Source organism: Amphiura filiformis, chromosome 8 (assembly GCF_039555335.1).
Source record: "Amphiura filiformis chromosome 8, Afil_fr2py, whole genome shotgun sequence".
Lineage (NCBI taxonomy): Eukaryota > Metazoa > Echinodermata > Ophiuroidea > Amphilepidida > Amphiuridae > Amphiura > Amphiura filiformis.
The window spans coordinates 67,306,058-67,586,442 of NC_092635.1; the positions used below are offsets into that span (position 1 = coordinate 67,306,058).

The window sequence follows — 280,385 nt, forward strand, 5'->3', positions numbered from 1 at the left end:
GTTACCTCTCAAGGCGGGAAATTAATTTTGAATGAATATAAAATACGTACTATCAATCAATGTGAAAGCAAACTCACGCGTAAGAGAGAATTTTCCCTTCCGCCCAACGATATTAACGCGTTTATGTCAAGTTGTCCAAATGCGTGTATTTATCGAGGTTACAACTGATAATGTGATTCATGTTAAGACTTAGATCTCTAAGAGAGTGGATTGTGGGAATATATACATCGTGGTGTCACTTCCTCCACACACCAAGCGATAACATTAACTGCAAGTACCCCGAGGTATTATCTGCCAATACCTTTCTTTTGTGATATTAAAGAGGTATTTAGAGAGTATGATTGATGACTGCCTTCCTTTGCTGCTAAGATTGTGATAATCTTGATAACAAAATTGTCTTCGAGGTTGCGAGATATCAACAAAGGTAGCTTGATTGATGTTGAGATGTCGTCTGCCAAACTATGAATATACAAGGTTACAAGCGGTAACCCATTCAGTATTGCCGTATCATCATTATACATCAGTACTTTGAGGGCTTTCAGTGATGATGACCACTATTGATCATATGTCTCAATGTAAATACATTGTCCAATAAAAAGTAATCGAAGAAGAAAGCTACAAAGCACTTGAATGCACTTGAATGAATCTGGTAAGACACTGGTCAACAAGTATTTCATCAAATCATAATGGTATGTAATATCTCATGTTGTCTCTAGTGATTAAATGGATACGAATAACGTTACTATGTTCCATGTAATGGAAGCGAGGGCACACAAGGTCTCGGCTATCTGGTAATACTATATTTCTGAACAGTACGTGACTTCCATTAACAATAATAATGAGTGATTTCAAATTGGTACAACCAAACCTTTATAGTTGGTATTTATACAATCGCAGGTCAATGTTATGCTTGTTCATATTACTATTGGACATTGGCTGCAGGAACTCTGAAGAGGTACACTGATAGCCAGAATGGAGTCAAGTGACTCTCAAAGTGTAGTAAAAGGAGTCGCCTGACTATCACAAGAGAGGCAGTTGACTCACTCGTGCGTGGAGTCAATTGACTCTATCGCGGAGTCGTGCACGACATAGTATTTACACTGACTCTCATAGTATTTACACCGGTTGCCGGCCGGGAGATACGATCGGCGAGGGTTCGAGCCTTGGGCTTGAAGCCACCCTCTTCCCAGTTAGTCGTCATCTTTTTGTCAAACTTTTGACATCATCTTCTCGCATCATTGTATCCAAACTGGGTTGTGAGGCAATAGATTACTTAAATAACGCGTTATTCCTTTGTGCCGAATTGATTTGTCGACTTTTCATAAAAGTGGTATTATTGTTTCGAACATTAAATTGGAAATTGGCCCGACAGCATATTAAATAAAGCTTTACCTGGTATGTGAATGTCAATAAGTGATGAATAGCGAGTCACTTGCAAGTGTTCATTTAAGAAAGTTGTTCATTTGTCCTAACATATCCGAAAGGTGTGTTGTTTGTGCGGATCTCAAGCCTATAAAGCAGGTTTTAGCTGTCGTTGTACACATCTTTATCATACACCGTTTAAAAAAATTTGAATGCCCTTGTTGACCGATTACACATCAGACTGTATTAATGCTGACAGTTCCATATGTCTATAGTACTGTATATTAATAATAATGTTGTTATACAAGTATACGTTAATGTTTTGTGATTGGTTTTTGTTTTGTTTTCCTGATTGTTTTTAAGTTAGGCGTCCGGCCTTTTTTTTTTTTTTTTTTGTTAGATTTCCTTGGAATCGCTTATCTATACTATCAAGGCTTGAAATATGGGATTACTCACATTTGCCGTAGGCCTATGCAAAGAAGGGGAAAAGAGTATTTTGTATTGTGAAGGGGTAGTATTTCGTTACGCGTGATATATTCGGAGTGATTTGTTAAATGCGCGGACAAAAATGCAGGTTATTTATTGAAAAGGCATATTGACTACGCCCTGTGACGTAGAACATAAGTATAATTTACATAACTGCGCTATGTAACATTTCGCGCGTTTGAACAAGTCACACGGGTGGCCTGGCCGCCGCATTTGGACATCGCGTGATTACGGGCTAGTTTGATTGGTCGATAGCAGTATTCCCTTAGTCGGCTATTCTATTTTACATGCTTTTTCCAAAGCAAATGTTAAGATTATTATTATGTTAAGGGATCCAAAATGAGCGTTTATTGAGTTTCGACAGTATTTTTTGTGGGACATGAGAGCACCTCAGACCTATCGAATTGCATTCTGAATACGAAGCATGTCTTTCTGATATCAAATAATTTTCTTCTTTTTTTAAATCACAATACAATAGAAATTTTATGACAAATTATAAAATTTGATATTTTTCAAATTTTTGATATATAACAGTCCTCGAAGTAAATTATATAAATCTAATGATATATTCTTAAAGTGTATGTAGCAGGGAGGAAAAGCCGACGGTCAATTGAAAATTTTGACCTTTCATATTGAAGATATGGATTTTTTCCCAAAAAGACCTAATTTGTTTTGGTGTTTTGGGGGAAAAAAATCCATATCTTCAATACGAAAGGTCAAAAATTTCAATTGATCGTCGGCTTTTCATCCCACCTACATACACTTTAAGTATAAATCATCAGATTTATAAAGTTTACTTCAAGTACTGTTAAATATCAAAATATCAATTTTAATGATTTGCCATAAAATGTGTATCAAATTGCGAATTAAAAAAATTCTTCGTATTCAGAATGCAATTCGATATGCCTGATGTGCTCTAATGTCCCAAAATAAATACTGTCCAAATGTTCATACCCCAGCCCTTAAGACAATCCTATAAATATTTTTTTTAATTAAGAGTGCTTGTATATATGAGCAAAAAATTGTATTCAAGGCCGTGTCTACTTTTTTAAGAACCGTAGCTATGAAAAGTATTATGACAGGTAAGTTTAGAAATACTAGATCCCAGCAAACACGCTGGAAAAAGAAAAGGCTAACATGTCGGGTTATAGTATAAAGGGTATAAAACCTTTTAATAAATTTCATAGCAAAAACATGATGTTAAGCATTCTAACATAATATTATTTAACTATTAACAACATATTTTGAAAACAAGTTTACCCAAAGTATTTTACGTTTTAAAAGCGTATTCATGCTCTTGATATATATATATATATAACCAGACATTTAAATGATATTAAAACGTTTTCAATAAATGTTTTAAGACTTTGTGTTTGCTGGGATACTCATTAGCTTTGAAACAAACATTTTCTTTAAAAAGTGTTGCTCTATGCTGGTTTTAAACGTTTTACTCCATACATCTATGGTCAATGATAACTTTTTATTTGTTAGGGTTAATATGGATTTATAATTTCATGGCTAGAGACTATTAATTCATATAATTCATTGAACATCTAAAGTACGCATCAACAAAATAAATAAGCAGTATAAAATCTTGTGGCTACGTATTCTCAAATGTAACAATGTATTTATATCAAAAGTTTTACACTAAACAAACCTGTCCCGAAAGCTTGTCTACAATGTCACTACACATAACGCGAAGAGGTGTTGTAAAACATATATCTTCTTCCGCACCCAACGGGCTACTACAGTATCTGATATAAATGTCGAGAAACCTCGCTTCGCTTTAGGGTAAGAAATGTAAGAGTTGCTTACTTTACAAAAAGAGCATAAAGAGGTTTATACTCTTTCTTGAATTATAGACACGTAGGAAATTTGAAAATTACTTTTATTTGCATAATTGTTCATGTCAGAAACTGGCTATACGTATGTCATTGTATAGTATGTTTAAAATCTATTTTATATATGTGTATCTTTTGTATAACTTGACTGTACCTATTTGTTTGGTGATGTCAATAAAATAACTTGAACTTGAACAATGTCCCAGTAGATTCAACTTAGCGTAAGTATTGTTAATACCTTTACTGAACAAGGTCGACAATGCCTTTCTCTGTATTCATTGGCTCGATCAAAGATGCGTCTGAAAGCTTAAATTGTCCCTTTAAACTGTCCTTCGCTTCAATATCCAAAACATCCATTGTAAACGTTCATGGAAATGTGCAATTCTAACTTATTCTTCATCATGTTCATGCTGTAAAAAGACACATTTTCAAGGTTATTGTAAGCTATTGTATAATACAAACGGTAAGAGTTGGCTTTTACGTCATTCAGTCTTATGTCATGTTACTCTCACTCATTTACCTGTAACACGGTATGAAGATGGCCGGATTGATAACTTTAGTGCTAGTAAAGCTGATTCTATACACAGTCGCTTAGTGACAAGCGATTGAGTTTTAACATTGTGAAGTAATGTGTAAAAACCAAGCATTCATGAATGAATGAATGGAAATTCATAGTAACTTTACAACATTTGTGGAACCAAAGTATTTTGGCATCCTTTTTAGGCATCACAATTTTAGTGCTATTTTTGTATTGTAGTCAGAGTAATTCTAAAAGCAGAGTCCAGCCACTCATATCGGGAGCTATCTGACTCCATATTGTGAGTCATCTGACTCCTCTGAAGAGTCATAATTTGTTGACTCCGCTGAAGAGTCACTGTTGATGACTCTACATAGGAGTCATTTGACTCCCAATATGGAGTCATTTAGACATAGAGTCGCGCCGTGGCTGGACTCTGCTTCTAGAGTAACCCAGACTCCTTTTAAAAAGTCACCCCTGCTCTATTACAGGGTCACTTCGACAGTCTGACTCCAGGTAGAAAACCTTACTATTATAAGCTTTACCGCACCGTCCGAGGTTAAATGTCTCCTGTGTATTCCAGCTCAAGACCAAGTTAGCCTACAACATGAAAATACCACATCATACTGTTCAAACAACAATACATGATACGTGCGAATGACCAGCATGCTGAACAGCAGCAAACATAAGCAGAATAATGCAAAATGGCCACTAACTCAGCAGTACACGTGTACCGCGTCAATGACTCTGAATGTAGAGTCAATTGTCTTTGTAGTGAAGTCAGGGTCGACTCCTTTTGAGAGTCAGTGTCAAATAAATACTATGTCGCGCACGACTCCACAAGCAGAGTCAATTGACTCCACGGGTGAGTCATCTGACTCCCTTGTGACAGTCAGGCGACTCCTTTGAGAGTCAGTGCTAGTTTACTACACTTTGAGAGTCACTTGACTCCATTCTGGCTATCAGTGTACCCCTTCAGAGTTCCTGCAGCCAATGTCCAATAATAATATGAACAAGCATAACATTGACCTGCGATTGTATAAATACCAAATAAAGGTTTGGTTGTACCAATTTGAAATCACTCATTATTATTGTTAATGGAAGTCACGTACTGCTCAGAAGTATAGTATTACCAGATAACCGAGACCTTATGTGCCCTCGCTTCCATTACATGGAACATAATAACGTTATTCGTATCCGTTTAATCAAAAGAGACGACATGAGATATTATATACCATTATGATTTGATGAAATACTTGTTGACCATTGCCTTACCAGATTCATTCAAGTACATTCAAGTGCTTTGTAGCTTTCTTCTTCGATTACTTCTTATTGGACAATGTATTTACATTGAGACATATGATCAATAGTGGTCATCATCACTGAAAGCCCTTAAAGTACCGATGTATAATGATGATACGGCAATACTGAATGGGTTACCTCTTGTAACCTTGTACATTCATAGTTTGGTGGTCGACATCTCAACATCAATCAAGCTACCCTTGTTGATATCTCGCAGCCTCGGAGACAATTTTGTTATCAAGATTATCACAATCTTAGCAGCAAAGGAAGGTAGTCATCAATCATACTCTCTAAGTACCTCTTTAATATCACAAAAGAAAGGTATTAGCAGGTAAATACCTCGGGGTACTTGCAGTTTATGTTATCGTTTGTTGTGTGGAGCAAGTGACACCACGGTGTGTATATTCCCACAATCGAATCCCCTAGAGATCTAAGTCTTAACCTGGATCGTGTTTCAATCGTAACCCCGATAAATACACGCTTTTGAACAACTTGACATAAACGCGTTAATATCGTAGGGCGGAAGGGGAAATTCTCTCTTACGCGTGAGTTTGCTTTAACATTGATTGATAGTTATATTCATTCAAAATTAATTTCCCGCATTGAGAGGTAACTTCGCGCTGCGTATGGTTGGCCATTGCAACGGAAGGTAATAGCTTGAAAAGAACTAACCTTTCTGTATCAAACTAGAATGTATTATAACGATAGCGCCAACTTTATTTCCATTTCCATGTTAAACTTATTCCATTTAAATGTGACAACAAGTACGGTAAGGTATTTGAACATTTTAGAAAAGATTTTTTCACACAAAAACAACTGGTTTCTTTGTGGAAAAACCATGCCTTTTAAATCTAAAAAAGCTTTGAAAATTGATTAAAAAACCTTTGTTTCTCTTTTGCACTTATCCTACTATTGATAAGAGTTTGTGATGGTTAATGCTTTAACCAGGGCATCCAGGGAATAGTTTGTCTTAACATAAGTTCCCATCAGTACCGCTTTATATCTTTGACTCCATCGTTTATAGACTGTTTAGCTTGAGAACATTATCGTAATTTGACTATAAGGAGTCTACGAAATAAATGATCGAAGAGTCAGTGACCACTTATTGAATAGGGTGGTTATCAGGCCCTTGGATGTCTTAAATAATAAATAAAAAATAATAATTAAAAACCAATAAGTATAATAGCTAATTCATCCTTTTAGTCGCTTTAACAGCAAACGATGTACCGCTCTCTTTACGTGTTTCTCTCCGTCTGTCTCCCTATGTCTGTTATCTCTTTCTCTTTGTCTTTCTCTTACTATAGAATATTTCAGATTTAAAGGGGTCATATTTTGCTAATCTCTCGGTGAGTCGGATTTTTTTTTATATAATTTTGAATTTGTATGGTCCTCAAAGAAACTCATATGACCTGAAATACTGTTCCAATAATTGGTGTTCGTGTTTTCCACGTTTCTCAGTATATTGCTGTTCTATTTCGTTCAAGGTGGTAAAGCTTGGTGAAGAAAACCAAATGTTGCTCACATCCAATCGACTTACAAAAGTGTACCCTTGTGTCTTTGAATTAACTGTTTAAAAATAGAACATTACAAATTGAAAACAATTATTGAAACAAACTCCGATCTCAATAATAAAATAAAATGGGTCCCTTTTTCTTTTCGTTTTTCTCATGAAACTTTAATGAGACGATACACAAAAGAGTACATCTACCCTCTGGGATGCAAACCTCCTACTCCTTGCACCTAAGGAAATTGAACAATTCAATGACAAAAATGAAGAAAAAGTAAACCTCGCAACTGACCTATATTTCTTAGTTTGAGAGCAAGTGTTTTAACCTGACATTGCAATGAGAAGTCGGATCTTGACGCAGTATTAGGAATCAAATTCGATTGTCAATCACTGGTGTGATATTCCCACATCATTAGTGATTTTATGTGACAAGATTTGCGTTCAAATTGTTCAATTGAAATCGGTCACTATTGCCTACAACCAAGCACGTGGATTGAAAAGGAGCCAGGGTGAAATAAATAGCTCGCAGTGAAACATTTTGAAAAGAGGATAGCGTGTTCTTTATTATTGCGTCTTTTGTGTGAAATCTCTGCATACCCATCATAGCTTTTAACCAACGTTGTTGCAAAGTTCCCGTAATATTTGAATATATTTGAGCTGTTTGAACAATTTAACTGAACAAAACATAATTTCATATAAATAAACTATCATTAGCCCATTGCGTTGCGGGAATCGCTTATCTATACCATTTAAAGTTTAAAATATGGGAGTACTCACATTTGCAATGTAGGGGCAAAGAGTTTTTGGTATTGTGAAGGTACCCTTCACGAAGTTCACCATTCCCCTGAACAATCCTATGAATATTTCAAAAAGTTAGAGCTGCTATATAATGTGTATCCCGGCATTGAGATAACATTAATTATAATCAAGATGATATGTTGATCTTGATGAAGAACCATAGTAGTAATATTATGATAGCATATTGTTTTTATTGAAAAATAGAAAATTGGAGATATTCATTGGCTTTTAAACCAAAACTTTCTTCATGAAGTATTGCTCTATTTAAATGTTACACGTATTCCTATCTATGGTTAATAATAACTTATTGAGCTGTGCAGGTAAATTACATTAAGGAATAAGGAAAATCAGGGATTAACCCACCACTAATTGTAACAGAAACCATTTAATCACCATTCAATTCAGAAAAGTATATCATAGAAAATATCAAAGTATATTAAAGAAAATATCAAAAGTCACAAAAAGTGCCTAATGACCGTTTATGCAGGGGTGAAATTTCAACGTTGGTCAAATCTTGTTTAAAACCATATCAATGTCTTGCTCTCATCATACGGATTCAGAAAAAATATAGTTCGACCAGTTTCCGTTAAACAGTTCTTGAGTTATAAACAAAAAGGTCGAATGTCAAATTTTAGGGTTCACAGTCGTTTACAATGGAAATATGCACCAATTTTAATCCAACTGGTCTCAAATTGTTCCTTTGGCAAAAATAAATCAAAATGAGAAAAGTTGCATTGTTTTGGATGGTTTGTTACATAGGTTAACATCACAAAATAGGTCAAGGTCAAGGGCTTAATGGCATTCTATCTTCTTTGCCATGTTACCAAGGTAACAAACCACCTGAGATATGGCAAAGTATTCTTTTTTTAATGTTTCTGCAAGCGGAGCAGTATGAAACAATTTTTTTATCAAAATCAGATCATTTTTCAATTGTTGTCCCCTGTGGAATCCAAATTTTGACATTTATATCGGATATAGGACAAACTATACTTTTTCTGAATCCTTATGACAGAAGGAATACATTGGTATGGTTTTTAATTTGAAATTTCTCCCCTGTATAAGCGGCCATTTTGGATTTATGCAAATTAGGCACTGTTCCACTACTTGGACTTTTTGGGACTTTTGTTATGTTCTTTAATATACTTTTCTGACATGAATGGTGATTAAATGGTTTCTGTTACAATTAGTTTTTTTTTAATTTGATTGGCATATGTGTGAGTCGGTGTGTACAAAACTATTCATGTAATTCCTCAAACACATGTAATTTAAAGAGTTATAAACGCAAATGTGTACGCATAACGGAAAAATAAAAAGCATGAAAAGATTTTGCGGCTAAATATTCTCAAATGTAAAACTGTATTATCTTTTCAGAAGTTTAACAGCCAACAACCATGTCCCCTAAGCTTGTCTACAATGTCACTACACATAACTCGTAAAGGGGTGTTGTAAAACACAGATCATTTTCGCGCCAAGCAGGCTACTTTAGTAGTCTGATATAGATGTCGATAAACTTCGCTTTAGGGTGAGAAAGATAATAGTTGCTCACCTTACCTAAAGAGCACATGCATTATCCAGTGTCTGAATTTATGAATACGTACATAATTTGAAAATGTCCTTACATTTCTGCAACTTTTGTATAATATAATTATTCGTATTGGAAACTGGCTATTAGAATAGAATGTCCCAATGGATTCACCTTAGCGTAAGTGTTGTCAACCTTTATTGAACAAGGTTAACAATATTTTGTGAAAAAAGATGCCTAAAAGTTTAAATTATACCCTAAGATTGTCCTTCACTTCAATATCCAAAGCGCCAACGGTCGTAGTACAGCTGCTAAGCTGAATCATTGTGCACATTGTGATAAAAGCATGAGAATGTCAACACATGAAGTACATGGTCCAAAGTTTATTTCAAAATGTGGAGCCATTTCAGATTTGACCCTTAGCGACCTCTAGAGGTCACGAAAGGTCACACAGGGGTAAAAATGTGAAAATGCTCCAATCTTGTCGACAGATGCACCAAAATATTTGTCTGATCACACGGATTTCAAAAATGTATAAATTGTATAGTTTGTGCTATCTATGACCTATAGTTACAGAGTTATTCTACAAAAACCTAATTTTTGGATAAAAACCCTCATTTTTGGATAAAAATGAAACATGTTGGTTAAAAATGGGGTAAATATTTCAACTTGCTCGGATGTTGACAAAAATGGTGGCAAATTGTCCGTTTAACTGACACAAATCATAAAAAGAATAGTTTTGCATATCTACTGTGTTAACCTACTGAGATAAAGGTTAAAAATGTAAAATGCCATTGGCTGGCCATAAGACCCTGTTGACTGCTGACTTCCACTGCAAATAACATTTTAGATGGTAAGCACTGTACTGTTTCTTGGTTCTTATCTCAAGACAAACAATTTGCCACCAATTTGGGCAAAATCGGAGCAAGTTTTCACCCCTGTACAACCAAAAATGTGCTATTTTTACCCAAAAAGGAGGTTTTTGTAGAATAACTCTGTAACGATAGGTCGTAAGGAGCACAAAGTACACATTTTTGTGATCAGACGAATACTTTGGTGTATCTATCGACAAATGTTTACCCCTGTTTGACCTTTCATGACCTCTGGATAATCAATAGGGGTCAAATCTGAAATGGCTCCACATATGAATACAGATTGAACCACGCAAAATGAAAGGTGACGGCTATTAATGAGGTTACTGATTTTGCATCAGCTATTTTTGGATATTTTGACAATTTTGAAAAAATCTAAACAAGTTGTTTGGATCTCGGAATATCTTTCGGGCAGCAAAAAACACCAACAATGATTTTATATGCGATAGAAACAAGTATTTATTTTAATATTCATAGTTACAGAAGACACAATTCTATATCTTACCAGTAGCAGAAGATCCATCAGCGTCCTATATTTTCATATTTATATGATACATTTCTGAATAAAAGTTATTTAAAAAGCAAAAACAAGTCAGCATTACAAACAAAATCAATGTATTTCGCTGTAAGCTGGCTTTCACCGACAAAAGGCTAGTAAAATCAGGTGGTGTATGACGTGCAGTCCCTAAATTCAGTAAATGTTCAGTAATTTCAGTAATTGAATGGGATTATTTTGAAATTTTAAAACGCTTGAAATATCACAAACAAATAGGCCTATGTTGATAAATAATATAAATACAAGCTAAAACCGTTGGGGTTCGATAATGAACCCCACAAAACTAACCGAGTATATGTGACCGTACAGCACGAATGAGCCGTAAATGTCCTCAATTGTATTCTGAGTTACAGTGTAAAATGGGCATGAAGGTCATATCCATAGGTATTTCAATTTGGTGCTACGTGTATCTCATTAAATGAGGTACACGTAGCACCCAATTGAGGTACCTATGAATACGACCTTCATGCCCATTTTACACTGTAACTCAGAATACAATTGAGGACATTTACGGCTCATTCGTGCTGTACGGTCACATATGGAAAATGCCATACGGCCGGGCGGTTTCACGGGTTGCCGGCGCGATTATGTCATCCGCCGCCTGAGTAAAATCACAGTTCAGTCATGTCTGTAGTTGATGTCAGATAAGTTTCATTGACCCATTTCAAAATGTCGGGATGTCACGTGTCACGTCACCTGTTGCTGGTCAAAAAAGTGACTGAGGTGTGATATCAAATTATACGTCAAATATTCAGAAGTATGATGGCACGACAGGCAAGATAATAAAGGTTAAATGTTACACAAATGTCTCTGGAGCTAGCTGTCAATCAATATTGGTTAGTGAATGGATTATGCAATGAGCTAAGATAATTTGAAAATATTTGATATTTAAAAACAGGGAAAATATGACACAACATCCAATGGGGGAATAACACAATACATAAACAAAGTTAAAACCCGACGTTTCGAAAAAAAATCTTTTCTTTCTCAGGGGATAAAATAAGAGACATGCTCTCAATATAGTGGAGACCAGCTGGAGAGAGCTGTTTTTATCAATATTTAATAGAAACACTTCCGTTTCGGTAGCCATCTTCTCGCCAATTCACTATTAATTATCATTTGTTGATTTCATTGTTTGTACAATGAATATTTAAAGCTTTTAACCTTGCATTTTACTATAGATGAATACGTGTGATAGAATTTAATGTGATTACAATTTGGTAAATGGTCGAGGTATATCAAAGGCTTCAATTTCAAACTCTCAGTATGGAATAAATCTCTAGTGTATATAGGGTTGGACAGACGATATTTTGTTTTCAGCAAAAGTAATCAGTTGATGGGAAAAGACGGTCTTTCCTAAATGCATCGTTTCTTTTCATCCCACTGTTTATTGACATGATTCAGCTTCTTTTGTTATTTAGTCGAAAACAAACATGAGCGTGGAATTATACAGGGCTAAAAAGATTATAAAAAGCAAGTCTTGATATCGTCCTTTCAAATTTTAGATTACAACTATTTGTTATCACGTTTTGTTCTTCACACATTATATTTCATGAAGGTGGATTTTACAAAAACTAGAAACAATTTTCTCACATTTTTGAATTGTGATCTTTTTGTACCTTAAAATATCCAAGAGTTTGGTCGAAGGTCAAAATTGTTTTAAAAAAATCAAATTGTGATCATTTTTTTACCCATGTTTTTAAAAATGAAGATACTAATTCTCAAATTTAAAAAAACGCTTCTAGCTAACAACAGCTCATAACATTTAACGCGGTTAACACAGTGAAGCTGATCCCGGTGGTTAATCATGTATTCCTAAGACTGTCAAGCAATAGTCTATGCTTCACACATTTGAATGTGTGAATTTACCTATATTTCGTCAAACCAAAAACTTCTGGTACAACTTTATTTACATTGAATAATTGACCGAAGAGTTGTCCAGCGCTATAGTTGAAATAAAATAATTTAACTTTTACATCAGAAATCAATCAACATACATACTGGTTTCCAAGGAACCTTTCGTCTAAATTGAAACAAATACTGCTGTTGATTACAACATGAATACCTCAGAGATTTCTCCGTGTTGAAACCTGTTTTAAGTAAACCTCATAAAGTTTAACAAATCAGTGCCAGAAGTAGGTAAGTGCAATAGCTGCCCGGTGAACATTTGGCAATTTACACACATTATATTGAACTCATCTACACATTGCAGCTATTGCATTTATCCACTTCTGGTACTGAGTAGTCGAAATTAGAATCGAGTTAAACATTGATAAGAAAATGAGCTTCTTATGGGGGAAAGTGCATAAAGATGTGTGTAGTGCGAGTAGGAGAGTGCAGTGTTTCTTACCTTAAATAAGTTTGTTAATCTATGATGAGCTCAAGGTGTACGCGAAAATCATTTAACATCAATGTATGTCAATTCATTTTTATGATATTTTATTGTGTACGTTCAAATATGACCAGGAAATGTTCCAGAATATGGCATTCGAAGTGAAGTAAAGTGATAAGCAGGCACATAATTATTCCGTGGAAATGACGTCTCTCCAGAGACATATGTCGATACCTGGGACTAGATGAATGATATAAAGTACAAGTACCTTAATCTTTGCCAAATACTGGTATGATGAAGTGATTCAAAGAGCGAGGGTATCCTGGATATTGAATACATACTTCGCTATAGATTTTACATTTATATTAAAACTTTCTCAGCATATATTGTATTGTGTTGATAAAGTACAATACTAAGGTTTTAATATGGCTGCTGAGAGGAGATATCGTAATAAATCTTATACTAGAGCATACTACAGCGAATGTTCGTTAACATGTAGGCCTATCTGTTAATAACTCAGTCAGCAGAAACAGTTAGAACCTGAATCAATACATTACCTGAATACACTAATGTGATATTTAGTCCGCACCAAATAGTAGTGCGATAGACGATCATTCACCAGAGTAGAAATAGTCTTGAGCACGCTAAGATTTTAGCATAACAAAGAGCAAGCCCCATAATCTCAAGCGCCCTTTATAGAAAAATCCAACGACCCAAGTGATGGTCCGAATTTAGTCGGCCATGACTGGGTCCTCGGCGCACCAAACTGGTGTTGTGACTGCCCAATTGGGTGGATTAAAGCCGCTTAAAAATCGATGTTATGTTGTATTGTGTTGTAAACTTTCATCATTCTATTGTCTACGTGTAACACGGGTGATGAAATGTAGTTTAAAATTTCATAATTTAGGTGGGATATACCCGACGGGGACCCAGCTATGGCTGCCATTGAGGTGTAGGAATGCGTGAAATTGGATTCGTCTTTATCAATTTATTTGATACCTGGTTTTTCATGGATCCCTACTATATATGCTTTCTTTCAATGTATGTTCACCAGTCCATACAATTATCATGTTCAATCAATAGCACTGCCATTTTCATGACAGAAAAAAAAGTTTGATACGAGATATACGTTTGTGCCGTCTGCAAAGTATTTCATTGAAGTAACAACACCATTTTAGCTTACATGCATCAAAGATAAACATGTAATTGACAAACATAAACTAGTTAACGTTCATATAATCGAAAAGCATCTTATAAATAACTGTAACCAGTAACTGGGCTACTGATGCAAATTAATAAAATGTATTTTATACGTTTCGTCTTCCATGGAATAATTGTTAATAGACTAGAAAGATAATTACGATGTATTTTCTTCAATATTGTCAATCAAAATGTGGCGTCTTTAGACCTACATTATTCAAACTTGCAATATTTATGAGTTGTTTTAGTCTGCGAAAGCAAGCGTTACGAAATCTTACGTGCAATGAATTTGAAAAAACAAAACAATATAGCTATTTGTGAGTTTAGTTAATAATAAGGCTATACTAAAGATAAACATCCGTTTAAAGTAAACCAACTTAAATAAAATACAATGGTGTTACACGCAGACAATACAGTTCTTGCGCATGCCCATGGGTGGTTAAAGAAGCACACTATTTGACACCAAGGATGGTTGATGTTACCTAAAGCGTGTCAGAATTCCAATGGGATAGTCGATTATTATGTGATGCGATCCAGCAAAATCAGTCGGAACTTGGAAATATTGATTTTGAGATAGATAGCCACACAAAGGAAATATTTCCTTTTGTTTCCTTTTGTTTTGGAAATTTTTTAGTTGCTCATATCTTTGGAACTGGTTGTTGAATTTCAGTGGATTTTTCTGCAAAATCCAGATTTATAAAATGCTTTTTAATATCCTATAAGAAACTGAAAATTTAATATTTCCGAGTTCCGACTGATTTTGCTTGATCGCATCACATATAGGTTTGCCTTTTGTGACGGAATGGAAGACGTATATATTCTCTAGAGCAGGATAATCTCCTTCAAATACCTTCGCTATACGTACGATAATACGAAATACAGAAGGTACGATTTGTTAATTTTTTTCTCCCTTTCTGGGTTGTAAACATAAAGCTTTCTTTAATCTAATCTACCACAATTTAAGACTTATATAAATCGCAATCACTTACCGGTAAAATATTTTGAATACTTAAATAAACTGCTGAGAGGAGAGATTGTAATAAATCTTATACTAAAAAGCATACAACAGGGAATGTTCGTTAACATGATGGCCTATCTGTTAATAATTCCATCATAATGAGAAATATAAAAAAGTATACATTTTCAGAAAGGAAATAATGCAAGAAATCTAACATAACAGATTTCTGAAAAATTAATGATTTTTGAGAAAATCTCAAAATTTGATTCGACTTTACTGACTCGAGGAACCTACACGGGCTATATATTTTTTCTTTCAATGTATGTATACCAGTCCATACGCTTCCATACAGTCATCACGTTCTATCATTATCACTGTCACTTTGATGACAGAAAAAACGTTTTGCAAGTTTGATACGTTTGTGTCGTCTGCAACTTTTAAGTATTTTATTGAAGCAACAATTATATAGGTCGTACGCATCAAAGATAAACATGTAATTGACAAACATAAACTAGTTAACGTTCATATCATCGAAAAGCATCTTATAAATACGAAAACTTTTATCTTGAATTTATAAATGCACCCTTCTCGTTTAGTTGCAATAAAGAGTTTTGCTATGTTCCAGTAACTGGGTTACTGATAATAAATGTATTTTGTACGTTTCGTCTTCCATGAAATTTTTAACAGACTAGAAAGATAATTTTCTTTAATATTGTCAATGAAAATGTGCCGTCTTTTGACCATAGACCTCCAAACTTGCAATATTTATGAGTTGTTTTACTCTGCTAAACCAAGCGTTACCAAATCTTACATGCATCGAATTTGAAAAAAAAACCAATATAGCTATTTGTGAGTTAAGTTAATAATAAGACTATACTAAACATCCGTTTTTTCGAGTGGTTTCAAAGTAAACCAACGTAAGTAAAATAAAATGGTGTTACAAGCAGACAATGCAGTCATTGCGCATGCCAACATGCCAATGGGTGGTTAAACAAGTACACTTTTTGACACCAAGGATGGGTGACGTTACCAAAAGCGTGTCAGAATTTCAATGGGATAATAGATTAGTTTGCCTTTAGTTACGGAATGGAAGACGTATAATTCTCTAGAGCAGGATAAACTAGTCTTTTTATCTTTTTCTTTCATTATACTATATGCTTTCTTTCAATGTATATTTACCCTTGGACAGATAACCTAAAAAGCACAAGGACGCAACTTTTTGCCTGCATGTTGTTAATCAAACACGACAACCATTTATTTCACTTTGATCAGACCCTCACCCGTACCTATGAACTCAGCCGTGTTATAAAAGATATTCTCAAAATTGAGTGACTGACCCAACCCAAAACTCTAGCGGCACAATGGCCAGAGTTGCAAAGAGATTTTAAATTAGATCGGAAAAATTGAGATGCCAGTGGGCACCGACTACCACTTTATCGCAGCGCCATGCCGCAATAAATTGTGACCCAAAACCCCTTGATCATTAACACACAAAACCATGGCTGGAACATCACAATAAATTAAGGTACTATACGGGTGAATACAGGTCAACTGCTCCCAGGTAACGTAGCCCAAGACTCAACAGGCGTGTGACCTGAAGTTACAATGGATAAATTGTTAATTATTAATGTTACATTCTATAATATGTGCATATATATCATTATCAATAAATCAGAGATAAATCAAAACCCATCTTTTGTCGCTTGTACGAAGCATGCTGATGTTTATACATGAAGACATGCTCTATATCCTGTATGCTCTATATGCTGTATTTTCGCGGAAGGTGTAAAACGGGTGATGGAATGCAGTTTAATATTTCCGCCAAGGCCGAATCATTTCACATTTTGAGTGCATTGTAGCCGACGGCTACCCAACTAAAGACTGCTAGTCAGGTGTAGGAATGCGTGAATTTGGATTCCTCTATACCGGGGACACAGCCCATTTAGTTGTTGTCATGTCCGATTTCCAATCAACAGTGAAAAATACCAACGAAACACACCCCAAGCCCGCGAAAGGCGACGATACCCATTGGTCCGGGTCAAGTAAACAAACACGCTGCCATAACAATTGACCTCTGACCCAGAGAACAAAACATGGGATCGGTCATTTCTCAGCCAGGGCAAATTGAGTTTAACTTGTTGCACATCGTTAAACTTTATTACCACCTTTAGTCCATAAGCTTCCATACAGTCATCACGTTCTATCATTAGCACTGTCAGTTTGATGACAGAAAAAACGTTTTGCAAGTTTGATACGTTTGTGTCGTCTGCAACTTTAAAGTATTTTATTGAAGCAACAACATATAGGTCGTACGCATCAAAGATAAACATGTAATTGACAAACATCAACTAGTTAACGTTCATATCATCGAAAGGCGAGGACTTCTATCTTGAATTTATAAATGTACCCTTCTCGTTTAGTTTTGCTATGTTCTAGTAACTGGGTTACTGATGCAAATCAATAAATGTGTTTTGTATGTTTCGTCTTCCATGGAATAATTTTTAATAGACTAGAAAGATAATTTTCTTCAATATTGTCAATCAAAATGTGCCATCTTTGGACCATAGACCTCCAAACTTACAATATGTATGAGTTGTTTTACTCTGCTAAACCAAGCCTTACCAAAACGTACGTGCATCGAATTTGGAAAAAAAACAGCAAAATATGAACTGACTTAATTGTCGTGTAATATAGCTATTTGTGAGTTCAGTTAATAACAATACCATTTATTATATACTAAAGATAAAAAAAATCGTTGTTTTCGAGTGGTTTAAAAGCAAACCACCGGTCATATAAAAAAAGTAAGACGGTGGTTTCATACAAACAAGGAGACAATACAGTCCATGCACAATGTGCATTTTACATTCCAATGTATGGTTGAACAAGCACACTATTTGACACCAATGATGGTTGACGTTACCTCAAGCGTGTCAGAATTCCAATGGGATAGTCGATTAGTTTGCCTTTAGTGACGGAATGGAAGGCGTATAATATTCTCTAGAGCAGGATAATCTCCTTCAAATACCTTCACCCCCCGAGGGGCACTCCAACTTTGGAGGTGACGCGTATGTAGGGCTGTTAAAAAACCCCTTTTCAGCATCGCTGTCACCCAAAGACCCCATATTTTTTACGAACAGATGCTCTGTCACCCGAAGACCCCTTATTTTTCCATTTGATCTGTCACCCAAAGACCCTTACATGTTCAATTTGAACAGCAATTTTCATTTAGCACTGATTTTCTTACTTATTTTGAAGAAAAAAACAAAGAAATTTTAGCAAAATAAGCATTAAATTTTCGATTTTCGAGGTTTCTGTGGCGCTGTTTCGGCTCTCACCCAAAGATTCCATTTAAAAAAAAGGTCATGTTCTCACCCAATGACCCCATAGTTTTTACATTTTACTCTCACCGAATGGCAAAAATCATGCTCTCACCCAATGACCCCATATTTTTTACATTTTGCTCTCACCGAATGCCTCTTAGTGCGGAAGTGACAGCCCTATACCTATATCCATTTCATATTTAAATGCCCCCCCCCCGGACCTTCACATACGTACGACAACACGAAATACTGAAGGTACAATTGATATTTTTGACATTTCACAGTCCTCGAATTGCATATATCTAATGATATGTACTTATATTGTATAGCGAGTAAAAAGCCGCCCATCAATTGAAAATTTTATTGAAGATATACATTTTTTTTCCTAAAACACCAAAAAATGTCTAGGTTTTTTGAGAAATAAATGTATATCTTCAATACGAAAGGTCAAAATTTTCAATATATGGTTGGCTTTTCATCCCAGGTACATACACTTTTAAGTACATAAAATTAGATTTATAAAGTTTACTAAATATTTAAAAAAAATAGTTTTAATAATTTGCCATATAATTTGTATTATATTGCGAATTTCAAAAAAATCATAATTATTTGATATCAGAAGGACATTCCTCGTATTCAGAATGCAATTCGACATGTCTGATTGCTCCCACAAAATACTATGCAAACATTACTATCCGATTCCTTAATGTTTAATGCTCATAATAAGAATGTGTAATGCTTCATTGTCCTTAAAAAGATCAATCACAGATATCTTATAGTACATCGGTCTTTTACAGAAATCCATGAATTATTGAGTAATTTGATGTTACATACCTCAATGACAGTTTCGTGCTAAATATTGAAAAGTGCTAATCTTATCAAAATATCTTTGTAGTGCTGTATGGGATTATTTTGTTTTACTTTATTTCAAGTAAAACATATTGTACGAGGATGTGTGCACCAATAATGTAGTTGATCCAAAGACGGCCTTCGTATTTTTTACAGGTATTATGGCATATCCATGATTTCGTCACTACGAGCCACAACATGCTCATCTATCAGGGCGCAGTACTTAAACCCCAATACATTTGTACATTCATTGTATGACCTTTGAAAATTTGAGTACAAAAACTCATACTCTGCAACATGAGGTCAAATTTTGCACTATGATTGTTTAATTGAGGTTATTGAACTATGTCATTGGGATGAGGCTATTGTGGTCCATAGTGCGTGGCGCCATTTTATTGAAATGAATGTATAAATTGAAGATGACTTTTTTAAAGGAGCAACTCCGACCTCAATAAAAAATATTTCCCAAGAGCAGTTTGGCTTTCATTCAGAAGTAGGAATCAAATAGGTTTGTCAATCACTTCTGTGAAATTATTATAGTAGTAGTGATTTTAAGTGACAAGCGTATGACCCTTGTTTTCAAATTGTTCGATTGAAATCGGTAACTATAACCTACAACTAAGAGCAGGAGCCAGAGTACAATAAATCTGGCTCGTATTAAAATGCTTTGAAAAGGACAGCATGCTTTTTATTGTTATCTTATTCATAATACAAAACCTTAGCTTGGCTGAATGATTTACAGACCCTAGCATTAACTAAGGTTGTCGTAAACAGGTTTTTATTCAAATTATTGAGCAACATTACTATAAACAAGGACAAATTCTATGAAATATGTCTTCACCAAGTGCCAGGACTAATCTGAAAGGGGTCTGTATAAACCCCATGGGTTGAATATTTATTGGGGTAGACTCATGGAAAGCACATTTTCTATCAAAAATTATTTGACACCATCTCCCGACACACCCCAATCAATATTTAACCTGTGCGGTTTATGCAGCCCCCTTTCAGATTAGTCCTGGCACTTCGTGAAGAAATATTCCATACTAAATGTCAAGTCTGTAAACGTGGGCGGTCAAATTTTATTCATGGAAGTCCCACTCGACAATTGTTTACTCGAACAAGTTTGAAGTGGAATCATTCCAGCGGTTTGCATATTAGATGCAAAAAAAATGTAAAAAACAGAACAATAAATAAAAGTGCTATCCTTCCAATTTTTGTTTACTGTCTAGATGGAACAGTTTTTATGCATTTACTGGGGTAGTGAGCAAATAAGCTTCTTTTGATGCCAAAATCTCTCTTTTGATGATGTGAAGTGGAGGATGAGGCTACCGTTTATTTACTATCATTACCATATGAGATATTTGCTGCTAGGCTGATAATGATCTATCTCCGGTGTTTCGGATGATTCCAATTGTATAACATAAAAGGGGAGTTAAAAATATAATAACTATATCCCGTTATCAATGAACATGATCAAAACTTTTACGCTGATCATCTAGTATCAATGGAGCAGTATTGGATGTATGTCTTGCGCTAAAAAATCAGATGCTTTATTTCTATCTGAGATATCAGACATGCTTGAGATGTAACAGCCTATATTCGATTGTAATTTACGTATTTTGCTACATTCAAGCTCCATTTAATATGATGGTATATGTCCTTCATATTTGTGTCTTCAACAATCATGTTTTTAATCTCTCATACCGCCGCTCACATCAAGTAAACTCACATCATGTACGCCTTCCTCTCAAGGGTACCAGTGGCCAAGGCGAATGAAAGCAAAAGAGCTATAGTATACTCTCTCAAATAATACTGTCTTATCTGTAGCCGCTAATAAACATCTCAAAAAAAGTAACTAACCCCCTTAAATAATGACCATTATGCAAAAACGGGTGATTGTATTACAAATCTGTCAAATGCATTGAAAGCAGAATTTATTCCTGCACATTTTGACACCTCATTTGCAGCAATTGACTAAATATTGACGTCACAGTATACATTTAAATCAATGTAACCCAAGATTTGAAAGTTGCAGTAAATTGTATTGATTTTGCATTCAGTATAATGGAAGGAAATCTGTGTAATGATATCTGAGTGTTTTTGTATTGTAAAAATTTTGCACGTAAGTGCAACTTTCAAATCTGGACCTCACTACATTAAATTGACCGGTGTTTTATTGTTTTCTGGGCTATCGTATCAAATGAGGTGTCAAAATGCGCAGAAATAAATTCTACTTCCAACACATTTTACAGATATGTAATACAATAGCCCCTTTTGAATAATGGCCATTATTTAAGGGGGGTTAGTTACTTTTTTTTATATGTTTATATGAATATACGTTATCAGATGTTTGCAAGAAGACTGGAATTTTATAAATGATTTATTTTGTATTGCATACGGGGTCAAAGGTCAAGAATGGTCAAGCTGTGAACACCCTGAATACCTGTGCCAGTACTGACTAACATTCATTAATAAGAGCTTCAGCGCGTTTAGTTTGTAGAAGAAGTGGCTGGTTGCCAGAGGAAAAAAGAAAGAAAGAATTGGCGAAAGACAGAACAAGCCAACTTTGTCGTCGGCTTTTAAAAACGTCCATACTATGCAACATTACTCAAACCATTTGGATTTTGATCATCCAGATTTTTCAATAATGTGCAAAGTATGCAATGAGATTTTGGATCGCTGACTGGAATGGAGTCAGTGGTTTTTGAAGTACTATTCGGAATTTGTTTCCTTCAGTATAAAATCATTACCCTAAATTACTACAAAAGTCATTATAGTTGTATAACGTACTACCCATATTAACCCTCGTCTATCATTGTTGTAACTCCCCCATCGGACTTTTCCTGGCACGCCGAAACTCCCCTCTTCGGTAGACGTCTTACAAAATATGCACCCATTAGACGAGAATTTTAAAGATAGCATCTTGTCTTTTAAATGCTATTTCTAGTGGTATTCTATGTAAGAGCTTACTAGTGCCTCAACGAAATAGAAAATAATAAAAATTGACTTTGAAACTAAAAGTTAAGCAAATAGGTGTTTCGTGAGTTTTTTGCGTCAGCGCTCGTTTAGACCATACTCCTTTATTTGGTGAGTGGGTATATCTACGGGGGTTGATCGGTTATAACTTTCTATTTGTGTGGGTAGGCGCGTATAACTATAGGTGACGGTGCGAGTGGTATTAAAGGTTTGGTGGGAATATATGACCGTACACCACGAATGAGTCGTAAATTATATTCTGAGTTACAGTGTAAAATGTGCATGAAGGTCGTATTCGTAGGTACCTCAAGTTGGTGCGACATGTATCTCATTTTGATAGCTCTAGTCAAACACCTTTTAAATCCATCAATAATCCTATTGTTGAAGAGGATAATAAGCTTCTACCTACATGACCTATGTCTGTAGAATTCTTAAATAGCTCTGGTCTTTGTTTGCTTTGGCTAAATCTTGTTCAAGCGGTGGGTTACAAAGCAATGAATTTTGTCTAGGTATGTATAACCAACAATTAACAATGAGAGGACATTCCTGAACCTCGTTAACTTGAGACGATTTGAAATGACCGCCAATTATGACTGTTTGATATTTATTACCAGCAATGTGGAAAAAGAGACACATGTAGAACCGAAAAAAGTACCATTTTGTTGAAGGAGCAAAGTTCAACAAACCATAACCCCGCTTCTGGATATTGTTTGAAGTCAAATGATATACCATTTTAAAGCTTATGATATATGTTTTCTTAACATGAAATAAAATAAAATTGACCGGGCCCGAATTTGCGGCTCATTCGTGGTGTACAGTCACATATGTTATTGGTGTGAAAGTGGGTTTGGCATAGTAGTTATCCTCGTATAGATATCATTTAAAGAGATTTTTTCAAAGAAAGTTAGCAATCGTCATTTCTAGTAGACATAAACGTAAACATTAACGGTGTTAAGTTCTTGTTGCTAAATGTTCTGAAATATAACACCGTATTATGTTCTCAAAAATTGTACACGTAACCAAAATGTTCCCTAGGCTGGTATACAATGTCACTGCACATGAAGCTGAAAGGTGTTGTTAAACACGAACTAGCCCAGCGGATTAACGCTGCTCATCGTGGCGGAAAAGGCCAAGTGTATTATGTAAGTTCTGAAATGACGAAACTTGTAGGTAATTTGAAAATACTCCGATTACTTTTTTTCTATAATTACTCGTATCGAAAACGGATTGTTACGTATGTCATTGTATAGTGTAAAATGTATCAATATTGAATGTCCCAGTAGATTCGTCCCGGCGTAAGTCAACCATTATTGAACAAGGTTAACACTACTAATGTCTTCGCCAGTATTCAATGGCGAATCACCATACGATATCTTTTGTATGTTGTTAAAAAGATTTCTAAAAAGTTTGAATTATACCTGAAAATTGTCCTTCATGCTCATAGTCAGGCTTTGTAGACATCGATTTACGTGAAAACGCCAACGGCCATGGTAATATGCTAGCCAAATGTCTTTCTTCGTACAAACAAAAGGAAATAACATTTCCCAATGTTACCTTAGAATACAAACGGAATAAGTTGTCTCAAACGTTTTTGTTCTGCCTTATTTTATACGGATAACGCAATTTAAATATTGCCAGGTGTAACATAGAGTGATTGACTTTCGACAAATGAAACATGGCGCTTTTCTCATTGCTCATCACTCGCGTATTAACGTATTTTCTCTAGATACAATGGACCATTCCTTGTTTAGAATAATATCTTCATTTGGCTTCTCTTTCTTGCAGTAACTTACAAATTAGTAGAATAATTAAACAAATTCAGAAAATGAATTTTACTAACTCATTTTCATGTATAAATATGGCCACTGATAGGCCATGGCGTCGCTCTTGCTCCTCAGAGGGTGTCTAAGTTTGAAAAAGTTGGCAAATTTATGAAAACGAACATCCAATCAAAGCTATTTTGGTGCATCACTATTATACATGTAGCTTTAAGAAAAGTGTACAGGTATCTAAGTGTGTGAGAATATAACAAGACTTTCCGACGGAGGATTTTTATTTCCGTCGGTAAATATATTTGTAAGAAATTAAGTTTTTCATAACATATTAAAAAGGCAGAGACCCTTGCTGTATAATAAATTAGCTAGGTAAGTTTTGAGTAACCTTGATGAAAATTATCAAAAGAGTTCCTATTCTTTTGTGTGTGTCACTTGATAGTTTTGCAACATGTCTAATGGCGCTGACCATGGCCACTCGATGAATTGTTTAATTCGAATCAATAAATTCGATATTATAAACTGGTAATGAGATTAGGTAACAAACCAAAAGATCGATGACGTCCTATAAACGAAACTAGTTTCGTTTACGGGGGAGGGGGTAAAAATACTCGATTACGTTTGTACAAAAACATCGGTCTGAAGAATGTGTCATTATTATTGTTAATGTTAATATTTTCAACATTTCATTAATACGTTTCTGGCAGGGAGGGAGGGGGTTGGCTGAGAAACGAAACTAGTTACGTTTATAGGACGTCATCGATCTTTTGGTTTGTTCCCTTAGTACCTGAGAACAATGTCAATGTGAATTTGCAAAAGAGCAACTTCATCATTGATTTTTATTATTAATTGGAAAAACCTTGAGTAACCTCAAAATATTTGGTGATTTGAGAATCCTTGAGAGAGCTACTTTTCTTTATCATAAATCCCTGCTATCTTTCCTCCTCAGTTTAAGATCAAAAAGCATCACACGTACATTGTGATTTTACTCTTTAGTGTGAAACAGAAACCACGTCCGGTCGGCTATCCGTGGATTCCACACATAAGTGCCGTGGGAAAACGAATAGTTAATATTTGATTCCAGAGTTGAAGTTCCAAGAAATTAAGACGACACATCCTGAGTTTTGATGCTATTTTGCCAAAGATATTCATACATTATTCAGTATTTATTTATTTATTTATTAATATAGCTATGAATATTTTCTTGTTCAATATATAGTGTTAGAATTCGGGATGTTATTTGGTGGATATATTCGTTTATTCATATGAAAATTATTATTTATCAATTTGTTTATTTATATTAAAAAGGGGAATTTAATCATATTTTATTGACCATTATGAGTCGTTGACCGTTAAACTGACGTATAAACGATCAGTAAAATTAAATTTTTGATGCATGTAGATATTTTATTACCATTTCAATAAATATAATTGTGATCTATCATACAAAGTACATATCGTTTTATAAAAACCAATAATGTGATGCGATTAAGCAAAATCAGTCGAAAGTCAGAAATATTTATTTTGAAATATGGCCAAACAAAGGAAGTATTTCATTTTGTTTCCTATTGCTTTGGAAACTCTTTAACTGCGCATATCTTTGGAATTAGTTGCCCCACTTCAATGGGATTTTCTGCAAAATGTAGCTTTGCAAATGCTGTTTACAATCCTATAAGAAACTGATAAATGAATATGACCGAATTCAGACTGAATTTTGCTTGAGATGGAACATTAACTTCATAAATTACCGAGTTTGTCGAATTGGTAAGGCTAAAAACCTTTACAATTTACATTATTTACAACGGGTTTTTTTTTGCGATGCGAAGAATAAGATTGTCACCCCAATAAGAAACATCAAATTTTGTTTTTGTTTACTTCAAGGGTGTCAAATTAAGTTAATTAGTTTCAAATCCAAAGTTTCAAAGTTCCCTGCGAGCAAAATATTTCCACACCAACACAATACACTAATGTTGACATAAGAATTTTGTCCTATCATCTCTATGAAGATCACATGCCTGTAGTCTTGAATCTGGGGAGAATTAGCTATTATACCTCAAGCTATCAAACAGTATTATGAACATCTCAAATAGCCACACATCTGTGGCCAGGATCTAATTTACATAATATGATGACACGGGACATTGACCTCTCTATTGGGTGCTAATATGTGTTATCTTTTTACTGCATTGTGTTTGTTGTTGTTTTCACGGCAGTGAAATAATGCCACTTTCCCCCACATCTCATATGCACAGTTTATCCCTTACATATCCTGTGTCTTGAATAGCTATTGTAACCCACCAACCCTGTGGTTAAGAGGCTAGGAAATATTTCCTAATATCTCATACTGCAAAATGAGATCCTGTAGGTGGCTTAAAAACCTAAATGCAAAATGAGGTTTTTAAAAAAATTGTTTTCCAGAATCAAGAAGCAGGTATCATTATTAAGCCTCATATCACTTAGTTATTGTCGAATAAGTGCAGAGTAGGTAGATATGAATATTAAATGTTAGACCAAAGTAGCTCAAAGTCCTATACACCTGATCCGTGAACTTGTCTTTTTTAAAGACAAATTCTTGTTGTTATTAAATGTACTCCTACTGGGAGATGGTCATATGCGGTGGGAAGTAGTTTTATTTGTTTTTTCACTGTGTAGTCCTGTAAGGGGGTAGTCCTACCAGGCAAATTTGTTTTACTGTGTAGACTACGGTGAAGAAATTAGTCATTTTTGTCAGTATTTCTTTTACTGTCATAGTAGTCCTACATTGGAATGTTGTTACTGTGGGGGGAGATTCAACAGTAGCCCTATTTTTAGTGACTGTGTCACAGGTGTTGGCCCTGATCATTTGTTCGTATATCCGCCATTTTGGATTTTTGCCATTTTGTGCATTTTGAAACCAAAGACCAATTTTTTCTTCATTTTTTAAAGTCCCCAATTAATCTGTATGCAATTACCTATCATGTGAGACATGTTAATGCCTTGGCTTCGATTTAGTTTTCTACTTCTGACAATTTTCACTTTACGGCCGCCATCTTGGATTTTGAGCTGAATTTTCATAAATTTTCAAGTTTTACCGGATTTTTAAGCCGAAGGCGATTTTTTTCTTCAAATTTTGAAGTCGCTAAGTAATCCTTGTACAATTATCGTTCATATAGTACATGCAAATTGGTTGGCTTCGACTTAGTTTTTTTTTTGAACAAGTGATCGAGCGGTCTATGTACAAGGGACTTTTATTCTTTAAGGGGGGACTTAATCCCCTGACACCTTCAACAAATTGATCCTGCAATTGTCACAACATGCAAATATTTCATGTAACACTTGCGAGCAATCAAATCCAAACTCTATGATTCACGAACCGCGAAAGACGGGTGATCTCCTAGTATTCTATATTTCCAAAATGATAGCAACAAAATACCAACAAAACAAAAGATACCAACAAAAATGCAAACCCTTTAAATAATATCCAGTTTATTTGTACTACCTGTAATTAAAAATAAAATTAAAATGGATATGCGTTTTAGGTAATTATGTTTGAGGTCTGAGAGTAATAGTATTTTAGTATGATGCTTAAAGTACATTCAAGCTTCATTTATTATGATGGTATAGGTCTCACATATTTGTGTCTTCAACAATCATGTTTTCAATATCTCAGACTGCCTATCACATCATGTAAGCTGACACGGTTATAAAACCTTCTTCTCAAGGGTACCAGTGGCCACAGAGAATGAATATGCATAAGACTATACTCGCGCTGCCTTAACTGTTTCCAGATTTACGCTATCGGATGTTGGCAAGACTGGAATTTTATAAATGGCGTAACGAAATACATAGACTTATGCTCTCGTTCCGAATTCATGTACCATGCAACATTTTGTGTTAGTGTTTCATATTTTGTGTCTACATTGTTTGTTGCATTCTCCTCCCCTCACTTGTTTAAGGACCCCAATGGAAATAAGCTTTTCTTTTGGGCTATCCTTGGTGCTCTGCTGTTTTATGATGTCTTTATAATGTTTTGTCATCTTTTAAGATAAAAATGTGTTGTTTTTAAAATGTGTTTTGTTGTTGTTAATTCTCTATTTATATGTAAACATTGTAATTTTTGAGTACCGAATAAAATCAAGCCAAATCAAATCAAATACAAAAAATGGCATAAAAGTTTTACAAAAACGTAAATCGTATAATCTACTTAAACCTTCTGGATTTTGATAATTCGAATTTGCCATTAATGTGTAAGGAGTAATTAGTGTAGGAGCAATTAGTTTTGGCAAGCTGGAAGGGAGTCAGTGATTTTAAGTGTCATTCGTAAATTGTATCCTTCCTTGTGGAGATTATTATCCTAAACTACTTGAAAAGTTATTGTAGTTAAAATGTACGAATATTCAAGAAATCATTAAGGTTACACCAAGAGACGTATAAAAAACGTATAAAAGACGTATAAAGTTGTACAGAGTTTTCTCAGTAATTAAATATCGCAGTAAGTGAAATGTTGGTGCATTGGATGTAGCTTAACATTTTTCTTGTGTGTTTATACAAAATTTTAGAATAAATTTGAAAATCCTTCGTTTAAAGCCGTTTTACGCACCATGTTCACAAGATCAAAAACACGTTCCATGACGGTTTTTTTTTCAAATATGCGCCCCGTATAAAACCACGCCGAGTGATTGTTTTCTTCTTTTTTGTATTGTACTACAAATCGATTAAAGAAATAATGTTGCCATGGGGACGAACCAAATACAGTACCTATTAAATTTTAAAAGCCCGTTTTTGGGGAACATTTTCGAGAATCTTGCCTGAGAAAAAACTGTTTTGTGAAATCATCGATATCTTGATTACGGGACGTTAATTTAGACATCTGAATACCTACATTATTTCTCAACATTCTGCCAATTGATATCCCATTTGACTTTCACTCCAAATTGAAGCTAGTATTGCAAAAACGAGGTTTTTCCTCCATAAGTTCGTTCAAAATTTCAGCTCCGACATGCGTGTTTATTCTAAGAGCCATTGTGCGGACGCGATTGTAATCACGTAATTGCATCCAATTATAGTTATATATCCGCTTCGAGAACTCCGAGTGGATAGAGCGTTGGACTGGGAATCTGTTATGAACCATTTTTGTGGGTTCGAGTCCCCGTGTGGCTGAATTTTCTTTCTTTTTTCTCTCTTTTCTCATTTTTACTTTCTTTCTTTCCTCTTTTTTCTCCTTTTCTTTTAAATTTCTTTTTTTTTTTCATTTCTTTCTTTCTTTTCGTTCTTTTTCTTTCTCGCTCTTTCTTTCTCTTTTTCACTACCATATTTCTCTATTCTTTCTTGCCCCTTTCATTTTAGTTTTATTTGATTGATTCGCTGACTGCAGTGATTGATTGTTTTTCACTTTATATAATTCAGAAATTTGTAGGCCTGTTAAGTCTGTCTTGTTGAATATTCTTCCCAAATTTGATTTGCAAATAATTGCTTTTTGATATTGTTGTTGGTGTTATTGTTGATCATTCAAGGCTATAAATTCAAAATCAACACATTTTCCAGGTCGTAGCTTGACGAAGTGCCCCCAACTTCAATTTTAAAATGTATAAAATCCTTATGAAAATTGCCGAAAACGGCTTGTGCCCCCCCGGCATCCGACCCGGCATGCCGCCCCTCATGACACACCCCCCCACACCCACCACCACCACCACCACCCACACACGAGCTCCGGGCACGAGCTAAGCCAAGTTTCATAGCCTTTTCATGTCTTGACCGTGGATCGCTATTCTATTGTAACATACTGCAGTTACTGTCCGTTTTCCTATACACAATACACAGTGCTATTTCCCATTGACGCGTGACCTCTACAAATAGCCCTACGTTAAAGGTATGGGGATATGACTAGTTAACGTCGCTGTGTGAAAAATAACCGGCCAATATTAAAAGTACTCTTCTAAAGTTCTAGAAAATATAGTTTTTTAAAATGTCCTAAATTTTTAGCTAATTTAGATGTTTGGAAATATTCGTACTTTGGTGTTTTAGTTAATGTTATAGGTTAACATTGCCTAGTTAACGTCGCTGTGTGAAAAATAACCGGCCAATATTAAAAGTACTCTTCTAAAATTCTAGACAATATAGTTTTGTAACATGTCCTAAATTTTTAGCTAATTTAGGTGTTTGGAGAGGGTCGTACTTATGTGTTTTAGGAAGGATATGTAAACGACAGATAACACCAAAAATATGAAGAAATTATTTCCAAACCGTGTTAAGTCAACAATCATTATGTTGCTCATTTTCAAGAATGCTGGTTTACAAAAAGCACGCCATTGTCTCATTTCGTGAACAAAAGTACACATACCATTGTTTCCTTTCGTTTCCTTTATAATCGGTTACCCAACTGAAGCTATAGTACAAACTTTATTGCGATATCGCACATGAAAACAGTCACATGTGCACAGCCAGAGAAGATCCGATTTAATCAGTTGAGCTGTTTCAATGAGTGTTATCTTGGTTTAATAGCTTTTGATGGGGTTAAGTCCTGCAAAGGTCGAGATGAATTCTACTGTAGACATGACTGCATCATGAGTAGGCCTATGTCCCGGTACGCTTTCATTTTCTGCATGGCTGTTTCTGTTATGAACTTACGCCCTCTCTGAAATCAAGCGCATGAAAAACTCTCGGCTAACCTTAAGTATTACGACACCGGTTGTAGTGTTTTTAACAACAATTACAGCGTATCAAAGAATGCTATGTACAAATGACTTTGAAACCAACCGTTTCTAAAAAAAATGTTTCTCGATCCATTTATTGCGCGAGTGTTCGTTTAGAACATACTCCTATATAATTTTATATTGTGAGTGGGTTTGTGTATAGGGTTGATCGATTAGAACTTTTCAGTTGCGTGGATGGGTGCTAAAAGCTGGGGGTGTAAGGGTGTAAGGGTTATGCTGCTTTAACGTTTTTTATTGGAAATGTGTTTTTGGTGTGAGAGTGGGTTTATTTTGGGTTGGATAGAAGCTGCCGTGTATTATAGTAGTCATCCTTGTACAGATATCATTCAAAGGAACTTTTTCAAGTTTAAAAGCTAAATTAGAAATCGTGATTTCAAATATAAGAAACCACAAAATAGTGTAAGTTCTTGCAGCTAAATGTTCTGAAATGTAACACAGTATCATGTTCTCAGAAATTGTGCACGCAGCAACAATGTTCCCCAGGCTAGTCTACAATGTCACTGCACATAAAGCTAAGAGGTGTTGTTAAACACGGATTTGTTTTCGCGCCCAATGAGTAACTTCACTGGAATGACATCTGTGTTGATCAAGTTCTCTTTTGGTGTGAGAAATATTAGAGCTGTTCACCTTGCAGAAAATGACACATGTATTATGCAATATCTGAAATGACGAAACTCGTAGGAAATTTGAAAATATCTCGATTATGTTTGCAACATTATAAAGTCTGCATAAAATATTAACAATACAGCAGTGTTTTGGAAGCAAAATAGCTGAATTTAAAAGTTGCAGCTATTTGTATTGATTTTGAAGTAAGCGTGAAGATAATGGCGGGCTTTACGTGCTACCGTGCTGGCATAATAACCATTGATCGCTGTAAACTGCCACTTTTAAATTCGGGTATTTTTCTTTAAAAACACTACTGTGTTGTTAATATTGAACAACATTTGACAAATGTGGTATCAAAATGCGTGTAAATAATTCATCCTTCCCTCTATGTTGAAATATTGTGAAAACAATTATTACTTCTGGAGCTATAGTCGTGTTTATAACAGCTGAGTTTCTTTTGGTGCAGACTTTAGTTGCTTTTATCGGAAACTATCTACTACGTTATTGTATAGTGTGTTAAGCTATCAATATAAAATGTCCCAGTAGATTAGATTTGGAAAGTGTTTCAACATTTATTGACCAGGTTAACGTTACTAATGTATTTCCCTGTGTTCAATGGTTCGTTTAACGATCTATTCTTGTATAATATGTATAAAACGTTTGCAAAATTGTCCTTCGCTTCAATATCCAGTTTTTGTAACCATGGTATTGCTTTACATAAAATGTTTTGCCACCACCCCCTGACCAGGAAAGTTGGCTACTCGCCTGCGAAACTGACACGGTGTCGACAAATGGGGTGACTTTTAAGACTTTGGGTGTTGTTGCTAATTTGCTGATCTTTGTTGCAAATACTATGTGGAAATTGACAAAAATTAATCAATAAAACCAAAAGAACCCAATTCCGCATCCGGGAGCGTCAGGGGCTCTATCCCCTAAACCTATATATAGCTATCCCCTACACCTATATATAGTCCAATACGCTCTTAAAGATATTGGCCTATAAGAAGCATAATTTGCTCAAGCACCTCTTGCGTTAAACAGAAAAGGTTAAATTTAAGCTTAATTGCGAGTTATTGAGCAGGAGTGTTCATATAAAACTGAACTTCGTAGTTTAGTTGGAAATCTGTTAACAATAGTTTCTTTTGGTGCAGACTTTAGTTGCTTTTATCGGAAACTATCTACTACGTTATTGTATAGTGTGTTAAGCTATCAATATAAAATGTCCCAGTAGATTAGATTTGGAAAGTGTTTCAACATTTATTGACCAGGTTAACGTTACTAATGTATTTCCCTGTGTTCAATGGTTCGTTTAACGATCTATTCTTGTATAATATGTATAAAACGTTTGCAAAATTGTCCTTCGCTTCAATATCCAGTTTTTGTAACCATGGTATTGCTTTACATAAAATGTTTTGCCACCACCCCCTGACCAGGAAAGTTGGCTACTCGCCTGCGAAACTGACACGGTGTCGACAAATGGGGTGACTTTTAAGACTTTGGGTGTTGTTGCTAATTTGCTGATCTTTGTTGCAAATACTATGTGGAAATTGACAAAATTAATCAATAAAACCAAAAGAACCCAATTCCGCATCCGGGAGCGTCAGGGCTCTATCCCCTAAACCTATATATAGCTATCCCCTACACCTATATATAGTCCAATACGCTCTTAAAGATATTGGCCTATAAGAAGCATAATTTGCTCAAGCACCTCTTGCGTTAAACAGAAAAGGTTAAATTTAAGCTTAATTGCGAGTTATTGAGCAGGAGTGTTCATATAAAACTGAACTTCGTAGTTTAGTTGGAAATCTGTTAACAATATAATGCTCCAAAATTAACAATAAAAGTGTAAAAATGTGGCACCAAATGGCTCCGTTGGGGCTTTTACTTTCAATTTTATTTCTAATTCTCAAGGGGCACATCCCTTCAGACACCCCCTGTGGCGCAAGCACGACTGCGGCACTGCCGCGCCGAGGTTCAACCCTTAGAAATTCTTTTTATATACTTCATGATTCTAGACACATCCTCTGATTAAGATTACCCGCGTTTAGGCCATAGAATGTTAATTTACAGATACCATTCAGAATGAATAGGCCTACATCATTATGACCTTTGAAATATACAAACTGACAGTCGTTCATTATCATCTTACGAAAACGGTACAATCTATAAGTCCATTGTCATAGCCTCAAAATATCATACAGTTTAACAAATAACATTTCATTTGGCGTCAAACATAAAAAGGTGAAACAATAAAATACAGTCCTTATTTCTATGAATTGATGAATAATTAAAAAAACAATACAAATCTTATACGCAATAGAAAGTGTCTGTTTTAAAATATTTATTTATAAGCCACAGCTCAATATCTTTCCAGTAACAACAGGTCAATCATGTAATACAGTTCTGAATAAATATAATTCAAAAAGCACAAACAAGTCAGCATTACGAACAAAGCAATGTATTTCGCTGATAAGCTGGTCTACACCGACAAAAGGCTCGTCATATCACAGTTCTGTCAAGTTTATTGTTAAAGTCACAGATACGTTCCAATAACCTATTTTAAACTTGTTAGCAGTCATATTGAATTAGGTGTGATCATCTCTGGTGTGATTTCCGACTAAACGTCAAATGGTCAGAAGTTGACACGGCGGGCAAAATATAAAGGTAAAATGTTACACACATGTTTTCTGAAGCTAATCTTTTTTTTACAAATAGTATATCATATAAAATGGATCTTTACATTTACTGCAGTGCAACACATGGTACATTGTTTAAAGTGATGCTGTTTATAGCGATTGATCATTTATCTTTACAGACTTGAGTGCAAGCCAAACTTGGTCAACATTATTTTTTCCGGCCGAATCAGGCGTCTGCAGCTAAAGAGATCGAACATTAACTTAAGGTTATACGAGGTATTGTTGGTCGTTCTGCAAAAGTTCATTCTACAAATCATATACTTTGAAAACCTGCTTAATTTCCGCCCTCTTTACAACATAACTCAAGAACCACAGGACCTACAAAAGTATATCTGTGATATTTGAATTCTTCTACACGCTCGCTATGAATTGAGCAATGCAATTTTTGCTAAAGCTCACTACCATTCGCAAGATGCTGTGAACTACAATTTTTGTTGCTGCTTCGACCAACAATACATCGTATACCCTTAAGCTCAAATATTAGATATCATTTTCCCAATTCAACCTACCTCCCGGTCTACATCGGTCCACATCAATCGCAGTAGTAGAATTGAATTCTCGTGACCATCAAGATTGACATAAAATATTAAGCTCACAGTGATTTTAATATTTTCATTATGATATCAAAATTAAATGATAAAACGCTTATTACCCAGGTGACTGCCACGGTACAATAACGATTATAGCATCTCATAACTTCATTTTGATATATGACTTAATGCTCTGCATGCTAGTCATAGGCTTCAACATAAGAAGTCGCAAGTTTTGAGATATTTTCTCAAAATATCAAGAGCTATCTCAAGAACCACTGAACCAATACTAGGCTTGTTTGTACTCATTTTAATGCATTTTTTATGCTGAGTCCAAATATGGTCATGAAAATTTATATTTCTGAATTTTTTTTAATTTTTAAAAATGTTTTGAAACATGTCGTCTGCAGTCGACACCCGCGTGAAGAGTGTTAAATGACAGTCATGAACTTCACGTTTCGTAATATACATTTACTAAGATACTTGAGATGGTACTGTGGTATAAAATGAGCAGTTCTTTGTTGAGTGGTAATCAATGAATGATTGAAAAAGTGCTGATTAAATCCAAATACAGTATTTTTGGTAAGGAAAAATACTGAATAAAGCATAAAGCAATGAATTGTGATTCTACACCCCTTTACTGACTAAACAACGTCAGGTACACCTTACTGACCCAACAACTGAAGCGTTGTCCTATGAAGACGATATAAAGCAACTTGACTTTTACGTCCATCCGAAATCCATCAACAAACATATTTGTTTCCAAGGATACTTTTCAGTTTAATTGGAAACAAATACTGCTGTTATTACAATACAGATTTTCGTACTGAATCTTTTTTTAAGTACTCATCAAGGTTAAACAAATTAAAATCGATGAACAAACATCATATTACAAAATATAGCTACTTGCTGGTAAAGGTGCGCCAAATATCGAAGAAGTCTGTAGTGCGAGGTACAAAGTGGTGTATTGTACCTTAAATAATTCTTAATCTATAATGAACTCAAGGCGTACGCGAAAATCAATTAACATCAATTCATTTTAGCAGTCAAACTAGCTCAATCGTTAAGACGCTCGACTATGGTGCGAGAGGTTGCGTGTTCGAACCCTGGTGGTGCCTAATATGCTCTCGTGGAAAAATTGAGTTAGCTTGAAATTCCCCTGGACAAGGAACTTACTGCTAATTGTCTCGTTGTAACCCGTACGAAACTCGGGGAGCTGATCCTGGTTGCGATGGTTATTTGTGGAATGTCTAGGGTGTGCGCTCTTGTAGCAGCAAAAATCCCTGATTTGTTGTTTAATGGTTTATGGAATGATGTGGGGCCGTAGTGGTCAGCGACAACCTGTAAAGTGTGCTGAGGCTTATGGATCAACGTCTAGGCCAGGCCTTCTCAACTGGCGGCGCGCGCGCCACTTGTGGCGCTTGGAGTTAGTCGAAGTGGCGCATGAAGTGACGCACGGTAAATTTACTAGTTTTTCCTCATCAATTGTTTACAAAAAAGGGGTGAAAATACCATATCGGAGCCTTAAAATCTCAGAGCTTCCGGGGGCGCTGCCCCCTGGACCCCCGCAGCTGGAGCTTTCACATTGGAATCCTACAGTGGCCATAAGGCGCGGGCCTCCTGGATTCATGGACCCCATCCGCTATATGCGTTCGATCGCGCACACGCTCCCTCACAAAATGCTCCCTAAACATGTTGGCTCTTCATTATCACTCAAATTTCCCAGTTGGCACTTCAAATAAACTAGTTGAGAAGGCCTGGGCGTTGTGCCTGTGCGTAGCGCACTATACGAGCACTGCAACTAACTAATTTTGACAGTATTGTTATGTGTACGTTTAAACAAGTCTTTAAAATAAATATGCCGCGAATGGCACAAACAAATATTCTTAGCATTTACGTATCCAGAGACACATGAAGATTCCTGGAACTAAATGAATGATATAGCACTTTATCCCGGCTGTGTACTGTTAATAAGTTGTTTTTGAGCTTTTTTTAATATGTATGTACTTTGTAATGGTTTTTTTACAAATACAAGGAAAGAAAATCCAGATTTGTTAACCCACGTCACTATTTTATAGATTTTATTTCAGTATTTCAATAGTTTGCAATTTAAAAGGAAAGATAATCTTTGTTTTACCAGCCGGGTACACGCGCGCAACAACGCATCACGTTGCGCAATTTGTTAACGCACAGATACGCTACGCTCATTTGCATGCGCGGCGCAATCTATGGAAGAACTGATTGCACAAACACCTGGTGGTCAAATGGCTCCGCTTTAGCTGATAAAATGTGTGGATTTTCAAGATCTTTCGTCCGATTTAAATATTAAGTTATGAATGGATTTTGCTCAAACTTCTCAAGGGGCTGTGGATTTATCCGATGTTTACGTAATGTGAGGTAGAAAAATCAAAGTGCAAAATGTGACCATTGTAATACTTTAACGGTATTATTTCATTGCTCATTATTTTCTCGGTGAAATGACGATTTAGGTGCATAACTCAATAAAAGAGACCAATACCAATAAAATAAAAAAAGCCTTTTTTATGTTACAAACCTCAATAACAGTTTCGTGCTGAATATTGAGAAAGTGCTCATCTTTACCAAAATATCTTTGCAGTGTTGCATAGGATTAGTATACTTTATCATAAGACATACCGTGTTGTATAAGCATGCCTGAACCACTAATGTCGTAGATCCCAAAGCCGCCTTCATCATTTTTACAGGTATTATGGCTTATCCAAGGTGAAGGAGTAAAGAGTGGCGCCAGTTTATTAAAATGACTCTTCAAATTGAAGATGACTTTTAAAGTGATCAACAATAAAAACAAAGAAATCCCTTTCTAGTTGTAAAACTTTCCAGAAATCCAAAATGTGTACATTTGGATCTAAGCATCCTTGCACTTCAAACAGCAGAACAACTGTACATGCTCCTGTAATTAGTGAGTGGGTTTTTCTAAAAGGGTTGATCGATTATAACTTATTATTTGTATGGATGTGTACGTATTACCATAGTTGATGGTGCCAGAGGTATGTTGATTGAAGGTTTAGTGGGAATGTTATTAGGGTAAAAGTGCGTTTATTTTTGACTGTGTAGAAGTTAATAGGGTATAGTAGGTATCCTCGTACAGAGATATCATTTAAAGAGAAATTCAAATTCGTCCTTTCTAGTAGACATGAACATATAAGTTCTTGCCGTTTGGTTTTCTGAAATCTAACACTTATGTTCTCAGAATTGTCCGCGCAACAAACATGTTCACCACGCTGATCTACAATATCACTGCACATAACCTAAGCGGTGTTGTTAAACACAGATTTGTTTTCGCGCCAAATGAGTTACCTCAATAGACTGACATACATGTTGATAAACTTCACTTTAAAGTGTGGTTAATATTATAGCTGCTCACATTGGGGGAAAAAGGCCACGTGTATCATGCAACATCTGAAATGTCGAGACTTGTAGCTACCTTGGAAATGTTGCATAATTGCTCGTACTGGGAAGTGGCTATTACGTATGTCATTGTATACAATGTTAAGCTATCAATATAGAATGTCCCAGTAGATTCGCCTTGGCGTGAGTAATGTCAACTTTTATGCAATAAGGTGGTTAACATTACTAATGTCTTTCCCTGTATACAATGGCGATTCACCATACGATCCCTTTTGTATGTTGTTATAAAAAGATTTCTAGAAAGTTTGAATTATATCTGAAAATTGTCCTTCATTTCAATATCTAGTCTTTGCAGACATCGATTTGCATGAAAACGCCAACGGTCATGGTAATGTGCTAACCAAACGTCTTTTTTCATACAAAAAATTGAAAACATTTTCAAATGTTACCTTGGAATACAAACGGAATAAGTAGTCTCATACGTCCTTTTCTGCCTTCTGTATTTTCGCATTTTGTCTCTAGAAACAGGGATAAATTAAGACCCAGTGGATTGCTTTTGTCATAGAATAATATCTACATTTGACTTCTCTTACTTGGTAGACTAATTGAACAAATTCAGATAACAATTTCCCCAAATTTATGGGATACACATATTTAAAAGGGTTAAATCATGGTTAAATGGAATATACGTCTGACGATGACTTTGCTGGTGATGACTTTGATGAATTATTCCAAATATTTAAATTTTACTATTCCCAATACTGTTTCCCAATATCTTCAATATCTTGTCTTTGTAGACATCGAAGTGCGTTTTCCATCCCCATGATGAACACGGTGCGTTAGCCTGTCGATAGTATATAGTGCATTTTCCATCCAAAAACGTATGCACCCAATCTTCCTAATCGCATAAAACATGTCGTAAATCTAAATATGCATGTACTTTAAAAAGCCACATGATGTATAATTTGCTCCACAGTACAAATTCAATGAATTTCGACTTTTAACATGAATGTGTTACTCAGTGGTTTACTGAAATACCATGAGAATAGCTAAAGTGCTTTAATTACATTACATTTACATTTTATAATAAACCAACAGATCTCCAGTTTTATTCTGAGTTCAACGATCGAATGATAGCTGACCAGTTCGTACATGTGTATTATTGAATCAGTTACTTACAAACAGTGCATAACACCATTCGTCCTCTCTTATTTATAATTTATGTCTCAGCTGAACGAGGATCTGCAAAACAAGCTAACGCATTGATAATAATTATAATGAAATACCATTTATTTTTTCGTTTGAACTCAATTGTTTGGCTCGAAATTTAAAAATATTACAACTTGAACAGCCAAAACTAACATATTTTGGAAAACGTTAAGAATATGTTCGTTATAAAACCCCATATTATTGCTTCAATATAAATTATTTACCCAGATAACCACACAAATGTAGTAGTAGTGTATACAGCTTAATCCAAAACTGGAACTTATACAGGGTGTCCTATAAAAAACACTTAACAATCAGCGCGTAGCTAATTTTATTGTGCATCATATACACAAATGCTATTTGATTCGGTTGACTGGTTGCGAAGAAATGTGCAATTACATAATGCACGCACCAGTGCAATTCATTCCAAGTTTGATCAAAAAGCGCTTTTTCACAATCGCTCACTCTTTCTTAAAGTTTGTATCTCATTAAATTTTGTCCTGTTATCTATTTTATACTCTGACGGTTATATGTTATTCATGATTTCACTGAAGATACAACTTCACACAACACAGTGGTTGAATTATAAAAATACTTAACATGGGTTCCTGAAATTGGATAGCAATAATAATAACAGCTTTAATTCTGAGTGATGGGCTTGCAGTTTCTAATTTTTTTTTCTGTGCAATAAGTATTTTGTTAATGTTTTTAAGTGTTTGTCATGACAATATTTAAAGCAACATTTTGTCCATGAAAACATGATCAAAGTGTTTCTAATATGTTCTAATGTATTATATTATCTACCCGCCCTCTAATTTGCATATTTGCGCAATTTATTAGCTCATTCGCCAGTATTATCGGTGGGATATATACATATACCCTTTTTTTTTAAAGAAACTGTACTTGTAAGACAAAAATTAGGCAGTAGTCATGCTCTATACTAACCGAGAGATCATTTGGTTTTATTTATAAAGAATATCCTCTGTGGAATTCTTCTCTTATGTGTTATTTTTATATAATTATTAACTCATAACATCTATTTATAAACCAATGTTATTTGAATGCAAAAACAATCTAACATTAAAAAGAAGAAATGTATTCCGCTTTTCTTTTAAGCTAGCCTTCAGTGACAAAAGGCTAGTCAGACCACGTTTCAAACACATTTCAAAATAAAGCAATGTCACGTCACTTGTTTCATGTCAAAGTGACTTTGTTTAGAGTGATCTCCGATTTAACGTCAATTGTTAAAGGGGGGTAACCCTATTGGTTTTGGATATGGATTGTCTTTAAAATTACATAATAATATCAAATATCGCCTCCTTTATGCTGCTTTGTGAAAAAACGAGAGCATTTTCAGCGTAAATGTGAATAAATAGCCAAATTTGCAATCCAATACCTTGGTATACGTGAATTGCATTCTGGGCAGGCAATGACGAATGCTGACATGCTGTACAATGCCCGGCCCGTATTGAACGGAAAATGTTTTTTTTTTCGTACCGTTTCAGAAAAAAAGGAAACAAAATATACTTCCCCTTTCAATATGTACATTTCAAATGACTTTAAAAAACGTTTGGGTAAAATGGAGAGGAAAAAAACCCTTCCGAGACCGGGTTTTGAACCGGGTACCTCTCGGGTAAAAAACAAACGCGCTAGTCAATTGAGCTATTTAGCACACCACGCTTACCGTTGCCGTTTTCATAATTATATACGGCGCACCGTCTTGCGGTGACTGATATTTCGTTCATAATTCCCTCCCAGAATTCCAAAGTATTTACCATTGTTTACAAACTGGTATACCTGTAAAAACCGCTGTGATTCATGATTTCTCCGGAAATACATCGACTTGGAGCGTCAAATTTCAGGATAGTAATGAGAAAAATAGTATCTATTATGTGATACCAAAACCTCATCAACAATGAAAAAATCGGGGGATGATGCTGTCGATCGGGTTACGGACCTTTAAGAATCACGATTTAAGGCACGGTTAAATGTTATTCTACACAAATATCTCTGAAGCTAGCTTTCAGTCCATTTAGCTTAATAAATGGACATTGTGCAATGAAGCTAAGATAATTTGCAAATTTTATATAGAAACACTTCCGTTTGCATTGCCATCTCCCCGCCAATTCACCATTAAATTCCTTTGATTCCATTGTTTGTGCAATGAATTTTGGAAGCTTTTAACCTTGAATTTTGCTATAGATGAATACGTGTGATAGGATTTAATGTGATTAAAATGTGCATAATGCGGGGCTAAATGTTCTATCGGGTAAATCTCACGTGAATAGAGTTGGACAGGCTAGTACGTTTTCAGCAAAAGTAATCACTTGATGGTTTTAAACATATCGTTTATGTCCTTCGTGTGTATTGTTCCCGGCTAATGTCATCATCATGATTCGGCTTCTTTGCATTCGACCTTATAGGCTACATGATAAAAGACATTACAGTTATAATATCATTCTTCGATCGTTTTTCTGAATTTTATGACATCCATTTGTATAGCAATTTTGTCACATATAGTACTCAATATATTTATTCTCAAAATGCGTTCATCATACTGCAGTTACTGTCCGTTTTCCTATACACAATACACAGTGCTCTTTCCCATTCACGCGTGACCTCTACAAATAGCCCTACGTTAACAGTATGGGGATATGACTAGTTAACGTCGCTGTGTGAAAAATAACCGGCCAATATAAAAAGTACTCTTCTAAAGTTCTAGAAAATATAGTTTTGTAACATGTCCTAAATTTTTAGCTAATTTAGGTGTTTGGAAATATTCGTACTTTGGTGTTTTAGTTAATGTTATAGGTAATAGTACATTGCCTAGTTAACGTCGCTGTGTGAAAAATAACCGGCCAATATTAAAAGTACTCTTCTAAAATTCTAGACAATATAGTTTTGTAACATGTCCTAAATTTTTAGCTAATTTAGGTGTTTGGAGAGGGTCGTACTTTTGTGTTTTAGGAAGGACATGTAAACGACAGATAACACCAAAAATATGAAGAAATTATTTCCAAACCGTGTTAAGTCAAAAATCATTATGTTGCTCATTTTCAAGAATGCTGGTTTACAAAAAAGCACGCCATTGTCTGATTTCGTGAACAAAGACACACATAACATTGTTTCCTTTCGTTTCCTTTATAATCGGTTACCCAACTGAAGCTATGAATACCAGCTTTATTGCGATATCGCACATGAAAACAGTCACTTGTGCACAACCAGAGAAGATCCGATTTAATCAGTTGAGCTGTTTCAATGAGTGTTATCTTGGTTTAATAGCTTTTAATGGGGTTAAGTCCTGCAAAGGTCGAGATGAATTCTACTGTAGACATGACTGCATCATGTACAAGTCATCACTTATCATGAATATGAAAAATACCGTAACATTGATATGAAACGCCATTGAATGCGTGTTTGTCTGAACATGGTCCAAATTAAGTATGGATTATGAACATAAGTTCAAAATTGTGATCATATTTTTATTTCGCTTGCGATTGGTGATTTATCATTCTGCGTGCAAAACTTCACCAACGTCATTGATCAACCGCTCAAACCTAAATCGACGGAACATTAAATTCAGCTTAAATAATTAATATAATTTTCTCCCAATCCAATCTACGTCCATCATGACATCATCAGCTGTAGCAAAATTGAATTCCCGTGACCTTCGGAGTTTACATAAAATATCAAGTTTACAGTCAATTATATTTTCCCATTATGATATCAAAATGGAAAACACTTGTTGCCCTGGTGACGGTCACGGCACAGTAACGATATATTACATCTGATAAGTTAATTTTGATTTATGACTCTAAAAATGACAGTCATGAACTTGGCGTGCGGTGATACATTGAGATGCTGCTTGGTACTGCGGTATGATAGCAGCAGTTCTTTTTTAGTATTAATCAATCAGTGATTCCAATACTACTGATTAAAGTCGAATTTACGATCTTTTAATCAGTCAATTTTGTTCAAACCTAATGTTTTGGCATATTTGTAATGCTTGTCTCAACTTGGAATAATTATTGGAATCAGCCAAATTCATTGTGATTTTAGGGCAACAGAGCAAGTTTGAATTAAAGTGATAATTATGATTTTCAAATATATGGACCCAAGAGGCACAAATTTTAAAACAAATAGCCAGCTAATTCTCAAAATAAAGCAGTTACTGTACTCTGAGTTGGTACACTGATAGTACTTGAGCATTATACCTTACGGACGGCTTCAAAACTCAACCGCTGGTTCCCGCCGGTCCCGTCCTGTTGGAGCCGGTTTCTTTAAACAAAGCTGGAGTGGTCGTAGTTAGTTCATGTGGGGAGGGATGGAGTGTGGGTGTGTAGGGGAAATAGGTATAAAACATTTGTTAAAAAATGTACCCTTACTGTACAATTGTACCAAAACTGAGTAGCAAAAACTTACCAACATCTTCACTAGAGTCAACAAGAAAGCATGCGACAATGTCATTAATTGGGAGAAGATAAAGATTGTCGGTAAAGAGGGTGATAAGTACAAAACGAAATTGGTATCAAATCTTAATATGGGAAATCTCAAACATACACTTTTGAAAATATACATTTTGATAATTTGGCCTCTGTGCATGACATATTTGACATTTGACCTAGTGACCTAATGACAGTTGTCTTTTTATTCCTATAAATGAGAGAAACAATTTGGGGTTTATTACAACATGATAGAACAAATTTTATTTTGGACACATTATGACCTTTGACCCCTCGTGGGAAGCATAGGGGGCATAGAAAAAATGGAACCAATTTTAGTTTTATCATTTGAGATGTAGGGATGCTTAAAAACATTGGTTCCACTAATGTAGCAAAACTAGATGCCAACTCAAAAATCACCCGATAGCGCCATGTACTAAAATAATGTTATATTCCTTGCGCAAATGTCTCTGAAGCCAGCTTTCTGTAAATTTATCTTAATAAAATGGACATATGCAATGAAGCTAATATAATTTGCCTATATTGACTAGAGCCATTTCCGTTTGTGCAGCCATCTTCCCGCCAAATCACCATTAAATACCGTTGATTCCATTGTTTGGACAATGAATAATTATGGAAAGCTTTTAACCTTGAATTTTACTATGGATGAATACGTATGATAGGATTTAATGTGATTAAAATGTGCCTCATGCGGGACTAAATGTTCAATGGAGTAAATCTCACATGAATAGGGTTGGATAGGCTAGTAGGTTTTCAGCAAACATGATTAGTTGATGGAAAATAAAGATCTGTTTTAAATGTGTTATTTCATTTCATTCCTTCATGTTTATTGTCCCGGTTGTTGTCATGATTCGGTTTCTTCTGTTAAGTCATGGAAAAAACATTTGAATCATACATGATTAAAGACGGTATAAATGAAAGCCAATGTAGCATGGCATCATTCTTCTATCCTTTTTCTGAATTTCATATGACATCATTGAACATTCATATTCACGTCACTGGGTGCATTAGCTTGTATGTTTGTTTGCACAAGGCACAAATCATGTATGGATTTCTTGTCTATAACATAAACATAAGTTAAAAGTTATGTTCATACTTTTGCTTCGTTTGTGATTGGTGATTTATCATTGTTCATGTGAAACATCATCAACGTCATTTATCAACCGCTGAAAGCTAAAGCGACGGAAAATTAAATTCAGCTCAAATAAACGATATGATTTCTCCTAATAAAATATACATCCATCGTGACATCATCAGCTGTAACAGAATTGAATTTCCGTGACCTTTGTATTTCAAAATATCAAGCTTACAGTCAATTACATTTTTCCATTATGATATCAAAATGGGAAACACTTGTTGCCCCGGTGACAGTCACGCCACAATAACGATATATTGCATCTCAAAAGTTAATTTTGATATATGACTTCAAAAATGACAGTTATAAACTTGACGTGTAGTGATACGTTGATATGCTACCTGGTACTGTAGTATAACATGAGTAGTTCTTTGTGTGTGGGGTGTGTTAATCAATCAATGAATCCAATATTGCTGATTAAATCCAAACATTGTATTTTGTCAAAAAACAGATACTGGGCAAAACGTGGAACGTTGCGGTTGCTTTCGTTTCTTGTCCAGATTAACAACACTTGTTGTGTTGTTATTTTTTGTTGATTATTAAATATAATTGCGTAGCGCAAATATATATTTTAAGTTTAATATTGCTTTATTCTTACTAATTTCGTATGGTTACTATGTATTTCATTTGATTATCATGTTTGCAACTGATCACGGGGGTGGATCAAATTTTAGGTCGAATACGTTGAAATTTTTATGTGCCCACTGAGAGAAAGCATTGTACTACAGAATACCACAAACTATTACAGCAGAGGTTTGTGGTTATGCATCTGTGAATACTTCAGCCAGAAATAGTGAGTATGGGCTCCTACATACGTTTCCAATGTTACGCTTACTGCATTTCAGACCATCGAATCATATCTCATCACCAGTATTGTATATTTTAACGAAGAATGAAAGTAAGATACAAATGTATTTACATATTTTGTACTGACAGTATAATGGAGAATGAAGACAGTTTTGCAAGTTTGATACCTAAAAAATTGGTACCGTCAGTGAAAGTACTTAAAAAACAACAGCTATATTTTTATGCATAGATGATATCAAGTACCTGACTACGATGTAAGGTTTTTAATAAAGCAACTGTTTGATACCTTTTAAAATTGGTACCGTCCGTCACACAGTGTCATCGCCCCGATATCTTCATGGCAGAAATCGCCATGGTAGGTTGAATCCACAGCCACGCATGGCCATTTTGTTCCGACCTGTTTAATAGTTAAGACGCATAATGGGCCGAGGAACATCCGACTAAGGCTATTGGAAATAACCTGGTCACTGAACTCTGCTTTTAGAATGTCTCCACGTGTGGCCTACGCTGCGCTATAGTTCGGCGCATATAAAATCAGTGTACAGCAGAGACAGTGTACAGCAGAGACACTAAAATCAACACCCGGGATCGATACACGTGAATGTGCTATGCACGATTTGATATTCAGACGATAAATCTTTGGATACCGAAGTAGAAAATGATGAATATCTCGTGTGGCCTACGCTGCGCTATAGTTCGGCGCATATAAAATCAGAATTTTTGTCAGTTTTTGAGCTCAATACGCACGGTTCTTTCTCAAGAACTATCTCACGACTATCATATCCTTTCAACACATATATTCAAGTGCAAGCATCAAAATATGGCTTCTTTAGAATAAAATAATTACGGGAGATATTCACCATTTTCTACTTCGGTATCCAAAGATTTATCGTCTGAATATCAAATCGTGCATAGCACATTCACGTGTATCGATCCCGGATGTTGATTTTAGTGTCTCTGCTGTACACTGTAATTATTAACCGGGCGATGTCGATGTGCGTCAGTGAAGCCCTGTCTGTGAAGTACATAAAAACACCGTATATGCATCCATGATACTAAGTATCTGACTACGATGCAATGTTTTTTCTTGAAAATCATATGAAGACGGAAAGTTATCTGCTAATGGATTTAATCATTTCGTAAGATTAAAATGACCATTGGGTCGATTCAAATATTCCCCATCAGTTGGTTTTATCTGAAAATCTTACTCTCAACAATCTCAAAATTCGCGATTCTATTATTGTGATGCTGATCATGCTGATATTATATGAATGTGTGTTGATAGAGATGAGTAGGGTTAGCCTTTATAAACTATTTGTAGTATTTGAAGTATGTTCAGGTTTTAATGCGGCCGCTGATAGGAAACTTGTAACTAATACCACAGAAAGTCACATCAGACTAATGCCACAGTATCATGTTACGATTCGGAACTACTCAAGGTCAAATACACCTTTTCCTACGCTGTTCTCACACGAACACTAAGCAACCAAACACTGTTACTGTTCAACAAAAATTAGATTATATTTATTGCACACTATTCTTGCATATAAACATAAATATACAATCAATTACAATCAATAAAATACAATGATTTATGAATGTTACTTATCCAGTAATATACTTCTAGTGCCAATTTCTATTCACTGTTATATATTCTTCTCCCGTGCATCTTCGCTGCATATTCACCGTCGTAGCGTGACGTCAAAATCGATCGTTGTCAGGTCAACTGGTTCACACTCTCTGTGTTCGGAACCACGATCAAAATGATCACAAGGTAAAGTCAATTTCTTGCTGACAATTTTTGCCAAACCAAACGTGAACCATGACCTATGACGTACAGCGGCGATGAAAATTGTAATCGATATCATTGATAATATACAGTAAGCCAAATACTTAAGGTACCAGTTGTGTTCATCCCTGTATATCCTCAATAAAGACAAATATGTCAAAATTAAAATAAGCAGCCAATACCTGTACTCTTTAGCTCTGATTTAAGACCTTATTTGCTGAAATTAGTTGAGAATTAAAGAAACGGTGATGTAAAACCTAATGAAGAAACGAAATGAAAAGTTGCACTTTTGTGTTCTAATCAATGAAAGCACGACGCTAGTTTGAACGTGCTAATCAATGGAAGCACGGCACTACAGTTCATGAGTTAGTTCTCTTTCGCGAACGCTCTGTGTACAAATCAATGGGGCATGCAATGCAGCAAACTGCAACTTTTAAATTGGCATCTTCCTTGGGTTTTTGGATCGTCGTGTTTTTATTCTTGAACAATTTCAAAGAATGATGTCTGAAATTCGAGCTAAACGATGCAGCTATAATGGCTGTTGGTTCCAATTATGACATATCTGTCTTTGTTTAGGATATACAGGGGGTGAACATAACTGGTACCTTAATTCTTTAGCTTACTGAAGTTAACTTTGGCAGTGTTTGATTTTCCTGATAAGTTACAGTCTTGCCTTCAAACCAGGTCAGTGGCCTGATAGTGTTTTAATTTAAGATTCCTAAATGTCAAACTAAAATAATCAATACAGTAATCAATACTACCTATTGTTTAATTATAACTGATGTACTCGAAGATATTTATAGCTGATTTTTTTATTAACAGGGGTTTTCCCCTAAAATGTCATTACATACCAACTCTTGCATGATAACTTGAAAGGGAGTTCCCATCTCATGAAATATGATAAAATTAAATTACTCCTTGCACATCACAACAGAGGTTCGTAGTTATTCATCTGTGAATACATCAGCCAGAAATAATGAATGACTCCGACTACATGTTTTCAATGTTAAAATCATATTTTATCATGAGTACTGTCGTTTTTGAAGCACGAATGAATGCAAGATTTTAAAGTACTGTTTGATGGAGAAAGTTTGATACCTTTTAAACTTGGTACCGTCGGTGAAGTACTTGACAACAACAGCGTATATTTTTGTATGCATCCATGATATCACGTGTTTTTCTATTCAATTTAACTTTTTGTCCCCCTTTACGATAAACTCTCCGGTTTAGTTGAATTGTAGTAATTTCGTTTTTGATGTAAACCAATATAACGTATATTTATATCTTAGCTCGTCTATGCAATTAGTTTGTATCACGATGTATTCTCTTCGCTTATGTCAATCAAGATTTGGCATCTTTGACCCACTAACGTTATACCGACTTGCAACCTGTACCATCATTTATGGGTTCTTTTCTTCCTTGAAATTAAGCTTTAGCTTTGCAGAAACATACGTGTGTCGAATTTGAAATTACCACTTTAACTTACTTCAAGATAAATACAATCATGACTTTATTAACATTACTAACCTGCTCACTATTGTTTTCACGTGGTTTAAACATGTTATATCCTAAAACTAAACCCCGGGAACTAAACATGACGTTTCCATAAAGTCATGACACAATATAGTGCGTGCGAATGCCAATGGGTGGTGAAACAAGCACACTATTTGACACCAACGAGTGTATTCAGAGTGCATTTACGTTACCTAGAGCGTGTCAAAATTCCAATGGGATAGTCAGTCGTTCATAGAGGATTGTTGCTACTGTAGTGACGTAATCATGTCTCCTCTTACGCAGCTTAATCACTCTAACCTTTCCTTAGTGGCAGTTCAGTGAGATTTGGATTAAGAAGTTTCCTTTCTCTTGGCCCAGAACATGACAGTAAAATTCTTCGCTCTGAAGATGGCACTCGCTAGAGTTCCGAAAGCTCAGCCCTCTCAAAAGGACTTCTCTAGGGATCAAATCTTACTCATGACAGTAAAATTGTTCACTTGATTGTTGGGAGTGGCCTTCTTTTCATTGATCTTTATTTTCAAATCTGTTTTTCTCTTTTCTTTCCACATAGGACAACATACTTATTTTGGTTTTTTAGCCTGATTTGAGCATTTTGTTTAAGCTTTTGTTGTCGTCTACAGATCTCCATCAACCAGCTCTCTAGACTACCCCGTAGTCCACTTGCCCATTGTGCATACTCTGGATATTGTATTTAAGCTTAAAACTCTGATTTAATTAATGTGTGGACAATTGATAGATTTTCACATCTGATCTTTTCAGTCACCCTACTCCCTCTCTTTGTTAGCTTCCCAAGTAGACTACTGACTTTGCCTTGCGGTTAAGATTTTTAACACGGGACTCTATGGAGAGTTAGGCCAATTTCTGAAATTGGCCATGATGTAATGCATCTTTAAATGGATCTGCCTTGTGATTGGTCGCCTATATCTCGCTATGGTTTAAATCTTCTGGGCCCGCGCCATTACCATTAACTACACCGTACACAACTGTCTGTGGTATTTGCGGCGCTTTTGTGTTGACGCGAAAGTTAATCTCTCATCAAACATTTAGCGCGTACTTGTGGTTAATGAACTGATAAACAAGTATGCTTGACAGTGTGTTTTTAGAGGGGGTAAAGTTCTGCTTACAATTCAAAGTCCATAGTCGAATTTTCGGGGTTCGCTATCAATAAACTGGTAGATTCCAAAATCAGAATTGTTCCGTATTAAAGTGAGCCATTATAATTATGCAAGATAATGTTGCATTCAATTACTTTTATTGTCACTAATCATCTGATATTTTTAACTCTTTATGACCATTTTACTATTGAATACTTTAATTTTAATAAACATCAGTATAATTTTGAGTTCAACGAAATGGGTTCATCATGACTAATAATAACATATTTTTAATAAAATTCGACTATGGCATAGTCTACCAGCTCTCCGGCCGGTGTTTGGAGATCTGTAAATGTTTTTAATATTTTGTTGTTTTGTAAAGCGCTTTGAGGTATTCGGACTAAAAGCGCAATATAAGCGGGTTTTTATTATTATCATTATTATTATTATTATTATTATTATTATTATTATTATTATTATTATTATTATTATTATTATTATTATTATTATTATTTGCTTAAAAAGTTACCTTTTTCAGAGCCTTGGTTAGCAGCGACGTAGCTTGCGACACCATCACGGCAATATAAGCGGGTTTTTATTATTATCATTATTATTATTAGCATGAAAGTTCATCTGTATTGGTAATCCATATATAGAAAGATTTTAAACTCTTGATCACAATACAAAATATTTACCTCCGAAATTTTCAGCTGTTGATACTACAGCTTTCTTCAGCGGACTGACCCGATCGAGCACACTTGAAGTGTGACGTAATGATCGGGTCATAGACCTTGGCAGCTTGTAGCGCCCTCCGTCCTTGTTCAGAGATGGTTGGTTGGCCCTGATGTGTATGGCTTCCTTAACTCCCTCTCGAACCAGCGGGGCTCCCTATCCAAAATTTGGACTTTGTCCAAGTCAACGTGGTGGCCCGGTGACTCAATATGGATGTGGTTGGAAACCTCGGACGAAGTGGTGCTTGGACGTCTGTGTTCTAAAAATCTGGTTTTTAGAGAACGTTCCGTCTCTCCGATGTATGATTCTTGGCAGGTTCCTCTTGTGGTCTGCCCCTGGCATGGAATCATATACACCGGACCAGTGACGTCCTTTTTCTCGGTTTTGTCCTTTGGCGCCACTAAAAATTGGCGCAATGTTCTTGTAGGTTTAAATGTCACTCTTATACCAACTTTCTGGAAGTTTCTGCGAAGTGCTTCCGAAATTCCTTTGATGTAAGGTAACACCACCTGTCCTTTAGATGTAACCGTACTGTCCCTGTTATGGTTGGATTTCGCGCTCTTGGGTTTGTTGATTTTATTGAACGCCCATTCGGGGTAGCCGCACTTAGTGAGAGCTTGCGTTATGTGCTGTTTTTCTTCTACCACAACTTGGGGTTTGGTAATCACAGACTCCGCACGGTGAAACAAGGTCTGGATTACCCCAAACTTATGTTCTAAAGGGTGGTTAGAGGAGAAATGCAGATATTGATCTGTGTGGGTTGGCTTGCGATAGATTTTTATTTCTAAGCTATAATTATTATTATTATTATTATTATTATTATTATTATTATTATTATTATTATTTATTATTATTAACATCATTATTATTATTATTATTATTATTATTATTATTATTATTATTATTATTATTATTATTATTATTATTATTATTAGTGTTATTATTATTATTATTATTATTACTATTATTATAATTATTATTATTATTATTATTACTCCATTTTTTAATTACGATTTAAAAACAAACGGTAATTGAATTAGATTTTCTGTGCCTTTTGTGTTATTCAATAGTCTACTTGTTCTTAATTTTTGTTCCACTAAAACTGATTTTATTTCAGTTTGATTTGCCACGTACAGAAATAACGAATAAATAGCTTATGAGATAAATTTCTCTTGTAGTAATACACAAAAATCTGTCAAAAATATGCATAAATCAAACACTCGTCATTTCCCAATCAATTTCCCTGCGTATTTAGATCATGGAATAAAAATACGAAAGTTACGGTAAATATGTCAATTGAGAATTTGAATTTCCTAGACAGACACAATATTAATGTACTTATACCAACATTTCACAACGCATAATCAATATCTAATTTTGACTGTATGCGTGAATCTGCAAGTCAATAGTAGTTATTTTTACATGAGATGTGTATTTCCGACAGACACTCCAACATCAAAGTTTATGCCAATTGATCTCTTGCAATAGTAACAATATTGTATAACCGTCTCAAGGTCACTACCAGAGGAGGCTTAAAGGCATTCCTACAATGCACTATGATTGGGAAATTTGATCAATATAACCTAATTTTAAAGGCAAAGTCCCCATTGCCACACACACAAAATGGTAATTTTAAAACTGCAGCCAACGAGCTAATAGTTGAGACTTAGGACTGATATTTGATTTTCTTACAGGAAACATTCATATTGTCGCACTGCATTAATTTTATTCCTAAGTCTCGATGTTTCGAATGTTAAATAATAGGATGAAAACACCAGATATTTGCACACAATCCAATGCAAGGTATGATCAACTGTACCACATGTGTACAAAAGCCAGACATACAAGGTCAGAAACCCCATTGGGTTGTGGGAATGTCTTTAAACATCCTCTGGGTCATTACCAAGAACCTTACGCTTACCAATATAGTAAGGTACGGTATAAAATGAACGTATTGTTACAATGACCACTTTTTCTTCTGTCTTTTATACATTTAACCGATAATATAATCTCATTTTAATATAAAGGCCACATAACGTTCGTATCATGACTCTGGGTGACGTTTCATCAATACCATGTCATCTTGTAGACTGTTAAAAGCCACAGCAGGTTTCGTTTAATGAGTTACTTTTTCATTATTCTTACACCTGGAAGCTCTTGAAATTCATCATCCTTTGAGTATCGATGCGCAAGGTGATTGATAGCGTTTATTACTTTAACATTTTGTGACATTTCAAGTCACAAATATTACTGATTTGTCAAATTTGAATTTTTTCTATATTTTTCGATTTGGACATAATCGCATTGTCACATATATACAAAAACAGTCATCAAAAGTACTTTCGAGCAAGTTTGCATTCCGTTATTATAACATAAAGTAACTAAAGACTAAATTTAAAATTGAAGTATCTACACATAAATATTCTGTTCCTGTACACTTTCAATAACAAAGAAAAGACTATTTCTGCCTTTGTTATGATGTTATTTACATATCTGTTATTAGTTCTTCAAGTAGTGTTTTCGTTAATCCGAGCGTTAATACGAATTTATATTTATACCACCAATAACATCGTTGGATATCGCAGGCTATAATGACGGGTTAAGTGATATATCATAAGAGTAACGTGTTGTCCCATATCAATTTAAATTTCTTTCCAGTCTTCGTATCAAACCACTTTAGACAATTAACTAGGCTATGTGGATGATGTATGCTTTTTGCTGATTATGGGGGCAGACTTTAAAGGTATAGCAGATGCGCTAGAAAATCATTCCGTAAAGATTCGATTAATATTTTGCAAGCTTTTCAAAATAATACATTAGAAATGTATTTCCCTCACTTGATTTTAGAGAATCCTTTCTATAACAATCTACTGACTAGAAAATATCTCCTTCAATTCATTTCGGGGATCTTTGTTCCAATTAATTTTGCCATTTACATCAATTTAGCTAAAAGTACATAGATTACGGGTGCTTATAAATAGACTAGTGTTGCACTTTTGCGTTAATTACAAAGAAAAGAGGCTTATTCCGGTTTGATAGCAGCCCTGATTTATTGTAAGGTGTAAACACTTTTTTAGTACTTTTGTATCTTAAAAGACTCATTTTTCGCAAAAAGTGGGCGTGTTATTTTTAAAGAGTGACAGCTGTAAAGAAATGCGAAATTAAGAACAATTATGGCAGAATAGTAAAGATATAACATTCCAGTGAGCTTTATACCCATTAAATCTCAAAGTACATTCTAACGGGTCACAACACTTAAGCATAATGATTCATTCGTTAAATGGCAATTCATTGTATAAGGTTGGGTTTCGTGAAATAAAAGCCATAACAATTGTGAAATTTCTACCTTCATTAGTATGAAAACAGGCTGATGTATAAATTGGTTTTTCGTTGATTCCCTTCTTTATCGCACTTCGCCTCGTTTCTCTACATTTCGGTATTCCTTCTTCGACCAAAGCTTTTTTATATTGCTGCTCGTTATCTCATATTAACATTATTTCGAAAAACAATTTCGGAACATTCCAAAATCATCTGCTGCTTAACGCATCATCTGTTACGCCGATGCGCTTATCATTACTGCGCAATTAACCGTCAGAGTGACGTATGTATAGTTATTGGGGCAAATATTATTGGCGATTATCAGCTTCCTTGACTCATTTTCATATTCGCCGTAGAAGAAGTGATATAACAGGATTAATTACCATAGCATTAGGAGAAACAATACGCTGTAACTCTGCATCCAGTCAGTGATTATCAAAGAATAGGCATAAAGTTCATGGATCGTAATTCTATGGAAATTTCACATTATGCAGAGTTCATGTACGTTTCACTCGCACCTGTACGATTAGTGTCTTTGAAAAGAGCGGCATTGTATTCAATCTATGATTACACACATGCACATATATGACATGTGATTAATGCAGCCTACTTATAGTGTAGGACAAACATTAGATATTGTTTCCATATATTATTATCATATTATTATTATATTAAGAAATACACTGCATTGTTTTAGTTAAATGCTAAACTGATATAACTTCTGCCAGTACACTCACCTAATATAGACAAAGTAAAGGTAAATATTGCTTCCCAATTGATTAATTGATTAATTGATTAATTGATTGCTTGATTGATTGATTGATTGATTGATTGATTGATTGATGTAATCATTTCGTCAAATTAAAAACACTATTGTTTCGATTTCATACGTTTCGATTTCATACGTTTCCATTCACTTGGTTTTATCCGGAAATCTTACTCTCAACAATCTCAATATATGTAGTTAGCATGAATAGCAATGGATGTTATTTCTTGTTGGTATTCACGTACCGTCGATATTTTAGTCTAGTCTAAGTGCTTTCAACTGTTATAAGATTACCGTGAGACTCGGCATCAGTTGCACAATACCGTGTTTCAATGCGCCTTAGAAGAGCTTAGTGGGTGGGCACGCTTCACAACGTAACATACACTAAGGGCAAGTGTTAATGTGTCTTCACAGAAAGTACTATTAACACATTACGATACAGTTACAGTGTATGTTACACATCATGCTTGAATCTAGGTTTGTGATATGGTCTCTATCGTAAGGATGACCTCCGAAAGCACCGGTTACCTTTTACGAGTACAGGTGAAATTATCAGACAATATTTTGAACATTATTAACATCACAAATTTGCAACAAACTCAAATTGTGAAAAAAAAATCACCCCAGGCAGGCTTTTATTATCATTAATATTATTGTTATTAATATTATTATTATTATTATTATATATTTTATTATTATATTTTTTGTTAATATTAGTATACTTATTTTTATTATTTTTATTTTTTATAATTATTATTATTATTATTATTATTATTATTATTATTATTATTATTATTATTATTATTATTATTATTATTATTATTATTATTATTATTAATTTATTATAATAATCATCATCATCATAATCATCATCATCACAATCATCATCATATTTTTATTATCTTCAATAACATCGTTTACTACCGGTATAAATTCTGTGAACTAAACCAATATTCCAATTCTGTTTTGAATCATAATTAGCGACTGGTACAACAAATTCATCAATACCCAGCAGGCATCCAAGCTAACCTTTCAGTATACCCATTACCTCAATACCAGCGGCCCATTGTTTTTAATTGATCGAAATTAGTAACGCTACTCTTACCCAAATTGATTCGATATTATGTACAACTTTTTAGCCTAATGGTTTCTAATAAATAATTAAGAGTATATTGACCCGTGTCTACGTACGGAGGTAATTATGACACACAACTGTTTTGTTGAAACAATTTCATCATATTCAACCGACCGTAATTTTCAATGTAAGAAATAAATGATTTATTTCAAGATCAAAGTAACACGCACGTGAGAATTCGCGCGTAATGCACATTCAGCATAATCGATCAAAGTGCATTTTACACACGTTTAAAACTCATAAGTAAATTAACTACACATAATTGACTTTGCTTGTACAGTCACAACTTATATCATACCTCATCAAAAAGTTTTACCGAAACTTTATATCCCGTAATGATGTGAATCGACATGACAGTGTTTTTCTTCCAGGAAGACGTAGGCATCGCTCTATCACCTTCTGGCATATCTTAACATAGGTGCTATTTGTCTAGAGGTGCATATATTATAATCTATGGAATCCCAAGACAATTGGTTCCCTGAACAGCATTTCCGTCCTTGTACATCAACCTGATAAACTGTTGTAACCACGAACACGAAATCTCATGACATGCTCTCTTCAACAACAACATGGCAGCGAATTTCGATTTATATGCTACCAACAAAAACGTTCAAACTGTATTATTATATAATATAAAGTTTGTAGAAAACAATGCTTCGGTATTGCCTTGATGAGATTTAACGTTAATGTTTAAGAGTTTTGCGCGTTTTTACTCCGAACAAAAAGTTCTCTTTAAATACCATAATACAAACTTGTGTTACATAAAGACAATCTCTCCGTCAAGTCATATGAAATAGACAATTATTAAAATATTCTTAAGGTTAGTAGCTATTTTCAAATGTTGCGATTTGCTCGTTCACAGTATCCTGCGATCGGCCCTCCTTAAGGTTAGTAACTATTTTCAACTGTTGCGATTTGGTCGTTCACAGCATCCTGCGAATGGTAGTGAGCTTTGGCAAAAATTGCATTGATCATTTCATAGTGAGCGTGTAGAAGGATTCAAATATTACAGATATAATTTTGTAGGTCCTGTGGTTCTTGAGTTATGTTGTAAAGAGAGCTGAAACCACATCACCTTCGTAAAACTTACATAACCCATTAACAACAATAATTTAAGAAAGTTTTCAAACTATGTGATTTGTAAACTGAACTTTTGTAAAACATCTGGGTGTTATTTTTCAATAATATATTTATTTAGATAATGACATTCGATCTTTTTTATCATCATCATCATTTGCATTATTTTGTCACCTTTGTTATTTTCAATAACAATGTTGGCTGTCGGTATAAATTATGTGAAATTACCCAACATTTCCAAATGCGTAAAGTTTGAAGAAACAATGCTTCGGTATCGCCTTCAAATTGGTGAGATTTAACGTTAATGTTCAAAATAAAATACTAGGAGGAGACAATAAAAGGACTGATGAATGAAGCAAATATTCCACATCGCATCGGTTTACCTTGGCCTATTGTCAGAGCTTTAGATCTGGGATATTATTAGTGACTCTAGCATATTTTAATTAAACGATGCTCAAACTGTGGCTATAATATTTGTCAACGATTACTTCTTTGTAAATACTGTACATACTGTACACATGATGTAAAGCCTCTAATAGTATTGATATTAAGTAGACATTAATGGATTTCATCATATAATACTTAACTAAACTGAGCTCAAAAAGAAACTTATAATTTTTCACAAGGTCATATCTTGAAATCCTGTCCATCAAATTGAACCAAAATTACACATAGGTTTACTTCAATACTCTGCTCTTAACACATGTCAGTAACAAAGCAGTTATCCAACTGACACAACAGCAAAATGCACTGACACGGAACAGTTTCCTGGACCACGTTCACAGCCCAGCCCTGTTTCATGAAAAAAGTGTATGAAAAGCAGAAAGCAGCACCGTTTTATCATCTGTGCAAGGATCTTGTGTGCATTCTCACAGATTTTTGTGCTGGGTGCCAAATGTGGGCTGTGAAGGTGGAGGAAGTCCAGGAAGCTGTCCCATGACAGTGCATTTTGCTGTTGTGTCAGTTGGATAACTGTTTGGTTACTGACATGTGTTTTGAGTAGAGTATTAAGGTAATCCTGTGTGTAATTTTGGTTCATTTTGATTGAGAGTATTTTAAGATATGACCTTGTGATTCACAAGTTGTAAAAAATTATAAGTTTCTTTTTGAGCTCAGTGTATTTATAGCAAATATTCAATGTACCACTTGTGTATTAAACATGCTCTAATGTCTTGTACTCTTGAAAACTACATTAGGCGACATATTTTACCAAACGTCTTTTTGTACTTGATTGGCGCAGTTTATAATGGCGTCGATGTTGGTGTGCATAATGCGGGCAATGCTAAGAATATGTTATGGTTATTCGTGATTACAGTTTATTCGCACTATCAAAAGGAACAATAGTCTTTTGTCTATCTGGTTCACAAGCCCTTAACTCTAAGAAGAGGTTGGGTTGGTATACGCCGTAGAAGTGACGTCATAATCGGATTAACTACCATAGCAATGGATGAATACAATTTTCGAATGTACCGCGCTGCACTACAGACAGGTTGCACTCATCACCTGTGTATGTCTCCAATCTTAGATTGAATACAATACCGCTCTTTTCAATGATACTAATCTGACAGGTGTGAGTGATTAGCCACGTGCGCGCCACATAAGAAAATTAGTTTTTCCCCACCAAACAACCATCGCGTGCAAGTTTATCCTGATCATTCGAAGCTTCAAGATCAAACCAATATTGTCATTACTGATACATTGTCTCAATAATTTACTTACATCTTGTGTCTATATTGATTTTTAAAACGATTATGTGTCATTTTTGACACACTGACACACTGATTAATTAAACAAAGTTAATAACGTTTTAAATTCGCATGAGTCTATGTGCGTAAATTCTAAACATCACTTTATAGCGATTGTTATTAAATGAACAACTCACACGTGTGCAGTATGTTGTTTTAAATAACTAGACACATAATAGTGTGTTTACGTCTCTGTGGAAGAGTATTATAATTGCTGGAAACGTTGGTTGTTTACCTGTCTTTTTGGTTGAAAATATCGTTTGGTTTAGTCTGTTGTCCCATGGTACACAGTGATTTTAACAACTCCTCCTATACCTTTGTACAGGAGCCAACCGTTGTTAATCCGTGATGAATCCACACTTTTACTGTAGCGTATACGCGAACGCGAGCGAGACTACGCGTTACGCGAGAGCGCGTAAAATTCGTCATGCGTGGAACCTTTGTGCGTATGCAAGCTTACAAGTTGAATTCAGTATTTTCAGATAGCGGCTAAATTTTGCCGTTTTATTCTGTAGTTTTATTGATGATATGAACAGAGAAATCATCGAAGTTTTTGTAAGGCTTTGTGACAATGATTAACTGACATTTCCTCGTGAAATAATCGTGAATTTATATACGATCTTTAGCTTCTTTTCGTTGTTGAGAGGGATTCCATCGTGTTTCGCCGTTGTTCAGCACCGTTGAACACCTCGCGTCCGGCGCGTCTGCGTGGAAGTTTACTTCGCTCGGGCAGCTAAAGCTGCCCTCGCGAAGTAAACCACGCAGACGACGCGGCCGCATCGTTGTTAAACGGTGATGAACAACGGTGAAACATGATTGAATCTAATTTAATCATTTGTTCCAGTGCACTTTTTGTATAGTTTACTTGCTTTTGTTGACCCCGTAGTTCATTGTATAATGTTGTATACTTGTTATTTATATTACATGTTAAGCTCCTGGCAATATTGTTTCTATTAAACTATGTCTGTCTATTGATATGTTGGGAAGTTATATTGTTCATCTACAACTCATCTCTATCTTCTTCGTCTTTGAAATTAAAAAATGATTTTTTTTTTAATTTCCAATACTGTGAAGCAACTTCTAAAATGAAAATTGGTCGATAGAGTTCTAAAATTAAACACCTACAAATAACACAGTGCTTGTTAAATATAATAACATTATAGAGCCTTTTCCGCCTCCTGGAATACTTTAAAGGATACTTTAAAGTTCTAAAATTAAACACCTAAAAATAACAAAGTGCTTTTTAAATGCAATAACATTATAGACATTTTCCGCCTCCTGGAATACTTTAAAGGATAAGCTTTTAAAAATGCTCATTTTCTGTAAGTGTAGTGTTCACCAATCTCTCTTAAGAACGGTTTTATGTTTATTAATTCCTATTTATTAATTATTTATTTGAACTCATTAAGTGGCTCCGACCAGGTTAACAACTTAAAAGCATTTTAATCACACAGTGTGCAAAGTTCTTTAAAGAAACAATTTATTGCAAATCTGATTGTGGAAAGGTGATAATCGACATGATTAAATTCGATACATGCCGTTGTCGTCTTGTTTTATTGCTATCAATATTGTTGTTAAAAGTGATATTTTACTTTTTATTAGTTTAGTGTGCATATTTCTATGTGTTGATGGTTATTCGTAGTTGAACATTATGTGTGTTGAACTAGAAGTAGTGATGTAATAGGATTAATTACTATAGCGATGGGTCAAAACTATTTATGAATGTATTGCACTGCACTAGACGTACGATGTACCTCTGAATAGCACCATTTGATTATCAAACAATAGGAATAAAGTCCTGGGTCGTAGTTCTATAGAAATATCATTGTACGTTTTACTCGCACCTGGACGATCAGTGTGTTTGAAAATATGGTATTGTATTCAATCTATGATTGCGCACGTACACGGGTATGGCAGGTGATGAGTGCAGCCTGCTTATAGTACGGGGCAATACATTCGAAAATTACTTTGACCGATCACATGGTATTTAATCCTGTTACATCACTACTTCTACCGCAAATACCATATTCATCCTATTAGTGCCTCTCCTTAAAGCCATAATGTACGATCTTTTCAAATGAGTTTGGCCCTTTTTTTTCAAGCCCGATTTTTTGACTTATTTGTAATGTGTACACATGTCGAAACATACACCTAATTCGATTCAGCCAAATTCATTGTATTTTTAGGACAACAAGGCAAGTTTTAATTAACATATTCTAACAATACACAAAGTTTATGTAAAATCAATATTTTGACCAATCACGCCAAGGGTAGCCAGTTAAGTAAACCATTAGCAATTAAATTATGTTGTTGATGTTAACATACCTTCCTTCTGAAGCTAAAATTAAATTTTAAGTATCATAACTCATGCATAAGACCTTTGTGAATCTATGTGGGACATTTTCATTCCACTTAGTAAAAAACAACAAAATTCCGAAAATTCTGAATTTGCTAATTCCAAGGATATATCACATTACATACATGTGGGGGATTTAAAGTCATATTATGACTTTAATGCCATAGAACATTGTACAGTTATGCGGTTAAGATAGTAAGTGAGTATTCTTTCTTACTTTCTTTCCTTTTTTCTTTCTTTCTTCTTTCTTTCTTTCTTTCTTTCTTTCTTTCCATTTTTCTTTCTTTCTTTCTTTCTTTCCTTCTTTCTTTCTTTCTTTCTTTCTTTCTTTCTTTCATATTACTTCGTTAGTTTGGCTTAATATGATCAGTAAACTTTAATGGCAGTTGTTACTAATAATAATTTATATTGTTTGCAAAGCATAACCAAATCAAAATTTGACCGAAATCGTATGTTAAGGCTCTAAGTGATTCCAAGAGTATATCAATTACTTTATTGGATAAAAACTACATGACACAAGGCAGCCTTTTGATAAATCGCTTTTTGCATCCAATCTCAACTCTCGATATGTATCATGGCTTCGACGTACTTCATTTTCAAAAGCAACAAGTTCACGTCCCAACTGTCACGTCCATAAAATTCCATGTTTCCATCTTGAAATCAGGGGATTGTAGACTTACTGTACTTTTGATCCGATTAGTAAGATATTTACAAGATTTAAAAAACGCGACCGATAGCCCTAGTATTTGCACTTGAATGTACTACCGTCTATTGATAAACAACGTTCACTCAACTAGCGTATCTTCCCACAAGAAGCTACTCAAATGTTTTAATCATGATTTCCGATGAAGTAATGTCCTTGGACTTGGTAAATTCCGAATGTTTAGATTTTTACTCCTTAGCAGGGGGGGTGGGACGTTGAGGTTTCGATACTAGATTTGGGGTTTTGAGGTTGCAAATGGCGCGAAACTTTGTGTTAAAACCAATGGTGGCATATCCGCTAAGATCGATTACGTTGCCCAATTTCCGTCATCAATATCATTTAAACTACCGAACGCACCTCCGCAAGTTTTGGAATGTAGCAAGAAAACGTTATTTTGAGCAACTTTTTTCTAGCCCACCTCAGAGGTGGGATGGAGAAATTTTGAGAAAAAAGCATTTGAAATTTGAGTTTTCGCGGGGTTTTGGGGATTTTAGTTTAAAATTTGCCGTTGCATTAATCTCTTCAACAGACTCAAAGCAGTCGGTCGTGTGGGAAGAGGTTATAGTAGCGTACTGGATGTACTGTTTCATAGTTGGACAAGTACATTGTAGCTCGTCGCCGATTATTTCCTGGATTGATTTGATACCGTACGAAGCAATCGGAAGCGTCTGCATGGTATGGAGAAGTCAGCTCTTCTGTTTACAACAAGCTAATAGCTCTGTTTACAAACGTGATGACAACCTGAGCATATTATACTTGATGGTGAGTGTGCGGAGTATTAAAATTTAAATTGGTATAGTAATTTCACTGAGTCGCTTTCTCGAGCTCACTGTTTTCGTACGGTAGGGTCACGGACACTGCCACTATGCAGAAAGCTTATCATTTATATTGCGAGCGAGCACACTGATCAGTGCATGATGTGTCTCTAGTCCACAATAATTATCCATCTCATGATCTATTTAATAATTATAAACTGTCACTGTAAACTGTGTAACCCTGACCATGCTGACCCTGGCCATGGTAATTGCCGTATTAATTGTAATTTCACTAAACTTTTAACCCTTGGCCTTGACGTAACTCATTTACCGTTCGACGCGTTCACGTTCGTAAAGTTACGAATACCCAAAACTAGATGTAACTTAAGGTAGGTATGCTCATAAAATTTTGAAGTTCAATATTTTTAGCTGAAAGTTCTTTCATTTGAAAGAGAATCAAATTACCTAAACAATAAGGGGTCAATCATGTTTCTAGTGCATATACTTTTGAAGTTACAGACAAAAATAGTGTCGCCAAATTGCCCAAAATTTTGTGTGTGAGATTGTGACAGCAGGCACATGTACAATGTACACTACTGTATGTGACCCCAGATGACCTCCTATTCTTTACTGTAAGAAAGCTGTTTTGGATGGACTTGATTTACACAAAAATTGCTTTTGCGCTTTAACGAGTGTCCACTTGGTGGAACATAGATTACACTATGTGATAGCTTATGAATCCATTATTATGCTAGTACCAACATACATTGTAAGTCAACATCACTTAGGTTTTGGTTGTCAAAATTAATTTTTAGTAATTTTTTCCATTGAGCCCCACAGTAAAGCCATTTTTGGACAGTACAGGCACATTCCACTTCCCTATGGACGAACAGCGCCACCTACAGTGTGTGATGTGAGCCTGGCTACTTAAGGGTACTGTTCGTAAGTAAGTTTAGTGAAATGCAACTTAGGCCTACGACTCGTCACAAGTTACGATTAATTTTGAGACTTACGAAGCTTCGTAAACTAAAGCTTAGTGAAATGGACACCTTGATCAAACTGTAACCCTGGGGCTGGGTGCTGGGGGGGGGGGGGCACTTAACACAAACGACCATACAAGTATGTTCCCCCGGAAAGACCCCCCCCCCCATTTTGGATTTTGCAGCTCTGAAAGACCCCCTATAAGTGACCAAACTAGAGCTCCGAAAGACCCATGATTTTGATAATTTCAGCTCTAGAAGGTTTTGTCAGGCAATTTTCAGCCAGAAAGCAAAGCAAGACCCTTGATTGTGACTGTTCGCAGCTCCGAAAGTCCCCATTTTGCTTGTTTGCAGCTCCAAAAGACCCCCTTTTAACGGGGCAGCTCCCAAAGACCCACCACCTCAAAATTCCGGGGGAACATTCAACATACCCACCAAATTTTGTTGATGTGCCGCCCACCCCCCCCCCCCACCCGGCCAGTATACCCTGCCTATCCCCTGCTAACTAGTGATCTGGACATATGCTGGACAGGGACTCAAATTCTCCCACTATAGGAAGAGGAACGTCAGTACTTGACGCTTTAATGTCTTTTGTAGTTGTAGTAAGCCTACATACCTTCGGGGGGGGGGGGCATTTTTGAATGCCGAGCCCTGACCATGTCTTGGCCCCATACAACATGGAATTTCTCCAATCGCTGTCCATCGACTTCCAACATGTGATTGTCTTGGTGCCTAGCAGGAAGTTGCAGAATTGCCTGGCTGTCCTGCCTACTGCCAATATGAACTTTTTATTTATCTCAAGATAATTGTCTCAGGATGATGGATTATCTCAGAATAATTGATTATCTCAGGATAATTGATTATCTCAATTTATATTGCAAACAGGGACATTGACAGGACAGGACTTGAGATAATTGTTGAGATAATTTGAGAAAATACATTGTCTCAAGATGTTTTATCTGGAGATGATAAATTATCTTGATAGTAAATAATAAATTATCTGGAGATCATTATCTTGAGATAATCAATTATCTTCAGATGATCAATTACCCTGAGATAATAAATTACCTTGAGACAATTATCTCAAGATAAATATATGGAAATAATAAATTATCTCAAGATAAATATCTCCATAATCTTTTTGTCCAGAGATAAATCCTGTGAAGATAAATATCTTGAGATAATAAATTATCTCGAAAAAAGACATTATCTCAAGATATTATTTATCTGGAGATCATAAATTATCTTGATAGTAAATTATCTTGATAATCTCTAGATGATTAATTTACCCTGAGATAATCAATTATCCAGAGATAATCAATTATCCTGAGATAATTAATCATTCTGAGATAATCCATTAACCTGAGACAATTATCTTTAGATAAATGGAAATAATGAATTACCGTATCTCAAGATAAATATCTCCATAAAAAACTTCTCTCTATATATCTTTTTGTCCAGAGATAAATATCTCATGATGATAAATTATCTTGAGATAATTGATAAGTCACTCGAAAAAATACATTATCTCTAAATCTTTTTTATCTGGAGATCAATATGTTGAGATAATCTTGAGATAAATTATCTTGAAATAATAAGTTATAATAAGATGACTTATCTCAAAATAATTTATTATTTCAAGACTCTAATTTGTTATCTTTTATCTGGAAATAAGTGTCTCAAGAAATTATCTCGAGATAAGTTTTATTAATAAATCTCAAGATAATAAATTATCTCAAGAGAATACATCATCTCAAAACCTTTTTTCTGGAACTAATAAATTCTATAAAATAATCTCAAGATAAATATGTGGTGATGATAAATAGCTCTTATGATAAATTATCTCAATTTATATTTTTGAAGTTAAATATATGGAGATAATAGTAATAATGTCAAGATGATAATGTATTAACTCAACTTAATTGATCATCCAGAGGCTATTTAAAGCAAGTACCGGGGTACATGTAAAAAGCTTTTCTTTTTAATTTTTTATGTCATGTAGAATTATTGTTATTATTGTCTTCTGTTTTTTACAGGAAGCATGCATGATGGTTTGGAAAATGGACCTTGTGATGGCTATACCATGGACATAGGAAACCATTGATTTTTGAATCAACAGCGGGAACTATTCTTGGTGGTTATTCAATGGAGCTCAATGGATTTTTCAACCTACGGATTTGTCGCAAACTTCTCACATAGCACTATAACATGATTAGTCGTTTGGATTTAAGTACCAGCATTCAGCAGTTGGGGAAAAAAATCAGCATAGTTGAATGAAATACTTAATTGTTAGTAGTTAATGGCATTATGTCAAAGTCTGGCTAACTTTGCAACTAATTTATGAGACATTGCACTGTTTCACTGTTTGATGAACTCCAATAATAAACTAAAGGTTAGATCTGCACAATAATTATTTGTGAACAAAAATATTTACGGAAATGATTGTGCTCCTGGAGAACAAAACTATGGTAAAGAGCTCCAGAATTACTCCAATAATTACATAAACAACTGAATAATGCACCAACTGCCTGCCAAGATTATAATACAGGACATTGATATGATACAGGGTCTTTGAAAGAGCTGTGCAGTCAGAAAATTTAATATATAATGGCACAACAAAAATGATCAGAATAGAGTATGATGTTGCGTGGTATTAAGGGGGTACTACACCCCTCGATAAATTTGTGTCTATTTTTGCATTTTTCTCACAAACTAATAACACAGTGATAACAAAAGTAATTATGTATATTATAGGGCAAGGAATCAAATTACTACACTGGAATTTCAGTGACCCAAGACAAGCAATTTATGATAAGAAATAAGGTACCACTAGGATGTACCTCGTTTCCTATCATATACTAAACCGCTTGTCTTGAGTCACTGAAATTTCAGTGTAGTAATTGGATTCCTTGCCCCAATAATATACATAACTTTTGTTACCAGTGTGTTATTATTTTTGAGAAAAATGCAAAAAATAGTCACAAATTTATCACATGGGTGTAGTACCCCTTAAAGCATCTGCCAATTTTTTTTTTTTAATGTTGAAAATTGACCCATATGGTCTGGATAACAATTTGAAAATTGCACCTCAATAGGTGTATAGTGTATAATTTCTTGCATTCACAGTTCCGATTATTACAACATATGGGTCAAAAATATTTTTGCAAGCTATAAAATTTACCATTCTGAAGTTAAAGAGGAAACCCAGCCAGAGCAGTTCTTCTGGGATAAACCAAACCTGCCTGGTTATCAAATTAGTTAGTGACAATTTACAAGTGACTAAAACTAATGCATATTTATACTATGCCAGGGTCATTTGTTTGGCAATATTTTCTTAACATGATCAAAGACATTTCACTCCCTGGAGGTTTGATTCACCCCAGAAGAACTACTCTGGCGGGGCTTCCTCTTTTAAGGAGACAGTACTACACCCCTGATCAATTTTGTGACTAATTTTGCATTTTTCTCAAAAAATAACTACACACTGGTAATAAAAGTTATGTATATTATAGAGGCAAGGAATCCAATTACTTCACTGCAATTTCAGTGATTCAAGACAGGTGGTTCATTATATAAATGGGGTATACATTCTAGCGGTACCTCTTTTCTTATCATAAATAACGTATCACTTGTCTTGAGTCACTGAAATTCCAGTATAATATCTGGATTCCTTGCCCCTATAATATACATAACTTTTGTTACCAGTGTATTATTATTTATAGTCACAAATTTATCAAGGGGTGTAGTACCACCTGCAAAAATAAAAACCTAGTAAAAATTTCCAGCTATGTAGTAATTGTGATGGTGCTCTTGGAGCATATGATCACAGTGAATCCATGTTGCAACCATGTAGCATCATAGGGACGCCGGGGCACATGCCCCCCAATCGATTGCAAAGTTTAGAAAATCCAATTGGAAAATTGCCGGAAAATGGATTGTGCCCCCTCAATCAGCAGCCCTCGAGTTAACCCACGGCACCCACAGCATTTTGCCGTGGGTGCCCATCCCTACTGCCATAATGCCCTCAAAATATGTCCCTTACCCAAGGCAGTCACTTGCCGTGCCCTCTAATGAAGTTGCGTCGGTGCCCGGCCCAGCCCTGCCCCTTCATAATAAAATCATCTATCTATGTTTGTGTGTGTTTTCTTCACTTTTGAGAAATTGCCTTGGCACCCTTCTCAAATTTTCAACAGTTGCCATGATGCCCTCTTGAAATATTACAAACTGCCGTGCTGCCTTGCCTTTTGAGTGAAAATCCAAGGCAATTAACAACTTGCCCTAAAAAGTTGCTGTGCCCTTCAGATCCTTAATTCGAGGCCTGTCAATCAGACACAGATGCTTTAATTACCCCCCAATATGATGACCTATGCTATGCCACTGATTACTTCTATTTGATCATTGATGGTGCGTAACATTTAACCTTGGTCCTTTTGGCTCAAACACATAAAACTGGAATGAAAGCCCCAAGTAGGTCAAATTATGCATCTCTTGACTGGAATTTTCAAATTTCGCAAGGTTGTCAACCAACCATACTTCCATACAGCAATAATCAGCAAAGAAAAAAATGGCAAACCATCTTCTCTGCCACTGAACTATGCGGAGTCTGATACCATTGTTTATATGATATTTACCCATCTTGCATGTATTTCTATTCCTACTCAAATGCAACACTGAAATAAATTCAAGCAAAGCAAATGATTATGCTTTTAATTTATTATTCTTTTCATTTTACACATACAAAGTCATGATTGTTAACATCATCTGCCAGTGATTGTGTTAAAAGTTACCAAATTTGCCTTCAATAATGTAAAGTAATTCTTCAGATACCATGTAAAGAGGTTTAATAAAATGTTATTTTTATATAGCATGGTTCTACTAAGTCTTGAGATTGTAGTCATTCTTCTCTCATCTTTAATGTCCATTTGCATTTTTTCCCCATTTTTTGGCAATAGCTTGTGTTCATGGTGATCATAATTCAAAATCTTCATTTCATGAAGAACTAGCTCAGTTTGCTGATCGCAAGGCCATATATTGCCACATGACTGAGTTAGCTGGGAGTGTTTCAAAATACTTGCATTTCCCTGACAATAATGATATAGAATTGATGGTTTGAACCCAATACATAAATTTATTGGTCGAGCTATGAGTTTTAAAATATTGGACGAGACGAAGTCAAGTCCAATATTTTTAACTCATAGCGAGACCAATAAATTTTGTATTGGGCTTTAAAAACATCCAATTTTATCATTATGTTTTCAGAATCTTTTTGGTCAAAAACATGACTTTTAGTAAAAATGTGATTTTTGTTAAAAATTTGGTTTTTGGTCAAAATGTGATTTTTGGTCAAAAATGAGTTTTGGTCAAAAATTGTGGAAAACAATTTTTTGGGGAAAGTGAGCCTATCCAACAAAGTCCAAGTTTTGAGTCCAAGTGTTGATTATATTGGACTCTTTAACTCTGTACAAAGTATAGGAAGGAAGATTCTGAGAACATAATAGAAATAAATTGAGTGTATGGGCGAATGGGGTTAGTTGCACCTTTGAGTCAAAAGAGTTCAGTGTGGGGCACTAATTGGGGGATGGAGGACTACTTAGGTTAAATCATGATATGACTGCTCTTGTGTTTTTTTAACCAAGAACAAATTTGTTTATTTCCCAGGGGGTCACTCCCATTGTGGCATGTACACCATCCGCGATAATAAAAATGCGTAAAAAGGGTAGTTTTTCGTGGGTAGACACGATCCCGGGCACGATACGTGTGTATCGTGTTTAAGGTGTTAAAACATGAAAAATTGGAAAAAGGGTAGCAAAATTGCAATTGCTAATACGTGGAAATGAAATTTAGGGTATGAAATTTGATGCAAGGAATAAAATATGTTTAGGGTGTGAAAACAGGCGTGTGATATCTGTTTAGGGTATCGTTTTAGCCAAGGGTTAAATCCTTGTTTAAGGTGCATTTTAAAAGTTGATTATCGCGGGAGGTGTACAGGCCACAATGGGAGTGACCCCTGCAGGTTTATTTAACCAGTCGGTCCGGGCAGACGAAGCTCGGGCCCTGATAGGGCCAGGCTCAAACAAAAGGCTCAACCGAAAGCTTACAAGCATGATGTTCTCAGCTGTCTATCCAATCTATCACTACAAGATTCCTATTTTGGCCATCTGCAGACTGGTACACACAAAGTACCTACACAGTACCAATTATGCCACTGCACAGGATCCACCAGCAGTGGTACTGCACTGGTTCTAAACTGGTACTCACCTGGTACTGCACAGTACCAGCCAAGTACATGTACCTCCAACTACCTCAGCGATGGTGTACCTGTGCAGGCAGCCCAATATGAATCAGGTAGTGTAACTGAGCTTCATAATATTAATCCTAAAACACTTGTTGCCACAGTCCACTGCTTAGATTTAATTTCTAAATTGGAATGTAAAATCTAAAAGTTACTTGTCGATTGCTTGTTGCCACAAATGTCACAGTAGTACACAGTACACAGACTCGCAGAGGAATGTTTATTGCAACTTTTCGATCTCAAATATGGTTCCTGACTACCAGTTGCCTGAGTTATCAGTTTCCAGGGCTTGGTCAATATTTTGCCTTACCACACACACCAACCTATAAATTAAAAAAGAAATAGAATAAAATATTATTTCACATCGAACAAGTTTTTACTGCAAATTGAAAATGATACGTGGGATACAATGATATTCTGGGAGACAAATTACTGCTGGTGGCAAACATTGGCAAAATGGTGCAAGTGATTATGAAAATGCCACTGTTAGCGACAACATTTCAAATTCATTTCAAAGCAGTTTGAGGTACCGGTACTCACGCTTTCTTACATGTAGCTCCAACTTCCACTGACATTCTCCGCACAAAGGTGTGAGGTGTACACCACAGCCACAAGAGGGCACACAGAAAAAATAAATTATCAACAAATTCACAACTACTTTCCTCATATGAAGTTAAATTAAAGAAATCTTTTTTTTTTACATCAGTGTAAATTTTGAGCACATTTGAAGGTGTAAGGTGACCAAAACTGTGACTGAAACTATAGTCTCTTCCCGGAGACTGGCTTAATCACAAATGAATGAGCAAGGGTTTGCCGTAATAAATACAATGTACATTTGCCTACCAAATCACAGTTACTTGGCATGGGACAATTACATATTTAGCATTTTAAATCAAAAAAGGATGATTTAAAATTGTATTTAAATATAATGCAGGTTTTTCACAACATCCTTAACCCTGCAGTCACATGGCTGCTCACTACAAAAGGGTTGTAATGTTAGCAATACAGCAGGTTTTTTGGGTTGGATTATTTAATGAGTTTGTGTCCCTAAGTATGTGTAGTAAACTAAAAATCAGTGGCTAAAATACAATGTACATGGCAAATTCCTTTCTATTCAAAAACTAACTTTGCTGAAACTGCAGCCCATTCATGGTGGATGATCATGGAATTGTCTACATTAGGGACTGTTCACAAACACTTGTTGGGGGGGGCTGATGCAAAAGGGGGCTCTTAAAAGTTTTGACCCTTCTAGGGGAGAGGGGCTCTGAAAAATTGACCACAAATTTTCCGGGAAAATTGAGTATATGGGGTTGACCCATAATTTTCATGTCAAAAGGGGCCCTGAAATTTTGAGATCTGAAAAGGGGGCCGAAAAATTTTCACGATGAAATTTTTTTTGCATCTGTGCCCCCCAACAAGTGTTTGTGAACGGTTGCTTAATCGATTTTACTGTATGATACATGTGTATATACGAGGGGGTATCCAAAAGTTTTTGACATCACCCAGAAGTGAAAGAGCTATATTGATGAAATTTTGTCAGTGTAATCACTGGTCCTTATGTACATGGTTCAAAAATGGTCTCATAAGTATGTTTACTTTCTTTCCAGGTGGCGCTAGATGGGCAGTAGGCGCATTACCTTTTCATGATAAGATCCTCCACTTCCTTGAGTTTCTTCACTGTGGCGCGCCATCCATAAGTGATGGACGCCCACTTCTTGGCTAACCTGTGAGGGACATGTGGCCAGTTTGGAAATTCCTTTTTCAAAAAGCAACAGTGCAATATGATGGGCAATCATCACCGTGAGATAGCTTTCATTTCATCATAGATTTTATGAGCATTGTAGGCCTAACCCTTCAAATGCAGGAACCTTAATCACGCTTACGTTCCTCAATTTTCACCATCTTGCAGGTTATGCGCCTATAGCTACTGCCCACCTAGTGCCATCTGGATAGAAAGTAAACTTATACTTATGAGACCATTTCTGAACCATAATGTACATAAGGACCAGTGATTACACTGACATAATTTCATCAAAATAGCTCTTTCACTTCTGGGTGATGTCAACAACTTTTGGATACCCCCTCGTACAATGTACATGTCATACATCATAGACTTACTTGCAAACTCATTTTGTGTGGCATGGTGGTGCAGGGCTCTAGCCTTCTCCTGTCTTTTTCTCCTGATGACATGAAGAAAGAAATGCAAATTTAGATATCAAAATTTGAGGAAAATTGAGGTACATTAGATGCATGCATAAACACAAAAGTGAGGTTGAGCTTTACCCAAGGAAAATCTAGTACTTGGGTGTAAAAAAACAAGCAAACACAAACAGAGAAATATTGAAATTCCCAATGATTACACAGACAGTACAAGTACCCACACAGATTTGGTGCCCTAATTTGTATTTCTTAACTACACTGTATTGGTAAGCACCGGAAAAATGTATGATTTTTAGAGCAAATTTTATGCATCAATTTCACAAAATTCCTGATTTGTGTGATTTATCATGTTTATCCATAATATTACCAAAATGTGTGCATTTTCGCAAAAAGTTCAAATTTGCATTTTTTAAAATTAAATTACGTGGCGCAGAGTTGAATTCGTTAAAATTAAGTCCTATGAGCAGTGGCGCATCGTGGTCGCCCTACCCCGGGGCTGAAGAAAATTCAATTTTGCCGCCTTCCTCAGCAGCCCGAAAAGGTTGCCCCAATTTTTTACGGTCGCTTGAAAAAGTGAAGAACAAAAAAAAGGATTTCTTGGCGCTAGCGCCCCAAAAGCAACACATTTTGATATATAGTACAATTTTTTCAAAATTTCCGCCCCTTTTTCTTTACTAATTCTTTTTGCCGCCCCTTCTTCTTCCGCTGCCCCTTCGATTTGGCCACCCCCTGCTTTGACTCCGGGGGGCTGGCGCCCCCAAAGCCCCCCCAAAATATGCGCATGATGAGGGCGGTCGACTGCATATCCGTCAGTACACGCTTTTCAATACGGAATAAATGCTAACCTCATCGTGACATCATCCAAGCAGCAAAGTTCATTTCCCATGGAAAAAGCATGTATTGACGGATATGCAGTTTACCATTCTGCTATGGTCTATTTTCTATACCGGTACTTTTTTCTGCATGGATTGTATTACAGATCACCGTGGGTTCTTTCAATTTTGTGAAAACTTATGGGTTTTTTTGGAAAATGAATACTTTAAAAATGGGTATCTTGGAAAAATCTTAAAATTTGTGGCCAAACCTAAAATTCGCGATTATACCCAAAATATGTCAATGTTAGCGTTTCACATACATTGTACATATCTTTTCAGATTGATTTTTTTTTACTTCAATTACCAAGAATGAAGATGTAAATACATGAATTAATACATACCCTTTTCTTTCTTCCTTTGTGTGCTGCTTTGCTTGTAGCTCGACCTTCCCCGTCAAAAGCAACTATGGGCGTAACATTTTGCCCAACCAACACATCTACTGCTTAGCAGAAATCATTGACATACCGGGGTACCTGTAAGAACCATAATTGCATAAAAGTGACATAAAAATTGGTTGATATACAACTTGTCCCTATCCCAACCCACCCCTTGACCAGTAGCGTATCTGTGGCAGGGGTCACCTGCACCCCCCATGGCTTTGACCATGAAGGAAAACCTGAAAAATTATGCTAAATCAGCCTATTTTACACCTCTGCCTGAGAAAATCTACCATGTGACCGGGTAAATCTACCGCACACCAGGATTTTGCCCGCTCTGACAAGTGACCCATACACAGAACACCACTGCCCTTGACAATATAGTCTACCCGTCCCTTGACAATATATATAGTCAACTACCTTAGCTTTATTCCCTCCAGCAAGCAAGGGACAGGTTGGTCACTGGTCAGTGACGAGTTGTCTTCAAAAAATGTGGTGCAGGTTGACGCAAAGACAGGTTGGCATAGGAACGGCTTGTCATGTATTCTTAAAAATTTACTTCATTAGGAATGTGACCAGGTAACATTAAAACCAATCAACGGTACAGGATGCTCTTTTGGTCACGCAGCTATAAAAAGACAATTTTCATGGTTTAGAATAGGAGATTAATGAAAAATAAGCCCTTAATCCTTTCCTTCATCACCGAATACAAGTCACACACTTAAAAATAATTTCTTAATATATGAATAGTATTGTAAATAATTGTGGTTCTTGAGAATATGTCAATTAGGAAGATGTTGCGTTTCAACTCTTTTCACATCATAATTTATACAGAACCACAAGATCCACAAAATTGTAACTGGATTCAGCACCACACCCGATTTAAAATGATCATAACAAATTTCACTACATGTAGATGGTATACCATTACCATCTACATTACATAGTATTTAATAAGCTTAAGCTTAACTTACTTTCGTGGATCAATTCCAGGTTGTGCAGTGTACTTCGTTAATATTTCATGTGTAGATCCATAAATTGATGGCGTCAATACCTGCACTTCAACGCCCAAATCCGCGGCAGAAACCCTGGCAGAAACTTTATTTTCTATATTCTTGAATTTAGGGAGTAAAGATTGAATTCCCATTGTCACGATTCGATTGTAACCGTGTGTTGAAGCTGGTCAACTCCGGGATTGTTATTTACGATCAGCTGATTGAAGATCACAGGCTGTTTTTAACGGCTGATATCGCTAATTGTTCAAAATGCGCATGCGCTAGACATGCGCATAAAACAAATCGTGTTCCCGTGGTGTTGCCGTCGGGATTGCCCTGGAATTGCCAGAGAAGTATGTCCCACCCCCCCTGCTCCTTAGCTGGATGTTTGGTTTTTGTTTGTTTAGTTGTTTTTATGGGGGTTTCCAAGTGTAATGAAAATAAAATATGTATCCCACATAGATCCCCCCGTCCCAAAAAAAAAAGCATGGGTTAGGATACTTTATTTTCATTCTAACTCCAGAAAGAGTATGTTAAGGGTAGACGAGGTATTGTTGGTCGAAGCAGTCAAAATATCGATTTTCATTATCTAAATCGATATATTATTGGCAAATAACACTTTGATGTTTTGCAAAAGTTCATTCTACAAAACAAACACTTTGAACATTTGCTTGATTTGTTGTTGTTAAGGAGATATGTACGTTTTACAAAAGTGTTGTTGTTCCAGCCCTCTTTACAACAAAACTCAAGAAGCCTAAGCTCACTACCATTCGCAAGATGATGTGAACTAACAAATGGCAACAGTATAAAATAGTTGCTGACCTTAACACCAACAACACAATTTTTAAATTGTGTTGTTGCTAATTAAAATTGCTAGTAGTTCACCTAACCTATTTAGTTATCCTCGGCTTAAGGTTAGTAACTATTTTCAACTGTTGCGATTTGGTCGTTCACAGCATCCTGCGAATGGTAGTGAGCTTTGGCAAAAATTGTATTGATCATTTCATAGTGAGCGTGTAGAAGGATTCAAATATTACAGATATAATTTTGTAGGTCCTGTGGTTCTTGAGTTATGTTGTAAAGAGAGTCCAGGAAGCTGTCCCATGACAGTGCATTTTGCTGTTGTGTCAGTTGGATAACTGTTTGGTTACTGACATGTGTTTTGAGTAGAGTATTAAGGTAATCCTGTGTGTAATTTTGGTTCATTTTGATTGACAGTATTTTAAGATATGACCTTGTGATTCACAAGTTGTAAAAAATTATAAGTTTCTTTTTGAGCTCAGTGTATTTATAGTAAATATTCAATGTACCACTTGTGTATTAAACATGCTCTAATGTCTTGTACTCTTGAAAACTACATTAGGCGACATATTTTACCAAACGCCTTTTTGTACTTGATTGGCGCAGTTTATAATGGCGTCGATGTTGGTGTGCATAATGCGGGCAATGCTAAGAATATGTTATGGTTATTCGTGATTACAGTTTATTCGCACTATCAAAAGGAACAATAGTCTTTTGTCTATCTGGTTCACAAGCCCTTAACTCTAAGAAGAGGTTGGGTTGGTATACGTCGTAGAAGTGACGTCATAATCGGATTAACTACCATAGCAATGGATGGATACAATTTTTGAATGTACCGCGCTGCACTACAGGCAGGTTGCACTCATCACCTGTGTATGACTGCAATCATAGATTGACTACAATATCGCTCTTTTCAATGATACTAATCTGACAGGTGTGAGTGATTAACATTTCTTTGACATCTATGGTTCAATGCATCGGTACCGCGGTAGTGCAGGGCGATATAGTCAAAATTGTATTCATTCATTGCTATGGTAGTTAACCCGAATAACTATGTCACGGCGTGTGATGATTGTGCCCAAACAGTAAACATAAACAATGTGAATCAAATCTAGATTCAATGGTACATATTTGTATCGTCACGTGCGAGCCACATAAGAAAATTAGTTTTTCCCCACCAAACAACCATCGCGTGCAAGTTTATCCTGATCATTCGAAGCTTTAAGATCAAACCAATATTGTCATTACTGATACATTGTCTCAATAATTTACTTACATCTTGTGTCTATATTGATTTTCAAAACGATTATGTGTCATTTTTGACACACTGACACACTGATTAATTAAACAAAGTTAATAACGTTTTAAATTCGCATGAGTCTATGTGCGTAAATTCTAAACATCATATAGCGATTGTTATTAAATGAACTACTCACACGTGTGCAATATGTTGTTTTAAATAACTAGACACATAATAGTGTGTTTACGTCTCTGTGGAAGAGTATTATAATTGCTGGAAACGTTGGTTGTTTACCTGTCTTTTTGGTTTCAAATATCGTTTGGTTTAGTCTGGTGTCCCATGGTACACAGTGATTTTAATCACTTGTTCCAGTGCACTTTTTGTATAGTTTACTTGCTTTTGTTGACCCCGTAGTTCATTGTATAATGTTATATACTTGTTATTTATTGTAATGATAATTACATGTTAAGCTCCTGGCAATAGTGTTTCTATTAAACTCCTCCTCTGGCTGTAAGACAAATTATTATTTTTATTTACTTTGCCTGTTGATATGTCGGGAAATAATATTGTTCACCTACAACTCATCTCTATCTGCTTCGTCTTTCTTCTTCTTCTTCTTCCTTATAAGTGCCTCCCTCATATGTATGAGTATTGTCGCACTGCGTACAGACAAGCTGTACTTATTTTTTACTCTGGAACCTAGAGTAGATGAGTGTATTTTGAAGTACAGTCAACATGACCGGGATGATCCCCTGCTCTTTTCGAATAGCCTGTGACGTTCTTTAACGTGCACACTACATTAATGTGAGAAAATATGCATGTACACGGGACCGACAGCTTAAAGTGCCCTCCGAAGCACTAAGCAAGTAGAGTGAAGTGTCTTGCTCAAGGACACAAAGAGCCGGACCTGGGATTCGAACCCTTGACCCTTGGGTTTACAGTCCTATGCCTTAACCGCTAGGCCACGCTCTCCTCGAAATTTGAAATTGAAAAATGATTTTTTTTTAATTTCCAATACTGTGAAAATGGTATGTTTAAAATTGGTCGATAGAGTTCTAAAATTAAACACCTAGAAATAACACAGTGCTTGTTAAATGTAATTTCATTATATAGCCTTTCCCGCCCCCTGGAATACTTTAAAGGATACTTTAAAGTTCTAAAATTAAACATCTAAAAATAACACAGTGCTTTTTAAATGCAATAACTTTATAGAGCATTTTTCGCCTCCTGGAATACTTTAAAGGAATGCTCATTTTCTGTAAGTGTAGTGTTCACCAATCTCTCTTAAGAACGGTTTTATGTTTATTAATTCCTATTTATTAATTATTTATTTGAACTCAGTAAGTGTCTCCGACCAGGTTAACAACTTAAAAGCATTTTAATCACACCGTGTGTAAACAAAAGTTCTTTAAAGAAACAATTTATTTCAAATCTGATTGTCAAGAAAATGAGACGTCCCCTCCTATGGAGAAAATAATAATAATACAATACAACCACATCATTTGGTAACCTTTCTAGTTTACCTCTTATGTGTAAAAATACTCGAGAATTCTAGCTTTGAATTTGCTCACCAATAGCTTCATATTCAGGGCTAGAGACTTTTCCTGTCAGAATCTAGTAGAAATCAATGATACATGACACCGTGTAAAGCGATGGAAGTTCGGAAGTAAACACAACCGATCACAACGGATAATCGCATCAAAAATGTTGTTACAATTGCACTTCAACGCAACTTTAGACTGTTCAAAATAGGCAACCTTTGCTTTAAACTAAAATGTATATCTTGTGCAAATTCGAACTTAATTCGAGTAAATGTATAATTATGTTATTATAATACCTATTCTAAGGTACATAATTAACTTGTTTAAAATCGCATGTTTTCATACTTTTAAAAATGCACACTTTATACTATAAAACAAATGTCAAAAAGGCAAATTGCCTGGAGTATTTACAGACATGTATCAATATAAACGTGCAGGTTTGATCTTCGCCTTTCCAACTAATTTGCCAAAAGTTTGTACAAATGTGTATTTTTATGATCCGCTTTGTATATTTTTATGATTCGCTTTTTGCATCCGATCTGAACTCTCGCTATTTATCATGACTTCGACGTACTTCATTTTCAAAAGCAACAAGTTCACGTCCCAACTGTCTATATAATTCCATGTTTACATCTTGAAATGACACTTATCAGGGGATTGTAGACTTACTGTACTTTTGATCCGATTAGTAAGATATTTACAAGATTTAAAAAACGCGACCGATAGCCCTAGTATTTGCATTTGAATGTACTTTCGTCTATTAATAAACAACGTTCACTCAACTAGTGTATCTTCCCACAAGAAGCTACTCAAATGTTTTAATCATGATTTCCGATGAAGTAATGTCCTTGGACTTGGTAAATTCCGAATGTTCAGATTTTTACTCCTTAGCTGGATGTTTGGTTTTTGTTTGTTTAGTTGTTTTTATGGGGGTTTCCAAGTGTAATAAAAATGAAATATGTATCCCACATAGATCCCCCCGTCCCAAAAAAAGCATGGGTTAGGATACTTATATTTTCATTTTAACTCCAGAAAGACAGTATGTTAAGGGTAGATGAGGTATTGTTGGTCGAAGCAGTCACAATATCGATTTTCATTATCTAAATTGATATATTATTGGCAAATAACACTTTGATGTTTTGCAAAAGTTCATTCTACAAAACAAACACTTTGAACACTTGCTTGATTTATTGTTGTTAAGGAGATATGTACGTTTTACAAAAGTGTTGTTGTTCCAGCCCTCTTTACAACAAAACTCAAGAACTACAAGACCTACAAAAGTTTATCTGTGATATTCGAATTCTTCTACACTCTCGTTATGAAACGATCAATGCAATTTTTGCCAAAGCTCACTACCATACGCAAGATGATGTGAACTACCAAATGGCAACAGTATAAAATAGTTGCTGACCTTAACACCAACAACACAATTTTTAAATTGTGTTGTTGCTAATTAAAATTGCTAGTAGTTCACCTAACCTATTTAGTTATCCTCGGCGTGATCGGTCAATAAATTGATTTTGCTTAAAATGTTTGTATTGTTAGAACCAATAGCATGAACAATTGAATGTACATTTAAAAAAATCTAAATCTTTCCTGTTGCCATAGAAACGGTCAAAATGAAATAAAATGTCATTTACCTCTACAATTTCATACCGACGTTATTGAAAAATGTCAATTTCTACTGAGACGTCCCCTCCTATGGAGAAAATAATAATAATACAATACAACCACATCATTTGATAACCTTTCTAGTTTACCTCTTATGTGTACAAATACTCGAGAATTCTAGCTTTGAATTTGCTCACCAATAGCTTCATATTCAAGGCTAGAGTCTTTTCCTGTCAGAATCTAGTAGAAATCGATGATACATGACACCGTGTAAAGCGATGGAAGTTCGGAAGTAAACACAGCCGATCACGACGGATAATCGCATCAAAAATGTTGTTACAATTGCACTTCAACGCAACTTTAGACTGTTCAAAATAGGCAACTTGCTTTAAACTATGCAGTTTACTCATCAGAATAAATATTGTCCACATTTAAATATCAACAGCTTATTTAACATGTGTTGCAAAACATGACAACATTGATCTATCAAACACGATAGCGAAATGACTCTCGAATGCATAACCAATAACCATAACTTTACACCAAAAAAACAAGAGTCAAAAAGGCAAATTGCCTGAAGCATTTTACAGTTATGTGCAGTTTTGACCTTCTCCTTTCCAACTAATTTGCCCAAAGTTTGTATTTATTATGACAGTGTTGCAAATAAAATCGGTTTTATGCATAATATGATTTCCTCGCTCTGTTGTGAAAATACCCGTTTTTAATGTTCAAAAAAGCCTTTAAGATAAATGAACTTCAGCCTTGAATAAGCGTTGCAAGATTTTTGCAAAATTCTACAAATCTACTGATCGCTACAAATCAACTGATTTAGCTAATACATTGCAATAAGTAATAATTTTATTTCTAATTGTACATTATAGTGGTAGCTATTATGTTTTGAATTAAGTAATGGCAAGAATGATAAAAAGTGGTCTTTGTTTGTTTTTTCAACATCAATCTTATTGACACGCATTAGGTCCCATTATAACAGCCAAGGTAGGTTTTTTTTCTCTTGTTATGTGTTTATCTAGAGGCCCATTCAGCGATAACAACATCCAAATTGTTTATATATTGCCTAAACGTGAAGAATAAGTAATTCAAATTAGGTCTTTTTGAAATGAAAACTTTGGCAAAAACAAAAATTGAAGCACCGTTCAAATATATTTAGATCATTTCTCTACTTTAAAGTAGAAAATTTTCAGATTCGTGAAAATGTCTTCTATTGTCTTTTAATACGCGGGTTTTAGCTTAACCACTAGCAGACCATGTTATCACATCTATGACATTAACAATAAATAACAATTGATAAAGCTTTCTAAACAAGACCAAAACCACTTTTGTTGTCGTATACCTTTTCTACCACTATTTTTACGATCATCCAGATGAGCAAATCACTGAACAGGCCTTTAATATGATTTAAAACAGAAATAACAATTGATAAAGCTTTCTAAACAAGACCAAGCCACTTGTGCTGTCGTATACTTTTCTCCAACAGAATCAAATAACATTCCTTTCAAACCAGTCTATATCCGTTATTATAGAAGCGTTAAAATACGTCCTCTATCATCCGACTAAGCATTTTAAGTGCGTACCATTACGAGTCCAGTTTTTTATGCTTCCATAACCACGATAACGCCGTGTGCATTAAGAAAATTTCTCGGTGTCGTCACAACAGGCACCCAATTGAATTCTCCGAATAGAAGCAAGCGTGGGCAGTCAAATGTATCATAACGCTGTACCAATTTTATTACGAACGAAAATGTTCTTCAGTCAGTCAGATGGGTTCTAGTGACATGAATAATTCATGAGCACCAGCCACGCCTGTCCAATGGGCATCGACCTACTGAGACTCCTGCTTTAGATTGGCAAGCTGGGAGTAAACCGATCCCTTCTTACAGTGCATGGACTGGCTAACGGCGATACTTCTCCGTGGTAATTGTTCAGCAAATGCGTTCTTGATTACTACCAGTTGTGTGATAAATAGACTATAATATTTGGTAGATTCAAATGTGGATTGATATGTGGTTTTATTGTGAATAAAACACGGAATAACTGGATTATTGTGTAGTGTTGTCAAAGTAACTGACTTTGTTGATGCTGGTGTGAACGATTATACCTATAGGTAAGGACTTTACACTGTTTTCTTTAAACCATAATTCCACTATTTTTAGTTACATTTTCTGCAAATTATGGTTATTATCAACGTGCCCTACGAAATGTTGTTAGTAGGATGCCATTCAGAATCGTTTTTTAATTCAACTCAAAACAGGGAAAAAAGACTTTGTTAATGAGGCAAAAGTGATTTTTTTCAATCCCTCGATAACAGCGCATCTTTAGTTCCTGTTTTACTGTCTTAAGTTTTTCAACAAAATACAGATTACAGTGTACTCAAAGAAATACCTACCCTAACTTAAAATAACAAGAAACAAGCTCTATTTTGTTAACCTATAAATTAAAGATTCTTTGCTTAAAGATAATATCGAAGCATTCCTATGTAAGCAAGAAGCATATGAAACTCAACAAACGCTACACACCTGTATCACACTTAACTTTAACTTGGTTATGTGATCGTAAAGATGTATAATTTTGGAAAATAACCTTCTTACATCTTCCGATACTTAGCAAATATGAACTGTATCATATCTCTTAAGGAAGTGATTGCTTGAAGAAGGTTTTAAGTCGTTGAAATGTTATAACGTAGGAGATAAAGAGATATCATTGTTGAATTGAATTGAATTTAGTTTCTTCAAATTGGCGTAAACAATACGTCTAATATGGCGTACGAAACTTAATTACCTGTTCACGGATTGCTTGATGAATTCGTCAAAGATGTGATACATAACGTATACAGAAAATAGGTCACGGTTTCATTTTGTAACAAAAACTATGCTCAGTTTACCTGACACATATTGGGGTTTGCATAGGAGGCAGAAGTGGGGGGACAGAGGGACACGTCCCCCTCAATATATCAATGGGAGACAATCCTACACAAAAAAGACAAATTAAAGCAACAATTGCCCTGTGCATAAGTTACTTTTTAACCTAAAAACACTGTGTTTTAGGCCAAAATAGAGGAAAATTGTAGACTTATAACAGGTAACAAAATTCTCCTCCTTCTGGGCTACATGTAGGGGGCCCACCAGTAAAACCAACACAATACATGCTCTTTCTCCGTAACTTGGCCCCTACATTTAGCCCAGAAGGAGGAGAATTTTGTTACTTGTTACAAGTCTACAATTTTACCCTATTTTTGGTTCAAAACACAGTGTTTTGCTTCAGTTGTAGCTTGAATTGATACAATAACATTTGTAAGTTTTAGAAAAAAGTTAAACGTTCAGTGATCACAGTAAACTGGAAAGCGCAATTAATTCATTGAGTAACAAATAGTTTTGTTAAAGTTTTGTTTCGTTTTTTCTCATTTTTTTTAAACAAATACATTTATTTTAGATTCACTGGGAAAGTTGTAACACCGCCATTACTTGCCCGATGTACAGTTGTAAACATGTGTTTAGTCAAATTTTCTTTAAAATATCTTATAACATTTTCGGCAGAAATATTGTTGTGAATATAAAACACCAAAGATATCAAAAAAATACATCCTTGCTATTTGAGAGCTACGCGAGAAAGTTTTTTTAGCAGGGCAACAAATTAAATCAGTATTTTAAGGTTTTAGGTACGATTGATACATCCCAATCAAAAATAATGTCAAAATGTGTCCTGCTTTTTATTCATGATGAACACAGACAGTAGAAGTGATTCGACGTAATTTGCGGAATGTAGGTTTTGAAGTATTCACGTACATCCAGGTAATGGATTTAAGTGATTAGTACATCGTCTCTTGGAATTTCATCTGTTTCTGCTTCAATGGGACTTGCATCCGCATTATATTTTTTTGCATCCAGAACATAATATTCAAATTTTCCATGCGATATATCATATCTTGTGATTTGGTTTTGCTTAAAAAATAAATATTACTTTGGGTTTGGTATGTAAAAAGGTCATTATGGGCTATTACAGAAAGGTACATAAGGTAAAAATATTAAGTTTAAGCGTTTCTACTGCGTTTACATAACACATTTTGGAACAACATGAGATAAGTGGTACCATCAACCATAACCCTAATCCTCACTCTAAAACCAAATCCCAATCCTAAACATAAACAATAATCTCTATCCTAATAGAGCCAAACACGTTTAACATCAATCAGTCCAATAAAAGGCCATGTTTTGTTGTTTAAACTACCTTTAAGTATTTCAATGTTTTATTTCAAATTTTTAAGGCAATTCAAGATGGTGACGTGATCATTATTGAGTAAACAAAGTAATATATTTTGAATCTCGAGTAACTATTGATGTTACTCAATATATCGCCACATTTTGCGGGACACCCAATACCTATTTGTATTGGCAGAAAAGGCTACCCACAACATTTTAAAGAAAATGCCATTAATAGGAATTTTATTATAGTAATGGAACATATGCCTGTAAAAGATACTGTATTTTGCGCTTATTACCGTCGACAAAATCTCAATAGCAATTGTATCTCACAAGGGACTATCCGTAGAAAGGAACTACTCATTTTTATATCGGGAAGAAGGCTTAATAATTTTATTAAAAACGTTTTAAAACAGGTACCGTTTTTAACATGTTGAGAGCCATCAAACGTCTCGTTTACATGTCATTATCGCAGTCAATCATGTTAGAGTTTGATAGTTACCTGAAGGCGCGAAAGAACCAATAATAAATCCGAGTTTATCCGTCAAATCTGAAGGATATATTTTGTAGCTAGCAACAAGATACCTCAGGCAAGACCTTAGACTTTTCAAGCAGGTCCCATAAGATGTTAAATCTCACGTGTTATCCGTTATAAGCCATCATATCAAATACCCATGCGAATTATCGCTCCGGAGGAATTGAAACTGTTCGATCTGATCATAGTCTACATCATGTATATAGCTTTACCTTATAGAGTGCAAATCACAAACTAGCTTAGTTACTATTATCTGTAAAATATATAAAATAAAGAAATCTTTTACTTTTAGAGAGTTAAATACAAAGTTAAGCCATTTAAATCATAATATCGCTATAAATGAGTGTACCGATTAACTTCCTTTACACATAGTTATGACAAATTAAAATTGATGACATATTTATATCAAAATCAAATTATCGTCTGCTTGTATTCAATACCAAAATGCACAATTTTACGCGTCAATTTGGCGGGAAAAGAGCCGAATGTTTTCCGCTGTATAAAGATCTCCAGCCATGAGTGCAATCAGATTACAATAAAATACATCATTAAGTCCTACGTCATTGTAATAATACATTAAACTTGTTTAGACTGCATGTATGTCATTTAATTGATTTAGCGGTGCCATAAAGTCAAATGTCCGGTCTTTTGGATATTAATTATTAATATGTTTGTTACCGACATACAATTTGAATTCTTGCATTGGTGTCCTTTTAAAAATGATATGGTTGTTCGCATGAGTTGAGAAACCATAGAATAAGTGCTTGGTAAATCAAACTTACAGTCCAATGAACCAAGTAACATTTTTATTTATCGTTAAAGCTGCGAAGTCAACCTTCGAATGGGCTATTCCATTTAAAATCCACACTACTCCTGTGGAAGAATTTAGAAATATCTGCCACATGGGGAGTACGAATTACAAATGGAATGAGCACATTAGGCAGCGCCGTTTGAATTTCATACAACCTCGGAGAAAGATTCAACCTGAATCTTCCCCTGAGGGAGAGTGGGTTTCAGATGGAGCTGTTAATGTATTAATTCCATTTGAAATTCATACTCCCTCTGTGGAAGATATTTCCAAAATCTTCCACAGGGGTAGTGTGGATTTTAAATGGAATAATAATATATGATTTGTCTAGTACCAGTCAAAGATGATAAAACTTTTATTCAGCGCAGTGACATCAGATACTTTCCCGGATTTATTGTTTCCTGGCCATCACCCCAAACCATGCAATCTCATAGCATACACTTTTTAGTCCGTGGGATGGTGATCCATAGTCTAGTTTTCCTACTTCTGGTCTCATGTTTACATAATAATTTAAAGAGATGTCACGTATAAGGTGATCTTTACAGACATTTGTATAGCTATATATTGCTGTAAATGGTGTTAATCACACGACTATTTCCAATACTTCATACCTGAATTGTAAAAGTCTGTCATCTTTTGGCGTGAAGATTGGTGGCGCGAAAAGGAGTCATGCAGCCTAATCAGTCCTGGTCTAGATAACCTTGCAGTGTCATCGTTTTAATTAAAGACATTACTGCTCGTCTGTATGGATCCTTATTGATCTGGATTAAAAGTATCGTATTGACTGTCCGTGATGAGATTGAAGTGAGTAATATGAGCGACGGTAGTGTCAAGTCGACAAACTTTTAATTGTACTTCGGCAAACTTTTGGTGAAATAACCATACGTGGATCTTGGTTTTCTATACCGGAAGTCAGTTTGACCGACATTCCTTCCCACAATACAATTATACGAATTACATAACAAAGGGGATGGATTAACCTCCGAGTTGTATCTATTGTTATGCAATATCCCTATTGTTTTGAGAGAAGGAATTTCAGTCAAACTGACTTCCGGTAGTGATACCCAGGATCTCGGCACATATTACATATCTATAGGTGGACCTTAGTATATTTTTCACATATCCCATTATGCTCTTTCAATCGATCAACAACAAAGACCGGACTTTCAATAGAGTTGTAGTAGGGTTATGACAGTAGGGTTAGGATTAGGGTTAGGATAAGGATTAGGATTAGGATCATCCTACGATTTGACTGAAATAAGATAACAAAGAAATAAGATCTTAAAGAATAAAGTTTACATGATTCTGTACATGGTTTTTAGTCAGGCTTGACTCGGAAATTCTTGTTAGGTCTTATTTCACAAGAAATCTAGTCAAATTGACAAGATCGATTTAACAGTGTATGTTATCTACGAAAATGCCGGAAAGTACTCCAAGGTGTATTCGACCAACATTTATGACGTAACAAAAAGTTCTAAACCCACCGTAATTTTAGAGTTACTCAGTAAGAGGATTTTGTATATAGTCTATATGTCCATTATGATTTAGATAACTCGGTTTGATGAAACCAAAGAAGTAAGAAAATTATGCAGTAATTTAAAAAATCAATCGGTATTTTTTTAGCTTATAGGTAATCAACTGTTTGTAATTATTATCAATGACAGTATTATATATGTATGAATATTCTACGACGGCCCGGGTTTTTTTTCCAAGCTATTAAACTTATTACAATTCGCCCGTACTTGTCAATATAAATCGATGTTCTTTTCAATTTACAGAACTAACATTAATTAAGAATATTCGTAACTTAAGTTGCTTTTACAGTGATTTTTGAACCAATCGGTCGTGGCTAATGGTCAGCTAATAATCAATGGCATATTGCACTAAACAAACTGAGCTGGCTACAAAAAACACTCAACTCTCATTTTTACCACCGTTATGCATTCACCTTGAATAACTTAGATTTTCAGCCTTATAACAGTCCACTAAATTGGTATCGTGTACCTAATTTATTAATACAATTTACCAACAACGTCACTCTTTGTACACACCAAGGAAGTGCGATTTCAACGGAGGATTTGAATTGCATGTGATCTAATCAAACACAATGAGTCATTAGATCATGAAGTTAATCGTGAAATGTTGCAAAACTAGGTGTCAAGTTATTTTCTATTCAAAAAATTTCAGGCAAAAATACTTAATCATATCACAACAACTATACATCAAAATTTAATTGTTTCATAAGTAAAATTTTGCTTGTATAAACAAGTGAATAATTTAAAATCAAATATTCTCAATTAAAATAGCGAATTTTTCTCTTTAATGCTGATACATTATAAAGAGCTTTCACATGACTTTCACATGGAGCTCCAAAAATGGAATAATGAAAATGAGTAGAGAAGTAATAAACCAGCGAAGAAGGGCTTTCAAAAGCTAACTTACAGTCCATTGAACCTAGTAACCTTCGAATACACTACATGTATTCTAATTTGTGTAATCAGTCAAAGATGTTAAAACTTTTATTCAGCGCAGCGACTTCAGATACCTTACCGGATTGACTGTTTCCCGGCCATCACCACAACCCATGTTAACATCTACGACTTATTACAATTCGCCCGTCCCGTCAATATAAATCAATGTCCTTTTCAATTTATAGAACACTCATTAAGGATACTTGGAACAAAGGTTAATTTTGTAAATATTTCGCAACCAATTGCCTGTGGTTAATGGTCAGCAAATTTATAAAAGTATGATGCACTAAACAAACTGAGCTGGCTACAAAAAACACTCAACTCTCATTTTTACCACCGTTATGCATTTACCTTGAATAACTTGGATTTTCTGCCTTTATAACAGTCAACTAAATTGGTATCGTGTACCTAATTTATTAATGCAATTTACCAACAACGTCACTCTTTGTACACAGCAAGGAAGTGCGATTATAACGGAGGATTTGAATTGCATGTGATCTAATCAACCACAATGAGTCATTAGATCATGAAGTTAATCGTGAAATGTTGCAAAACTAGGTGTCAAGTTATTTTCCATTCAAAATTTTTCATGCAAGAATACTTAATCATATCACAACAACTACAGTATATATCCCATTTTAGTTGTATCATTATGCAATATTTTGCTGGTATGAACAAGTGAATAATTGAAAGTCAGATATTTTCAATTATATTACCGACTTCTCTCTTATAGAGTATTAAAGTATTATAGAGAGACTTCACAGGTGGCATACACAAAATGGAATATGAAATATGAGTGAAGAAGTAAGAAACCAGGAGGAGGTCTTTGCAAAGGAAACTTACAGTCCAAAGAACCAAGTAACATTTTTTTTTTTTTTAAAGCGCAGTGATTTATAGTGCGCTACGCACAGGCACAACGCCTAGACGTTGAAAAACAAGCCTCAGCACATTTTACATTTATTCTTGTTAGTGCTACAAAGTCGACCTTGGAATAGATAGTTCTGATACTCAGTCAAAGATGTTGAAACATTGACCAAGCGCAGATACTTTCCCGTTGCTTTCCTTTCCAAGCTATTAAATTTTTTACATCTTGCCTGTACCTGTCAACATAAATCGATGTACTTTTCAATTTATAGAACTGACCCGAATTAATAATTACGTGGAACTAAAGTTGATTTTGCAAATATTTTGCAACCAATTGGTCGTTGTTAATGGTCATCTAGTTTATGAAAGTATAAAAGGTATAATGCACGCTGAGCTGGCTTTTATCACCACCATTATGCATTCACCTTGAATAACAATTATTTTTTGCCTTTATAACAGTCCACTAAATTGGTATCGTGTACGTAATTAATTAATGCAATTTAGCATCAACATCACTCTTTGTACACACCAAGGAAGTAAGATTTCAAAGGAGGATTTATTTGTATTCGATGTGATCTAATCAACCACATTGAGTCATTACTTAATTTCGCAATAATTTTTTATTCAAATTTATTCCTTTTTTTTAAATTTTATTACATTTTTTCATCAATTTTATTACACAATTGCTTCCACATGGAGCTCCACAGTCCGTTGGACAAAGAAGGGAGTTTTTTTAAATCATAAGAGATTAAAACCCCTTCACGAAACATGTCACAATATTATCATCTTAACATTATGAATAATGGTATCTGCCGAAAGTTCTCTCCCCTTTATTTTTATCTTTTTCATTAACATACTTATCTTATATCTTTTCTGTCAAAACATGGTCGCAATGGAGTATTCAAAATTTCAACTGCTTCTATCCCAAGAAGTGTGTGTATAAGCTTATCAGTCCAAACAGTAGCGTACTTCAATGTACTTCTAGTTGTTACCTGAGGCGATCCAATAGTGTCATATCACCGTGAGAGAAAACCGGAAATCAAAAAAAGAACAACAAACACGCCAAGAAAACAAACAAAAAGCAATATACCTGTCCAGATTTGTCAGATTATCCGAGAAATGATGAGCAAATTCGGTGTCTAGCAAATACTGGACAAGAAGCAACATTATGCAATTGACCTACGTACAACTAATATGAAAAACGCTCTACTAATAAGCTCAAAAAATTTCCATTCTAGAGTTCACATTAACTCTTTGTATATAAGTATTGATTAGAGTCCATTAAGTATGAAATTCATTATTTATTTCTTATTTTTGTTAATCGATACACATATTAAGGTAACTCTTTAGACATTTTTAATTGTAATATAATGAATAAAATGTGGCTAAAATTGGAACGGCTTTATTCCAGGATAAATTTTGTATTCAAGAATAGACATTGATTATTATGAGTAGATACCGCAGCAGCGAGGAAAGCACTAAACTCCCGTCTCATTTGATCGAAGGATGGAAGAGGTTACACGCGTGGCTGGTATACAAGCTTCACAGTGGTTTAGTAACAAATAATGAGTAGATCGACACAAGGTGGGCGTTACTACTCTTTAAAGTGAATGTGACGATACTTTGATGCAAAATACGAAGAAGAACCAATTGTATTGTCTCTAGAAATTCATTCTGGATTTACCTGTTGGTTTGTGCAATATAAAGCCTGAACTCCAGTGATTTAAACGTCGTTAATTTGATTCAGCGAAAATAAAACCACTGAAATGCGTTACTCATCATGAATTCAAGATGAGCTCTTTAGTGAGGACGCGTGTCTTGGTTGCAGATCATTTTATATCAGACACAAATGTAACACTTGTCACGCTTAATGGTTTTACGTAACTACCTGCGCTGTTGCTGATCTAAGGTAAGATATATATCTATGCAGCCTGTTGTATATCGCTTTTCTTAAGAGCTTATTACCATGCTTACACTGGAAATCTGATTTCAGTGTCACCTCTTTCGGATCACTAGGACGGGGTAGTGTTTTCCCCACTACGAAGGACGTATCACTACCTTGGTTTGGGTAGAAGGGATTATTGTTTTACTCGATTTATGTTGACAGGTACAGGCGAATTGTAAAAAGGTTTAATAGCTTGGGAATGAAAGCAACGGGAAAGTATCTGCGCTGGGTAAATGTTTCAACATCTTTGACTAATTATCAGAATCATCTATTCCAAGGTCGACCTTGTAGCACTAACAAGTAAAACTTGGTTCATTGTACTGTAAGTTTCCTTTGTATAGACCTTTTCCCTGGTTTCTTAATTCTTCACTACAATTGAGAATATCTGACTTTCATTTATTCAACTGTTTATACTGGCAAAATATTGCATGTTGTGATATGTATTTTTGTCTGACAATTGTTGAATAGAAAATAACTTGACAGTGACACGCTAGTTTTACTCGAAATTGAACTATACACAAGATGCAAAAACTCGCGTTCTTCCTTAAATACAATTCGTGATTTGTTTGAGCTTTGAAATGGTCGCTTGCTCCAGCTTTGATGGTATATAGAAAAGCTGTCAGGATACCCGAAAGTATGACAGTTTAACTGAATTATTCCTTTATATTTAAATAATTAGCATGTGGCATTGGAGATTTACCTCACAGAACTATTTCCCGTGAGACTATTTTCGTCGTTATATAGTACGACATAAACATCTCAAAAAGAGTAACTAACCCCCCTTAAATAATGGTCATTATTCAAAAACGGGCGATTGTATTACAAATCTGTAATGCGTTAGAAGCAGAATTTATTTCTGCAAATTTTGACACCTCATTTGACACGTCATTTGTAGCAATTGACTAAATATTGACATCACAGCATACATTTAAATCAATGTAACCCAAGATTTGACAGTTGCAGTACATTCTATTGCTTTGTATTCAGTATAATGGAAGGAAATCTGTGAAATGATATCTGAGTGTTTTTGAATTGTTGTAAATGCAACTTTCAAACTGGACCTCACTACATTATTTTCTGGGCAAATCAAATCGTATCTAATGAGGTGTCAAAATACGCAAAAAGAAATTCTGCTTCCAACGCATTTTACAGATTTGTAATACAATGGCCCGTTTTTTAATAATGTCCATTATTTAAAGGGCGTTAGTTCCTTTATTTGAGATGTTTAGTACGATAGTATCAATAATGGGTATAAATTATAAGTGACAGTACATCTTTTTTGCTTACAAATTACATAATGAAAATTGAAATGTAAACAGTACTGAAGCGCAAGATTTTCAAGTGTCCAGTTTGCAGACTCCTAATTGTACGTTTATAAAAGGCCAAGTTTCAAAGTTCAAAAGCACTCATATTTTCATGGTTTTTTTTTAACGATTATCGTTTTATTTCTTCAGTTGTATTTCCTTACATGCCCTACAATCGAGAAAATTATAAAAGTTCTTGATTGGGCTGGCTCTCAAGTTATTTGTATAAAGGATAGAGCAACAGATATTTAAGCTATAACAGATATTAAGGTGCCTGAGTTAGCGTTGTATGTGCTCAAATATTGAGAACAATAAAGCCCACACAGCACAGGGAAAGGTATTTTATATGGGTTTCAATACGTGAGATCCCAAGGCTAATTGTAATGGGTTTTATATTTACTCCATGTGCATGACCTTTCCTGGGAGGGGGAAATAGCGAAAACTTTCGTTTAAGTTTATTATACGTCATAACTCAATAATTGCAATGCATATGGAAATATACATGTATTCATTGGCTTCCTTAACTAATTTCCTATAAGATCAACTTGCAGAAATAAACTGTATTTTTAAAGCAAAATTACCAAAACTTGAAAAATAAATATGGGTTGAAGGCTCAAACACGCCTGTAGTGTTTTGCACATGTTGCTTCTTCTCAGCCTTCGTCTTTCAACCAAATTGTACATTCTCCATAATCCATTTAAAGAACACCCTTAGAGCGCACAATATTCCCATCATTCTTAGAGTGTCACTCCTGACAACGAACACTTGGTTACAAATCAACTGTTTCATGACACAAAGATGTCTCCCAGTAGTTCCCCTTGATGTTAAAAAAAAGGAGGAAGGTTTAAAATGATACCTTAAGGATGTTACCACTAACACATTAGAGAATGAATTTGGAGAAAACCTTCTGATAATTACAAACACTCGCTGAGCAGCAAGACCTTCCCTCTAAGCTTTTAATCCGATTATCTATTTGTTTTCATGAATTGGAAGACATTCTTTGATGTATTACTGAGCTCAATCATCTGAAATTACTGGAGTGTGGAGCGTGAGCCACCCAGGCTGGTGGCTCAGCAGAGTATTTTATTAACAGAAGATTTTCTCCAAATTCGTTTCCTAATGAACTATTTATACTTGAAATGCATATCTATTTAAAGCTATATTGCAGGTATTTCGATATTTGATGTAATTTTATTCTTTGAATTTCAAAAATAATATTTAATCTCTGTAGATATTTTCAGCCAATTGAATATTATTAACGTAACCGCATTATGCCTAATTTTACGTTATGCGTAACACCAATAGGCGAATATTACGTGAATAACCATGATAGTCCTTACCATTTTTTCATTTAATCCTTATTCTTGATGCATTGTGTACAGTTTCACGTGACCTTGATCATAACTTTTTAAACTACATACACAAATGTATGTATTGAAATAGAAAAATAATAATAGTAATAATGTCATAATAACCTAATTATACTACAAGAAATGAAATTTGTGTAACTGTGCCTCAGAATCGATTCGAATCAGGATAACTACATCTGCTCTATCCGCAATAGTCAAGGTCAATTTCATCCCAGACTGCGAAAATAATAAGTAAATTACCCTCTGGCTCCGTGCAAATCTAAATAGATATGATTCACTTTAATGCTCTGGTGCTAGCCATGCGCTTCAACGAAAAAAGTTGAAGTTTTGAAATATTTTCTCAAAATATCAAGGGCTATCTTAAGAACTACTGGACAAAAACTAGATTTGTTGGTACTCATTTTAATGCATTTTTCATTCTTATTCCAAATATGGTCATGAGAAATTACATTACTGAAATTTTTGAATTTTTAAAATTTTTTGAAACTTGTCGTCTGCAGTCGACACCCGCGTGAAGAGAGTTAACTTACCGTCAGCGATGGTCTAAAACGCAGAAAAGATATATTAGACAATGCATATTCGATGCATTACCATGATTAGTTTTAGTATAGAAATAAGTGTCTACAGATTTTATTAGCTGTTTACACGGAATGGGGGTTTCATATAAAATATCTTTTACGTGTACTATATTATGTAGTGAAGTTGGAATCGCAAACTGTCATTGAATATAAAGTTAATCATTTTCACGTTTGTTAACATCAACGGCTTTAATGTGTTGTTGTTCGGTATTTTCAAGGCAGGTCAAATAGTTAAAAATCGGGAAGAAAATAAAATAATTTGCCTATTAATCAATGTTTAATTTATCGAGAATGTCCTTTTTTCACGAATGTGTCTATGCAATTCGCAACCCCACCCAATTCCTGAATTTCCATCGACATCTTTGTTATAAACGTATACATCAATTGTTATCCAATCAAATCCAAGCATTGATACGCACTCATTACCCCGGGCTCGTCACGTCACGTTTTAAATCGGTGATACCACTGTTTAAACTAACAATTATTGGTCTTATATTCCAATGGCAACAATATATACAAGCATATTGGGGTCAAGGCAAAGGTCATGCTATGAATGTACAAGCATATTGGGGCTAAGGCATGGGTCATGCTATGAATGTAAAGCATATTGGGGTTCAGGAACTGCGTCCTGATACATTAGGCATGTTTAAAATGCTGATGATGACTTGGCATTAAAGGGGCATATCGTGATCCACAGCCTCATCTCCCAACTTCATCAAAAATTTTATACCAGCAGATTGCTAGGACTACATAATGTTTGCGTACATGACATTCCCTGTAGATTCTGTTGTGTGACAAGACATCGTCCAATTTGTATTTTATTTCTCGCAATCCAATGGCTTAATCAACTAAAATTTTGGTTAATATTTGTTTTTGTTTAAATAATATATTGAACCATGCCATGAAAAACGGATGCTAATATCACTAAATGCCCCTTTAAGTGCAATACGTGATAAATATACATATGCTGCGTCTAACGCGCCTATTATTCTTCGTCGCAAAATATTAAAAACAGCTCAAAGAATATTGTGTTGTCATATGGATGTGAGTGCACGTAGAGTATGCTTAGAGGTGTTTCCAAAAACACACCAACCCATCAGAATTGACAGCGATCATATATCACATAAATATTACAAGCGACACATCACGCACACCACAAATCCCATATCAAAATATGCGTGTTATGGTGTTCAATCAAGCCTTTCATAAAAAGCCATTTGGCGGGAAACAAGAAGTGCTGTGTATAACGATTGGAATCATTCTTCCCAAAGGCATCTGTTAACTCTTTGACCTTCTTCTAATCGTTTTCATCGTTTCATATGGTTTCTTTGAGTTGCCTTATCTTATACAGTAATACGTTACATAGATATTGTCTGTTGATTTCAATGTATAATGATACAGATAGTGGGTGGCCAACTGTAACCAAACCGATTCATTTTCTTTTTGCAAAATTAAAAACAACCACGTGAAATCAAGATTATCAGTTTAATCGAGACGTCTATTGTCATTGTTAAACTGTTTTGATTAAATTTGACACATCCATTTTATGACAATTTCCTAATAATATATATTTCTGACATTTGAACAATTTGATCAATTTGTTACATTTCAGAATTTATTATGTTTCGGATACAATTGATGAGATATCAAATAGATATGTTGCGTAATCATGATGTAATGATTGCAGAGCGGAGTGAATTTTACACATCCAAGAGTTAGTTTTAAGTGAAACCATCCTTATCTGGTATGCGAACAATGCTGTGCTACAAGCGTACCACATTCAGTGTCAATGTGTCATAAAGCCATAGTGATTGAAACATATTTAAGTGTAATAGCTTTGGAATATCTTTGATTGAAAGAACTTTGCATAAATTGGTTAATGAAAAAAGTAGCTCGCGTGAATAATATTTAAATGTACTTGATCTTCGCTGAACGTTATAGTAATGACTGTCAAGTGTCGTGGGGAGACCTAACTTCCTTTGAACGACTAGGTGGAGGCCAAGCCTTAGACAATACTACATGTTAATTTCATCCATTTTGACTGGAAGTACAAGTAGGGTGAACTTTCGTTCCACATTGGAACGGTATACATTCTTTTAAAGCAGTGGTCCTCGGATTACTCCATAAAGAGATAATCAAGGGGGCATAAGTGGAGAAAGACAGGAACTAAACCATACCCTAAAACGGTTTTTGTCACATTATATAAACTTTTCTCAAAACATTTCTCAAAAATCCATTATCTCCTAATAATCTTAACTGCAGGGAGACTGGTTTGGTTTTTTGCAATTAAACAAACACATTTAACATTTTGCCTTAAAAACTTGGGTCAAAAGTTCAGATAGTCGATACATTAAAGATAAATTATTCATTAATAACCTTACTTCGTCTATTCCAATCCATTTTCGACCAAATGCACAGTAATGGCACTTAGCTATTCAGGGACAATAATTAGGACACATAAACCTTTACAAATATCAGGTATAATCATCTACCCTTTTGTTAATGACAAAATTTAGTGATAAAGTTAAGTGGTAGAGTATAATGATATCCATAATACTTTTCAATAGCATCGTATACAGTGCGCAAAAGAATTAAGGTACCAGTTATGTTCAGCCCTAAATATACTAAACAAAGACAAATATGTGGTGCGATCAAGCAAAATCAGTCGGAACTCGGAAATATAGATTTTGAGATATAGCCAAATAAAGGAAATATTTCCTTTTGTTTCTTTTTTGTTTTGGAAACTCTCTAATTGCTCATATCTTTGGAACTGGTTGTTCAATTTCAATGGGGTTTTCTGCAAAATCCAGCTTTGTAAATGTTTTTTACTATCCTGTAAGAAACTGAAAATTTATTATTGCCGAGTTCCGACTGATTTTGCTTGATCGTATCACATATGTTCAAATTTTTTGAAAAAAAAAGGTAGGCAGCCATTATCTGTACTCTTTGTTGAAATTGGTTGAGAATTAAGGAAACGGCAGAATTAATCGTCCATTTGTTGCCAAAATAAATAATATTTAAATTTGGACACCGATGGTTCTGGCTTTAAGCCCTCGAAACAATTCTGTCTTCAAATAGCTGCATATCCATAAATCCTTTCGAATGAACTAGCCGTTGTAATCAAACGATTATGTCGCTGGACTCTAATAAGTTGCCAATTAATTTACCAAATGTTACAATGAAATGTGACACCCATAATTGTGTCGAATGCTAAACCCAGATACCGTTATTATCTACTTATTCTATTAATGGCAAGGCATCAATAAAGTATAGTAGAGTGCAAATAAAGTGAGCCATGCATTTTTCAATAGCAACATATCTAGACAGTACGTGCATGGCTAATTCGGAGAAATTACTTTTGTAATCGAACGAGCTTGTCGCTGAACTGATTGCAACAGGTTAGGCAGGGGATTTGGCGAATGTTACAATGAACGACAATCATTATGTCGAATGCCAAAACCAGACAAGATTTTTATCTACTCATCTTATTATTGGAAAAAAAGAGTGAACAATAAATTAAAGGTCAATGATAGACCACATGTGAGCTCTTGTTCGCCTAGCAATAAGTATTTTTTTAATATATCGCCCTGCACTACAAGCAGGTTGCCCATATCACCTGTATATGTCTGCAATCATAGATTGAATACAATACCTCTCTTTTCAATCTTACAGTTGCGAGTAATCAGCATGATATAAATATTCTATAGAATTACGATCCAGGTCTTTATCCCTGTTCTTTGACATCTATGGTTCAATACAGAGGTGAACGTACTAGTGCAGTGCGATATATTGTTTTAACCTATTGCTGTGGTAGTTATAATCCTGTTACATCATGACTTCTACGGCGAGTAGCTGCATATCTGTAATTCGAAGACGGTATATAACACTATACGCATTGCAATGAAACGAGTTAGTTACTGACTGTTGCAAGTACCAAGTAATGGTAAATCCAGATACGATTTATCATTTTCTCATCTTATCAATGGAAAAAACTTCAGTGATAAAGTAAAATTTATGAGCTCTATATGTATATCTAATTGGAAGTATAGTGGCCATTGCAATCAAACCGGTTTATCGCTGAACTGACTGCAACTAGCACTAGGATCCACAACATGCTCATCTATCAGGACACAGTTCTTTAACCCCTATACATTTGTACATTCATTGAATGACCTTTGAAAATTTGGGTTCAAAAACTCATACTCTGCAACTTGAGGTCAAATTTTGCACTACAGGTGTTTAATTGAGGTTATTGAACTATGCCATTGGGATGAGGCCATTGTGGTTCATAGTGTAGTGAGCCAGTCTCAGTGACAATGTGACAATGAACTGTGACAATCATATATCAAATGCTAAATCAAAGGCATTGTATTCTTTAGTGATGGTCGGTCATACTAATTTAACTTATAAATGTCTATAATGAAATGTGATGCCTGGTATTTAAGGTGTGATATGGCACGTCCATGCAAAGTCACGTTCGTGAAACACATAATCATTGACGGTAGGTAAATGAAACCCTGACTTCTGTTGTCCCTTTGATTGCGTGAGTTTTGTTCCACATGTCTCGTCAAAGTTTGATTTCAACAAATCATTTCATTTCATTTTTACCAACGGGCAATGTAATGGTTTGTTCGTGTGTTTTTGTATTGGCATATTACATCCCGAGGGATATATAGAGTTGAATCAATTTGCAAAGTTAAATCGTGGAGGAAACTCTAATCTTTGTTGGTCGAAAACAGTACTTGGAAAAAATCAGGCGTGCCCGGGGCTGGAGTATTACCAATCATAGAATTTCCCGCGCATTTTATGTCCAAGATGTTCAATACGACTTAAAGGTATGGAAGACATAACGAGGTAAAAAGGTAATGCAATTCATACTGGATGCATGCATCTTGACCACATTCCATGATATTTGATATTTGTGACTGAGTGACTGAAAGCCAAATGACGTCTCATCATTATAAACCTTATCGGTAAATCCCGGGAGCCTTTGCAAATTCAACCCTACTCCCGATTTCAGAAAATTACAGCACTATTTATTTTGGGGGGGTAAAAATATTATCTTGTTTTGACAAATGAAACATAGTTAAATCCTAATCAGGTCATTCTAACTGGCAATGAAAGTGCAATTTTCACATTGGTCAATTTTTGGAAATAAGGGCCAGAAAGATGCATTTTTAGGTTTTTTTCTTATGCTTTGAAAATCAAGCCCGCACTCAAAGACTGATTTACAGATATGCATTTTAATTTTTGGAAAACACATTTTCTAATCTTTTTCATAACCAATTATCAAAAATAACATAAATTGTTACAATTTTGAGCTGATTCTTATCTTGTACACAAGATTTTAATGCTTAGACTTGTGCCAAGTCTTAGAATTTTGTGACTGTGATATTTTCACGGCTAGAATTAGTGCAAAGGATGTTCCCGCAATTTAGCCTAAGTCGCTTGGCGGTAAATGTTTAGGGGAAAACCCAACCCCACCTTACCCGGAGTAAAAGCAACCTTCGTCCCGAGAGTGTAGATGGGATAGGTGCAACCTCAACACAATATCTGTTGTTCTTATGAAAATATTAGGCGATTGACTTCAAACTTGCGTATGACGTTCTGTCACCGGACCAAAAATGGTGTACTGCGCAGGTCAACGACCAATCACGCCGCGCATTTGCTTTGACGTCAGACACAAACTAGTCTTTTTAATTCGGTCTTCAATTATAGAATAGTGATTTCCTTTCATATTTAGCCAAAAATGTGTTTAAAGTGCATGTTTATAAGATTTTGAGCCACAAATTCATTTTGGCCCGTATTTTGTGTACAAAAGTGATTTTCCATATTTTACTTGAGGGCGTAGTCCCAGTATGACGTCATAATGACGTAACATGGACACCGTTGGTTCTCTCAGGGTAGCAAGGGATAGAGAAGTCCCATAGCTATGCTTTGATATCAAAACAACGATATAATATGTTTACTATAGAAAATTCAGGGAGAGGGTTGCAACAACAACCTTTTTGATAGACGTGTTACAAAGAGTGCCTCCTGTAGGCGAGAGTTTTGCCATTCAATTCGAACAAAATTCGGTAAACCACTACATAGTACGAATGATGCAATGTTGTTTTATCCGCCATAGATTTTGAATCTAACCAATTGACCTTTTCGGTAAATACCATAAACCTTTGCGAAAACACCTGAGAACTCGTCATTTGACGTCACTCTGATCTGCGCCGATGCGCTCATCGTTTATCGAACATCGTTCCTGCGCATTAAAGACGATGTGACGTCAAATGACGAGTTCTCAGGTGTACTCGCAAAGGCTTATGGGATTTACCGAAAAGGTCAATTGGATATTTCAATCAGAAGTTATGGTAATTATTTTCATGGCAACACAATATGTCATTATTGTGCAATTTTTATGAATTTTTTTTACTTAAGTAGATGTACCAAGGTCATTTGAAAAGAGAGTGTGCTTTTTTAAAAGATCTTGTAATGTAAACTGAAAAAGGTACATTCACACAACATAATAATGCACGACACAATAGTCTTATCATCTGCAGTTGATTCCTTCTAAATATATTCAGACATTTATAAAGTTGATTCACCCTGTATTCCATAAGATCTAATGTTTTGTACGTAATTGTGATTGAACAATGTTGCAGCCTCCGATAGCATACTGAATAAGCTATCTCCCTGCGGACAAAATATTTACTGATTGTAAAAGAAAGCGTACGATATATACAATATATGTACATAATAATCATAAACATGCCATATGCTTTACACTTTACATTTTTGCCAGACACTTCCCATTTTCTTTTTCATTTCCCTATTCCTTCTTCTTTTCAAAATATTATACTGCTTTAAATCTCCTCATATTCCAGGATTACATGACATTTCATTTCAACGTACTCAATAATTCTTAAGGACAACATTGCAAGAGTATCTACAACCATACATTATTGAGTTTTCAATCACATGCAACATTTTAAACATATTGGTTTTTATTTGTAAAACAAACCATTCATCAAAGTTCAGTAGCGTTACAATTTAAAAAAATACATAAGCAGACAGTAACATGGAGCTTGTAACGTGTGATCAATTTTCATAAGGGCTTACATAATAACGTTCAGTGTAATATACAAACAACTACACATACGTAAATGTTGGGATTACTTTGGGATATATACAAACTGAATGGAAACTAGACGAAGTAGGTAGGACCTAGTGGTGTTGGTGGATTTGGTAGTGTTGGCGGAAGCAACGTACATGTGGGTGGGTGGTTTAGAATATACTATTATTAACAAAATATTGTTACAAAAGTAATAATGTTTTGGGTTTTTTTTCAAAAGTTTCGTCTAACTTTTAGTATATGAAGAGCTTGGTTCCAAACCATGTTGAGTCCATAAACACATGTTTCTAAGTTGTGATGCTACAGGTAGAGTAATTTCAGTTGGATGCACCATTACAAAGCAAACAGTGGATGGATGCACAGTAACAATACTGTGTGAGGCCTTTGTTTCCCAAATGAGAACAATAGTCTGCATATTGTTACGCAGCATTGTTGTGGTAAATAATGGCTTGTTGATGGCACAACTCATTGTTGCTAATGTCAAACTTGTCAAAGTAATTGTTATTGTATCACACAAGTAAATGAGAAACATGTGGTTGTGGACTTAACATGGTTTGGAAACAAGTTTTTCATATATAAAAACTTTTTACAACTATGTTAAACTATGTTCTTCGACATAAACATAAAACCACTTTGATTTCTTCTTTTTTCATTCTCTTCTTTCCGTGGTTCTCTGTAGTACCTCAAAGGAGTATATCCACACGTCTTCAATGATATATTACCAAGTAAGATATGCCGGTTTGATTGAATCGTTATACCAAAATAGCTCCACTTATAGCATTTCGTGTGTTAAAAAAGACAAAACCAATGGAGCTGGTATTGATCAGTAAGCAGAATTCAAATCCATAGATGAACCCTAATATGAATAGAAAGAACGAGGTACCTGGTAATTGGTATTAATGATAAGAAGCTGCCTATAACGCTTCATTTAATCACTTTTATTTATCTATCTATTTGAATATATTTCCCTTTCGTTTTTTAATCGGATTTTTGTCTCATCCCAAATACTAGGATTGACTGACAAGCGTTTAAAAGCTACCTATGTTCTTCTAAGAGTAGTTTCTTCCTTACAAGAGTTCTCATGCAGATCTAATCTTATTTATTGAGAGTATGGTATATAAAAATATATTCTTATATACAATGAAGCAATGGCTGCCATTTCTTCTATAACGGGAAAGGTTTTAAATGTGTCCTTTTTCACTGTTAAGTTTAGAGCCCCAAAACCAAGTCTTTAAAGCCGGGAATAAAACAAAATTCACAATTGAAAAATTAACACAGCTTAATTATCCCGACACATTTAAAAACAATTTATCATAATAGACATTGTTGAAGTTAAGCAATTTATGTAGGTTATTGTCATTATGGACTTCTTTTAGGTTTATATAGCCCACCAATAATATTTTGTAAGAAATAAGAATGACGTATTATTTCTTCAAAGTGCACTTTAATTGTGAGCGGGGTAGTGGTTTCGTAATTAAACCACATAGCCGTCATTTGTCATTAAAGAACATGCGTGTTAAATGATCCAAGAAAAGAGTAAAACATGCAATAAAGCAGCTATTTGTTTCATGATGTAAACATTTCTTGCATACACCAGACATGTGTGGGGTAGTTCTTTGCTTTTAACGTTAAGAAATTTGATTTAACTAAGTAATTGATTGATGATGTCTACTGCAATGCGATCTTAAGTACGTCTTAGTCGCTTCACTTATGTCGATCAACCAAATTATGCATTTTTTGAGCAGAATACACTTTATTATCCTTACCATTATCCTTGCTCATTAAGGGTAAAATATACTGAATTTTTCAGTTTTTAGGTTCCGAGGGCTCTTCCTATTGTACCCTGCGAATTTGCAAAGTGCTTTCATTTTTTATTTCAATTAAAAACACTAACACTCTGAAAGTGCTTTAAAATTATTATACTTGATACAATTTATTACATAATCTTAGGAATGGGAGCTTGCGGGGGCTCAGCCCCTCAACAATTTTGTTCGGTGAGCACTACCCCTGTGGAAGATTTTGGAAATATCTTCCACATGGGGAGTATGTTTTTCAAATGTAATTTGTCAGGGTACACCATTTTGAAACCCAAACTCCCCCTGTATTATGGCTTTACCTATATCTTCCACAACGGGAGTGAGTATTTCGAATGGAAGTTACCCAACGGTCTGTTTTATTTGAAACTTACACTCCCTATGTGGAAGACTTTAGATCAATCTTCCACAGGGGTAGTGTGGATTTTAAATGGAATAGACCAATGTATGTCACGCCATAGCTTTCAGTTGTGTACCAGCAAGAAAATTTGTTGATTTTTTAAAGTTTTTAAATTGCGCGCGAAAATGTGTGGACCATGATGACAGGTTCCCCAAAAACAACATCAATCATATTTAGGATATAAACGATTAAATATGTATTAAGAATGAACCTATGTGGCCTCTAAGATGCAAAACCATCAATTTATTCAACTTTCAACAAGGTGTTATCAAGGTTATTGGAAGTATTTAAATGTTCACCTGATGCGAAATTGTACGTATTTGTAATACAAAACTGAAATAATACTTGAGTCGATAAGCGATTTGCAATACAACCAATAGGTTTGGTTGTTATTTGTTTCTTTTGGAGCAACGATCTAGTTAGTAAGTCAAAAATAGCTTGCTCGCAGCTATCGTCAGGATTACATACAAGGCATATCATACAGACTACTTGAATATTGATGCCAAATTTGAAATCATTTAACCTATTTACAACAAAAGCTGTCGCATAAATGATACAGATTTATGATGTAAGGAAAACAAGACATTTCATACAGATCTAATCTTAATTTGACAACTTAAGTAATATTGTCACTTCCTACTGATATTCATGATCTGATTGATGACGTCACCAAAATCAATGATTGAACGTCATTTTGTTATTAATGCTCTGCATGCTAGCCATGCACTTCAACGGAAAAAGGTCAAGTTTTGAAATTTTAAAACCTCAAAATATCAAGAGCTATCTTAAGAACTACTGAAACAATACTAGGCTTGTTGGTACTCATTTTAATGCATTTTTCATGTTGATTCCAAATATGGTCGTGAAAATTGACATTTCTGAAATTTTTGAATTTTTGATTTTTTTTTTAAAACATGTCGTCTGCAGTCGACACCCGCGTGAAGAGAGTTAACTGATGAATTACTGTAATAAATGTGACACAGGGTGTAAAATTGGTGCAAGGACAATAACAGCGGCAGAAAAAGTCCTTGATTGTGTTTCATTATGCCAGATCAATCCATCATCAAACTACCAGAAGAATCAGTACGTGGAAACAATCTACCAGCTATAATTCTTTACTTTTTGTAGGCTAACAGTAATGGATCACCATTAAGCGTGAAGTTTTGTCTTTCTTCCTTTAAATCCAATATTTCCCATCTATTTCCACTTGAATTGAGTCTATGTATGCCATTTGCCTGGTACCACTATGCCCAGGGTATTGTCAGGTATGAAGTATCTGCTTTTCGCTGTCTATGCATTGACAATGTACTGACATTGGATTGATTTAAGACTGTGTTTAATAGATGGATTTGTTTAAAGGCACCATGAAGTATTGAATAAATAAACAAAGAACAAGTACCAGTAATAACCAAGAACAATAACTGCATCATTGTGAAGAACAATAAACAATCCATATATCGTAACCAAAGAGTTTCATTAATTTATCTCAGTTTTCAGTTTTTGCTTTTTGCTTTTGCTTACCCCAATACTAAACTTCACAAATTTACTTGATCTATAAAAAAAAAGCGCAGTGATTTATAGTGCGCTACGCACAGGCACAACGCCTAGACGTTGATCCACAGGCCTCAGCACACTTTACAGGTTGTCGCTGACCACTACGGCCCCACATCATTCCATAAACCATTTAACAACAAATACGAGTATATGGACTCTTACAAGTCTACCGCCGGTTCACATACCGGAGATAAGTTTCTACGAGATTCGTGTGAATACTAAAACTCAAAATCCCGAACTTGACCCTTTGACGTTCAATGTCCAATGTTCAAAAAAGTTTATACAGTTGGAATTCAGTGGAGCGTTGGGGTTACAATATGCCATTGAAAATAGATGATCTTGTGCTCTTTTACGAAATCCTGACATTTGGAGCTGTCTTTATATCACAGAAAAGCAGATGAACTAGAGATAAAATGGCCGCGAAAAAAATGAAGCAAAGTTACATTTCGCCGTTGGAAGTAAAAACTTGGTGGACGAAAGATGGGTATGAGATTAAGAATGATACTAAAATTGCTAAAATATTTTGAAGCAAGACCAATGAGAACTTAATTTGTTTGAATTCAGTAAATTATGTGTCTGGTAACAAAATAATGGAAGAAGCATTTATCTGTTAGTGTTATGCTGCGTAAATGGTATGTCAGCCTGGCAGACTTGGATCATTTAAACTTAAAATAAATTGTATCGGCGCGATAAACCAAAATGGGTTATTTGTCTAAATACAAATTAACACGTATAATTGCTGTTGGATTAACATTCTACAATATTATGCTGAAAACGATTATTATCTTGAGTGATTTGCTCATTCAGAAAATCAGCAAAATCAGCAAAATTGATTTATCCTTCACTTTTAAGTAATTTATACACATTTTTAATTTTCATATTCTTTCACTGTGCTCACTGAATTGGCCTTTAATCAAAGTATAAACATGATAAATCCATTACGACAAATATGTTTGAATGTAAATTTATTACATTATACAGAAAAAAAGTAAAATGTTCATCGAAGTACCTATTAATCATGTATATAATTGTGATATTAAATAATATAAATTGAGGCACAGTATGGGAATTACAAGGTTACGTTTGGCCATTCTTGGGTCATGTTTGCATAAGAGCATCCCCAGTGACAAAATCTTACCCGCATGATAAACAACAATAGGCTCCGAAGGTTACATAATACTAAACAAATATTTGTCTAATATTTTCCTTGGCATCATTAAGATGTCAATTTATGCTATTAATTGGTATAGAAAAGAAAGAAAAGAGTCCTGCATATTTATATCCGCCGTTTCATTATTAATAAGCAATTTTATTCCACCTGAGACTCTTATGCTGACGATACAATATTATCACGATACCGTAAGGACATTACTGATATTAATTTGACAATCAAGTCACATAGTCATTGGAATACAAATCTTGAATCAAGTTACCATGCCATTGAGTTGACTTGTTACGTCATTGCCTGGCAGTATGCGCACACACCATCACAATTTGCATTGTTTTTTGTCTGGCTGTATGCGTACGCATCCTATGTTGTTCAGGGCCCGTGCTTTTAAAAATCCCGCCACATCACAGGCTATTGAACAGTAACGAAGTTGTATGCAGTTCGCTCAAGCATATCGATATACCAGTCCCTTGCCTTTGTTGATAAACATTGAGGTCAACTCATCTATAGGGGTGGGTTTGTTAATGGATGATAGACATGATAGAGAGGTTGCGATGTTCCATACGTCCTGCGTGGGCCGTTCCATACGTCCTGTGGACCGTGCGTTTTTACGGTGTTCACAACGTACGTACATATTGCTAGTCTTCCAAGGACTTTATTCAGTATTACTATCTTACAGGGAAAAAACACTCACCCCACCTTCACACCACTCGCAGACACTCCACACTCGTAATACGCAAGTATTATATAATTTGCCAATGACATGAAAAAGATGAATATTTCACTATTGTGTGTGGGTTGAAATATATTGTCTGGGTGCCATTAAATAGTGTATAAGATGTGTCTCCATATTCCTTATTATTTTCTGTTGTTATAAATTCAATTAGTCATTATCATTAATATCTTTCTTCTCTTTCTTTGCAGATTTTTTTCCTCGAATTGTGTGCCCTACTCAACTGCCACCATTGAGTTAACAGAAATGGCTGAGACGGTTGACCGGGACCGTCTTCTCAATAGATATACCGAGACAATCCAAGACCTGGAAAAGAATCTGGTCCAAGATAAACACGCCCATCCGCAACCAAACGGTAAACCATTTGAGAACTCTACCCATCCGCGGCAGTATGGAGCCACTCATATTGATGATGACCTACAGTCGTTACCCGAGAAGCAACAATGCAGCTGCTGTATGGAAAAGACCACCTTGAAGTTTAAAGCATTCTTCTTTCTGTTCAAAGGAAGCAAGTCTTGTTTGGTGCCTTTTCTGCCCGTATTTTATCAGCAATGCGGAATCGTTGCCAGTCGTATAGGTATATTACAAAGCTGCTCTCCGTTTACTCAGATGCCGCTAATGATCTTAATCACTAGTTTAGCGGACCGTATGAATCTTCGCAAGTCTTTTATAGTTATGTGTTTGATGTGCTGGGTAGCAGGTACATGGAGCTTAAGCATGGTTCCACTTCCAGTAAGCGTGTCTTGTTCAAAAGCATTAGGACAATTACAACGTGAATATGATCCAGAGGTTGATCCTCGATCATGTCTTGATAATATAACTAATATTAACTCCAATATATCGCTTGCGTCTGCGGAGTCACCACGCACAGCATTTGTAATCACAGAAGCATTCATTCCAAATGAACGTAAAGTTAGAGAAGAAAGTTCCAGTGTTCCAACAAGAACCAAATTTGCACACTTGCTAGAAGTCTTCAGTAATGGTCCTCAGACACAAGATACTACCACTAATTCCGAATCGTTAGCAGGGTATGCGTACCCTGAGGATGAAGACTACAATACCGCATCGTCAGAGGTCACAGGCGTAGCTCATTTCACCTTCCCATTTCCTACACGTTCACTGGAGAACTTTAACTGGCTGTATGATACCAAAGATTTAGATAGAGTCTTCTTAATATTTTTGCTGCTGAATATTTTTGGTTCTGTCTTTCAAGGACCAGTTCACGCTCTGTCTAATGCAGCTGTGTTGGACACTCTTCATAGTGCTGGGAAGATGTATGAGTATGGCTACCAGAAAGCTTTTGGACCGGCTGGTGCAGCCATTGGGTAGGTAGTTATAATATATATTTGGTACAATTCTAGTTTACCCTGCGCACCCTGTGTTTTCAATACAATTCTGGTTTACCCTGCTTACCCTATTTTTAGGGTTAGGGTTAGGGTTGAGGTTAGGGTTATACTTGTGCGCAGGGTACCAGAATTATTCCTGATATCAAGGGTTCAGAACCAGAAAGCCGTAACTCACTACGACCAGCTCTCACAAAATGAGCACTAGGTGAACGCGTAATGTAACATTTCGTCCGGTTTCTATTGTTATACCGGGCGGAACTGGCGGACAACCGCCGGTCGAGTTTTGATTTCATCCCTAATCGTTTTTATCAATTACTTTACCCTGAGAAGATTCAAATTAACTCTTTCACTCCATTGGATGGGTCACTGTAAGAATACAAAACCTTTAAGGGATGATATCGAAACTCGACCAGCGGTTGACCGCCGGTTCCGTCCGGTTGTAAGAATTCAAATCTGTAAGAATTCAAATCTTTAGATGTTCGGCTTGTTTACCAGCCACTTTGACATGGGTCATACCCAGCGTGCTGGATAATCCGGGTAAAAGGTAATGGTAACTAATAGTAATTTTGTGCCCGTGGGAAGCTGTACTACGAAATGCAGAATAGCCATTTTTTAATTGTTCTTACCATTTACCAAGTAACTTGAAATATCACTCACTGTCTGTAACAGTATATTGCGAAACTTTATTCGTGTAATAAACATCTCAAAAAAAGTAACTCACCCCCCTTAAATAATTACCATAATTCAATAACGGGTGATTGTATTACAAATCTGTAAAATGCGTTGGAATCAGAATTTATTTCGGCACATTTTGACACCTCATTTGTAGCAATTGATTAAATATTGACGTCACAGCATACATTTAAATCAATGTAGCCCAAGATTTGAAAGTTGCAGTAAATTCCATTGATTTTGCATTCAGTGTACATGTAATGGAAGGAAATCTGTGTAATGATATCTGAGAGTTTTTGTATTGTAAAAATTTGTATGTAAGTGCAACTTTCAAATCTGGACCTCACCTCACTCAAAATGTGTCAAAATGCGCAGAAATAAATTCTGCTTGCAACGCATTTTACAGATTTGCAATACAATAGCTCCTTTTTGAATAATGGTCATTATTTAAGGGGGGTTTGTTACTTTTTTTGAGATGTTTATTTCAATTTATAACAAAGTTACTTAGTTTACCCTCTAAATAAGACTCAAGTATACTGTCAACTAAATTGATATGTACAAGGTGTATCAAAATGATTGGTACCGACGACTTCTCCTTTTTGCAGAATTTTTTAAAACTTTTTTGTACCAGTTTAAGGTTAATTGTTTAAATATTTGAAATTATAGTAGTTTTATTTTCTCTAAGAATCTTTGATCATTAAAATAGCTCATTCCGTTCAGAAGTTACACGATTCTAAAGGCTATAACTTACATGTATGCAATGAATAGTTAGAGTAGTGAACCTATTCATCTTGTGTTGTGTAAGTAAAACTATGATTACGATGATCTTCGTTTAAATGACAATAGCTTCCAGATGCATCAACCTATTGTCTTCAGATTATTAGATCAATAAGTTAACATATGCCCTTTTAATTTATAGTGCAAAAACTATATTAATTAGCAATTTTATATTTTTGATATATTTTTGAAAATCTCACATATCCCGGTACCAATCATTTTGATACACCTTGTATAACACGTCTGAGTGACAAAAGATCGTCCAAAGTCCGTCATGAGTCAACTTTCGATACCTCGCCTCTATTTGGAATCGTGTTGGTAGCACTTGACAATACTTGATGAGTTGTGACAACGCGTGTAGCTAATCAATTAAAACACTGATGTTTAATGACGTCATCATCAAATCGATAGCATCGATATTCTGAAACAAGAGTCGGATTTTACCTCGGGGAAATAGCAACCTAACCTTGTATGTTGATTTTGTTAAACATGGAACGAATGAACGTTTTGACCCGTTTATTTATAACTTCGTTTCAAGTTTCAGAATTTCCATATGATGAGGAAATCATATCTCGTTTTGTAAATGGGAAATGTAATACGAGAAATCCACGTGTTCGTGTTTATATACTATTACGTGTTGAAATGTAGAGCGAACATTATATAACTGTCCGTATAATGTATAACTATAAAGTATATTCACACATCCACACATAAAAACAAAACAATTCGCCGTAGAAGTGATGATGTAACAGGATTAACTACCATAGCAATAGGTGAATACAATTTTTGAATATATCGCCCTTCACTACAAGCAAGTTGTACTCATCACCTGTGTAAGTCTGCAATCATAGGCAGGATATAAATATCGGCAGAAGATGAATATTCTATAACATTACGATCCACGTCTTTAGTTATGTTCTTTGACATTAATTGTTCAATGCAGAGGTACCGCGTGAACGTACTAGTGAAGTGCGATATATTCTAAATTTGTATTCACCTTATTGCTATGGTAGTTAATTAATCATGTAACATCATCGAATACATGCACAGTTTTGCTTTGTGTTTTTAAAATAAGTATAATCAAGCATTACCAAATTTTATGTCATTTCGTAAATATTTCATTTACATAAATGCACTTTGCCTAAAATAATATAATCTAGTGTATTACAGTGCATAATTATAATTTGTATTCAAAATTTCTTTACTAAATGTATCGTTAGCATAATTAGTATTGGGATATATTTTAATGTATCCCTAGAGAAGTCCTTTATCAGAAGATTGAGCTTTGAAAACTGTATACGCTGGCGAAATTACGTAATAATCGGATTAACTACCATATCAATAGGTGAAAACAATATACCGCGCTGCACTGATACGTTCACGAGGTACCTCTGCATTGAACCATATCACTTGCACCTGTAAGATAAGTATCTTTGAAAAGACCAGTATTGTATTCAATCTATGATTGCAGACATACATATGTGATGAGTGTAACCTGCTTGTAGAGCAGCGCGATATATTCAAAATTGTTTTCACCTATTGATATGGTAATTAATCCGTTTAATTACGTAACTTTGCCAGCGTATAGAGAGTGTCATCTTCAGACGAATCGTTACTACGTTATCGTATTCGCCAGCAAACTGTTATGTTTAATCCGATTATCACCATGTTAACTGGGTCACGCTTTTGAGTTCTACACCCCGATCGAAATGATCGCAACACAAAGTCTATGGCATGTACATCAATACCAAGGTGCGTGATCCAGTTACCAGGGAGTTAAGTTACGTAACCATTTCGCTGGCGAATTAAGCTTGGTCTTAACCCTGAAATTATGGAATTATGGTCTAAAGTATATGAATATAGCCTATACACATTTTTGACCATGCAACTTCGAGACATTTTCACCAAAATGGTTCAAAAATACTAAAATTTGCTTAAAAATCATTAAAAACAGCCTGATTTTCGCCCAAATGTCAAATATTCTTGGTGAATTTGATCAATATTAAAAGAAAAGGACACTAACTGCACGAAATAGATTGATAATATTTTGGAAATGTAAGCTTTCCTCCATTCTAATGTCTTTTGTCTGCCGAAGTTTGAGACTTGTTAGTTTTGTTAGCGATATAGTGCCTTAAAGAGTGCCTTGTGAAACACAGGTAACTTTATCATTGCCCTCGGCCGTTTGCTTTGGAAACTAAATTCAATAATGGGGAATTTTATCGCTGAAAATTATATCATGTTGAAGGGTGTATTTTATAGAAAAAGAAACACTATTGGCGGGAAGTACCTGTACGTGAGAGGCATTCTAGTTTGTGAATATCACATGTTGTAGCTTGCTCAAGGACATACCTCAACAGCTTGGGAAGTCGATTATGTTTTTTACAAAAAATTTACAAAATGTTATTACGACGCTAACATCATTTGTCTATTTCAAAATGTCCTTCCTCAAAGAGACAACATGAACTTCACAATAATAAGTCAAAATATAAACGGTTGTTAAGCTGGCCATATATGTCTCAAAGAATTTTTGATTTGATAAGTTGGTAACAATAAAAGGGTGTGATTTGAGCTTAGTTGAGCAGTCAAGTTAGCACAATCAATAAGGCGTTCGACTATGGTGCGTGAGAATTGCGTGATCGAACCCTGGTGGTGGTTTAGTACGCTCTCGCGGAAAATTTGAGTTACCTTGAAATTCCCCTGGACAAGGAACTTACTGCTAATCGTCTTGTTGTGACCCTTACACAACTCGGGGGCTGATCCTGGCTGCAAAGGTCAATTGTGGAATGTCTAGGGTGTGTGCTTCTAAGCAGCAAAGTCTCTGAGTTGTTGTTAATTGGAATGATGGGGCCGTAGTGGTCAGCGATAACCTGTAAAGTGAGCTAAAGTGTGCTGTGGCATTTGGATCAACGTCTAGGCGGTGTGTCTGTGCGTTGCGCACAATCACTGCGGATTCTTTTTACCAGTCACGTAACTGAGGTCATTACTACTACAGGGTGTATCAAAATGATTGGTACCCATCAATTTTAATGTGTATCGAAAAGCCTGCCTCTTCCAAATACAACAGTGGATACTCTTGAAATGTCCAGAATGTATAGTTTATGAGTTGTTTTACAATATATCAACAAATTAGTTGGATCTAATGTTAAATTTTGATGCCTCATGCTCATCCATTATCAGTGAAAACTGATGGGTACCAATCATTTTGATACAGCTTGTATATGCACACACAGATGTGATATTTCAGAATAATGAACCAAGTGCGTATTTTCGGAATTATGAACCTGCGTTCCGCCCTTCTGATTGATGTTCTATCAGATATTACGAAGTGGCGCTAGCTATTTCATTTGTTGCTGGTACGGTGCAAACAGAATGTTTATAAAAACATTTACCATGTTCATGAAGACATTGACATTTAATGGGTCGGTTTCCAATCATGAAGAGCAATTAATAAAACCACAAAACAAGTCCGTTACTGATGTTCAGTACATCAATCACTATACACCTACAAAGGAAGTCCATTCTCTAGTATTGTCGTCTATATAGGGAATCTGCCAACAGGCATGTATTCCGTATTAAAGTTGTCACTTGGTCTTTACATATAAAGTGAGTAGAATCAATGGTTACCATACCAGTTAAACCTGATACATTACACATGGCAAGCTGATGATAGCATGGCTGGGCCTAGATTCCTGGAAATTGTTTCAAGGTTTCATCTTGTATTTGAACATAATAATATCTCTATGATTATTACCAGGAATGACCCAGTTTTGTCTACATTTAAACGGGAACATTCGTCTAAAGGCTATAAGATTACTCAAGTAAATATCATGAAAGTGAGCGACAGAATAGTGAAATTTCGTAGGGAAATGACAAACAATAAAGTTACTATACCATTTATTTTAAAAATCTGGATTTATTCATAAAGTGTTACACAAGCTCAGCATTTTATGGCATAACATAATCCTTTTTCGCCTTGGCAAGGTAGTAACGTCAGTGTGTATGTAATTGGGTGCCGCTTCAAATTGCGAGCGTTCGTTAAAATCGCATGCGTACACACGCACGCGTTTAAAGACGAAACAGCTGACTCATTTCATTCTAACGCACAGTCGGTGTCAAATAGATGAGGTAACAGAAAATAAACCCGGATATGATTCCAGTTTCTCATAATTCATTTAACTTCCCGGAAAATGATATGATAAGGATAATGAACTGAGTGCAATGCATTCGTCAAGATAATCGCACGCGCCGTGGAGTTATTGCATTTAGCTCGAGAGCCGATAGGCTCAAGAGCTAAATGCAATAACTCCACGGCAAGTGCAATTATCTTGACGAATGCATTTGCACGATACATTATCCGTCATACACTGAGTGTAGGCCTATTAAAACAATAGGCAATATTAATTGCTGCATTCATTATATTAGTTTTAATATTAGGAAAATATCTTACATTTTAAAAACACCGTCAGGAGATTGACCAGCTACGTAGCATTTAACTGGTAAAGAAAATCAATTCCTGTATAAGTTAGCTATCAATGGTATCGATTGCGCCATACGTCATACTTTAGTAACTTATTCACGCATGGTTTGTAACCAATTGACTTTATGTTGTGATCATTTAGAGCACTGAACCAGTTCATCTGGAAACGATCGATTTAGATGTCCGACCAGTACTACGGTGAATATCAACTGGACTTTATAGCTCTATAATTTGAACTTTAAAATCTACTTATATTAAAACACACGACATTGGGATTTAACAATTTGTTCAGTATTATCATAGGCCTTCAAACACATGTGTTTGAAGGCCTATGGTATTATAAAGCATGATCATGATATTATGCGCTAGTGTGTGTTTCCAGGCCCGGCTATGTTATTTTAGATATAGGCCTACATGTATTTCATTTGTAAAATGCTGAATATTTTGCAATGGTGTCATCTTGTATAATTATGATCCACCTGTTTTTGGCCCTTTTTAATTAATAGAAGCTCGATTATTCTCATTTGATGTTTGATTTATTTGAGGTCATTAATCATAATGTATGACAACGTTATTTGCATAATAGGGTGCAACTCTACTAGTCTTATTACAAGACTGCCCTACCCCAACCCTAACCCTAAACTCCGTAAACGAGGACTGGACTCAAGTCTAGCGAGTTGCACCCTATTCGGTAATTGTACCCTATTATAGAACACCGTTTGTAACTATACCATTTTAACACCACAGAATGTATATTCGTACTTTTTTGTTGGTATATATATCGAACAGACAATTATATAGTTATGTGACCTCTGTGTCGAAAGCGTCACCTAACTCTACTATATGGTTATGTGAAAGTAGTATTTCTAGTATTTGAGCGTGCACGAATTATCTAGAATCTATTGTTTAGCGTGCAGGTTTTAGATAATGCATTGTTTAGCGTGCAGGTTTATATAATTTGGGCTGTGAAGGGTAGTTCGCGAAAATAATGCACGGGAGAAGAATACATAACGATGAATAGAAACGGGCACTAGAAGTGTATAGCCGAATACGTGTTTTACGAGATATCTGTGGTTCATAACTGCCAATGGATACGGCCCCCTATCCCTTTGAAGTAATGAACCACGGGTATACGGGTTAACAAAAGCTAGACATAATTATGCTAGACAGGATGCACTAGGTATTAACGCGTGATGTCACGTGATGCCGCTAATCAATCGGAACGCTTGAAAATGTTAAATGACACCACTTTTACATAACGCGTTCACCTAGTGCTGTCTATTAATTATAATCGAAGACAGAATCAAAAAAGACTAGTCTGCGTCTGACGTCACCTATCTATCAAACTCTCCAAGACCCTTGATTGGTTAGTAGCGCGTAAAAGGAAGACTGATTCATCTGGTGCCAATCGGAGAAATGGAATCACAGAAAATGGTGACAAATTACAATACATTTACAAGGCAAAAAGCAACTTTTCTAGACATTGTTGACATGGTACCTTCACGACGAAGTTTCCTATTATTAAGACATAACTTTTGAGACAGTTTGTATATTTGAAGGTGCAAAGTTAGCCATAAGGCACGCTGTTTCACCGCCGCGTTCAGAAACTCAATCATCACAACAATCGTAAACAAACCGTGCTTGAGTTTGATTGACAGATGACTTCAGACGCAAACTAGTTTTTAAAATTTTTTATTCTATCTTTGATTATAAACATTGTACATGTATTTTGAGTAAATTTCACTACTGTTAAAGTTCCTCTTATTGGTGTGTAACACTCGTAAATTCGGGTTGGTAAATATCTCCTTTGCTGTGAATTAAAACTTGGTATTAATAAACTTTACCATGCTTGACTCACTTGATACCCACGCAATTACTTGTCAATCATATTACCATCGTTATGTTTTACATTGCATTTTAATTTACTTTTTATGTATTTTCCAGAACATTGGCAATGGGTACCTACTTATCCACAACAGAGATCACGATCGAGCGTCATGGGATCGAGATTCAACATACTGACTACACGGCAGCTTTCGCTGTTTTCGCCATACTGATGCTGATGTGCATTCCGCTTGCTTTACTCTTTGAGCCAACTGTAAGTAATATTAATACTAAGCTTTTCCAGTTGAAATCCAAAAGCCCCATTTGAAATTCACACTCCTTCTGTGGGAGATTAATATCACGTCTTCCATATGGGGTGTGTGGGTTTTAAACGGGAATAGCTAATTAAGTGTCATTTGTATCATTATTATAATTCAATGATAATCACAACTCAAAGAGTAAGGTGACTGACTTTAAGACTAACTGCAAGAAGGTTTTTTCTTGAAGAAGTTAATAACGGTAAAAAATTATCGACAGCTTAAAAATTCTTGTTTGTTAACATATTTTGACAATTTTCTGCATTTGATCAAATTATTTCTGTCAAAATCAATCCATTTTGGCCAAAAAACAAACAAATCTCAAAAACGCATCTGGGCCGGTCGGGCGGACCCGTAGTGGTGTTGTTGTTTTCGTCGCGTAAGCGAGAATTTCAAATACGCGGAATCGTGAACCTTATCCCTAACCCTAATGGACCTAGATTTACAGAGATTAAAATCATTGCTTTTATTTCACTAGTAACCGCAGTGTTATCACTAGTAAAATAAAAGCATTTGTAGTTTGCTATGTTCCGTAAAATTGTTTCGTTTATTTCACAAAAGCGAAATAGCAATACAGTTATAATAATGTCCTGCTCGTATTCAAATGTATTTATTAACCCATGACAAATGTACTGCAAATCAACTTTACGATCCATGGCAAGTCACAGATTTATAATTAAAACATCAAGGTCCATTGCTACTTCTTGCATGATTATGCAGAATACAAGAAGAGCAAGTGAATATCGGAACTAAGGCTGCATAAAATGCAATGCATAATTCTGCGAAGTATTAAAGCCATATTATAACATAGTGCTGAGGAGAACGCCCTCAAAAAAATTTAATTCTGGTTTTTACACGATTGTAATGTACTTTAGTCAATAAAGATATTCTGCAAACATCAAGACTTTAGGTGCTGTAGTTTTGTCAAAATCCGAGATTTTGAATAAAACGATGGAACCGGCGTTTTATTATTACTATAGAAATATTAGTCGAACACGTATGCACAGTACACACACACCCCGATGATCGTACCGTACTACAACCGTGGGAGTAACATGCATGGGCGCTAGTAGTAAATTCCAATTTTTTATGCTTTACCTCACTTGTTCGGCTCAAAAGTAAAAGGGGACATATCTGACAGTAAAAGCTAACATTTTATTGAAAATAAATACTAATCTATTTTTACAGAAATGTTATAATATGGCTTAAAGTGAATATGTTTTCGCAGATTGAAAAAAGTGCAGTGATTTGATTGACAAACCTCAGCACATTTTATAGGCTGTCGCTGACCACTAGAGCCCCATATCATTCCATAAATCATTAAGCAGCAACACAAGGACTTGCAGCTAAGAAGCGCACACATTAGATATTTCACAATTGACCTTTCCAGCCAGGATCAGGCCCCTCCCCACCTCCGAGTTTCGCACAGGTTACTACGAGACCATTAGCAATTAGTTCTTTGTCCAATTCAATTTTTTTAACACGGGAGCGGTGGTTACCGTCAGGATTCGAACCCGCACCATAGTCGAACGCCTTATCGACTGAGTTAACTTTTGTCTCTTTACTATCCACCATTTGTCACAAATTGCTTTCCAAGTAAATAAAGGAGAAACATTGAAGTAATAAAATGCTATTACTTAATAGCATGTCTTAGGTATAGTCGTTGAATGACATATTTTCGTATATTTTTATAAACCTGTTATATAATGTTTATTACTCATTATCATTCAAGGACACAATATATAATTCCCATTAAATTGTTAAACATCATATATGTTTCATTAAGCCATCGTTTAGACTCTTCAATTCATTACCGAATGCATTAAAACCATTGATCAATTACTCTATTACCCAGAAGCCTTAGTTTAAATCACTGGATTCGTTAGTGGATCGTGTGTAACCAAATAGTTAAACTCTCGGTAAAACGAATCCCACATTAAACTCTTACAGAAGACTGTTTCATGCTCTTAGATCCAAGAAACGGGCTTAGTTAATGTTTGTTCCATTTTATGATGACGATAACATGTCAAGAATCGTGACAGATAATCCTTTAAATGACAATGAAACGGTACAAAAAGCTGATGCAAAAACGTCTTCAAAATATAGGCAAACACAACAACTTTTAACCTCTTCAGTAGAAGTGGCTTGTCACAATTTCGCTTTTAAAAATGTATATGACATCTTGAACGGAATCGTTATTCAGCTCCAGATTTAATGCCCTAAAGTAAAATCTACGGAAGGCCATCATTTATTTAGATTGAAATGCTCAAGCAACTATTGTTATACAAAAAAGTGCTTTAGATTATATTGTCAGCAATAATTTTTTAACGTCACATCTAAAGTTTGTTCCTTTTATACTCTATATTTACTTTATTTTATTGCCTCCAGCAACATAGAAACTCTTTTAAAGAAACGATCACGGATATTAAAGTGAAAGTTCTTGGTCATTGCCAAATTGTTGTGCGTCATACCAAACTTTATTCAATGAGTTATTCCATTTACAATCCACACTACCCCTGTGGAAGATTCTGGTAATATCTTCCATAGGAGGAGTATGAATTTCAAATGGAATGAACACATTAGGCAGCTACATTTGAAACTCATCCTCCATCTGTGGAAGATTCAGGTTGAATCTTTCTCAGAGGGTGCATGAAATTCAAATGGAACTATGTTCATTTCATTTGAAATTCATACTCCCTCTGCGGAAGATTCAGGTTGAATATTTCTCAGAGGGTGTTTGAAATTCAAATGGAACTGTGTTCATTCCATTTGAAATTCATACTCCCTCTGTGGAAGATATTTCCAAAATATTCCACATGGGTAGTGTGGATTTTAAAATGAAATATCCCAATGTTGCATAGTGATATTCTAGTTCATTCACTCCTCATTTTCCATTTAATTATCTCCACTATCATGTACCAATTATTGTTTATGACTATTGTTGTTATGACAAAGGGATGTTAATTTTCTACATGTTCTAGTGTTAATCATCACAAGAGGAATCCAGAGTATCTATTATGTTTGCTATCGTAATGCCTTCAATCAGTACTTTATTGAATCATTGATCTTAAATGAGTCAACGAGGGTTTAATTAAAGATATTACAAGGTGTGGATCTGTAATCTCGGTTAACAGTTGATTACATTTGGATGGTTATTATTAGTTATTTATCCTTTACTATATTTTGACCCTCTTTGTATTAATTCAATAATTATTACTTGTGTATGTGTCATTATATTTGACTTGCTACCACGAAATGAGTGTAAAGTCGCAAGTGACAACCTGGCTGACTGCCTTGATGTTCTTTGTTTGCCTCGCACCTGTACAAGCCAGAAGTATGTTCTTCTTGAATAGCCCATTGTGCCCTCATTGACAAAGGACATACAGACATACTACTGGCTTGAACCAGTGCGTGTAAAACAAAGAACATCAACACAGTAGCCAGGGCATCTCGAAACTACCAACTTGCGACTTTACACTCATTTCGTGGTAGCAGTGCACATATTTGATATTTGCCAGTTCACGTGGACATAGTCTTCAAAGATTGCTTTGGCGTATGTGAAACTACGTGTGCTATTTTTATAACATTCCTTATTTTTTTCCCACGAGTGTTGTAGTATAAAGAATGAATAAGTAAAATGATTTTCATATAAAAAAATTTCAAAACATTATAGCAAAAAATGTTTTCCATTCGTCGCTCCAATTTCCATTTTTTGAAAATCATTATGTTGTTTTTCCTCGATAGCCTTAACTTCAGCCGACATGTTGAGTCCAAATGGAAGATTCAGATTGAATCTTTCTCAAATGGTATCATGAAATTTAAATGTAACAGCTTAATGTTTAATTTCATTTGAAACTCATCTTCTGTAGAAGATATTTCTAAAATCTTCCACAGGGGGAGTATGGAATTTTGGTGGAACAGCCCATTGAAGCATGCTTCTCTCTGATCACAATCTGAAAGAAAAAAATATATAGATTTTTTTGGTATACAGAAAAAATCACTTAATGAAATATCTTGATTTAAATAATAAAAATATATTCATAGACGTCACGTGTTTCTATCGAGTTCCTAATGAAACTGTTAATGAATTGATTTCAGCCTTGTACGACTGTAACCCATTCAACGTTCAGATAATACGCCTTTATTGCCGTGCGTGAGTAATATAAGTCCCCATTACACTAACGATAAAATATCATTTATTAGTTATAGCATTATTAGTATTATTACCGCTGAAATGGGAGGTTATCAAATCTGCTAAGCATTTCCAAATAAAGCAGCGCAATGTTAGACTATATACGTGGTATAGTCTTAACGAATCGTGTTTCTGTTCGGGTTATTGATGCTTAAAGTTATCCATCTGAACGTCTGTTAGCAGTAAAACAACAGAGACTTCATTTTAAATTGCTGTCCTTATCAATAACCTGAAGCGTATCCATTTTATCGCCAACTGTTGAAGAAAATATCTTTCTAAAGAACCCATTGGGGTTGTAGCCAATCTACTAGCGCTATAAAAGTAGGCTATAAAACCTGCAGTAATTATAATGTGCAAATAATGAAAGAAATCTTTATATAGTTTGTTGTTTTAACTATTAACAATATTATTATGGGATTGCTAATTTGGATTTAAAGTATGAATGTTAAACATGAAAACCAAATCTATATCAAAGTTTAGTATCCATGTAGAATTACTTTAAAATGTTATTGTAATATGAATTAAAGTTAAAGGGGTGACATTATTTTGCAAACAATTGAAATACCGCTAAAAATCATTCTGTAATTATTCTGCATTCTAAGTTTTGTTCGTTTTTTTAACTTTGTTAAAAATAAAGAAAAGATTTGTTAACTAGCCCTAGCTCAGAAAATTCAGAATTGACATGCGTATAAGATCATGAGCTTGTCTTTCAAGCTTAATTCACCATTGTATCTGACAAGCCGAAACAAAAGGCTTAAAGGTATACCATTTTCTTCCAGATTACGAACATAAATAGTCATTGATAATTTGTTATTAAAGTTGCTAGACAACGATTTGAATTAACGAGGACTATCATCATACATCTTTTTTAACCGCACCTCTTTTGAAATCCCTAGGTCATTCAAATAAGTAGGCAAGAACGTCAATGTCAATAAAAACACTTCCGCAATATATGCAATATTACTTTTTAAGACGATTAAAGTAACTTCATAGCACATTGTCCATTGTCTTGTCTTTTTTCTTTTTTTCGTTTATATTTACGACTTATTTTTAAAAAGGCTATTTTTTAACCATCGCAATGATCTTCCAGCCATAATATTAATGTTTATATTGCTCAGTGCCTTTCGTGTTTGTTTGGTAATTGTATTTAATATTATATAGTATATTTCTTTAATATTTATATGAAAATAAAGATCAATAACAAATATTATCAATAAAGAAACAGTTTTATATTACTTTCAAAGTAACCAACGATACCGTTTTATATTATTTATTGCATTTAATATACCTTTGGCTATCGATTGATTCCTATGAAATATGAATGAAAACGGCAAACCACTTAACAGGAATAAATGCAACATTTTCAGGAAATGCATCAATGTGAAATGCAACGTTGCATGGTATAATGTGACTTGACGAGTCACGTAATAATTTCATTGGCTTGTTGGCATGTCAAACATTGATTTCTAACCTACATCCGGCAAATCGTTTCCTTGAGTCGCAAGAAATTGAAGAATATTTATGATTTTAATGACTTGAATGTGTGGGTGTGGTGTGGGAGTACATGTAGGGTGGGGCTGCGCGTTTGTGTGGGGGTTGGATGCGTGGTGGGGTATATGCCTGTGGGTTGGGTTGGTGTGGGGTGTGTTTTGGTGAGTTGGTGGGTTGGTGGGTTTGTCGGATTGGGGTGGTGGTAGAAAGGTGGTTAGTCTGTGTATGTGGGGGTGTTAGGATAGGGTTGTGGGCTGGGTGTTTGCGTGGTGGTGCGATGCGTGGTGTGGGGTATATATGCGTGTGGCTTGGGGTGGATGTGTTTGGATCAGGTTGTGGGATTGAGGTGGTGGTACATGGGTGGTTAGTCTGTGGATGTGAAGGTGTAAGTACTGGTATATAGGGGTGTACATTGTATGTAGGGGTGTATGGGTACATTGTTCTTGTCAACCTTCTTGAATACATATTAGTGGTCACAATAGCTTATTCCATTTCCAGCTAAGCCCATGCATAAATTTGCAACCACTCTTTCTACAAATAAAAAAAATCAGTTGATACAAACAATATGCTGTGTCTTTTTGCAGGCCACTTTTAAGCATTTTGTTTCGTCGACCCAAATCGAGTTCCGTCTCTATTATCAAGCTCTGGTAAAGCTGGGACTACAAGTTGAAAAGTCATATAGAAAGCAATCGTTATCGTCAAAAACGTTTCATTCTCTATTTGGAAATAAATACAGGGTGAAAAAAAAAAAGTGCAATAGAGAAAAGAATCCATTTTTATTTAAGAATCGAGTTGGACTTTTTATGTTTTAAAACATTTTATATATGGTATATCCATCAGTGACCTTTTTTGAAAAAATTAAGGAATTAGCATTTCCCGTTTTGTTTTTATGACACATTTTATAGCGCTACCCAATGTTAATGTTTGTCCAAGAGACATCTAAAATTTGAATGTCGGCCCACTCTGTGTAAGGAAGATTTGGAACAACTGCCATTTTCTTAGCCTCATTGGCATTGAAATTAAATGGAGCACCCAAAGTGTTATTGCCCTTGGTCTTGTTTAAGGAGAAGAAATATAATTTGTTGTTATTTTCATTTTACCTTTACTTTAAAGATGTTTATTCTCTATCAAAAACTTACAAATTTGTCAAAATGAAATGCGCGCAAATTGAAGTGGAGTGAATTATAAAATATCCAATAAGTTGGACATATTGGGATTAAAAAACTGGAATTGGAGTCGAGTAAGGTATGAAGGACTTAAAGTAATGTCAGAAAGTTTGTTTGAACAGAAAAAAATTGAAATACGCAAAAATCAACCTTATTTAAGTTAAAGTCAGTTTCAGATCTGGTGCCTTTACTGTGCACTGCGTGCTCTCATTCAAAATACATGGTACCTCGTGGACAAAATTCGAAATTGGGTATCGCAGCAAAAGGACTCATTAAAATTAAACGGTAGTCGCGATTCACTTCATATTTTCACAGAAGGTGGCCATTGAGTGTGGCAGATATAGAATCTTTCAATATTGGGAAAGTTCGACTTGGTTCTTACATAAATATCGATTCTTTGCTCTGTTGCAGTTTTTTTGACTCACCCTGTACGTACGTTTTCTATTGCATGAAAACGATTTAAATTTATTTTCCTTCTGTTTGCACACACTGCAGTAATTTAGTCATACGTGATTAATAGTAAATGTGTGCTCAATATCATCTATGACGAGGTGAGAACAACGGGGGCAAGGGCAGGCGGCCAGTACCCACCCCACCCTTTTTTTGACGGGTGTCTGACCTCCCACTTTAAAGACCCTGTAATAAAGTGTAAAAATTATGCACCAAATGACTTTAATTGGACCTTTCAACAACAAATGTGAAAACTTGTTCACGAATGGCTTCAATTTGGGCCTTTATTATTATAACCCATTTTCGGATTTCTCAAACTAAACTTGTACACAAAATTGGTTCCAAAATTGTCCACCAAATGGCTTCAATTCGGCTTTCAATTCAGTGTGAAAAGGTTTCTCACTTCTCAGTGGGTAAAATCTCCCCATGTTTAAAGCAATATTGTAGGCTATACAATAGTGAAAACATGTAGCTGTAATTCGGCCTTCATTTCGCCATTTCCTGCCTTTTCAAACTAAAATTGTACGCAATGATAGCACCACAATTGTCCACCAAATGGCTTCAATTGGACATTCCTTTTGCAAGGATTTCTCACTTCTGAGGGGGGAGTGTGCCCCTGGCGGTGTTTGTGCTCAAATATTGAGGGAAAAACGCCAACACTCACAGTGTGTTCAACATGTGTTCGATAAGGCTAATTGTAATGGGTCTTATTATCCCCATATGTGATGCGATCAAGCAAAATCAGTCGGAACTCGGAAATATTGATTTAGAGATATAGCCAAACAAAGGAAATATTTCCTTTTGTTTCCTTTTGTTTTGGAAAGTCTTTAATTGCTCATATCTTTGGAACTGGTTGTTCAATTTCAATGGGGTTTTCTGCAAAATGCAGCTTTGTGAATGCTTTTGACTATCCTATCAGAAACTGGAAAATTAATTTTTCCGAGTTCCGACTGATTTTGCTTGATCGCATCACATATGCATGTGAGGGGGAAAATAGCGAAACCTTTTTGTTTTGGACTACTATTTGTCATAACTCAATAACTGCAATACATATGGAAATGTAGATATGATCAATGTATTACCCTGCAGAAATAAACTGCTTTAAGCAAAAACCACCAAAACTGGAAAAATATATATATGGCCTGCAGGTTCCGACTGTCCTTAAAGACCTTGGCCAATATATGTTGTGTAAAGGATGTTTATTGTTGTTTTTACCTAAGCGGTGAAACCTTTTGTCATAAAATGACCTTGCAGCATTGACATTTTGTTACGGTATGTAAGTACAGTTTAATGTTTAATGTCTTTCGACCAGTTTCCTCTCTCCATCAATCACTCTTTTCGTTCTGGTTGATTGGGACAGCTTTGACTTTGACAACATGAGTATTAATGGGGTGCGAGTCTGTCTGTGTGTGGGGAGAGTTGTTTATGTGTGGGGTGGGTGCGGAGGGAGGGTGTTGAGTTAAGTTGCATATAGTCTTATTTAACGGATATTTGTGTGCTTATGTTTGAAATACTATTAGATAGATGCTGTCTTTGGGGAACACTGACGGGCTGGAGCCCAGTATCAATAAAAAATATCAAGACCACAAGCCCGGCAGACTGAGACCATAAAAAACAATAGCGCTCAAAACAATATTGTTCAAGGTTGGCCGGCCGGGCTACAAAGAAACAATAATGCTCAAAACAATAACGATAACTTTGAATTAGCCCTGATAGCTGGCAGGGCAGGAGAAATGAGAGGAGTGACTTGCTTTCCTGCCCTGTGGAACTTCATTAGTTGCAAGTACCCGCTACGGACGTCTCCGGCCGCAGCCCTGCCGCCGGGTTTGCGGCCTTGATGTTTTTAAGCCCTGACAGGCTGAGAGCCCAGTAGCAAGAAAAAACATTAAACAGGAAGCCCCGTTTGTCCAGTTCTCCACAGAAGAACTGACAATACACCTGTTACTTTGATGACAGACAGAACAAAATTTACATGGATTAAATTTAACCTTGACTAATTCCCCAAGGAACTGGAACAAAAAGTGGGGCTTTCACTTTAAGGCCGCAAACCCGGCAAGACTAAGACCGCAGACTTCCATACTGAGGACTTGCAACTAATGGTGTTCCAATATATAATAGCCCGCGGGGCACGATAACAAGAGAAGGCGTCAATATAGTCATCCTAAACTACTCTATAAGTCCACATAATATTGATAATAAGTCGACATGGCAAGATATTTTTGCCACGTGGTGAAGTCGCATGGCAATTAAAATGTTCCGTATTAGAGATACAACTTCGAAGTAAAACATTAGGATGAGCAGATACTTTTAAAATCGGCGGAGGTTATTTATAAACTGTACTTGTCAATGTCTGGGGAATAGTCTGATAATTGTACAACACTGTAAGTGGAAATACATCAATAGCGAATGACAAGCACTCCGTATCGGAACAAAAACAATGAGCGGTAAATTCCCATTGAAGCGATTAAATTCTCCTTTTGCGCTTTACCCATAATGCATCTTTACTTAAACTTCTAACTACGTCACACATACATGTATGTACTTTATGTCAAAGGAGTACGAGATTGTGCAGTGAGTGAGTGTGACTTATTATAGGTTAGATAACAGATGTATCATGGGAATGGGCAATGTATGAAATTATTCTTAAAATAAACAAAAAATGTGTTGATATCCAAACTGTTTTAGAATTCTGCGTTTATATCTAATCTGACCACTGCAGAAACAAAGTAATTACAAAGTTTGTATGAAAAAGACAAGAAAATTACTGTCATTTGGATTCTTAAGTATTTTAATAAAGAACTTAGTATTGCAATGGTTATAACCACTAAATGTTAAATAAAATAATTCAAATAATTCAAAATAATTTGTTATCACAATGCGGTTGCAGAGAATCGATAAGTTTTAAAATGTAGAAATAATGTATAGAAATATATGTATAATTATGTCGGTGACATTAATGTACTGAAATATTTTTTAAGTATGTTATCTGCGTCGCCGTTATATTCGATTTGTTTAATTGAAATACATTTGTAGATAAATAATTCAATAACCTTCATTAATTAAATCGATTGCGCTAATAAGGTCCTCTGAAGCACAATACAATTTGCAATTAGTTGCACTTTTCAGAAACATGTGGCCTTTTATTCTCATTTTATTTCATAATTCCTTTAAGCGCTATTTTCATTTCACAGATGTTTGATATGTATAATAATATTGAAATACCGTAGCCAAAAAGAGAAACAAAATCGTGTATTATTTGTTCGCGACTAATTTTAATTTGTCTCCCAATTTCATCTACATAATTATGCAAACTGAAAAAATTTTATTTTAAAAGAGATTTGTCTTGTTGCAAATTTTATTCAATTCATGTCAAACAGGATTGGGTCTGCATACTAGAAGTCAAATGATTTTTTTTCGTGTATAATAAACCTGCGTGTGAGAAATCGACTTTCTGTCATTTCGATTTGATTACTTCTTTGGCGTTTTATTCCTTTAATTCCACTTTATCATACAAGCTCCTCCGTGCGTATTGTTGAATGAATTTGAGGATCAATATTTGCGGAAAAGTAGTGCGTATTAATCAACGCAACTATTTATGGCTAAATTTTCAATCCAAGCGACACATTTTTAGATAAAAACTCATCCATCAATTGACCTTTCCGATAAATCCCATAATTCTTTGCCATCAGACATAAGATGGCGTCATTTGACGCCATGCAGATAGGCATATCATTAAGCGAACATCTGAACAACTGCGTATTTACCAAAAAGGTTAATCGAATGAATCAACAAGCCAACAGTTTAGTGAAGAAATGAATCATACACAACCAAGAATATAGATAATATATAAATGCATAAAGATAACATACAATATGTATGAATAATATTATGAAATTATAAAATAATATTATGTTATCACTCAGTCATGTTATTTAGGTTTGGGGAAGTGGCGTCAAATTCAATTGAATCTGTGATGTGACATAGATTAGTTAACGATATTATTATCACATCCTAGAATTACATAGTTGTATTTTATTATTATTGTCTTTATGCAGACTCTGGTTCTATTTCATTATCTTATATGACATAACGTTATCATGTTCTTATGAATCTTCCAAGAATTAAATCGTTGTTACGTTGTTTTTAATTGTCTTATCCAGACCCTTGTCTGATTCATACAAGTTGATACAACATGTACAAGGCCACGATTATGATTATACTTAATGTGGTACAATTTTAATCACATACATCACAGCTTTGCATACAATGTTTCCATCTTATCTTATCGTAATTATGACCTGCTAGCACGAAATGAGCCTTAAGTCGCAAGTATGTAGTTTCAAGACATCCTAGCTGAGTGCATTAATGTTATTTGTTTGCCCGCACCTGTACAAGCCAGTAGTATGTCCTTCGTGAATGGCCCATTGTGCCCCCGTTGAGAAAGGACATACAGACATACTACTTGCTTGAACAGGTGCGTGTGAAACAAAGAACACCAACGAAATAGCCAGGGCGTTTCGAAACTACCTACTTGCGACTTTACGTTCATTTCGTGGTAGCAGGCCATAATCGTATTTACGCTTTGAAGATTTTACGATTAACATTTCATTTTCAGTTGAACTGTTTCTGCTATGTGAGATGTTTCTATGTGGGACGAGAAAAGCTTTATCTTTATCTTTCAATTATTCTTAACATTGTTTACTACATGGATATTATTTACCTATTTCTAAAATCCCCTGACAGCTTATCATCCTTTAACGTCGAGTTAAAAAGAGATTTCGATATCATTACACATATCCTTAAGCGCTACATCAACAACCGTGTTGAGTCCACGCTGTTGAAAACTAATAAATTGCTCATGGGAAAAGAAGAGGCGCGATGTGTAATGATGATAAAGTAGCTCATTCGAGATGCAATATTAGTACTGCCGATAACGCTGTCAATCGAATTGTTTGACCTAACAAAATGATACATCATACTAGATTAGATGAATATTTCAAAACCCTGTGCTCATATTAATAATTAGCAATTATCCAATTTTATGGAGTTTAAGGTACTTTACCGTATTATTTTGCTCAATTTTTAATCTATGTTCTTTTACAAGTAAATCATATTACTTTGTTAGCTAATATATTCCGATCTTAACTATACTTAGCATCAACAGAACATAGTATCAGTATATTTGTTACAATAATAATATTATCATTATCAGCCAATCATGTTTCTCCGTGAAGCTTTGCCGAATCTGGTTTGAGACAACAAAAAACCCTTAAAGACCAAAATTATTATTGTGTTATATATTGAAGATCTGATATTCCAAAAAGCTGTTATTATTCCAAAGGTCCACGATTACGAACGCATATTGTGGTTTCCTATATACCTGAGGGTCCGTTATCTCTAAATAAGGTCCTTTATAGATACAGGAATGTCAAAATAATGGACCTTCGAAATAGCGGATTGGTCCAACCAAGTCACCAGTTATATATCTATGTCATATATCCAAAAGACACAATTTATTTAAAGAGATATTTGGACAGCTCATTAGGAAGTATTTTAATGAGATATCAAAAAAAAATCGTTACAATCAGTTTCAAATAAGTATGTAACAAGTTTTCCACATGAGGTGGTAGGGGTGAACGCTTCTCCCAAAAGTAAAATCTGGAAACTTAAGAATTGTCACAAATAAGTATTTCCTCGTGAAATGAATAAGAAAAGCTTCCTAGTCCAGAATTTGAACCCAAGACCTATGTACCTAACTCAAGAAGATCTGCCAGAGGGCAATAGACGATTGTGCATGGCATTGCATTTATTTTGACTCAAAGTCATTATTGGAAAGTGTCAATATGATTTTTTCCCTATCTGACGGTAAGGTAAATAGGCAGACTGGACTAGCCGACAGACAGAAAACTGCAATATGATAAGCCATTAAATGCAAATTATGTAAATTGGTGTGGGTGGGAAAAAATATGAAGATATTAAATGGCGGGCAACATAATAACAAGCTGCCGTGGTTACTATCAGATTACTGACTCGTGGAAGAAACATTTGAATTAAGAGTTAACGAGGTGGTCACGAGTTCAACCCCGTCGGCGCCACTTATTTCCGGAAATTGCAGAATAACGTTATAGGGCCAATCTGCAAATAGCGCTTTGTGGTCAGTGTCTTTTCGACATTAAGGGAGGGGGTATTTGTGTTTTGGACCACATTACAAACATATTTTACTATTTTAAGGTTAAAGTTGCAAATTTTGGTGTGCTTCGCAGAAAGTTGTTTACCATTTTAGCTTGAAAATTGCAACGTTTTCGCGCGCATTTGTACCAAGGACAAGACCAAGGGATGAGATTCTCTCTATTTTCACTCGTAATAGTGATTATAGTTCTTCCCAGTTGTTGTTGCAATTCCACCAGTTTGGGGTTTTTTTTCAAAGACGACTTGACCTTTTGAGGTCATTTAGTAGACTAGACTTTCTTTCCAGTAGGTTTTGTCATCCAAACATGGTCATTTGAAAAGTGAACATTCAACGTACGTTGTGCGAAAATTCTCTGCCACCAGCTGCGATCGGATTTTATGGCGATTTCCGTTCTTTCCTGGTCGTGTGCTTGGCCTATCTGAAAACAGGAGGGATAATGACACGTGGCACTAGCTTAACTGCCTTGAAAGTTGCAACAGTCGCAATGCGCGATTTGCCCCGTGTAAAAGCTAGAAAATGGAACATTTTTATTATAGTTTTACACAAAGTCTGGTTGATTGATCTGGTTTTGAGAAGAACCGGTATTAACATTAATGCGGATTAGATGCAGATTTGGTATCCCGTCTAGAACTAATAATCATCGCTATATAGACGAATCCAACGAGCCAAGTCATATCATGGTCAGGATTTGGTTGCCATTATTGGGTCCCCGCATGCACCAAACAGGTGTTGTAACTGCCCAATTGGGCGGATTAAACCCGCTTAAAATTCGATGTTAGATTCTTTTGTGTTCTAAATTGTCATCATTCTTTTGTCTACGTGTAACATGGGTGATAGAATGCAGTTTAAAATACCCTCCAAGGCCGCATCATTTCACATTTTAGGTGAGATGGAGCCGACGGGGACCCAGCTATGGCTGCCATTGAGGTGTAGGAATGCGTGAAATTGGATTCGTCTATAATAATAATCATCGCTATATATGCTGAAAGTATTTTATCAACCTTCTTCTTTCCTTTATGTAAGTTTAAAAACAAAATTGAAAACTGAGATCTAAGCGAGACGTTCCTTTAAAAGTCGAAGGTAATCATTCATTCGAATCCACGTGAACGATAGACATAAGTCATCAATTTTAATGCACTTTATAACACAATAAAGGAGCAAATTCGTTCAACCTAACAAAATTGGCTTCCTGGAGGCGAGATCGCGAAAAAAAATCAATGAGCAATGGTTACTAACTGCCTATTAACTTTTTAACACAGTACAATGATGTTCTATGTTGTTTAACACTATTTTATACAGTAAATCAATAGAAATCTATATAATTTGAGTGAATCGGGAGAAATTAAATGACATCTTGTTTTTGTATTTCAAATTAAGGACTCCTTATTTTTGTTTTTAGCGTTGAAACATGCTTATGACGTCATGTTAAATTTAATATCACTGTATAGTATAGATTACGTTAAGAGGCTAGACGCCAGATCATTCTTTCATAATGCTTAACATGCGACAAATCGAAACCAGAGTAAAAAAGGGCCATGTCAAGACACATTTAGCACGGATTTGTGGTGATTTTGACGCTAGCCGTTAGGTTCAAACTTTTCTTTTCAACTTAAATTATCTCAGGTTGTATCCACACGGAGGCTGAAAATTAAGGGTGTTTGAAATGTCAAGGTGTCATTCAGAGGTTCCGGCAACGCACTTGGAGTGTCGACTTCCTTAGAAAATAGGTGTTACCTGAAACGACCAGTTCACTCGAGGTGGAACTTGGGGCTTCTACCGTGCGGAAACGATTTTCGTTTCATTTGAGATGTCTATATGCCAATATCGTGAAGCGGCCTTTATCAATACAGTAGCGCTGTATCCAAAATCAAGTGAAATATTGACAAAATTCTTTGAAGGTAAAACGTTCGGGATTACAACTGTTATTGGTCAGCACATCTTGAGGGGATTTCAGATTGTTTCAATTGCGTGAAAAGAGGTTTTCCAATCGAGGGGCAGGGAGGAAGGCAAGTTGTTTGTATTTCACTCAAGGTACAGTTACTAAGGTCCGATTTTTCGAAGCTTGGGTAGTGGTCAGTCTTAGTAAAACGCCATCAGGCTTAAGCCCAATGAGTCATACCTGCTTACAATTTCACATCGTACATCACCTACAAAGATAAGTCAATAAAGCAAATCCACATTGGTAGGGCTAGCTTGCTGGCTTAGGAAGCCTAACCACTAGCCAAGCTTCGAGAAGTCGGACCTTTGTGACTGTACCTTGAGTGAAATACATTTTAGCTTCAACCCGTCTGAACACAGCTTTATACGATTTTATAGTGGCCACTTGTCGTGTTGCAGTGTCACGCCACTTGTGTTCCAAAGGGTTATTGAATTCGATCGGTTGGTTGTTAACATGAATGTTAACATGGCATTGACAGAGCCGGGTGACAGAGTTTATATACCTGATAAGTAACATACTCGATAGTGAGGAATAAAGTGTACTTACTAGGTCATTGAGTCGACAAATAAACTGTTATAAAAAAATCTTTTACTTTCATTTGAAGGTGCACTTAAAGGGGTCATAACAGTCTCATCCCCCGCCTTACTCAAAAAAGTTTTTATTTGATCAGAAACCTACACCATGTTTGCGTAGATACAAAAACATCGCCCAATATGTATTTCGGGCTGTCGGCTACCCATAATTACAACACATTGGCCTATTATTCGCCGTAGAAATGATGATGTAAGAGGATTAACTACCATTGCAATAGGTTAAAACAATTTCTGAATATATCGCATTGCACTAGTACGTTCACGCGGTACCTCTGCATTGCACCATAGATGTCAAAGAACAGGAATAAAGACCTGTATCGTAATATCTATAGAATATTCATATCATGCTAATCACTCGCACCTGTAATATTAGTATCTTTGAAAAGAGCGGTATTGTATTCACTCTATGATTGCAGACATACACAGGTGATGAGTGCAACCTGCTTGTAGTGCAGGGCGATAATGCACAAAATTGTTTGAACCTATTGCTATGGTAGCTAATCCTAAATTACATCATCACTTTTACAGCAAATAGGGCACAGTATGTGTAAATATAGGTGCAAATGCAGTGTCCAAATCAACTGACATTCTGGTAATAAGCTTTTTTCGTGGATATTTATTGAACCATGTAAGTATCAATCACGAAATACTCTTTAATAATTATGCGCATATTTACATATTTAAATGCTTTCACTGGTAGATCTGGAAGTTCGCTAATATTTGTGTGCGTGGATTCAAACACTGGAATGCGTTCTCTATTTTCTCTTTTGTATGCTTCGTCTAAATGCTGAGTGCCGGCATAAATTGCGTATTCTGTATGTAGGTTATTAGGAAATACAGAACAATGTTACTAGATATTCTTCATCTTACATGCATGTAATAAATGTCTATATACAATGATGATGATAATAATCAATATTATAACAAAGAAAGAGAAGAAAAATATTCAGGATATTGAAATTCATGTTTTCATCTTCAGAATTGGTTCCTTAAAATAAAACTCTAAAATTGTTAATAGTAAAAACTTTATCAATTCCAAACAGGTACGCTCTTGTTTCTTAAAGCGAACATTTTAAATATCGACTATTCCACAAGCATATAAAACTCTATCTTGTGATTCAATTGTTGTAACTGCATATCGTTGCCTCGAGTCAACATCATCCATGTCCTTTGTGTGTGGAGTGGGTGTGGGATGGTGTGAGGGCGGTGGGATGGGGTAGGGCTGTTCATTTCCAAACAGAAGTGCAATTTGTTCTGACTGCTGGAGCATGACATGCAATTTAAACAAAACATGTTGTGAACAAAATATATCTGAAAATAATAACGAGGCGCGTCGGAGGATATCATGACCTAGCACTGTAGGGTATACTTAAGTATTGAGCTGACACATAAGAGGAATGTCATGGGTCCTATAATAGGAGATCCAACGATAATGTACGGGGTGTCATTTCCGCCCCTTGTGCATGTTTTTTCTCAAGGTGGAAAACAACCAAAACTTTTGTTTTCATATATTATTGTTCCATTAGAAATAGATTTGTATTTCTTTTCCACAAAATGTCCCTTTTTAATTTTGAGATGACAAAATGAGGCAAAACAAAGAAAATTGCTGTCGTCAATGCGTGTTACTCCGTCTATAGTGACTGAGGTTGGTCCTTTTGGTGTGTTATGACAATCCCGCATGTTGTGTACGTACAGTGTTATGAACATCGCGTAATTTAGTTCAGCACCTATGTCGTCAAAGCGTGTCACTCCGTCTATCGTGACGGAGGTCGGTGCTTTTGATGTGTTTTGATCAGAAACTAATATTACCGTACTAGTAGTCTGTGGTTATGACCAATACAACCTTGATATTGGCAGGGTATGTCAGTTTTCATGTACATTGCAATAGCGTAAAACTGAATTTTGAAAAAAAATTGAGGTCGTCTTCCGCAGGAAATGTTACAATACAGTGTAACAATGGGCTATTCCAGTTGATAGCCACACTACCCCTGTGGAAGATTTGTGGAAGCTTTACCTATATCTTCCACAACTGGAGTGAGTATTTCAATTGAAAGTTACCCAATTGTCTATTCTATTCAAAACTCATACTCCCCCTGTGGATGATATTTCCAAAATCTTCCACAGGGGGAGTGTGGATTTTAAATGGACTAGCCCAATATGGCTTCCACTCAAGAATGCGCTTATCGGTTTGCTTTCCTCACTTCCAATATGACCATTCTGTTAATATTAAAAAATGCACTGCAGTGTTTTAAATATATGGCTAAAACTGAACAATGGGGCTACTGCCCTCTCAATCGCCTAAAACTGGTTCTATCTATGCTTTAAAAGCTCTGCATTTCTTACCAAGTAACTATCAATTTTGACACACGGCAGCAATTGTTAGAACGATAACTCATGTGCCGACAAGCTGGTATACGCTGCAGACTTGTGATTTGAATATTCAATTGCCCTACTTCACAATACATCTTTAGTACTTTTTGTTACAACATTGCCGTATTTTTTTTAACTTTCGGCTCTGAGAAAGAACTTGTAAGTCATTTCATATCGATGGTCCTCAAGCAGATTCTCATGGTCTGAGAGTCCATCAGACATAGCAGTAAAAATTGTATGCTGGAATAATTTTTCTTAGAGTTAAAATGGATTTTTATTACTGGCCATCTTGTTTTTTGGTTGCACATTTGATGAAGTGAAGTCACTGGGTGTCGCCGCCTTCGGAAGTTTCAGCTCTTGAAACTCACTCAGCACTCCCTCTGGATGGTGGACCTACAGCGTAACACCTCCTGATTGTGAGCTATAATAATAACATACAATGCTTCAGTCCATACTCTTTGTGGGCTGTGAACTGTCGGTCTTAGGTGGACAACCAAATGCTGGATGATGCTGGACGATAGATACCAGCACTAACACATTTCAGTCAACTTAACCTTCAAAAAACTACTTCAATCTACTCAACCTTCACCAAATACTTCAGATTAATCACACCTTCACCGATTACTTCAGTCTACACAACTACTTCAGACCACTCAACCTTTACATGCTATGGTATTCAGTGGTCTGACTCTTCAGCTAAAGATAGCATGACCATATCCGAGATGTACCAGAAACAACGACGAGTAGAAAGACGAGGCGCTACCTCTCATTCAATGTCAAGACTGAGGAATGTTACCATTAATAAGATACCAACCACCTCAGATAGCAACTGAATATCACATTACGGTATCTAGTTTTCTTTAATTGATTCTTTCTTTTTTTCTACTAAAAAGCATTCAACATTAAATGATCATACAACGGGTCTCTGTGCACCGTCTGAAAGTCCAATTTTAAAGTATTTTATTGTCACAACGAAACAGAACGGAACAGTGGACTAGTGTGTTTCTGAATGATAAAGCAACTAAAAAACGCAGTGATTTATAGTGCGCTAAGCACAGGCACAACGCCTAGACGTTGATCCACAAGCCTCAGCACACTTTACTGGTTGCCGCTGACCAATATGGCCCGCATCATTCCATAAACCATTTAGCAACAATTCAGGGACTTTGCTGCTACAAGAGCGCACACCCTAGACGTTCCACAAATAACCTTCGCAACCAGGATGAGCTCCCCGAATTAGCAGTAAGTTCCTTGTCCAGGGAAACTAACTCAATTTTTCCACGTGAGCGTACGAGGCACCGCCAGGGTTCGAACCCACAACCTCTCGCACCATAGTCGAACGCCTTGTCGACTGGAAAGGATTTTAGCATAACAATGGAACAAGCTCCGAGATCAAACATAAAGACCACATAGTCTGAAATTGTCTGACTTACATAACAAGGCATAACTTGTTTTAGATCCAACGCCCTTTATATCAATGTTGTCTGGTTTCTCATGTTTAATCTTGTTTAGTTTAGGAATTATAATATTAAACAAAAATCAATTTTTGACGGTATAGTTCTTTCAGAGTCACCCTGTACCATAATAGAATCTAGTGCATTATCAATGAAAGAGGTCTCGTTTGGCACATGGTGCCTTTGGACTGATTGCACGCTCGTTTATTTATGCTCATGAGAAAATTGAAAACGATGAGAATGAAGATTAAACATGAATTCTAGTTTTTCAAGTCTGTCAGGCTCATGCAGTATGCAGTTAAAGTGAAAAGTGATGGGTTTTGTGGATACCATTAGAAATAAATATTGATTTTTTTTCAAGAATAACATTGCCTGTATTTAAGGGTAGTTGGTCGAAGCAACCTAAAAATCGATTTTCATTATCTAGATCAATATATTATTGAAAATTAGCACCTTGATGTTTTGCAAAAGTTCATTCTACAAATCGTATACTTTGCAAATTTGCTTAATTTATTGTTGTTTATGAGTTATGTACGTTTTACAAAAGTGTTGTTGTTTCAGCCCTCTTTACAACGTAACTCAAGAACCGCAGCACCTATAAAAATATATCTGTGATATTTTAATTCTTCTACACGCTCGCTATGAATTGAGCAATGCAGTTTTTGCCAAAGCTCACTAACATTCGTAGGATGCTGTGAACTACCAAATCACAACAGTTTAAAATAATTAATAACCTTAAATAGAACATTTAAAATGTCGTCATGGTTTGGCTGCCCTTTATCATGTATCTACTGAAGGGCTTAAATATCAGCAAAGACGATACCGGCTATTTTCCTTATTCTTAAAGCTATTTTTTAATTAAACTAAAATGAAATTGGACGATACTGTTATGTCTGAGAGAATGATAATAAATAAAATATGATGAAGAGATTGGATACCCTGTTATTCCATAGTGCTGTTATAATAAATCACTTTTCTCTGGATGTCATATTACCCAGCATGCATCAATAATAATTATGGTCAAATTTCATCTAATTTGGGTATGGCATGAATTTTATTATGCAAATTTTGAGCCGTTTAATCAATATTTTATTCACATAATTATCATTTTAGCCCACACTACTAATAAATACAACTGTCCCAATAATATAACCTGTTTTATACGTTTTTATTTATAAAACCTTAAATATCGCAGGGTAAAAACAATATAATACATAAGAAATACAATACAAGCGTGTCTATAGGCAAAAACGAAGAGGGTAACATTTTTGGGTCATCTTATTATCTTTGAACGCCCACAGATTTTGAACCAAACGTCCGATTTGAATCAAATAAAAAGCAAACTAAAGCTTAAATTGCACATTATTTTATAAGAAAAGAATAATCCAAAAATGCTCATACTGATTCATCATAGTTTGGCTATAGTTTTTCATATATCTATTTTAACACAGGTAAAAACTGTGCGGCTATTTCTTTATTCTTGATTTTAATTGAATCAAATTAAAGTTGACTGTTATATGAGACTATAAACAAACAATCAAGGGATTGGATATCCTGTTATTCTATAGTGTTGTTTTAATAAACAATCATTGTATCCAGTGTCATATTTTACCCAGCATGCATCACGATGGTAAAATTCATCTTTTTGGGTATAACGTGAACTTGTATTGACAATGACTATTTAATATAGTATTGGTTCAGTAGTTCTTAAGATAGCTCTTGATATTTTGAGAAAATATTTCAAAACTTTTTCCGTTGATGAAGCGCATGGCTAGCACGCAGAGCATTATAACTTGCTAGCAATGTTGTATACAATATTTTAATAAAATTTAGCATAAGAAATGAACACTCTCGTGAATAATACCGATACCTGATATACATGCCAGTCTACCCGTGAGACGTAAATGTTTTAAATATTTATATTAATCAAATTAGATATAATATTTAGCAAATGGTTTTTTTGAAACTTAGACACAGGCATGAGCTTTTTACGGTGTTATGACTGTGGCTAGTCCATGCTAATAACCTCTGGATAGAAGCTCATTCTGTTAACATATACGCCTCATTAGGTTTTAATTTCATTTAATTTCTTATCTTGATACGTTGAAATGGGAAACAATTTATCTTATCAATATCAAACGGATGACTGAAATTGATGGTTCACTTACAGCTTCTTATTCTGACGTTGCAATTTTTAGGCCAAAAGAAAAAACAAGTTTGTTTCCTGTAGCGCGGGCATTTCGTTTTTGACGGCTTATTGTGCGCATTTGAAATTGTTTCACTTACAAAGAAAAAAAAGAAGAAAAAACCAGGAAAATCGCAAAAAAATAATATAAAACACTACTGGCGTAAACATTTACACATTACACAACAAACGATCATAGTGAAAAACTACTGCAGGTTGAAAGGGGGGCTCATAAATATTATTGAATATGAAGAAATGTGATTTGTGTGTGGGGGTGTGTGGGGGTGTGTGTGTTGGAGTAACCCACTGTAAATTCCCATTCCAATTTGCAGCGAAAAGGGTATATTTTTCCATCTCAAGACATGGATTTAAACATTTTTCACGCATTTCGCATTTGACTTTTTGGACTTGCTACAGGAAACAAACATGTTTTTTTTGGCCTTATCACAACCAATGTAGCTCTGCCAGGCTGTCTTTTCAATGTACAGAATAGTGGAGTGGGAACTCGACTTTTTTTGTCTTTACATACTTCATATTACATGGCTTCCTTACATCAAAAATAATGAAAAGCTGTATTTCACATAAGAGAAAAAGGCCGACAAAAGGGCGATAATCAAGCAACTGACAGACTTTTCTTTTATATACATTTAAAAAAAAGTGGGAAGTCGATTGTTACAGACATAAATGAGAGATGTCTATACCATAGCAAGCCAACACAAATGGCCATTTAATATTTTTGTGTTTCACGTGACCCCAATTTCAGTTATCTTAAGGGCCTCTTTGGAGTCGTGATAATGCTATTCTGTTTGTAACATCCCACTGGGAGCACTGTGGTATCTTATAGCATTTGGCCTGAATTCATAATTTACGTATTTTAAGAGTGTCGATTTTATCTGTCCAAACCAGCAGTATAAAGTTAAACATCTTAGATCATCTTAAGATGTAAATTAATTTCTAATTGTTAAAAAGGTTTATTTCATTTATAAACTGACGTAACATGAACCCACCACCCCCAGTCCCAAACAAACACCCACCCCAATTGATAATCACCCCATTCCAATTCTAAATACACCACTGGAGGAGCGGAAATCTGAATTTAATGTATACATGGTGCCAAATAATTGGAATTGCTAATACATTTTAAAACTTCGCTAATGATATCACCTCGACTTAAATGTAAGCATCGGTTAGGGAGATTTTTATTTTTCAAGGAAAAAAATCCAAAAACTGTCTTTTGTTGATAGTTTTCCAGCTTCGCCCAAGTCAGCTTGTGTTTTTATGCAGCTTTTTGTATATTCTCTACCGGAAGATGTGTAATTACTATTATGTGAACTGGTGTCCTTCCTAATAGAGAATATAGACGTTAATGACATTAATGACTAAAAAAACCCGCATCATTAAACGTCATTATGGTGGTATGTCAGGAATCATCTATTTAAAAAAAACTAAAACACAACTAAAATGACTAAAAGCAAAAGGATGTGTGGCTTGATTGTGAAGTTTCCTAATTGGTCGTGATTCAGCTTTCAGTAGTGTTTTGAGTCGTTACGAATGAAGCGTGTGTTTCATTAGGTCTTGCCAAAATAACGGTATAGAATGACCTAATCGGTTTCATTTAGCCGTCCAGTAAACAATCTTTGTAACAATATATGTACCTGTAATACAATACCGTAAAAACTGGATAGTTAGCATATGTGCTTACTATCGAGCGCTTTTGAAAACATGAGATTGTACCAAACGGCGCTTGTTCGTATGTAACTATGTGTATCGATGATTTGCTCAAAATCCTTTACACTTTTGTGGATGAGGCACTTCATGTTTGCATGTTTTAAAAGTGCTCGATAGTAAGCACATATGGAGTTTTTACGGTATTTGAACAAGTACTGTTGGGCTTTCAAATCGCAGCGCAAGCGATGACATTGACTGAACAGCATTGTAAATTGCCTGTCACAAAATTATGTAATCAACATCAATATATATCTAAGGCTAAAAATGGAAAATGTTATTATAATTATGTAAACATATCAATCGTGCAGCTGGTTATCGCAATTTTTCAAATTTCTATTGTGTTCAAATTTTAAAATTTTAACAATTCCGTTAAAATTTCGATATTTCCGTTAAGATATTTTAGCACGTTAAGATATTTTAACACATCGTATATATAGCATGTTAACACCATTATGTTTTGTTCTCCTGTGCATTTTTTCAGCGATGTTATCTATAACCGGCTCAATAAACAATAGAATCTAGACAATATGTACGCTAAACAATAGATTTTAGATAATATTACTCCAGTGCCTGGGGTCCGTAAGTTTACTAGAAATATTACTTTCACAAACGTATACATTCTGTAGTGTTAAACTCCTGGCGTAAAATGATAATTATAAATAAAGGGTTTAAAAAATACACCACCCCTAAAATTACAAAACATTTCTTCGCATAACTTCGCATACATTTCGTTGATTTGAAAAATTTAAAAACCTTTAAAGAACTTGTTTCATGTGACCTGTCATTACGAAATGAGCGTAAAGTCGCAAGTTGGTAGTTTCAAGACATCGTGGCTGCTGAGTTGATGTTCTTTGTTTACCGGGTACCTATACCTATGTCACCATTGTTATATTTAATTATTGCTTAATGTTTATATTTTTGATCTCTTGTGTTTTGCTTACCAGCGCTTTGAAACTTTCTTGAAAAGGCGCTTTATAAATGTTGTAGTATAGTATATCTCTGTTTTCAACTGCATTCTCTACAAGCTTCTATATACATACGACTCATTGCACTCGATCACGTGACAAGTCAGGAACACCCTGAATATTAAAACTTAATAATATAAAGGTGAATCGTAAATCAAAGAATGCTTTAAATTATATTTTGAAAACATCGCTAGCACTAATTTGAGGTTAATCGTCCAGATTAAGATAATTATTTCGTAACAAGGCGTTTTATGTCAGCATGCCTCAAAGAATTGAACATTCTGTCGACGGGATAAAAGGTAAAAATGAATCAAATTTGTCAAAATAAAAGCTTTAGTCATGCAAATATCTTAATTACAGCTTTTGATAAAAGTCTCATCACTTCTAGTTGATGTCTTTCATTAGAATTAAAACATAGAGTACATGTCAATCAATTACACGTCAAGCATAATACTCGTCGGAACTTATTTCAAGGAAAAGCGTCGCTTTTAAAATTATACACAATTATGAAAATGTTATCCCTGCCGGCAATAATTAGGAAATATCTTAACGATAAATCGGAAACATGGGATCGTTTTTATCTTCATTAAGAAATATGAATCTGTATTATAAACTGCTATTTTGTGACATTTCCGTTAAAATATAAATACTTCACATCTTCACCAAATCGTTATAAATCAAATACGGTGCATATTTTACACACAAAGAGCGTAAATAAGTGTTATATGTGTGTTATTTCAAAACACCATTTTCTTAGCAGTAGCTTGAAATTGTTCATATTGGCAAATTATTCTAAACCTTTCACTTTTTTCTTATTCTGGCTCATTAGGAAACGAATTTGGAGAAAACCTTCTGTTAATAAAATACTATGCTGAACCACCAGCCTGGGTGGCTCACGCTCCAGTAATGTCAGATGATTGAGCTCAGTAATACATCAAAGAATGTCTTCCAATTCATGAAAACAAATAGATAATCAGCTTATCGGATTAAAAGCTTAGAGGGAAGGTCTTGCTGCTCAGCGAGTGTTTGTAATTATCAGGTTTTCTCCAAATTCATTCTCTAATGAGAATGCTTGCTGTCGTTAATGTATTGCTTTTGCTGATATTGCAACAAATCATATCCAAACTTGTAGCTGTTTTTTCGCGTTCCTGGGTCAATCATTATTATGACTAGACTGCGAACTTCTTTTGAAGCAATCTTCACCGCAAAATATGGTGTCAAGTTGACAAAACTCATTTCTAAATGCTTTTCTTTATTCCTTTGATACCAATTGTACTAACGATTATGTTGTGGCCTGTAGACATATGGATTTTTGTAGCGTCTCGGTACCAAAAAGTGGGCCATTTTGATAGAATTGTAATATTGACCTTTAAAAAGTGTACCAATATAATTTCCTAAAGGTAAAGCTGGTACATTATTATACTGTATACTAAACTGGCACGTCAGATCACCAATAATATCAGTAGTTCACTATATTGGCCCCCTATATGGGTAAGCCAATGTATAGCTATGGGTCTTCTTTATCCATTGATATGAAAATAAGTACCAATAGTCTCCATATTGTGTCGTTATGACGTCATTATATGATTACGCGCTCAAGAAAGATGAAAAACCTCTGTTGAACACAAAATATAGGACAAAATCGATGTTCAACACACTTTTGGCTAAATATGTAAGGTAATCACTATTCTAATCTAAATATCTAGTTTGAAATCAATATACCTTACATTATTTTCATATGAGCAAAATAATAGAAACAAAAATTTGCTAGGGTTACACACCAAACACCTTTGCCCTATTTGGTAGCGCTTACCACGATTAAGATGAAGGGATTTTGTTTCTATTTAAAATAAGTGCAAAGGATGGTCCCATGATTAGCTCTAGTTATTTGGCAGTCAATGAGGGCGTTTTAGGGTGCCAGAAAAGATCTGATAGATTGAAAAAGGGTCAATAATGAATATATTGTAATTAACAACATACGCTTATAGCTTCAGAACTATTGTTTCCACAATATTTCTACATAGAAAGAATGATGATTTATTTACGCGCATTTTGATACCGCATTCGTCAAATGTCGTTCAATATGAACAACACAGTAGTACTTTAAAAGAAACAATACCCGAATTTATAAGTTGCCGTTTACAGCGATCAATGGTTATTACGCAAGCACTGTGTCACGTAAAACCCTCCATTTATCTTCGCGCTGACTTTAAATCAATACAAATAGCTGCAACTTTTAAATTCGGGTATTTTTCTTTTAAAACACTGTTGTTATTGTGTTGTTAATATTGAACGAAATTGGACAAATGGGGTATCAAAATGCGCGTAAATAAATCATCTTTCTTTCTTTATTACAGTTACTTTTTGTGCAGTCTTTAATAACGCTACTCTTACATGTAAACTCGGATTGCAATATTCTCACAAAGTAAGGGCTAAGAGTAAAATTGTACAATTGTGTTTGGGAGTGGTCTTCTCCTCTTTCTCCTTTTTCTTGATATTTTCTTCCATTTCTTGCTTTGTTTTTCTAAGCCATCTGGGCCAGCATGCATCTTTATTAGCCTACACTGACTAGACGTGTGCATTTTTATTGTATGAGCTTGGAACAGTCCATGGATGTCCCATGGATTAGCATGTGCCCCAAATAGACAAACAATACGTAAAAAATTACAAACACGTATAAATCTGCCCTTCAAGGACGGAAGGACAAAACTGACATGATATTGACGTTTCTTGATTGTTTGCAAAATTATGCTCAGCTTCCATAGACTTGTGCAGGCTTATTAATGGTGTGCGTGCTATTTCCTAGGTGTTTGTGTCTACTATTGGTTTAATTGTACATCTTATACATGAATATCATTATCATTAACCCTATTCTCACAGGGTTACATCAAATACCTCCACCCTATTTGGCAGCGTTTACCACGTGTAGGGTGATATTTTTTTCTATTTTAAAATGAGTGCAAAGGATGACCCCATGATTAGCTCTAATCTATTGGCGGGAAATGAAGGCGTTTTATCTGGTAGATAGACAAAGGCCCAATCTCAATAGACTTGTACAGGCTGATTAAATGTGTGATTGCTATTTGCTAGGTGTTTATGTCTACTATTGGTATGGTGTACATTCTTATAATATGCCACAATGCTTGCGTAATAATCATTGATCGCTGTAAACTGCAACTTTTAAATTCGAGTATTTTTCCTCAAAGGCACTACAGTGTTGTTAATATTGAACAACATTTGACAAATGAGGTATCAAAATGCGCGTAAATAAATCATCCTTCATTCTATGAAGAAATATTGTGGAAACGATTATTAGTTCTGAAGCTATAGGCGTATTTATAACAGCTGCGTTACTTTTTGTGCAGACTTTATATTATGCATAATAAACTAATTGGGAGATGTGGATGCAATCAAAGACGCTAGGCGTGAGGCTGATAAAAACGTGATTTATAGTGCGCTACGCACAGGCACAATGCCTAGGCGTTGATCCACAAGCCTCAGCACACTTTACAGGTTGTCGCTAACTACTACGGCCCCAAATCATTCCATAAATCATTTAACAACAACTCAGGGACTTTACCGCTAAATATCCCATAAATGACCTTCGCAGCTAGGATCAGCTGAGTTTCGTACGGGTTACAACGAGACAATAAGCAGTAAATTCCTTGTCTAGGGGAATTTCAATCTTTCCACGAGAGCGTACTAAACCAACACCAGGGTTCGAACCTGTATAGTCGAACTCCTTAATGATTGAGCTAATTTGACTGCTGTTAATTACAATAATATACATTTTACACAGTATGTAATGATAATAAAAATCAAACAATTTACTAAAGCTATATTTCAAATACGATACCCACAGTAAAGAATTGATGGTGCTTTCAGAAAGTATACATTTAGAGGATAAATCCAAGGTTTATTATAGTTTTAAACGTGTACACCATGAACAAATGTTGCAGCTGAGAGTTGATAAAATGCAGTTTACAAACTAAAATAAGAGTACAGTACAAAATATCGGACTGGGTGGGAAAACTATTTAATTGATGCGTACTTTGTTGGTAGTCTCGAAATTTTATTGACAAAAGATTGTGTTTTTATAGGTGTTTTTTTAAAAGAAGCAAGGGATCGCCAAGCGTTATTGCTGTTATTCAATGATTTCCAGATGATGGGTCCCTGGGTTTGAATTGTATTTTTTCGCAAGCATCGTATTAGTGGAGTTATTATGAAGGTCTAAAGCTCTTAAGGGCTGGGGTATGAACGTTTGGACAGTATTTATTTTGGGACATTAGAGCACATCAGACATATCGAATTGCATTCTGAATACGAAGAATGTCATTCTGATATCAAATAATTTTGATTTTATGACAAATCATTAAAATTGATATTTTGATATTTAACAGTACTTGAAGTAAACTTTATAAATCTGATGATTTATACTTAAAGTGTATGTAGGTGGGATAAAATTTTTTGACCTTTCGTATTGAAGATATGGATTTTTTTCCCAAAACACCAAACAAAAATAAGGTCTTTTTGGGAAAAAATCCATATCTTCAATATGAAAGGTCAAAATTTTGAATTTTGACCGTCGGCTTTTCCTCCCTGCTACATACACTTTAAGAATATATCGTTAGATTTATATAATTTACTTCGAGGAATGTTATATATCAAAATGTGAAAAATATCAAATTTTTATAATTTGTCATAAAATTTGTATTATATTGTGATTTTGAAAAAATGAAAATTATTTGATATCAGAAAGACATGCTTCGTATTCAGAATGCAATTCGATAGGTCTGAGGTGCTCTCATGTTCCACAAAAAATACTGTCGAAACGCAATAAACGCTCATTTTGGATCCCTTAAGACCTCAAACTTAAAATGCCAGTCGGTTACTGATTGCTTAATAATTTTTTAACTATTAATATGTCTAATGTCCATAATACCACGTGTGGAATTTCACATGTGGTAAGGAATCGCTCTTGTCATTTAAACTCTATTTTAAACCTCTTAATGGGTATCATGTGTTTCTACCTACTTACTGACTATTCAACCTTAACTATAATATTTCATATGTTTGCTATAATATATAGAGATTAACTATGCATTAACATTTTGAAAATGTCTGATTATATCCTACACGAATGTTATTTTTATACACATTTTGAATTTTTAGAGAAAATTGCTTTAAACATATCAATTTAAAATGTCAAAACCAATCTGTAGTTTCAAGGATTTGCAGAACAGTACAGTGAAAGATGTTGTGATTTTCTCAAAAGTTGATTATTTTTGCATTATTTGTTATAGAACCTAACGAATTTCGAGGTTTTTCAATTGTATGTGTTTGTTATTTGCTTGTTTGTTTGTTTGTTTTTGTATGGTTCCAATGTTACCTTACAGGCAGATCATCTCGTGTTAGTGTAGACGGTACACTGTCTGAACCTCAGCCTCTAAGCTTTGGATTACCACAGGGATCTCTAGTTGGACCGCTGGGTTTTTCCATGTACACCTCTCCAATTCGCCATATCATCAACAGATTCGGTCTTTCATATCACATCTACGCTGATGACATACAATTATACATCAACTTTGATCCCCGAAATCTATCATCCATTACTGATGCGCTTGCTCGCCTCACAGCTTGTAGCAGTGAGATCAAAATATGGATGACCAGGAATTTGCTGCGCCTGAATGACGAGAAGACTGAATTCTTTGTTGCGGTATCTGATTACCAAAAGCAAAATATGCCGCCTGTTTCTCTTCGGATTGGTGACATGGAGATTCTGCCGTCTGAAAATGTTCGGAACTTAGGTGTTATTTTTGATCGTCAAATGACAATGACATCACACATCAGCTCACTTTGTTCGAGTTTGAATTACCAGCTTCGTAATATATCCCGTGTTAGACGCTTCTTGGATGTTGACACATGCCACCTTGTTGTTAGAAGTCTTATACTGTCTCGCATTGACTATGGAAGTGGGCTCCTTCTGGGTAGTAATACATCTGACATTCAAAGGTTGCAAAGAATCCAGAACTGGGCATCCAAACTCATTTGCCGCAGAACAAAACAGGACCATGCTACGCCTTGTTTACAAGAATTACATTGGCTTCGGATCAGAGAGAGGATCTTTTTTAAGATCATGATGATTATTTTCAAATGCCTCAATGGATCAGCCCCCTTTTATATGACTGATCTGCTCTCTCTGTATTGTCCAGCCAGAGCTGGCCTCAGATCCGCCTCTGATACAACACGTCTTTCTGAGATCAACAGTGTCAAATTGCTGAAAACTGTTACAAACAGGTCTTTTGTTCATTCAGCACCACATATTTGGAACAATTTGCCCACTACCATCAGGGAATCAAATACATTGTCTAGTTACAAAAAGGGTCTAAAAACTTACTTATTTGCTGCTTATGAATAGTTTGTTCCACAGTGGTCATAATTTTTATGTTCTTTGTATTTAATTAATCTGGTTTCATCTTTTGCCATGTTATTTTGTAATTTTTTGTCATATGCGCTGCGCTCTTTATGTATGTAGCGCTATATAAATGCCTCAAATGTATGTATGTATGTATGTATGTATAAATGTAAAGTATTTTTCACTTGATTATAACAGTACGTGCTTTACAAGTTTTCAAATGCCCGATTGCAAGATCTTCTTAAAATTGTATATGCTAATTTTAAGATTTCTTGTTTGTTTCTGTTTTATTGTTTTGTTGTTGTTGTTGTTGTTGTTGTTGTTGTTGTTGTTGTTGTTGTTGTTGTTGTTATTGCTGATGTTTTGTTTGTGACCATAGTTATAATCTGACATTTCCTTAAACATTCGATGGCTTAAATCCAATAACTGCTTTATACTTTGAATGGTTGTAATGCAATTACATGGTTGACACAATTAAACTTGGCTCCAAGATAATAATTGAATTATGTGCTTGCTCTTGCAAAGAATCAGTGAATCGGATTTAGGTTTGCTATATCACATTATTCTATGTTCGTCTCATATTGTTTTTGATTTAATGCACTGCATGCTGGCCATAAGCTTCAACATAAAACGTCCAAATTTTGAGACATTATCTCAAAATATCAAGAGCTATTTTCAGAACTACCGAACAAATACTAGCCCAGCAAACACAAAAACGTTTTAAAACGTTTTAAATAAGTTATATTTTGGCTTTTGGTTTAGGTAAAAACGTTTTAATAACATTAAAATGTCGGGTTATATAAAGGTCATGATAACGTTTTAAAACGTTTTGTATGAAAACACACTACAACAATATTTTTAAATGTTTTCAAAAATGTTATTGTTAGCTATTTTTACAAACATTTTTGCAAAATATTGTGTCAATACTTAAATAACATTATGTTAAAATGTTTGAACCCAGCAAACACAGAAATGTTCTTAAAATGTTTTGAAAAAAACATTTTAATAACATTTAAATGTCGGGTTATACAAAGGTCATGAAAACGTTTTTAAAACGTTATTGAAAATATTTCGGGCAAACATTTTTCGCAAAATATTTTTCAACCCCAAAATAACATTCTGTTTAGAATGTTTTGTATCAAGTTTTCAAGAATGTTTTTGGAATGTTATTAAAACGTTTTTATACCCTTTATATAACCCGACATTTAAACGTTTTCTGTAAAACATTTTTATTTGCTGAGCAGTAGATTATCAAAAATGTTTTTTAAGGTTATGAAAACGTTTTATACTCTTAATATACCCTTTATATAACCCGACATTTAAACGTTTTCTGACAACCTTTTATAACCTTTTGCGAATGATGTCGAAAACGTTTTGTGTTTGCTGGGAGGCTTGTTTGTACTCGTTTTAATTAATTTTTCATGCTTTTGCCAAATATAGTTATGAAAATGTACAATTCTGACATTTTTTCATTTTTTAAAAAGTTTGACAATTATCGTCTGCAATCGACAACCGCGTGGATTGAGTCAGAGGATGATTTAAGCACTTCCCAGCAAGTCTTGCGGTTAGCACAGCTGTGTGAGTGAACATGACACCACTGCCCGCCCACTGCATACACACGTGCATGGTTAAATTTGAATTTGGACAGATATATTTACAATAAAAACACCTTCAAAAAGTTGGTCGATTTCACATTTTATGTTATCTACAGAAGGTGTGAATTATCCTTCATGCATACATCACTTTAGATCTGAAATCGACCAAGTAATAATGACACACGGGCAATTCTAAAACAACATCTTTTGCACAGAGTTCAATGGGATTTGAAAAGTAAAGTGGCAGTTGAAACTCTAGTGATAACACTTTTACAGTGCATGATGGGGCTTCCTTAAATCATCCTCTGGGATTGAGTTAACATACCATTTTTTTCACACACCACCAAATTGAAATGTACCGTTGGAAATTACATTATTGTGGTTCATACATACAATGTCAATATTTTCATTCAGATCTAGATGAATAATAATATAGTCAAGAATCATATATCTCAAAAGTTGATAGCAAGTTTAGACTGTACCACAGTCTAGGTTCCATTTCTGGGTAATGGAGCAATACATATTACAAAAAATAAAGTATTGTTTATTAGATGAAAGATCCCCGCTCAGTTCCCTCCAAAATCCGCTTCTAATAAGAGCCAAAACCACCTTCCTCTTCATCACTCCGCAAATTATACCCACATCCACTGATACTGCATTTTACAGAAATAGAATCGAGTTATCGTCAATGCAACTGTAACCCTACCTTAACCCTAATCAGCAACAACCTTAGAGTGCTCTTTGAGCACTGTATGTTGACGATAACTCAATCAATCTTTAGTATAAGAAAGTTTTCACTTACGTCTCACGACTTTATTCTTCAGAGCTGTGGTAGCAATCAATCAATCTTTTTTCTTCAGACTGGTTTTATTGACGGTGACAATTTACTAAGCCGCTCTCGCCTATCGAGACTGTTTGACTTTGTTACAAATATTCCTTCCAAATTATTGTCAAACTATGTACGGTGACTTTGGTGTCAATTATGAGTGCCCCGCCCCATTGTCAATTCAAAAAGTTAGCTCCGGGCTATCAAAAAAGCCTCTTCAAATATCGCCGCGCTTACTGAGAGCTTTGTTGATTGGTCGGGGTAATCCAGCTAAGTAGCTGCTTACACAAACGATAAAGCAGTGAGAGAACGGTTCACGGACGTGATGTATCGAAACTCGCCTGATCCAGAGAACTTCCCATAGTTGGATGGGAAGTGGAAGGGAAAATCTCTAAAGATTCAGAGGGTCCGTGTTTGGGGTTGAATAATAATGGCATTGTCTACATAACCAGTCGTTATCCACGGATCCGAGGGAGGGTCTATGGCAAATTAAGTTGTCGAGTTTTTGTACTTCACCTAATATTGAATTAGCCTTTTAGTTTTAGAGGCATGGAGTGGGTAAAGTTTTTCAATTTGCCGGGTTTTACCTCGATTGAATAATGTACTCCTATTGTGTGAGCCATACTTCGAAAAGGCTGACGGTATGGTCAATCTATGAGTGCACAAACAATTGGATCTAAGGAACTGGTTCTTTAAGGGAAGGGGTATGAACGTTTGGACAGTATTTATTGTGGGACATTAGAGCACACCAGACATATCGAATTGCATTCTGAATACGAAGAATGTCCTTCTGATATCAAATAATTTTTATTTTTGAAATTCGCAATGTAATACACATTTTATGGCAAATCATTAAAAATTGATATTTAACAGTACTTGAAGTAAACTTTATAAATCTGATAATTTATACTTAAAGTGTATGTAGGTGGGATAAAAAGCCGACGATCAATTGAAAATTTTGACGAAGATATGATTTTTTTTCCCAAAACACCAAAAAAATAGGTCTTTTTGGGAAAAATCCATATCTTCAATATAAAAGGTCAAAATTTTCAATTGATCGTCGGCTTTTCCTCCCAGCTACATACACTTTAAGAATATATCATAATAATATTTATAATATTTATAATATTTATTTCGAGGACTGTATTATATCAAAAATATCAAATTTTAAGAATTTGTCATAAAATTTGTATTATATCGTAAATTTCAAAAAATGAAAATTATTTGATATCAGAAAGACATGCTTCGTATTCAGAATGCAATTCGACACGTCTGAGGTGCTCTCATATCCCACAAAAAATACTGTCGAAACGCCATAAACGCTCATTCTAGATCCCTTAAGACCCTGGTGTGAGCGCAAATATGCTGAGCACTACACCTGGTAGATAAAGTAAGACATTATGCTGATGATGTTATTTTTCGGGTAGTTGGACTTTATTGTTAGCCTTTGCGACATAACAGGGCATTATATCTAATAGTTCTTATCACACATGTTCCTTGATGTTTCTGAGGTAGATATATGATTCTGTGTTATGATTAATACATTTTACTAGATGTTCGGTAATCGGTAAAAGGAGGTATAATCGCATACCACTATGATTATGTTCTATTAAAAGAAGTTCAACCTGCTTATCATAATGGTTCATTCAATTAATGATTTCAACCAAAATTGACATGATCAGTCACGGCTGCATTTGTTCAATGGTTTTAACAAGATTCCTGACCGGATTCGTCTTCATTGAAATTATCCACTCAATGAGCCTGCGGGTACAATCACTCCTCGTTCCGTTACTAAACCATTCATATTATCTACATATCAGTGCACATTTTACTGGCCACCTTGTTATTTCTATATTCAAAATGACCTAGATATGGCAAATGTTTCCTGTTTGAACGTCAAAATATTAGAGATTTTTACATCAAAAATGATATGCCTTCAAGCATGGCTCGGCATTCTATATAATAGGTTGTCCATTCAGTGATCTTGTTTAGACAACGGATGATCGCAATCATATTATGAACGCCCACGACTATAATGAAAAAATCCACTGTTTGAGAGCCAATTAAACACTTGCTTAATATAATATAATATATATTCATATTTTTTATTAGTACAAAGACAAATAAAGATAGGTAGAAAATAAAAATAATAAAAATGAAAAAAACCAATAGTGAGAAAATCAAGCCAAATCATATTGTTCATATAACTAAAGCATCGTTGCCTTTTTTGTTTTCCTAATTTTCCGCAAATTTTTATGGTAGCTTTGTAAAACCACTGCACACGCTGACTGGACTGTGCTCTTTGTAAATTGATATTGAACATTTATGTCACCTATTTGTTCGATTTTCTCATTTTTATATCAGCAAAATGTTTCAAAAAAGTTTCGCTGATGAAAATGTACAATTATAAATTTAGTATAGCTTTTAATGTACAATAAATTTAGTATAGCTTTTATAATGGTTAAAGTTGAAAAAGACGTTGCAATTAATAGTACTTGCAGTCTTGCATCTACAGTGAGTCAGTGACTACGGTTACGAGAATGAGTCTCTTTCCTCATCGACAATTATCGCAGTAACTATTGACTTCGAGTAACTTTAAGGTATAAGTATTAAGCAAGTAGCCCTGCCAAATTCCATCATTATTTTCATTAAGATTCCAAAGGTGTTTTAACCCGTCAAGTTGCAGTAGTACTAATGATGCTAGTCATCAATTCAGTGTCGTTGACCGTTTTTTGTATACACCCTCCGCTATTGAATTTTTCTCTTTATTAAGTAAATGGCTAAAAATACTAAGAGCCGGACAACGGTCACAATGGGTGTTTTATGTTAGCCTTTAGTTAAAAAATCACCCTTTAATATGATTTCCTGAAAGGAGATGCTTACGTCTAGCCTAAACCTTTCTTCTCATAATTGTGATCTATATAGATGAAGGAAAATATGCTGGCTTGAATGTAAAATGTGGACGTCAACCAAATTAGCTGCAATTCCCGCCGCCTTTATGTCCTGTTATCAACAGTGCATAAACGCATCTTTATATTTTCAATAGAAAGCTCCATTCATCTGTCCATCTCAGCGAGAACCAGATGAAACGAAGGTGTGCGGAATTACACAAATTGGACCGAGACAATTTATCGAAATTTGAGAATGTTTTTTAATGCAGAATATCTGTCTGAGACCAATTTACTCACACTTCGTAATATTGACTAATTTGAATGTATTTGTAACATGTTTGTAAAAAGTGAACGCTTACAAACATGTTTCTATCGTCTGTTGTTCATATTTGCAAGTAAACAGTTTACCCTTTGCGCTTACGAATATCGTCTGCAAAAGACAAAAACTATAATTATTGGGTTGTGTTGTTGCTGTTTGTTTTTTCCAGATTTTTATGAAACCCATTACCTATACCGTCAATTAGTATAGCATACCTAATTGCTTTCTTGGTTCAGAAATTCTTGTCATTTCCGTCGTTTGGAATATCTTCATGAAGACATACCGTACTTGGCGAAAAAAATATTTGAAAATCGTTGATATAAAATGACGATCAGTAAAAGCATTTGTTTATACTGAGGGATAATGTGAAAGTGCAATAACCACATGATAAACTCCTTGACATGAGAGCAAGGTGCAAATTAAAGGAACACATTACTAAAAAGCAATGGTTTTTCAAATTGCATGTATCGTTTTCGATGTGTGATCAAATGCATATTAAAATAACAATGAGAATAATGGTGCGTGAACAACACCTGCATTGAATTCTTAATTGTTGTGTTACGGTAAAAAGCTCTTACTTCAAAACCTTGCGTTGATTAAAGGTGTATGATCATATCCCAGATTTTATATGAAACCTACTTAAGGCAGCGGAAAAACCTGACGTCACATGCCTTTTCGCTGGTTCGGGTATACGATTTATTCCGTGTAAGAAAATAAACAGGGGTCAATATTACCAAATATGGATTGGTGACGTCAGGTTTTTCCGCTGCCTTTAGACACGTTCATTTTATATACGCTGGCGAAATTATGTAATAATCAGATTAACTACCATAGCAATAGGTGAAAACAATTTTTGAATATACCGCGCTGCACTGATACGTTCACGCGGTACCTTTTCATTGAACCATATCATGCTGATTACTTGCACCTGTAAGATTAGTATATTTCAAAAGACCAGTATTGTATTCAATCTATGATTGCAGACATACACAGGTGATGAGTGTAACCTGCTTGTAGTGAAGCGCGATATGTTCAAAATTGTTTTCACCTATTGCTATGCTAATTAATCCGATTAATTACGTAACTTCGCCAGCGTATTATCAAAACTAAATATTTGCATCATATGTGACCTGCTACCACGAAATGATCGTAAAGTCGCAAGTTGGGAGTTTTGAGACGTTCTAACTGTTGATATTCTTTGTTTGAAGACATCTGTATTGGCAGTGGTATGTCCTTTGTGGATAGGGATAGTATTGAATACAGCATATTATGTACTCATTCACAAAGGACATACCACTGCCAAAACAAAGCATATCAATTAAACATTTGGAACGTCTCAAAACACCCCACTTACGACTTTTAAGTTCATTTTGTGGCAGCAGGTCACATATTGTTTCACAATCCCAGTGCTAATTTTGGTCTTAACCATGTTCAGTTTTAATGTTATGAAGAATTCTATTACCCCCACGACCCATTATTCAAAACCGCGCACTGTGATTTGTTGAAACGCGTCACGTGACAGACCATTAATTATCGATAAAGTGTCAAGGGCAACGAACTTTATGTTCTTCTATCATCACAGCGCACAGCAGACCGCACAGCACACCTGCTTATGTAGGGGAGAATGGAATGTCAGAGGGTGTGTTATTGTATGTGCATACCTGCTTATAGGGGAGAATGGAATGTTAGGTTGTGTTATTAGAATGTGCATACGCTTTGGCTACGCGTATGCGCTCCACCTTGAGGTAAACAACTTCAAATATTTGGGCAAAAAATTTGATATTTTCTCTTTAAATCACACTATATATTTTGTGGTAATAGAATAGAAATAAAGGGTGCAGCATTATCCTTTACACGCAAATAATGTGTCCTCGGCAGTAAAACGTTTAAATAATGGGTTCGGCTGCGCCTCACCCATTATTTACGTTTTTACTGCCTCGGACACATTATTTTCGTGTAAAGGATCATACATTACCCTTTATTTCTTAAATAATGATAGCCTCATCTCCAATAATTAAACTCAAAACTTTGGACTCAAATCGTTTTGGTACATGTAAGGTACAAAACACAATATCGAGGGTTAAGAACCAGAAAGCCTTATCTCACAAAGGAATTCTTTGTGAGTTATCATGCTTTCTGGTTCTCAACCCTCGATATGAAAATATAGGGTCCACAACTTATAAGTTCCCCCTAAATACTTTTTAAAATAGAATAAAAAAATATTTGACAAAATGCAAACCTGTAAAAATGTATGGGTAGCCGTATTTGTTTTACACATATGGACCAAATTGTAGCGTCACACGTCATTGCGTTCAGTCACAATGGTTCATTATGTAAAAAAGGAGACCGTTTTAAACAGTGTTAAAAGTTGCATCTGAGTCCATAGGAGTCACTTCTCAAACAATACAGTAGGCCAGATCTATGCATGTGTTTGTTAAAGAAAACCTGACTGCTATGGGCTCAGGTGCAACTTTTAAAACGGTCTCTTTTCTTATACAATTAACTATTGTGACTGAACGCAATGACATGTGACGCTGTCAATTGGTCCACATGTGTAAAACAAATAGGGCAATACATATCGTTTTTCATTTTTACATTTCGTAAAATATTTTTTGACTTATTCTAAGTATTAGGGGTGAGCTTATAAGTTGTGGACCGTATATCGGACCACTCACCTCTAATTCTGGAAATACGCATCATTTTATTTTACTTTTCCACAATGTGCTTAATGTTTTTATGTGGCAAACTTGAAAAAGATTCACATCATCATTTATTTTACAATACTCTTGTATCAATCTAAAAAGCAAGATGTTTACAAATATCTAAGATAAAAATATACGAAGACCGTTAGCAATATTGCTAGTCAAACTTGTTAATAAAAGAACAAGCAGGAGATATCGCCGTTGTTATTGGTCTTAATAGAGACTGGCGACATGGTCTTAAGATCATGTTAAGTGCTAGGTTTAAGTAACCTTCAATCAAGACGTTGAAATGGGCTTTTCCATTTAAAATCCACAATGAGTTTTGAATAGAATAGACAGTTAGGTAACTTCCATTTGAAATACTCACTCCAGTTGTGGAAGAGATAGGTAAAGCCACAATAAAGAGGGAGTATGGGTTTCAAAATGATTAACACTGACCAATCACAATTGAAAAACATACTCCCCCTGTGGAAGATATTTCCAAAATCTTCCACAGGGGTAGTGTGGATTTTAAATGGAATAGCCCAATGAAACCCATAAAAGCAGAAGCCACCTTGCGGTTTGCGACCGCAGTAGCTCACTTTGGAAATGCATTACAAAAGAGTTTCAGCTGATACTTATAATCTATGTTAAAAATTAATACTGAGTGTTAAGTCGATATGTTAAAATGATATTGTCTTGTAAACGTCAGAAATTTGCATCACATTTCGTTTACCTTTTGCAGCGATTAATGTTCTTGTTGACTGGACGACCTTGGTTAATGTTTTTGTAATACATCGGTAACAAGAGTCTATATTCATGTGATGTACATATACCGAACAATAACCTTCTAACGTAAACATTAAAACGCTATTATAGTGTTTTGTATTATAGCAAAGGACATCAGCTTATCGTGGCGTTAATAAACCCTTTCAGCAGTAGTAGGGTTCAGGAAGTGAAGCGCGAACACAAACTATAGCTTTAACGTACGTCGCTACTCTCGCGAGCGGAAAGTTATTTCAGAGCGACATGCATTTTAACAAAACCAAAAAATATTATGACGGATTGCGAACAAATTTAATTAAAAATTGCGATAATTTATTGAATGAGTATTTTAGTGAGTATATGTTTAAATTCCTATGTTATTAAGGAAAGACATGTTGGAAATAATTTCAACTGATTTTAATGAGTGCTTATTATATTAAATGTTTAGATATCAATTTGAAGGTGGTAGAAGGTTTGTCCTGTCAAACTTAAGAACTTAAAATTACTCTTATTAATTTGCGGGACTTTTTGGGACTGCCAAGGTTTAAAACAAGGTGTTCTACATCAAAAACAAAGACACAATTGTCGCTCCATTAATTTAAATCAACAATTGTTAATTGCAAAATGAAGCCATAGTTTTTCATATAAGTATTACAAGCCGAATTGAAAAATGAATGATCTGTATTTTGGGCGTTAAACTGCCTTGTAAATGGGTATGAACGGTTGTCACATTTGATCTATGGAAATCATAACAAAACAAGCCCGATAACTATCAACCCATAACACTTCCATTAATACATACTAAACCACCAAGGGTTGGAATTTATTATATTTATGGATACAACCAAATACAAAAAAATACATCAAATCTGTTGGTTAATACCATCTAAACCAGCTTCATTATAATAATTGGACATAATTGTTACAAACTTCGCCACAAGGAACTTTTCATTTTAGCTTGTGATATCTTTACGAAGTTACAGGTATAAAGTAAAATATTAAACCGCTTCCGGACAAAAACGTGATCTGTGACGGCTTTGTAGAACGATGTTAATTTTGTTTTGTTTAAAATGAAATAGAAATGTGCATTACGATCATTAATGTGGTTTGGTGATACATCATATAGTGTTAAAAGCCTTTTTTGTTTACATTATGCGTTGTGCGCAAAGGAATCCCAGTTTAGTGCTGAGTAGTTACCCCTTAGAGAATATGTAAGAAAACACGTCCGAAATAGTAGAGTAATGTGAACTCTGAAATCTCAATTAGTACGGTAATAGTACGGTAACATGGACCTCTATCGATGGGCAGCAAATGGGCAGTTGGATCAACGTCAGATTTATACCGTTAGCACCCAAAAGATAACGATGGGTCTATTCAAATAATGATTTGGGTCCAGAATTATCCGTGTTGTTAAAAAGTTGTGTTCGCAATCAATGCGTATCAAGCATTGGCGAGAAGTTGGTGTTTGAATATGCACTCCAAACTAGTTAATCATAATGTTGTCAGCAACACTCGCATAGATTCATATCCAAGACTCAATCCGCACAAAATGTGGATTGGTTTAAATTAATGTGGACTCAAAAGTAGCATGAAGAAACCTCCCTTGAAACACCTGCTTTACACCTGGACAACACTAAATGTTGATCAAAAACAACTTGCATGACATGCTGCAGTAAACATTTGAGATAAACATCTAATGGGCTATTCCATTTAAAATCCACACTCCCCCTGTGGAAGATTTTGGAAATATCTTCCACAGGGGGAGTATGAATTTCAAATGGAATGAACATATTAATAGCTCCATTTGTAACTCGCCCTCCCTCAGTGGAAGATTCAGATTGAATCTTTCTCAGAGGGTGTGTGAAATTCAAATGGAGCTGCTAATGTGTTCATTCCATTTGAAATTCATACTCCCCCTGTGGAAGATATTTCTAAAATCTTCCACAGGGGTAGTGTGAATTTTAAATGGAATAGCCCAATATTTGGGATCCGTAGGGATGAAGATTTTAATTAAAATATCCCTCTCCACCCATTTGGACATACTAGGCTCAAAGCAGCTAACTGTAATGAATTAATCGAAACAGGTCAGGTAGAATGCATGATCATTTGATTGAATTTAAATTGGTTGATATTAATGTACCATATGAATGTGTGTATGACATAACTTGTCTATAGTAATGGTCGAATGGTCTACGTGAGGAGGAAGCTTCGACTCGGTAAATGCACTAATTTTTAAAAGTTTAACATACTACTTGGTCAAATCCCCCATTTGATTCCAAAAGAACCACCTGCTGTCAGTTGCAGATAAATACACACGATTGCGAACACTTGAAAGGTCATAATGTATACCCATGATGTAACATGTGACTATACTTCACTCTGAGAAAGTACTTTTTAGGACTGAGGGGCTGAATAATAAGTAAGAACAGAGTCAGACGAAAGCTGCCGAACAGCCATTGGAGGACACATGAGCTTACCATCTAAACATGTCATTATTTTCAGGAAAAATATTTCATAACTTTCACCAGACCCTGTTGAAGTTTGGAAGCAAAGTGTATTTTGTTGCTCCTTCCTTCCTACGCATACCAGCTTCCTGTGAGCAAATGCTTTGATTCAATAATAATTTATTTTGTCAAAAGATGAAGTAATACCTAACACTGCAAACTCCTAAACAGATAGGGTAATTAGAGACATTAATATTCTTTCTAGAGATATTATTTATTCATTATCATCATCAACATCATCTACATCGTCATCATTATCATCATTAAACCATGTAAGCAAGTATATCGCTAAACGTAAACCATGTGATTTATACCTGTTATTGCTTCATTGAGCTAATGCTTTACCACTTAACATGTAACCAAAGGTGTTATTTATAGGTCTCTCACGTATATATTACCCAGTATAAAGTAACATACACTACCTTAGGGTAAAATCTTAAAATGTAAGGTATCAGTTTTATTGATATAGATATTCCGTATTTTATTGAAACTTCAGGAAGTAATTGAGTACATTACTATGGTACATTTCAAGCGCCCTGGTAATGTTTTACTTTTCGCACCACATAGTTTGTTTTTACACCTCCAGCTAAACATTAGCTATCGATATGTGATATTAGCTATATCATTACACCTCACAAATAGTGACTCACGTAAAGACAAACAATTCAAAGAAACCCGTAATATTTCTATTTAATAGTTTAAGAATCAGCTATATTTCTTTCATTGCAAGTTGGTAGCAAAAGAATCGTTCTTAGTGGATATGTTTTTCATGGATAATGGAGAGAAAGTGTGTTTTTGTCTGATAGTCTGCCAATAAAACACATATAACTCAACAGTAAGCCGGTTTGTAGTACGGTTTTATATCTGTTTCATTTTTGTAGTCTTGGAATGTGTAACTTACTTCACCCGACCTAATTAATTAAAAATCTCGCAATCCTAACTTCTTTATTATCCGGTACATCTACTCCGTTTTCCCGATGCGATTGTAAAATAATGTTGTTATGTTGTTGGGTTTCTTTTTCTCAATGTGTTTTGGAATGCAATTCATTGGTATCACAATGTTATTTGACAGTAGCAGCTGTGTGCTGTATGCCCTAGTTCTACAGTTTTGATCATTATAAAAATATTTGAAAGAATCATGCATTTATGTGGCCATGTGATGTTACCGGGGTTTTTCTTTCAGATTTCGTGATCAGTATTTCATAAGAATTTGAAACTGACGTGATAAATGGGTTATCCCAGCTGACATCTATACATGGAAGACATGACCTTAATCTTCCAAACAAGGAGTGTAAATTTCAAATAGGGTTACCTGAATAGGTGATTCAATTTACAATATACACCCCTGTTTGGGAGACTAAGGTCATGTCTATGTCTTTAATAGGGGTGTGGATTTCAACTGGAATAGCACAGTGTTACTTGTCATAATGTTGTTCGAGATTAGTCTTTAATCCACCTGCATATAACCCCATATAGGACCAGTTGCTGTGGCTTGAAACTGAGTTGCAAACATTTCAACTTGCCCTAAAGTTTTGTTTGTAATTATGTTGATTAGTTGTAGTAGAAGTACGATTTTTATTATTGTTTTTCTGAAGGCACATTAATTAGTGCATTCAAGTGAAAAAGCTTTCGCTTACAACTGGACACCCGGGAAAATTACACACATTTGACAATTTGCCCAACGGGATTGCAGCTCTTAAATGTCAACGGACAAGTACTTCCTGAATTTATGCCCTGACCGTGATCCACAAAGTTTAAAGACACCCTCCCTTCGGTTTTTGCTTTTATTACCATCTCCGCTGGCGAATTGTTATCTTTATTGGGTCAATGACTAAAATTAATAAGAACCAGACAATGGGTATTTTATGTTCTTCTTTAGTATAAAATCGGCCTTTAATATGATTTCCTGAAAGCGGATGCTTATGTCTGGCCTTAACTTTTCTTCCCATAATTACTGTCTATACGTAAATGAACGATGTTGGCTTGAATGTAATTTTGATGCCAACCAAGTTATCTGCAATGCCCGCAACCAAAGTGAAAAGAGGAATTCCGCTTCTTTTGGAAGTAAGTATTATGATAACTTACACGTGGTTTATGCTAGGAAGTTCCTTTATGTCCCAAACAGGTTATTCAACAGTGGTATGCTTCAATGCATAAACCTACCTTTGAATTTCCACTTTACAACGCCATACATTAGTCGATCTCAAGGTGATCTAGGCTAATCCAGGTGTCTGAGACCACCTTACTCACACTTCGTAATATTTATTGATTCGAGTGATTATTTGTATGCCAACTTTGGTATTTCTATTCTAAGTATTCGACTTTTTGTGAAAAGAGAATTGTTTTGTTTCCATCGTCTGCTGTTCACATTTGCGAGCAAATAATTCACCCTTTGTGCTATATTGTGTCGTCTCAAAAAGAATTATTTAGTTGTGCCTTTATTATTTTTGTTATCTATTTATTTAGTTAGTTAGTTAGTTAGTTAGTTAGTTAGTTAGTTAGTTAGTTAGTTAGTTAGTTAGTTAGTTAGTTAGTTAGTTAGTTAGTTAGTTAGTTAGTTTTGTTGGTGGTTTTTGAAGCTTTTTAAAGAAAACGAATCAATATTGGACAGGAAATAACCACATTAATTGCACTAAAATTGAATTGAGATAATTTATTGAATGAACAAATCATTCTATTTAATGAGTATTTTTCCAATCTTGTGTTTAAAAAGAAGACATATGTGAATCAGTTCAATTGATTTTAATTATATCAAATAACAAAACATAAATGTCCTTTTCATAATATAACCTATTTCCCTCTACTACTACGTATTGTTACTCACTCTTGACACTTCTGTCATCTTAAGTTAAGTTGCTTTAAAGTTCATTTTCTGCATGTAACCTTTTTATGGGACACCTATAAAATCAATTATATGGGTATTATCTTTTTTTGTCTTTGCATTATATGAGTATTATGAGCACCATACGTTCCATTATTCAAGTCTGTGAATTGTATTTTCATTCAAAAAGCCAAGTAGCTGCAACAAAACGATCAATTAAAACGATATTTACGATATATAGAAACTTTAATTTTCAGATTTTGTGTGAAACAATTGGAACAGCTTGTTCATTATCATTTGATCGTAGTCGAATGTTTATCTAAAAAGAATCAGCATTAGTCTAATTTTGCAAAATGAAATATGATAAATCTTATTAATTTTCGAGAATATCTAGGATTGCCTTTGTTTTAAACAAACTGTTCTACATCAAACATATGCAAATTGTCGCTCCGTTAATTTAAATCAACAATTGTTAATTATACAATGAGGTCAGGTTTTTAAATATTACAAGCCAAGTTGGAAATGAATAACCTGTATTTTATACAGGGCGTTTCACTGTCTTGAAAATGGGAATAAACAGTTGTCACATTTGATCTATGGAAATAATAACCAAACAAGCCCGATAACTATCAACCCATAACACTTCCATTAATACATGCTAAACCACCAAGGGTTTTAACGCACTCCAATCTTTTCATTTGGAATTTATTTCTTTTAGGGAAACAAAAAATACTAAAAACTACATCAAATCTGTTGGTTAAAATAGCTTCCTGATAATTTGACATAATTGTCACAAACTTCGCCATGAGGAACTTTTCATTTTAAAATCATATTTTGCTGAATGTAAAATGTGACACATATGTGTATTATATAGAAATGCGGATATGAAGTAAAAGATTAAACCGCTTCCAGACAAAACGTGATCTGTGGCGGCTTTGTGGAACGATGCTAATTTTTTTATTATGAAATAGAAATGTACATTACGATCATTAATGTGGTGGTCCGTTTATTTAAAAGGAAACATCCTAAACTGTTAAAAGCCTCTTTATTTACATTATGTATTGTACGCTAAGGAATTTCATTTTAGTGCAAAGTAGTTACCCCTTAGAGAATATGTTAGAAAACACATCCGAAATAGCGCAGTAATATGGACTTTAGCCACACCAGTTGACAAGGAACGAGTTCACTTGGAGCGATGTCAGATTTACCGTCAAACCCCAAGTATAACGATACGTGTATTCAAACAATGATTTGGGTCCAGAACTGTCTGTACTGTTAAATTACGTGCGGTAACATTCAATGCGTATCGCGCGCGATTTGACCGGATGCTTGGTGTTACAATGTGCACTCCAAAACTAAAGCGACGCACGTGTAGATTCGCACGCAAGTCTTAACCCACGCAAACGTGGATCGGTTCAAATCAATATGGACTTAGAAATATCATGTCGATACTTCTGCTGAATCACCTGTTTTACACCTGGACAACGTCAAGCGACCAAAAGCAACTTGCATGGCATAGCATGTATGGTATATTGAACATTTGGGATAAACATCTAATAATATGGGATATATCCGTAGGGATGAAGATTTTAATTAAAATATTCATTCTCCACCCATTTGGATACCAGGCTCAAATCAGCTTCAACGAATTCATAAAAACAGGTCACGTAGAAAGCATGCTCACTTAGTTGAATATAAATTGATTGATTTGAATGTGCCATTTTTATGTTTATATGACACAACTGGTCGAAATTGTCGAAGTCCACGTGAAGAGGAAGCTTCGATGCGGTAAATGCACAATTTTTTAGAGGTTTTACATTAAGTGGTCATATTTCCACTTATGTGCTTCCAAAAACACCTGCTGTCAGTTTCAGACAAAGGCACACAATTTGTAACACTTGAGATGTAACGAGTATCCATGATGTGGAATACTGGGAGTATACTTCACTTTGAGAAAATGCTTTCCTTGGAGCCGACGTGAACGGGACGTAATGGGCTATTCCAGAAATTAATGCTACTCGCATCCCCCCCCCCCATGAAGACATATAAGTTTGTACTATAAATTCCCTGTGTCCCTAAAGAAGACAGGCAAATTTTTGCCAAAAGATTTGGGAATTCCCAAGCCTAAGATAAAAAGGTGTCTTTTTCTTGGGAATTCCCATGTCTTCTTTTAGACTATGGGACATGGGCATTTATCTTTCACTTCCGTAGTCCACTCTTGGGCAGAACATAAAAACATAACAAATCAAGAGTAAATATATGTCTGAATTAATATCCAAAAAGTTCCCACGTTTTACTTTACTCATTTAGGAGTTATTTGGGGTTAAAATGTGTTTTCATGATTTTTTCCATTTTGCCCAAAATGTCAAATATTAAAATAGCTGTAACTTTAAAAATAAATTGGTAGAAATTTCATTTCTATTGTAGATGTTACATGTCATATGTATTTCCAACACTGGTGAATAAAAATTTAATAGCACAACTCTAAAATATAAAAAAATGGCAAAAACCATATTTTTTGTGCTATTTTGGCCATTTTGACCTAAAATGTAATTTTGCATGGGAAAAAAAAATAAATATATATTTTCTTGATTTAAAAAATATGTCATTATATCAACCTAGTTATTCTGAACAAAAAAGTTAATGATGGTGAATATCTGTGACCTATAGTTTTTGATCTATGGCCCTTTCAAATTCACATATGGACTAAAATAGCATGTTTTTGTCAATTTTTCCAATATTAGGCTGAAAATGGTACTTTTTTGTAATTTTAACAAAATTTTCAGTGTTTGGAAAGTGGGAACTTCACATATATTATGGATATATTATAGTACTTTCATTTTAAGCTAGTTGTAGATCCACTGGTAGCTCGGTTTCCATGGCAGAAGCAATTATATCGCCAATTTTACTACTTTCAATGCAGCAAAATCATTTTAGTCATCATTTTACTGCATTGAAAGTAGATAAAATTGCTGCTACCACGGTAGTGGGCATACTAGTGGATCTTGAAATAGCTTAACATTAAAGTACGATTACATGTTCATATTATTAAGTGAAGTTCCCACTTTCCAAAAACTAACAAGTTGGTTAAAATGGCCATAAAGGACCATTTTTGGCGTAATATTGGAAATATTGAACAAAAACATGCTATTTTAGTCCATATATGAATTTGAAAGGGCCATAGATCAAAAACTATAGGTCACAGACATTCACCATCATTAACTTTTTTGTTCCGAATAACTAGGTTGACATAATGACATATTTTTTAAATCAATAGAATTTATATTTATTTTTTCCCATGCAAAATTACATTTTTAGCTCAAAATGGCTGAAATAGCACAAAAAATATGGTTTTTGCCATTTTTTTTTATATTTTAGAGTTGTGCTGTGACATTTTATTCACCAGTGTTAGACATCCATGTAATATGTAATCTACAATAGAAATGAAATTTCTACTCAATTTATTTTGAAAGTTACAGCTATTTTAATATTTGACATTTTTGGGCAAAAATGGAAAAAAATCACGAAAAACACATTTTTAACCCCAAATAACTCCTAAATTACACAGTAACGTGCAACTTTTGAAAGTGGGAAATGTTATATTATTGATCAGTGATATAATAGCTATATTTTCATGTATAAACCATCCTCTACCCAGAAAGGGAGAACGAAAACTACTTTCTGAAGCACTTAGCAAGCCTTGTCCCATGGTCTATTTAGGGTTGTGAAAATAATAACCATTTTTGGAGGAATTCCCAGAGCATAAAATGGTGTAAAATTTTGGGAATCCCATGTCTTCTTTAGGGACTGCCTTTAATTTCTGGAATAGCCCAATGTAACAAAATTGCCGTAAAATGAAGGACAACTACACTACCAAAGTTCATGGGTTTTGAAAACATAAGAACCTTTGTAGAAACCAAAAGCTTACCATCATACTCTCGTTATCCTTTTCATAACAAGTATTTTAATTATAAAAACAACTTGTAAAACTTTCATAGTTGATGTTTGCAAGCAAAATGTATTTTGTTACTCGTTTCATCTTACACATACCAGCTTCCTGTAAGTGTATGCCTTAATTTAATAATAATTCATTAGCCAAAAGATGAAGTAATTTTAAGACTAGAAACTCCTAACACTAACTAAATATATATGGTATTTGGAGACATTAGCATTCAGTAGATATCATTTAATTATCATCATCAATATCATCGTCATTATACCATGTAAGCAAATATAACGCTAAACGTAAACCCTGTGATTTATACCTGTTATCGCTTCATTGAGCTAATGCTTTCCCACTTAACATGTAACCAAAGGTGTTATTTATAGGTTCCATGATATCTTAGACTGTCTCTCGCGCACATAGTACCCAGTCTAATGTAGCATACATTACCTTGGGCTTTAGGGTAAAAGCCTAATAATGTAAGGTATCGGTTTTATTGATATCAGATATTCTGAAAGCATGGTTCTTATTGAGAGTTCAGGATGTGATTGAATAAATTGTTACAACACGTCTAAAGCTCCCTGATAATGTTCTCTTTATCTTCGGTTTATTTTCTGGTACCAGAGGCTAACAATGCCAAGCAGCAAACTCGTTTTGCAGATATATAGGTGTTTTTTTAGACTCTAGCTAAAACATTAGCTATCGACATCCGCGATATCTGATATTAGCTATTTTGCCCGTACAAAGAGTGACTTTTGTAATCTTTAAATACAGATAATTAAAAAAAAGCCGCAATATTTCAATTTATTAGTCAAAGGCCTTAATCAGTATTTAACTCATTGTTAAAATAGTATTATTATTATTATTATTATTATTATTATTATTATTATTATTATTATTATTATTATTATTATTATTATTATTATTATTATTATTATTATTATTTTAAGACCTATATTCTTTCATCAGAAGTTGGTAGAAGGGTATGGGTATGCTTTTCACGGATAACGATGGTAGAGAAAAAAATGTTTTCCCCTGATACTTTACCATATACGTAATTCACAAGTAACTTAACTTAACTTTAAAGCATTTATAAAGCGCCATCAATCTAGGTAGCCTAATCCGAGGCGCTATACAAAACAAAAATGACATAAGAAAATATAAACATGAACAATACCTGAAACCGACAAGAAGCATATTTAGCAAAAATACACTTTGAATTGGAACATTATATGAAATCAAAAAGCATATGGAAAAGTAACTTAAAGCACATTAAATATCATAAACAGATTGGAACAAAAATGTTTTTAAACGGTTTTTATAAATTTAAAGTGATACACAACAAAGAATGTCCATAGGGAGATTGTTCCAAAGTTTTGGTGCACATGAAGAGAACGCTCTATCACCATACGAGGAAAAGGTTTTTGTGTTGAACGAAGAAGTTTATCTGACTATCTCAGAATCCGTGTTGGCACATACGGCGTAATAAGTTGGTATATATAAGAAGGTGCAAGTCCATGTAGGGATTTCCATGTGAGCAGAAGAATTTTGAATTGAATCCTTTGACGAATGGGTAACCAGTGAAGCTGTATGTACGTTTTTATATTTATAGTACGCTTTTATATTTTTTTTTTGTCTCCATGCAATGTGTAACTTATTTCACCCGACCTAATTAATTAAAGAAGAAGAAACTTATTTATTATCCGGTACTTTTACCTTATGTTTCCGTGTGATGGTATGCCCTAGTTCTGTATTTTAGTCAAACTTTTCAAGGAAATATTTGAGTAAATCATCCATTTCTAGTAGTATTTATAGGCATGTGATGTTGCCGAGGTTTTTGTTTTCAGGTTTCGTGATCAGTATGTGGAACGAATTTGAAACAGACTTAGTTAATGCTACTTGTAACTGCTTGATACAATGCTGTTCGAGATTTAGGGCTTACACTTCACTCTATAATCCACCTGCACGTTACCCCATATAGGAACAGTTACTATTGTTCAAAACAGGGTTGCAAACATTTCTACTTACACCAAATATTGTTTGTAATTATTTTAGTAGTAGTAATTGTTAGGAGGAGTATTGTTTTTATTGTTTTCCTAAAGGCATATTAATGAGTGCATTTACGTGAAATTTCACGGAAAATACTTTCATTTAGGACACCAGAAAAATTACATACATTTTATAACTTGCCAAACGGAATTGTAGCTTGCACGTGATTTACGTTAGGAAGTTCCTTTATGTCCTGAACATGTCATTAAACAGTGGTATACTTTAAAGCATAAACCAACCTATAAATTTCCAGTGGACAACTTGATACATTAGTCCATTTTGTAATACTGAGAATTTACTAATTCGAGTGACCTAGTTAAATTCTAATGATTTGTATTTTGTCATTGTTTGTGAAAAGAAAATGTTTACAAACATGTTTCCGTCGTATTCTGTTAGTAAACAATCTGCAAAAGAAAAACTAAATATATTGGGTTTTACTTGCTTTTATGAAACTCATGACCTACCGTAAATTAGTATAATACACTTAGATGGTTTTGTGGCTTCGAAATTCTTGATATTCGACGATTAATTTAAAATATCGTTATAAATACATACTTTGAAAATCTTTGATGTAAACTGAATGACGATAGCTAAAAGCATTCTTTTAGTCACAGGGATAATGTAAAAGGGTAAAAACCACATCATAACCTCCTTGACCTGTGAGCAAGGTGCGAATTAAGGGAACAACGTTAGAAATAGCAATTGTTTTCAAAAATGTATGTAGCGTGTTCGATGTGAACAATGGTGGATGAGAAACACTTTGCTGACGAATTCTTAATTGTTGTATTACCATGATTACTCACAAAGAGCACTAACTTTGACACCTTGCATGAGTCACCAGATCGACTGCTGCATATCCCTACTTTATACTAACAAAGTAGAGATACTGGCATCAGAAGAAAGCTCATATATTTCTCATAATCCCAGTTTAGATGTCATGAATAAAACCGTTATACCCTCGTCCCCCATGGTAATTACCACCCATAATGTCCTTGCTTCTAATATCAAAACCGCTAGTTCAATTCAACTAAAAACTTAAGAATCAAGTTAATTTTGTACCGGCTTCAATGTGAGGTACGAAACATAATGTGATAAATCTAGCCATTCACCTTTAATTCTGGAAATACCTTTCATAAATTTGGCCAAAAAGTGTAAAATGCAAGAGATTCAAGTCATTATTGCTGTTAAGATCCACATCATCATTTCTGGTATGTACTGTAGTCAATTTAAGAAACAAGATAGCGTAATGTTTACAAACATATATAGATATAAGACCGTTATCAATTTGGATAGTCAAACTTGTTGATATCGCCGTATTTATTGCTGTTATTAGAGTCTGGCGACAATGTCTTGCATAGATAATACAAAGTGCTGTAATCTTCAATCACATCTGGATGTTTATAGAAGCGCCTTCAGGCTTGCGATCACAGCTGATCCCTTTGTGGATGCATAATATTAAAGCGGTTTTTGTTTTTCTATGTTACAGTTAAGTTAAGTCTATAAATTTATGATACTGTCTTGCAAGCGTCCGAAATTTTTGACGATTCAGGGCATCACATTTTGTTTACTTTCGTGACTTGTCCAACTATTTTAAACGCTTTTGTTGGCTTGATGCCCTTGGTTAATATTTTGTAATATATCGGTATCAAGATAGTAAAGTCTATATTTATATGATGCACATAAATTATACCATTAGCATGTTAATGAACACAGTGAAGCGTCATTGGTGCGTTTAAGAGTCTTTATACCAAAGGACATCAGTGTACCACAACGTTCATGAACCTTTTCAGCAGTGGAAGGGTTCAGGAAGTGAAGCGCAAACACAGAAGTACAACAACCTATAATGTTTAATATACGTCGCTACTCTCCAGAAAATAACGTTAATTTTATAGCAACATGTATTTTTACAAATATACGAAATACATGACAAAAGTGTGGTTAAAACATACGATTATTTATTATTTATTGAATGAGTGTACCATTCCTGTTTGAGGAATCTTGTGTAAATTAAGAAGAGACATGTTGGGAATCATTACAACAGATTTTATTGGGCTATTCCAGCTGAAATCTACACAACCCCTGTGGAAGATTCTGGAAATAGGTTGCATAGGGGGAGTATGTCTTTCTAATGTAATTGGTGAGGGTTAATCATTTTGAAACTCATACTCCCTCTGTATTACGGCTTTACCATTATCTTCCACAGCTGGAGTGAGTATTTCAAATGAAAGATACCATATTTTCTATTTTATTCGAAACTCGTACTCCCTCTGTGGCAGACTTTAGCTAAATCTTCCACAGGGGTAGTGTGGATTTAAAATGGAATAGCCCATTGATATCGTTGACTGTCCGTAAACTTTGATGTAAGTAGTGCTCGATAAATAGTTAGTTCACTTAGTACATTTAAAATATCAATCAATTGTTTTGATTTGATTTTGCTCAATAGTCTTTAGTTTTAAAGAAATGTTAAGCTTTACCAAGATAATACAAATAATATATTTTTGAATTTTTCTTTCATCGACAACGTCAACTATTCATTATGCTAATAATGTTTGAGTAAAAATAACATTGTATAAAATTAAATGTTAAATCAATTAAATGAGAATTATTCAGTTCTGTGAATTGTATCTTCATTCCAAAGGCCATCAACAGGCAACAAAAGTATAAATTAGAAAGTAATTTTCCGTGAAACAATTCGAACGGCTTGCTCCATATACATTTCATCTTGGACATAATTATGTATATGTGACCGTACACGGCGAATGAGCCGTAAATTCCTACCCCGGTCAATTTTGTTTTACTTCGTGTTTAGAAAATATACATCATAAGCTTTAAAGTATTTTATTTGACTTCAAACGATATCCAGAAGCGGGGTTATGGTTTGTTGAACTTTGCTCCTTCAACGAAATGGTAGCTTTTTTCACATTGCTGGCAATAAATATCAAACAGTCATAATTGACGGTCATTTCAAATCATCCCCTAGTCAACGAGGTTCAAAAAAGTTCTCTCATTGTTAATTGTTGGTTATACATACCTATACCATATACAATGCCTGGTAACCCACCACTGTAACAGGATTTAGCCAAAGCAAACAAAGACCAGAGTTATTAAAAACTCTATAGCCATCTGAGGTAGAAGCTTATTACGAATGAATGAATGAATGAATTATCCTCTTCAACAATAGGATTATTGATTGGTGTTTGACTATCAAAATGAGATAGATGTCACGCCAGCTAGAGGTACCGATGAATACGACCTTCATGCACATTTTACACTGTCGTGTGTCAAAAAATCTCAATAAGTGACTGCAAAATGAAATATGATTACCCTTATAAATATTCGATATTTTCTAGGACTTACTTTGTTTTAAACAAGCTGTTCTACATCAAACATAGGCAAAATTATCTCTCCATTAATTTAAATCAACAATTGCTAATTATACAATGAGGCCAAGTTTTCAAATATTACAAGCCAAGTTAAAAATGAATAACCTGTATTTTATACAGGGCGTTTTACTGCCTTGTAAATGGGTATGAACGGTTGTCACAATTGATCTATGGAAATCATAACGAAACAAGCCCGATAACTATCAACCCATAACACTTCCATTAATACATGCTAAACCACCAAGGGTTTTAACGCACTCCAATCTTTTCATTCATAATTTATTACTTTTAGGGATATACAAAATACTAAAAACTAGATCAAATGTGTTGGTTAATAAGGCTTCCTGATAATTTGACATAATTGTCACAAACTTAGCCACAAGGAAGTTTTTATTTCAATTCAAAAGTATTTAAAATAATATTTCCCAGAATGTAAATATGACGTATATGTATAAGATTGCGGTTACGAAGTAAAAGATTAAACTGCTTCCAGCCAAAAACGTGATCTGTGACAGCTTTGTGGATCGATGCTAATTTTGTTTTGTTTAAAATGAAATAGAAATGTACATTATGATCATTAATGTGGTGGTACGTTTATGTAAAAGGGAACATCATAAAGTGTTAAAAGCTTCGTTGTTTACATTATGTATTGTGCGCAAAGGAATTTCATTTTAGTGCAAAGTAGTTACCCCTTAGAGAATATGTTAGAAAACACATCCGAAATAGCACGGTAATATGGACTTTAGCCACACCAGTTGGCAGGGAATTAGTTCACTTGGAGCGACGTCAGATTTGCTGTTAAAACCACCAGCGTAACAATTGGTCTATATTTGGTCCGGAAATGTTTATACTGTTAAAAAGCGTGAGTTCGCGTATCTCGTGCGATTTGACAAGGTATTTGGTAGTCAATGTGCACTCAAAACTAAAGATAGATATAACGTCGTCAACGACCCTCATGTATATTCACATGCAAGATTTAACCCGCACAAAATATGGATTGGTTCAAATCAATGTGGGGTCAAAATTATCATGAAGATCATCCTGCTGAATCACCTGCATTACCCCTGGACACCATCAAATAATGTTAGCGATCACAAATAAGTTGCATGGCATGGATGAATTAATCGTTTGTATGCTACAGTAAACATTTGGGATAAATATCTAATATTTGGTATCCGTAGGGATGAAGATTTTAATTAAAATATCCCTCTCCACTTATTTGGAGGCTTGAATCAGTCATCTGTAATGAATTAATCAAAACGGGTCAGGTATAGAATGCATGCCCACTTAGTTGATGTATAGGTTGATTGATTTGAATGTGCCATTTTAATGTTTGTCTGACCACAGTAATGGTCGAGATTGTCGAAGTCCACGTAAATGCGCTTATTTTTAGAGGTTTGACATTAAGGGTATACGATGTATTGTTGGTCGAAGCAGCAAAAAACATGTAGTTCACAGCATCTTGCGAATGGTAGTGAGCTTTAGCAAACATTGCATTGCTCAATTCATAGCGAGCGTGTATAAGAATTCAAATATTACAGATATACTTTTGTAGGTCCTGTGGTTCTTGAGTTATGTTGTAAAGAGGGCTGAAACAACAACACTTTTGTAAAACGTACATAACTCATCAACAACAATAAATTAAGCACGTTTTCAAAGTACATGATTTGTAGATTGAGCTTTTTTGGCTGCTTCGACCAACAATACCTCGTATACCCTTGAGTGATCATCTTTCCACTTATGTGCTTCCAAAACAACCTGCTGTCAGTTTCAGACAAAGGCACGTAATTTGTAACATTTGAGATGCGTAATGCGTACCCATAATGTTACATGGAGGTATACTTCACATTGAGAAAGTGTTTCCTTTTGACATACGTAATGTCAGACAATGGCTGCAAAATGGACGAAAGCTACTAAACGACCGTGATACAGCCCCCTTAAAGTCAGCCAAAGGTGGCTTATGCTTCAAAACCCGTCAGCATTGGCACCAATGTTCACGGGTTTTGAAACATAAGCCACCTTTACAGAAATCAAACGCTTACCATCATACTCCATCTCGTCATTGTTTCCATGACAAATAATTATAAAAACAACTTGTAAAGGACCCTGTTGATGTTTGCAAGTAAAGCTATTTTGTTACTAGTTCCTACATATACCAGCTTCCTGTGAGTAAATGCCTTAATTTGATAACAGTTCATTAATTAAAAGTGAGATGAAGTGAGATATAACACGAGAAACTTTTAACAGATATGGTACCCCGGGATATAGTATAATTTTCGAGACATTAGCATTCATTAAATATCATTTATTCATTTGCATCATCATCGTCATACCATGTAAGCAAGTATATCGCTAAACGTAAACCCTGTGATTTATACATGTGATCGCTTCATCGAGCTAATGCTTTCCCACTTAACATGTAACCAAAGGTGTTATTTATAGGGGCTATCATATTTTAACCTGTCTCGTACATATTACTCAGTGGAAAATAGCATACATTACCTTAGGGTAAATCTTACTAAGTAAGATATCGGTTTATTGATATAGATTTCCGAAAGCATAGTTCTTGTTGATAAATCAGGATGTAATTTAGTAAATTGTTATATTATAACAATGCCAATGTTGTACTTGTCTTCGGTTGATTTTCTGGTACCAAACGTTAACAATGCTAAGAAGCAAACCTTTTCCGCACCTGCATAGTGGCACTATGGACCACAGTTGCCTCATCCCAATGGCATAGTTCAATAACCTCAATTAAACACGCATAGTGCAAACTTTGACCTCAAGTTGCAGAGTATGAGCTTTTGTACCCAAATTTTCAAAGGTCATTCAATGAATGTACAAATGTTTTGGGGTTAAAGAACTGTACCCTGATGGATGAGCATGCTGTGTATCCTAGTGATGGTGGGTTTTTACACCTCTAGCAAAAACTATTAACTATCGATATCTAATATGAAGACCTGAGCGCAAGAAGACCGTAAGTCCACTTGGCCCCTCAAAATGTATACACTAAAGTTACGTATAGTTTCTTAGGGTTTGATAATGTGTCATACATGTTCCAGGGTCAAAACCTCATGACAGGTTGTGAAAGATCTCTTTTGGCCCCTAAACATGTATTAAACATTATTAAACTATAAGAAACTATACGCAGCTTTAGTGTATACATGTTGAGGGGCCAAGTGGACTTACGGTCTTGTTGCGCTCAGGTCTTCATGTTAGCTATTATTGCCCTTTCAAAGAGTGACTCCTGTAAAGTCAGATACTATAATTCAAGGAAACCCGCAATATTTCGATTTAATAGTCAAAGACCATAATCAACAGGTTTGTTATTTATATTATAAACCTGTTTATTTCATCGTAAGTTGGTAGTGGAAGTGGGTATTCATAAGAATCGTACTTGTTGGGTATGCTTTTTTGGGATAACGATTGTGTTGAAAGAAAGTTTTTTATGTTTGTTCCCCTGATAGTCTACTATTAAACTGATAACTCAAAAGTAAACCAGTTTTGTAGTATGCTTTTATTTTTACTTCATTTTTATCGTCTTGTAATGTTTCACTCACTTCAACCGACCTAATTAATTAAAAACATCACATTCCTTTAACATAATCGGGTAATTGTACCCCATGTTTCCGAAGCGAATGCAAAATAAATGTTTTTATCTTGTATTTTGTCAATTTACTTTGGTATACAATACATTGGTATCAAAATATAAAGTGACAGTAACAGCCGTGTTATGGTATGCCCTAGTTCTATATTCTACACATAAGTTTCAAGGAAATATTTATTTTTATATTTTTAAGAATCAGGTATTTCTAGTATTATTTATAGGTCATGTGATGTTACCGAGATTGTTGTTTTCCGAGTTCGTGATCAGTATGTCAAACGAATTTGAAACAGACGTGGTTATTGCTGCTTGTATAAACTGCTTGATAACACAAGATTAGGGCTCACACTTTACGTCTTCCATCTGCATATTACCCCATTTAGGACCTGTTGCTGTGGCTTAAAACTGGGTTGCCAACATTTCAACTTGCCCCAAATATTTGTTTGAAATTATTTTTAGTAATAGTAAGTAGCAATAGGAATATTTTTATAATTTATACTACCACCGTGACGAACAAAAGGCACAACTGATATTACTTCCGACATTGAGTTTTCACCTAACCACGCAGTTAGTATCTACGTAACGTCATCTGAAACACACCAATTTTAAATCCCTCACACTCAATGGGCTATTCCAGAAATTAAAGGCACCCACAATTTTTCACCAAAAAAAAATGGTCATTGTTCTAAAGAAGACATTCCCAAATAAAAGACACATTTTTATTTTAGGCTTGGGAATTCCCAAAACCTTTGGCAAATATTTGCCTGTCTTCTTTAAGGACACTGGGAATTCCCAATTTTTTAATAATTTTATTGTCAAAATGGGAATTCCCATTTTTTTTGGGGGGGGGGGGGAAATTTTGGTCTGGGAATTCCCAAAATTTTATGATTCAAACTTACATGTCTTCTTTAGAGGGGTGCCATTAATATCTGGAATAGCCCAATTGAAACCAGTTATTTCAAATGGTATACATGTAAAAGTCAATGCAAAGTAAGCATAGTATTTGTCCATCATTTTGAAATAATCAGTATGTCTGTTTTGCTTGGGCATAGTATTGAAGGCAGTATATTTTGGTTTTACTTACTTTTTTATCCTTCATTAACCAAATCTGCATTTTTTTCTCTTTTTCCATAATATCCAGTGTAAAGAGAAGAATCACATGTTTGAGTGGCGAGTTTTGTGTAAAGTCATCTTCAGCACGACCTACGGTTCGTACTTTTTAGCAGCGGTGTGGACGGGCATTGCCTCAGGGCTCAGCACAAGCTTTCTCTTCTGGCATATTGTTGCACTAGGTAAGATTCGGCTCTTTCATTTAAAATCTACATTCCCCTATGGAAAATTTACTTTAAGTCTTCCATATGGCTTTCAAATAGAAGACAAGAGAGCAACTTCCATTTGATATACTCAATCTAGTTGTGCAGGACACAAGTAGAGCCATATACAGAGGGGTATGGGGTTTAAAATAATTAACCTAGACAATTTCATTTGAACAACATTCTCTCTGTGAAAGATGTTTCTTAAATTTACCACAAGGTATTACATATTTCAAATAGAATAGCGCATTATAAAAGAATAAGGGGATCCGGGGAAGGACACGCCTCTCGGGAAATAAGCTAATTTTAGAATTTTAGCTCCCTGGTAATATCAAATCCTGGATCCGTCCTTGCCAATAGTTATCGGCGTCATGTCAAGGAGCAAGTGTTAAGGGCTCACACCACAAAATCAAGTTCCTATTCATTATGTGTTAAAAGATACAGAATTTGTCATTGTCTATTGGTTAAAACTCCCTGGTGCTTTCAAAACACTATTTTTTTTATTTACTGGCAACGAAAATAACTCCTTTTCTAGTAGCTTATAAAATCCATTTCTTTCCTACATAGTCGCTCTCCAACACATTGCTCAAATATTGAAATAAATACCTACAAAAGACCTCAAAAGAAGACATGATGATACCATCCGTATGTTATTACCTAAGAATGAATGAAATTATATAGCCATTCATGTCTCAAGTTTACATATATTTGCCAAGTTTGCGTACAATTTGCAATTCAAATCAAGGGTATAAGCGCTATAGCGTAAACAGCAAGAGTGCATTCGTGACAAATATTATACAATAGCCTTCTGCAAATTAGTTCTCTTAAAAATACATCTACTGCTTATTTGTATGATGTGACACGGGAAATATTCTGAATATAGATTTCAGCAAGGTGACAGGTTAAATATAGTACAAAACACAGTGATTTGATTTTTATAATTCAGTGTCGCAGAATGTAACTTTAACCAAGCTAATATCTACGTGATGTCAAGTACTAAGTATATATTTTTGCTAATGGTCAAGTGAAGCGTAAAATTAATGGGAAATTTCATATGAAAAGGAATATTAATACTGTTAATAGTTTAAATAGCCTTTGCCGGCATGTAGGTTCAACACAAACCACTATTGTAGGCCATTTTAAATAGCTGCTTTTTAATGCTGAAAATATATCGTTAGGAAGAGATGTTTTGATTGATGCTTTTTTTTTCAATTAAGAATTTGCATAATGCCGTTTCCCACTTTACTTGGACTGCATTCATTGCCCAGAAAATCTATGCTGAAATAAAGGCTGTCTACAATGATGATTGTCCATCATATGGCACTGTTGCTTTTTGAAAAGGAATTTCCAAACTGGCCATATGTCCCTCACATATGATCCAAGAAGTGGATGTACATCACTTACGGACGATGCGGCCACAGTGAGATCATTTTTGCGCCATAATGTACATAAGGACCAATGATTACACTGACAAAATTCTATCGATATAGCACCTTCATTTCTGGGTGATTTTAAAGACTTTTCGATACCCTCTCGTAGTATTGGTGGTTTTTACGGTGTAAGTTTTGAAATATATTTGAAAAGCATCCTGCACAAAAAATACTGTTTGTTCCGTTAAAAAATATTCAATATGACATTGGCGGTGTATAACCTATATAGCGAAATAACCGAACTCGCGTAACGTTTAGTGTACGCGTAAAACCGTGGTGAGAAAGAAAGAAGCTGGATAAATTGACGCAAGTAGCTACATGGTATTCATGGAGGTACTCGCGAAATAATATATAACATTAAGCTATAACAGCTCATGTTGCTTCTTATATACATGATATAAGTAAGTGAGATCATAGTAGAGACTCTTGACTTGATTTCAGCCTCGTTCAAAGATTTTTGCACTTATATTGCAATACATCCACCAGGTTATTACTATATTAACTCGCTCAATATTACGAAGTACTTATTCACTTTGAACATAAAATGGGCTATTGCAGTTAAAATCCATACACCCCTTATGGAGGATACGACCTTAATCTCATCTCCCAAATAGGAGGTTTTAGATTCAAAATACGGAGTCACCCATTCAAGTAACCTCCTGTGTGGAAGATTGAGTTGAAATCCATACACCCCTTATGGAGGACACGACCTTAATCTCCTAAATAGGATGTTTTAGATTTCAAATACGGAGTCACCCATTCAAGTAACCTTCTATGTGGAAGATTGAGGTCATGTCTTCCTGTATGGAAGATTAAGGTCATGCGTGGATCTTCCTGTGTGGAAGATTAAGGTCATGTCTCCTGTGTGGGAGATTAAGGTCATGTCTTCCACAGGGGTGTATGGATTTCAATTGCAATAGACCAATGTGACATTGCATAAAGCTGTTATCACCGGGTCGATTAATTTGGTCGGGCCAGGGCGCGAATGTTGTTTTTACCTATTTTTATTTTGATAAATACTCACGATTTACATATGCTTCGATCGGTATGTGGTTTACTTTGCATAAAATGAATGATGAATCATCGCGTCATTGCAGCAGTTTTGCATAATACAAACATTGGAGCTATCAGGTATAAAAGAGCAACATACAGCTAAATGCAGTAGCAATACATTAAACATGTAGTGTTTTTAATATTTCTGTTTGCACAAACTTTCATGACCTTCAGCAGTACATTTTAGCAGACATTTTGTGGTCCAATAAAATAGCTCATTGTTTTACATTATATGCAGTCAATTGAATTAAAGTGCCAATACCATTTTATCAAATCTAAACTTATTATTATAACCAGTAAGGTAGCCAGCAGTATATCATAATGATGAAAACCAATATCAAAAATACAATAGAAAAGACGCCACATGCTCTCTACTTTGACAAAAGGAATTCTCGCTATTCGCAATAAGGGCGCCGCCAGCAGGTTTTGCGATGTAATCGTGATGTATCATGGGAAAAGGTCGACATCCAAGTCCGCGCAATACGAATATTACCATGCTATTACATAGGAACACGTGACAATATTTTTTTAGTTTGTCAAAATAAAGGTGTTACACGCGATACTCAATACTTAATAATGTGATTTGAAATGTGCACAATTAATTTTTTCTCTATCGATTTGCATGTAATACCGTTATATTGACAAACTAAAAAATATTGTCACGTGTTCCTATGTAATAGCATGGTAATATTCGTATTGCGCGGACTTGGATGTCGACCTTTTCCCATGATACATCACGATTTTCCCATGATACATCACGATTACATCGCAAACCGCTGGCGGCGCCCTTATTGCGAATAGCGAGAATTTGTGTAGTGCAAGTCTGTTTTATCTTGTAAAAATATAACTTCCAATAATGATAATCTGCTTACACCTTGCGCAACGTCGACGAGCTGTCTTTGCAATACACTGGGTCATTTCTCATCTACAGCCTATTAACCCTTCACCCGCCATTAACCAACACACCAATTGGTTGTTTTAGTGGTGTTTGTTACCAATGTGCGCATTTCAATTTTCTGCATGAAAAGATAAAAGCATTATTCTTGTTACATTTTGGAGTCATTAAAGACATTATTATGATTACATAATACGTTTGTTAAAATATGATTACAAATGCTCAAGTTTAAATTTGTTACGGTTGAAAATATCCCAATGCTGAATTTAAGGAGTTAATTTATCAAGCAGAAATCCATTAAGGTTGATAGCCAGTGAAGTGCATAATACAGGGCTTACACGCCTTCAACTGTTTGCGCTTGATGTTTCACTTTACTTATTAAAAGATAGATTTCTCCAAGCTTAACCTGAATGTATACTCAGTTGGCCAGCGACAAGCGATTAAGTTTTGACCAATAAGGAGTGCGCATTAACTTGTTTGGGGAACCGATTGGTCAAAAATATGAGTCGCTTGTCGCTTAGCTATTGACTATAAATTCAGCTTTACTCTTGACTTGGCATGTTACTATACCTATAAGGGCTACCTCCTGTAGCTTGAGTTGGTTACTTGCTGACATCCTCGGGATAACATTTCCTAATGATATCCTCAAATAGTTCAATAAAGCGCCGAGTTCACAACAATTTGTAAAAGATCCAGGAATACGGTAATACACTACTATACTACTTTCAATATGCTCTTAAGTTCTGAAACAAATATTTTCAGGGCAAAAGACACATTTGCAACATTTGCCATTTGCAAGAAAGGTTGTTCCAGTGTTTATCATTTACCTTTCGCATATATCATCTCTGAATATGATGGGTTTTATGGTCTTATTATTTGTATACCCAACAAAAACGTTTTCATATTTTAAACTATTAAGGAAAATATGAAATTTTTTTTTGAACAGAAATGTCATTTTGATATTCTTGACAATACAAACCATTTATTTCAATATTAGGTAAAGTTTAAAACCATAAACGAAATATCTTGATAGATAATGGACATTAGCGATATGGACTTAAATTATCCACGAACTCATAAACACATCCAGACCCTTTTACAAAATATGGAAATAATTTGAAGCATGACGTAAATGCGTACCGACTGTAACCAACAGATCAAGTCGGTAAAGAGGCGATATGCAAATTGAAAACAAAATCTATATCAAACATTTGGTAGTCATTTACATCAGTATAGGAGTGATGTCAGGAATTAGGAACTGACTTCCTTAAAGGAGAATGATGTTTTATCACATAGTGGTCCTTTTTTTTCACTATTAGTATTAATTTCCGTATCTGTTTCGTTTAGTTTTCGTGTGTATTTCTGATTCGTTTTAATAAGTTACGTAACGCCATCGTTACGCCCACCACAAGGTTGGGCGAACTCGCAAAATTCCCATTCCGCAATAAATTTCGATCTCGCAATAAGATTATAATAGGCAAGTCTATCCCAGGAAAAAAAGTACTCCTTTTTCCTACCAAAACCATACTTGGTATGTTGAAAAAAGGAGTTTTCACGGGAAAAGTATTATCTTCTGGTGATCACAAGGAGCTTTAATAGGAACATTAACATTATAAAACATATATTATTGATATATGGTTTTAACATGGCTGGCTAGACCTTATCATGAAATAATACCGTAAACGTTCGCCTAATGGCGCTATGGAGCTCATGGAAATGAGAGAGCGCCATCCCTGTAAAAGCCGACTATTATCACTGATCATTAAGGGTACGTGCAGTAGTTAAAATATCTACGTGCTGTCAAGTACTAAGTAACTATTTTTGCTAATGGTCAAGTGAAGCGTAAAATTAATGGGAAATTTCATATGGAAAGGAATATTAATACTGTTAATAGTTTAAATAGCCTTTGCCAGCGTCTAGGTTCAACACAAACCACTGATATAGACATGAGCAATGCATGAAAAACAAAAGACTATTGTAGGCCATTTTAAATAGCTGCTGAAAATATTTCGTTAGGAAGAGATGTTTTGATTGATGCTTATTTTTTGTTCAATTGAGAATTTGCATAATACCGTTTCCCACTTTACTTGGACTTCATTTATTGCCCAGAAAATCTATGATGAAATAAAGGCTGTCTACAGTGATGATTGCCCGTCATATGGTACTGTTGCATTTTGGAAAAGGAATTTCCAAACTGGCCACATGTCCCTCACATAATGTGATGCGATCAAGCAAAATCAGTCGGAACTCGGAAATATTAAATTTTCAGTTTCTTATAGGATAGCAAAAAAGCATTTACAAATCTGCATTTTGCAGAAAAACCCATTGAAATTGAACAACCAGTTCCAAAGATATCAGCAATTATTTTAGAGTTTCCAAAACAACAGGAAACAAAAGGAAATATTTCCTTAGTGTGGCTATATCTCAAAATCAATAATTCCGAGTTCCGACTGATTTTGCTTGATCGAATCACATAATGATCCAAGAAGTGGATGTTCATCACTAACGGACGATGCGGCCACAGTGAGATCATTTTTGCGCCATAATGTACATAAGGACTAGTGATTACACTGACAAAATTCTATCGATATAGCACCTTCATTTCTGGGTGATTTCAAAGACTTTTTGATACCCCCTCGTAGTATTGGTGGCTTTTACTGTGTACGTTTTGAAATATATTTGAAAAGCATCCTACACAAAAAATACTATTTGTTCCGTTTAAAAATATTCAATATGAAATTGGCGGTGTATAACCTATATAGCGAAGTAACCGAACTCGCGTAACGTTTAGTGTACGCGTAAAACCGTGGTGAGAAAGAAAGAAGCTGGATAAATTGACGCAAGTAGCTACATGGTATTCATGGAGGTACTCGTGAAATAATATATAACATTAAGCTATAACAGCTCATGTTGCTTCTTATATACATGATATAAGTAAGTGAGATCATAGTTACTCTTGACTTGATTTCAACCTCGTTCAAAGATTTTTGCACTTATATTGCAATACATCCACCAGGTTATTTCTATATTAACTCGCTCAATATTACGAAGTTCTTATTCACTTTGAACATAAAATGGGCTATTTCAGTTAAAATCCATACACCCCTTATGGAGGACACGACCTTAATCTCATCTGCCAAATAGGAGGTTTTAGATTCAAAATACGGAGTCACCCATTCAAGTAACCTCCTGTGTGGAAGATTGAGTTGAAATCCATACACCCCTTATGGAGGACACGACCTTAATCTCCTAAATAGGATGTTTTAGATTTCAAATACGGAGTCACCCATTCAAGTAACCTTCTATGTGGAAGATTGAGGTCATGTCTTCCTGTATGGAAGATTAAGGTCATGCGTGGATCTTCCTGTGTGAAAGATTAAGGTCATGTCTTCCTGTATGGAAGATTAAGGTCATGCGTGGATCTTCCTGTGTGGAAGATTAAGGTCATGTCTTCCTGTATGGAAGATTAAGGTCATGCGTGGATCTTCCTGTGTGGAAGATTAAGGTCATGTCTCCCTGTGGAGTCACCCATTCAAGTAACCTTCTATGTGGAAGATTGAGGTCATGTCTTCCTGTATGGAAGATTAAGGTCATGCGTGGATCTTCCTGTGTGAAAGATTAAGGTCATGTCTTCCTGTATGGAAGATTAAGGTCATGCGTGGATCTTCCTGTGTGGAAGATTAAGGTCATGTCTTCCTGTATGGAAGATTAAGGTCATGCGTGGATCTTCCTGTGTGGAAGATTAAGGTCATGTCTCCCTGTGTGGGAGATTAAGGTCATGTCTTCCACAGGGGTGTATGGATTTCAATTGCAATAGACCAATGTGACATTGCATAAAGCTGTTATCACCGGGTCGATTAATTTGGTCGGGCCAGGGCGCGAATGTTGTTTTTTACCTATTTTTATTTTGATAAATACTCACGATTTACATATGCTTCGATCGGTATGTGGTTTACTTTGCATAAAATGAATGATAAATCCTCGCGTCATTGCAGCAGTTTTGCATAATACAAACATTGGAGCTATCAGGTATAAAAGAGCAACATACAGCTAAATGCAATAGCAATACATTAAACATGTAGTGTTTTTAATATTTCTGTTTGCACAAACTTTCATGACCTTCAGCAGTACATTTTAGCAGACATTTTGTGGTCCAATAAAATAGCTCATTGTTTTACATTATATGCAGTCAATTGAATTAAAGTGCCAATACCATTTTATCAAATCTAAACTTATTATTATAACCAGTAAGGTAGCCAGCAGTATATCATAATGATGAAAACCAATATCAAAAATACAATAGAAAAGACGCCACATGCTCTCTACTTTGACAAAAGGAATTGCAATTTGTGAAGTGCAAGTCTGTTTTATCTTGTAAAAATATAACTTCCAATAATGATAATCTGCTTACACCTTGCGCAACGTCGACGAGCTGTCTTTGCAATACACTGGGTCATTTTTCATCTACAGCCTATTAACCCTGTACCCGCCGTTAACCAAAACACCAATAATGCTTGTCGTTTTAGTAGTGTTTGATACTAATGTGCGCATTTCAATTTTCTGCATGAAAAGATAAAAGCATTATTCTTGTTACATTTTGGAGTCATCAAAGACATTATACTGATTACATAATACTCTTGTCAAAATATGATTACAAATGCTCAAGTTTAAATTTGTTACGGTTGAAAATATCCCAATGCTGAATTTAAGGAGTTAATTTATCAAGCAGAAATCCATTAAGGTTGATAGCCAGTGAAGTGCATAATACAGGGCTTACACGCCTTCAACTGTTTGCGCTTGATGTTTCACTTTACTTATTAAAAGATAGATTTCTCCAAGCTTAACCTGAATGTATACTCAGTTGGCCAGCGACAAGCGATTAAGTTTTGACCAATAAGGAGTGCGCATTAACTTGTTTGGGGAACCGATTGGTCAAAAATATGAGTCGCTTGTCGCTTAGCTATTGACTACAAATTCAGCTAAGGGCTACCACATGTAGCTTGAGTTGGTTACTTGCTGACATCCTCGGGATAACATTTCCTAATGATATCCTCAAATAGTTCAATAAAAGCGCCGAGTTCACAACAATTTGTAAAAGATCCAGGAATACGGTAATACACTACTATACTACTTTCAATATGCTCTTAAGTTCTGAAACAAATATTTTCAGGGCAAAAGACACATTTGCAACATTTGCCATTTGCAAGAAAGGTTGTTCCAGTGTTTATCATTTACCTTTCGCATTTATCATCTCTGAATATGATGGGTTTTATGGTCTTATTATTTGTATACCCAACAAAAACGTTTTTCATATTTTAAACTATTAAGGAAAATATGAAATATTTTTGAGCAGAAATGTCATTTTGATATTCTTGACAATACAAACCATTTATCTCAATATTAGGTAAAGTTTTAAACCATAAACAAACTATCTTGATAGATAATGGACATTAGCGATATGGACTTTAACTCATAAACACATCCAGACCATTTTACAAAATATGGAAATAATTTGAAGCATGACGTAAATGCGTACCAACTGTAACCAGCAGATCAAGTCGGTAAAGAGGCGATATGCAAATTGAAAACAAAAATCTATATCAAACATTTGGTAGTCATTTACATCAGTATAGGAGTGATGTCAGGAATTAGGAACTGACTTCCTTAAAGGAGAATGATGTTTTATCACATAGTGGTCCTTTTTTTCACTATTAGTATTAATTTCCGTATCTGTTTCGTTTAGTTTTCGTGTGTATTTCTGATTCGTTTTAATAAGTTATGTAACGCCATCGTTACGCCCACCACAAGGTTGGGCGAACTCGCAAAATTCCCATTCCACAATAAATTTCGATCTCGCAATAAGATTATAATAGGCAAGTCTATCCTAGGAAAAAAGTACTCCTTTTTCCTACCAAAACCATACTTGGTATGTTGCAAAAAGGTAGCTTTTCCCGGGAAAAGTATTATCTTCTGGTGATCACAAGGAGCTTTAATAGGAACATTAACATTATAAAACATTGATATATGGTTTTAACATGGCTGGCTAGACCTTATCATGAAATAATACCGTAAACGTTCGCCTAATGGCGCTATGGAGCTCATGGAAATGAGAGAGCGCCATCCCTGTAAAAGCCGACTATTATCACTGATCATTAAGGGTACGTGCAGTAGTTAAAATATCTACGTGCTGTCAAGTACTAAGTAACTATTTTTGCTAATGGTCAAGTGAAGCGTAAAATTAATGGGAAATTTCATATGGAAAGGAATATTAATACTGTTAATAGTTAAAATAGCCTTTGCCAGCGTCTAGGTTCAACACAAACCACTGATATAGACATGAGCAATGCATGAAAAACAAAAGACTATTGTAGGCCATTTTAAATAGCTGCTGAAAATATTTCGTTAGGAAGAGATGTTTTGATTGATGCTTATTTTTTGTTCAATTGAGAATTTGCATAATACCGTTTCCCACTTTACTTGGACTTCATTTATTGCCCAGAAAATCTATGATGAAATAAAGGCTGTCTACAGTGATGATTGCCCGTCATATGGTACTGTTGCATTTTGGAAAAGGAATTTCCAAACTGGCCACATGTCCCTCACATAATGTGATGCGATCAAGCAAAATCAGTCGGAACTCGGAAATATTAAATTTTCAGTTTCTTATAGGATAGCAAAAAAGCATTTACAAATCTGCATTTTGCAGAAAAACCCATTGAAATTGAACAACCAGTTCCAAAGATATCAGCAATTATTTTAGAGTTTCCAAAACAACAGGAAACAAAAGGAAATATTTCCTTAGTGTGGCTATATCTCAAAATCAATAATTCCGAGTTCCGACTGATTTTGCTTGATCGCATCACATAATGATCCAAGAAGTGGATATTCATCACTAACGGACGATGCGGCCACAGTGAGATCATTTTTGCGCCATAATGTACATAAGGACTAGTGATTACACTGACAAAATTCTATCGATATAGCACCTTCATTTCTAACTGATTTCAAAGACTTTTTGATACCCCCTCGTAGTATTGGTGGCTTTTACTGTGTACGTTTTGAAATATATTTGAAAAGCATCCTACACAAAAAATACTATTTGTTCCGTTTAAAAATATTCAATATGAAATTGGCGGTGTATAACCTATACAGCGAAGTAACCGAACTCGCGTAACGTTTAGTGTACGCGTAAAACCGTGGTGAGAAAGAAAGAAGCTGGATAAATTGACGCAAGTAGCTACATGGTATTCATGGAGGTACTCGTGAAATAATATATAACATTAAGCTATAACAGCTCATGTTGCTTCTTATATACATGATATAAGTAAGTGAGATCATAGTTACTCTTGACTTGATTTCAACCTCGTTCAAAGATTTTTGCACTTATATTGCAATACATCCACCAGGTTATTTCTATATTAACTCGCTCAATATTACGAAGTACTTATTCACTTTGAACATAAAATGGGCTATTTCAGTTAAAATCCATACACCCCTTATGGAGGACACGACCTTAATCTCATCTGCCAAATAGGAGGTTTTAGATTCAAAATACGGAGTCACCCATTCAAGTAACCTCCTGTGTGGAAGATTGAGTTGAAATCCATACACCCCTTATGGAGGACACGACCTTAATCTCCTAAATAGGATGTTTTAGATTTCAAATACGGAGTCACCCATTCAAGTAACCTTCTATGTGGAAGATTGAGGTCATGTCTTCCTGTATGGAAGATTAAGGTCATGCATGGATCTTCCTGTGTGAAAGATTAAGGTCATGTCTTCCTGTATGGAAGATTAAGGTCATGCGTGGATCTTCCTGTGTGGAAGATTAAGGTCATGTCTTCCTGTATGGAAGATTAAGGTCATGCGTGGATCTTCCTGTGTGGAAGATTAAGGTCATGTCTCCCCGTGTGGGAGATTAAGGTCATGTCTTCCACAGGGGTGTATGGATTTCAATTGCAATAGACCAATGTGACATTGCATAAAGCTGTTATCACCGGGTCGATTAATTTGGTCGGGCCAGGGCGCGAATGTTGTTTTTACCTATTTTTATTTTGATAAATACTCACGATTTACATATGCTTCGATCGGTATGTGGTTTACTTTGCATAAAATGAATGATGAATCATCGCGTCATTGCAGCAGTTTTGCATAATACAAACATTGGAGCTATCAGGTATAAAAGAGCAACATACAGCTAAATGCAGTAGCAATACATTAAACATGTAGTGTTTTTAATATTTCAGTTTGCACAAACTTTCATGACCTTCAGCAGTACATTTTAGCAGACATTTTGTGGTCCAATAAAATACCTCATTGTTTTACATTATATGCAGTCAATTGAATTAAAGTGCCAATACCATTTTATCAAATCTAAACTTATTATTATAACCAGTAAGGTAGCCAGCAGTATATCATGATGATGAAAACCAATATCAAAAATACAATAGAAAAGACGCCACATGCTCTCTACTTTGACAAAAGGAATTGCAATTTGTGTAGTGCCAGTCTGTTTTATCTTGTAAAAATATAACTTCTAATAATGATAATCTGCTTACACCTTGCGCAACGTCGACGAGCTGTCTTTGCAATACACTGGGTCATTTCTCATCTACAGCCTATTAACCCTTCACCCGCCATTAACCAACACACCAATTGGTTGTTTTAGTGGTGTTTGTTACCAATGTGCGCATTTCAATTTTCTGCATGAAAAGATAAAAGCATTATTCTTGTTACATTTTGGAGTCATCAAAGACATTATCATGATTACATAATACTCTTGTCAAAATATGATTACAAATGCTCAAGTTTAAATTTGTTACGGTTGAAAATATCCCAATGCTGAATTTAAGGAGTTAATTTATCAAGCAGAAATCCATTAAGGTTGAAAGCCAGTGAAGTGCATAATACAGGGCTTACACGCCTTCAACTGTTTGCGCTTGATGTTTCACTTTACTTATTAAAAGATAGATTTCTCCAAGCTTAACCTGAATGTATACTCAGTTGGCCAGCGACAAGCGATAAAGTTTTGACCAATAAGGAGTGCGAATTAACTTGTTTGGGGAACCGATTGGTCAAAAATATGAGTCGCTTGTCGCTTAGATATTGACTATAAATTCAGCTTTACTCTTGACTTGGCATGTCACTATACCTATAAGGGCTACCCCCTGTAGCTTGATTTGGTTACTTGCTGACATCCTCGGGATAACATTTCCTAATGATATCCTCAAATAGTTCAATAAAAGCGCCGAGTTCACAACAATTTGTAAAAGATCCAGGAATACGGTAATACACTACTATACTACTTTCAATATGCTCTTAAGTTCTGAAACAAATATTTTCAGGGCAAAAGACACATTTGCAACATTTGCCATTTGCAAGAAAGGTTGTTCCAGTGTTTATCATTTACCTTTCGCATTTATCATCTCTGAATATGATGGGTTTTATGGTCTTATTATTTGTATACCCAACAAAAACGTTTTTCATATTTTAAACTATTAAGGTAAATATGAAATATTTTTTGAGCAGAAATGTCATTTTGATATTCTTGACAATACAAACCATTTATCTCAATATTGGGTAAAGTTTAAAACCATAAACAAAATATCTTGATAGATAATGGACATTAGCGATATGGACTTTAACTCATAAACACATCCAGACCATTTTACAAAATATGGAAATAATTTGAAGCATGACGTAAATGCGTACCGACTGTAACCAACAGATCAAGTCGGTAAAGAGGCGATATGCAAATTGAAAACAAAAATCTATATCAAACATTTGGTAGTCATTTACATCAGTATAGGAGTGATGTCAGGAATTAGGAACTGACTTCCTTAAAGGAGAATGATGTTTTATCACATAGTGGTCCTTTTTTTCACTATTAGTATTAATTTCCGTATCTGTTTCGTTTAGTTTTCGTGTGTATTTCTGATTCGTTTTAATAAGTTACGTAACGTCATCGTTACGCCCACCACAAGGTTGGGCGAACTCGCAAAATTCCCATTCCGCAATAAATTTCAATCTCGCAATAAGATTATAATAGCCAAGTCTATCCTAGGAAAAAAGTACTCCTTTTTCCTACCAAAACCATACTTGGTATGTTGAAAAAGGTAGCTTTTCACGGGAAAAGTATTATCTTCTGGTGATCACAGGGAGCTTTAATAGGAACATTAACATTATAAAACATTGATATATGGTTTTAACATGGCTGGCTAGACCTTATCATGAAATAATATCTTATGAGAGAGAGCAAGAATACCATATAAATTGTGAATAGCGCGGAAGAAATTAGATTGCGCTGTGCATTTTGCGGTGAAGAACATACTTCATGGTTTATTATCTACAACAACAACTGGCGGGCCTTGGCTGTCATTAGTTATACGTTTTTACATCGATGAAGAATGAATGCCTTACCATTAAAATGTAAAGAAAAGGATAGAGAAATGGTAATTTATTATCTTCAAGTTCAAAGACCTCGCCCGCCCACAATCTATCAACTTCACGAAGCGTAACAATACAAGAGTCATATATGATGCGAAATATGCTTCCTGATTAATGTAATTGATTACTCTAGTCTCCATTTTGATTACCATGGAGGAGGTCACATCATCAAGTCATATCAGGGCATAACAGCAAAAATGTCTATTAAAGTATCATTGTCACTGTATGTAATTCACTTATCTGGTAATTCAATTTGAAAAGAAACCTAAATATTACTTGGTCAGAAATGTATATATAAAATGTTTTAAATTGTAAATTTTGAATTGAATTCTATGAAGGGAGAAATTTCAGTTGGTAAAATTACGAACAATGAATAGACTCTTCGTTAAATTTATACTAACGAATTCGCTTAAATTAAGGTTACACGAAGAAACGTATAAAAAACGTATAAAAGACGTATAAAGTTGTTCTCTAAAACCGCGTTTTCTCAGCAATCAAATATCGCAGTGAGTCAAATGTTGGTGCATGAATGTATCTTTACATTATTTTTGTGTGTTTATAAAAAAATTTAGAATCCGTTTGAAAATCCTTCGTTTAAATCATTTTTACGCACCATGTTCACAAGATCAAAAACACGTTCCATGCAGTTTTTTTCAAATGTTCGCTCCGTATAAAACCACGCCGAGTGATTGTTTTCTCCTTTTTTGTATTGTACTACAAATCGATTAAAGAAATAATGTTGCCATGGGGAAGAACCAAATACAGTACCGATTAAATTTAAAAAGCCCGTTTTTGGGGAACATTTTCGAGAATCTTGTCTGAGAAAAAACTGTTTTGTGAAATTATCGATATCTTGATAACGGGGCGTTAATTTAGACATCTGAATACCTACATTATTTCTCAACATTCTGCCAATTGCTATCCCATTTGATTTTCACTCCAAATTGAAGCTAGTATTGCAAAAAACGAGGTTTTTCCTCCATCACTTCGTTCAAAATTTCAGCGCCGACATGCGTGTTTATTCTAACAGCCATTGTGCGGACGCGATTGTAATCATTAAGTAATTGCATCAATAGTTACATATACGCTTCGAGAACAAGAAATTTCGTAAGCTGATGTATGGTCGAGTGGATAGGGCGTTGGACTGGGAATCTGTTATGAACAATTTTTGTGGGTTCGAGTCCCCGTGTGGCTGAATTTTCTTTCCTTTTTTTTTCTCTTTTCTCATTTTACTTTCTTTCTTTCCTCTTTTCTTTCTCTTTTTTCATTTTTTTTAAATTTCTTTCTCTCTTTCTTCCTTTCTTTGTCGTTCTTTTTCTTTCTCTCTCTCTCTTTCTTTCTCTTTTCACTATTTCTTTATTCTTTCTTGCTCCTTTCTTTTTAGTTTTATTTGATTGATTCGCTGACTGCAGTGAATCGTGATTGATTGTTTTTCACTTTATATAATTCAGAAATTTGTAGGCCTGCTAAGTCTGTCTTTTTGAATATTCTTCCCAAATTCGATTTGCAAATAATTGCTTTTTGATACTGTTGTTGATGTTATATTTAAAATTGATAAAATCCTTATGAAAATTGCCGAAAACGGCTTGTGCCCCTCCCTCGGCATCCGACCCGGCATGCCGCACAGTGTCGACTTCCTATTCGATAAATATAAATTTAATACTCCGTTGGTGAGCGACGGGCGACTGGTATTTCACCGAACGCAAGAAAGGAGTTCTATCTGATTGGCTAGCAATCGATCGCTTAGGTCGCTTAGTAGTCAACTACAAACTCAAAACTGAGCATCGTATTCAATTCGATTGAAATCGATATTCTATTATTGCCGTAGATAAAGAGAGTGATAGTGTGTCAATAATGTACTTTGTATTGCAGCTGGATTTTACATGCATTCTTTTATATAAATTTTTTCTCAAAGAGTTGAATATGATCAAAATTTTTTACTCAGGATTTCAAATTTTTTACCCGCAAATTGCAGTTAAACATATCCACAGCAAAATACCGGTCCTCACTAATTAGTGTATTTAATTTCCAGTTAGTGTATTTAAGATAAAACCTGACAACAAATAAAATTTTCTTGCAATAGAAATATCATATGGGATACTGATATGGTAGGCCGCAACCGCCACAACGTGGAGCTGCTACGCGTAGCTGACTTTTTGCTCCGTGGAGCCAAATTGACCAATCATGATCATGTTAGAGTTTTTCATTACTCGGAGGTAAAACTGACTAATAAAGTACGACTTACTCATTACGTGAAGCGAATTTATTCATTAAGAATTTGCCAGACGAGCGTCACGTAGTTGCAAGATATCCTCGGTCACGAAAGTTATGATTCAAAAAGTAGTTTATGAAAAGTACGAACTGACTTATTATTAAGATGGACATGCACTCATAAGAAACTCTTACAGTATTGTACATAACTATATAGCTAGGCAGAGTGGTGGTAAACTATGCACACAGTTCTGCGATCTGCAGTGTATCGCCGGGAGCTAATTTGTATAACTTGCGCGGTGTCCCTGCGGAATTCGACCTTCAGCAAACTGCAAACCAGTTCGGATTTACTTTATATACTAGTAGTAGGCCATACATATTGTAGTTACTGTCCGTTTTCCTACACACAATACTCAGTGCGCTCACCATTGACGCGTGACCTCTACAAATAGTGTATGTTAGAAGTATAGGCCATTGCCTAGTTGACGTCACTACTGTGTAAAAAATAACCGGCCAATATTTAAAGTATTCTCTGAAATTCTAGAAAATATAGTTTTGTAACATGTCCTAAATTTTTAGCTAATTTAGGCGTTTGGAAATATTGGTACTTTTGTACCAAAAAATATGAAGAAATTATTTCTAAACCGTGTTAAGTCATTAAGCTTCTCATTTTCAAGAACGCTGGTTAACAATAAGCAGACTATTGTCTCATTTCGTAAACAAAAGCCCACAGTATTGTTACCATGCGTTCGCTTTATAATCGTTCACCCAACTGAAATACCAGCTCATTGCTCATTGCACAGGTAAAACAGACACAAGTGCAGTGTGTATTTAACCAGAGAAGGTCTGATGTAACATAGTTGAGTCGTTTTCATTGAGTGTTATCTTGGTTTAATAGCTTTTAATAGGGTTTAAGTCCTTCAAGGTCGTGGTGAGTTCTACTGTAGACATGACTGCATCATGATTATTTTTAAGTCAACAACATTCAACAATATGATCACCGTGATAGTATGAGAGTATCAGTACCGTGGGTGTCAGTGATCCTGGCCTGACACAGTAGACAAACAAACAAACAAACACGCCACACACATGACACATGCATGCAAGGTAACATTGACTATACACTAATCAAACAATGGTATTGATCCTGTACAACTGGTCGTGGTTTATTTACAATCGATTCATTTAAAATCCCCATAGTAAACATTAATTTTGGCAAGAGTTTTCTCTCTCTGGAACGAGGATGCATCCACTGGCTCCGCGTAATGAAAAGATCTAACATGATTGGTCAATTTAGCTCCGCGAAGCGAAAAGTAAGCTACGCGTAGCAGCTCCACGTTGTGGCGGTTAAGGCCAGCCATATATTGATCATGCGAAAATCGTAAAACATAGAATAGAAACAGTGTGGCAGGCGCTCAAAATCTCAAATTGTATGCTTAGCCTGAGTTGCACGGCCTATCTCGAATAAAATCACCATGCGTAGTTGTTGAAAAACGTGAGGATTCATCGTACTATCACGGCAATTTTTAACACGAAGATATAGGGATGATGACGGTGTGTGCCGCCCCTCATGACACCCCCGCCCGCCCCCGACTCACGAGCTCCGGGCACGAGCTAAGCCAAGTTTCATGTCTTGACCGTGGATCAATATTCTATTGTAAAGTAGGCCTACGTCCCAGTACGCTTGTTCATTTTCTGCATGGCTGTTTCTGTTATGAACTTACGCCCTCTGAAATCAAGCGCATGAAAAACTCTCGGCTAACCTTAAAGAACATGGATGAAAAATATGTTGTTCAATATACTAGTAAATGCCGCCCTCTCTCGCTCACTTATCACATTGAAACGTCGTTCAGGTAGATAATTGATATACTGCCCTCTGGCTTATGCTGCCCTCTAGCGCTCTCTCGTTTGATTCCTTCTAATTCAAAGGAAATCATTCAACAAAGATGAGAATCGGTAGGCCTATTCGGTATGCTGCAAAAATCATAACATTATCTACATTCCAACGAATCTTGCTTTTTAATCATATTTTGAAATTATTTAAGTGAAATCGGCAATTTGAGTCTAAATATCGTGGGCACAAGCTTCTCATTACAGTATGTTTCAGCCAGGTCTTATATTTTTGAACGTCACAATAGCAATTTACAATTTAGTGGCAGTTGGTAGGGTATCAGACTGCAGGTCCTGTGTTCGAGCCCCGGTGTGGTTCGATACTGTTCTCCTGTACATAATTGCGACCTTGAAATTTCCCTGGACAAGGAAGTAGCTGATTAATTGTCTCGGTTTCCCGTACGTTACTCGGGGAGCTGATCCAAGTTGCGATGGTTATATGTAGGTAGACTAGGAGAATGCCTATATTGAGCTGCGCCCCTGAATGTTGTATAATGGTTTATAAGTGTTTTGGGCCACAGGGATCAGCGAAGGTCGTGTAATATAAATCCTTCAGAATTCAAATTCAATCATTCAATGAAGAATGTACATTGTACATGTACATACAATAAAATAAATATTACAAAACGGAAAATAAATACTACGTACACAGCGAAGGTCGTGTAATATAAATCCTTTATAATTAAGTCATTCAATGAAGAATGTACATTGTACATGTACATACAATAAAATAAATATTACAAAACGGAAAATAAATACTACACACACAAAATAATTAACATTTTCATTGTTTTCATTATCGTAACTGCTTTTCCCAAAAAAATAATCAATTAATTACACTTATACTTATCGCATTACCAAGATAACAAATACCTTTGTATTATTAAAAGGTATTATAATATAAGTAGTTCATTGAATTTCCGTTTCAATAAAAAATAATAATAATAATAATACATTGTTATACTTGACTGCATATCAAGTGGCCTTTACTCAAAAACAAGTAGTAGAGCCACCAGCATACACCACGAAATCGTTGCGCGCACCTCGAAGGTGTTTCATTAGAAAAACAATTCCATGCATGAATACACAGAAATATCGCTCTGATCCTTGACAAGATGACAACCTTCAAACCACTTATTTCAATCAAATTATGTGTATTTCATTATGTTTACGTGTTATCTGTTGTTTGGTGCTGTTTGTATAATTCCGAACTTAACTACTGAACAAATTGGCACTAGTGAACCCCATTACTCACAGAGTGGCTCAGGCTAAACCTGTTTTTAGCAATGCGAATATGGGTACAGAAATAAATGTCATGGCAAGTAAATTCTATAAGTATTTGAATTGCTTTTATTGAAGCAATGTCATTGAATCGCTGAGCTGCCCCCACAAACAAAGCTTGAAAATTCATCATTCTGAACTAACTACTCTTGCTATCTGGCAATAGAGGGCCCTGTTATCAGTTGCTTACAAAGTAGCTTAGGCTAAAACTGTTTTTAGCATTTCGAATATGGGTACCTGTCTTTAGTATTTGAATTATCAAGAACTAAATGTCGTGGTAAGAAATGTTTGATTGAAGCCATTAACTAAGCTCGTATAAAGCTTCATTCTATCGTTGAGTTCTCCACAATCAAAGCTTGAAAATTCATATGACGATGACGACGACAATGATGACTATGAGAGGGGAAATGAGTAAAAGGAAGCGGATGAGACGGAACGGGAAGGGAAGGAGGAATGAGAAGAAGGGGGAGGAGGAAGAGAGGATACGGTATTGCTACGCATTTTAAAATAGTTCATGTTTATTTGAAAACATTATTAACGAGTACAGCTCATTATTTACGAGTATAGCTCATTATTTACTCATACATCTATTTTGTCCGTCTTTTTCACAGGTGGTTCTCATGTCATCATGGGAGTTGCTGGCCTTACCGCATTGGCAGTTGAAACAGTGACATATTTTATGCTACCACAACTAAGTTTATGCTTCAGTTACCGGATCATGATGTTCTTTGGGCTGATTCTTGTAGCAGTGAGATACTTTGTTTATGGCTTCGTTAGCAATCCCTGGTGGCTGGTACTGCCAGAATGTTTTAAAGGTACAGTAGCACGCAACATAGTTTAGAGGCGCAGTAAATGCGCTCTGCGTATGAATGGCCATATTTAGCCCGTGGGAGAATATGAGTCCGAAAGTCCACTCTATCAATATCGCATAACGCCATTTGCGCGAAAGAGTAAAATTTCCAAATGCCGTACAAAAGGTCACAGCCTGGTGTCGCAAAATGTCTTGTTTCCCTCTAAACGTGCAGAAAGCATTGATTCACCCCTCCCCCTTCCCACCGGCGCGGCTGTTTGCACAGGTAAGGCTAAATTTTGGTAATCCCAATTCGTCGGCAGAGTGCAACACTATCGTAAGTGCAGTAGAATGCAATAGCTGCCTTTTGTAAAATACCTATTGTTTGCAGCACAATCCCCTCATCATGCTCATTGTAAAGTGTTGATGTTCTGTATACTTTCCTGGTGGCCACTAAGACTAAGCTAACCCGAAGATATCACCTTTACATGTAGTCGGGTGTTTTTTCTAGTGTTATTGGTTAAAAGTTAGTACATTTATTGAAATGTTGCAAATGACAGCTATTGCATTCTACTGCACTTTAATACGATGGTGTTGCACTCTGCCGACGCCATGTGTCCATTCTTATGTGGTTCGATTCCGATATGCATACGAGCATGTGATACGGTAAACAGAGGCTCAAATACAATTTACTCACTTAATCAACATACCGTCAAGATTCGCCTAATGGCGCTCTGGGCTCCCTTGACATAAGTGGAATTTTAGGCACAGCCTAAAAGTGCCCTACCATAAAATTCCCACCAGCAAATAAAGACACGGAACATAATTTTTGTTTGTATTTTAATGGAGGGAGCTCTCTATTTGCATATGAAATTTACCCCCAAGGCGAAGGAGCCCAAGTGCGCCATTAGGCGAATCTTTAAGGTATTTATTTATTTATTTGTTTACTTTCTTTATTTAGGGTAGCGCGCCTCTTTAATAATGACGTTTTTTAAGCCCTGTATTAAGAAAAATATCAAGGCCGCCAGCCCGGCAGGGCTTAGGCCAGAGACTTCCATAGTGAAGACTTACAACTAATGGAGTTCTAATATATAATAGCCCCGCAGGGCAAGAAGGCAAGATGAATGCTTAACCTTAATAAAATGGATGAAGTATAAGATACAAACAGCCCGTTACCCACTTCCTACTACTTTCTTACTTTTTACCCCTTAATTTTCTATTCTCATGTTTTTGAACAATTTTTTTCGGCCGATACCTTCACAACCTTCCCCATACCTCATTAGCAAATTTTACTTATCAAATTACTAGGTTATATATTTTATGGTGTCTTAACAGTTTTCAAAACGTTTTAAATATGCACTACATTTCATTAAGATTAACAGAGGGCGCTGTCATTCTTTCTCATAAACTGCCTCTAAAGGCTACACAAATATGGTCTAATAACACATTATTAACCTACGCAATAACATTTTCTTTTCATGTATCACAGGTGTGAGCGCCGCCGTTGTTGAGTATATTTTGGGCGCCATCTTTGATGACGAAACACTCGTTCAATATTCAAGCTCGTTGCAGGGTTCCTTCATGACCGCTTACTACTGCTTGGGTTTTGGCTTAGGAAGTATACTTGGTGGCGTACTAATGGACGCATTGGGAGCAGTGCATTCTTTCTACCTCACTGCAGTTCTTTCCCTTGGCGTATCATTGTTATTTATGTTGATTAAGAGTATTAAGAATAGTTATAAAACATTACAGGAAGATTAAGGTACTGTAATCACAAACTAAAATATAGAAACAAATTAACGTGTTAACGTGTCGTGTTTGGAGTGTGTTTGTTTGGTTGAAACATTTTGTAGCAAAAACAATATTGTTTATAGCTAAAAACGTGCAATATTAAAGGACCACTATTTCCGATGCTGTTTTTGCCTCAATTTTCACGGTGAACTTATTTACTCAACATAGAAAGTAGCATTTACCATACAAAGATAAATAACTTGTGACAAGCACACATGATAGGCCTTCCTAAATGTTCTTCCTACAATCCATTATGCTTTTATTCGCCGTCGTAGTGAATACCATTAGTTACGGGGTTCATGCTGGGTTTGCACACCTGTGGCTGTTAGCAACCCATTGACTTTGTGTTGTGATCATTTTGATCGAGGTTCCAAACACAGATATATAGATAGTGGGAACCAGTTGACCTGGCAAAGATCGATTTTGACGTCACACTACGACGGCGAATACTGCCCAGTCTGACATTCAACCTGTTTACCGAGAACCACGTAGTACCTGCTTACTCTAGCATGGCAACTTATGATTGATTTTTCAATCTTTAAGTCTGTGGTGAGTGCACAAAAACAGTTATATAATATATGAATATTATTTTTTTTTTCTCGATTCATTTAAGAGAGTAGAATGATACTGTAATTAACCGAGGTGTTGGACCCGGACACAATGGTTTCTGGCAACGGTCTGATTTTTTCTCTTGTTTCAAGGAGCCAATTATTGGCCAACCCTAGTGTTCGGAAGGGAAATGATGAAATCGAACTCCCGCGGTGATAGGCGTACCAATCCCCGGGTTATAGTTTCACCATTTCCCGACAACAAAGAAGAAACTGCCATTAAAGCATGTAAATTGTTTCCTTTATTGCATCAAAAGTGAATTGCAATTTGCTCCATCATCAATCACTGCAAAAATATGTTTAGTCATTTCAACCGTTACAGGGCATTCGTTTTTATTTATTTATATACATGATAGTTTTTCATTTTTAAAGAACATCACAATATTTCATATCATACGAATCACTTATAATCACTTATAATAATTGACATCTATGTTACTAAAAGCATGCTGAAAGTTTTCTTTGCATTAAATACAAGGTTAATGTGTATACACGGTAAAATTTGTTCAGTAAATATACAACAGTTGAACGTCGATCTGTTGAATTGCTGTTTAACGATGTTTTTTGCAACACAAATTATCAAAAACCTTCTTTTCGTAAGATTGAACTGCCCTAAAGACAATAACAACAAGACAACACGTATAAAAAGTCATTCCAATTGATTCACGAATCAAGACACAATACCATATAATGCTGCAGTAGATGTGTTTTTGTTGTATTTTTTCTTCGATTTCACATTGACTGTTGTACCACATGTACTACTTTCTTTACTTGTACACGTGTGCGTTACCTGTACACTATTTCGAGGGTTGATAACCAGAAAATCCTAGCTCACAATGACCAGCTCTCACGAAATGAGCATAAACTTGACAACATAACTTCCTGAGATAGTCCAGATTTGAAATCCTTATTTTATACAACGTAAAAAATACCGAACATGTTTTTCCAGAATGGTCTTGGTTGTACATGAACATGGTCTTCCAAAATTCATATTTCCTCCAAAATTTCTTTTGTTTTCAATTGAACTTTGTCATGTTTAATGGACTGTAAATTTTATAGTGCCCTGGCGAATTTATGCTCATTTTGTGTTAGCAGGTGATGGCGAGTTAAGGCTTTCTGGCTCTCAACCTTCGATTTAGTGATGTAACCAAAGAATTGTGTGTCCAGTCAAGGCTTATTCTGATGTCTGTGTCTCTCCCAACAAATATGGAGTCTTTTCACACCAGTGTTTACTACCCCAAAGTAAATTCTTCATTTTTGTCAGCGAGTGTTAGTGTGAACATGATGAAATTAGATTTAAATAAAAGCGTGATTAGGTCAAGTGTGATGTTTATATTATGATATTACGGGTGAAAGCAAGCATGCTGTATAGTATTGTCACTAATATTTGAATATGTTTGAGATTTTGAATTTTAGTTATAACAATAGTCAGAGAGACTTGATTTGTGTAGAGAAAATCAGAGTGTCGTAAATCTTTAGGCGATTACGAGGATTTGTACGCGAGAATCAGTGAAACTTTGCATGGTAATGATGCGGGATCAAAACTGATTATAATTATTGAATCTTATCAAACAGTGGAGTTTGCGGGAAAAACTTTGCCGATTGGTTGGAATAAATTGTGCCGAACCACACATTCAAAAGCACTGCATGGAATCAAATATGGGAGCATATTCAAGAAGTGTCTCAATGACAAATACTGATAATTTTGTTGACCAAAAATCGTTATCGTACGTTACTGACTCAAATGGTTTTCGCGTGAAATGAACCATTTGTTTTGGACCAAATTCTGAAAATGACCTATTTTGCGGAAAATATAGATACAGGGAAATTTGTCATGTATATAAAATTATGCGTCCTTGATTTTGTTATTTTTAAAACCGATAGCAAGTAAATTATGTAGATTTCCAGATATACCACAAACAGTGATCTCCTGATAAAGGTCAATAAAGGTCAATAAATAAAATGGCGTCAGAATTCCATACATTTAAATGAGGATACGTTGCCGAAGAAACTTCCTGTCTACAAGCAGTAATGGCAGTCACCAGTGCTGATATAAATGAATTGTTTATTAAGAATTAATCGTATTACTGACTGTCAAAGTTGTGTGCGATAATGCCTTTTTAGGCATGGTCAGCGAAACTTTGCGAATCTGTGATGATTCAAAAACCATTTCAAACATTTATTGTTACGTTTTTTAGCTGTATATACCATTATTATTTATATCAGGCTTTTGAGCGATACAATTAAACTGTATTGTATAGTTTTTGCAAAATACCCGGATGCAATACAATCCAATATTGTTTTAAATATTGTACGCGTAGCGCGTACGCCATCTCGCGTTACCATGGTCACAGCACCTGACAGCACCATCACGCGGCACAATACAACAATACAGTCACCGTACCGGTTCACGGGATATTTATAAACAAGTAATAGTTAATTGGATGATAAAAAATATTGCACTCGTCTTTGACTCGTGCAATATTTTTCTATCTCGTGCATTATTTAGAGAATAAAGGTATTGGTTTTAGCCACTGGAGTGCATCTATCGTCTCATATAACACGGGCGACATCATTATTTTAAGTAAAACAACGAGGCGAAACAGCGGCTAAAACCACGACACGCACGACAGCGACTAAAAACAATACCTTTATTCTCATTCTTAAACACTTCAATTCAAATAGAAATATCATAAGTATTACAAATTTTAATCAAATTAAATCCAACATTTTACAAGGAACTACCTGGATCTTAAAATCGATCAGTCCCGTTATTGCTATGCGCCTCCGATTGGTCAAAATAGCGAGCACGCGTATCGCGTTGATGCACACGCGATGAACCGTGTGATATCGTGTCATATCACACGGGTAAGAACCAATGAGATTGCACGAACGTTCTCAAGTGTTTAAAAAATTCTTGTATCACACTCAAAGCCATTAAATATTATATAATTATTTGCTTCGAAATCATTTGCCTAGTATTCATGGCTACAGGTGTGATTAGTTGACAGGAGTTGAATATTTGAGAACATCAATGATCCTTTTTCAAACGATTTATTGGCGTGAAAGAGATTGATTAAACAGTCGATTAATGTTGATGTATTTAGTAAGCAAGATAGTTCTACTTTGTTACCATTCAAATCAGATTGGTTTAAAATAACATTTCCCTGTCAATTTTGGCATATAATATCACTTAGAACTAAATATATGAAGACTATATTTCATAGAGTATTATGAAAACCGATGGTGTTTCTAGACTCTAAAAAGATTAATTTAGAGTTAAAGAATGATCTTTTTGACCTGGGTAACAAACTGAATTATCTTGTAAACATATTATTCGTCAATAATATACACAACTTCATGTGCTTTAAAAAATAAATTGAGTATCTGTATAACGAACGAAGTACTTAGTGTATCATAATACTTATTAATAAATAATACATATTATGAAAATGCAAATTTTCTAAGACAAATTATTTGTATATTACATGTATATTAGTATATCATAAATTCTAATTTATCAAAATTGTTTCTTGTAGTTTCATAGACTATATAATGTCTTATCTAGATACGACCAACCAACGTAACCGGGTGAAAACTTCCTCCTAAGAGTATTTTGTAAATATATTATTGTGTATACTTTTTGAATAACTATACATAATTGCATACAATTTTGTGTATATACTCATAATTCCAATGCCAATATTGTAGAGTAAACACTGTGTAAAAGTAACACCAAAAAGTCGTCTCAACCTATACGTATATTTTAATCAATGTATGATATAAATTTTAGAGCCTTAACTTATTGAGAACTCGATGTGTTTTATTGAACATTTTAAAGAGAAAGGGTCTATAAATTACGAATAGTTATATTTTTATAAAGGCCTATTCAGGAAAAAAATGTAACGCTTTAGAAATTGTGTGTGCTGTGGTGTTTAGTTGCACTTCTTCGAAGTATTTGAAAATGTTTTAAACAGAATTTGCATACTATGCACACACTGTATCATATTATTTATTTTGTTATGTAAATCACGTATTAGTTATCATGTTTGAACATTGTAATTGGTGATAGATCAGAATTCCAAAAATGTGATGGTACCTCCGAGTGTCTGTAATTAACGAATCGCATGACAGTATCCTCATTAAGGTCACTAAAGAGTTGGCATTGTTTTGTACAAGCAAGTAAATCGATGACACCGCTATGGATTAAAAGCTTGTTTAGGTATAACGTCTAATTTGGTCCTATAACGCTATCGGTGCCCCAATATGTAATGATGGTCTTTTCTATCGTACTGTTTATTACATCACCTGGGTTTGATAGAAAGAGTCATCGGTACCTAACCGGGCACCGATAGTGCTGTAGGACCAAATTCGATGTGGTGCCTTACTTCGTCGCCATTTTATGACCTGCGTCGGTAAGGATCTTGCCAACTTGATTTAATATAAAATATGTATAGTAATTCGGTAGAACAAATGTATATATATTATATATACGATAAAACTCTAGACAATAATGTATGAAAACACATGTTTCTAATGTGTGCTACGATTCGCTATAATGCCTTGATGTAAATTGGTAAAAAAAATTGTTATCGTCAAATGAATTTAAGTTGTCTTATTGTCTGATTTATGGCAGTATCGGCAAGCCATACAACGATAGACATCAACGATGACGATCTTTAGATGAAGTGCCAATTAAGACAAAAATAATCATAACAAATCTGTGAATGTAAACAAATTGTAGTTGCAATATATACATTAATTTTCTCAGTAAATGATTCAGTTACAGTAAATAGAACCAATAGGTGTTCTAAATACCGTTTGGAGAACCTTTATCGGTTCATTGAATACATTGTAAAGGCTCCCCCTGGAGGACAGCCAAACAACTCAACTGTCCCACTCTTTAGAACATTTTTTCTGATGTGTGGACATACTATAAACACACATAGTGTGTCACCGATTACAGGGTTTTGAAATCAGTTGTAGATACGAACTATAACGCAGCTTTTCAAAGCATGTCATATCAAGTTTAATTTCTTCAATCATTTCAAACTCCATGCCATGCAAATTATATACCATACTTTGATCAGGTCGTAATCGGGGGAAATTGTTAAGCCGGAAAGTAAACCCACGTTCGTAATCGGGGGAAATTGTTAAGCTTTCATCACTACGCCGAAAAGTTGACCCACGTTAAGAATGATATTATTGATCTGCCTGGTCTATATTTTGCGTGTTAAAAAAGTAGACAAAATATACGACTTCAAATAATAATTTGTAATACTTCTGGTGAGATGTCACAAGACAATTCTCCAAATCAAATATATTGATATTAATCCGCGATGTTATAAGGTCCGCCGAATACGAGCTGATCAATTAACTATATCTATATTTCACAATCCTTTGTTTACTTCATTTTGTCAAGGTCAAAACTATGTTTTTGTCAATTGTCTCACAATAAATTATTTTACGTGCAATAGGATCAGAACATGAGCTAGGAACAAATAAGAAAGGTGAGGTTACTTCACTCTGTGAATATGTGCAATATTTCAGACTATTTAAAAAAAAGCATGATATGAAATAAACTAAGACTATAGTAGAATCTATTATTTATTTATCACTTATTCATCTACTCGTAAAGGTTAGCAGACACGAAAGTTAAAAATCACTGATCATAATCGTTATGAGTTTGACAGACTGTCGAATATCGATTCGTCCCTTTGCTAAATTCATGTTACGTATGTATTCTTTTGAATTATGGGCTGTGTAATATTTATGAGTCCTGGGGGAGGGTAAAATTGGGGGTGCAAGAAATTGTTGGCGAACCAAAAAGGGGAGGGGGCAAGCGACTTTCGGCACCCATTCATGAGGCGCCTTTTAAATAAAACGTTCTAAAAAGGCTTAAGAAAACAGTACGGAAACGCTTTAATATGCAAATTTTTCTGCTCGCTGCGCTCTCAACATATATCTAGAGTTCTAGACCATTTAAAGTTTGCAAATTGGGATCCCAAGAATTTGGCATGTGTAAAATGGGGCAAAGATTTTTTGGCGAGCCGGTCGGAAATTTTACTCCCCGGGCTCATAATTATTGCAAAGCCCCTTAGCGAACAGACATAGAGAATCAGAGGGCATCACCTCATTTATTCAAAGGCGATTTAACATGACATTTGGTCGAAAGAGGAAATAGGCTTGCATAACATGAGGCGAATCGAATTTCGGCGTTTTTGTCAAAGTTATAACGAATTATGATTTTCGAAATGAAGTTACTGATCTTACGCGATACCTTTACTTTATTACAATTACCAATGATAACAAATGGATTCAAATTGCTGAAAATGGGCTTAAACCTTTTATAACAATATTGCGTTTCTCAAAAAAACATGTAGTTGATTTCAGAATACGGACTGATATTTTCACTTCTTCATTCGCACAAATCGTGGTGTATTTTTCAAGAAGGTTCGCGATGGAGTTTAAGGCAAAGAAAACTTATTATAATAATCATGTTTTCTCTGTTTTGTGTTGAAAAAAAAGTCTTTCCAAAAGTATCATAAGAACAATTAAGTGTTTTATTTAAGTGATGAATTATATTGTAAATATTCGTATTAATATTGATCAAACTTATTTCATGTTTAAGAGACAATATTCTGAAAATAGTCGGATAATAAAATGGCTGCCGAATGACGCACTTTGGTTAAATTCTGGCAGCCATTTTACCGACCTGTTTCTAGTAGAGAGAATATTGCATAATATATGCACTTGTATTGTTAGTTTTCATTCTTGCTTTTAAATGCTATTCTTAATAAGCCCAATCGGCATTGGAAGTTTGCAATGCATTGTGGGACAGTTTTTGCAGTTTTAGGACACTTTGTCCTTTGACCTATCGGGAAAATTGCTGTAATTATTAATAATTTATTTATTATTGTCATAATGTTATCATTAAAAATATTTAAATAATTAATTCATTTAATAATAATGTTTTTTAAGTTTGTTTTTATTCTAGTAACAAGTTTTAAATTATATTTTGTACGCACAAAACCCGAATTTTCCAGATAGGTCAAAGGGCAAAGTGTCCTAAAAAAAACCGGAAGTTACAATAGCGATTTGGCTTATTCCACGGAACGCAATGTATTACGTAAGTAGATGTATCGTGGGTTTGGGGCAAGAATGCACTGTATGCAATAGCTGCCAGGTGTAATATTATTAGATTCGGCATGTTGAGCACTTGGTAAAAAATGATGAAGTGACAAATGGGCAGCTATTGTAGATGGGTCGTCTGTGCACTAACCCCTTGATAGAAAGGTCCTCGTTGCTTTAGTTTAGTGGCTAGAAATAAATAGAGAGAGCAAAGCATAATGAATTGTGAGTGTTTTCTTGTTTTCATTTCGTCTTTAATGTGAGCCCTCATCCTAACAAGATATTTTGGCTACACGCTTTACGAAGGGGATTGGGACAAACTCTTCTTCTGGAATTCTATATCAAACCCCGTATGCTGGTTGTTGGTTTTTTTGGGGTTTTTTTGTTTTTTTTGTTTTTTTGGGTTTTTTTGTACCAGAGGAGTATAGATATGGGTCTCCTCTATCCTATGGTATCAATATAAACACCAACTTTCCTCACATAATGCCGCTATGATGTCATACTATTAGTGCGCCCTCGCAATCATTTTTTTGCTAGATCAACTTTAGCATCTTTAGCAGATGGTACGGAAGTAAGGGCCATGTGGTTCGCTTTGTAACGCAAGAAGTCAGGATCTTGTGATCACAAATCCCAACTTTTAGTGGTCCTGACTTAGCCAGTTTGAAATAAAGAGATAGTAAAGATCTAAAAATAAAGAAATAGTTAAGACAACTCAGGATCTTAAGAACTTCTGAAATCTGTTCAATTTTCACGGCGGCAGTATTTTAATTGTAAGCCCATCCACTTTAGTCATCTCGCGATCCTATTTTCATGACTTAAAGTCCTGACTTTTGTTCTCATGTTCAATTTTATCTTTTCTAGGTATGACTTATTCCCTATTTAAATTCATGTAAATTCACGTTGATCATGGTATATTGATGACTGCAGCCATATTACGCTTTGTTACGTGAAGAACTTACTTTAATACAGAGTTAGAGTTTGGATTGGACTATATTTATAAATACGTTTTTATAAATACGTACGTGACCACCTCCGCGCTGCCACAACAGCTTGTAGACAGTAAGTCTCGAAGTGACCTTCTACAATGCGGTGCTCTTCCTATACATTTGAATGCAAAGGCGGAACAACATGAGACTTGATGATATTTATCTACCTAGCGTTCCTGTCCTTTTCTGTACATTGGTCAATGCATTAGGATTTGGTCACGCTTGCTGGTCTTGTTATGTCGTGCCTATGGGTCACGTGCGTATTTATAAAAACGTATTTATAAATATAGTCGAAGCCTACTGGTAACCAGGTGCGTGCGAGCTGGTGGGCGCTGCCCAAGCACTCCACCTAGCCCCACCCCATGAACACCTACATTCTGATGGTACCTATCGGCCATGATATAGGTAAGTAAAATTTTTAGGTGTTGTTCAAAGAAATCTATTAATAATATGTGACCATCCACCAATGTCGCTAATGGAGCATTTTCACTTTGAGAAATTGGAAAGGCAACTTTTCGCTGTTATAAAGCGTTCACAAAATTCCCCCCCCCCCCCCTTAAAATTACAAAACATTTTCTTTGCATAACTTGACATACATTTCGTTGATTTGAAATATTGAAAAAAACATGTGAATAAAAGAATCATTTTTCTACCCTCACAAAGTTTTTTCTTTTAAAAATCTTATTGTTTTGGCCAAAAATAATAACATTTTCCAAAATTGATGCTTTCAGAAAAAGTTGCCCTTTTCAACATCCTCATTTGTGTCCAAATAAGCTTCAACGAATCATTATTTTGCATTACACGATTGTTGTATGGGTGACTAAGGGATCAGAGCCAGAAAGGTGAAGAAAAACAAAACAATTAAAACAATCATAACATTGATATCGAGACAGTTTTGTACATTACATGTATGGGATGTTGAAAAGTGCAACTTTTTTAAAGCATTATTTTTGACCAAAACAAAAGGATTATGAGAAGGGATAACTTTGGTAGGGTAGAAAAACGATTCTTCTATTCACAGGTTTTTAGATTTTTCAAATCAACAAAATGAATGTTAAGTTATGCAAAGAAATATTTTTTAAATGCTAAATTGATTTTACCATTTTCGAAACACCGGCTCAATGAAACCTTCTAGAAAAATCCCGTATATGTCAATGAATCATTGTTTTATACTGCAAGATGATTGCATTGGTGACTGGGTTATCGTATACATAAAAATCAAAGAACACAACAGCACCATTAAATCAATCAAAACATTGATTTTTTTGGCCAAAACAAAAAGATGTAAAAAAGAAGGAACTTTGGTTGGGTAGAAAAACGATTCCTTTATTCACAGATTTCAAAAATTTTCAAATCAACGAAATGTATGTCAAGTTATGCAAAGAAATGTTTTGTAATTTTAGGGGGGTATTTTTGTGAACCCTTTACATGCATTGCATAATAGGTTCCTCTTTAGATGTATTTCACTTTATACTAGTATTTCACTTTATATTTAGTTGCATTCAGTTGCGAAATCTATCATAGGAGCTTTTTCTTTTTTATTCCATTAAACACTACGAATAAGCGAAAAAATATGATTGATATTTAAAAGTTTTATGATTTATTATATTTGAAGAGTGCCTTAACTACCGTATCGATAAAAATAAATTTCAATGGTTTCAGCAATTTGAATTTCATAAAAGATATTATAAAAGTTTTATATCAAGCATCAATATGGAGAAAGAAGAAGAAATACCGTATACTAAATAATATAATATACTGGTGGACCTTTGTGGCTGTAAGATTAATTTCAATTTCTATTGATATGAAAAATTCATTAACACTTTGTATTTGAAAAACAATTTTTAGAGACAGGTCTACCTGAAAACCGCAATTATTATTATTATTATTATTAGCTTCAAAGTGTCGATTTTGTGGACACCGGAATCCCTTCCTCCACGACCGCGACCTGGCGTGAGTCGTATCTGAATCACGTCTTCCATGACCACGACCGCAACCACTGGCGCGCGTGAACTACGTGAATGTCCAAACAGCATCAGGTCAACATGGGGCCAGTAATGGGCTATTCTATTCAAAATCCACACTACCCCTGTGGAAGGTTTTGGAAATATCTTCCACAGGGGGAGTATGAATTTCAAATGGAATGAACATATTAGGCAGCTCTATTTAAAACTCACCCTCCCTCTCTGGAAGATTCAGGTTGAATCTTTCTCAGATGGTGTATGAAATTCATATGCAGCTGCCCAATGCGTTCATTCCATTTGAAATTCATACTCCCCCTGTGGAAGATATTTCCAAAATCTTCCACAGGGGTAGTGTGAATTTTAAATGGAATAGCCCAATTGATGGATTTGTTTCGTAATATGACGCTCTGCCCAGCAAACACAAAACGTTTTACATGAACCGTTTAAACATTGGGTTATATAAAGGGTGTTAAACGTTTTAATAACATTCAAAAACATTTCTGAAAACTTGCTGGCAAACATTCTAATATAATTTTGATTTAAATTTTGACAAAATATTCTACAATTTGTTAAATTTTGTTGCAGTGTGTTTTCATATAAAACGTTTTAAATACGATTTCATTTTAGAGCCCTACGTCTTTAAATTTAAATAATCTACACCAAGATTTAAAAATCTTGGTGTAGATTATTTAAATGTTATTAAAATGTTTTGACCCAAACCAAAATGCGTTTATAACACGTTTATAACTTTTAAAAACATTTTTGGGTGTACACTCCTTTCAATGAAAAATCTGGTTTCTTGGTCAAAATAATTTAAAACAAGTGTCTCGAAAGAGAACCTGGTTTCTCGATTAGAATCCAGGTTAAAAAAAGATAAAGATAGCAATAATTACATCATATCATATTGTTTGAAACAATCTTTCACATAAATTTATATTTAAATCTCATTCTTTGGTAGGTATCCTAATGCATCTTAATCGATATTTCTGAACTATGGTTAAGTAAAAAGGATTGAATTTAAAAAAAAATCAATGCATTAGTAAAGTAGGTACTTATTGTCAGCTTGAAAAAATTGAAAAAAAACATCGGGTGTTCCAATGACGTAATGTGTAAGAGACGGAAGATAAAACTATAATCAAAACCAAAGGAAACTCTTACTCAAAATCAACGTGTACTTTATCTCACGATGTTTTGAGCATCTATATAACCACGCATTTAAATTGTTTAACCAGAGACATGTACTTCACTGATATCTCTCTGATGCAATCAAATTCCTGTAAGTATTCTGTTTAACAAATATCATATAAACCACTTACAAATTACAAAAGTGAGGTATTCATGTAATCACCGTGTCTAAAAATTGCAAAGATTAAAATATGGATATTGTTATCATGATAATCAAACTTAGATTTAAACTTGTTTAAATTCCATACTAATAATTCTATGTGTAAAGAACGGACATTAAAACAACTTAATATTTTCTTAATTTTTTCCATAGTGTGATAGGTGACTGCGCATCGTCCATCCAGGTTACAGCTTCCATCTGTAACTAAGATGAAGGCGAAATAATGCAATTGCCTTATATGCTGTGGACATCCCTGGCGCCACGGCCTTACATTTTTCTCAGCTAACTCGACCACCGTGTTTTGGGTCTTCAGTCTGGGCGCCTTAGATTCTGTGGACATACTGGACGTCACGGTCTTTACAATGTTCTTAGATGACGTAACCTCCGTGTTTGTATCCTCAATCTGGGGAGTGTGAACACCTTAATAAAATAAATCACATGACAGTTCATGTGTCTACCGTGGTGCGGAAGGTGTCATTTTGGATATTGATATTTCTTACATTTTTCTCAGCTAACTCGACCACCGTCTTTTCGGTCTTCTGTCTGGGCGCCTTAGATGCCGTGGACATACTGGACGTCACGGTCTTTACAATGTTCTTAGATGACGTAACCTCCGTGTTTGTATCCTCAATCTGGGGCGTGTAAACACATTTATAAAATAAAGTCACACGACAGTTCATGTATCTACCGTGGCGCGGAAGGGTTCATTTTGGATAATGATATAATCAGTACTTTAGTAAGATCTAGAAACACCAATGTTACATTCTTCTAAAGAATAGTTTCCTTCAGGGTTATGGAGATGAGGCAGGGGTTATAACTATTATATTTGGTCTCCACTGGTCTCCACTATACTGAGAGCAGGTCTCTTATTTTATCCCTTGAGAAAGAAAAGTTTTGTCTTTTCGAAACGTTAGGTTTTTAACTTTGTTTATATGTCTTATGTTACTCCCCCATTGGATGTTGTGTCATATTTTTCCTGTTTTTAATATTATATTTGATTTGAATAAAATCGAAAAATAACAATTTCGGGGAATATAATGCAAAATGCTAACCCACAGACCTCAGCACACTTTCATATATTCGCTGACCACTGTGGTCTAAGACACACTTTGTAAACCATTTTTTAACATTCAGGGACGCAGAGAGGTAGTCTCCTAGTCTACCTACATATAACCATCGCAACCAGGATCAGCTCCCTGAGTTACGTAACGAGACGATCGGGCAGCTAATTCATTGTCTATGTGGATTATAAGCTAGCGCAATTTCCAAAAGATAACTAAAACCCACTCGAGACGGGTATCATTAATTTGACTGTGACAATCGATCCCTCGCTAGGATTCATGCAAGGGATTAGACCAACAACTCTAGGGTGACTTAGTGGTCATATGGATCGCTGTCGTTAATTCAAAACCCTTGATATTCAACAACTTTGACATGTTAAATATCTAAATAGTGAATGTAAAAAACTACGAGAAGATGGCTTCAATTGTAAACTATTTTATGTTATGTATGCATGTGTTGTTTTTACCTTTATTATCGTCGAGTCAAAACTCGCATCCACAACAACACAAATTTTTGGAATGAAAAATACGTTGACTATGTCTTGAATTACGTGGCGCCCTCGTGGTGGTATAGAAAAGAGGAGTCTTATTCGTCGTTAGATTATGATCTCGTCTCTTCTTACGGTTTTGCAAGAAGCAACAAAGTTACTTATGCCAGTAACACGTGTTGGAAAACCTACTCGTTGTCAACCGGTCAGCAAGTCAAACTCCCAGCCTCGACTCCTTCAAACTGTAAAATTACTCTCATTACCGAATCGGTTTCGTGGCTCCGAATGGAAACTCTTCGTATTAAAGGTAATACGAATTATTCTATGATATTTCTTGAAGAAATGCTTGACAGTGCCGCAAACATGTCGGAAGCAAATAGGAAAGTCCAGTCTTTTCCTGTGAACAAATGTACTGTCTTCGTCAATGTTACTGGTTTAAGTGGTCTTACATTGAATCTGGTAAGGATAAGCTTAAATATCGTTGTAAGTGCTATAGACAAGCCAAGCTCAGATAATCAAGCTAGCATTATTGTATTCCTGTCGAATACGATCAAGTTGAATATCTGTACTCTAAATTATATAAATCTAAAGTAATAGTAGAACTTAAGCCAATGTCGGTGTATAAGTATGCACCGATATGTAAGAAAGGTTGTACCTGTGTTCTGAGTCGTAACATGTGGGTATCAGAATGTCCAAATGAAAACGTCACAATTTTGCTTGTTTGTGATTCGAAAGTACGCGGTTTGTTATTTGCCAAAAAGAAGATCGATATACTTGAATTTGATGCCTTTTGGTGTTTTAGATCCTTAAAAAAGTTGATATTATATCGAAACAGGATTAAATATCTACCACACAAAATATTTCATGGCTTGAGCGACTTAACATTTTTGAATTTGGGTGAGAACAAGCTGTCATCGTTACCTAATGGGTCATTTGATCATCTAGTAGAGTTACAAGATTTAATACTATACAGTAATTATCTTCATCATTTACAATCTGATATATTTCATTCACTTCAAAATCTTTTGTCGTTAGATTTAGGATTTAATGTAATATCCTCCTTAGACGTTTACGTTTTTAGAGGGCCGTCTAATCTCACATCCTTAAGTTTAGATCATAATGACATGACACTGTTATCTAAAGATGTGTTTATAGATCTCCCTAAGTTACAGGTTTTGTATTTAACAAGTAACGCACTAAAGATGATACCTAATGATATTTTCCTTCAAAACCCGTTTCTAAATCTAGTCGATTAAAAAAATAACCAGTTTTCCGGATTCTGGTCCCACAACCTAGCCGGATTAGAGAGCCTCACTGGTCTGAATTTGGCATACAATAATTTAGTCTCTTTATCAAATACAATGGTTCAGAACCTTCCTGAGCTTAAGCGGATGAGTGTAGCTAGTAATATACTCGCTGGATCATTACCAGTTGATATTTTCAATGAATCGTATAATTTAGAATTTCTAGATTTGTCCAGAAATTCTATATCCTCATTACCCAATGGTATTTTTAATTCCACTGTTGCAATTCGTGAGCTTTTTCTTGGATATAATCTTTTGCTAATGTTACCGGATGCTCTTTTTCAATACCTTGATGCTATATCAATATTACAATTAAGATTTAATGACTTTGAAGTGGTGCCTAATAACATGTTGCCCTTACCTTTGACTAATTTAAGGCATTATTTTGACATTGATTTGAGCTTCAATATGCTTCGTGTGTTACCAAATGAAATATTCACAGTAACAAATAAGCACAGGATATTCCTTACATTGTTTAAATTGTCTCATAACTTTCTTACAACAATACCTAAATCTATTTTCCGACTAGTCTATTTTTGTGATATGCTCGATTTGGCTGACAATTTGTTAACCGAATTACCAAATAACTTCGATTTTGTAGTAGGGAAACTGCACATAGAGGTTAACTGCTTAAGAAGTTTGCCAAATTTGAATAAAACCAAAGATTTAAAAATACTGGTAGCTTTAGAAAATCCCTTTGTTGTAATGTTAAGTGACGCTCTACCAATGACAATACGAATTGTTGTGGTAGCTTTTGCCAATTTACATCAATTGCCATATAATGTATTTCGCGGTCGAAACGATCTTACGCATATATTTTTACATGAAAATGATATAATATCGTTACATGAAGATACATTTGCAGGACTCACGCACTTGCGTTTTTTACTATTAAAAGCTAATAAACTGTCATCTTTACCACAAGATCTGTTTATTTCTTTAGTTTCGCTCCATCTTCTTGATATATCTAAAAACCAAATATTTGAGATACCAAACACAATTTTTAATTCTCTATACTCGCTGCGGGCACTTCGAATGGATGAAAACAATTTGAGTGAACTATCCTTTGGTATGTTTATTTCCACTACTGAAATGATAACTATTCATTTAAACGATAACAAACTAACCTTCCTACCAGAAGACATGTTTGGTTTGATGACTAAATTGAAATATCTTGAAATTAATGGAAATAACTTGATTGAATTACCTTATGGTATTTTGGATTCCACCGCAGTTGATACTTTGATGATCCAAAATAACCAAATCATACATATTTATGATACAGTGTTTGCAAATAAAACCAAACTTAAGTTGCTTCATATGTGCTGTAATGAAATAAGTACCATCTCAATGATGGCTTTTGTGGATTTAATTTCACTGAGGTACCTAAACATTGCAAACAATTTATTAAGAGAACTACCATCACTTATTTCCTGCCAAAAATTAGAGCATCTCAATCTTGAACATAATTATATAACACAAACGAGTTTTGACAGTTTCATAACTCTTAAAACTTTGACAATATTAAAAATGAAAAATAATCAGATCATGTCAATACCTGATGGTACGTTTCAAGAGTTCAGCAATCTTGTAATGTTGACTTTGAATCTGAATAATTTAACCGACATAGATCAGGCTGCCTTCACAGGTTTAAGTAGTCTGAAATATCTTGAAATAGCGCATAATAACATTTCAAATGTTACAAAGGATGCTTTTCTTGGATTAGCAAACCTGAATTACATTAAGTTGGATCACAACAATATAGTGCAATTAACAGTAAATTTTGTTCATAATTTGTCTCAATTATACTTACTAGACCTGTCTGAAAATGAGATACAAAGTGTACGTTTCAAACAAATACAAACCTTTTTACGCAATACCACGTTTGATATTCGAGGAAACCCCCTTTCTTTAATGAAAAGAGGCATGCTATCTGGGTTTAGTAATTTAAAAGTTGTAGTGAATACATTTTCTACCTGTTGTTTTCTAAACGGAAATGTCAATTGTACCTCAGTGAATCCACGCCCCAGCTCACTAACATGCAAGAGAATGTTATCTAATATAGCGTTAAGATTAATTATGTGGAGTATTGGTTGCACTGCAGTCATTTGTAATTTGTGCGTTCTATATAGCAGGTTGATCGCTAAGGAAATTCAATCTCAAAACATTGTGATTTCTAATCTCGCGATATCAGATTTTCTCATGGGTGTTAACATGCTTCTCTTGTCATCTACCGATGCCTATTATACTGATTACTTCCCAAGCCATTCCGATGCCTGGACCACGGGTGTTTTGTGTAAAACCATTGGAGCGCTATCAACCCTTTCAAGTGAGATGTCTGTGTTTTTGGTCACGTTAATCGCTTATGATAGGTACATTGGGATTAGATACCCTTTGGGCGCAGATCGAGGATTGGGAAATACACGAATTATAGCTCTCGTTAGCATCTTCTGGTTACTTTCTAGTTTAATTGCGGCTGTTGAATGAATTTTTTCCGGGTTTCTATTCCCTTTCTGAAGTTTGTATTGGAATTCCATTGGTCAGAGAAACTGTAACATTTGAGGAAATATTTCATATGCAAATTAACACTCGAGAATTCTCGGTTACATATGAATATGGAAATTTCTATAATGCCTCTGCAAAGGCATACCTAAATGATTACGGAAACTTCGTTATTTTACGAAGAGATATCTATCATGATATTATCACAAGCATCTCCGTCATATCTGGTTTTAAATTAGCAAGCATAATGGCGATAATTGTTTTTATTGGCCTAAATCTCACCTGTTTTATTGCACTTCCTGTACTTTACGTTCGAATATTTCAACTTGCGCAGAAATCCTCCAACTCCGTTTCAAGTTCAGCTCAGAACAGACAGAAGCGTATGGCAATGAAAATGTCCGCCGTCGTATTGACGGATTTTTGTTGCTGGGTGCCGTTGTCTATGATATGTTTATTTGTGCAATGTAGGGTGTTCACGGTAGGACCAGATATGTATGTATGGACCGTGGGATTAATTTTATCCATAAATTCATCAATTAACCCATTCCTTTACACTATCGCAACTATTCTATCAGATCGCTTAGAAAAATAACAAAATCACATTTCTTGTACTCCTCAAAAAAGGTGCATTGTTATACTATTTTCGATATTTTGTACCTAGCGAGAAACCGTGGTCATCCGCGGTTTCGGTGAGTGTCCACGGTTACTAATAAAATATCATATAAATATTATATAAATATCATATAAATATCACAAACACACCACACCGGTGTATATTATACACTGTTAATTAATATAGGTGATTGTAAAAAGAATGCAAACTATAATCGTCATATAGATGATTATAATATATATATATACTTGTAAAAAACAATATAAACTATTCGTTAACAGGTACGTACCAATCATAGAGAAATTACTGGATGTGACACTCCCTAATTTGCGCGTGACCTATTGTGATTGCAATGGCCAGTTGTTATTAAGGTTTGTGCAGTCTGAGCTCGTTTGGGGCACTTCAATTTATGATGCTTTATTTGAAACCTTTTTGCAAGACAAAAGAATAAAGATATTACAATAATTGTATTTGTTTGTTGAATATTAAAATTTAAATATAATTATGGCAAATTCCTTATATTTAACCAGAGTAAACTTCTTTGGGAATGTTAGGACAGAGTATAAATATTCTATAGTCATAAGCAGGGTAAATGTATAAGTGTATAGTGTATATTTAGCTTATTTAATTGTTCACAGACAATCGTGTAAATAAATGGTGAAATGTTATCACTAAACAAATAAATTCAAAAAAACGATACATGGGTACGGTTGTTACTTCTTTTTTCATCAATGTCAATAAAATTAAGATATTTCCCAACATCAAGAAATAAATAGTTATAATAACATACTGAGGGTCATTTTCCTTAAGGGCAGAATAAGGGGAGATACGTTCGCCCATTCCCAAATTTGAGATTTCTTGATACTTATCAATACTGATATAAAATTGGATCGGTTGAGCCCATATTTATTGGTCGAGCTATGAGTTTTAAAATATTGGACTAGGCGTAGTCGAGTCCAAGATTTTACAACTCATAGCGAGACCAATAAATATTGGGCGTAAAGCATCAATTTTATCATTATTATGTTTTGGATCCAATATGTGACATGATCAAGGGGATTGAGACAGATGTCGCTAAAATTGTTTTTCAGATATTGGCAAAAACAGTGTTCAAATTCTTTTGTTTTATATTGTTTTCAGCCATTGGTAAATTGTTCATAACTCGGTAACCAGATGTCTGATTTTGACGGGGTTTACATCAAAATGTAGCATTTGTAAACTGGCAGAAAATGATGTAAAAAACTTCTAATTGAAAATTGCCGACATGTGACTCATTCCCCTTGATCATGTCACATATTATCACAACGTGGATCCATCAAAACATATTGATGAGATGTATTGTTTGAAACTGATAAAATACAACTTTGAAATATTTCCTCCCATTTCTTTTTAATTCAAAAATCATTATTTCACTCTTTTAAACTCTAAAAAGTCCCATGGCTCAAGACAAAATGTGAGTCGGGAATGCGCGAATGCAAAATATTGTGATTACGCAAATAATGCACCCGATACAGCTTGCGCAAGAGTAAAAAAGGTCCGTTCATACTACACTGCACTTGCGTTGCGGTGCGATGCGTTGCCGATATATCGATTACTTTTGGCTGCAACTCAACGTAACTCGTCGCATTATTGCGATACAGTATTTTATAGCACAGGGTGAGTAAAAAAGTGCAATAGAGCAGAGAATCGATAGAACTAAGTTGAACTTCCCCATTATTGAAAGTTTCTATAAATGCCACGCACAATAGTCACCTTCTGTGAAAATAAGAAGTGACTCGCTACTACTGTTTAATTTTTATGAGTCCTATTTCATTATTTCACAAGGAATTGTATGTATTGAATGTATTTTGAATGAGAGCATCCAATGCACGATAAAGGCACCAGCTCTGAAACTGACTTTAACTTAAATAAGGTTGATTTTTGCGTTATTTTTATTTTTTTTTTTTTTCTGTTCAAACAAACTTTCTAACATTAAACAGGGGAAAGAGGAATTACGCATCGCACACTAGCACATTTAAACATGAATTTACAAATGGAAACATAACATACATAGGCAGATATACCTGCCTGTGCGGGGACTTGAACCCCAGACCTCTCGCTTGTCGGGCGAGCGCTCTGACCACTGAGCTACACAGACTGTCCCTGATAAACAGAACTCAAGTCTGGTACTTATGGATATGAGCAGTCAAGGGTGAACAGTACAAACAACACATTAAACTAACATTACTTTAACTCTCTTCACGCGGGTGTCGACTGCAGACGACAAGTTTTAAAAAAAATTCAAAATTCAAAACATTTCAGAAATGTAAATTTTTATGACCATATTTGGAATCAGCATGAAAATTGCATTAAAATGAGTACAAACAAGCCTATTATTGGTTGAGTAGTTCTTAAGATAGCTCTTGATATTTTGAGAAAAAAATTAAAAATTTCACTCCACTTCAATTTGCGCGCATTTCATTTCGACAAACAATTGAAAAACCCGCCTACAAATCTATGTGTTTTGATAGAGAATAAACATCTTTAAAGTAAAGGGGAAATGAAAATAACAACAAATAATGTTTCTTCTCCTTAAACAAGACCAAGGACAATAACACTTTGGGTGCTCCATTTTATTTCAAAGCCAATGAGGTTAAGAAAATGGCAGTTGTTCAAATCTACCTTACACAGAGTGGGCTGACATTCAAATTTTAGATGTCTCTTGAACAAACATTAAACATGTTAAAATTGGGTATCGCTATCAAATTTGTCATAAAACCAAAACGGTAAATGCCAATTCTTTGATTTTTTCACACAAGATTACTAATGGATATGTTATTCAAAAAAACTTTAAAGGTTCAACTCGGTTCTTAAATAAAAATGGATTCTTTTCTCTATTGCACTTTTCGCGTCTGGCCCCAAGGGGCCAGATGCATATAGCGTCGGAATTAAATCCCCAGTGAGTTTCAGTGACACATTCTAGAAGTTATCTGTTATAACTCAGCTGAAGATATACATACAGTGATCATTGACATACTGAGACAGAGACGGCAGTATAAGACATTCACCTTTAGCGTAAGGCGGTTATGGTGTCAAAAATTTAGTAGGAAGAATTGTGGCCATTACAGGTTCAGAGGTCAACGCTAGAAAGTACAATATAATAAATTAGAAGATATACATACAGCTTCAAAATTACATGTGTATATATTGCTGTAATTTTTCGCTCGGCCCCAGTGAGTTCCAGTGCAGAATGTGTACCTGCACTAGTTCGATGCCAGTGAACTTTCTCCATCCACACATGCATATGAGCTCATATTACCATCAATAGACAGGTGAAACTAGGCCAAAGAAATATATTGTTGTGTTGCCCTCAAGTGGGAAAAATGGGAAAGTTGTGTCGGTCGATTTCTTTTTTTTTTTTTTTTAAGCTTCAGTTTTAAAGTCCCCTCAAATATTAAATAATGATGCTTCTTCAATTCGGGGACATTTTGTCAATTTTGACTTCTGGATACTTGTTAGACATGTTAGATAATCAATTTAAGACTAGTCTTTCAATAAAATGTTAATTTTAAAATTTTAAAAACATTGATTTTTTGAACAAAAATCATCATTCAAAAAAAATTGTGACCCTGATTTTTCAGGATTTATGGTCGGTCGATTGAGGGCAACACAACAATTTTTGTGGCCCTATTTTGTGACAGGGATTGGTTAAATATATTAACCCTTAATAAATGGAGAAAGAAAGAGTTTTCAGTTGAATAAATAAATAAATAAATTTAATTAATTAATCCAAGGTCAGAGGTCATCAATCAGAGGTCATCCTTGGTCAATATGGGGTCAATGGTGTCAGAAAGTATCTATCAATTTAGAGAAAACACCCCGAGGGAGGGGGGTCACTTCCATAGTGGCCTGTACACCATCCGCGATAATCAACTTTTGAAAAGGACCCTAAACAAGGATTTAACCCTTGGCTAAAACGATACCCTAAAAAAGTGTTTTCACACCCTAAACAGGGATTTTATTCCTTGCATCAAATTTCATACCCTAAATTTCATTTCTGCGTATTAGCAATTGCAATTTTGCTACCCTTTTCCCTAATATTTCATGTTTTTGACACACTAAACACGATACGCGCATATCGTGCCTACCCACGAAAAACTACCCTTTTTACCCGTTTTTATTATCGCAGATGGTGTACAGGCCATAATGGGAGTGACCCCCCCCCCCGGGGGAAACACCTGTCGCTGCTCCAGCAGCAAATTACTATTCATACAGTATACTAAACTATTCAAACAATATACAATCAGTTAGACAAATACAAGTTCCACATTTCACTTAAGTCTTTTTTTCAGACATAACTCAAGTGCATCTTAAACCTCTAATACCACTATAATTGTCAAGATGTCAAAACTTTCTTATCATTTTTATATTTAATTACCACCAACTACATTTATATTTATATGTCGACTAATAAAACGCCATGAGAGTACATAATTATACTAGCATTTGATTCCTGATTCTTCAAGTCTGTTTCCATGCCCACAACGCACCCAATCTTCTCTCTGGACCAGACGCATCCCTTTTTAAAGGGATTTTTATTTGACTCACTCTGTACGATGCAGTGCGGCATCGCACCGCATCGGAAAGTAATGCGGCGTAGTATGAACGGACCTTTACCGTTTTAAAATATAAGGACGTTTGTGCTTAATTTTGACATTCTTTTACTAAAACGTCTATTTTTCCGAGTTTACTTTTGACAACATTGCACGATTTTGGTGACCAGATCAAAATATGCAGATAAAATGTAAAACCTTTGCACTATCATTTAGAGCACATCAAAATTTAGGTTTTCTCACTTTCTCAACATATTTGTTTCAAACAAAAATATACACCATTGTGCGCAAATTTTTGGCTGATAAGAGTGACAAAATCCCCTCCTCCCTGAAGTGCCTCAGCAGTTATAGCACATTCCAATGCTGCTGCCTTGTTGGTCTTCATGACTGCTATTGCTTCGACTACTTCTTCACGAGTTGGGGACTCAGTGATAATAGGGAGATCTTCAACAGCTGGAGCAGGAAGTTCTGAAGCTGCTGTGCCACCAGCACATCTGGAATAATGAACTACATAATTGAGTTATGTGGCCCTGGGCATGTCAGTCCAGACACCACCCACCACCAAGTCCAGACAAGTATACAAGTATATAGGAGTGTGATCTATAAGGACAAGGTCACCTACCAGTTGACCAGGCCAACGATTGTGGACCTTTAAGGAGTGAGCTAAAATATTCCTTCCATTCATGAAGCAGTTCATGGTCACTGGTTGGAGCTGATCCATCTCTCTTTTTGACTTTCACCCCTTTCCTTGAGTTCTTCCCAGAAAGTGAGTGTATGATTTTCCAGGTGGTGGTATAATTCCCCATCTCGTCGGCCAGCTTAAAATCAAGCTGAGAGCAAGCTCATCAGATTTATAAGAGTTGCTAAGGCTGGTGTTTTTAAACTTAAAAGTTCCTCCATCTTTCTTTCCAATAACTTTCTCAGCAACTTCACGAACCGCTGTTTCGAAGGTATCATACCTATCAGAGATAGGTACTGAGTTGTATGCTCTACAGTTGCGGAGAGAATTTACCCACTTGCTGTTTATTGGTATGTGATCTAACTGTGCATGGGTTGATCCAGCTGGATGGGTCCAACTCCAAAGACGGTTCCTGGGTTGGGGGAATCTCATCTGGGCCGATCTCAGATTGTACTCCTGGCAAGTGTTGACCAGACGCTCAGCATTGTCATTGGTTGAATCATGGTCAAGAGTCCCGATTGGTGATAGCGGCAATAAGTTAACTTAGTCTAATGTATGTATACATTGCTGGGTTGGACGACTACATAATATTTCTATTCTTTATCTCCGATAGATGTTCTCAGGTTTATCAGCTAATCAGCCTGATACTGTTTAAAAAAGTGTGTTCAAAATTCTGAAATATTTTTTTCTAAAATTATGTTCTGTATTCTTTTATAGTATAGTAAAAACATTTCTTTTTCATGGTATGGGTTGTTCGGTGGAAAACAAGAAACACTTTGATTTTTAGGTCACATTTGTTACTGTTTTATAAAATTATACAGTCACGAAATATTACAATTCATATGAATAAAATATTTAGACTTTGTTATTAAGCCAAATAGCCTGTGCATAGTTTGGATGTAATTTAAACAAAACAAAAACATAATAATCCGCCCGACTGACCTCCTGGAGAGTTTTTGGATAAGCAAACAACTTTTGCTGGCTTTTTTTTTCGTATATATATAAAAATTAAGCCCTCGTCTTACCAAAGGAGTGGAAAGCCACCCTCTCCCCAAACAGATTAGATCTCCGGTGCATGCAAACACTCAAAGAATCACCCACAAGCAGGCGCTTCAAATTCTGAAGCGCTTGAATTCAAATTCAGTCATTCAATGAAGAATGTACAGTAAAAAAAGAAAAAACGAAAAATAAATACTACACACAAAAACAAAATTAACCTTTTCATTATTTTCATTGTCTGAAATTTATTTCCCAAAAAATAATTAATCAATTAATTCCACTTATATACTTATCGTATTACCAAAGTAACTAGTACCTTTTTCTTATTAAAATATATATAAGTAGTTCATTGAATATCCGTTTCAAAAAAATAATTAAAACAATTGTCATACTTGACCGCATATATCAAGTGGTTTTTACTCAAAAATAGTAGCAGAGTCACAAGAATACGACACGGAATTGTTGTGCGCACCTGGAAGGTGTTTCTATACATGAATACAACGAAATATCGCTCAGATCATTATCTCAACAAGATCACAACCTTCAAACAACATATTCCAATCACTTTTTGTGTATTCAATATTTTATGTGTTATCTGTTGTTTGGTGTCATTTGTATGATTCTGATTTTAACTACTGAACAATTCGCCAAAGAGGGCCCATTATTTACAGAGTGCCTCAGACTATTGTCTTTAGCAATTCGAATATGGGTACAGAAGAAATAAATGTCGAAATTCTTTAAATATTTGAATTGTTTATATTGAAACAATGAAATAGCTTCACTCTATTGCTGAGCTCCCCCACAAGCAAAGCTTGAAGTTCATGATTCTGAACTTAACAATAGAGGGCCCATTACTCGATTATTTACAGAGTGGCTCAGGAGTGGCTCAGGCTAAAGCTGTTTTTAGCAATTTAATATTTCAATGGTTTGATTGAAACAATGATCTATATAGAGACGAATTTAGAATTTCATAGAAATTCTACAATCAATTTCAAGCAAAGCTTGAAATTCATGATTCTACAATCAATTTAATATTTCAATGGTTTGATTGAAACAATGATCTATATAGAGACGAATTTCATAGACGAATAGACGAATCTATATATACAATCGTTCTCCTACAATCAAAGCTTGAAAATTTATATGATGATGACGACATTTATAACGACAATGATGACTATGAGATGTTTTGCAATGTTTTGAGTAATGTTTTCAGGTCAACACGATTTATGTATTTGAGAAAAATTCAAAAATACGAAAATTCAGACCGTATTTTTAAGAAATGTAATGTAACATTAATCTAAAGTGCAGATTTAAAACAAAAAAGTGACTATAAACTGTTGCGCAAATTATAGCCGCAGATGTACTTGATAAACTTGGGGATTTGCCATTTAGTCTAATACCATTTGGTCTAATATCCATTTCGTCTTCATCCATTTCGTCTAAACCCATTAGGTCTATATCCAATACGTCCAATAATCATTTGGTCCTTCAACCATTTAGTTCGATAACCATTTGGTCCGATAACCATTTAGTCTAATAACCAATAAGTCTAAAACCATTTAGTCTAACAACCATTTAGTCTAATACCCATTTGGTCTATAACCAATAGGTCTAATAGCCATTTGGTCTAATACTCATTTGGTCTACGCACCATTTAGTCTTACAAGCATTTAGTTTATTAATAAATAGACGAAATGGTATTAGACTAACTGGTTATTAGACCATACGAGTATTAGACCTAACGGTTATTAGACTAAACGGTTATTAGACCAAATGGTTATTAAAGAAATATTAGACCAAATGGTTATTAGACTATATGGTTAGTAGACATACCGGTTATTAGACCAAACAATATTAGACTAAATGGACATTAGACTATATGATTATTAGACTAAGTGGCAATTAGACTTTCTGGTAATAGACCAATTGAATATAGACTAAACGGGAATTAGACGAAATGGTATTAGACCAAATGGCAATAGACCATAAACTTTATCAATATTATTTCATTAACGCATTTACAACATACTTGTCGGGCATTTTAAAGTTAAAATGTAACCTACGTGACAGAAACATGCGTTACCATTAATTTTAAAACCCTATTAAAATTTACTAAAACCGCGCCCGATTACCCGTCTATTGTTTTCTTATAACGCCACCGTGCATTATAAGTACTTAGGAAAAGGGCGTTACAGAAAATAGGGTCAGTAAAAGTATCCTAATCGTAAGTTTCATTTAAATTTTCAATTCTTTTTCAATTCTTTTTTGAGGCAATCAATTCCCCTTTAAAAAATAGTTTTGAACTAAAAGGCTATATTGCATGGTTTTATGCAAAAACAATTAGTTTTGGCACTGTCAACAAAAGAGCTTGCAGTACTCCTTTCAATCTAATGGTGACGCATATTTCCCTTGGTAACGTAAGGGAGGACAGTTTTTATGGTCTACTTAGCTCAGCAATGCTTTGCTGTCTTCGATAATGGTTCATGTACGCTAGAGCGTTCGATAGGAACAAGCGAACAGTATACGAATTTGCTGATATCTATCGGAGCGTTCAGCAGAGCAGCAGGATTATAAACACGGTCGATGGTAAAACCAAAATCAATTTCCTTTGTGTTCAGTAAGTACATAACGACCCACTCATCAACTACTCAAGTGGTCATTAAATAAGCATGTCTCTGGTCGAGTCTGCGCTCAATAGAAAGTAAATAATATGTGTAAGTGGTGTAATTAGGTTTCAAGGGGTTGTTAATTCAAGCATGGTCGTAAAATTGATTCGATCGATATTTTGGTCAATGCTTTGTATCGGAGCAGTGTTGTCAATTGAGCGGAGCCTAAAAGAGTTTGCTACAGGCTTTAATGGGTTTGGGCTTTGATAAAAGCCAGGCACCTCTCCGATACAATGCGCTATCGGAGACAGCAAAGCATTGCTGAGCTCAGTAGACCATAAAGACTGTCCTCCCTAAGTTTCCCATAGAAAATACATGGGCATTATTGCAATTGATGTAAAAATAAAAGATTTGATCGTCATATTTTCCAGAATGAAACTTAAATGGGCTGGCATATAAGTATAAAAAGACCTTAAGACTTTCACCATTGCGAAAGCTGTGTCTGGTGCATGGTCTTTATTTGCGTAATCACAATATTTTGTATTAGCGCATTCCCAACTCACATTTTGTCTTGAGCCATGTGACTTTTTAGAGTTGGAAAGAGTGAAATAATGATTTTTAAATTAAGAAGACATGGGACGAAATATTTAAAAGTTGTATTTCATCAGTTTCAAACAATACATCTCAGTATTGATAAGTATCAAGAAATCTCAAATTTGGGCGTGGGCGAATGTGTCTCCCCTTATTCTGCCCTTTAAGGAAAATGACCCGCACTATGTAAATATTACTATTTATTTCTTGATGTTATGTAATACCTTAATTTTATTGCCATTGATGAAGCACGAAATAAAAACCGTAACCACGTATCGTTTCTGTGAATTTATTTGCTTAGTAGTAACATTTCACCAATTATTTATACGATAGTCTACGAACAATTTAATAAACCCAATATATACATTACTTTACAAAGAACTTTAGCCTTGTTATGACTAAATAATATAGTATATGTACTCTGTCTCAACACTCCCAAAGAGGTTTACTCTGGTTAAATGTAAGAAATTTGCCAAAAAATATACTTAATATTGAGAATTATATAAATTCTCAACAAACAAATACAGATATTGTAATATCTTCATTCTTTTGCCTTTGAAAACATTTCCTTAAATTTATATAAAAATGATAATACAAACAAAACCAGACATCGTTGTTTTTCGTACAGCTTCCATCATGTTCATCTGAGAACGTCTATAGCTGTTGCTCGGTAACAGGGGGATGTAACTAAATTCACGGTTTTTCTATTACCAACACAAACCTACTACAAATGTCGCTGGTTTGTCAGCGAAGATTGAGGAAAGTTATCGATCGGTTATGAATAATTCATATCCACCCCTTGATAAACTATTATTTTGCAAATACGTCATATGAAGCGCCCCAAATGAGCTCAGTTTGCACAAACCTTAATAACAATTGGCCATTGCAGTAACATATATGTCTCCTAATATGCAAATTAGGGAGTGTCAACCCCAGTAATTACTCTACAAGTATACCGTAAACGTTCGCCTAATGACGCTATGGGCTGTCTTGACATAACTGGAAATTTAGGCACAATCTAAAATTGTCCTCCGTAAAAATCCCACCAGCAAATAAGGGCACGTACCTTTAATTCTTGTGGGGATTTTCAGAGGCGGGAGCTCTCTATTTGTACAAGAAATCTACCCCAAGGTAAAGCAGCCGATGTGCGCATTAGGCGAACGTTTACGGTATATCAGAACCAGAAAGCCGTAACTCACCATGACCAGCTCTCACAAAATGAGCATAAAGTTGGCTCCTTGCTTTGGCCTTCAAAAGTCAATATTACCTCCACAATGTCTTTTGTTTTCTATGATTTATGTCATGAATAATGGACTTTTATGCTCATTTTGTGGGAATACGTGATTGTGAGTTGAGGCTTTCTGGCTCTCAACCCTCGATATTATAATCGTCAGTGCAGTACGCCACTGACCAGCTTCTTTTGTTATGCATAGTCGCGCTAAAAGTCGATCAATACATGTTGAAATCAGCACAATTCAGAGATAAACCTTTTTGCTCTGAAATTTTCTCGCTCAAATATAAATCAACAATTTTTTCTTCAGTAATGTCAGTTAAAAACATAGTGCTTGAATATACTTTTTTTTAAATCTTGGTGTCTTTCAGTGTAAGGTTTTTGATTTTTACAGGACTCAACTTTGCCCGCGAGCTTTTTTCGGAATTAAATTTCTTGCGTTTCAAACTAATATTCGCTAAGAAAGATATTTTCCACTTCTGTAAGGCACATCGTGTGAGTCTATATATTACAGTTTTGTCAGAATATTCGTTTTGATTAACTTTTTTTCACTTGAGATTGCCAAAATGTCCAACCAGTGCTTGATTTCTAATATAACCAGCAGAAATAATCGATATTTCTATTGTGGCTTTCAAAATCATCCATACCTGGGTACATTTGCGAGTTGAGTAGTAATCGGAATTGAAAAATGGTGTAATTAAAACCGAAATTTTGACAAAACTATGACATATAGCCCTATATAATGTGCTTTAAAAAGTTGGGAAATATATTTCGTTAGCGAATTATGTTGCTTTGAAAACGTTGACCCCAAAAAGGCGCACGGGGCGAGTTGAAGCGTGTGAAAATCGAAAATCTTACACAAGAAGCCTACATTTTACACCGAATTTAACACCAGATTTAACACCAAGGTTTGAAAAAATATACAGTACCAACTTAAAGCATTATAGTTCTCTTCTAACATTTACCGAAGAAACGAAAATTATTGCTTTTCATTTGATCGAGAAAATTAATTATGAAGTGAAAAAGTGTAACTAAACATTTTGCTAATTTCAACACCGAATTCGATCCTTTCAAGCGCCTAATTAACGTGGCTGTGTACTCTGTACATTGTTTCTTTCGCGAAATTGAGCTTTTTTGAAATGTATTTACTTTGTTAAGTTTTTTATAAATATAAGGAAAGGAAATCCAGATTTGTTAACTCTAACTACTCTATTTTATGGATTTTATTTCACTATTTCACTTGTTTCCGCAATTTAATAGGAAAGAAAATCTTTGTTGTACCATTAGGGTACACGCGCGCAACAACGCATCGCGTTTGGTAGTCGCGCAATTTGTTAACAGGGGTGCTTTTGTGAGCAATATTTATATGATATTTTATTAACATACACCAAACTACGGATGACCATGGTTTCTCGTTAGGTACAGGAAATGTGAGAGTTAAATGTTGGTGATTTTATATACCGTATATGTGTCTAACAGTAGGTCTACAAAGGCGATTGACTACGGAGCTGAGTGTCCACACTTGAATTGGACGCTACATGTTACCTTTTTGTATCTGTGCATCAGTCGTCCTCATTTTTGTTATTTTTGTGAGCGATCTGATAGAATAGTTGCGATAGTGTAAAGGAATGGGTTGATTGATGAATTTATGGGCAAAATTAATCCCACGGTCCATACATACATATCTGGTCCTACCGTGAACACCCCACATTGCACAAATAAACATACCAAAGACAACGGCACCCAGCAACAAAAATCCGTCAATACCACGGCAGACATTTTCATAGCCATACGCTTCTGTCTGTTCTGAGCTGAACTTGAAACGGAGTTGGAGGATTTCTGCGCAAGTTGAAATATTCGAACGTAAAGTACAGGAAGTGCAATAAAACAGGTGAGATTTAGGCCAATAAAAACAATTATCGCCATTATGCTTGCTAATTTAAAACCAGAGATGACGGAGATGCTTGTGATAATATCATGATAGATATCTCTTCGTAAAATAACGAAGTTTCCGTAATCATTTAGGTATGCCTTTGCAGAGGCATTATAGAAATTTCCATATTCATATTCAACCGAGAATTCTCGAGTGTTAATTTGCGTATGAAATATTTCCTCAAATGTTACAGTTTCTCTAACCAATGGAATTCCAATACAAACTTCAGAAAGGGAATAGAAACCCGGAAAAAATTCATTCAACAAAATCGATCCAGCCGCAATTAAACTAGAAAGTAACCAGAAGATGCTAACGAGAGCTATAATTCGTGGATTTCCCAATCCTCTATCTGCGCCCAAAGGGTATCTAATCCCAATGTACCTATCATAAGCGATTAACGTGACCAAAAACACAGACATTTCACTTGAAAGGGTTGATAGCGCTCCAATGGTTTTACACAAAACACCCGTGGTCCAGGCATCGGAATGGCTTGGGAAGTAATCAGTATAATAGGCATCGGTAGATGACAAGAGAAGCATGTTAACACCCATGAGAAAATCTGATATCGCGAGATTAGAAATCACAATGTTTTGAGATTGAATTTCCTTAGCGATCAACCTACTATATAGAACGCCCAAATTAAAAATTACTGCAGTGCAACCAATACTCCACATAATTAATCTTAACGCTATATTAGATAACATTCTCTTGCATGTTAGTGAGCTGGGGCGTGGATTCACTGAGGTACAATTGACATTTCCGTTTATAAAACAACAGGTAGAAAATGTATTCACTACAACTTTTAAATCACTAAACCCAGATAGCATGCCTCTTTTCATTAAAGAAAGGGGGTTTCCTCGAAAATCAAACGTGGTATTGTGTAAAAAGGTTTGTATTTGTTTGAAACGTACACTTTGTATCTCATTTTCAGACAGATCTAGTAAGTATAATTGAGACAAATTATGAACAAAATTTACTGTTAATTGCACTATATTGTTGTGATCCAACTTAATGTAATTAAGGTTTGATAATCCAAGAAAGGCATCTTTTGTAACATTTGAAATATTATTATACGCTATTTCTAGATATTTCAGATTACCTAAACCTGTGAAGTCAGCCTTATCTATGTGGGTTAAATTATTCAGATTCAAAGTCAACATTACAAGATTGCTGAACTCTTGAAACGTACCATCAGGTATTGACATGATCTGATTATTTTCCATTTTTAATATTGTCAAAGTTTTAAGAGTTATGAAACTGTCAAAACTCGTTTGTGTTATATAATTATTTTCAAGATTGAGATGCTCTAATTGTTGGCAAGAAATAAGTGATGGTATTTCGCTCAATAAATTGTTTGCAATGTTTAGGTACCTCAGTGAAATTAAATCCACAAAAGCCATCATTGCGATGCTACTTATTTCATTACAGCACATATGAAGCAACTTAAGTTTGGTTTTATTTGCAAACATTGTATCATAAATATGTATGATTTGGTTATTTTGGATCATCAAAGTATCAACTGCGGTGGAATTATCCAAAATACCATAAGGTAATTCAATCAAGTTATTTCCATTAATTTCAAGATATTTCAATTTTGTCATGAAACCAAACATATCATCTGGTAGGAAGGTTAGTTTGTTATCGTTTAAATGAATAGTTATCATTTCAGTAGTGGAAATAAACATACCAAAGGATAGTTCACTCAAATTGTTTTCATCCATTCGAAGTGCCCGCAGCGAGTATAGAGAATTAAAAATTGTGTTTGGTATCTCAGATATTTGGTTTTTAGATATATCAAGAAGATGGAGCGAAACTAAAGAAATAAACAGATCTTGTGGTAAAGATGACAGTTTATTAGCTTTTAATAGTAAAAACCGCAAGTGTGTGAGTCCTGCAAATGTATCTTCATGTAACGATATTATACCATTTTCTTGTAAAAATATATGTGTAAGATCGTTTCGACCGCGAAATACATTATATGGCAATTGTTGTAAATTGGCAAAAGCTATCATAACAATTCGTATTGTCATTGGTAAAGCGTCGCTTTGTATTTCAGCAAAGGGATTTTCTAAAGCTAGCAGTATTTTTAAATCGTAGGTTTTATTAAAATTTGGAAAACTTCTTAAGTGGTTAATCTCTATGTGCAGTTTCCTTACTACAAAATCGAAGTTATTTGGTAATTCAGTTAACAAATTATCAGACAAATCTAGCATGTCACAAAAATAAATTCGTCGGAAAATAGATTGAGGTATTGTTGTAAGAAAGTTATGAGACAAATGAAACATTGCAAGGAATACCCTGTGCTTATTTGTTACTGTGAATATCTCATTTGGCAGTGCACGAAGCATATTGAAGCTCAAATCAATGTCAAAATAATGCCTTGAATTAGTCAAAGGTAAGGGCAACATGTTATTAGGCACCACTTTAAATCCATTAAATCTTAATTGTACTATTGATATAGCATCAAGGTATCGAAAAAGAGCATCGGGCAACATTAACAAATGATTATATCCAAGAAAAAGCTCACGAATGGCAACAGTGGAATTAAAAATACCATCGGGTAATGAGGATATAAAATTTCTGGACAAATCTAAAAATTCTAAATTATACGATTCATTAAAAATATCAACTGGTAATGATCCAGCGAGTTTATTACTAGCTACACTCATCCGCTTAAGCTCAGGAAGGTTCTGAACCATCGTATTTGATAAAGAGACTAAGTTATTGTTTGCCAAATTCAGTCCAGTGAGGCGCTCTAATCCGGCTAGTTTGTAGGACCATGATCCGGAAAATTTGTTATTTTTTAAATCGACTAGATTTAGAAACGGATTTTGAAGGAAAATATCATTAGGTATCATCTTCAGTGCGTTACTTGTTAAATACAAAACCTGTAACTTAGGGAGATCTAGAAACACATCTTTAGATAACAGTGTCAGGTCATTATGATCTAAACTTAAGGATGTGAGATTAGACGGCCCTCTAAAAACGTAAGCGTCTAAGGAGGATATTACATTAAATCCTAAATCTAACGACAAAAGATTTTGAAGTGAATGAAATATATCAGATTGTAAATGATGAAGATAATTACTGTATAGTATTAAATCTTGTAACTCTACTAGATGATCAAATGACCCATTAGGTAACGACGACAGCTTGTTCTCACCCAAATTCAAAAATGTTAAGTCGCTCAAGCCATGAAATATTTTGTGTGGTAGATATTCGATCCTGTTCCGATATAATATCAACTTTTTTAAGGATCTAAAACACCAAAATGCATCAAATTCAAGTATATCGATCTTCTTTTTAGCAAATAACAAACCGTGTACTTTCGAATCACAAACAAGCAAAATTGTGACGTTTTCATTTGGACATTCTGCTACCCACATGTTGTGACTCAGAACACAGGTACAACCTTTCTTACATGTCGGTGCATACTTATACACCGACATCGACTTAAGTTCTACTCTTACTTTAGATTTATACAGTTTAGAGTACAGATATTCAACTTGATCGTATTCGACAGGAATACAATTGCTAGCTTGATTATCTGAGCTTGGCTTGTCTATAGCACTTACAACGATATTTAAGCTTATCCTTACCAGATTCAATGTAAGACCACTTAAACCAGAAACATTGACGAAGACAGTACATTTGTTCACAGGAAAAGACTGGACTTTCCTATTTGCTTCCGACATGTTTGTGGCACTGTCAAGCATTTCTTCAAGAAATATCATAGAATAATTCGTATTACCTTTAATACGAAGAGTTTCCATTCGGAGCCACGAAACCGATTCGGTAATGAGAGTAATTTTACAGTTTGAAGGAGTCGAGGCTGGGAGTTTGACTTGCTGACCGGTTGACAACGAGTAGGTTTTCCAACACGTGTTACTGGCATAAGTAACTTTGTTGCTTCTTGCAAAACCGTAAGAAGAGACGAGATCATAATCTAACGACGAATAAGACTCCTCTGTTCTATACCACCACGAGGGCGCCACGTAATTCAAGACATAGTCAACGTATTTTTCATTCCAAAAATTTGTGTGGCTACTGCCAGATCCAGAAAAATATGGATGCGAGTTTTGACTTGACCCTAATGAAGGTAAAAACAACACATGCACACATAACATAAGAGAGTTTACCAATGAAGCCATCTTCTCGTGGTTTTTTGACATTCACTATTTAGATATTTAACATGTCAAAGTTGTTGAATAGCAAAAGTTTTGAATTAATGAGAGCAATCCATATGACCAACAATCAACATTAATCCCTCACGAGGAATCGATTGTCGTGGTCAAATTAATATGGTACCAGTCTCAAATGGTTTTCAGTTATCTATTGGAAATTGGTCTGTGTGAAAATTAGTTACGCTAGTTTAGAAATCCATATAGACCAGCTGCCAATTATTTCGTTACGTTACTCTGGGAGCTGATGCTGGTTGCGATGGTTATATGTAGGTAGACTAGGAAACTATGCCCTTGCGTCCCTGAATATTGAAAAATTGTTTACAAAGTGTGTCTTGGGCCATAGTGTTCAGTGAAAAAGTGTGCTGAGGCCTGTGGGTTGGTATCGTGAATTATATTTCCCGGAATTGTTATTCTCTCGTATTTTATTCCAATATAATAGTAATATATCACTGTCTCATCTCCATAACCTTGAAGGGAACTATTCAATATCCAAAAAGATACCTTCCTTGCCACGGTGGATACATGAACTGTCGTGTGATTTTATTTTATTGGGGTGTTCACACACGGAGGTTACGTCATCTAAGAACATTGTAAATGCCGTGACGTCCGGTATGTCCACAGAAGACCCAAAACGGAGGTCGAGTCAGCTGAGAAAATGTAAAGGGAACATACCACTAAATCAATGCGCCATTAGTGTAACCCTAATGAGTTCCTGTAAAATTCAAAAACTTTTTGAGGTATTTTGGGCTGGTCTTTAGACTAATAATCAGAGAGAGTAGCTAATTATAGCTATTTAATTATAGCTTAAATAATTAAAAGTCTAAAGTCTATATGTATGTAGTCGCCAAAAAAAGGTCGCATTTTCATAATTATTCGCGAATTAAAAAACGGCAGAAACAGGTTTGCAGTCTTAGAAGGCTACCCATACATTGAAACATTTCATCGATTTGCAATCCACTGGTTATCACAAAATATCTCAAAAGGCGCCCAAAAGGCCTCAAACCGGCACTTTTACACGTATTTCAATGGGGCGATTATTTATTGGTGTGCTCTCTAACGCCGTGGCTTCCGGAATGTCCACAAAGCCGTGGCGTGTGGGATGTCCACCGCATCTAAGGCAATTACATTATTTCGCATTCATCCTACTTTCAGATGGAAGTTGCAACCTGGGCGATAAGAAGTCACATACCACACTATGGAAAAAATAAAGAAAATATTAAGTTGTTTTATTTCCGCTCCTTACACATAAAATTATTAATAGGAAATGTATACAAGAATCCATTGTTTGATTGTCATGGTGTTAAACAATATCCGCATTTTAATCTTTAGAATTTTTTAGATAGTTACATACATACTTCACTTTTGTAATTTGTAATTGGTTTATATGATGTTTATTAAACTGAATACTTACAAGAATTTAATCACATGAAGGTTGTTTATGACATCTTAGATGTAACGGCGCAGAGAGAACAATTGTTGTAATGTGTGTTAATATAGATGCTCAAATGTTTTCAAAGTCAAAAGGATGAAGATAAAGTACACGTTGATTTTGAGTAAGAGTTTCCTTGGTGTTGGTATTAGTTTTACCTTCCGTCTCTTACACATTACGTCATTGGAACACCCGATGTTTTTTAAATTTTTTCAAGCTGACAAAAAGTACCAATGCGGTTTTTAATTTCAATCCTTTTACTTTACCAATGCTAGAATTTATATGGTTCAGAAATATCGATTAAGATGCATTAAGATATCTACCAAAGAATGATATTTAAATATAGATTTCTGTGAAAGATTGTTTCAAACTGATATGATTTAACTATTGCTATCTTTATTACACATATGCAATTCCCAATGAGCGGAAAGTTGTCAGATCTAGTTTAGATGTAAAAACATTTGGTCAAAACTTATTAAAGACAGCAACATGTAAACGAGTAACCTAGCAACACAAAATTGTTTATTTAATCGAGAAACGTTTTACAACCCTTATATAACCCAATGTTTAAATGTTTCTTGTAAAACGTTTTACGTTTGCTAGGCTATTTTGAAACATAAATTGCTGTTCCATTTTGTCCAGATGCTGTTTGGACATTCACATAGTTCACACGCGCCAGTGGTTGTGGTCGTGATCGTGGAGGGCGTGATTCAATCATGACTTACGCCAGATCGCGGTCGTGGAGGAAATGATTCTGGTGTCCACAAAATCGACACTTTGAAGCTTCTGGAAAAAGCACTTTGCGAATTGCGGTTTTCAGGTAGACCTGTCTCTACAAATGGTTTTTCAAATACACTGTTCAGAGAAAGTTATTATGTTAATACATGACAGGACATGAATTTTTCATATCAATATAAATTGAAATTAATCTTACAGCCACAAAGATCCACCAGTATATTCTATTATTTAGTATACGGTATCTTTTCTACTTTCTCCCTATTGATGCTTGATATAAAACTGTTATAATATATTTGATGAAATTCAAATTGCAGAAACCATTAAAATTTATTTTTATCAATGCGGCAGTTAAGGCACTTTTCAAATATAATAAATCATAAAAGCTCTACAATATCAATTATATTTATTCGATTATCCGTAGTAGTTTTTAATGGAATAAAAATCAATAGTTTCCTGTTTTCCTTTTCTTCATCTTACGTGTAGATCTCAGCTCATCTTCAACTACTTTCCATATTTTAAGAAAATGATATTTTGTTCAGGCCTTTTATTTGCATAGCGCCAGCTATGTTTATTCACTTGCATGTAGGCTGGAAGCAGGCGGTATACACGGAAGAAGCATATTTACGTGTAGTATTATAGACTATACATTATTAATATTTAAAAAAATCGAACTGTATTGGTTGAACAATGGCTGAAATTAATAACAGACAAAGTAAGCGGGCTTTCTGAACAAAGTGTTTTGTTTTCTTTTGTTTTTCCCGCTGCGCGCCAGGATGCCAATCGAGAGTGTTTAGACTTGGTTGAACTATTTAAAAATAGTTCAGCCTGGTTTGTAACCGCACAATTCTTCAGTCACGATACTCCGCGAATGAACCCCAATTTGGGCTATTATGAACCATATACCCAAAGGCGTAGCAAGAGCACCAGGTGCCCATGGACAAGGAACAGTACGGGCCCTTTCAACCAGGGCGGGATTTGTCTTATGGGGGCCTTGGGCCAGGCCAAAATGTGGAGGCCCGAACTCATGTACCGAGGAAGGCATCAAAATCAGTGGCCAAGTTTTGGTTTACGTATAATATAGAGGGCAACTAACATATTTTGTTCCGATGTTAGACATTTGCGCACAAAGCACACGAAAAAATTCAATTTCAGATTATTTTAGCCCCACATCTACATGAATTTTGCGTACAATTTTACAATTTTGGCCTATTTTGGCAAAAAAAGCATGCTGTTATTGGGGTTAAAAGAAAGATGCATAGGGCAATTTTAGGGCCCCAAAATTTGGACCCATCTGGCCCAATGGTAAATCCGGCCCTGCACTCCATCAGCCCTTATTTAATTTTCGCTTTTGTGCTCGGGGCCCCTGAACCGTTGGGGCCCATGGACTTCGTCCACCCTGTCCCCCCGCTTGCTACGCCCCTGTATATGCCGCGCCAAGTGGGACGATTTTGAAAGATAGAACAATAACTTTGAAAAAATGGATGCAATGCCGTGAAAGTCAAAAAGGTCGCATGTAAGCATAGATTCCAAAATCGGCTTTATATTAACGCAGACATTACATATCCGTCAAGAACTGTATGTCGGAACTTAAAATTCAAAATAGGGAATTCGTGTAGAGTATTCGAGGAAGACATTTTGATATTATGCTCAACTAAATGGAATTTACAATCTGTTGTTGCTGATAGATATATCTGGCAGAAAGATTAGTATTTCTCTTGTAAACTGATGCCGAAGAAGTACAGTAATCATGGTAATTGTGTTCAATTTGTTTTCTCGCAAACGATGTAACCTATGTTAATTGACGCGGATCTTGACATTTCCGCTATTACATGTCGTAATTACCAGTAGTTATTGAGGTTTTAAAGAATTTCGTTTGTTTTAGAGCTTTTTAGATGGAAAGGTAAGTAAATAAATGTTTTCTTTGTTTACGTGCATGCTTTATATCATATAAGTATTTTTTAAATATTTTTTCATCGATATGTTAAAACATGTCGATCAAAAACAACCCTGTTGCATTTATTACAATGTAACATTCACCTTTTGGGTTAATGTGAAGGTGAATAGCCTACTAGATATTGTGGAGGGTGTACATCGAGGGGTGGGGATGGAGGTGTGTGGGGCTAAGGACTTGTGAGTCTTGAGATGGGTGGAATTGGGTATGTGGGGGGTGTGTAGGGGCACGGTTGGGTGTGACTTGGTTTGAGTGAGATGGGTGTACCATCGCGGGGGCACTTAACACACATGAACAGATCTCTGTTTTTAAACCTCATATCTCCGAACGACCCCTAAATTTTACCAAAACAGCGCGCTGAAAGGCCCCTGATTTTAATAACGTCAACTCTAAAACACCATAAATTGCTCATTCCTCACATTTCTCTTTTTCAGCGATTTTCAACCAGAAAGCCAAGAAAGACCCTTTTACCCTTTTTACCGTTCGCAACTAAGAAACCATCTCTTTCCGGTACGCTGTCAGCTCCCAAAGACCCACCATCTCCTAAAAATTGATGATACTCTCCGGGCTTTGCTATCAATTATATTTATAGCGTCTATGACAAGTAAACCCTCAGTGAACACTCACTGGATCATAAACTTCCCGCCTTTGAATCTTCTCGTAATTGCCAGATTTCAAGGATCAACATTTCAAAGATTTTTGCAAAGTGACATTTGCGTATTTGGTTTGTGTGTCAAACAACCAAACTGTCATCCTAAGTGATACAAACAATGATGAGAAACGAATTATAGCCCATTTCCGCTTCACTGGGTAAATATAGGACAGTTAGTTTTACAGCACACACTTTAAGTGTTACATGACAAATGAAATGGGCAATCCTTATAGTTTTAACTTGGATTTATTATACGTGTCATAACTCATACACACGTCCATGTCCATAGTAACGTAATATTGCGTAAGGTACCCCGTCTGAGACAGATCAAAATTGATTTCTACGTATACATAATATTCATAAGAACATATTTGAGAACAAATGGTGGAATATCTTGAAGCTATAGCACAGTAACGACTTGTCATATACCTTAGACATGTTCCCAAGGACATGTAAGAGGGTTACTTTAGTATGCATCTCTTTATATTATGATACAAGATTGAGCGGCAAACAAGATGTTCAATACATTTCGCGCCACAAAATTCTAAAAAAAAGGCATTATCCTCTGCTAGTGCTCTTTCGTCCTAGTTGCAAGCTTGTATTTTAAACACCCACTTTGATATCCTAAAGGGTACAGCGGTTTAAGTTTCTTACTCATCCGGTACAAAGATGGTTTGAGGCTATTCTATGTAGGTTTATCATAAATTGACCGAGATAAAAGTGACTTTTCTAATCCCAAACATCCCATACCTTCCGGAAGGCAGAACAAATATTGAGATTCGCCGCTTAAACGATTGAAAGCATCCCACTTTTGTGACCTCAGAAGTTATATGTTACGCATGTCGTTTTCCGTCGAAAAACAAGTGTTATTTGACATGTTTAAAGGATAGAAAGAGAGGATTAAACCTAAAGCACTAAGTACTGCTCCTTTTCAATCAAATAGTTTTATCGAGGTAGCTATACCTTCTAATAAATTATAAATTAAATCTGTACATGATTCGTATTAGATGAAACGTGATACTCTCACCATCAAAAATATCAAGTAACATCATATTTTTTATTTTACAAATTAAAACAAAAGTAAACGATTAAGAAAGCGGGACAGTTATGAGTTTTTATATTGCACTTAAATTTATGATATGTGAGCATTGCCTTAAACATCTTATGTACACAGAGCACTACCTCGGATTTCTCAATCTAAATTTATGTTGAATGTATCACAGATCCTGGAGATATGACTTATTTATGACTGCCTAATAATAATATTTGCAATTAATGTTGTAACTTAAAATCTTACCATTATCAAAATGTAAAGTATATACATACACATTTTGAATCACTCCCAAACTATTATGAGCAACTATCATGACACCATTCCTCAACACAATATCAGTATTTTACAGTACATCCACACCATTACCTTTGAATATGTTGGGCATAAAAACTCATACTCCGCAACATGATGTCACCTTATGAGCTATGAGTGTTGAAGGGGTTTTGCCTTTGGTTATGATAACTTTTCTAATGAGTAGAAAAATGTAATTGGGTTAAGAACATGTGGAAGCTCAGGTACAATGAAATATTAATCCTAATTTCTGAGCTGGCTGAAAAAAATGTTATTGAACGCCTAGTAATGCCGATTCATCTTCAATAACAACTTATTATATGTGGCCGTACACTACGATTGAGCCGTAAAGTCGGCAAATTGTATTCTGAGTTACAGTGTAAAATGTGCTGAAGGTCATATTCATAGGTACCTCAATTTGGTGCGACAAGTTTCTCATTTGATATCGTTTAAAGCAATCAATAATCCTATTGCTGAAGAGGATAATAATCTTCTACTATTTCTATAGAATCCTTAAATAGTTCTAGTCTTTGTTTGCTTTGGTTAAATCCTGTTCAAGTGGTGGATTACAAAGCATTGTATTTTATCTAGGTATGTATGACCAACAATTAACAATGAGATGACATTCCTGAACCTCGTTGACTTGGGGATGATTTTAAATGACCACAAATTATGACTGTATATTACCGGCAATGTGGAAAAAGAGACACATGTAGAACTGGAAAAAGGTACCATTTTGTTAAAGGAGCAGAGTTCAAAAAACCATAACCCCGCTTCTAGACATCGTTTGAAGTCAAACGATATACCATTTTAAAGCTTATGATATCTATTTTCTAAACACGAAATAAAACAAAATTGACCGGGCCGACTTTACGGCTGATTCGTAGTGTCCGGTCACATATGCAGCAGCAATGTTTATTAATGAAGTACATTTCAATATTCTGCTTTGATGTTCCGTTGAACAGGTGTTTAGGAAGGGAATATGTAAGTTTGCTCGACAATTATTTTTCATGACAAAAAAGATTCACAAATTGAATGTGGAAAATCTAAGATGATCGCTCATCCAATTAATTTTAAGACATGTAAGACAACGACATATGAATTTGAACTGTACGCTATGCATGCCTACCAGAACATTCGATAAAAGTCGCAATAATTAAATTAGCATATACCTGAATGTTCCAATGTAACTAATACCTCATAAAATATGAATATTCAATTAACTTAATTCCCATAACACGAAGACGAAACTGTCAAAATCCCAACTTACTGTTCATATTGAGGGATTTACAAAAAGTGAGAAATTATTATGCAGAATATGTGATATTTTACCTTTCTTTCTTTTCCTCCTTAAGACAAAATGCAAAACTAATGCAATACAAATATTGTATTTTTGTACCATTTCATCAGGCCACAAAATATGTTTAAAAATGACACTATTGATCAAATAAATTGCGTTCATTCAATATTTTGAACATTTTACACAGGTAATATTGAATACCCATTGAAATAAAGCTAGTACTAAATTGCCATAAACAGTGGACTTCGGTTGTATATATAAATGCGCATATATAAATGCGCACGTGACATCTACAAGTCGCCATACCGTATTAAACGATATAAGGTACCCGGATGTACATAAACTCCCCGTGCAAAAGTATAGGGGAAAATGACAGGTCGCAAGGAAAATTGCTTTTGCAAAATAGTGGCATTGATTGCAAAGGGTAAAATAACTTGACCCGAAAAATTAACTACGGAAAAGCTAGAAATAGCTGATTTACAAACTTATATTTCATAATTTCCGTGCTAAATGGGCGTGCCAATTGGCCATATCTATGACGTAGTGCTGGTTTCATACTATCATGCTGCTTGCCGTCGACCGGCGTGACACACGCGCATTGTAGACAAACAAACACAATCAAGACTTGTGAATGGCTGATAAGTCATGCCTCTTGTCGCAACGGCATGAAAGTATGAAAGGGGACAAGGTCAGAACTGTGCAGGCGGCGGATGACATGATCGAGCCGGCAACTTGTGAAACCGCCCGGCCGTATGGCATTTTCCAATATAGAGGGTATCATTACTACGTCATTGGTGTGATTGCTCATGCATACAATTCCTCCACATAGGCTGTTTAGCTTATTCATGAAAGTGGCCTCTTGACATGATATAACAGTAACCTTTATGTCATTAGTGAGGCCCACTTACAATGTTCAACACAAAGTGAACAATGCTATAACTTGGAGGACAAACAAACGAACACCGCCAAATTCGACTGACGTGTGTACAACGTGGGAAGCTATGGGGAAATTGAAGACTCGCTCTCTGATCATGCATGTGTTTATGGTTCGGTTAGCGGTTACTTAGCAACTCTCGTTCCGCTTGGGTTTATTGCATACACTCTATAGTCGGTTAATTTTGTGCGGTTCATTATCGAACCCCAACGGTTTTAGCTTGTATTTATATTATTTATCAACATAGGCCTATTTGTTTGTGATATTTCAAGCGTTTTAAAATTTCAAAATAATCCCATTCAATTACACGGTTGACGATGAAAATTTACTGAATTTAGAGAATGCAATGCGGCCACCACCTGGAACTGTGGTCGCAATTTCAGTGATTGACAGTGAGGTAACACGAACATGGCACTGGCCATCTGGTCACGTGCGCATTTATATATGCGCATTTATATATACAACCGAAGTCCACTGATAAATATTGCACCAAAGCAACTACCCTGCGGCCTCAGTCTAACTCACCTGGACCTGATGACAGTCATCGATGTAAAGTAGGGTGGACTTCCTCTTATAAAAAGTAAATGCCAGTTGAAACATCCGGCTATATTCTTGTCCAAATTGAAATTTTCAATGATTTCTTTGATATTTTGTCATAAAAATATAATAAGTATAAAAACTTGACCAGGATTTCCTTCGTCTGACAACTAATGACAGCCATTCAATGAGCCCAAATCAGGTGCAAATGCCAATAACCTGCATAGCTCGACCGTAGACCTTCAGTTGTTGAGGATGAGTTTTTGTACCCAGCACACTCAAAGGTCATTATATGAGTGTACAAGAATATTGAGGTCAAAGAACTGTGCCTTTAAATATTGTCATGCTTTATATCCTAGTCTAGTATTAGGTCCGTGTCAAAGGTATCAGATTTCACCATTTATATTTACCATCAAAGCAAAAGAGAATAATACACAAAAGATTGACGGACAGAAAAAAACAGAGCAGATCCTAAAGAATATTTTAGATATCGTGTGCAAACGCTTAAACAAAGAGTGAAATAAGAGTATAGGAATAACAGCAAGAACTCGTGCTACATCATTTTCGTAAGATTGATATAAGCAGATAAAACATGGCACTACTATTAAGAGCCATAATTATATTTAACAATAATAGTTTCAAATGTGACGTGAAATTGGTATGTCAAATGGTATTCTTTGAATGGTTAAACTCCTAGTGTAGATGCGTATTTTGACTATTTTCATCTGCTTTACAAATTGCTTTTTTGTTTTGGCCCAATTCGCCTTTTAATAGTTTTTCTTTTCAAAAAAGACCTATATTCATATACAAAAACATAATTTTCAGATACTTATAAAATAAAATAATATAACTGTATTTTTACTTTACGTAAAACTGAAGCGATGAAGGTCGGACGGATCTTAAGAATTATTGAGGCACACCGATGATACTAGGGATTCTTTGCTTATTATACAGATATGAGGCTCAGATCACAAAGAATTACGACCAATCCAAAACAACTACCGTAAAACCTCGTCTACAAGCATATATAGAGTGTTTGATGAAAGCTCTATTAATATGAAACAAGCGTGAATGTGCCAATACAATAGATTGGTTTTACAATAATACTTGTTTGTATATGCTTAGATCTGTAATTTATTTGCTCAAAATCCATAATGGCGCCTGGATTAATGTAACTTTCATCACAAGCGCTGTGTATGCTTGTAGACGAGGTTTTACGGTATTACAGACGTAGGTTCTGTTTAACTGAACTGTTATTTGGTACACGAATTCAGCATTGGAGGGGTTCAGGAAGTACTTTAATTACACCTATAAGCAATTGCCACAATCATTACCTTGTAGCAGCAGCTACGGTATAGGTACGTACGTGCTACACCAAAATTTACTATAAAAAGTAAAAGACCAACAAAAATGCTATGCTAAATATTTATGTCATTAATACAAATGTTAGGATGTTGCAAATATTATACAATTTTGATAACCGCCTTTAATATACATTCATGGCTGTTATGAGAATATATACATTAAAATGATATTATATTAGAGTCTAGATATATATTGATTTGCAAACAAAACTATCATTGATGTTTGACTATCATTATTGCTGGCTGAAAATCTCAAAAGAAAAGTAAATAGAATGTATGTTTATTTATTAAATATGAAGTCAATGTTCTTTAGCATTCTCAAGGACTACATTATGTTCTCCGTAAACGTAGGAGTACTTAAATAACCTTGATGTTCATTATTACTTTATGTAAAATTTCCTTCCGGATATAAATACAACTCGTAGAAGGCCACTGATGCATACAGGGTGTATCAAAATGAGTGCTAACCAACAGTTTCCAGTGATTACGGACAAGACTACCACAACAATATGCAACATCTGCGCTATCGTATTTATAGATGAATGCTATGGAAGGTCATACAATTATAAATCATGGGCATTTCAATTCAAGAGGATCCTAAATCATGGGCATTTCAATTCAAGAGGATCCAATGTTACATATTGAAGAACAGGCTTGTCAATATACACCAAAAACTGATGGGTACCAAACATTTTGATACAGCCCGTAGACTTGGAATAACCAAATGTGTCAATAATCCTGAAGAACACACTTTCAGATTCCACTTGACAGTAAAAACATAATATACGCTGTACATGGTTGTGATGTATCTATTCAGTATTATTATTATAGACGAATCCAACGAGTCATGCTTAGGATTTGGTCGGCCATTACTGGGTCCCCGGCGCACCAAGCTGTTGTTGTGACTGCCCAATTGGGTGGATTAAAGCCGCTTAAAAAATCGATGTTATATTGTATTGTGTTGTAAACTTTCATCATTCTTTTGTCTACGTGTAACACGGGTGATGGACTGCAATTTAAAATTCCCGCCAAGGACGCATCATTTCACATTTCCGGTATACTCAGCGGGGATCCAGCCATGGCTGCCACTGAGGTGTAGGAATGCGTGAAATTGGATTCGTCTATACCAGAGAAGATGTAAGGAAGAGGAGGTTGATCCAGCTATCCTCAAACAAAATATGTGTGAGACCGCTCATTCAAAGTAAATGATGAATCACCCTATTTATCCGTTTAACAGTAGAATACTATATACAATGGGGTTTGAATCCGGAACGGGTGTGATACATGCAACTACTTTTAGTGATAGGTCAGTGATTGCATATCATCGTACGCAACTTTCCCATTTTTCCCACTTGAGGCCAACACAGCAATATTTTTTTGGCCTTATACTAATCCACTTATTCTGAATAAGTGCAAAGTTACCATTATCAAAGGTATCTGCCATCACTTGCATAAGACCAAAACATCTTTGGTCACAGCCTTGATATTTTGACAAGAAAGTCATACGTCGGACTACCACTGGCAGTGCAGACCGCTTCCTGCATGAGCAGTGGTATGAGCAGCTCATAATATTTTTATTAGTACAAAATACGCTAATTTGAAGTAACATCAACTCTTGAATGTTATTCCTGCGTAAATCGTCCGTTCATGCATCTTAATACGACATACTGGAGAAGTTATAAAAACATTAGTTACATTATTTTTGAGTTCAATGCCACAATGAGAACTGCTACAGGGTGAGTCAAAAAAGTGCAATAAAGAAAAGAATCCATTTTTATTTAAGAACCGAGTTGAACCTTTTAGGTTTTAAAACATTTTATAAATGATATATCCATCAGCGACCTTGTGTGAAAAATCAACTAATTGGCATTTACCGTTTTGTTTTTATGACACATTTTATAGCGATACCCAATTCTAATGTTTGTCCAAGAGACATCTAAAATCTAAATTGAAGTGGAATGAATTACAAAATATCCAGTAAGTTGGACATATTGGGATTTTTTTTTAATGGAGTCGCATCGAGTGAGGTATGAAGGACTTAAAGTAATGTTAGAAAGTTTGTTTGAACAGAAAAAAATTAAAATAACGCAAAAATCAACCTTATTTTAGTTTAAGTCAGTTTCAGAGCTGGTGACTTTACCGTGCATTGTGTGCTCTCGTTCAAAATACATGGTACCTCGTGGACAAATAACGACATTGGGTATCGCAGCAAAAGGACTCATAAAAATTAAACGGAAGTCGCGATTCACTTCATATTTTCACAGAAAGTGACTATTGAGTGTGGCATTTACAGAATCTTTCAATAATGAGACTTGGTTCTTGCATAAATATCAATTATTTGCTCTATTGCACTTTTTTGACTCACCCTGTATATGTGTTGTGTCGTTCAATGGGGAAAAGGGACAACGTGCGGGTAAAGAGAGGCACCGATTTGTATCAAATATGTGCTAAGCTTAGATATGTCTGATGTGATTGAATGATAACATCAATTGAATAGTGTCTGCTGAAGAAAGTGATTCAAATAGATATGATTATCTGTGCGCTTGTGGCATCTAGTTTACGATAGTACAGCGTGTCCCAAAAGTAACTTAACATTGTGAATTTGCCATATCTCAAATACTTTCTACTTCATACCATATTCACATAGATTGATCTTTTAGAATTATTTTGATACCAAAAACAGCATTATTGATGACCCCTTGACCTTACTGTGCGGCTGTACATATGTATGTATCAAACCCACAAAAGCAAGCTCATAATGTTTTTTGTTCAAGCACATGAATGATGTGCTTCCCTGATGAACAATAGAGTTGGCTCACTCACTGCACACGCTACATTTAGGTATGAATATTCATGGCCTAGCGTAAGCGTGACTGCTGTTTTAGATTATAATTAGGATATATTGACAACTTTACTTTAAAACAGTTGAAGTGAAGATGAATTTCCTATAGATCAACGGATTCAGATTATTTGCCGAGACAAAGTCAGACAAACTCACTCAAGCAAAGTTTAGGGAACATTTTAATGTAAATTATGATGCACCCAGTCGAAATACAATCCAGCAACTAGTGCAGAAAGTCCTATCAACTGGATCTGTTCATGATCTACCTCGGGCAGGACGTGGAAGAACAGGAAGATTGGCTACAAACATCGATGTCATACGGAGAGCGGTGGCGAAAAGCCCAAGACAATCAGTACGTCGACTTTCAATGGAGAACAACGTACCGCGTACACTGTTCATCGAATTCTCTGAAAAGATCTTAAGCAGTTTCCATATAAAATCCAGATAAAACAGAAAATGAAGATTACGCATTGAAAACAAACAATCAAACAAACATAGCAAAATTAAACAAAACAGATTTGAAAACGATAACACGTTATATCGTGTTATCACATCTCAAATGACGAGACTTATATTGCGTTTATAAAAATGGGTTTTACGGTACAGTAGATATCCGTTAATTTCATGCCAAGGGGTCATGACCACATAGGCATGTTTGGTATCATAAAATTTCTAAAAGAATTATCTACATACTGTGCAATTTTTGTAAGAACACTATTAACACAAAGCAAGTTATGGCCAATTCACAATGTTAAGTTACTTTTGGGACACCCTGTAGTATCTGCTGCCTTTTCTCGTTGAAATGTTTTAACTTTGTTCGGGTCTTTTCTCTGGGTCTTTTTTGCTTTATCGGCGTTTATATCGACAATTTTTCTCACAGCGAAACGTAACGGGATTTTGGTAGTAATACCGAGATGCAGCCCAGATTATATCAAGAGCAAAAGTAGATTTTTTTAAAAAGAAAGAAATAAAGGTTCTAAAAGGGAATAATGTTTTCATCTATATGGAAACCTCAACTTTTATTTAAACTAAAAGAGTCTGTAAGGTTGTTTCAAAGGTAGAACCATCTTTTTAGGACCTTTTTGTTCCTTTAAATATCTAAAAAATATAAAGATCCCTGATTTTTACCGTTTGCACCTTCGAAAAATACCCTCCCAAAAATCAACTATCTGCTAATTCCGGAAGAGCATACCTACCAAAAATTGATGCACACCCCCAGCTTTGTCTACCAGTAACTATATTTTATAGTGTCTATGACGACTAAATCCTCAAGAAGCACTAACTAGATCATGAACTTCCTCATCTCGCCTTTGAATCTCGTAATTGCCAGATTTTCAACATGACTTCAAAGTGACATTTGCGTATTTGGTGTGTGTGTGTCAAACAGCCAAACTGTCATCCTTAGTGATACAAATGATGAGAAACGAATTATATAGCCCATTTCCGACTCACTAGTCAAATAAAGGATTAGTTTTACAGGAAACCTAAGTGTAAACTACGAAATGGGCAATCCCTAGTTTTAACCTGGATTTATTATAGTGTCATACACGTCCATGTCCATGTCCATAGTGACGTAATATTGCGTAAGGTACCCCGTCTGCGACAGATCAAAATTGATGTCAATGTGTCATGTAAGGACATATTTGAGAACAAATGGTGCAACATATTGAAAATATAGCACAGTAAAGACTTGTTCCTAGGGACATGTTAGAGGGTTGGTTTAGAATGCATCTATTTATATTTTGATATTCATTATGAACCAAGATTGAGCGGCAAACAAGTTGTTCAATACATTTCGCGCCACAAAATTCTAAAAAAAGGCATTATCGTCTGCTAGTGCTCTTTCGTCCTAGTTGCAAGCTTGTATTTTAAACACCCATTTTGATATCCTAAAGGGTACAGCGGTTTAAGTTTCTTACTCATCCGGTACAAAGATGGTTTGAGGCTATTCTATGTAGGTTTATCATAAATTGACCGAGATAAAAGTGACTTTTCTAATCCCAAACATCCCATAACTTCCTGAAGGCAGAACAAATATTGAGATTCGCCGCTTAAACGATTGAAAGCATCCCACTTTTGTGACCTCAGAAGTTATATGTTACCCATGTCGTTTTCCGTCGAAAAACAAGTGTTATTTGATATGTTTAAAGGATAGAAAGAGAGGATTAAACCTAAAGCACTAAGTACTGCTCCTTATCAATCAAATAGTTTTATCGAGGTAGCTATACCTTCTAATAAATTATAAATTAAATTTGTACATGATTCGTATTAGATGAAACGTAATACTCTCACCATCAAAAATATTAAGTAACATCATATTTTTTATTTTACAAATTAAAACAAAAGTAAACGATTAAGAAAGCGGGACAGTTATGGGTTTTTATATTGCACTTAAATTTATGCTATGTGAGCATTGCATTAAGCATCTTATTTGAAACAGAGCACTACCTCGGATTACTCAATCTAAATTTATGTTGAATGTATCACAGATCGTGGAGATAAGACTTATTAATGACTGCCTAATAATAATATTTGCAATTAATGTTGTAACATAAAATCTTACCGTTATCAAAATTTAAAATATATACATACACATTTTGAATCACTCCCAAACTATTGTGCGCAACTATCATGACACCATTCCTCAACACAATATCAGTATTTTACAGTACGTCCACACCATTACCTTTGAATATGTTGGGTATAAAAACTCATACTCCGCAACATGAGGTCACCTTATGAGCTATGAGTGTTGAAGGGGTTTTGCCTTTGGTTATGATAAATTTTCTAATGAGTAGAAAAATGTAATTGGGTTAAGAACAAGTGGAAGCTCATGTACAATGAAATATTAATCCTAATTGCTGAGGTGACTAAAAAAATGTTATTGAACGCCTAGTAATGCCGATTCATCTTCAATAACAACTTATTATATGTGGCCGTAAACTACGAATGAGCCGTAAAATCGGCAAATTGTATAGTGTAAAGTGTGCAGTATACAGTGTAAAATGTGCGTGAAGGTCATATTCATCGGGTACCGCAATTTGGTGCGACAAGTTTCTCATTTGATAGCGTTTAAAACAATCAATAATCATATTGCTGAAGAGGATAATAATCTTCTACTATTTCTATATAATCCTTAAATAGTTAACAATGAGAGGACATTCCTGAACCTCGTTGACTGGGGGGGATGATTTGACATGACCACAAATTATGACTGTATATTACCGGCAATGTGGAAAAAGAGACACATGTAAAACAGGAAAAAGGTACCATTTTGTTGAAGGAGCAGAGTTCAACAAACAATAACCCCGCTTCTGGACATCGTTTGAAGTCAAATGATATACCATTTTAAAGCTTATGATATCTATTTTCTAAACACGAAATAAAACAAAATTGACCGGGCCGACTTTACGGCTGATTCGTAGTGTCCGAAGTATATTTCAATATTCTGCTTTAATGTTCCGTTGAACAGGTGTTTAGGAAGGGTATATGTAAGTTTGCTCGACAATTATTTTTCATGACAAAAAAGATTAATGACAAATTGTATGTGGAAAATCTAAGATGATCGCTCATCCAATTAATTTTAATTTTAATTTTAATTTTAATTTTAATTTTAATTTTAATTTTAATTTTAATTTTAATTTTAATTTTAATTTTAATTTTAATTTTAATTTTAATTTTAATTTTAATTTTATAAGACATGTAATTTGAACTGTACGCTATGCATGCCTGCCAGAACATTCGATAACAAGTCGCACTGATTAAATTATCATATACTTGAATGTTCCAATGTTACTAATACCTCCTAAAATATGAATATTCAATTAATTTGATTCCCATAACACGAAGACGAAACTGTCACAATCCCATCTTACTGTTCATATTGAGGGATTTCCAACACAACAAAAAAGTGAGAAATTATTATGCAGAATGTATGATTTTTACCTTTCTATCTTTTCCTCCTTAAGAATTAATCAATTTCAATCATTTTTATTCTTAAAATATATTCTTCTATTAAACCTTCTTTTTTTAAAAGACAAAATGCAAAACTAATGCAATAAAAATATTGCATTTTTGTAATATTTCAGCAGGCCACAAAATAAGTTTAAAAATGACAGTATTGATCAAGTAAGGTGTCAATATTATTATAAGTATAATATGTTGAACATTTTACACAGGTAATTTTGAATACCCAATGAAATAAAGCTAGTACTAAATTGCCATAAATATTGCACCAAAGCAACTACCCTGCGGCCTCAGTCTAACTCACCTGTATCTGACGACAGCCATCGATGTAAAATGTGCCTGGACACCTCGAATAAGCCGTAAAGTCCCCCTCTGGTCATTTTTACATTTTTGCATATTTGCAAAGAGCATGTTTCAGGGATTAAAATGACACCTCAATGAACTTCATATGACAATCAGAAGCGAAGTTATGGTTGTCATGAATCAAAACGTGAAACTGAGCAAAACGTGTTCAAAGTTAGGGAAGCATGATGACCATTCATCAGACGGGCCTCAGAAAATGTAGATTATTTCATATTTCCACTTATTTCTTTAAAATAAAACTTTGCATGTGTTTAGAAGAAAGCTTAAACATTTAAAATCTGCAAAAATCTCAACTTCGCCCAAATACGAGATTTGCATATATTTTCACCTGTAGCTCGAAATGAAGTTTGCCGAGTTTACGGCTCATTCGCCGCGTCCAGCCACAAATAGGGTGGACTTCCTCTTATAAAAAGTAAATGCCAGTTGAAACATCCGGCTATACTTTTGTCCAAATTGAAATTTTCAATGATTTCTTTAATATTTTGTCATAAAAATATGATAAGTATGTATAAAAACTTGACCAGGATTGCCTTCGTCTGACAACCAATGACAGCCATGCGATGAGCGCAAATCGTCTCATTGTCAGGTGCAAATGCCAATAACCTGCATAGCTCGAACGTAGACCTTAAATTGTAGAGGATGAGTTTTTGTACCCAGCACATGCAAATGTCATTATATGAGTGTACAAGAATATTGAGGTCAAAGAACTGTGCCTTTAAATATTGTCATGTTTTATAAGCTAGTTTAGTATTAGGTCCGTGTCAAAGGTATCAGATGTCACCGTTTATATTTACCATCAAAGCAAAAGAAGAAGAATATACAAAAGATCGAAGGATAGTAAGAAACAGAGCAGATCCTGAAGAAATATTTAGATATCGTGTACAAACAGGTTTTAATAGGGTGCTAAAACAAAGAGTAAAATAGGAGCTTCGGTTCTCGTATTACGGTCATTGATAAGCAGATAACACAGCACTATATAAAGCAAAAATTGTCTCATTTCTACTAGCATATATAGTTGTTTGAACTCCATAACAATCATTGTTTAAAATTAACATTATGGAGTATGAGTTTTTGTACCCAGTACAGTCATGTAAATGTCATTATTTGAATATAAACACATTTTGGGGATGAAAATTTGTGTCAGTCAGATGAGAATAGTTAAGGTCCATCTGCTTTGCAAATTCTCTTTTCGTTTTAGCTCAGCTTCTTTATCAATTCGCCTTCCCATAATTTGTCTTTTCAAAAAAAGACAAATATAAATATACGAAAATATAATTTCAGACACTTATGAAATAAAACAATACAACTGTGTTTACTTTACTTAAAACTGAAGAGACGGATGATTAGTATTACGCCGAGAGAGTACTATTGAGACATACCTCTGATACTAGAAATTCTTTGATTATTATGACTGTTAATATGGACATAGGAAATACAAAATTTAGGCTTAGATCACAAAGAATAACATTCAATCCACAAAACTATTAAAACTAAAAACTAAAAAGATCTGTTAATAACTGAACTGTTATTTGAAACACGTATCCAGCATAGGAGGGGTTCAGGAAGTACTTAATTACACCTATAAAGCAATTGCCAACATTATTACCTTGTTGCGCTGGCAAACAATACGGTATGGGTGCTACACGTTGCTCCCATTGACGATGTAATACATTAATACATCATGTACCATTTCTATATCTATTATTTAGAGAATAAAGGTATTGTTTTTAGCCGCTGTCGTGCATCTATCGTCTCATATAACACGGGCGGCATCATTATTTTAAGTAAAACAACGAGGCGGGGCCGAGTTGTTTTACGCCAAAAATAATGATGTCGCCCGTGTTATATGAGACGATAGATGCACGACAGCGGCTAAAAACAATACCTTTATTCTCATTCTTAAACACTTCAATTCAAATAAAAATATCATACAAATCTTAATCAAATTAAATATATTTGCAAGGAATTACCTAGGGCTTAAAATCGATCAGTCTCGTTGTTGCTGTGCGCCTCCGATTGGTCCAAATAGCGAGTACGCGTATCGCGTTGACGCACACGCGCTGACCCGTGTGATATCGTGTCATATCACACGGGTAAAGCTGGGTGAGAACCAATAAGATTGCAGGAACGTTCTCAAGTGTTTAAGAATAAGAATTGGAGCTAAGCTAAATATTTATGTTACATGTATTATAAAATTTTGATAACCGCCTTTAAGTATACATTCAACTTTTACAATGGGCCATTCCATTTAAAATCCACACTACCCCATTTGGAAATATCTTCCACAGAGGGAGTGTGGATTTCAAATAGAATGAGCACATTAATCAGCTCCATTTGAATTTCATACACCCTTTGAGAAAGATTCAACATGAATCTTCCATAGAGGGAGAATGAGTTTCAAATGGAGCTGCTAATGTGTTCATTCCATTTGAAATTCATACTCCCCCTGTAGAAGATATTTACCAAATCGTCCACAGGGGTAGTGTGGATTTTAAATGGAATAGCCCAATACATGGTTGATATAAGAATATATACCTTAAAATGATGTATATTAGTGTCTAGATATATATTGATTTGCAAACAAAACTATCATTGATGTTTGACTATCATTATTGCTGGCTAAATATCTCAAACGAAAAGTAAATAGATCGTGTGTTTATTTATTAAATATGAAGTCAGTGTTCTTTACCAATCTCAAGGACAAACTGTAATGCTCAATACCTAATGTTTTCCGAGTACTTAAATAACCTTCCCGTTCTGAATGCAACTCGTAGAAGGCCACTGATGCATAGACTTGGACTAATTAACAGAATCAATACCTTTGGTTTTTCTATATTTTCTAATAATATTGCTATTGCACACAAAATACAAGAAGTTAACGAATATGACAACCTTCATTAGTTTATGTTTTGAGCAAATACTAGTTTTCATTATCATGACAGCCAAAAGCACAAGTGTAACCAAATGTATCAACAACCCTGAAGAACACATTTCCAGAACCCACTTGTCAGTAAGAACAGAAATATACGCTACATAATGTTTGTCCTTTCAGTATATTTCAGTAATCCGCTTAATTCTGAGTACGTGCAAGGTTACCATTATGTTTGTTTCTGCCATCACTTGCATAATAATACTTAAACATCTTTGGTCACAGCCTTGATATTTTTTGACAAGAAGGTCATTATGTCGGAATACCACTGGCAATGCAGACCGCTTCCTTCATGAGCAGTTTTATGAGCTGCTCATACATGTCATAATATTTTTATTAGTACAAAATACCCTGATTTGAAGTAACATCAACTTCTAGATGTTATTCCTGCAAAAATCATCCGTCCATGCATCTTAATTGGACATTCTGGAGAAGTTATAAAAACATCAGTCACATAATTTCTGAGTTCAATGCCACTGGTTCGTTATCGTATCATGAGAACGGCTATGCGCTGTCTCATTAAATGAATAAAAGACAACGTGCGGGTAAAGAGAGGCACCGACTTGTATCAAATATGTGCTAAGCTTAGATATGTCTGATGTGATTGAATGATAACATCAATTGAATGGTGTCTAGTTTGTGATATTGATATCTGTTGCCATTTCTTGATGAATTCGGGTCTTTTCCCGATGTCTCTTTTTATTTTTTTTTATTTTTTTTTTTTTTTTGCTTTATTGTCGTTTATATTGTATCTCTCACAGCGGGATTTTGGTAACGAGATTTTGAGCTTTTTCAGAAACAAAAGTACTACCCCCCCGAGGTTCTTAAACCTACGCTATCAGAAATAAAGGTTCTGAAAGGGAATAACGTCTTACTCTATATGGAACCCTCTGTTTTTCTTTAAACTGTAAGAGCCTGTTAGGTTATTGAAAGGGTTCTCCAACCCTTTGTAGAACCTTCTTTGGCCTTTATAGAACTTTTTGGTTCCTTACAGAACAGTTGAATGTTCCATATAGTGGAGTGTATGGCCATTATCCAGATGGAATTGATGATAAACGGGCCGAAATAAGATGTACGGGGCATTTTGTGTCGCATTTCTGCTGGCTAGATCAGAGGTCTGGGGACAAACTCTGGCCCTGCATCCGTCCACATCACTTTCAAACCATATACATCACCAATCGCTGATAAATACCCTAAACATATAAACGGATACAACCTTGTGGGAGTGTAACTTGGCAATTCTTAGCATTTGAATATACAAGTCACAATGACATAAATGTTTGGAATGCATAATAACATTTGGGAGCTCTCAGAGCTAGAATGGTACACTTTTCGTTGACAATTGAATTGTACACATGGCTATTGGTTGTCCATGTAAAATTTAAATAAGGCATTCAGTTAAATAAATCATTCATGATCGTACATTTGGGAAATTCTGGGAGACTGCTTGTGTTTCGCAGTAACTGGTTCAAAAGTTAAGCTTAACTTTACACATTAAACTCTGAAACTTCTTAAGTTTCAAGTCAACGAAATAAACGTCAAAAACTTGGTTTAAGAAAACAAAGTAAAATTTATTTCACACCAGAAATTGCGTAAGAGCTGTACAACTGGAAAAAACCCTACCAAATGCTCTCAAGAATTATTTGATGTTAAAAACATAAAAGTCAAACCAATACATCTTTAATACTCAAAGTCGACAAACACATGTATTCTGATACACACTGAACAGCAAAGACGTGCTCGAGCTCCCGTAAGTCTGTCTGACGTGACTGTGCAATCTTTGAATTAACGTTCCGGATATTATAGATATATCTTTATGGAATACAGAATATAATACTAGTAGCTGGAATAATTACAAATATGTGTACATGTGCAGGTTAAAGACCACTAATAGGCCTGGGCGATACATTGAAATACGATGAGGAACTATTTGTTTTCATGGCATTCAAAAATACTGCATTAAAATCGCTGAAATTGATCAAGTTATATAGCCAAAAAGTACTTTTTAGAGTTTGATGCTTCAAAATGGTACATTTTCTCTCATTATATGCCATTTTGATGTAATAGTACCAAAATTCATACGTACGGCTTCGGTTTTTAGTAAATAGTCGCCCTATCATATTGTAACTTTCAGCTTCGAGGGCGCACTGTCATTTTAAGGTGTTTACGGTTCAGTGCGTTAAAACAAGAAAAGTCTCAGGTCAACCTATGTTGAATTTTTGATCATTTGGCATCTAAATCATATAGTTTCACCTGATATTGGTGGCATTGAACTGTGAGAGTTCTGAATATGAGAAAATTCCACCCGAAATTAGGCATTTTCCCATTGAAACCCGTGTAATACATAATTAGTGGTATTTAACCTGCAACTAAAATGCCAAACTTCCATCAGTACAACCAACGGAAGAACCTGAATTGAATATCAAATGTTTATATTATGTTATACCTAAGTATAAAGTTCGATCCATTTCATTAAAAGTATAACTTAATGGAAGCAAAACATATCTTTTAAACATGAATCGCAATGAATTAATCTTCTGAAAAACCAAAATACCAATATACCCACAATCACCAGAAGGATCCCTATCATGGTCACTCGACAGGGCCAGGAAACAACCTTTGAATTTAGTGCCAACGCATTTTCAGGTTAGAGTTTGAGCTGTAACCGTTGAATTGAATTTCCCAAGCAGTGGCATAGGAAATGAGACCTAATTATGATTTTTACCTACCCTTTTCGCCAAACACACTTCTAACCCTAAATCTCTGCCCATATGACCAGTATCGTCATTAGTCATATATAATTTGTACTTTTAAAGAACATTAACTAATTGAATGCGCGCCCGGGGAAACGCGATGAAAAGTTTCTTTGGATACATAAGTTGCAGAAATAACTTGTCAAGGGGCTAAACACATGGATTGGCTATCAAAACACGTCAATCTGGTCACACAGGATGGAAATAAGTGACACACTTCGGACGAAAGCTGTCTGTCTGTCTACACCGCATCTCCTGATCGCTATCGACCATGTCGACACTCCCAGTGAACTGTTGCATTTTTCGTGTGGAATTTAAATAATATTTATTTTCGTATTCGATATTTTCGGAATTTTCTACTTTTACAATTTTTTATATATCACAGTATTCATGCCCACATTTCATTAAATAACACGCTCTAAAAAGGCTTACGAAAACACTACAGAAACGTTCAAATATGCAAAATGTCCTGCTCGCTACACTCGCATCATTATACCTAGACCATTTAAAGTTGGGAACCCAAACTGTTGGCATGTGCAAATGATGGGGAGCAAATATTTTTTGGCAGGCCGAGAGGGGGCAAGCGATTTTTGGCAGGCCGAGAAGGGGGAGAGAGCAATTCTTGTTATCACCTGGGGGCTGATAATCATTGCACAGCCACTCATTATGGCGTAAACTAGCTAATTTCCAGTTCGTCTCTATATGTCTATTCGTGTTTCCCATTTCCCAGATTGCCGTTAAAAGAAATTGACTTCTAAACTACGTTCAGTCCGATACACATATATTCAGAGCATTCGCACAATGTACACAAAGGAGAAATACATACAAAATCCAATATAAAAATTGAACTCCGTTAGAAACAAAACATGCTTAAAATTATCAAAAATAAACAATCAGCTATATTGATTTATTAATTAAAATTGACATATGTTACGTCAATTTTCATCTTGGTTCCATGTTACATGCAGCTTCCCATAAGTGTATCCATCATAATTATGAACAAAACATAGAAATGCATTGCCACTACCATAAATCATTTCATTAATTTTATTTTATGAATATCATTTACATGTCTAGCAAACACATTACACAGAGAGAAAAGCTGTACGCCATACACAATCCTACTATAAAATTAGAACTCCGTTCTAATCATGTGAAACATTTACAAACATGCATAAAGATTTCCAGCAAAATTGATTAAAGGAGGATCGTCCGATTTAAATTGTGTTTTCTTTCTTACATTCAGGCTTAATTTGAAACAATCTGTTTCCAAATTTTGATAATCTTGCTCCACCGGTTTTAATATGAGAAGCAAACGTGAATACCCCATCATGCCCATAGGATTGTATATAATGCTGGTGGTAGTTACCACTTTTCTCACTATTTAAACAAAACATAAATTGGACGGTAAATTTTACTGGGGTCATGAGGAAAATATGAGCTTTCATCTGATACCAAATTCTCAGTTTTGATGAGAAAAAATGGAGAATACGTCTGTCACACACCTTTAACTGTGGGACATATTATAATATTAAAATTTGTGACGACTCCTCTTTGTTCCATGCTGCATGATGGTTGATCACAATATACCATGCCACCAATGATTAACATCATTATACAATACCATTCATTTATTAATTTTTAAAGCAATCACAATTCTATGAAATCGGTCCATATCCCTCGCAACATCTGCGTTTATTCTTTAAACAGATTTTTCCTGTATTTCATAACCATGCTTACCCAGACGGTTGAACGACTCTAATATGCAAAAACCGTAACATGTTACGAGTCACTTAATAGATTACAAGATCTATGCAATATTTAACAAACGTATCATTAGTAGACCGAGAGATCAAATCAGATATAGAGTTTGACATCAATGTATCAAATAAGATACAACGTTACTACAAATTGTCATCATGTGATTTAGTAACTCATGGCATACAAGGCAACGATTTTATAAGAACTGCTTCTTTACTGATTCATTGTATATCATGCTCTGTGTGAGAAATGTCTGCAAATGTACTATGTTAAAAGGAATTATCAGTAATTTGACAGATTCGTCAACGTTTAGATATTTGCATATCTCATTTTTCGAAAAGGCATGAAGAGAACAAATGACAATCGTGAAAACTCAATCCAATGGGCAAAATCTGATAACAAAATGAAGGTTGGATAAAAGTTCATCCGTACTTTTTCTTAAAGTTCATCTACACTTTTGTTATCGCGCGCGTGAGAGGCTGTCGAATTCGGAAACATTGGTTAACATACGTATGAGCTCGTATGCTAGAAGTCGATGCTGAGATAGCAATTTCTACTTATGCAGAGGAAGTTATTTGCAATGTTTTATGAAATAGACATGAGATATTATAATCACATTACCTTATACAATAATAATCGGCGATCATTTGGTGGTGGAGTTAGATAAAATATTTTATGCAGAAAAAGAGGGAAGACTTTGAATCATAGAACAGAAATAGTGAGCACCACGTCTTTGCAAAAATGGACGCACCCATGTCCCATGAAAGATATAAAGGTCGCAAAAAGTGTTTTGGTAACAACAGCCAACATTTTATAAACAACGCAACGCAGACATTAACGCTATGTCGGAACTAAATTTCAAGTTCGAAATGAATGAAGAAGACATTTGATAATTTACTCAAGTAAACGGAATTTAGGACTTCTTATTGCTGATAGATATATCTGGCAGAAAGATTAGTATCCCTCTTGTAAACTGATGCCAAAGAAGTACAATAATAGTGTTAACTTAGTTTTCTCGCAAACGATGTAACCTATGTTAATTGACTCGGGTTTTGACACCCCGCCTATTATATGTCGGTCTAACTGAAGTTGGGATCATATCTTTGTAGATTTAAAGATTTTAGTTTGTTTTAGAGCTTTTTAGATGAAAGTAAACCAATTCTTCTTTTTCACGTGCGTGCGCATCATACATGATGTCTCATATATATCGATCCAAAAAGAGCTCTCCTTTGAACATCTGGAGATTCAAAAGCATGCCCTAATTTTAAAAATAAAATTTTTACTTATAAAATGCTAGAGTGAACAATAGCCCATGAGGAGTAACGCAGGTCAAAAACTTATAGGCACCTGGTCACTATAAAAGACAAGTACGTAGGCCAATCAGTGGTTCACAGCAGCTAAGGAACAACTCAAGAATGAAGAGGTACAGTAAAGCATCTAGGGCTGTTGTCAACAATATTGTCGACAAAGCAAACATTCCCTAAAACTGGTGTTTAGAATTGCCTTTGGTGATGTTTGTTTCTGCATAAAGCATAAAAAGCAACACATAGAGTACTAATAGGTAAATATAAAATATCGGAAATACATGTATTTTAAAGATACCTTTGGATTCTTGAATTATTTTCTATCTTGCAAGCTTTGATATATTATCAAGCAAATATACCAGTTATCATGGTTATACTACATTATATTCACGATTATGATACCTATCAAAGTTGGCCGTATGGTTTCCAAAAATTATCATTTCAATTTTTACTAAAAACAATAAAATACAAGATCAATATTGTACCAGTCTTTTAGTAAAATCTCATTAATAATTGCCTCATTTAGGCTTGAATCACATTTTGTATTGGCTTTGTTTATACTAACGATTGCAAAAAACAAATTTACTTAATTAATTGATAAAATATTCTCATTTGTGTCTATGAGAAACTTAAATGGTAATGATAATGAGATTTAGATAAAAGAAGGGTACGATTCCTTTGTATCTTATCGTTTACATTACACGTCGTTAATTTTTTAAATTAATTTGAACATTCTCCTATAATTTCCAACGATTCATTTAAAACTATTGTAAAATACTTCTTATTTGCAAGGACAATTTGAAATGGTTTAGGAGGTTCATCGGTACGGTGAGAGACGCAGCTAGCATGTTTAGGTTTATGGTCCAATTTGCTACTTCCACATTTTATATAATGCAATTAAAGATGGAATTCAATCTCATACGAAATTTTATAAATTCAACATCATTTGATATATGCAAATTTTCAGACTTATGCATTGTTTTTGGAACCTGCATCAGAGGGTGTATGTGGAGTGGGTGGGTGTGAGGGTTAAGTGTGTAAAGTTTACAGCTAGCTGTGGCTAGGGTTGGATGGGATAGGTGTACCGCTCAGTACGGTTTCGTATCCATTACTGTGTAGCAAGAATTATATGGAAGCTCATAAAGCATGCTTTGCCAATGTGGGAGGCTCTTAACACAAATTACCATACAAGTTTGCATCCCCGGAAAGACCCCTGTTTTTTGGACCGCGCAGCTCCGGGGGAGCATACCCACCAAAACCAAAATATTGATGATGTGCCGCCCCCGGGCTTTGCCTACCGACCCGTTAACAATTATATTTATAGCGTCTATGACGACTGAATCGTCAGTAAACACTCACTGGATCATAAACTTCCTCATCTCCGCCCTTGAATCATCTCGTAAATGCAGATTTTTGGGGTCAACATTTCAAAGATTTTTTGCAAAGTGACATTTGCGTATTTGGTGTGTGTCAAACTACCAAACTATCATCCTTAGTGATACAAACAATGATGAGAAACGAATTGCGGCCAATTTCCAACTCACTGGGTAAATATAGGACAGTTAGTTTTACAGCACACTTATGTGTTACAGATGAAATAGGCAATACCTAGTTTTAACGTGGATTTATTATAGTGTCATACACGTCCACGTCCATGTCCATAGTAACGTAATATTGAGTAAGGTACCCCGTCTGCGACAGATCAAAATTGATTTCAACGTATACATAATATTCATAAGGACATATTTGAGAACAAATGGTGGAATATCTTGAAGATATAGCACAGTAACGACTTGTCATATACCTTAGACATGTTCCCAAGGACATGTAAGAGGGTTACTTTAGTATGCATCTCTTTATATTTTGGTATTCATTAATTATGATACAGGATTGAGCGGCAAACAAGTTGTTCAATACATTTTGCGCAAAATAATATTTATTCTAAAAAAGGGCATCATCGTGTGCCAGTGCTCTTTCGTCCTAGTTACAAGCTTGTGCTTGTATTTCTGATTTTATACACCCATTTTGATATCCTAGAGGGTACCACGGTTTAAGTTTCTTACTCATCTGGTACAACTACAAAGAAGGTTTGAGGCTATTCTATGTAGGTTTATCATCAATTGACCGAGATAAAAGTGACTTTTCTAATCCCAAACACCCCATGCCTTCCGGAGGGCGGAACAAATATTGAGATTTGTCGACTAAACGACTGAAAGCATCATACTTTTTGACGTCGGATGTTACCCATGTCGTTTTCCGTCGCAAAACCGTGTTATTTGACATGTTTAAGGGGGTACTACACCCCTCAATAAATTTGTGACTATTTTTGCATTTTTCTTAAAAACTAATAACACACTGGTTTCCAAATTTATATATCATAGGGGCAAGGAATCAATTACTACACTGGAATTTCAGTGACCCAAGACAAGCTGTTCGATACTTATGATAGAAAATGAGGTACCGCTAGGATGTACCTCATTTCCTATCATATTTACTGAACCGTTTGTCTTGAGTCACTGAAATTTCAGTGTAGTAATTGGATTCCTTGCCCCAATAATATACATAACTTTTGTTACCAGTGTGTTATGAATTTTTGAGAAAAATGCAAAAATAGTCACAAATTTACCACAGGGGTGTAGTACCCCCTTAATAGATGAAATACATAATCAACCTAGAGGATCAAACCTAAAGCACCGTACTACTTCTTTTCAAACAAAACGTTTTTTTCAAGATAGTTTTATCATTTAAATTAAATTTAGATTTGATACTCTCGCTATCAAAAACAGTAAGTCGAGATGATATTTTTTTAATTAAAAATCTCACAAAAGTAAACGATTAAGAAAGTGAGACGGGTATGGGTTTTTATATTGTACTTTAAAATATGGTATGTAAGCATTACATTAAGCTTATGTAAACCAGGGATATGAGACATATTATGTAAACAGAGCACTAAGTCGGATTTGTCAATCTGTGTTGAATATATCACATATCCTGGATATATTATAATGACTGACTATGAATGATATTTGCAATTAATACTGTAACATAAAAATAGTTTAATATCAAAATCTAAATTATATACATACACATCTTGAATCACTCCCAAACTTTTCTAATATGCACATCACCTACGGTATCATGACAACATTCCTCTTCCACAGAATTACCTCTGAATATATTGGGCATAAAAGCTCATACTCCGCAACATGAGGTCAACTTATGAGGTATGCGTGTTGAATGGGCTTTGCCTTTGGTTATGAGACTTTTTCGGTTCTTTATGATCTCACGACTAATCTGTAGATAAATGTAATTGGGTTAAGAACATGTGCCTAATTGCTGAGCTGACTGAAAATCGTTATTGAACGCCTACTAATGCCGATTCATATTCATATAACAACTTATATCGTTAAAGTTTATTAATGAAGTGGCGTAAATTGCAATATTCTGCTTTGACGTTCCGCTGAGCAGGTGTTTAGGAAGGGACTATGTAAGTTTGCTCGACAATAATTGAATGTGGAAATTCTACTTAATTTTAAGACATGTAAGACGATGACATATGAATTTGAAATGTACTCCATGCTTGCCTGCCAGCTTAATCAAATAAACATATCGACACCATGATAAAATTAGCATAATTATGCCTGAATGTTCCAATGTAAATAATACCTCCTAAATATGAATATTTAATTTATTTAATTCCCATAACACGAAGACGAAACTGTCAAAATCCCAACATACTGCGCATATTGAGGGATTTTTAACACACCAAAAAAAGTGAAAAAGTATTATGCAGAATGTGTGACTTTTACTTTCTATCTTTTCCTGCTTATCAATTAGGTAAAATCAATTTTAGTCATTTTTATTTTTTAAATATATTCTGTAAAGAAGCTTTCTTTTTTTTTAAAAAAAAAGCAAAATTAATGCAATTTAAACGCCAAAGAAATTAAAAACAAATTAAAAAGGCTGCATTTTTGTTATTTCATTAGGCGACATGTTTCAAATGTCAGTATTGATCAAATAAGGCGTCAATATTATCATAAGTTGTCTTCGTTCAATATTTAGAACATTTTACACAAGTAATGTTGAATACCCAATGAAATAAAGCTAATACTAAATGTACCCAACTGACATACATGCCATAAATATTGCCTGCACCAAATCAACTACCCTTGGGCCTTAGTCTAACTCACCTGGACCTGACGACAGCCATCGATGTAAAATAGGGTGGACTTCCTCTTATAAAAAGTAAATGCCAGTTGAAACATCCGGCTATATGTGGCTGGACGCGGCGAATGAGCCGTAAACTCGGCAAACTTCATTTCGAGCTACAGGTGAAAATATATGCAAATCTCGTATTTTGGCGAAGTTGAGATTTTTACAGATTTGAAATGTTTAAGCTTTCTTCTAAACACATGATGAATGGTCTTTATGCTTCCCTAACTTTGAACGCGTTTTTCTCGGTTTCGCGTTTTGATTCATGACAACCTATAACAAGCCATAACTTCGCTTCTGATTGTCATATGAAGTTCATTGAGGTGTCATTTTAATTCCTGAAACATGCTCTTTGCAAATATGTAAAAATGACCAGAGGGGGACTTTACGGCTTATTCGAGGTGTCCAGGCACATATTTTTGTCCAAATTGAAATTTTCAATGATATCTTTGGTATTTTGTCATAAAAATATAATAAGTATGTATAAAAACTTGACCAGGATTTCCTTTGTCTGACAACCAATGACAGCCATACGATGAGCGCAAATCGTCTCATTTTCAGGTGCAAATGCCAATAACCTGCATAGCTCGAACGTAGACCTTCAATTATAGAGGATGAGTTTTTGTACCCAGCACACTCAAAGGTCATTATATGAGTGTACAAGAATATTGAGGTCAAAGAACTGCGCCTTTAAATATTGTCATATTTGTATTAGTGTAGTTATTTAAACTCCATTTAACAACAATAGTTTCAAATTTGACCTTAAGTTGCGGAGTATGAGTACATGCAAAAGTAATTCTTTGTATATACTAATATTTTGGGGTTCAAGAACTGTGTAAAGTCACATGAGAATAGTTAAAATCCTAGTGCCTTCTCATAATTTTACCTTTTCAAAATCAGACCAATATTAATGTAATTTTGAGACACTTATGAAACTGATTTTTTTTTTTACTTTACTTTACTTTTTACTTTACTTTACTTTACTTTACTTTACTTTACTTTACTTTACTTTACTTTACTTTACTTTACTTTACTTTACTTTACTAAACTGAAGAGATTAAGGTCGGGTGGATCTTTACGACGAGGGATATTGAGGCGACTAGAGTCTATTTTGAGGCACACCTGTTCAAAATGTTCAAAGCACAGACTTTAATTCAAATACGAGCATAAAAAATACAAATATGAGGCTCAGATCACAAAGAATAATAATCAATCCGAAAACTATTACAGATCCATTGTAAGTCTTTGTAAAATTTGCCCTGGATTGTATCAAAGAATGTTTTACAACTGTTGTATGGTACACGAGTTCAGCATAGGAGGTGTTCAGGAAGTACTTAATTACACGTATAAACAATTGCCCCCATTATTGTTAACTTATTGCGACGAGACTTATTGAGACACACCTGATACTAGGAATTCTTTGATTATTTGGAATAAATGTTCAAATACGGGCATAATAAAATAAACAAATATGATGCTCAGATCACAAAGAATAACGATCAATAATATACGTAAAATCCATCGTAAGTCTTTGTCAAATCTTTCGTAAGTCTTTGTCAAATCCATCGTAAGTCTTTGTCAAATCCATCGTAAGTCTTTGTCAAATCCATCGTAAGTCTTTGTCAAATCCATCTTAAGTCTTTGTCAAATCCATCTTAAGTCTTTGTCAAATCCATCGTAAGTCTTTGTCAAATCCATCGTAAGTCTTTGTCAAATCCATCGTAAGTCTTTGTCAAATCCATCGTAAGTCTTTGTCAAATCCATCGTAAGTCTTTGTCAAATCTTTCGTAAGTCTTTGTCAAATCCATCGTAAGTCTTTATCAAAACCATCGAAAGTCTTTCAAATGACCTTGTTGTATGGTACACGAATGCAGCATAGGAGGGGTTCAAGAAATACTTCATTACACGTATGAGCAATTGCTACCATTATTGTTAACTTATTGCCCTGACAAAAATTTCACATACATATACCTCATTTCATTTGTCGATTTAAAACAATTTACATGTGCCATTTCTATATCTATTATCAAGAATTGGAGCGAACCTATAGAATATAATCACTGTATCTACTTGTTAAACATTAATTTCATTAAAGCAGGTCGGGTGGCGAGAGCCATGTTTTTCCAGTTTTACTCATTTAACTAAACACCTGCAGTGTACTTAATTAATACAATGATCTTATAGGAAATTAGTCAATGAAACCAGTAATCGTATTTATATTTGGAAAGAAAAAGAGCAAGGTACACCAACTTGACGTGGGGAAACAAGTAAAATACAGACTAGACAGTACGCAGAGGGGGGAGTTAAAACAGCAAATGAAGGCATTAGAAGTAGGCAAAGTTCGATAGGCAAAAATTACATGTTCAAAGGCCCACAGAAATGCTAAACCTGCTAAACCGACAAGAAGCAATGGTAATACAAAAGTACACTAGAACAAGTGATGAAAATCATTGTGCACATAAATAGACACGATAAACCAAACAACCAAGGTAGGCACAAAAACAGGCAAAGTTCGAATCCAAAAATTACCAATTCCAGAGCCCACTGAAGTGTCAGGAAAACAGTACAAGAGTACACTGAAAGTGATGAAAATCACTGTGCCCATAGCAGGCAAACAAAACCAAACAGACAAAAACAATGACGTTTCGAACAGATAAACTACTCTTCTTCAGGGACAGACAACAAAATATATAAGCAAACAAAAAAAGCTACATGCTGTAGTTTAAAAACAAATTCAAGTCAAAAACTGAAGGCACGTTCAAATAGAACTCAGTAACAAATTTCATTTTGTCCCGTGGTTCTTGAGTCAGGGCCAAAAATATACTAAAGCGAGCGTTTTGAGTGATTCCTCCACTCCCATAAGAAATCATGGACGTCGGGCAGAAATGACACCCATTATTTATACCAGGCCCTGAGATACATAACTCATATATCTTTCCTCTTTTGAATGTCATCTTTACTTGTCTTAATATTTGAGCGGCAAACCCCGCCAGGTCACCATCCGCACCAATTAATAAAGTAACACTGACTTGTTTGGATTACATATATTTTATTATGTTTAAACTGATCCAGCAGTTATTTTAATTAAATTATATCATTTTTAAGGAGAGCACAGTTGATAGGGATATAATAAAGACATAATAAGGGTTTGACGTCCATATAAATGTTACACATAATAATTAAACAATTTTGACGCGCCTTTAATATACATTCAAACCTTTAAAATGCATGGTTGTTTTTATAATAAATTTTCAACAACTCTTCCTATACCTTTGTACAGGAGCCAACCGTTGTTAAACTGTGATGAACCCACACTTTTACTGTAGCGTATACGCGAACGCGAGCGAGACTACGCGTTACGCGAGAGCGCGTAAAATTCGTCATGCCTGGAACCTTTGTGCGTATGCCAGCTTACAAGTTGAATTCAGTATTTTTCAGGTAGCGGCTAAACATTGCCGTTTTATTCTGTAGTTTTATTGCTGATACTGTATCAAAAGAGAAATCATCGAAGTTTTTGTAAGGCTGAGTGGCAATGATTAACTGACATTCCTCGTAAAGTAATCGTGAATTATACGATATTTAGCTTCTTTTCGTTGTTGAAAGGGATCCCGGAAAGGGATTCAATCTAAAGCTGCCCTCGCGAAGTAAACCACGCAGACGACGCGGCCGCATCGTTGTTAAACGGTGATGAATTAGGGGTTCATTCATAGGATTGAGGGCATGATCGCTGTTTATGCCCGAGGCGTGAGCCGAGGGCATAAATCAACGATCATGCCCGAAATGCCCGTTCATACATACCCAACATTCTGAACATTGTTAGCAATCCAAAACAAATGAAAATAATAAGGTTTACAAGTTTAAATGACATTTTCATACCGTTTTCCTTCAAAAATTGGGAGAACATGAGTAGGCCTACTTGCAGGAAGCAGCTCGTGAGGTCAACGGCCGGGAGTGAACGCGTTCATCTCTTGCGCTCCGCGTGTGATGGGCGCGGTGACATGCGCGTGTACGCAACACTAGCAAATCGTGGATCGCGTTAATTGGGTTCCAACGCTGCGTGACGCAGCTTGTTTATGCCCTGCGTACTGGTCATAAACGGTATTTATGACCAGCAAAAAGGGCGCAAATCCAATCAGAAACGTCGTTATATCGTGAGTATGTATGAACAACGGTTCATACATACACGCTATGTAACAGCGCGCGTGATTGGTCGAGAGCCGGGCATAAACAGCGTTTATGCCCTGTGTCCCGGATGTTAGATCGCCGGGTATGGAAAATGCAGGAAAATCGTGTATTTTAATAACTTTTTTGTTATTATTTTGATGAAATAAGAATCACAAAATGTTCGGGTATGTATGAACGGGGTTCATTCATATATTTTCATGACTAAACGGTTGTTTATGCCCTCGGGCCGCAAGCGGCCCCTCGGGCATAAACAACCGTTTAGTCATGAAAATATATGAATGAACCCCTAATGAAACATGATTGAATCCCTAAATATACATTGAAGTGATATTATGTTAGTGTCTGGATACTCTGGATACATATTGATTTGCAAACAAAACATAACACTGATGTTTGACTATCATTATTGCTGGCTAAAAATCTCAAGCGAAATATAAACAGAACGTATGTTTATTCATTAAATATGAAGTCAATGTTCTTTACCCATCTCAAGGTTAAAATGTAATGTTGAAAATAAATGTTCTCCGTAACGTAGGAGTACTAAAATAACCTTGATGTTCATTATTACTTTATGTGAATTTCCCTTCCGGTTATGAACGGAACTCGTGTAAGCCCATGGATGCATTATTGTTGGACATAGACTTCGAATAATTAAGACAATCAATAGCTACTTCACGAATGAGCCGATAAGTCGGCCTCCAGTGAATTTTGTTTTATTTCGTGTTTAGAAGATATATATTATAAGCTTTCAAATGATATATCATTTGACTCCAAACGATATCCAGAAGCGGAGTTATGGTTTGTTTAAATTTGCTCCTTCAGCAAAAGGGTACTTAATTTCGGTGCTACAAATGTCTCTTTTTCCAATTTGCTGGTGATAAATATCAAACAGTAATAATTGGCGGTCACTTCAAATCATCCCCAAGTCAGCGAGGTCCAGGAATGTCCTCTCATTGTTAATACATACCTAAACAAAATACAATGCTTTGTATCCCACCACTTAAACAGGGTTTAGCCAAAGCAAACAAAGACAAGATTTATTTAAGAATTCTATACATAGGAAGAAGCTTATTATCCTCTTCAACAATAGGATTAATGATTGGATTAAAAGGGTTTTGACTGGTACTAGCAAAAATGAGATACATGTAGCATCATCTTGAGCTGTCTGTGAATAGAAAATTTATGCACATTTTGCACTGTAACTCAGAATACAATTTGCCGAATTTACGACATATTTTAATAACATTGACAACTAATAATATTGATATTGCAAACAAAATTTATCAAGTAAACTTTATCTTGGACGAAGATAACAACCCTGATTTCATTTGATATACACTTAAGCAAATACTAGTCTTCGGACAGATTACTTGATAATGTTCATGTTTATAACAGCCACAAGTGTGTCAATAATCCTGAAGAACACGCTTTCAAGTTTCCACTTGCCAGTAAGAACATAAAAGTACGCTGTGCATGGTTAATCTACTTTTCTACTTAATCTACTTAATTGTGGATAAGTACAAGGTTAACGCCATTTCGTAACATTTCCAGAAGAAATTTTGTATTTTTATACACAAATTGTTAGTTTTCACTTTCAGATATGTCCTCTTTTATTTCTGGCCCAAAACAGATGAGGCAATACAAAGAAAATTGCTATTTAATGCCAGCGCCTATGTCGCCAATGCGAGCCACTCCGTCGAACGAGACTCGGGTTGGTTCTTTTGATGTGTTATGACAAACCCGCACGTCATGTACGTACTGTGCTGTGAACATCGCGTACGGGTTCGACTAATATTTCCATCGTAATAATTAAATGTCGTTTCACACGTTTTATTCAAAATCTCTGATTTTTTCACAACTACAGCACCTAAAGGCTTGATTTGTTCATGTTATATCAAGTACTAAAGTAATAGCTTCACGCGTATGATAACATGTTGAAAACATTGAGAGCATCCTCCTGAGCAAAAAATATGGCTTTGCAGTGGCGTCGCGTCATAAGGGCACGTGCCCCAATCGATCTGAAATTGTAAAAAATCCCATAGGAAAATGGCCGGAAAACGGCTTGCCCCCCCAATCGGATGACCCACGCTACGCCACTGTGGCTTTGAATACTATTATCAAAATTTCTGACACCACTTGAATTAACACCAAAACAATTTTGGGCTCAGCCTTGATATTTTGACCAAACAAAAAATCATACGTCGGACTACCACTTTTACAGTGCAGACCGCTTCCTGCATGTGCGGGTCTATGAGCAGCTCATAATATTTTTAATACTTCAAAATACTCATAATTTGAAGTAACATCAACTCTTGAATGTTATTCCTGCATACTTCATCCATCCATAGGACATTCTGGAGAAGTTATATAAACATCCAACATCAGTCACATTATTTCTGAGTTCAATGCCACTTGTTCGTTATGATATTTAGAACTGCTCTGTCATGAAATGAAAAAGAGGACAGACAAAATGCGGGTAATAGGCACCAACATGTATCAACTGTGTGCTAAGCTTAGATATGTCTGATGTGATTGAATGATAACATCAATTGAATGGTGTCTGCTGAAGAAACTGCTTGAAATAAGATATGATTATCTGTGCGCTTGTGGCATCTAGTTCGTCATATTAGTATCTGCTGCCATTTTCGCTGAAATGGTTAGCTTTTTTGCTTTCTCGGCGTTTTCTCATACGGAACCTCAAGAAAAAAGTTTTCGTTAAACTGAAAGAGTATTTTAGGTTGTTTAAAAGGTTCTTCAACCCTTTGTAGAACCATTGTAACATTTATAGAACTTTTTGGTTCCTTACAGAACTGTTGTAGGTTCCATATAGAGGATAGGTTTTACACTCAGAGATGTATGGCCCATGATGAAAATGAATTTCGGTGTTAAATGAGGCAAAATAACATGTGCAGGACAACTTGTGTATAGAGTTTCTGTCAGGTAAATCGGAGGTCTGTGGAGTGTGGGTACTGATACAGACTGCTTGTGATTCGCAGTAACTGGTTAAAAGTTAAAATTTAAGCCAACAAAATGAGCCATTTTTTATATTAAATGGTTCATACCTACATATTATTTAGTTATTATTTTTAAATATGCATAGACGAATCATATTTGCACTCTTTGAAGTTTAATTTGGTGTTACTGAACAACGTTGCAAATTGTGTTCATCCTATTAAGGGATCTAGAATGAACAGTATTTTTGTGGGACATGAGAGCACCTCAGACGTATCGAATTGCATTCTGAATACGAAGCATGTCTTTCTGATATCAAATAATTTTCATTTTTGAAATTCACGATATAATACAAATTTTATGACAAATTATTAAAATTTGATATTTTTCAAATTTTTCATATATAACAGTCCTCGAAATAAATTTTATAAATCTAATGATATATTCTTAAAGTGTATGTAGCTGGGAGGAAAAGCCGACAATCAATTAAAAATTTTGACCTTTTATATTGAAGATATGGATTTTTTCCCAAAAAGACCTTTTTTTTTTTGGTGTTTTGGGGAAAAAATCCATATCTTCAATACGAAAGGTCAAAATTTTCAATTGATCGTCGGTTTTTCATCCCACCTACATACACTTTAAGTATAAATCATCAGATTTATAAAGTTTACTTCAAGTACTGTTAAATATCAAAATATCAATTTTTAATGATTTGCCATAAAATGTGTATTACATTGCGAATTTCAAAAATCAAAATTATTTGATATCAGAAGGACATTATTCGTATTCAGAATGCAATTCGATATGTCTGATGTGTTCTAATGTCCCACAATAAATACTGTCCAAACGTTCATACCCCACCCCTTAACCCAGTGAATTAAGTATAATAACAGTTTGTAACGTCTAATATCTATTTGATAAAACAATTAATAAACAATATCCCAAAATATACATCTCTTTTAATAATTAAATAAATAAATAAATAAATAAATAAATAAATAAATAAATAAATAAATAAATAAATAAATAAATAAACAAATAAATAAATAAATAAATAAATAAATAAAATAAATAAAAGAAACATGAACCGATACAAATAAATAAACTTATACAAGGAAACAAAGTAAAATATTCATGTATTTCACACCAAAAATACTCTCAAGAACTTGATATTAAAATTAAAATAAAATTCAAACCGATACATCTTTAATATTCAAAGGCGACAGACACATGTATTCTGATACACACTGAACAGCAAAGGCGTGCTTTTATAAGTGTGTCTGACGTGACTGTGCAATCTTTGAATTCGTCAACTTATTACCAATATTAGGATGCTGCTGTGGATATATCTTTATAGAATACAGAATTAGCTGGAAGGAATTACAGAATGTGTGTACATGTGTAACTGAAATGCAAAACTTCTATCAGGACAGGGCAGAGGAGAGCGTGGCCTAGCGGTTAAGGCATAGGACTGTGAACCCAAGGGTCAAGGGTTCGAATCCCAGGTCCGGCTCTTTGTGTCCTTGAGCAAGACACTTCACTCTACTTGCTTAGTGCTTCGGAGGGCACTTTAAGCTGTCGGTCCCGTGTACATGCATATTTTCTCACATTAATGTAGTGTGCACGTTAAAGAACGTCACAGGCTATTCGAAAAGAGCAGGGGATCATCCCGGTCATGTTGACTGTACTTCAAAATACACTCATCTACTCTAGGTTCCAGAGTAAAAAATAAGTACAGCTTGTCTGTACGCAGTGCGACAATACTCATACATATGAGGGAGACACTTATAAGGAAGAAGAAGGCTTATGGCAACAAACGGATGAACCTGAACTGATATCAGCTGTTTATATTATGTTATAAACAAGTAAGTAGGCTTATATTGTTCCTTTCATTTCATTTAAAGGATAACTTAATTCAAGTAAAATATATATTTTAACATACATCTCAATAAATTAATTTTCTGAAAAATCACGATACCAATCATTACATATTATCACCAGTAGGATCTCAATCATGGTTACTCGTCAGGGTCTGGAATCAACCTTTTTGTTGGATTTGTTGGGAACGCATTTTTAGGTTACAGTTTGATCTGTAATTGGGATACTCTAGAAAATAAGTGCACACCCCCTATAGAGGAGTACATTTTTAATCAAAGAAATGTCTGGATTTTCGAGTCTGCTTTCTGAAAACGACTGGAATTCCAGTTGCTAATGTCACTTGAAAAAGCTTGGAAATCCAATTAAATGAAGGAAAAATCACGGAAATGTCTAAAATGAGCTCTCAAATTCAGGATTTCTTACTTTGAACTAGTTTTCTGCTCGATTTATTCGCCTTTGGACACTTAAAAAGTCTGGATTTCCAACAATCACGCCCGGCAATCACGACTGGACAAAAAGTGTGGATATCCGAACTCCTCTATAGGGGGTGTGCATCTATTTTCTGGAATAGCCCATTGTATGGTCATTTATATAATTATAACTTTAAAAAACATACAATTCAACCTACAAGTTAATAATCGCGGTGAAAAATTCCGCTGGATACATAGGTTGCAGAAATAACTTGTCAAGACGCTAAACACATGGATTGGCTATCATAACACGTCAATCTGGTCACACAGGATGCAAATAAGTGACACACTTCGGACGAAAGCTGTCTGTCTGTCTACACCACAATTCAGCAGAGACGATCATCCCGATTGCTATCGACACTCCCAGGGAACTGTTGCATTTACACAGAGTTTTCGCGTGGACTGTACTTGAAATGATATTCATTTTTATATTCGATAAATTCGCCATTTTTATACAATGTCTGCTTCTGTCGTTTCTTTATACTTTTATTATTTTTCTGTTTATATATCACAGTATTCATGCTCAATTTAAATAATATAATTTCATTATGTCGATACTTTTGATATTTCTGCAATGTTTATTTGTGATGTTTATACTTTTATTATTTTTTCTGATACTGGTTACTATGTATGGAGAACCACAATGATTTATGCATGTCATGTATCTTATTATAAAGGCGTAAACCTAATCTCCAGTTCGCCTCTGCTGAATATGTCTGCTCGTGTTTCCCATTTCCAAGACTTCCGTTCAAAGAAATTGACTTCTAAACCACGTTCAGTCCGACACACATTCATACAGAACATTCACATATTACACACAAAGAAAAAATGTACACAATCCTATATTGAACTCTAAATTGAACTTTGTATAATGATGTAAAACACTTATAAATATGTTTAAAATACCCAAAATAATTAGCTGCAGTGATTATTAATCAAACCTGATGACACAACATCAGGCCTGGCAATATGTTACGTTGTTTAAGTGTGTTTTCATACAAAACGTTTTAAAACGTTTTCATGACCTCTATATAACCCGACAGTTTAATGTTATTACAACGTTTTTACCTAAACCAAAACCCAAAATATAACTTGTTTAAAACGTTTTTAAAACGTTTTTGTGTTTGCTGGGAGACTAAAGATTGATATAAATCATGTCATTCATTTGTTTTATTTGGATATCTCGATGAAACCAGTCCATATCCCTGCAACATCTGCGTCTTGTCTAGAAAACACATTACACACAGAGAAAATATGCATAGGCTCTATATGCAATCCCACTATAAAACTCCTTGGTAATCATGTGAAACATTTACAAAAACGTACTTAAGGGGGTACTACACCCCTGGTCAATTTTGTGCATACTTTTGCATTTTTGTAAAAAATTATAGCGCGTTGTTGACAAGTAAGATATGTATATTATAGGGGCAATTACTACAACTACTGCACTGAAAATTCAACAACTCAAGGCAAGTAGTTATCGATTTATTGATCAAATATTGGTTTTCCCACATTTTTGACTGTAACTCCACAAGTGTTGTCTGTGCTGAAATAAAATTTTTAGTGCAGTAGTTGTAGTCCTATCCTTGCCCCTATAATATACATATCTTACCTGTCACCAATGCACTATAATTTTTGAGAAAAATGCAAAAATAGGCACAAAATTGGGCAGGGATGTAGTACCCCCTTAAAAATACCGAAACAAATCAGCTCTATTAATTTTAATTTAACACGGACGACACAATGTTACAATCTGTGACGTCAGTTTTCATCTTTGATCCATGTTGTTTTACAGTACACCCCTCCATAAATTTATCCGTCATAAATATTAACAAAACACACAACATTGCTACTTGCTTCTATTAACATAATTCATACCATACCAGTTATTTTACATGAATCTCATTTCTATGAAATCAGTCCATACCCCTCGCATAATCTGCCTTTCGTTTGAAAACAGATTTCCTTGTGCTTACCTACCCAGACGGCTGAAAGACTCTAATATGCAAAAACCGTAACATGTTACGAGTCACTTAACAAATTACAAGATCTATGCAATATTTAACAAACGTGTCATTAGTAAACCGAGAGATCAAATCAGATATAGAGTCTGACATCAATGTATCAAATAAGATACAACGTTACTACAAAATGTCATTATGTGATTTAGTAACTCATTGCATACAAGGCGACGATTTTCCAAGAATTTCTTTGTTAACTGATTCATTGCATATTGTTATGCTCTGTGTGAGAAATGTCTGCAAAAGTAATATCTTAACGTACTAAGTTAAAAAGAATTAAGAACGATTTGACAAACCAGACGCTCTAAAATTCAGCATATTGCATGTGTCGAACAAGCGTGAAAGTTGAAACGAACAATTGGCAAAGGTGAAAACAGTCTGATGAAGACAAAATCTGACATCAAAATGTAGTGGGAATAATACCAAGTCCATAATTTTATTAAAGTTCATCCGTACTTTTATTATTGCGTGAGAGAGGCTGTCTAAATCAAAAACCGTGGTTATAATTGAAGACCGAATTAAAAGAGTATGCGTCTGGAGCACGGTGCACGGTGGCCTAGACTCTGACTCATAATCGGAAGGTTGCGGGTTCGAGCCCCGGCGACGCCATCGTGTTGTGCCCTTGAGTAAGGCACTTTATCTCGATTACTCCTCTCCACCCAGGTGTTATGGGTACCGGCATTCTTAAATGCTGGGAAGGTAACAGACTCGCTCTAGAGGAGGTGTAGCGACCCCCCCCCCCCCTATAGCAACATTACATGGAGGAGTCTGGCCCAATCGCCAATGAAAGAGAGATGGGCACTCCGATCACTGTTTATACAGGATCGTCTCCTTTATCTTACCTTTTATGCGTCTGATGACAGTGCAAAGGCGCGGCGTGATTGGTTGCTGACCTGCGCAGTACCGCATTTTTGGTCTGGTTGACAGGACGTCACACGCAAACTAGTTATTTTAATTCGGTCTTCAATTATGGCCTATGTACGCTATAGCAGTCGACGTTGGGATAGCAATTTACACTTACGCAGAGCGAGTAATTTAGTGTTTTATGAGATATAAATTAGATAATATTATGATCAAATTGGCTTATAATCGCAAATCGTTTTGGTGATGCAAATAAACAAAACTGTTTTGTATAGAATATCACTGATAGTCCTTATAATCGTACTCGGGCTATCGTAGATTTAAGGTGGTGAGAGTTCTGATGAAAAGTTTAATTATTACGAAACTGTTAAATAACATCCTAAGAATTGTATGATTAATGATATGATAATCAACAATGTATTATTAATTACATTACGTAGCTTTAAAAACATTCCAAATAATATATATTGTGTATACATCGCGAACCCTTTCGGTGGACCCATGTAACTGCCTAAAATGAGGCAAAATTGAAAAGAAATGGGGCTTTAAATTGAAGTATGGAATTTGAAAAATATAATTCATGCTGGGTCTAAGGCTGTGCTGGCGCTTTTCTTTGATGACTTTGACCACAATTTTTATTTTTTTTAATATCTAAAAAATACACAAATCTAAGCTAATAGAACAGACAATAGTATCAATGTATTCAAAAGATTAAGATGGTTATAAACACCTCAAAAAAAGTAACTAACCCCCTTAAATATTGGCCATAATTCAAAAAGGGGCTATTGTATTACAAATCTGTAAGATGCGTTGGAAGCAGAATTTATTTTATCATTTGATACGATAGTCCAGAAAACAATAAAACACCAGTCAATTTAATGTAGTGAGGTCCAGATTTGAAAGTTGCACTTCCATACAATACAAAAACACTGAGATATCATTATACAGATTTCCCTCCATTATACTGAATACAAAATCAATACAATTTACTGCAACTTTCAAATCTTGGGTTACATTGATTTAAATGTACGCTTTGACGTCAATATTTAGTCAATTGCTACAAATGAGGTGTCAAAATGTGCAGAAATAAATTCTGCTTCCAACGCATTTTACAGATTTGCAATACAATCGCCTGTTTTTGAATAATGGCCATTATTTAAGGAGGGTTAGTTACTTTTTTGAGGTGTTTATAAGCTGCGTATAGACCCGTCGATGGCATTAAATCACGCGTTGAATCAAATATCCTACCTGAAGCAATATAAGATACATGTCTTCCTTTCATCCAACTCAATTAAACTTCAATTATGGTATATAAAATGTTTCGGTCTGGAACGCTAGGAGTGTTATCTTTCATTACATCTCAATATACTAAGTACTGGATACGTACTAGATTGTGGAGACTAGTGATAGCACCTCAGTAATTCTATTTCCTAAAATTTCCCCTGGACAGATTTCTGACAAAAACATTGTATTTCCTACTATAGCAAACATGTTTGTCCTATGTGGTGCATACTACAAATTAAGATTGATGACTTTCCTACTGTGAAAAGAGTCATCAGATTCTCGTATGTTATAAAACGAAGTTTGTTAACATCGTTTTATATACAATCGTTTTTTACAATATAATAAAGAAACAAAATTTGAATAAACAAAAATATGTTTCGTGGATCATTTTGATTTGATTTGATTTGTTCGGGTTTTGACAACCCTGGATATTGAAGCTTATTTCCATTGGGGTCCATTTGAACACCGGAACGGATTGGGAACAGTCAGGGGTTAACACCCTACTCTTTTCGAAACTGGCTGCGAATTACACGTACAGGTGTGACTCTCTGCACACAGGACCGACGGCTTTACATCCCCTCCGAAGGAAGGGGTACTTTCATGATTCATTTGCCCAATTCTAAGTGAACCATGGGGAGAGCGGAAGTCTGAATTTAATCTACAGAAGTTGCCAATTAATTTCAGACTTTTTTTTCCAAGTCAATATCCCAGCAAATCGCCACCGCCGGGAATTGAACCCGGGACCTCATGCACTAAAGGTAAATACCCTAACCATTGCGCCACGCTCTCCCTATTTGCGTCTATTATTGTCAGAATTGTTGTAACTGCATGTGTCTTATGAAGCTTTATTAGTATATCTGCATAATGCAATACATCAGCAATGACTGCCAAATTGAATTTGATTTGAAACAGAGTTATGATTTTATCATAATTACTTAATGATAACCTATGAGCTGATAAATAACGTGGCATATCATCATATCAGTTGATTTGGTATCTTTTATACGCGTGCAATTTGACATAGCATTTATAAATGTGACAACTATTTTACACGGAATCACGCCCATTGGCAGGTTGAATACTTTCACATTATATTGACGTTCCACTTGGAGCCTAAAACTATTGACTGCTGCAGATTTTTAAAAGACAACGTATACTAAATTCTTCAGAACTACATTGATGCGTATGAGCAATGAGCAATGAACATTAATAGACGTATCATTGAAGCTGTATGCAAAGTAAGGGGCCTTAAGATAAGTGGGTTCCAAGAACTTTGCTGTGAAACCCGCTTCACAAGTTTTCTTATACGAAAATCAGGTACACGCTGGATTAGTTCAAATCTTTCGTCTTGTATAACAATAGTCTGTGTAACATATATTGTAATTCCTATTGTTATAAGCTAAAGATTTACCAAACATAGCCCATTGGTGTACTTGGGCAAGAGTGGAGTCTGGGGTCCCGCAAGGAACGGTCCTGGGCCCACTCTTGTTCCCCATTGGTGTACTTGGATACGTGAAACATCTGTGAAAAACAGATTATGTTACACCTTTGTGTAACTTCTTTTGTTAACCTCAGAATTTGATTGACGTGTCTATAGTCATTGCTATTGTTGTCTCTGTTAAATTTGCTTAATGGCCCTTTTATATAAATTTTGAAAAGCTATGATGTTTAGAGAGGTTAATTACCAAAGACCTGAACAGATCCACTATTTTTTTTTAAGTGATGGGTGGCAGCCATTTTGATACAGCCTGTATCTCTTTATGAAGAGAAGAACACGTTTTATTTTAGGTGCAGCAGCTTTTTGTGTTACTAAAGATTTATAGTTCATTTTAATGTTTTAATTTATACACCTGTCATAGTTGTAAACGCTATGGTACCTTGTGAATAACGTCCTAAATACCTGTTTGTTGTTGTTGTTAGTTTCTTCCCAACACTTTAACTCTTTTGCAGCGTGTTAGTTTTTGAACCATCAATACGATTTATTTTGTATATGGTCTTTTATCACTTTCATCTTTAAACATAAATGGAATGCAAGTAACAAAATGATCTGCGCAGGTATCTTTGAAAAGGTTACGTTGACAGTGATAAAGAAAACCATCACTTCTCTTTCAGCATCATTTCTATTGGATGCTTTGTGTGTGAATATGCCTGACATCAACTCAAAAGGAACTGTAGATCATCCTTACTTTTCTTTCTTTCCTGACCTTATCCATGACTTTTACACATCCTGAACTTCTATAAATAAATGTAAAAGTAAATGTGCTTATCATTTCCATGATGTTAGAAACATCTTTTTAACCGCAGTGTTATTCCCAAGTTTTTCAAGAGGTCAAACACAGTTGGCTTCATTGTTGGATGTTACATTGGAAGTATTATCGAATATGAATTTTATTAACAGTGTCAAATTGTCAATTGGCTACAATATTGTATGGTAGCAGTTGTGGTTCCCACGATCTTTCCGCCATGTCATAGGAAAATCTGGGGCCAGTAGCAAGTTGCCCGTGGTACAAATAGCCCGGCAGGTCGTCAAGGTCATGTAACAGATTACAGATACAAGTACGGATCAGATGATTTGGATTTAAGAAGCTTTATCGAGAGTTGAGAATTAGAAAGTCAATGTGAGTCAATACTTTCTGGTTATCAGCCCTCGATATTCTCTGTTCAAGTTTGAAACTAAAACGATCATTGGTGTTTTTTGGTACAATTTCCACTTTCGGGTTCTTATTTCTGCCAATTAAAAGCTTTGTTTAATTGGAAACCGTTATCCAATCAGAATGAGCATATAATCCGACTGGGACCGAGACTACAGGAACCATAGACTCGATTTCCGCCAATGCGTTGATTTCTAACACATCGGTCCACTAAATCTAAGATTATAAAGGGTTTTTATTAATTCTTCTGAGCTTCTGAGTCACACCAAAGAGGAATTAATCGACATAAATTGTCAAATATAATTATGGTACTTGGGTAATAGTTGGGTATTTCTAAAAACAACTGCATTCGACAGATGTTTACACGGTTGTCATGTTCCACTCGTCTCAAATTGCATGTTCAGGTAGACTAAGGGTATAGAGGTTATATTAAAATAAATTTTGCAAAAATATATTTTCGACTGCTCAGTGTTATAAGTGGGTAAGTGCAATAGCTGCCATGTGTGGCTGGTATGTGTAGATGAGATACTGTGTATAAATTTGAAGTTATCCATCAGGGCAGCTGTTGCACTTACACACTTCTGGCACTGACCAGTCGATTTTTAATCATGATATCACTTTCATAAATGTATTATTGATGCAAAAAATGTATACTTACTCTTATGGCAGATACGAGTATAAGTCTCAAAGTACATTTTCAGGTGCACTAAATTATAAACTATATCGGATAGCAACGTTTGGACTGTATTTTTGGTGGGACATGAGAGCAAATCAGACACACCTAATTGAATTCTGAATACCAAGAATGTCCTTCTGATATCAAATAATTATGATTTTTTTTTTAATTCGCGATATAATACAAATTTTATGGCAAATTAGTGTCACCATCCAACCCTCTTGCTGTTCCTCTCCCCTTCCCATATTTCTACATCTCTCTTAAACTATCTTCGACTTTTCCTCGATGAGTAAGTCCCTTTTGTTTTGTTTTTATGTTCTGAGAAAGATTAATAAGCATGTCGAAAACCTTTTAAAGATAAGCCTATATTTTATTTTGCGCTTGCTGACTTCATGTTATAAATTATTCTGGCAAAGGTTGTTACACTATTTTTAAATAACTTCGGTGTTCATCTTAGCTCATCAAGGATTTATAAATGATATTAACGACAGATCTGCCAATATTGGTCGATTGCTATCAAACAAAGCGTTAAAGCATTGCGCTAATGTTACCAATGTTGGCTAGTCGTGAAGTAGCATCTAAGCATTATGGTTAAGGCACCACATCCAATTTTATCCTATAGAACTATCGGTGCCCGGTTAGGTACCGATAACTCTTAACATCGCTCCCTGGAGATGTAATACATTGTATCAAGCATAATAATGAACATTTGCACAGTGTTATTGTTTTTCATTTAAATAAA

The 280,385-nt window shown here is 35.1% G+C and overlaps 1 protein-coding gene and 1 long non-coding RNA gene across 3 annotated transcripts; one reads left to right on the top strand and one right to left on the bottom strand.

The window, feature by feature from the left end:
• Positions 1-69,734: 69,734 nt before the first annotated feature.
• LOC140158336 (uncharacterized) lies at positions 69,735-73,445 on the bottom strand. The gene is made up of 3 exons (XR_011859775.1): positions 73,329-73,445; positions 72,071-72,132; positions 69,735-70,275 (listed from the first exon to the last, which is right to left on the bottom strand). It is a non-coding gene; the product is annotated as an uncharacterized lncRNA (long non-coding RNA).
• A 7,901-nt stretch (positions 73,446-81,346) lies between these two features.
• LOC140159378 (major facilitator superfamily domain-containing protein 6-like) lies at positions 81,347-198,487 on the top strand. 2 transcript variants are annotated; one of them, XM_072182831.1, is made up of 6 exons: positions 81,347-81,674; positions 106,625-107,758; positions 115,650-115,803; positions 175,507-175,657; positions 195,496-195,699; positions 197,164-198,487. In XM_072182831.1, the coding sequence occupies exons 2-6, from the start codon at positions 106,680-106,682 to the stop codon at positions 197,433-197,435; spliced, it is 1,860 nt and encodes a 619-aa protein (XP_072038932.1). In that variant the 5' UTR covers positions 81,347-81,674; positions 106,625-106,679; the 3' UTR covers positions 197,436-198,487. The 2 variants fall into 2 exon arrangements, with proteins under 2 accessions (XP_072038932.1, XP_072038933.1); XM_072182832.1 differs by lacking the exon at positions 81,347-81,674 and adding an exon at positions 90,238-90,353.
• Positions 198,488-280,385: the final 81,898 nt, after the last annotated feature.

What these genes read in the sequence shown, in the direction of transcription:
- LOC140159378 (XM_072182831.1), top strand. Translation starts at nt 106,680, where the DNA reads ATGGCTGAGACGGTTGACCGGGACCGTCTTCTCAATAGATATACCGAG. An exon ending in CCGGCTGGTGCAGCCATTGG is followed by an intron (nt 107,759 to 115,649) that starts GTAGGTAGTTAT and finishes TGTATTTTCCAG; the next exon opens with AACATTGGCAATGGGTACCT. An exon ending in CTGGCATATTGTTGCACTAG is followed by an intron (nt 175,658 to 195,495) that starts GTAAGATTCGGC and finishes TCTTTTTCACAG; the next exon opens with GTGGTTCTCATGTCATCATG.